Source organism: Channa argus, chromosome 6, assembly GCF_033026475.1.
Source record: "Channa argus isolate prfri chromosome 6, Channa argus male v1.0, whole genome shotgun sequence".
In the NCBI taxonomy this organism is placed as follows: domain Eukaryota; kingdom Metazoa; phylum Chordata; class Actinopteri; order Anabantiformes; family Channidae; genus Channa; species Channa argus.
In genome coordinates, this window is record NC_090202.1 from 2,924,654 (window position 1) to 3,184,202 (window position 259,549).

The 259,549-nt window shown below is 39.6% G+C and overlaps 3 protein-coding genes across 4 annotated transcripts; all 3 read right to left on the reverse strand.

Moving 5' to 3' along the window:
• Positions 1-1,600: 1,600 nt before the first annotated feature.
• On the reverse strand, positions 1,601-17,418 carry LOC137129199 (dehydrogenase/reductase SDR family member 13-like). 2 transcript variants are annotated; one of them, XM_067508133.1, is made up of 7 exons: positions 17,233-17,373; positions 14,942-15,024; positions 11,418-11,536; positions 9,449-9,690; positions 9,133-9,256; positions 8,684-9,010; positions 1,601-2,887 (listed from the first exon to the last, which is right to left on the reverse strand). In XM_067508133.1, the coding sequence occupies exons 4-7, from the start codon at positions 9,614-9,616 to the stop codon at positions 2,613-2,615; spliced, it is 894 nt and encodes a 297-aa protein (XP_067364234.1). In that variant the 5' UTR covers positions 9,617-9,690; positions 11,418-11,536; positions 14,942-15,024; positions 17,233-17,373; the 3' UTR covers positions 1,601-2,612. The 2 variants fall into 2 exon arrangements, with proteins under 2 accessions (XP_067364234.1, XP_067364233.1); XM_067508132.1 differs by lacking the exons at positions 9,449-9,690; positions 14,942-15,024 and having other exon boundaries at positions 17,233-17,418.
• Positions 17,419-18,582: 1,164 nt separating this feature from the next.
• phf12b (PHD finger protein 12b) lies at positions 18,583-31,925 on the reverse strand. The gene is made up of 15 exons (XM_067507164.1): positions 31,279-31,925; positions 30,782-30,963; positions 28,622-28,694; positions 28,022-28,478; positions 27,651-27,771; positions 27,425-27,557; positions 27,145-27,309; positions 26,915-27,058; positions 24,922-25,645; positions 23,961-24,065; positions 23,726-23,872; positions 23,498-23,593; positions 20,433-20,515; positions 20,184-20,322; positions 18,583-19,535 (listed from the first exon to the last, which is right to left on the reverse strand). Exons 1-15 carry the CDS (start codon positions 31,342-31,344, stop codon positions 19,084-19,086), a joined length of 3,087 nt encoding a protein of 1,028 aa, XP_067363265.1. The 5' UTR covers positions 31,345-31,925; the 3' UTR covers positions 18,583-19,083.
• Positions 31,926-40,842: 8,917 nt separating this feature from the next.
• Positions 40,843-234,406, reverse strand: LOC137128714 (seizure protein 6-like). Its single transcript, XM_067507165.1, has 17 exons — positions 234,055-234,406; positions 161,431-162,003; positions 154,255-154,388; positions 114,699-114,888; positions 92,840-93,025; positions 90,597-90,765; positions 86,594-86,760; positions 84,103-84,297; positions 82,330-82,468; positions 60,242-60,438; positions 58,217-58,411; positions 55,072-55,263; positions 52,701-52,892; positions 47,051-47,086; positions 46,747-46,843; positions 46,165-46,261; positions 40,843-43,215 (listed from the first exon to the last, which is right to left on the reverse strand). Exons 1-17 carry the CDS (start codon positions 234,125-234,127, stop codon positions 43,186-43,188), a joined length of 2,862 nt encoding a protein of 953 aa, XP_067363266.1. The 5' UTR covers positions 234,128-234,406; the 3' UTR covers positions 40,843-43,185.
• Positions 234,407-259,549: the final 25,143 nt, after the last annotated feature.

Genomic DNA, 259,549 nt, shown 5'->3' on the forward strand with positions numbered 1-259,549 from the left:
TGAATATCATATTATATTTTATGATCGATTTATGCAGAAATTCAGAAAGGTGCACCGTCCTATTTTTTTGTGATTGTACACACCCACACACTTCAACCCATCATTACTTCCTTAAGACTTTTTTTCCTTGAGATGCCGTTTTTATACCCAGTTATTATATTTTGACCTGTTGACAATTCATTTTATATTTTTGAGATGCTCCACCAGTACTGTTTTTTTTACCCTTGTCCAAGTTTTTTTAAGCATGTGGCTGGCATCAAATTCAAAATGAGCAAATGTTTTAAAAAATATATATAATTTCAACATTTGATATGACGTATTTGTGCTCCTTGCATATATAAAACCTGAGCATAGGTTTTAAAAGATATAAAATATTAAAAAAAATATAAAAGATCTGAGCATAATGAACATGATGAATGCAGTGTCATTTATGGCTCTGGCTTTACCGATCTAAACTGAATGGGGAAATGATGTCCTTAACCACAATGAACTTACACTGGGGGGAGGCTCAGTAGCTTGCCAAAGATGGAGAACAATGGATGGAGCTCATTGTGGTTGTATGTCCCAGAGGGGACAATGATTATGTGCAGACAAGAAGCCATGGATCGTACAACCAACACTATGCAGAATGTGATGGATGACTCGCTTTACCAGCTGAGCTACAACTACCATTCTATACTGCCATGAAAAGTTCAAATATCTTCTAGCATAACAAGACAAAAGCAGATTACTCACAGAACAAAAACATTTACCAGTTTGAGGAGGTCTGCTTTGAATCATTAAATACTTCAGGAAAGGGTTGATCCATGAAAAAAAAAATTGTATTAGTGGCATCTATTTATACAGAAAGTTAACTTGCTGAGATGTGAGATTGATGAAAGCAGCAATGTTACATATCCTATGTCTAAAAAGGGCTTTAGAGATTTCTGTTTTAATCCCAGTGTAGTACATTAATTTGAATTCTGCTTATTGGGCTAAAAGCATTGAAAAAGGGCAATAATAATGCGATGGCTATTTCCAGAAACAACATATCGGCTACTCCGTTTCCACAAATCTTGATGTTAAACTGTCAAACTATGTGTTACAAAACGTTTTTGTCTTGTTTGGGTTAATATTGAATTTCTTGCTGGAACAGGCGAAGCAAAGTGCTGAACTTGGAAAAGATTGTCAGTAAAGCTGCAACTCAAGGAGTATTCAAGTTTACCACAGGTCCTTTCAGCAACCAGCACAGAGAGGGAGCAGTTAGGGAGGGGACAGAAGGATAGTTGAAGGCAGGAGGAGATAGGAATCGATTGAGCGAGTGTGTTCCTCCCCACCCACACTGAGGTTAAAGGAGAGGCCTGTGCTGAAGAATGTCCTACTGAGTAATTACAAGAGCACTTCTCTTAACACACAACTGACACAACTTTCATGCCTAACCATGTTAATAATCCGTGCTCATAATGAACAGAATCCATAGGTCTGCTGGGTTAAAGTCCTCAACAACCTTGCTCCAAGCAGCAACCATCCAGGAACAGCATAAATAGATGTTGTGGGTTCTGTGGGACAGTTGTGCTACGCTACTGCCCCCCTGTGGACAAATTACACAGTTACTCAAATGGATTTTGTAATGTACATGAACTTTAGTGCCTGCTGAAGCAGAAGCAACAATGGGTTTGCAATGCCACACAGCAAGCCGTGCTTTGCCAATAAATACATAAAATAAATGAAATAAATAGTGCAAAACAAGCATTCAAACACTTTACTCTCATTGAACAATTACAAAAAAGCTATCCCTAAATCGCATTCTGTCTGGTTAGACCCTAATGGTTGTGAATTGGTTGCTGCCCTGCAACAGGTCACAGCCCATGGTGTAACACAGTGAGGCAGAGCACCTGTCTTTCTTCAGTTAACACAACTTACTTTAATATGTTGACACTAGAGGAAGATTTGAACATTGAAGCTCATTAAACCTGTGTTACACTTGTTTATGTGTGACCATGGATATGGTATCACAGAGCTAAAGAGGGTTAAATGAAACCCATAAATGAAAAATGTAAATATGGGATTCTTCAGCTACAGAACTTAATAAACCCCAAGTATTTTACAAACTTGCTTCTTCTCAACACAACCCTTTTTAAGATTTTATTTTGAATTCCAAATGTATTTTTATTATTATTACAAATTATATACACATATACATTGTATACATATATTTTAGAGAATTGAAACATTATTGCATATTGTTTAGTTTTAATCAAACCAATGCAACAAAAATCAAAAAAGATCTGAAGTGACATATTGTACTATTGGAAATGCAATTGTATTATGATTAAATCAATTAATAAACCTTATATTATCAAATCAAGGTAAAAATAACCATTATGCTATTATTAGCATTGTAGACATGATAACCCAGTGTCTACACAGAAGTCATAACGTTAGCACATTTCAATCATAAAAAATGGTCTAGATGTGGCACAAGCCTGTGTAAAGAATAAAATGTATTACACTGCTTTCTGTATTGCATTTTTTTAAGCCCCTCAACAGCAAACAGGAATACCAACAGTAACCGGATGCTTATTGAGGTCTGTAAGGCACAGTTTATGTTTAAAGTCTTTGGAGGTTCTGGATTAGGAGTCAGTCTGTGATGATAAGCCCGTTAACCTTTCACTCAGTTCCCAAAGCTTCTTTGCCAGGCCATCATCTCGTGCGTTGGCCCCCACTTCTTGAAGTGAACAGTTAGAGAAGTAACGTCCGCTGAGAGGCTTAATGCCCTCCTGCAGGGTGCAATATAGGGTGGTCTGGGACCCCCACTCAGGGTCCATGAAAAAGAGCTTGCCAAAGGGCATCATAATGAGTTTCTGCCACAGGCTCATACTGCGACCCAGCTCCGTGGATATGACTCCTAGAAGAAAAGAAATCGTCAAAGCATGTGTCAAAGACTAAAGACAGCAAGTTACCTGTTGTGCACTGAGATACTGAATTTGCAGTGAAACCATCAGAAAATAACATTTATAACTGCTTTTAACTTTATTCGCTATAACATAATTAAACTAGCCAATTTTATAGACAGCAACAGAGGAATGCAGGAACCAAAGGTAATGTTTTAGTCTCTGTCTCTGTTGAACAGGATTTTCAAGCGCTATGATTGTCCTGTGCTTAAAGTTGAACACTCACACTTCAGGAGATCAGTAGTTTAAACCTACCTGGACTTCTCTCTTAATATAACATACTTTATTCTATTCTTATTTTACATTCTTTAACAGCTGAAGTAAAAGATTAATTGGTGAGAAATCCCACATTAGTTAAAATACTATTCTGAGTCAAAAGTGAGGTTGACTGTTGCCTTGGGGTTGGTCCAAAACAATTTAATTCTGTGGTCAGTTTATCTCTAAACAGAACTAAAAAGTTCTTACCTGGTTGAGCTGGGGGAAGTTATGTGACACCCAGGCACTAATGTCTAAAATACATTTTAAAAGAACATCAATAGTGTAGACCTAGTGTCATCAGACACTGCCACAAAAAGTGTGGCTCCTGATGGCACCACCTATAGGTGACACCCCCTATAACATGGTTTATAATGAATTATCAAGTAGTGGACTTAAAATTGATCCCTGGAGATCAATACTTTCAGAGGTTTTAGATATGTTTTTACCATTTTCAAAAGAGAACTGTGTACCAGAAAGATACGTTAAAAACAATTCCTTTTTAAAATTGATGTTCACCGACTAACAACTTGATGTCAGCTGGCTGAGAACAGCAATTCTGAACTGCTGCATCTGTATGTAAAAATAATACTATGTAGACTAAAATCACTTTAGTTGTCGATATATGGTTGTAAGATATGCACAATGCAAAACGCAATGAAAAACACAGACTGTAGTTAGGTGTAGTCAGTGTAAACACAACCTCTCCATACATCTATGGATGAGCTGTTCTTATGCAAGCAAACCATTGAAATTGGGGCGATGATAAAAAGAAATAGACATATATAAAGTGTTGCCTGATGCTACACATTCTTTGTCACCGACAGCAGTGATGACATTTATCACAGAAAAGCTACTAACAATGTGTGTGGACACAGGGCTATTTTTCTGTGTGTTCAGAATTCAGAAAATAAAGCAATGTCTCATTTTAAATTAGTTTACCCACAATACATTCTCTACCATTAGACTAATGTTAAGAATAACACACAGGCTTATTTATTAAATATAAATATATTATTATATTTAGATTATTTTTGTAATTTTACATTCACCTGTTCTCAGGATCTTGTCACACTTTCTGCTTTTTAAGTCACTCTTGAAATGTGCTCCCCCTGTCTCTTCCTCTCACTCACCCACTTTTTTTTCTCTCTTTCTCTATTTTTGTATGTTTTTTATCATTAGCCGTAGCCACTAGGAAGCCTGCTGATCATGGTTCCTAATGTCATATATTAGGTCCAGGAGAAACTGTGACCGACTAAGTCATAACGTTGATCACTCAGCTTTAGTATTTATTATTATTTATATTTTCAATTTATTATTATCATCCCGAGAGCCTTACTCTTCTCCTACTCCTTTCACACCTAATCTGGAAACTCAAAAACCATTATTATTTGTTATTCTATACCGTCCTCGAGTCCCTCATTTAGAGTTTTTGACTGAATTTTCAGATTTTCTTTCCAATTTAGTGCTTAGTACAGATAAAGTCATAATATGGGCGATTTATACAGCATTAATACGGCATTGAAACCTAAAAAAAAAATCTAACAATATTTTCTCAGAATTCTCCATCTTCCACCATTTTGTAATAACATTTGAAGTTACAATAACGAACTCTACATCAGTTAGGATTAAGGAAATTTAAAGAAATTCTTCTTCTTCTTTACCTCACCATGTTTCAATGCAATGGAGAGTAGCCACCTTAACCTTATTCCTGTTCAACTTGATTATCTTGTTGATAATTCTGCAGCCTCACTATGTACTAATACTACTAATACTAATACTAATACAATTGATACTGTTGCCCCTCTGAAAAAGGTAATCAGAGAGGCGATCGGCATGATATACTTTACAAACTTGCATCCTAATTCAGGCAACACGAAAGTTAGAAAGGAAGTGTTGTTATACTAATTTAGAATATTCATGCTTGGCCTGGAAAAACAGTTGAATAACATAGAAATCCCTCCGTAATACCACAACAACATATTATTCTTCATTAACTAAGGAAAACAAGAACAACCCCCTTTTCAGCACTGTAGCCAGGTTGACTTAGAGCCATAGCTCTGTTAAACCTAGTATTCACTTAACTCTTAGCAGCAACGATTGGATGACTTTCTTTACAAAAAATATAGCTATCAGGGAAAGAATTTACCAGGTCCTTCCCACAAATATTACAGATCGATCTTCATGTACGACAGTGCTAGAATCATCAATAAGGCCCCAATCCCTCTTAGACTGCTTTTTAACCATAGATCTCCCTGAATTAACTTCTTCACCTATTTTTAAAAACAGGCTATGTACCAAAGGCCTATAAGGTAGCTGTAATCAAATAATTACTTCAAAAAAATCTTGTCTTGATCCAGGTGTTTTATCCAATTACAATACAATATCAAACCTGCACTTTATCTCAAAAATCCTTGAAAAAGTAGTTGCAAAGCAATTATGTGACCACAGGACACAGTACAGGAATAATTAGTTTGAAGACTTTCAGTCAGTATTTAGAGTTCATCATAGTACAGGAGTGGTAAAAGTCACAAACGCTCTTCTCTTGGCTTCAGATAGTGGAGTAGTCTCTAGACTTGTTCTGTTAGATCGTAGTGCATTGGACCCCACTGATCATCTTCCATGCACACAATACAAAACAGCCTTCTTCCATCTATGGGACATTGCCAAATTAGGAAATGGTAAATGTTCTTCACTTATATAGCGCTTTTCTACCTATTGACACTCAAAGCGCTTTACACTGGTTCTCATTCTGCCATTTGCACTTTACCTTGATGCGCCACAGGAAGCATCCTGTCTCGAAAAACTAGTCCATGCATTTGTTACTTCTAGGTTGGACTACTATAATTCACTACCTTCAGGATGCCCCAGTAACTCCCTAAAGAGTCTGCAAATAATCCAAATTGCCGCAGCAAAAGATCTGACTAGACATCATATTTCACCTTCACTAGCTTCTCTCCAATGGCTTCCCATTAAATCTAGATTTGAATTTAAAAACCTTCTTCTTGCATCGAAGCTCTAAACGGTCAAGCTCCATCATATCTGAAAGGCCTCTTAGTACCATTTCATCCTAATAGAACAGTTCGATCTCAGAATGCAGGCCTACTTGTAGTTCCCAGAATTTCCAAAGATAGAATGACCCTATGGAACCAGCTCACAGTTCAGATTCTGGAAACAGACACCCTCTCTATTTTTAAGACTAGGCTTAAAACCTTCCTTAAAAGCTTAAAGTTCATTATAGTCATGCTGCTATAGGCTTAGACTGCTGGAGGACCCACCCCCCACATGTACTGAGCTCCTTTCTTCCTCTCTTCACTCTCTCCTCTCCTCTCACCCTGCATTTATATGCAACCACTGCATGACCTTAACTTTGTATCTTTCTCTCCCGTAGTTGTTATTCTCCCTCTGTGTCCCTTTCTGCAGGTATTCCCGGCTTTGGACCAGTTCGTTTCCAGTATTCAGCTACTGGACCTACTAACCTGACCAATGTTTTGTTGTTGCTTTTTGTTGCTCATTTCTTTTCTCTATCCACTTTCCACTCACCCCAACCAGTCAAGGCTGCCAAACCTGAGTCCGGTTCTGCTGGAGGTTTCTACCATTAAAGGGAGTTTTTCCTCTCCAATGTTGCCTATGGCTTGCTAGAGGGGGATTTGTTGGGTTTTCTCTACATATCTGTATAGTCCTGACTTTATTATTAAAGTGCGTTGAGATGTCTTTGTTATGAATTGGCACTATATAAATAAAGTTATATAATAAAGAGAGAACCCAACAATTCCCTCTGGAGCAAGACATAGGCAACAGTAGAGAGAAAAAAATTCCCTTTAACGGAAGAAACATCCAGCAGAACCAGGCTCAGGCCATCTGCCTTGACCGGTTGAGGTGAGTGGACAAAAAGCAACAACAAAACATCAGGCAGATTGGTAGGACCAGTAGCTGCACACTGGAAACACACAGCTTCAAAACCGAGTAACACCTGCAGAAAGGGACAGAGAGAGGGGGACAGAGAAGGACAAAGACAACTACGGAAGAAAACACACAAGAGTTAATGACATACAGTGGTGACTATTGTGGGGTGAGAGGAGAGGAGAGAGGGTCAAGAGGAGAGAAGGAGCTCAGTGCATCAGGGGGTGGGTCGCCCAGCAGTTTAAGCTTATAGCAGCATAACTAACTATAAGCTTTATTAAAGAGGAAGGTTTTAAGCCTAGACTTAAAAGTAGAGAGGTTGTCTGCTTCCTGAATCTGAACTGGAAGCTGGTTCCACAGGAACATAGACCTGCTATGTCAACTGCCTTCAGTCCTCTCAGTGTCCCACTTCTTCTTAGCTAACCTCTTTTTCTGTATACACTCCTGAACTTCCTCGTTCCACCACCAAGTCTCCTCGTCCACTTTCCTCTTTCCAGATGACACACCGAGTACCCTCCTACCTATCTCCCTAATCACATTAGCTGTAGTGGTCAAGTCATCTGGAAGCACCTCCTGACCACCTATAGCCTGTCTCAACTCCTCCACCACTTCGCCCTCTGCTCTGCCTGTAGTAGTCCACTTGAGTGCTTCTACTTCCACTCTTTTACATCACCCTATGTTCCTACCTCTTCAGGAAGAAAGTATTCACTACAGCCATTTCCATCCTTTTGCAAAGTCTACCGCCATCTTTCCTTCTGCGTTTCTGTCCTGAAGACCAAACCTGCCCATTACATTCTCATCACCTCTGTTCCCTTCATCAACATGTCAAAGTCTGCCTAAGTCTGACTAAAAGTGAAACTAATACCAAGTGGCCTATTACACAATAATATTTTTATGGTCTTTTAAAAATATTAAAATTCATACAGCACTATGAATGGACCTGCTACGTAAGCACCAGCTCAGTTCACTATATGTGTTAAATTGTTTTATTTATCATGTGTTAGGAAACTAACCTGAACAGGGACTCATTGTCCAGATGTGTCTTTCAAGTGGGATGGAAGTAAACAGAGATTTATGGACTTTAAAAATCATGGCCGGTCTTCTCAAGACATATTTAATAATAATTATAATTACAATAATCTTTTTTTTCGTTACTTTAGTTCAAGTAATTGGCCTCAGGTCATATCGGCCAGTGCCACCTGTAATCACATGCCATGCAGAGGCAAAAATGATAAGTAAAACTGGCCAACCGTTGTGGCTGAAGGTGACAATTTTCAATTCAACTTTATTTATATAGCGCCAATTCACAACAAAGTCATCTAAAGGCCCTTTACAGAATAAAGTCAAGGCTATAAAGATGTATAATCAGCCATAGGCAACAGTGGAGAGGAAAAAATTTTAATGCCTACATTTATACATTACCTGTTAAATTGCATTCTAACAGCAGATATAAGTGTAAAAAAAAAAAATTAATAATTAATTTGGGAAATTTTCATTTTGAAAAGAAATTTTGGTCTTGGAGTACAAAACATCTGCCAGAGAATATGTTACATCAGCAACATTTCTCACTAAAATGTAAAGTAAACACTGACCTGGGTGTAGGCTGTAGCAGGTGACACTGGTGCCATCCAGCCTGTTGGCTAGCTCCCTGGTGAAGAGTATGTTACAGAGCTTGCTGGTGCAGTAGGCCTGAAAGTTGTACCAGATAGACTGACCCGACACTAAATCTTTGTTGGAAGCCAGCAGATTGAAGTCGATGTTTCCAAAGCGATAGAGAAGTGAGGCAACGTTCACCACACGACTGGGACCGCTCTGCTGCATCCGCTCCAGGAGAAGGTTGGTGAGCAAGAAGGGGCCCAAGTGGTTCACCCCAAACACCATGCCGAAACCGTCCTCAGTGACACCTGGGCCCATCAAACCTGACGCACACAACATACACATTCTTATCAGTTCAGACAAGTACAGCATAAAAAAAAACAAAAAAAAAGAAAATCTGTACAAAGAAAAGGAAAAATGTGGGGTCACATTCCAAAATCCTCACCGGCATTGTTGATGAGGACATCTAGTCTAGGTTCAGTCTTCAAGAAGGTTTCGGCAAAATTGCGCACAGATTTAAGGCTGGCCAGATCCAAATGCATGAACACCACCTGACTGTTCCCACTCTCCTAAAAAACAGTGATGCTGCTGAGTAAGTGTGGCTGTAATACACATATCCAATAGAGTGCCAGGAGTCCTAAAACTCTGTTTGCATTTTTGAGTTTTTAACATAAGGTCACGAGATTTTCCTATATTCTTTGAGCTTTAATGTGTCTTTAAAAAAGTGGTTGCTAACAAGTGGCTAACAAGTGGTTTTCTACCTTATTGATATCCAATAAGGGTGACGGGCGCAGGAGGTAGAGCAGTTGTCCACCAATCCCCCAGTTGCTCGTTCGATCCCCAGCTCTTCCGGTAACACGTCGAAGTGTCCTTGAGCAAGACATTGAATCCCAACTTAGTTGCTTCTGGTGAGTGTTGGCCAGCTGCATAGCAGCTCCCCCATTGGTGTGGGATTGTGAGTGCAAATGGGTGAATGAGAAGCAGGCTATTGCGCTTTGAGTACCTATATACCACGTGCACAATTATTAGCCAATTTGTATTTTTGAGGATTAATTTTGTTATTGTACAAATACAGTGCTCTTGGTCAATCCAAAATGTTAACAAACCCTCCAACCTGAACATTTAAATAGTAAAAGTGAAGTTTTGGCGTTCTTAAGAGAATATCTACATGTACACCAACACAACTATTAGTGTGCAGAATTATTCTGCAACTAAATGAAAAACAAAGATTTCCCCATCTCACTTGTTTATTTTCACCTGTTAAAGTCAAAATAATAAACCAACTAAAATTTACAAATAATCATTTCTGAAATTTCAAAAAGAAAACCTCAGTGACCAATATAGCCACCCTTCTTTTCGATAACAGTCACAAGCCTTCCATTCACAGAGTCAGTCAGTTTCTTGATCTGGTCAGAATCAACTTTTTTGTGCAGCCGCAACCAAAGCCTCTTAGACACCTTTAAGAGAGGTGTACAGTTTACCTTCACTGTAAATTTCGTGCTTAAGAAGGGCCCAAAAGTTCTCAATAGGATTTAAGTCTGTTGAAGAAGGGGACCATGTCATTAGTTTTTCATCTTTAAGGCCTTTACTGGCCAGCCACGCAGTGGAGTACTTTGATGCATGTGATGGAGTGTTTTCTTGCATAAAAATCAGTCTTCTTGAAAGATGCAGACTTTTTCCTGTACCACTGCTTGAAGAAAGTGTCTTCTAAAAATTGGCATTAGGTCTGAGAGTGGATTTTGAGTCCATTTTCAACCCGAAAAGGTCCAACTAGCTCATCTTTAATAATACCTTCCCATACCAGTACCCCACCTCCACCTTGCTGGCGTCTGAGTCGAAGAGGAGCTCTGTGTCCGTTACTGATCCAACCCAGGTCCATCCATATGGTCCATCAAGAGTCACTCTCCTCTCATCAGTCCACAAAAAATCTGTTTTCAGATACTTCTCTCTTTTTTGGCCAATTTTGTCCTGAGGAGAAGAATCTGCCTAATAATGGTGTACATGTAGTTATTGTCTTAAGAATGACAAAACTTCACTTTTACTACTTAAATGTTCAGGTTTGAGGGTTTGTTAACATTTTTGACATTTTTGATTGACCCAGAGCACTGTAGTTTTACAATAACAAAATTAATCCTCAAAAATACAACCTGCTTAATAATGTGCACACGGTGTAGGTAGAAAAGTGCTATATAAGTGCAGACCATTTACCATTTACCAAAGTGCTTTACACTGCTTCTCACTCACAATCACACACACACTCTATGCAGATGGCAGCAATTATGTTAGGGTTCAGTGTCTTGCTCAAGGACACTTGTGACTGGAGGAGTCACGAAAACTGGTTTCTTGATGTCTCAAGAACGTTAGAATTAAAGCATACATTTAGCAAATGACCAAATTATCCTTTAAGAACGTTAAAATTAAACCATACATTTGTGGAGACCTGAAGATGACTGCTACCTGACACTTTCCATCTAAAGATGAATTAGCTTTAAAAAAAGGTTTTCAGTTTATCATCATGGATTACTAAGAGGAGGTTTGTGGGGGAAAATTGCAATTTAATCAATTATAAAAATTAACAAAAACACCCCTAAGTGTCAAAACATGAAGGGGGTAATAATATTTTCTGATGCTATTTTACTGTGAAATGTAGAGAGGTCTAATTGTATACAATGTTTATTATACTCCCGCAGCTACAACAAATTTAATTACTTTAATTTTGTTGTTACTTACTCTACGGATGTCAAAAGCAGCAGCCTCAGCCTTTTCCTTGTTGCGGCAGGCCAGGATTACCCTGGCTCCTCTTCTTGCCAGATCCAGAGCAGTGGCCTTGCCGATGCCAGTGTTGCTGCCTGTGCACAGAAACCATTAACATGCTTCAACACAAAAATTAAAAAGGCTCTGTGCTAAATTCACTGAGGGCTTTCATTCTAAACCGGTCATTTTATGAGCAGAAGCAAGTTAAATGTGTTTTTGACACCGTATAAGATAATAAAATAAATTAAAACATTATTTTATGTGTATTATAACCATTTTTATTTTCAGGGCCACATATACAAATCACAAACTAAATAATTTTTCACAAACTGTCTCAAAGCAAGTAACCAAGAGAAAACAACACAAATAAATGCCAACTACAATATTTATTTAGCTTGTTAATGTCACCTTCTTCTTTTCCTTTTGGCAGTTCTCTTTCAGGGGTTGCCAGAGTGAATCATGCAATGCAACACACTGTGATCTTCTCTGTACTTCTCCATCAGCCTCCTCAAAGCAAATACTGCATCTGTTGGACTCTTTCTAGGCATGAAACCATATTCCTGCTCACAAATGCTCACCTCTGCCCTTAGCCGAGCTTCCACTACTCTTTCCCACAACTTCATTGTTTGCCTCATCAGCTTTAGTCCTCTGTAGTTGCCACAGGTCTGCTCTTAAAAATATGCATCGGTACACTTTTTCTCCATTCCTCAGGCATCTGCTCACTCTCCAAGATCTTGTTGAACTTCTTTTCCTTTTTGGCTATGTATTTATCCAGACTTTTGTAGCTAAGAAGAAGTGGGAAACTGAGAGGACTGAAGAGAGTAGACAGGAGTACAGGGAGATACAGCGTAAGGTGAAGGTAGAGGTGGCAAAGGCCAAACAAAGAGCATATGAGGACTTGTATGCTAGGTTGGACACTAAAGAGGGAGAGGTGGATTTGTGCAGGTTGGTGAGACAAAGAGGTAGAGATGGGAAGGATGTGCACCAGGTTACGGTGATTAAAGATAAGTTTGGAAATGTATTGACAGGTGCCAGGAGTATGATGGGAAGATGGAAGGACAACTTTGAAGAGTTGATGAACGAGGAAAATGAAAGGGAACGAAGAGTAGAAGAGGTGACTGGTGTGGAGCAGGAAGTAGCAAAGATCAGTAAGAGTGAAGTGAGGAGGGTGTTGAAGAGGATGAAGAGCGGAAAGCCAGTTGGTCCTGATGACATACCTGTGGAGGTATGGAAGTGTCTAGGAGAGGTGGCAGTAAAGTTTCTGACTAGTTTGTTTAACAAGATCTTGGAGAGTGAGGGGGAGAAGTTTATTGCTGCCCATTTTTAAGAACAAGGGAGATGTGCAGAGCTGTGGCAACTACAGAGGAATAAAGCTGATGAGCCAAACAATGAAGTTGTGGGAAAGAGTAGTGGAAGCTCGGCTAAGAGCAGAGGTGAACATTTGTGAGCAGCAATATGGTTTCATGCCTAGAAAGAGTCCAACAGATGCAGTATTAGCTTTGAGGATGCTGATGGAGAAGTACAGAGAGTGCAGTGCTGCATTGTGTCTTCGTAGATTTAGAAAAAGCGTATGACAGGGTGCCGAGAGAGGAGCTGTGGTATTGTATGAGGACGTCTGGAGTGGCAGAGAAGTGTGTTAGAGTGGTGGAGGACATGAATGAGAGCTGTAAGACAGTGGTGAGGTGTGCTGTAGGTGAGACAGAGGAGTTCAAGGTGAACGTGGGTCTGCAACAAGGATCGGCTCCGAGCCCTTTCTTGTTTGCTCTGGTGATGGACAGACTGACAGATGAGGTTAGACAAGAATCTCCATGGACTATGATGTTTGCAGATGACATTGTGATTTGTAGTGAGAGCAGGGAGCAGGTGGAGGAAAATCTAGAGAGGTGGAGGTCTGCTCTGGAAAACAGAGGAATGAAGCTTAGCCGCAGCAAGACAGAATACATGTGTCAATGAGAGGGACCCAGGTGGAACAGTGAGGTTACAGGGAGCAGAGGTGAAGAAGGTGCAGGACTTTAAATACTTAGGGTTAAAGGTTTAGAGCAACGGTGAGTGTGAAAAAGAGGTGAAGAGGCGAGTGCAAGCAGGTTGGAACGGGTGGAGAAAAGTGTCAGGTGTGTTGTGTGATAAAAGAGTATCAGCGAGAATGAAAGGAAAGATGTTCAAGACGGTGGTGAGACCCGCGATGTTGTTCGCTTAGAGACAGTGGCACTAAAGAAAAGACAGGAGGCAGAGCTTGAGGTAGCAGAGCTTAAGACGCTGAGGTTCTCTTTGGGAGAGACTAGGATGGACAGGATCAGGAATGAGTACATCAGAGGGACAGCTCGTGTTAGATGTGTTGGAGATAAAGTCAGAGAGGCCAGACTGAGGTGGTTTGGACATGTTCAGAGAAGACATTGTGAATATATCGGTAGAAGGATGCTGAGGTTGGAGCTGCCAGGCAGGAGGTCTAGAGGAAGACCAAAGAGGAGATTTATGGATGTAGTGAGGGAGGACATGAAGTTAGTTGGTGTGAGTGAAGAGGATGCAGAGGACAGAGTTAGATGGAGGCACATGATTCGCTGTGGCGACTCCTGAAAGGGAACAGCCGAAAGGAAAAGAAGATTTATCCAGACTTTGGAATGGTACAAGAAGACCCTGCCGTGTGCCCCCCCTGAGCATTTCCAAGATTTTGCTAAATAAACTAGTCAAAAACTCTACCACAACCTCTGCTAGATAGTTCCCTACCTCCACAGGACCAACTGCCTTTCTACTCTTCATTCTCTTCAACACTCATCTCCCCTCATTCTTACTAATCTTTGCTACTTCCTACTCCTCACCAGTCACCTGGTGACCAGTCCTTCCATCTTCCAATCACAGTCCTGGCATGTGTATATACACTTCCATCCCAATCTTTAATCACCCTAACCTGCTGCACATCCTTCCTATCTCCATCTCTCTGCCTCCCCAACCTGTACAAATCTACCTCCCACTATCCAACCAGGCAAGTCCTCATTTGGTCTTTGTTTGGCCTTTGCCACCTCTATCTTCACCTTACGCTGTATCTCCCTGTACTCCTGTCTACTCTCTTAAGTCCTCTCAGTGTCCCACTTCTTCTTAGCTAACCTCTTTTTCTGTATACACTCCTGAACTTTCTCGTTCCACCTCCAAGTCTCCTCTTCCACTATCCTTCTTCCTGATAACCCTCCTACCCGTCTCCCTGATAACATTAGCTGTAGTGGTCCAGTCATCTGGAAGCACCTCCTGACTACCCAGAGCCTGTCTCAACTCCTGCCTGTAAACTACACAACATTCCACCACTTTGTCCTCTGCTCTGCCTTTTACTCTTTATCTTACTTACCACCAGAGACATTTTATACACCACCATCCTGTGTCATCTGGCTACACTCTCCCCTACCAATACTTTGGAGGCACTGATCTCTTTCGGATTACAATGTCAACAAAAGATGCAGTCCAACTGAGTGCTTCTACTTCTGCTCCTTTATGTCACTCTTTGTTCGTACCTTTTCTGGAAGAAAGTGTTCACTACAGCCATTTCCATCCTTTTTGCAAAGTCTACCACCATCTGTCCTTCTGCGTTCCTGTCCTGAAAACCAAACCGGCCCATTAAATTCTCATCATCTCTGTTCCCTTTATCAACAAGTCCATTGTAATCTGCACCAATCACATGAAAAATGGGTGGGTTCAAACAAAAGGTGCTATCTTCTAAGCTGTGTATCAAATCCAAATGGATATACCTGGAAATAAAAGCTGAAATGTAGATGTCTTGTCTCATATTCATCTTGATGTCAAACCAAATGTTTTCAGCAAATATAAAAGGCATTGGTCTCACTTTTCCAATACTTTTAGAGGGGATGCTCTTTTGCTCATGGACATGGAGGCACTACAAAAGTGCTGCAAATTGTTTCCTGAACCTTCAATTTAACCTATACATTTGCAAGTAATGAAACTGAACTTAAGTGTAGTTTACACACATAGTAAACATGAGTGGCGGATAGTTTGTTTACTTAATGAACAGAGCTTTTCTAACTTGTCCATGTGCAACACAACTTCAGCACCGCACATAAGCAGGTGAGGATTCTATGTCGTAATCTGTGAGCACGTAGCACCAAATGAAGCAGCATAGTCCAAGCCCACCAGTGAGTGGGCCTAAAAGAGGCTACTTTTTTGCTCTATAAGCTCAATTACATCTGCAGTCGTACTATAAAAGATTGGTGATCATTATAATTGATCGCCATTATCATTTTCTGTTCTTCCTTTAGCATACCTATACTACCAAAGGAGGATGAGCATCTACCGAGGCATTGGTCTCCACCTTTGCTGCCATCACCAATTTTAAGGACCTCACTGGTGACTGGTCCCTTTAATCCCCAATATGGAGCAGAGACTCGCCACCCTCTTCGGTGTCAAGTGCAACCTCAGAGCCGGCCAACGTGCCACCCCAACCACTCCAAACGACCCCTTAACGACACGTCTTGTCAACCATTTGCATCAGTGTGTGTTTCAGGTCTAACATTTGCTTCTGGCCAACGCTATCTCTGAGTTGACTATGCTGCCTGACGCTTTGCCTGCCAGGTATGCTGATGAATTCAGCAAGCTCTCGAGCTGGATCCTTGCTATGTGTGGCCTGATAGCAATTGCTTCAGCTTGCATTTCAGACCATGACTGCAAAGGAATATGTGGCATTATCTCGCCTTCATCCCTGAGGCTGTGAAGAAAGACATGCTGGAGGAGCCAATTAGTCCTAACAGTCTGTTTGGTCACCACTTTAAACACCTCAGAAGAGGTTAAGAAAAAAACAGCTTATTGCTTGTTCCTTCAGTGATCGCCACAGCAGAACAAGGTTTCCCTTGGTGGCTGGGTGGGGCAACACCTGTTGGGGACGAATTCAAACCTGTTGCCTTCTGCATAGTTGTTTCACATTTGACTAGTACTTACTAAGATGACAGTCTGTCTGAGTTGCTGAGATTACAGGTTTCCACTTCACCAAAAACAAAATAACGAATAGTAAATATTTGGATAACCTGCCCACATTTTAAAAATATAAATGGATAACCTGGAAAACTCAAAACCATTTAAGTTTTGTAACTTAAGTTTAAGTGACTTAATAGCAGTCCTAGAATGACTCAAAGGTTTTGGAAATTCAGGGTGAAGGATGTTTATTAATGTTTGCACTTTTACATTTGAGTGTTTTCTGGTTTGCATCATCTTTCCTCAATGTTTGCAGTTTTACTTGTGTGTGTGATTTGGCTCCAGAGACACCATAGTAACAGCATATAGATTAAATACGTCTTAGATAGAATCATGTTTTACCTAAAGTTCACATACAAAGAACAAAACATTTTTTAAATCATGAGTTATCCAAATATACTAAAGAAATGCATATGGAGTAAGACAGCTATCAAAAAAGACGTCTGTGTACATTTCGTTAAGTTATTGACAACTAAAGATTAGGCTTATGCTTATGCACGCACACACACGCGTCTTCTTAAATAGTCGTCTCACACAGCTCTCACGTGGCAAAAAGATGAGTAAAGACAGTACAAACCAGAGGATTGTGATGAGGGGACGAGTGACATCCCACACAAATGGCATCCCGTAACTTTTAAGACCAACCTGAAGCAAAGGTTGTTATTGTTGTTGTTTTTTCTTTGAAATACTGTATAACTTTATAAATATGACTCAGTGCTGCTCGGGCCAAACAATAAAGCAAGTGTTGTGGAAAACGAAGTGGCGAAGATTTGTTTACACGAGCAGCTGAAGCTACACGGTAACTGTAGATGCAGCCCATTACCTGTAACAATGGCCGTCTTCCCCTCCAGCTTCACTGAACTCGAGAATCGCGTTCCTCTGAACACAACATAGTACAGTATCACATAGGAGGAAACTAACGCTCCAGTAATAAGAAGCAATGCCGACATCGCCGCAGCAAACTGGCACTAGAAACAGCCTCGACAGTGTCACAAGTTAAACCACCCTGACTACGTTCAATACGCAAATCCGTAACGACTTTCAAAATAATAACAAAAAAATCGCCCGCGATCTAAGCACTTGTTTGTAATGAGGTAGTAATTTTGGTAGTAATGAGATAAATTTGGAAATACGTGCCAAAACACTGTGTCTGATATTATTTGAAGATAAAAATGTAATGTTACAAATATACAAAATTATTCTGAAGGGCAAACCAACTCCGACAGTTTCCGGTTGGCTTCCCTGTCTAACCGCTCTAAAAACAACAGCTGTCTCCAAATCCAGGAGTGAAACAAGCAGGTTTGGTTTCCATCAGACTGAAAGCAGCGTTTCACGATTTGTGGTAGTGAAGGTTTGAGTTTATGAGTTTGGTGAATGTCACTTTAAGTACTTTATAAACAAACTTTAGACATTTGGGAAAAGAAAATGCACTTTAGACTCAGTTTTTCACGAACTTCTTTTTATGTAAACGTTTTTTACTTACCTTGGGGGAAAAAAATCAACTTAAAATAAGCATACGTCCACCTTAAATCCCAATTTATGCGCGTTTCAGGCTTTTGTAATAGACCTGTGTTGATAGGCATACCGTTCTATGTTATGTACATTTTATTAGTAGCCGTTCTTTTTCTTTGACATCTGTCACTAGCAATACTTTAAATCAAAACCATGACAGAGCTCTTTAACTTTTGAATAGGATTTTCCGTTTGTGTCAGAAATTCCAACACAACAAACACTATAGTCAGCTTCTCAGTTAACATCTAGTTTAAAACATATTCAAGTCACAGTTAGTTGTAATCATGTTTAAATATATTTCTTAGCGTCCTGTAACTTCAAATGATTTCTTATTGTTCTCAGGAGACACTCAGGCACTTCGACATGATCAAATCTGACACCTTCTAAAAACCATTTTCATAGCCTTATTTTAACGCAATGTGAAAGCCCAAAAATAACAAGATACACATCCACTGAGTTTGTTCTTAGAAAATCTTTCTGTATTTACAGGTTTGAACAGACAAGCAGATACAGACAGAGAGCTTATATACAGAGCAGCACAAGATGTTAAAATGAGTGCTAAAACATGGTATTTACATGTGGACTACAGCGGAAAGTACAGACTAAGAACAAGTTTTATCACAAAACCTCTGGTACTCTACACAGTATCACAAATTCCATGAACTGTACAGTTAAAAACCAAAAAATGGTAAATCTACATGACATCCAATGTCTCTCCAATTGAGAATCACTGAATTATATATATTTACATTGTATATACATAATATAGTGTATAAGCATGTATGTTTTCATACATATATAGCTACCTGTGGTGCAAAAGCAGCAAAAGAACTTAAGAATATATGGAATCCAAAACTACAAAAGAAAAGGTTTGTGCTAAATGGGCTGACTGACAAAGTAATGGTACACCATACATAACTAATATACTGGCAAAACAAAAATCGAGCCTAGGTAAATAAGGTTGCTCAAACTCTGAAGTGAACAAAAGGTTACTGTCAGTCATTCAAAAACAAAGAGATTGTCAATAATACTTTAAGATCATGCAAAGGTTTAAACCATTCTAAATGAAACAAAAACTTTTCCCTGTTAACCAACCAGCTGTGTAGCTTTCCCTTCATCATGATGCGGAAGGTGCAAAACTAAAGGAGGGAGTCTGTGTGGGCTATGGAACAGAGTTGGAGTGCAGTACGGGCACTTCGTGGGGAAGGACAGTTTGAGTGTCAGCCTCATCCTGGCTGGAGGGGCTGTCCACTCTGGCAGTGTTGGGAGGTGGTGGGGGTGTGTAGGTGGGGGTGGTGCTGGCCAAACTGTTGCTGTTGGTAATGCAACTGGTCGCAGGAGCGGCAGTCTGCTCCTCTTTGGGCTGCTTAGTGGCAAACTCAGTGATGCTGAAGACAAACTGGAGGCAGCCCAGTTTAATATAGCTGCCGTGGTGAAGCAGCGCCGTGCCCTCCCAGCCTGCCCCACTGCCTCCGATCAGGCTTGAGCTGCTCGCTTTACAGCTGCAAGACAGCTCAGGGTTGCCCTGAGACTGGCTGCTCATCACTCCACCAGCTGGCAACAAACCCACTACAGAGCTTAGACCTTCATCCTCCTCATGCTTCTTACTGCGGCCTGCACCAAAAAAAAAAAAAACACGGGAGAAGTTAAGACATATGCATTCATGCAGGATGAAACCAGTTACTTTATTACCATTTATCACTAGTATTTAGAAAGGGAGAAAAGAACAATAGCAATAAAGGAAAACGCATGTAATTCCATTAAAGACAATGGCAGGAAGTAGCAGTATAGCTGCGATGCTAGGAATTCTTATTAAGATCACTGGATTCTATTAATTTGAATGCTTTGGTAAGCTTATGGCTGTCATGAATTTAACCAATTCCTTTGATAAAACAACATCATAGTTGACCTTTAAAGACCTCAATGTACATTTCAAAATAGAGAAAATATATTTTTGGCAGTTTGGCTTGGTATGTTTTGTTAGACTGAACTTAACAATGGAATGACATCCTTTGAAGACATGTTTGAATGGTACCAGGAGGTAAGGAAGGCGTTAGTTCCCTCCTTGCAACACCAGCATCACCCAGTCATCAGTGTCATGAGCCAGTCAGCAGAATTAGAAGACCAGGATACAGCTACACTCTAATCCCTGCCTAGCACAACTGTTCCACTTGTAATATTAGGTTGGATCTTTTGAGGTAAACCTTGACTTACTCATGACACATTTATACAACAGAATGTGTATGAATAAAATGTACTCACGAATGACGCCCTGGACTCTGGCCACCAGACCACTAGGTGGCAACGGCGACGCCTTCTCAGAGAAGTCGCACGAGTAAAGGACGTTGTCCACCGTAGTGCCATGTTCACTGTAGTTGAGCAGTTCATAATGCTTGGTATTCTAAAAGGACACACACCATTTACACCACATCCCTTTACAGCATCCTTTAATTTCAGATAACCGATGACAAGTAAAATAGCATACATGTCAACCCAACAAGAAGCTCATACCTCATCATAGAATATACAGGCATGTTTCCCAGATATGTAGTTGCAATGACCATAGTTTGAAAGGCACACATCCATGTCAGCACCTTTACAAAAACATCAGAAAGGTAGTCATCAATAATTGAATGGCAATGGTCATCTAAGACTTGATTGATACGATATCACTGTAGATATCTAATAAGTGCTATTTCCAGGCATTGGTCTCTTATTGCCAGTGGACAAAGTGTTTGAGACGCTAGGGTAATAACATTAACAAAGCTATCTGGAGTTAGAGTTAAATTGCTGGTAGTACAAGGTAGCGTTATGAGAACTGTGTATGACACTGGCGGCAGTTGTCTGCCAATTCCCCAGTTGCTGGCCACGTGTCAGTGTCCTTGAGCAAGACACTAAACCCCAACTTAGTTGCTCCCGGTGACTGTTGACCAGCTGCATAGCAGCTCCCCCATTGGTGTGTTTGATTGTGAGTGGACTTGGACAGAGCAGAGATTAAAGTGGTGGAAGTTGAAAAAGAAAGAATGTTGTGTGGTTTTCAGGTAGGAGTTGAGAAAGGCTCTGGTGGTCAGGAAGTGCTTCCAGATGACTGGACCACCAGAAGAAGTGGAGAGGACTGAAGAGAGTAGACAGGAGTACAGGGAGATGCAGTATAAGGTGAAGGTAGAGGTGGCAAAGGCCAAACAAAGAGCGTATGAGGACTTGTATGCTAGGTTGGACAGTGAGAGGTGGATTTGTACAGGTTGGGGAGGCAGAGAGATAGATATAGGAAGCAGGTTATAGTGATAAGATAAGGATGGAAATTTATTGACAGGTGCCAGGAGTGTGATGGGAAGATGGAAGGAGAACTTTGAAGAGCTGATGAATGAGGAAATGAAAGCAGGAAGTAGCATAGATTAGTAAGAGTGAAGTGAGAAGGACGTTGAAGAGGATGAAGAGTCAAAAGGCAGTTGGTCCTGATGACATACCTGTGGAGGTATGGAAGTGTCTAGGAGAGGTGGCAGTAGAGTTTCTGACTAGATTTTTTTAACAAGATCTTGGAGAGTGAGAGGATGCCCGAGAAATTAAGGAGAAGTGTACTGGTGCCAATTTTTAAGAACAAGGGAGATGTGCAGAGCTCTGGCAACTACAGAGGAATAAAGCTGATGAGCCAAACAATGAAGTTGTGGGAAAGGGTGGTGGAAGCTCAGCTAAGGGCAGAGGTGAACATTTGTGAGCAGCAATATGGTTTCATGCCTAGAAAGAGTCCAACAGATGCAGTATTTGCTTTCAGGATGCTGAGCTGTGGAGCTGTGGTATTGTATGAGGAAGTCAGGAATCTCCATGGACAATGATGTTTGCAGATGACATTGTGATTTGTAGTGAGAGCAGGGAGCATGTAAAAGAAAATCTAGAGGTGGGGGTCTGCTGCCAGTGAGCAATGAAGCTTAGCTGCAGTAAGACAGAATACATGTGTCTGAATGAGAGGGACCCAGGTGGAACGTGAGGTTATAAGGAGAAGAGGTAAAGAAGGTTCAGGGCTTTAAGTACTTGGTGTCAACAGTTCAGAGCAACAGAGAGTTTAGAAAAGAAGTAAAGAGGTGAGTGCAAGCAGGTTGGAACGGGCAGAGAAAAGTATCGTGCTGTGTGATAAAAAGAGTATCAGCGAGAATGAAAGGAAAGGTGTTCAAGACGGAGGTGAGACCAGCGATGATGTTCAGCTTAGAGACAGTGACCCTGAAGAAAAGACAGGAGGCAGAGCTGGAAGTAGCAGAGCTTAAGATACTGAGGTTCTCATTGGGAGTGACGAGGATGGACAAGATCAGGAATGAGGACATCAGAGGGACAGCTCATGTTAGATGTTTTGATAAGATAAAGTTAAAGAAACCAGATTGAGGTGGTTTGGGCATGTTCAGGAGAAATTGCAAATATATCAGTAAAATGATGCTGAGGTTGAAGCGTTTGGTCAAACTCACAATCCAGCCATAAAGTTCCCAATTTTAAGGGCTAGGCCATCTTTTATTTCCTACATTGTCAGATGGCACACAGGGCACTTGTCTGAGCATTTAGGCTCACAGACAAGTTGGCATGTTGTAGCATGTTGGCAATATATGTTGTTGTCTAGCCTATGAAAAGCGGAAATTATATCTAATTTCTTATACTAACACTTATTAACTAATAACAACAACAAATACAGACAATAAAAAGAAATAGTACAGTTCAATTAGAAATTGTAATAACAAAAAGCACATTCTTACAACGCTGCATGCAAAGGTTTTACAGTCTTTGAGTTTTCATATACCTAGCACATTGAACATTACATCGAACATACACACCATACTTCCCTGACATGTAATACTAGAGAAAGCTTTACAGACCGGACTTTTTCATGTGTAACACAGCTGTCTAAGCTAAAAACAGCACACAGATGAACAAAACCTAAGACAAACTTTTATCGACAGTTTGTAACATGTCAACATTTTTACAATGTTAAAAACTGAACGACAATGATTAATGATTTAATCATTTATTCTACAACGCATTTACTATTTTACTTTTGTCACAGTGGTTTTATGGTAAGTGAAAATTGTTGAGGAAATCCTGCTACGTCCACAGAAAATCCTCAATATGCGCACTGTTATGAGTATAATGTTGAATGAAACGCACACTTAAGTATTTACACTGACTGCAACTCTACAATGTTGTTGTAAATCTGACAGTTGTCCAAAGATCTGACTGAGTTCTATGAGCTCTGTGAGATGACAATCCTACAAAACCAGGGGCAACTGGAAAATGTATACCCTGCTCATAAGATGTCACTGGCTTTTTTGTACTTTGGAGTGGCAAATGGTACTAGCATACTTTGGTTTAAAAATGCATAGCTGGTATAGAAAATGCCAGGTTGGCAGCTATGCAAAATGTTAATTTAAAAAAATTGTCAAAAAAATATGTACAACAGAGATTAAAACTGAGAAAACATATCAAGGGGAGGATTTCAACATATGGCAGTGTATGTAACTGGTTCAACATCCCAGTTAGTAGTTAAAAACAGAGGATTAAAGCACACTACTACAATCAATGAAAGCAGCATGTCTTACCAGATCCTATGTACAATGTCCTGTAGCACATGCTGACAGCCCCCCCTTTTCCTGTCAAAGGGTAAAAGACAGCTCGGGCTTGCACCTTCTTCTGACCTGGAGGCAAGATGTCCACATTGGAGACATTTTAAGTACTTTCAGAAGATGTTGGATTGCTCAATGTTTCACAGTACAATTCTTAAAAAATGTAATAAATAAAAATAAATAGGATTTAAGCAAGTTTCTTACTGTTAAAGTCGGGTGATAGAGTTTTGGGGGCAGCACTGACAGCTGGGGGAGGCAGAGGGCTAGGTGTTTTGGGGGAGAAAAGCTGCTGGATCCTCTGCCAGGCCAGGAGCTTGATCATGTCTGCATCTAATTTGTCCAGCTCAATCCCTGCACACGCACAAAGAGATGGGACCGTTAGAAGAAAATTATATATTGTGTTTGCTTCAGTACATCTAACTAGAGTTAGCACACTTGCCTCCTTCATCATCCTTTCTATCTTTTACGCAGCTGGACAGGGAAGCAATGGAGGACAGAGTGCTGGGCAGCTGTGAGTCCATCAGTCCAGGTCCAGTCTTTATGTCTGAAAAAATAAAACTATTTATTTAAATCTATTTGAAATGTTTTATGAAAAACAAAACTTAGGTAATTGTTGGCAGTGGCCACAAGAGGGAGCCAATAGGCTATAATAAAGTGTAAAGTATAATTGAGTGTTGCCAATATCTCAGGGGAAATGGAGAATGTAGTGAATATGTGTGAGCACTGACATTTTGCACAAACTAACAACAGACTTGATTTAATCCTGCAATATATCAAGGCTCACAAAAGTAGAATTTGTTGCTATTCAGCTGTATTGCAGTATCAGACTGTACAGATTAGGCAGTGAATACATCCAACAGGTTTTATTTTAATAGCTCGTGTTTAAAATCATTAATGGCCAAAATATTTTTGCTAACTGAATTTACATCACACATATGTATGGCGAAACCTTACTGTGTGGTAAGACCACGACTTGTTGTTTAAAAAATTATTTCCAAGTGGTTAATAAGTTAACTGTTTTTGATGGTGGTCAATTTAGTAGAAGGTTACAATATATAAACTATCTTTAATGTTAGTTTTGCTGCTTGCTTTATATACATTCACTAGTCTTCATGTCGTAAATAGACAGCTAAAGCATGGCACTAGGCTATCTATTTCAGAGTTTTTGGTTCTGTGTTGCCAGACTAAGTATAATTTACATCTTCCAACTGTCACAAAGAAATAAGGTAGTTATTTAATACAGGAATACGGTGATATATTCTTATTCTTGAGTTTTTTTAGCATTAGGAAAAACACTGAACTATAATTATTTCTCTTGTTAATTTTTCTTCTAGACAAATTCAGAGTTATTTTTAATTAAATATCATTGCTAATAATCTTCAATTATTAGGAATATGTACCTTTTGTAGGTGAGGATGATCCCAGCTTGGCTGAGGTGTTCTCCTGGTTGTCTGTAGGTGGTGTGTCAGAGTGGGTATCGCTGGTGATAGAGTAGGAGGGTTTTTCATCACTGCTGATAGAGTCCTCTGGGAGCTTCATCTGGTCCTTGTGGTTCTGCTGGTTGCCATGGGGACATATTGTCAGGGCAGCAGGGCAGTTCTTCTGAGTGCAGGCCCCTGTAGTGCTTTCAGGCTCCTTTTTAACTGTATCTGCACCTATGTGGTTCATCAGGCCAAAGGTGGGAGCTGATTCAGGGGGTGTATTAGCGGGCCTCAGTCTGTGCTGCAGCTCAGCCTGCCCGCAGCAGTCTGAGACACAATTACACAGTACAGGTCCATTGGCTTTGGGAGGCTGACCCTCTTCTGCTAAAGCTTCACTGGATTTCCTACAGTTCAGACAGGGTGACATGCTGCAGTTATAAAAACCCAGCTCTGTAGGGGTGTCCTTAGAAAGAGAAAGCCCCTGGGGTTCATCAGGTTTAGAGCTAGGATCAGGTAAAGTTTTTCCTAAAGAGGCTGAGGCCTGATGATTTTTTACGTCCTCTGATGAACCACATGATTTATTACTGGCTTTCTGATTAGACTTCCACTCTGCTGACACGGTGGGTGCTGTGGATGGAGCTTTCTGCTTGATGGAAAGGTGCCTCATTATGCTACACTGGAGGGCGATGACATCCTGAAGCCACTGTGAACACATCACAACGATGTTTGGTTACAAAAGAAGCAGACATCAATCCTTTCTGGTTCTGTGTAACAATACACTTACAGAGTAAAACATTTCATAAGTATTCTTTTATTGCACCATTTTGAATCAACTTGAAACTACCGTGATTTACGTTGGAAAAATCATAAAACCCATCTAAAGTTGGTGTAATAAAACATGTATGCCTCTTTAGGCCCCAGGTTACTGCTGCAAGCCCCAATGTGATCTTAAAAAAATAAAAATAAAACACAATTAAAAATTTTCTTCAATCAACATACTGGTCAATGAGTATTTTTATTGGATTTCAAAAACAATGTAAATGCTAACTTTTTCCTGTATGGAGAGGAACTGCTCACTATAATTCCAGAACTCCATAATCAAGCCAAATATCGCACTTTTATAAATCTTTAAACATTGATTCATTTATTAAACACTGATTCATCTATGACAGCACCATCATTCCATCCAATGGCCAACATTTCAAATGTATTATGACTTTTGCCATCAAGGCAACGCAGGATGTATCAGTGATTGACAATACTTGTCAAATTATCTGTTTTTTTTATATGCACAGATCATACAAAACAGAAGTCATTGCTGCAGGTGACTTTTATAACTACCTCCTGCACCACAGTGCACCATCTGCTATGCTCCACCACACTTTTCAACAGCCCTTCAGGTAATGGTCTTTTTATCAATTTCAATAAGTAAGAAGCAAAACTTGCTAATCACGCAGAAATCACTATAATTCTGACTGTTGAGGATGAGTCTCGCTCAAAAACTAGAAGTATCAAAGCACCAATGCTGCCAGTGCCTGTTCTCTGACTTTACAGAAAGTGTTAACAGCTCCTGTACAATAAGATAATTTTTTACTATTCATTACCATTCACTGTCAATGAAAAACCAGATATGCCACCAAGTACAAACCGCTATGCACCTCAGATTCATCTGGAGTTCAGCTATGTTAAAGGAAAAGGTTAAGCTCAGCTTCATGCAAGTATGCTCTGATGCAGCTCAGCCAGTCAAGAAACAATCAGGAATATTTCCCAAGCTTACAGTGTGATCACACATACAGCTGCAAAAGCCCGAGCTAATGACAGCTGCCTCTTTATTGTCAATGAAAAGTCAGCTATGCTGCTGGGTATCACTTGCTGTCCAATGCAGATTCAACTGAAGCTCAGCTACATCCAAAGCTCACCTTCATGCAAGTGGAAACCAAAGTCATAAAAAAATATTTTTTATTCTGTATACCTCCTGCTGCTCGGTCTCTGTGGTGAGGTGCTTTGAGGGCTGATGGTCAGGAACACCGCTACAAACCAGCTCCAACTGGCGCAGTCCTGCAGGAAGCAGCATGGGGGGAGGATTCTGGTATTGGGACTTAATGGCATCTGGCACCTGAGTTCAAAAAAAATATTGTCACATTAACTTTAATGATTCTTTACTTTTCTAATGATGCGTTGTCAATGATTTAGCCAGTTTACCTTAATGGTCCTTCTGTTGTGCTGGTGGGTGTTGCGCCGATTAGGTGCGTTCTTACGATGGACTTTTCGCAGAAAGTCCAACTTGACTGCATGCTGCGACATCCTGTCCTGGAACTGGTCAAAAAGCTGACAATGGCTGGACAGGCTCAGGTTCTTCTGATTCAGCTGGACATCAGACAGACATTTGAAATGAAAAACAATTTATTCTGTTTGCTGTGCCAAACATTATTTTGCAAGATGAAAAAAAGTTTTAGCTCTTAGTCAAGACCATGCCTCTTACCACTAAGTGCTCAACGTGGTTTGGGCACATCCATTTGCCAGCAGGCAAAGCAGTGAGTGGAGGGTCCAGACAGTCCATGTGGAAAAGAAGGGGACAATAATCACACTGGATCAGTGGAGCCAACCTGCAACTCCTGTAAGAGGAAATACAGAGATCAGAACAATGTATGAAATGTTTCAGGTCTGTTTGTACATTTGTGTGTGTACTTTAGCCTGTCAAAACCAACCTGTTGCATGAAAAGCAAACTTTGACTGGTAGAGGGACAAGACCATTGGGATCCAGTTCATGCTGAGGTCTCCTGAATGGCTTCCCTAGCAGTTCCTCTTTTCTCCTCCGTTTACTGCTGCCTATATATCCAAACAAGATATGAACCTTTAAGAAAAACCCTACCTAGTTATCCTAATGCTGTAATGTACTGAAAATCAGAATTGTTTAAATATATTTTAGGACCCATTTTGGTTTCTTGAATTTTATTCTTTCCCAGGGAAAGGGGTTTGTAGTTTCTAAAAATTTGGCTTGAGGATCCAACAACAGTTCTCAAATTAGCACAGTCTTTATAAAGCCTATTTAAATAAAATATTCATAACCATGACTGACCTGGAAGTGCAGTTGTGCAAGTGAGCTCACTAGGCAGCTGAAACTGTGTGGGGTTTCTTTCCATAGCAGCCGCAATTAGCAGCTGAAATGGCCTCTTCAGGAGGCATGGTGTTGAAGTGGATAGTGCAGCACCCTCAAGCTCTGCCCCCTGATCTTCATCCTCAGGTTCTGCAGCCTCCTCCTCCCCATCATTCTGTTCCTCTGAGGGGGTTGGAGTGGAAGAAGTGTTGGAAGTGGGTGTCCCAGGCCGACTACTAGGCCTGCTGCTGGTCCTGCGGTCCAAGAGACGTACCTGGGCCACTCTTAGACCAGGTCCCGCTGCTCCAGCCCCTGGAGGAAGGCCATCAAGCCGAAGTGGGCCAGCATTGAGCTCCAGTTCAACTGCTGGGGATGCAGAGCGCTTAGATGAGGATCTCTCTGGTAGGCCATTTGTCTGTTCTGATTTCTGCTCTCGCTTCTGACCAGAGAAAACAAAGATGCATTCACTTGAATGACAAAAATACTTTTTTCTGCATTTCAATAGCTCAGGTGGAGGATTGAGTGTCTATTATTATTATTTACACAGGTTAGTCTCATTTTCAAGAGTGACCTGCTTCTCACCTTTTTCCGAACATTGCACCGATGACACATCCATTCTCCTGGTGGAAGCATTTCTTCACTTAGCGGTGGGTTGCTGTGGTAGAAAGATAATACCATATTTAGTGAGCAGGTTGATTGCAAGATAAAAGATAAAATCATTACTTAAATTAAAATTCACATTCACCATCTGCTTATGCTGTTATGATAGTTCTTTATGATTGTGTGGTTTACTTTTCAATAATTTAAAAAAAAATGTATATTTTCTTACAAAACTGATCTTGTAATTTGTTGTCTATGCAAAACATGGTTGAACTGGTTGTTCAACAATATGTTGTGCTTTTGACAACACTAAATAAATTACAACAGATTATGAAGTCCCTTAGGCCAGATTTAGTACTAAGTACTTTGATTAGACTATGCAGATACAATTTCAATTTGATTTGTTAAACAATAAACCAACAAAGACCATATAATAAAAACAACAATTTCTGCCTCCATCTAGTGGATTAACAATTGCATTACTCTAAACAGACCATATCCTAATAAATCATACATTTCAATGTCTTTGAAATTGTATTATAACTAAAGAGAACAGAAACCTTACAAAAAATAGAAAGCTTACATGAAATATTCACAAAAAAGGCCAGCAGATGAAAGTATATAGTTTGCAGTTTTTCTTCAATGTTAACTGTATTTGTTGAGGAAATAAATATTATACACAATAAAAGGATTTTAAATATTTGACATATTTTACATTATTTGATATTTTAATTCCAAGGTAAACACTAAAAAATTGTGATATTGTAAAAACCAAGAGGTAGAAGAAAAACAAGCAGGGCAAACCTAATTTATTACAATTGGCACAACATACCAGTCTACAGCAGGAAATGTCTCTTCCACAAGTAAACATTACAAGTTGCCTTGCTTTACAGTAGTTCAGCACTATACAAATTGTGTATGAACTTTCATTCCAATGTGCACTGATGTATAACTTTTTCTCAGGTCTGACAATATATGAACAAAAAGTGCCCGTTTGTGCGTTTCTGATTAACAGTAAACTCGACATTTACAAATGCAAAAGTTGCTAAAAGAGTTATACAAGCAGATCAGTTAAACGGATAACAATGCAAAGCGGCATTGGATAAATGCTGCTATTAGTGCATCCTCTGCACCGCGTCTGCAACTCTGTCACGCTGCAGCTCCATCACAGAAAACGACCAACATTTCATCTTTGTTAGCTATTTCTGAAGCCCTTGTTCATAAAGCTCCATTGGTTGGTAAGATGGCGGTGGAATAGAAAAAAAAAAAAGCACAGGGAGGTCGCCATATTGTAAACAGAGGCAGTCTGGACTCCATTTTTAGAAGCAGAGGCTCCATTGGCTGCAGCCGCAACAGGAGGGGAGGACCGACTGCAGGCTGCTGCTGGATTAACATGCCAGCGGGTCTTTTAGTCCGTGTATGACTAAAAATGAATTTTCAACGATGATACGAAATGAACATTTGCTATGTAACCTTTGCAATTATGCAATCACCGATAACTTAGACATCATATAACGTAAAGTGTGAAGTTCCCTTAAGAGTGATGAAACTTAACGGTTTGCTACATTAAGATCCTCGACAACGATACTTAAGAGTCCTTATGTTTGCTCACAAAACTAAATTCACTATAGTCTGTTGTTCCACTTATAGTAAAGACACGTTGGAAATACGATTTCAGATACGTTTTAATTTGTTATGTGTGCGGAGGGGTAGCTTCAATATACAATATGTGCTATACAAATAACTTCAAACTTCCAGAAGGCACAATATCGCCCTCCTCGGTTCCGCTGTGTGAGTTATTCAGCGAAACCGCTTTGAGTTACTACAATGTGGAACTAACAGGGAACCACCTACATAATGTCCGATTTATAATCCCCATCTTATATCGGGGACAAGAAAAAAAGTCAACCCTATCGTGAGCGGAATTCAATTCTCATACTTCCAGTGACATGAGAACAAAGTAATTTCCACTTTAGCGCAATCCTTACTGAGTTTATTATTACCGTTAAGCATCAAGTTGTATATGCAGCACACACAGACCAAATTGAAATCCGAGTTTTACACTAAGCATATATTTATCCTGTCACAACGTGTACCTGTGCGTTGTGCCTTTTTGCTCAAATAACTCGAATGTCAACTTACCAGCACTGGAGGTGGAAGGCTGCAGGACAGTGGTCGCAGCATAGGAGATCTCCCCCCTCTCGACAACTATCGCAGGTGTCATGGTTAGTGGCCCTGCCGCTCCTCCGGACGTCTCTCACTAACTTCCGACTCCTCTTCTCGACCTCCTCGGACTTGGGAGGCGCCAGCAGTGTTTGGATTTTCTGTAAAAGTTGTTCACTGTGAGATGACAGTTACCCCGACTTACTTGTGTAAACAGAAAACATACAGCGTTGTTCCTGCTAGGCACAACGCTATATATTTCCTGTTAGGCTCATGGGTAGCAGTAATGTTCATTTCATGGCCTCCGTTGTCATCCTAAACTACTGAGGTAGCTAAGTTAGACGCGAAATTTCTTGACAACACGCTATGGGCTCGGATTGATCATAATCCCAATTATTAAAGTTGCTAATACATTAAAGCACTAGCAAAACATGAATATTTCACGTAATCACGGCCTTCGAGTAGAGCAACCTCACCTCCATTAAACCCCCAGAGGTATCCAAATCGTACACAATCGTCGGGGTCTCCATTTTGTCCCACATTCATCCAGAAGCAGACGTTACAAAATGAATTTGCAATACAAATACCGGGCACGCAACAATGCGAGTAAATCCCGCAATAAATGTATGATTCCAAATATTGTGGAGCAGCGGCTGGTTAAGCGATGCTAGCTATCAATAGCGGGCTAAAGAAGCTAACTACGTCAACCAGTCAAGGTTGTGAAGCTAGCAGGCTTACTAGCTTGTGTTATTGGTCCAAAAAAATACAAAAACCAACGTCAATCGTGCAGTTATAACGCTGGCTTTTTTGTGTGTGTTCTAATGCCAAGCCGACAAAGTATTTTTATGAATAGACGGCTGCTGCTAACTCCAAAATCCATCTGCGGCCTAGCTTGCCAGCCATGATTCTTGTTTCTGCTCCTGCAAAAAGGAGCCCTGTAAATCTGCAAACCCCTCCGCTCCCATTGTTAACAGAAGCTGTAGCCCAAAAATACAAATGGGAATTCGGTGTGGCGCATTCCAATGTACAATTTCCGATAGCGTTAAAAAAGTAAAATCCTCAAATCGGATATATAGAAATGCGACTTTGGTTGATGTTATTGTTGTGAAAAGGCTGTACATCTACACTGGCTAGCAACATCCTCTACCAGTTGGCGCAACCGCGAACCGCCGGGCGCGCATGCGCTTTAGGGGGGTTATAGACTCCTGCTAGGAAACGTAAGCTACAATATAACCACACTCGAAGGACTAGCATAAGAAATGTGCACATGTTCCGACGTAGGGTACACTACACATTTACTTTGATATCACGATTTATCTTATACTACATCTGGTACTAGGTTTAACTGCGGCTATACATGGCTTCTACTGAGAATAATGTTTGAATAAGTCGGCTGTTAGACGTTCGTATTAAACAAGTAACATTAGTATCGCTTGCTTCTACTCAGTATGTATTAACAATGTCGTCTGCCGTTTATATTGTGTTATTGGTGCCAAAAATTTGCATTTTCAGCCACACGTTTGCAACTAACTGCTACTTCTGTAACAATAGGCCTATAAGGACCTTTTTTCTATTACTAGAACTGGAGTAAAATGGGAAGATGTTTACCCACAGGTTACTCCACCTGAGACCACCAAATATCAGGAAAGTCGGAGGTGGCAGAACTACACAAACAAAATACTTAAGTAAAAGTACATGCACTTGCCTAAAAAGTAGTACTGGATTAAAAAAGTAGCATACTCTTAAATTTCAAAATTGAACTCAAGTTGAAATGGAATACATTCTGTAAAATGTACCTGCTAAAGTAAAAGTACTGAAATTAATCAAATTAATCTGTAGTTACTGAAAAAAGTATTTGAATCACTAAATTGACCTTGGTTGATGGGTGCTAACAGAGGTAGAAGAAATATATATCTTTTGGTCCTGATCTATTCTATTACTTATGTCCAGTGTTGTCATACCATCGTTACAGAAGCACTGAGGCAGACCCCTAAAAACATACTACAGATGGTGGAAGGAGTCTCTGCTTTCTGCCACTGTGTAAGAATAACAGAGAGTATTAGTAAGCAGGTTAAAAGACAGATTACATGTGTGTGAATAAGAGGGGATGGAGAGGTTACAGGGAGCAGAGGTAAAGAAGGTGCAGGACTACAATGGAGAGTATGGAAAAGAGGTGAAGAGCCATGTGACGGTGTAAAGATGAGCGAGTCTACCTGCACAATTTCTAACTTCTTTTACTTCCTCAGTTTCTCTACTTTGCTAAACATTAACCCTTTATACTTCGGAAAACGTTTTTCTTTGTTATACCATGTGTTTTCAGCAGATCCCTATTCTCCTCCGCAGACGCAGGACATGGCGTACCACTAGAAGACGACATGTTTCTCACCTGTACACTCTCACCCAGACAACTTTGACACCAGCCTCTTTTTCCCTTGTCCTGTGGAACTGCCAGTCTTCAGTGAACAAGGCCGACTTCATTCCAGCCTTTGCTACAGAGTCAGCTGTTCACCTGCTTGCACTTACAGAAACCTGGATCATGCCACAGAACACGGCCACCCCAGCTACAATCTCCACCAATTTCTCCTTCTCTCACATTCCTCGCTCATCAGGTCAGGGGGGTGGGTCTGGACTTCTCATCAATGATACATTCAAGTTTTCCCCAATAGCTCCTTTCAACAATCTGTCATCTCTGGAATATCATGCCATTAGGATCACAGCAATGGACTCACAGAACCTGAGGTGTTGCTGTCCCACTTCCCTGAAGATGGCACTCCTCTCATCGTCATGGGAGAGCTGAACATCCACCTAGACAAACCACAGGCGGATGACGGGTTTGCTCTTTTAAACACGTTTGACCTGAGTCTGGCCTCCACTCCTCCGACCCACAAAGCTGGCAACAACCTCGACCTCATCCTCACCCGGAACTGCACCACAGTACAACTTCTTGGTCACTTCTCTGCATTTATCGGATCATTTCTTCATTTAACTCACAGTCTTCATACCTAGACCTTCGCATTCTCCCGCCACACTTGTAACATTCAATCGCAACCTCAGGTCTCTAAACCCGGATTGATTCTCCTCGCTGGTCTCCGCAACTCTGCCCCTAACACAGGACGTCTCCATCCTCGATGCAGATGCAGCCACGGACACCATCTGCAATACACTTTCATCGTGTCTGGATTGTCTCTGCCCCATGTCTTCAAGACCCGCACGTCATTCAGCTTCTAATCCGTGGCTCTCCAACTGGATCTGTGAACAACGCATCATACTCTGCCCATGCTGATCAGAATCAGTATCAGAATCCGCTTGGATCTTTTTCACACAGTTTCACCAGGGCAAAGATTGATTAGTAAAAGGAGAAGCTCAGCAACACCTCGGACACTAGAAAGCTGTTCTCCACTTTCAAATCACTCATCTACCCACCTTCACCTCCGCCATCTACCTCTCTCACTGCTGATGACTTTGCTGACTTCTTTACCAACAAGGTGGCAGCCATAAGCTAACAGTTCTTTCCTCCAGATGATCACATCCGTTAACTTCTTCCAACACTGCATCGCTCTCATCATTTTCAACTCTGACTGACCCTCCTCCTCGCTAACCATTTGACCTCCTGCTCATGTCTCACTCACTCTATCTTTTCCAACATCATTCAGGCCGGCCCGGATTACAGCACTGCTCAAAAAGCCTTCTCTTGATCCCTCTGTAGTGCAGAACTACCGACCTGTCTCCCTTCTTCCATTTTTGGCCAAGACAATGGAACGAGCAGTCTTCAATCAACTCTCAGACTTTCTTTCCAAAAACAACTTCCTCTATGTCAACCAGTCTGGCTTTAAGAAGGGTCACTCCACAGAAACAGCACTCCTGACTGTTGTGGAATATCTTCGAGCTGCAAAAGCCACAGGGCAGCCTTCTGTCCTAATTCTGCCTGACCTATCTTCAGCCTTTGACACTGTGAACCAACAGATCCTCTTGTCCACACTCTCTGACTTAAGCATCTCTGGATCAGCTCTAGACTGGCTTCGTTCTTACCTAACGGGACGAACCTTCAAGGTATCCTGGCGGGGGCATCTTTCTCACTCTCATAACCTCTCTACCAGTGTGCCTCAGGCCTCAGTTCTTGGTCCTCTTCTTTTTTCTGTCGAAGTCTTCATCTTCCCAGCCAGACCTTCGACGCAACACAACATCAGCATCAACACTGGATCTACAGTGATCTGTACCGGGGCGGTATCGGGGCGACTGTGGCGCAGGAAGGTAGAGCGGTTGTCCACCAATCTCACAGTTGTTGGTTCAATCCCCGGCTCCTCCGGTCACATGTCGAAGTGTCCTTGAGCAAGACACTGAACCCCAACTTAGTTGCTCCCGGTGGGTGTTGGCCAGCTGCATAGCAGCTCCCCCATCGGTGTATGAATGTGTGTGTGATTGTGAGTGTGAATGGGTGAATAAGAAGCAGTGTAAAGTGCTTTGAGTGCCAATAGGTAGAAAAGCGCTATATAAGTGCAGAGCATTTACCAAGTGCAGAGCATTTACCCACTAAGTCAGCCAAAAATCCGGGGGTCATCATCAACGACCAAATGAGCTTTAAGGACCACATCTCCTCAGTCTCTAGGGCATGCAGATATTTGCCCTCTACAGCATCTGCAAGATCAGACCCTACATCTCAGAATATACAACCCAATCATTGTACAGGCGCTGGTCATATCTCGTCTTGATTACTGCAACCCTTTGTTAACGGGGTTACCGGTATCCACAATCAAACTCTTGCAGATGATCCAAAACGCAGCAGCTTGCCTCATTTTTAATCAGCCAAAAAAGACCCATGTCACACCACTAGATCTCTACACTGGCTTCCTGTAGCTGCTCGCATCAGGTTCAAAGCTCTGGCTCTTGCTCACAAGGTGGTTAACTCAACAGCTCCCACTTACCTCAACTCACTCATTCAAGTCTACAATCCTTCCCATCCGCTGCGGTCTGCCAACTGACGACGTCTGGTGGTCCCAGCACCGCATAGAAGACACCAAGCAAAACGTTTTAGCGCAATGATCCCACAATGGTGGAACGGTCTACCAAACTCTACACACTCAGCAGACTCTCTCCCAATATTCACAAAACTACTGAAAACAGAACTCTTCCGCATCTTCCTATGCACTTAAATCTATAAAAAAAAAAAAACCTTCCTTTCTTCTCTTCCTCGCACTTGTCTGATAGGACTTTGCTTTGATGTTTTTCTCCTTGACTTAGATTTTTGCTTGCCTTGTACCTCACTTGTAAGTCGCTTTGGATAAAAGCGTCTGACAAATGTCTAAATGTAAATGGATAATGTAAATGTGTGCAGGCAAGTTGGAAAGTGTGGAGAAAAGTGCCAGGCTTGTTGTGTGATAAAAGAATATCAGCGAGAATGACAGGAAAGTTTTCAAGGTGGTGGTGAGACCAGCGATGGTAGCAGAACTTAAGATGTTGGGATTCTTTTGGGAGTGACAAGGATTGATAGGATCAGGAATGCGTACATCAGAGGGACAGGTCATGTTAGATGTTTTGGAAATAGAGAGACCAGATTGAGGTGGTTTGGACGTGTTCAGAGGAGAAACTGTAAATATATCAGAAGGATGCTGAGGCTGGAGCTGCCAGGCAGGAGTTCTAGAGGAAGACCAAAGGGGAGATTTTATGGATGTAGGACATACCATGACAACAGGACATGGAGTTAGTTGGGTTGAGAGAAGAGGATGCACAAGATAGGGTTAGATGGAAGCACGTGATTCGCTGTGGCGACCCATGAAAGGGAACAGCCGAAAGGAAAAAAGATTAAGATACAATTGAGCACAAAACTTTGCCTCCATTTATTAAATGGCAAAAGGAAAAAACAAACATGTTTTTCAATAATATAATGTGGACATTTTGCCAGTACTCTTTATCATCAGAAGCAAAAGGCCAAAAATAGCCAATGAGTATAAAAGGAAAGTTAAATAATAAAATGACATGAAAAGTTTGCATTCCCCTTTATTAAATTCTCTAATACACTGTATGTCTTCCCTTTACCTATATAACCTCCTCAAACCTATTTAGGTACTCCTCATGCAGAGTTTGTGTCCTTTCAGGTGTAATTTTAGCCCATTCTTCATGGCATTATTGTTCAAAGTCTACCAGATTATTTGGTTGTCTGCCTTGTACGACATTATTGAAATCTACAGGTTTTAAATAGGTTTGGAGACTGGGAAGACCATTGTAAAACATTGACCATATAATTTAAAACGATTACTGAGTTGACTTTGTGCCTTGGATCATTGTCTGGTTGAATGATCTATTGCCAATTCATTTTGAGATTTTTGACTGACAGTAGGAGGCTTTAAACCGTCTGATTTTATATCATAAATAAATCTTCCACTTTCACTAAATCTTTCACTTTATAAGCGCCAATGCCTGATGCAGCTAAACACCCCATATCATCAGCAAGCCTCCACCATGGTTGACTGTAAAATTATTTTTTTTCTTGCCACACATATCTGTGCAAATTACAACCTAATAATTTAGCTATAGTCTCATCAAAGCAATAATTCATGTTCTAAAAGTCAGTCCAGACTTGTGCAGACTAAACAGCAATGTGGAAATGGGGAAATTTTCCTGGGACTAGTTTCCTGGACTTTGTAACAAACAAGTTTTCTAACACATCTTTTTGAACTTTTTTTTAAAATTGTCTTGGTGTTTCTATATGTATGTTCACAGTTGTGTCCATAGAATCATGTAACAATGACTAAAATAATAAAATGAAGTTAATGGCTGATCTATGATTATTAATGTTGTTGATGTCATAGGGCACCAAATCAATGACTTGCTCCTATGTGCTCCACTAAAACACCTTCAGTTCTACCTCAGTTACAGCAGCAGTTAATTAAAAGTTAAAAGAAAATGTAAAATCTTGGCTCCTTCTGTCCAAATGTCAAAGTGTCCTTGGGCCAAGGACTTGAAGCCAAGACAAGGCAGATGATCTATAGTTCACATTTAGGAGCAATACGTCTGGATGCCATATAACATCAAAATTACAAATGAATAGTAACAGCAACATGGTGGCTCAGGAGGTAGAGCAATTTTCCACCACTGATGGGGTTTAGCAATTTGATTTTTCGCCCCTCCTGTCCATCTGTCACAGTGTCCTTGGTCCAAGATGCTGAACCCAAGACAAGGCAGCTCATCATCATTGGTGTGTATGTGTGTGTGTGGAAGCTTAACCAAACAGTGTTAAAATCATTCAGAGATTTATAGTCACCTCCAAAATGGCAAGGGGATTGTAAATAATTATATTATGATTCATATCATAGCCTGAATATGGTTAAAACAGAATTATACCAAACAGGTCCTACTGTGCACCGTAGAGTCTAATTTCAACACAGAACAGAAGTTAAAGTTTATTAAAACTGTCACAAAATTCTGTAATCCACAACTTAGATACCTCAGTTACCAGAGGACATCTGATCTACATACAACAGCCTGAATCTAAGCAAATTGAGGTAAGAGTCAAATTTTAATTCCAGGTTGTTTAAGATGATTATTGAGCAATGCTGTTCAGCAATGATGAGTAATATGTTGTGCTCACCAGCAGGTGGAGCCAGTGTTCTGCCACAGCATGTTCCTGTAGTTGATTACATGGATGAACAGCTTTAAATTTTATACTTTAATGAGATCTCAGAAAAGGTCAATGAGACAAATGGTAAATGGTCTGCACTTATATAGCACTTCTCTACCTATTGGCACTCAAAGCGCTTTACACTGTGCTTTACAAATTCACACTCACAATCACACATACACCGATGGGGGAGCTGCTATGCAGCTGACCAACACTCACTGGGAGCAACTAAGTTGGGGTTCAGTGTCTTGCTCAAGGACACTTCAACATGTGATCAGAAGAGCCAGGGATTGAACTAACAACTACAAGATTGGTGGACAACCTTCCTGCGCCACAGTTGCCAACAGATGTGTCCATAGTATCCTAACATTTGATACACGTTGTAATGATGGCCTGGGTCACAACTTAAAGTTGGAGTTTGTTGAGTTAAAAAGTGGGCCATTCATTGTTAATAAGTGTTAATAAATTCTTTGGCAATATGCACAAATGACTGTTTCTTAACATGCTTCTGCTAACATATCAGGTAAAACATGACTTAGTCTTTGGTTTTTGTGTGGAGCGCTTTGAGTACCGATAGGTAGAAAAGCGCTATATATGTGCAGACCATTTACCATTTATTAACAGATGATAAAACATGTTCTACCATTATCCCAAGCTCTTTCAGTAGCCTTCTTTTTATCATTTTCTGCTTACATGTGCTTTCTGCTTTGATAACAATGCCATGATAACAATGAATCAACCCTTTAAGCTAGACCCAGTTCAGGTCACAACACATAACACATTTTTTTCTTCTGGCAAATATACAGAACGCTATGAAACACTGCAAGCTGCTCATTGGTACAATTGGGTGCAAAATCTCACATCCCCTCACTGTGAAATGGCAAAAAGAGTAAAACAAAGAATTTCCTTCAAGTGTTGTATGTTTTTCATGGTTAGGCATTGTTGGGTTTGGGTTTAAGTTTTGGTTACAGTTAAGGAGAAAGGACACAACACCAGGATGGACTCTTCATAAAGTTCATAAACTGTCTGTACAGATATTTTTTGGTCTTAAGGAGTATCTGAAATAGTGTTTGAGTGTTAAGACCTCTCTATTTAAGAGACAGAAACAAGGCATATTTCCATGTATCATCTAGTCTAACTGAGAGATGGCTACTTAATATATTTCATAAAGCTATGTTGTTATTACTTTTTTCTTAAAAATCATCTTTGTGGCCAAAATGCTTACAGCCATCTCCATATAAAATACACATCAGCAGTGTGAAGGAATATTTTCCTGTTTATGGATGTGTATCTGCTTCTGGGCTGACTTACACCAACCTGCTGCAGTTGTGTTAATCTCATCCATACTTGTCACCTTTTTATGCTGCTGGCACTAGATGACGCCTCCATTAATAAACCCAGCTGAAAAGGTCAGATTGGCTGGGATGTTTTTCACACTGGGGAAAAATCCATCATAGCTATCCAGGAGAATTTATAATAGAAGGCCCCAGCAATAAGAAGACAGTGTGTGTGATCTGCAGCAGTTTTAGAAAGCCTGTTGTATGTCTTTGACCGTTATCAAAAATCCATTAAAGCCTGTTCAGAGACATACTGCTCTCTTGACAAACATAATACATCAGATTGAACAGCAGATGCATTGTCATGACTTCATTACACAGCTAATTATCACATTTAGAGTGACTAGTTTCCATTTCTTCATTACCACACACTGTTACTAATTTATTTTCTGGAAGTACTAATTGCAGTAGAAGACAAAGATACCTTCAAATTTCACTCTAGCAAAATGGATCAAGTGATAGTATGACTGCAATTATTGTAATGTTGTAGAAAAGTAAGAAAGGTACAAGTATAAATGATGGATTAATTAATGTCACAGGACATCAAGGTTTGAAATGTTTCACTACTCATCCAAGTAGCTTCTTCAGTCTAAGTGAGAGGGACAGAGAAAGCCAGCGTGGTTTTGTTTCTTACCTGATAAGATTGTTAGGTGGAAAACAGAAAGGCTGTGAGCAGGGTGAAGCTGTTTGGATGGATGAAAGCGTAGCATGGGAAATGGGAGACAGATTGTGTCAGAGAGCCCCAGCTTGCCTGAGTGAATGGTTTTCAATCTGAATATAAATGCTCCTCCAGTGTACAGACTCTTTGGCCTCTCAACATTCTTCACTGCACAGGACTACATACACTATATTACTGTTCTTGTGATTTGGTGCCCAGTCCAGGGTGGACAGGGCTCTGCCTTTGTCTATGTTAGGACAATCGCAATATTACCTTGGAATTTATCTTATCTGGAAATAGTAATAGAATGACTTAATTCTATTAAACTGATTGGGGTTTCTCTGCTGGTTTCTCTGGTGGTATATACAGTAAAGGCAGTAGTACAAGAAGCAATAGAGCATATTAAGTTTTGAAAGCACTGAATCAAGGGTGAACATAGTTCACTTTATTGCAGCATTTGACACAGTAAAACTTCATTGATAATGCATTAAGTCTGCATGTATATGAAATCTGATCACAATTAAAAACCTCTGTATGAGCATTAAGAGAGACGTATATTCCAAACTCTACTCGACAACTAGACCCTGACACCTGAGATGGAAGCTTTATTTGGAATGTTTATTATTTTTATTATTATTATTTCCCATTATTTTCTACTATTACAACAAATCAAATCTCTACAGTTTCACACATGTAAATTTAGGTCGTTCATCCTATTCTTTCTGACAGAAGCTTTCAAGGTCCATAAAATTGAATTGAAAGTGACTACTATCTGGCACCTGCAGGTCTCTCTGTAGATGTTCTCTGGGGTTTAAGACTAAACTTAAACTTAAAGACTGAACCAAGCATTGTCTTGGCTTTTTGCTTCAGCTCATTGTTGTTTTAAAAGACATATCCTCACCCCACTCTCAAAGGTTTATACTTTGTCAGTTTTATATTTTTTCAATTTTAAATAAAAATTTAAATATAATGAACAGTGCAAAAATTGAATGAGGTGTGAACATTTTCTGAAGCAGCTGTAAATAGGACTCCCTCCCGTTCCTAACTTACAAGGTGTGTAAACTAAAAACATTTGATAAATGGTTTGAGACAATAATCAGAATCAGCCAAAATAACACAGAAGTCCTGAGAGAGTTTGAACCTGGGCATCTATGTCCTGAAAACAGCAAAGTGAAATTGAAAGTACAGTTCAATGTTAAATTCAATCCTAGTCACATTTAGTGTCAGGCCATTCTCTCATTTGACTAACCCTTTTACAAATTTAAGTCAATAGTATAGAACAACAACTTGGAACTGCTGGAGTCTTTCACAGACACAAACTATTCACTCATCTACAGACAAACAGACATTGTTTACTAAAAAGACAAATTGTCATATAATCGCAAATTTTTCTGAACATTCCTTTGTTTATTGAAGGTGTTTGTGAAGTAGCTTAATCAGTCCTTTATGTACAATGAATCAAAATAGGTTAATTATCATTTTATCACACTAGATTTTATGGATACATATTATAGGAAAATCTACAGTATACTGTATGTTTGAGCGACAATAATGGTCTGGATTTTGATGCAATCTCCTAAAAGATGAAGGAGATATGAAGAACATTTTACCTGTGAGGAATGTAAAGGGTAAATAGTCTCCTTATATAGTGCTTTAATTCAAAGCACTTTACAATGTTGATTGACATTTCGTGTGCGCGCACACACACACTGATGACAGTGGCTGCCATGCAAGGTGCTCACCTGATCCACTTTGAGCAACTTGGGGTTCAGTGTCTTGTCCAAGGACACTTCAACATGCACACAACATAAAATATATGTGCATAATAAATCAGCATTCTCCTCTAAAAATGTATTAAAATTGAAACCCTAATGATCCCATGGAAAGTGAAAATATTTTATGGGGAAAATAACATAAATTTATACACTGATCAGCTACAATATTAACCCCACTTGGTGGTTTTAATGCTGGGGTGGACAGCAAGTCAGCATGGGAAATGTTTAATTCTGCCATAATCAAAAACTGTCAGAACACACTGTGCATCACAGCTTGCTGTGCAGCACAGATTGCTATATGTTTTAAAGAAATACTTCTACACTTAGGGATATATGCTTACTTATTTCGTCTCTGAGAGTTAGATGGAACATTGATACGATTTTAATACTTTTGTGTTAAGCACTGATCTGGCTCTAGGATGAGGTTGAAAACTTTGCAGCAAAGGAAACAACTATGGATAACTACATCCTGACTCCTGCTCTGTAATTAACATGAAGAGATATGTCTCTTCATCTAACATAAGCAAATGTTGATGTTTTTCTATCAGGTTTAATTGTGATGTCTTGCTTAATTCAAGCATAAATCCCTTTAATTAATGAGTATTGTTCTTTAAATGATGGCAGAAGATGTACACATAAAATCTAAATAACATTTGTGGTTATATAGCAATGGCTTTGCATTGATTCCTTATGCTTTTGGATATAACTTTGCACTGAAAGTCCTCAGAATGTGGGCGCAGGAATAAAAACTGTACATTTCTGCTGCTAGACAGTTAGTTAGAAAAATAATCCGGTGGTCCAGCCTTCCAGGGGTGAAGTGCTGTCTTCAGTTGGGTAAATAAAGGGAGGCTCATATTCAGTGTACAAACAACAGGGTGAAGGTGTTGAGGGAGTCACTGGCAGGCTTCTTATTTTTCCATACTGAAACACACACACACACACACACACATACATACACACACACACACACACACACGCATACACACACACTGGCGTTTTCAGATCGAAACTTCATATTCTCTTGATTCCTGTGAAGAAAATGAACACATCAGATCAAAGTAGCTGACTTTGTCACAGAACAACTACAAAATCCAAACAAAAAACCCAACGAGGACCTTTGCACACTATAATCACTCTCATTAATAGTCCTGTTAAAATGTATTGGAAGTTTTGTGTATGACAATTGGAAAGGGGGTGGCCTCCCAGCTCCTATACTCGATGACAATAAAATGGGACATGCATTAGTAGCACAGTGTATTACGTGCCAAGATCTCATGACAAAACATGTATGATCACAGTAATTTCACATTAAGAAGCAGAAGTTAGCAGAAGTTAAAAAAAATATTGTACCCCATTAATATGACAGATTAGGTAAACATAGCAACATGTTTTGTCTTTGTGTGCTGCACACTTAGTATTGTGATACTAAGTGGCATCACGGATGGTTATTTTCACAAGCAGTTGTCTACAGAATCATATTCACACATGCCAGCGGAAGCGTCAGCCCTTGTGTTCAGCCCGTCCTTGTGTGAAGACCGACGGTGTAAAGACAAGCGAGTCTACCTTCACGAATCCGGCGAGCGAAGACATTAAGTTTATTTCTAGCTTCTTTTACTTCCTCTGTTTCTCTACTTTGCTTCACATTAACCCCTTCTACTCCGAAAAGCCTTTTCTTTGTTTTACCATGTGTTTTCAGCAGATGCCTATTCTCCTCCGCAGACGCAGGACATGGCGTCCTACTAGGGGACGACATGCTTCTCACCTGCGCACTCTCACCCAGACAACTTTGACACCAGCCTCTTTTTCCCTTGTCCTTTGGAACTGCCAGTTTACAGTGAACAAGGCCGACTTCATTCCAGCCTTTGCTACAGAGTCAGCTGTTCACCTGCTTGCACTTACAGAAACCTGGATCATGCCACAGAACACGGCCACCCCAGCTACAATCTCCACCAATTTCTCCTTCTCTCACACTCCTCGCTCATCAGGTCGGGGGGGTTGGACAGGACGTCTCATCAATGATACATGGAAGTTTTCCCCAATAGCTCCTCTCAACAATCTGTCATCTCTGGAATATCATGCCATTAGGATCACAGCACCAGACTCACAGAACTGGAAGTGTTGCAGTCCCACTTCCCGGAAGATGGCACTCCTCTCATCGTCATGGGAGACCTGAACATCCACCTGGACAAACCACATGCGACAGATGTGTTTGCTCTTCTAAACACATTTGACCTGAGTCTGGTCTACACTCCTCCGACCCACAAAGCTGGGAACAACCTCATTCACTCACATGGTCTTTCCTATCACTGTTATGCTAATGACACACAGCTCTTCCTGTCCTTTCCACAAGACGACTCCACTGTCTCATCACGCATCTCTGCCTGTCTCTCAGACATCTCAGCCTGGATGAGTGAGAGACATCTTCAACTCAACCTCTCCAAGACCGAAGTCTTTGTCTTCCCAGCCAGACCTTCGACACAGCACAACATCAGCATCAACATTGGATCTACAGTGATTGTCCCCACTAAATCGGCCAAATATCTGGGGGTGGTCATCAGCCAAAAAAGACCCATGTCACACCACTCTTTAGATCTCTACACTGGCTTTCCGTAGCTGCTCGCATCAGGTTCAGAGCTCTGTCTCTTGCTCACAAGGTGGTTAACTCAACAGCTCCTGCTTACCTCAACTCACTCATTCAAGTCTACAATCCTTCCCGCCCGCTGCAGTCTGCCATCGAACGACGTCTGGTGGTCCCAGCACCGCACAGAAGACACCAAGCAAAACTTTTTAGCGCAATGATCCCACGATGGTGGAACGAGCTACCAACTCTGCACGCTCAGCAAACTCACTCCCAGTATTCAAAAAACTGCTGAAAACAGAACTCTGCATCTTCCTATGCACTTAAATGTCTTAGGAAAAAAAAAAAAAATCCTTTTCTACTCTTTCTCGCACTTGCATCTCGTAAACTGTGAACACTTTTCTGATAGGACTTTGCTTTGATGTTTTCTCTTTGACTTAGATTTTTGCTGCCTTGTACCTCACTTGTAAGTCGCTGTGGATATAAGCGTCTGCTAAATGACTAAATGTAAATGTAAATGTAAGACATAATCTGTACATCATGTACCATGGCAGCAGGATATTAAGGCTCAGCAATGTCTTAAAACATCTGCTACCTTAATATAGTTTAATTTTTGGCAGTTTTCCTTTAGTAACAGTAAGTTGTGGAGTTGCAGAGGGGAAACATGAAAGTAAAAAGGGGGAAACATGAGTAAAACATGAAACAAGGGTGCCTAGCCAGATGTGGCAGTTTTGTGGCACACAGCACGACCATTTGGATACCAGCACGATCTGTGCATTCAACGTTACAGCAATCATTACCTAAACTGGAGGAAATTGTACTTTTGTTGAGGACCATTTCTAGCAGCAGATCAGCGCAAAATCCCACATTCAGTGGCCAGTTCTGAGCTGCTATCAGCCCATCATTATGGTTCAATAGGCAACTTTTGACCTCTTACAAGGTTCAGTAGAGGTTCTTCTTATGCTCAAATCTTCCTTTTAGGAACTAAATTGATGCACAAAAGCATTAGGGACTGGTTTAGAATAGAAAATAAAACTGCTCTTTCTACCTTGAAAGTCCTCTGCTTTCACAACCACCCATCCATCCCAACCTACTTCCTATACAGACTTTTTATCTGTTGCTTTTTCACTTGATCAGCCATTAGCCATTGCGTCTCCATCACATGTCTGAAGGGTAAAAAGCTACTCGCTGAACCACAAGTATGGGTCTGTAAGTACTTGATAATCCCCGAATGAATAGCGTGATAACATTCACATTTGGTTTTGTGATTACATGTTCCTTATTTTTGCCTATTTTTCTGCCTCCTCAATATAGCAGCAGACAAAAAAAACCCAGAAGTAGTAAAAATTCCCATTCCATAAACTATAGCAGTTTTTTACTGTCTGACATGTTGGCTCACCGTCTCATAAACAGAGTTGTCAAGCATAGATTCTGCACTGATGTTTTCATATGGTAAGCTGGAGGATAGGGAGAGATGTAGTGGCTTCTTCTGAACCCTGAACACAAACAGAAAAAGAATGTTTTAATTCTACATAGGAAGGATTTCAGTCATAATGGCACATCATGAAACTGGCACTCTAATATCATTATCACATACAGTAAAAAACTGTTTTTGAGCTCTGAGACAGTATGGCTTGGTTGAGTCACATCTTAGCCTTTCAGACTTTCAGACACTTTGTTGTGTTTCTTACAAGAATCTAAAGACGCAATGAATGAGAAAAATAGGGGTTAAAATGTCTCTAAAACCTTTGGACCCTATACCCCATCATTTAGGCTTATACATTCATCACCTTATATGGTCCATCACTAAAACACAGAACCAGCTCTGCAACATAAGAATAGGATTCCCCTTGGGGCACACAAGTAAACAAGTTGTGGTGCAGTCATTTCATCTGTGTTATGTCCTCAACAATTCCTCTACTCACTTAAACTAGCCTTATATTAAACCGTCAGCAAATATCTCCATCTTCATAGAACCTACTTTGAGAAGTATAGGTAGATCCCAATGATGAAGATGAGGAGAAGGACGACAGGAATGAAAACAGCGAATGCTGCCTGGGCCACCTCCATTTTTGCCTCTGCAGTAGAAAATATTGGAAAGAGGGAAAGACAACATTTAAATATTTCAATTATTCCGTGATGGGTGCAATAATTAATTTTCTTCACAACAAACTCTTCTACTCTACTTGATTTTTGTATTTCTTCATGGTCAGTAGGATCTCAGTTCATTTTATGTGGAATTGTTTACGTGGACTCAAAGTAAACTTTACTTAAACAAAACTTACCACCTAACCTGTGCTCGTCATACCGTGCTGCATGGGCTGAAAGAAATAAAGCAGAGAGGACATGGGAACAAAAGAAAGTGAGAAAACCTTTCACAGTTCAGTTAAAGTATTTATCAGCTTTGTTTTAGTATTTTTAAATAATTCAATTATTTCATGCAGTCTGAAAAAAAGGAGCCAAACTGTTTGTAGTTTGTTCAGTTTAATTTACATACAGGTGTAACAATTTGCATCCCCTTAAAACAGATGAACTTATTTCATCTGTTTCATTAAATAAGTTCATATCAAACAAAGCTACAACAGGAAACTAAGCTTTACTCATTTAGCAAGATAATGTATGTACTCAGACTTACAGAGGTTTAATACAGAGAGGCATCAGAAACACACAAAGTAAAGTTCAGGTAACACATTCAAGTAGCCCACTGGTGTACTTTTTCAGGTACTCCAGTGCTATTACTTACATTTCTAGTAAGTACATACTCTAAAATGTATGTTTATTTCCAAGGTACCAGTACTGCATTAAGTACTGGGCATCAATCTGACTGAGTTACTGATAACAAAATATTTCAAACAGTTGATGCTATAAATGTACAGATGTAAGCATTCGAAATGTCACCTTCTGCTTTGACAATTAGCCTGCTTGCCATTTTTGCCACAGCATGGCGTGTGATTACAGTAAATGGTAAATGGTCTCCACTTATATAGTGCTTTTCTACCTATTGGTTCTCAAAGCGCCTTACACTGCTCCTCATTCACCCATTCACACTCACAATCACACACTTACTCACACACCAATGCGGGAGCTGCTATGCAACTTGCCTAAACTCACCGGGAGAAACTAAGTTGGGTTTCAGTTTTTTGCGCAAGGACACTTTGACATGTGAACGGAGAAGCCGGGGATCAAACCAACATGGTTTTATTTACAGCAATGTATTTTCTCCTCAGCCTCCCATCCTGGAGGATGCACTCTGAACAGGAGCCACTATAACAAATGTGAGGTGGGGACCGAGGTTTCTACTCTTGGCTGAATATTGGACATTAAAAAACATTAAAACACAGGCCGGTAGGTTACTAAACAGCTTCAGGTTATTTTCATGAATATATTAGTTTAGAATAAACCATATCTAAACACTGAACTATATGTTTGACACACAGTAGCTTATTAAAACCAGTGTGGAAATGGTAAAAAAAAATGAAAAAACAGCTGACAGACTGGAGGAAACAGAGATAGAGGCAGTGGGTACATTGTCAGCACAAACTGTGTGAATTTCTGAAAAACTGGGATGGAAAGAGCCTTTTTTAGACTATTACAGGCCACTTCATGATCAAAAGTTCTTAAGACATGAGCGGACTGATTTAAAAACAAGGAGGCATCACTTCATGGTGATTATGTCCCTTTCATCCTGCTACATTGCTGCTGTCTACAGCCTTTTGCACCTTGATGCTGATTCAACAATTCCACACATAGCTGCCCAGTTTCCATGATAAATAAAATCTAAGAGATAGAGGCTCGACCCAAAGGCTGAGGCTGGCAGAATACAGGTCAAGGAGATCACAGTCCTCTAGTCCCAGGTAAACAGGTGGGGAAGCAGGAAGGATAACAGGCAGGCAGATAAGGGTTTAACCAGCTTTATTAACTAATGCTGTGTTTGTGTGTGCGTGTGGGTGCGTGCGTGTGCGTTCGTGTGTGTATGAACTCAGCTGTTCATATAGACTCACACACACGCACTCACACGCACACACACAAACACAGCGTGTGGCTGACAGGTAGTGGAGACAAGAAAGAAAGAAAGAGAGAGAGAAGGCAGAAGAAGAGGTGGGACAGAGTGGGTTTGGCTGGACAATGAGTGTTTTTAAACAGATTGGGGGGCAAAGGAGCAAAATAAAAAGAGGTTGTACCGATACAGTTTTTCTTTACAAACTACAGAAATACAATCATCATAGGATCTGTAATTTAATAGCATAAATAATAACTATAATAATGATGATCTTACACAACAACATAGTGTAAATTGTGGTATAAGGTCTAGGCCTTGGTGATGGCGTTTCTCCACAGTGGTTTGGGCTGCTCTGATTCAAAGTCTCAATCTTACTTTTATTCCCAATCCAGCCCTGGTTATGAATAAACATTTCACATTAGACTATGATGTCAGTCTCCTGTGGGAAAGTCCTGGTTTTCTGACCCATCAATCCACCCCACCCTGCTGCCAGCATAGAGTTTCTGGTTCTTTAAATGCAGAATTATGGCTCATTGCAAAGCTTCCACTTGGCCAGTTGGCTCAGATGATTAGAGCGTGGTGCTAATAACTGGCCATTGGTAGGCAGGATGCAAGCCAATATATACTGGAGATCAGTAACCCTGACTAGACTGTTCATTTGGTCTGTAAACCTGCCCTTGTGAGTTCACAACCAGTGATGTTGCTCACTGAACTGTCTTGCATAATAAACCTTTACCTGCATGTACTTATTTTCTCTTCCACACCTTCCTATGCACTTAAGTCTATTTTTAAAAAACACGAAAAAGCAACGCTTTCTGACAGGACTCTCCTTGACTTGATTTTTGCTTGCCTGCCTTGTACCTCAATTGTGAGTCGCTTTAGATAAACGCGTCTGCTAAATAACTAAATGTAAATGTGATATGAGGCAAGGTGATGAGCTGCAGCAAACATAAGGGACAATGACAATGGCAAACTGTAAATACATTGTGAAAGGGGTCACTGTGTGCTTGTGTTTGCTCAAATATAAATTTCCCATGGGTAGTTGTTAACGGATCATTATATGTTTGCAAAAGAACATTTTCTGCACTCAAAATCATGTCCTTGTGCAGTCTTGAATACAGAAAAAATGTAATGCCTTCAGTTTGTTACTTTGGGAATGCACAGCAAGGAAGAGGATCATCAGAAAAAGCTCTGCTAAAATACATCTTCACTGGCACTCTGATGTATTTTCCCCACTCAGGCTCTTTGTCTCATGTCCTTACTGGACCCTGTCTTCCTTATTGTTAGTGCTTTAACTAGGGTGCAGACTAAAGGCCGCAATTTCATCCTCTAGCCTGGGACAGCCTACGTCAAAGTGTCAGCACAACAAAATCCACAGCCATTAAAAAACACTTTTGCTCTTCGTCCTTTCACTAGTGTGTTTTCCTGCTTTTGGAAGCCTGCTTACTTATCTTAATTGAGCTTGTATCTTGTTTTGTTCAATTGTCTTTCAAACTGTCATTCAAATCCATCAAAGTCTCTTAATTCCGGTCATTCTACTATGAAAGCCTGGTTGATTTTGAGTTTGCCACACTCTTGGGAAACACTCAAAGATTCTCACTCAAAAATAATTCCTTAACCTTTGCTTTGTAGAACTCTACACAGACTTCCTAGATAATTGTGGCTTGGTGTTTGTTGTGACATAAAGTGTAAATTGTACACAGATATTATACATTTCTGTTTTCTGGTGTCATCTTTGGTATAAACTGTGTCCAAGCGACCAACTGTCCAAGCATTTCAATTTGCTATGACTGGATTCCAGTTAAACTCTAGACACAAAATTAAAGCAAACACAACAAAGCTCAGATTTTTTATATATTTGAAAAAAAATCTTAAAATGTGTTTATTACAGGGCCACAGACAGACAACCATTCACATCTACGTACATTTTAGATTCACAAATGAACTTAATATGCATGTTGCATGAAACCCATGCAAGTACAGGGAGAACATGCGGCAGCGCTAACCACTCCACCACCGAGCTGCCCGCTGTGGGATACAGTGATTAGTTTATAGCACATTAAAGCCATGCATCAAAAAAGAAAGATGCTATGGCAGTTCGCTGATAAAAACATTGTCAACATGCCCATTCGCTCGCTTTAAATCCTCCCAATAGTTTGAGACCAAGCAGCATGCTTCACCCAGGGGCTCACACACATAATCCAGAGAAGATCAGGATTCCAGAGCATGTGTGAAAGAAGCTTTAGATTGGATGTGTATATTTTAATGTGTAGAAAGGTAAATTGCCTGTGCTACCAATTTTGGTGTTTTAACACTTTTAAAAATAACATGTTTATTTTGTACTTTTACCCTCATATCCTTTGAATAGTTGTTGTTCCAAAAGCCTGGTCTACACTCAACTGTTCAATCTGCTTTAAACTACAGTACTGTCAAGATTTTCAGCATCCACATGCCTAAACTTTAAAGAGGCCTCATTAGTAAAGATGTAAGAATCAAGTCATTTATAAAGCAGTAGCCTATAGCTAACACAGTAGGTTGAAAACTACGAAGGTCAAAAACAGCTGAAATACTGTTCAATTTTGTATAATTTCTTACTGTTTTTTCCTTAGTTGATAGAAATCATGAATATTTCATGTTCACTTTTTAGGCATTTAATTACAGGCTACATAACTGCACCTGCCTCAAACCAGCTGCACATGGCTAATTTACATTCAGACCAAATGACTCCCAATGCTACTTTAGTGACAATTGCATGTACATAATATTACTAATTATACAACTAAAATAACTGGCTATCTGAACACACTTGTTTCAACAAAGTTATGCTAATACAGTTAGTTGTAGCTAGTTGTCTCCTGTGGGGCTCCTGTGGTGCAGGAAGGTAAAGTGGTTGTCCACTAATCCCACAGTTGTTGGTTTGAACCCCGGCTCCTTCAGTCACATGTCAAACTGTCCTTAAGCAAGACTCCGAACCCCAACTTAGTTGCTCTCGGTGTGTGTTGGCCAGCTGCATAGCAGTTTCCCCATCAGTGTGTGATTGTGAGAGCAAATGGGTGAAGAAGAAGCAGAGTAAAGTGCTCTGAGTGCCAATAAATAGAGAAGCACTATATAAGTGCAGATCATTTACCAATCTCTGTTCTCCCTTTCTCAGACATTAAAGAGCTGTTTTAAAGTCAGTATTTTCTACAGCAGTTCTGTTTTTATACAGCAAAAACCAGAACTAGCCACACTAGCCCACCTGCCCCACAAACTCTACACGTTTTGTGTTGCTAACGCTACTTCCTGCCAGCATTATTTGCAGTTTGTTTGGTTAATTAATTTCATATTTCTGTTAGTTGAAATTAGAGTTTTGTGTTTTCAATACAGAGTGAACCATTACACTTCCAAGAAAACACTTGGAAATGCCTACATATTTTCTAGTATGTTTTGTTAATTTTATTGTTTTTTATTGTTATTTTTATTGTGTGTTTTATTGTTATTTAATGAAATGCTTGTAAAGATACAGAAAAGAGAAAAAAGGAAAATATTTAGTCAGAATAATAGTCTAACCTGATCAAGTTTGCATGTGAAACAAAGCCCCAAATGCACTGAGCCTTACTGCTCCTGATATGGCTACATCCTTGAATAAAACAAGAGAGGAACCAGTGTGCTGAGACACTGTGAGGAGGGGGCTCAGGTCAGCTGGCCTCATGGGCAGAGTTGCCAGGAAAATAAAATAAATTAATTAAATTAAATTAAATAAAAGAACTATCTTTATGCAAGTAAAGTGATCTAGTTGTTTAACGCAACTGTAATATTTAAGTTTATTGGTATTGCTTCATAGGTTGTTTGATTTTTCATGGTCTTATATAATGTATTTTTTAGAACATTGTCCTTGGACACTATATGCATATCTACAAGCTAACCATGTATTGTAGAAAAGACATCAGGCTTACCTTGGCAGACGGGTGGCAGCCCACTCCATTGGGATGGTTGTCCAGGGACACAGTGGAGAATAGGCTCACCCAGCAATTGGTGGCCAGCCAGGCAGGAGTAGTGCAAGGTCTCTCCTACCTGGAAATGAAGCTTGTTTGAACTGGGGATCCCATAGGTGGGTGTTCCGGGGTGACTACAGGGCTCAAAAGTCTCTGCAAGCGGTAGAGGGAGAAATTGTTAAGACTGTGTAAGAAATGTAAGCCCTTACAGATTATACTGATGTTTCAGAAAAAGATTCGGAAATATTCTGTATTTGTATGTCCAAAATGTTTTCTATCAATCTGGCCTGGCTGACGTGGATGATTGTCATTACATGTTCTGTGAGTATATATATAGTCTTCTGATAATGATCCTATCTTTGCAAAAAAAAACATTTTTGTCAAGTGTGACATAGTCATAAATCATATTTTGAGTCTGTGAATTGATTGAACATTTCCAAATACTATGGTTGTACATTACCCATTGCAAAAATGAGAAAAAACTCTAAGAAATTTTAATTTATGAAAGTGTGAACAAAAGAAAATGCATGAAAAGAAAAAGAACTGTATTGTACCGTATGCATACTTAAAGGTAACTATGGAGGACTGACTGCCAGAAAAAGAGGTCCAAAGAGGAGCCAAAGCAAGTAAGGTGAAGAGGAATTACAATAGAACTGAAAATATGTCTGGTGATCTCAGCAAACCCTCTGTCCTGAAGCTGAATAAAGTACAGTTTTTTCTTTTTTTGACATAATAATTGTCTTTCACTTGTGATGTTATATTTATGCATGAAAATGACCTGGCTTGTCTTCGCCAAAGTAATTTCCGTTGTCCAATTAAATTAATTATTAGTCAGTGCCTTTGTACAGTATGTCTCCACCTTGGAGGTAGGTGCGGCAAAGTGTAAGATGTTCATGCAAATGAGGTTAATGCTGTCAAGGATGTTGAAAGAGGAAATTATATTTTAATCAGACTGACACACTTTTAGCTTGGCAGCTTTGTCTGAAACAAAGGGGCCCAAGGCTGGCAAGCTGGTGTTGGTGATGATGAAGATTAACATCAACATCAAAAGACTTTTCCATTACAATTACTACAAAAATGAAATTTTGTAATCACAGATGCCTCGTATGACAAAGCCATGACGTTTACATAATTCTAAAATGAAGACTATTATATACACAGAGCATTTCTTTCTACATATGAACACACATGATTTGTGTGTTTTGGCATATATTTTGAGGTTTTCAAGTTAAAAACAAATTCTGTGTTCTTCTGTGCCAATATTCATTATTTTTAAAGTTGACAGTTGTTATAATAAAACAGGTTAATTCAGGTTAACATTGAAACCTCAAAACCCAATTAGTTACTTAACGGGGACAAATTGTGTGATATATTAATCCCTGAACCAGATTACAATGTTAAATAGAAACAGAAATGAAAGTGTGGTCAAACATACATACATAACATACATAACAGCTAAATTTATCAAAACAATCTTATTCAAGGAAATGTCATGGAGAATCCAAAGGTGAATGGGTTAATTTATAAGCTGAAACAAGGCTCAAAATTTAGAGTTTGTGAAATAATTTCCTAAGCATGTTGTGTAAGACCCTGTGTAATTATCTGAAAATAAATGTGCATGAGAAATTGTGCTCAAATTACATTAGCGGTGAGGTTACACACAGATGTGGAGAATTTCTCTTAAATATCTGAGACTGCTGACTCTTTAAAGAACACTGTACATGTTTGGGTGTGTGTGTGTATGTGTGTGTGAAATGGAGAAAGTCCAAGCTCTAAATTTCCAGAGTTTCTATCCCTCTGAAATAACACATGCACACATATTTAAGTTACAGGTTCTAGCCCTGTTTATTGGTACCAAAACAAGCAAACAGCTTTTAACTTTTAGTCTACAGAACCAAAAAAGACTTTTTCTTGTCTTGTTATCATTATCTTTTAGTAGTCAGCTGTACTTTTTTCAGTATTTATACATTTTGTCTTTTTACACCTAACTCGATAAATTATACACATAGATAATCTTGCACATGGTTCACTCTGTGAGACAGCTGCTCCAGCCGAAGCCTGTGCTGTATTTAACAAAATTATCTCCATCACATGACAAGTACCACAAGTACTTGTGTGAATAATCAAAATGGAGAGCTTATGAATTTCACACACTGCCCACTACTTTCACACCTCCTTGCACCTGTCCAGTCTTTGCATAAAGTGGTTGTGTTTATATGTTTTTCAGAAATTTGCAAAAATTGTCAAATATAAAGCAGCAAAACACTAATGATTTAAATCTATTCCTATACCATTCAATTAGATAGACCTTGTAAAACCCTTTCACACATACGCAGGCATCTAGGCAGCTTCTGATTCCACCTGGGACCAAAGGATCCTCGATTGAAGCAGGTGAGCAGGCTGTTTCCAGCCAGGTTGAAGCCCTTGTTGCAGATGTACTGGATGGTTGAACCTACGATGAAACGGGGGCCAGATAGCACTCGCCTGCTGTGTTCTACCTTTCCTGGATCAGGGCAAGACAGCACTGGATTGACATAGAAAGAAAGACGGTTTGTTACTGTCAGTATTTTTGTATTTCTGTATTTCCTTTATTGTCACCTACTGTAGGCAGAGAGAAGTTTCTTCAACTTGATATCACCAAACTATCCACATTCTCATGTTTATTGACCCTGCTGGTCTGTAATGTTAAGTGACATCAAATAGATTATACAGGCAAATATGTACCAGTGGACGTGTTGACCATGTAAACATCAAGTATAAGCCAATAAGTTAAGCTCTTCAAGACAAAACTGAGACAACACTGTACTTTACATACACAATAGTTGATAGGAAGCCTTCACAGTTGTGTTAGAGTGTACTGTAGCTATAGAAAGCCTTTAACTGCTCTCGTGGAGCCTCACAGTGCCTAGTAAACAAATATGTTTTGTTACTGCTTAGCTTGTTTTGAGTTCTCTATATTATAAAAATTAACTTTAAATGAACTGATTTTGTAGCCTGAACAATATCTGGGAATGAAAATGATCAATGATCAAACTCTTCCTCCTAGTACATAGCCCCACCACAACCAAGACAACTCTCAAAACTACACAGAGGACAGCATGTCTGCACAGAAAGCATAGCTTTTACAATTTGTCTTGCATCTTGAGTCTTGAGTCTTGAGTGAATAAAAAACTAAATAGCATTAGCATAATTGTGGTGTAGGGACCCTTAGCCAGTAAGGTGCCAATTTGCCTAGTTTTCCTCTGCCAGATAGTGAGCAAACTAGGTGCATGGAAGTCAGAGCTCTGGATCTCAGAGCTGTGGCTCTACATGGGGACTGAAAACTGATGCACATGCCAAAACCATGAAGAAATCTTCATGCCAGTCACCAGTTGTACACCTCTGGAGCTTGAGTCCCCAAACACTACTTTCTGGCTCAAAGCAAGACTTTAAGAGATATCTGCAGTGACTGACATGCAATAGTTGAATTTCAAGTCCCCTTGCGAACGACTGAACCTACAGCAGGGGCAGTGAACGGATCCCCAATCTACATCTTTCCACTCAGGTAATGACCCTCAGTTCAGTCAGTATCTATCCTCCAGCAATAGTGCTAATGAAACCAAGGACATATCTATGGGCAACTAGAATGCTGAGTGCTTAGCACAATCCCAGCTACTGAACCTATTTATTTACTAGGTGATTCCAAAGATTCCCATTGCAGTAGGAAGACAATGACATTGCCACAATCAAAATATGCATTATAAATACATTATTTCAATGTAAACCTATCAGTGTCTAACAATGGCACCAACCAGAACTAATCATCAAAGCAATGATTACTGCACATAAACTGTATATTTGCATTTACAATGTTGCTTCGCAAGGTGCTCACGTGACCCACTGGGAACAACTTGAGGTTCAGTGACTTGCACAATGACACTTTGATATGTAGCTGGGACCAGGGATCGAGCCACTGATCCTGTTGTCCTTGGAAAACTGCCTTACCAACTGAGCTACAGCCATCCCAGCTTATTTATATAAGACAGTGCTGACTGTGATACTAATCATTTCATGGTACCCAGCACATTCAGACTACAGCTGAGGACACTGCACTGTTCAATAATGACAGGTTTCCCATTTTCTCAAGGGACAGAGATTGTCTTGAAGGGACTCTTGATACAACTTTATCCATAGGGCAGCACACAGATAAGAGTAAGAATAATAATAATAAAAGGGTAAGAAGAAAAGTAAGAATCTTCCAATGTATACAGCAAACTGCAGACAGAGGCACTGGAAAAGCCAGAAGCATGTTTTGAGGCATCAAGCGAGTGACTGGTCCAGCAGCCAGGAGCACAGCTCCACTGATAATGAAAGATGATAAATCCATCACTGAATAAAACTGGCACATAGAAAGGTGGGTACAAATCTACCTGGAAGTGAAGTGACAAACCAGGGACTACAAAACATCTTGATAGTGACCTTAACGAGTGAAGCCCTTGCATTGCTTAAGTGTCTGCTGTAGAGATAGAGCCACATTGGAAGCTAAAATCAAGCCTGTATTAAAAAGGAGCGTTACCATGATGACAGCTGTTCATATACCGGTCTCCTGCATGCCACAAGTCGCCAGATCGTCTCAGTAACCTCCATGGTACTCGAGAACACTAGGCTTCTTAACAAAACCATTAGCAGAATTTGTTATTCGTTCATTGTGTCTTCTCACCTACAGAACCTCTGGCCGCCCTGCAGCGCCCTGTCATTCTCCTCAACTCCTCATGTCAGAGGCACCTAATTCCATTGCTACCACCCGTCCTCCTTCCACGACTCGCTGCCCCATCGCTCCCTCCTGCACTGGGTCTCCAAGCTCCTCAGACCGGATTCTCCCTCTTCGCACATTGTTTTCTGGCCGGCACTCCCCTTTTCCCCCCATTTCTACCTGTGCAGCATAACTTTCCCAATAAATCAGTCTAACCTTCCCAAAAACTCGGTTCCATCTCTCCTTCTGAGTCCACTTGTATTGACAAGACGTAGTAAGTGTGACAGTATAGTCACAGTCTAAACATGTTTTCAGGACATATTGCTTAATCAACAGTGCATCTGCTCACTATACTTTAAAACTAAAGTACAAATGTAACTGTAGTTTACAGATTTTATGTTGTGTTTTGCTACTCGGAAAGGGTGCAGGCTTGCAAACCCTGGACTCAATAAAGTTTGTTTGGTGCCAGGAAAATTGCAAAACCAGGAAAGGGTCCAACAAGTGGCAGGTTACCCAGGAACAATGCATAAAAAGTGCATTTGGTCTAACTCTGGCATTGTGGCTGTAGAATAATAGAGCCATTAGTCACCAACAAGTCCTTACTCAGGCCCTCAGTAATGGGATCCCAAGCAATACATGTTTGATCTGTATGTGTGAGGTGAGGTGGACATCTTTGTGACTAAGTTACTATCTTTCTCAGCTTGAGTGGATAGTGCAGTAGTGGTAGTAGTGTATTGGTACTCACCTCTCTCACATCTTGGTATATCACCACTCCAGGTCAGGTCCCATTGGCACATCACAAGTTCAGAACCCACCACTTGATAACCTGGGTAACACTGGTAGGTCACCACAGTACCCTGAACCAGCTCGGGGTGAGATGTACTCTTCCATCCATTAGAGATCTCTGGAAGCTCAGGACAGGTGTCATTACGAGGTACTTCTGCAGAAGTCATGAAGGTGGTGAGGATAGTGGAGGGGTCAAGCATGACATAAAACTAGTGTCAATGAGGGTCTCTTTCTGTCAAGCACTTTGACACAGAGAAACAAATCAGAACCACCTGAGAATAATGCCCTCCTAAAATTTGAGGTTCTGCCCTTTTTTCTGCTATTTTCTATATTCTGCTAATTCTGACTAAAAAAAATCTGACATTTTTTTTACTTTTTGTTATGGAGTGCGAAAAAAAGAAACAACATACATCTATCTCATACACTTGCCATGTAAATTTGTTCATTATTTCTTCTGGCATGAACCCTTATGATCTAATTTTTTCCAGTATCACTGATGGTCAAAAATGTTTTAGTTCAAACAAAACTTTTCTTCAGAGTCTTAGGGTTTTAAAAATTTGTCATTAAACTGAAACTGCTTAAAGCTGAATTAAATGACAGTGATGCCTGTTGCAGTTAATAAATGGGTGTTTTTGACTTAATTCAGACTTAATACATATTCAGTCAGCCCGTGTTTGGGTGTCTAAAAACATAACAAAAGGTGAGGAAGTGGTAAGGGTGGTGGGAGGCTTGCGTGGAAACAACAATACTTTTATACTATAATTCTACTTAGTATTTTAGTTTCTGTGTGGTTCTATTTTTCTAGCAATTCAGACGGGCTCTCTTTTAAGATAATTGTAATCTGCCAAGGCTGTAGACTTTGCTCTGCTCATTTCCCAGTTCACAGCAGCCGGGTAGGACTCTTTGCTAAGGAGCCTATCGTCAAGCAACACAGCTCAGTAACTGCATATGGGCACTAGACAAAAAAACTTTACCTGCCCAAATTACTGCCTTGTGTTTACATTCCCCCAATTTATGAAAAGAATGAAATACAAGCTATTTCTCACTTTGTTCTTATGTGGTGGTCATCTGTATTCTGTAGCCTTTCCTTCCTTTGGAATGCATTAGCTCTATCAGATATAATGCACTAGCTCTGGCTTAGTGCTGCAGTGATGGAAAGGGCCTGCCACCACCAGGGGCAGCCTCTTATTGCTTCCAATTTTAGATCCCATAGCAAAAATAAATTAGTCATTCACTTTCGTTCATATTTCTTACACTTACACTGCACACTGTTGTGCTAGTTAGTTTTTTCCATCAATCTATGTGTGTACTCCTGTGAAGGAAGGTACCAGTAGGCTTCCTTGGACTTTTATTAGGTCTTTATGGGTTTGCAAAAAAGTCAGATACATACATTACACTTATATATACAGCACATGTCAAAATATATTATACTATATATATATATATATATATATATATATATATATATATATATATATATATATATATATATATATATATATATATATATATATAGTATAATATAAGGACACTTTGTCACCCCTAGATAGATGTAGTGGTGAACATCAAGGTGATTTTAAAAGAATCTGGACTAATGAGGATTGTAGCAATACATATTTTTAAGGTATTTTCCTTCAGAATTTTCCTCTCCAGTTATTTTTAGTCTAACAGACTTCACTGGGAAATATACTTTCCCCAGTACATTTAACCGACAGCTTTAGTTACTGCAGAAGTATTGTAATTATATGCCCTACATTGGTTTAGTTTTGGCAAATAATACTATTGTTTGCAATTAAACTAATAATTAAGTAGATATTAATAAATAGTACTATATTTTTAATAAGCAAACATATTTGTAATTAGCTTAATGAACTAATCAATAGATGCAGCCCTATTATGAACTGTACAGTCCATACTGCTGTCACACTTTAAAAAGTATCCTAAGGTGTAAATCTCCATATGCTTGAGTTATCGCAGAGCTTACCAAAGAAGTGGAAAATGAAGCCATTGTCATAGCCATAGATGTTTGTGGAGGGGTCAGACTGGAATTGGATGGTGACGTCCGCAGTGGATGTGTAGAGCTTAAAGCGGGACTTTGAACCTCTGTACTGACCTAACATTTTGGCCGTAAGGTCATCTCCATCATAAAAGGTCAACATGTCATTTTTCCCTATGTTCAACCTGAAACAGAAGACACAGAAGAAAATCTACATTTACAGTTTTCCACCTCCAACAGCTTTTACACTTTAGGTGATAGCTGATATTTAGATTTTACCTTGGAGGTTTTACTGTGCATAAAATCATATCGATAAAAATGCAGGCCTCACCCTGCCTTCTCTGCTGTCACCATTCAGCTCTCTAGTAAACAACATGTCTAAATCCCCCTCTGTACACCATTTAACTCTGCCTATACATACATATTATCACCTTTTTTGTCAATGAAAGATATCAGACAAAATATGACATTATTTTTTCATGTCATATTTTGTGACTTGAATTTACGACTGCACACAGAGAATGTTAACAACTTGTTAAGCCAAGTCACTGTTTTACGGAAAGTGATTAATTTCATCATTTATTCATCTTTTCACTCCCTCTTTGAGGGAAACATTGTAATGATAAGCATATGACAAGGTATTTTGTTGTGGATCCCATATTCTCATATGCTGCATATTAAAGGGTCTGCACTTATATAACGCTACCTGTTGGTATTCAAAGTGCTTTAAACTGGTTCTCATTCACCCATTTACAATCACAATCACACACCAGGTGGCCAACATTCACCAGTAGCAACTAAATTGGGTTTCAGAGTCTTACTCCTCATACTGCAACGCTCTTTTAATGGGGTTACCAGTATGCACAATCAAAACCTTGCAGATGATCCAAAATGTGGCAGCACACCTAATTTTTAATCAGCCAGAAAGGACCTATGTCACACCACTTTTCAGATCTCTACACTTGCTGCCGCTGCTCGCTCCATGTTAGAAGCTTTGTCTCTTTCCTACAGGATGATCAACTCAACAGCTCCTGCTTACCTCACCTCCCTCATTCAGGTCTACAATCCCTCCCATCCACTGTGGTCTGCCAATGAATGACGTCTGGTGGTCCCAGCACCACACAGAAGACATCAAGCAAAACTCTTCAGCTCAATTATCCCACGATGCTGGAGTAAGTTACCAAACTCTGCGTGCTCAGCAAACTCACTACCAATATTCAAAACTGCTGAAACCATAGCTCATCCGCATCTTCCTATGCACTTAAATGCACTAAAAACACTTTTCTGATAGGACTTTGCTTTGACCTATTCTCCTTGACTTGCTTTGCTTGCCTTGTACCTCACTTTTATGTTGCTTTGGATAAAAGCGTCTGCTAAATTACTAAATGTACTGTAAATCTAATACTGTATATAAAAATGATAGGCCTGTATTATTTATTACTATTTTTGTCTGTTCTGACAAGTAATTATGGTCTGCATATTTTTCCTAAAATCTTCGGTTCAGCAGAGTTGAACATGAAGCAATTCTCTGGCCAAGACATTTGTGATAAATATGAATAAATTAAGGGTTCACAAAGCGTACCTTATTTCCTGCAATTCCATCCAACTGTAAAAAATACATATTGGAAATCCTGGCAGTATTTGCAGCAAACAGCACATCTAGTAAATACTGCACCCTTTTTTTTTCTTCTTTGTACTGTATAGTTACGTTCAATAAACACTGAAAAGTACATTTTTATTTTTTGTAATTCAAAACTTGTAAACCCAAACCATCTTCTCTCTTTTGCTACTACTTTTCTAGCAGGCACTAAAGGTAAATCAAAAGAACTGTATAAAGGTGCGGTCCATCAATTTACTGTGCTATTACACTTCCTTGAAGTTTGGAGAGGGATTTCAAAAATCTGAAGTCAAATTAATGTACCACAGACTAAGGCATCCTTTCCAAGCCATACTCAACGGTGTTAATACATTCCTCGAATACTGGAGTATTGAACTTTGGAGTCCTGTCTTCGAGACAATGTAGCTTGTTTTTTTCATTGTTCACACGTGTTTAATTAGCATGACTAAATGGATCAGATGCAGCATGAAGGCAACATTTGAGAAAGAGAGTATGGGAAAAAGAGAGTTACATAACCCCTTTCTGACATCCAATTCATTTCAATAATCTGATGAAGAATAGATGTTTCAGTTTCATGTCTGAATCACCAACTTAGTCACTTTTACTTAAAAGCTGTGACACATTTCTACTATGTTGGAACTAGTAATATTTAGTGATAAGTCTGAATGGCATGGTGTTACATTAACAAAAAAAAAATTAAACCTTTGACAAAACAAAGTGTAAAGGAAAAAGAAAATGTTGGTTGGACCACACAGTTTCTGTTACTGCAGTTTAACAGCATCTGTACAGTGGGAAACTCACATTGCAAATGGAAAATATTCAGAGAAAAAGGCAGTGAGAAAAACCTTTCCAGACGACCCTAATGCACTGAAAATAACAGAGGACTAGATGTCCAGATCCAATCAACTATCAGTGAAATATTGTAAAATAATAATATTAATATAATAATTAATTTTATTTATAAAGCACTTTACATTTGTCGACAAATCTCAAAGTGCAAGCAAGCTTGCACAAGCAGATTAAAAGCAAGAATAAAACATAAAAAACATGTAAAGCATACAAACGTATAAAACATAAAATAACATATAAAAAAGGTAATGATCACTTTAAAATGCTTTCCTGAACAGAAAAGTATTTTCTGTCCTTCTGACTGAGGAGAGTAATGGGGCAATGGAGAGATTTTTTATGTCAGCATTTAAATCAGAGAGATTCATGTTTCAAAATGATGTATATGAAGGGAAGTACATACAAAATACTTGGGTGGGCTGGTGTATGCAAAACACACTCATCACTTGTTTACGGTGATGCTTACAAAGCATGTAATGCAATCAATCTGCACACCTTAATCTATTTATTGCAGTGAAACTGCACCTCAGATCATCAAGCTTCAACCTTGTGAAAATAATATTTCATTCATGGCAGAAATTGCATGACTGTATGACAGAGAAGTGTTGCTTCAACAGATTGATGAAAGCAGCAATGTTAAGTATCCAATGTCTGAAAAGGGCAAAATAAACTAGACTGAAGTTGTAACAGTGTTACATGCACAAAAGGCAAGGAAATTTAACTCAAGTCTGTATAAAATCAAAACAGTATTAGGAAATCAGATCAATGTTGGAACAATGTAAAATGAAAAAAGGAAAAAAAAGAGTGTGTCTGTGTAGGTGTATGCCCTCCTGCAGTCTAACACCATCTCCTTGGTGCTTGTAGATGCTGAGATGGAGGTTGTTGTCCTGCCTGGTTGTCTCGACTTCCTCTCTGTATGCCTCTGTAGGCCGAGTATATTTGGCCAGCTGTTATTTAATCTTTAATCTTATTTTTATCTCTCCACAGAAACTCAGAATATATACAAATCTGAATACCTTAACTAACCTTGTAATCAGTGGAAATATCTATTTATGAAAGGTTCTAATAAAATAAAAGGTTCTAGAAAATAATTCAATAATGACCAGAAAATATAAGAATCAGCTTAGATAACTGGTTTTAATAGGATTGTCTTTTCCAGTTGATTCAGACTAATGAGGAACAACAGAGTCATATTTTTAATAGCGATTATTATTGGCATTTCCTTCCATGAATGATGAATGAAAAAACATCATACTCAGCAACCACACTCACTGTCACAGTTTAACTAGTAGAGGGCAATGTATTGTACTGATCTGGCCATACCCTGTAGAGCTGGAACTTTTACAAAGCTCAGACCTGTTTAAAAATGTCACCTGGGGCTGAGCTTTTCCTTTGTAGAGAAGAGATGGATGGAAGAAATAGCTTTGCCAGTAAAGCAGTGACATGTTCTTTTCTAGTGTTAATTAATCACCCGCAGCTCCTGATAAAACTAATTAGTCTTGCTGTGATTGAGCTATTAATCACTATGGAAATACTGGAAAAATCAAAGGTATAAGAGGCATAGATTGAATTGACACATAGCCTCACAAAAAATTTAAAAATACATTTTTTAACTGAAAAACAGAATCACAGCAAGTCTGGGAACGGATAGGAACAGGAGCAAGGATTGTTTGTCTTTCCAAAGGCAGAACCATTTGTCTTTTGTCAGTTCTAGATGCACATTAACAACACACACACATGCACACACACATCTGATTTAAGTAGTCAGACAACACGCCTGTACCATTTTAGAAATTTTAGAAATAGTTCAATTGGACTAAAGAATGAATTGATTAGCTTGTTCTGCTGAAGGGTCATAGGTCAAAGTCAATGTGACCTTACATCTATCCCATCTGTCAGTACAATTCTTGTTAATTAAAATTAAACACCTCAGCCTTGAACATCTGACTCAAACTCCCCAGTGACAACTTGATGACAGTAACTCAGCATCAGGATTGGAATTATAGTATATTTATTTTTCTAAATATGGCCTACCCAACATACAAAAGATGTTTCAGAAGGTATTTACATAAAATTTGCAAAATACATGATCCACATTTGTTTGGATGAAGGTCTGCTATATTAACCAGGAAACACTGCAAAGACTTGAAGCATCCAGTCAGAAATTTGAAGCCTTACTGTTGGTCTGATAATACTTTATTTTCCTTATCCTTTTCATCAAACCAACATAAGAGCTTGTTACCACTTTCAATTGAAGCTAAATACAACAGGATACTATCCGTAACTGTCTCCTAACTATCTTTAATCTCATTGTTTTATTTTTGCGTTTGTTACCTTTACCGTCATTGTTTCATTTTATTATGTGTTTCCTGTCCTTTTAAAAAAAAACACTTCCGTCTTACAGGAAGTTATAAAAATAAAAGACACAAAACAAATTACCACGGGTTGAGCCAGGCACATTTGCAGGAGAAAAACAACATTCGAAAGACATTACACTCTCACCAAATCATAAGTGTCTGATTACAAGTGGACAAGCAACACGAATGATTGATGAGTAAAACAGACCTTTGTAATATAATAATAAAAATAATTAATTTTATTAATAAAGCACTTTATGTTTGTCGACAAATCTCAAAGTGCTACAAAGCATTAAAGCATATAGAACATAAAATAACATAAAAAGATGATTACTTTAAAATGCTTTCCTGAACAGAAAAGTCTTTAACTGTTTTTTAAAACTGTCCACAGTCTGTGGTGCCCTCGGGTTCTCAAGCAGAGCGTTCCAGAGCTGTGGAGCAGCTGTTGACAAAGCTCAATCCTCCATAGTGTGGAGTAAATTGGCGTATTGGTGGAACAAAGGTTTCTTGTATATTGGGATGTGAAGAGTTCTTTAAGATATTGTAGGGAATTTTCATTCAATTCAATTCAATTCAACTTTATTTATATAGCGCCAATTCACAACAAAGTCATCTCAGGGCACTTTACAGAATAAAGTCAAGATTATAAAGATATATAAAGAGAACCCAACAATTCCCCCTGGAGCAAGCCATAGGCAACAGTGGAGAGGAAAAACTCCCTTTAACGGAAGAAACCTCCAGCAGAACCAGGCTCAGGGTGGACGCCATCTGCCTCGACCGGTTGGGGTGAGTGGAAAGGGGAGAGAGAGAAGAACAGAGCAACAAAAGCAACAACAAAACATCTGGCAGATTGGTAGGATCAGTAGCTTCACGCTGGAAGACACACAGCTTCAAAGCCGGGGGACACCTGCAGAAAGGGACAGAGAGAGGGGGACAGAGGAGGACAAAGACAACTACGGGAGAGAACACACAGAGTTAATGACATACAGTGGTGACAATTGCTGGATGAGAGGAGAGGAGAGATGGTCAAGAGGAGGAAAGGAGCTCAGTGCATTGGGGGGTGGGTCCCCCAGCAGTCTAAGCCTATGGCAGCATAACTATAACTAACTATATGCTTTATTAAAAAGGAAGGTTTTAAGCCTAGACTTAAAAGTAGAGAGGGTGTCTGCTTCCCGAATCTGAACTGGGAGCTGGTTCCACAGGAGAGGAGCTTGATAGCTAAAGGCTCTACCTCCCATTCTACTTTTGGAAATTCTGGGAACCACAAGTAGGCCTGCATTCTGAGAGCGAAGTGGTCTACTGGGATGATATGGTGCTATGAGGTCTTCTAAATATGATGGAGCCTGACCATTCAGAGCTTTATATGTAAGAAGCAGGGATGTATTGGTGGGTAAGTAGCCAGAGTTTGTATCCTATGCGAAGGTGGATGGGGAGCCAGTGAAGTCTCCGGAGGATATTTCCGCACCCTCATAAGGATTCTGGCAGCACTGTTTTGAATGTATTGTAGCTTTTGAAGGCTCCTGCCAGAGATTCCAGTGAGGAGTGCATTGCAGAACTCCAGCCTGGAGAAGATAAAGGCGTGGACGAACCTTTCAGCCTCACAAAGGGAGAGGGAAGGGTCGAGTTTGGCTATGTCTCTGAGATGCAAAAACTCAATTTTACAGGGATGTTGAACATTTCTTTTGAATGACAGGTAAGGGTTAAGCATAACCCCCAGGTTGTTAACGGGGTAGGAGACAGTAATGGTGTGGCCTGAAAATGAAATACAGTTAATGGGGAGGCATCAAGCTGGTGAAGGGTATCATTCTACGCTTTGGTTTTGGTGCTGTTCAGCCGATGTAAGTCTCAAGGTCCTCGGGCAGCAGGTGAGAGTTGATGGAAGTTTTGGGGAGGTCGGGTTCAACTTGACATAGAGCTGAGTATCATCAACATAGCAGTTGAAGGACAGTCCATGCTTTCCAATGATGTGGAACTGACCCCTGTGGCCCCAACAGAGGACTGAATGTGGCCAAGATTTGGCATCCTCCAGGGCCACAAACTCAGCTCTATTTGTGAGATAGGACCTGAAGCATCCCAGAGCAGTGCCAGAAAATCCAGCGATATGCTGTAGACGGTGAAGGAGAATTTTGTGGTCAACTGTATCAAATACGGCTGTAAGATCCAGAAGGATGAGAAGTGATGGGAAGCCCTGTCTCTGTGCTGTGGGAGGGCTAGAAACCAGATTGAAAATGTTCAAATAGATTGTACCTTTTCAGGTGATCCTGAAGCTGGGCTGGGACAGCTTTTCTAGGACCTTTGACAGGAATTGAAGGTTGGAGATTAGACGATAGTTTGCCATAACTTCAGGATCCAGGAACCTTTTTTTTTAGATGTGGTGTAATTTTTGCAGTTTTCAATGATGTTGGGACTTGGCCAATCTGGAGAGAGTAATTAATGATGCGGGTGATGAGGGGGCTTATGTCTGAGACATTAGCTTTTAGCAGGGAAGTGGGGAGGGGGTCCAAGGGGTACGTTGTCTCATTCCTTGTATGATACTCTCAACTTCTTTCACTGTGGTGACCGAAAACTGTGATAGACAGCCTTCTGGCTTGTGGGCTAGATAGAGACCGTGACGAGCAGATGGTGTCTACCTTAGTGGTGAAATGTGGAATAAAACTATTGCACTGCTTCTCTATGTGATTGCTGCAAGTGTGGATTTGAGGTTTGAGTAGATCATTTATTATGGAAAAATGTTTTTTTGAGTTGACTGTTATTATATTTGATGATATTTTATTAATATTGTTATCTAGCAGTGGCAAGTGCTCTGGAGTAGTCCTTTTGATGTTCCCGGTAGGCTATTTTGTGAACAGTTAAGTTATTTGAAACAAAGCGCCGCTCGGGGGCCCGCCCAGCTGTTTTCATCTGTCAGCGCTGATTTTGAGAAACTGACCATTCGTGATCTAACAGGAGTGTTGGCCTCAAGGATATTCTAGAGGCCATTGTTGAAGTAGTCCACTAATTCACTGACTGAGGAGAGTTGTGGGGCAATGGGAAGATTTTTGATGTCAGAATTTAAATCAGAGAGATCTACAGTATGTTTCTCAGATTCCTGAAACGGATACAGCGTTGTGGGTTCAAAAATTATGTGTATAAAGGGAAGTCCATTGAGATTAATTTTAAGGTCAAAAACAGCCAGGTCGTCTACTTGGAGATTAGAGTTGGGTATAGAGTCGGGAATGACTAAGTCGAGGATGTTGCCCTTACTATGAGTGGGGACCTCAACTTTCTGCTTTGGGTTTAAGCAGTTCAGCAGTTCTAAGAACTCAGCAGCAAATTGATTAGAGGGTGTGTCCACATGGATGTTCAGGTCTCTGAGTATCAACACGCTGGGTGATGATGTGCAGAAAGTTAAAAGAAGTTCATACAATTCTGCAATAAAAGCCGGGTGTTGCTTTGGTGGCCTGTATATAAGAAGTACTGTTATAGAGAGTGGATGTTTACATTTAATTGCCAGACATTCAAAGGGAGACAATTTAGGAAGAGGAAGGGGTGAAAGTTTAGAATCTTCACGGTGGATTATGACTAGACCCCCACCGCGACCAGTCTTCCAAGCTTTTTCAAGGCATGTATATCTAGTGGGGCAGGACTCATTCAAAACTGAGTAAGACTCAGGTTTATGCCAGATCTCAGTCAGACAGATGATATCAGTTCTGACCACAGTGATGGAATGGAGCTCCCAGTCCTGTAAACAAACCCCCTCTATTGACTTAGCAGGGTCGACGGAGGAGTCCCAGTTTTTCAATGACTCCGATGTCCGATGGGAGGCCGTGGTTGTTTAGCTCCAGCAGCTGTGATGGTGAATACTGGAGCATGGCACCAGGTGGATTTGATGTGGTCACCGTGTAAAGAGGTAAATGTAGTCCATGTGCAGATGGTTGAGCAGCCGCAGTGCACGCCGAGGGAGACCGCAGCAGCAAGTCTACCACCAACACCTCTAGAGCAGAGCCGACACCAAAAAACCACAGCAGAGCATTCGGACAGTGTCAATGGAGGCAGATTTTAGCCTTCATCTTTGTCTATTACTATATGACCTATTTGAATGTTTTTCTTAATGTAGGTGTGTGCTATTGCTGTCTGAGAATAATGCTGTGGAGGTACTCCTTCATCCAGCGACTCCAAAACTGCTCTGTCAGCTATTGCACTTATCGCCATTTTTTATGTCCATACAGATTCTATTTAACAAAGTTGCCTGGAGGAGGTAGTGCTGGTGTGGATTTCATAGTAATGAGGTGATTAGGAGTGAGCGGTTCCAGGCAGTTTAAATCATTCAGATTGTCTACAGTCAGTGGGCGGCTGTTGACTATTACCATTGCTTTATTCAGTAAGGTCCGTAGGGAAGCATCGTTGAGTCTACCAAAGGAGAGTGAGAGAGTAAAGCTGAAGACATTTTTTACAGTTTAATCTGTCGCTCCCAAACTCCACCAGTGTGACTTGCATGGGATGCATTTATTGTCAGTCTCTTTGCATCCACTTCCTGCAGGTCTGTGCTGAGTTCATTCCTGGCACCAACAAAATTAGTCCCTTGGTCAGACTTAATTTGTGTCACTAAGCCTCTCAATGCAATAAAGCATCGCAGACCATTGATGAATGCATAAGTTGACAGATCCTCCAGCATCTCTATGTGGATGGCCCTTGAGTAAAAACAAGTAAAGAGCATGCCATATCTTTTATGATCTTTTCTACCACCTTTGGTCAAAAAAGGTACAAAACAGCCCATACAACAGAATCTGAAAGGCGGCGATGGATTCATTTATTCTGTAGGTAGATCACACACTCTTTGTCCTTCCACAGGTCTACTTAATCTCCAGCAAATCACACACTGGTGAATGTAGGATGTGACAACTCTACTCATACCTTGGATCCAATAGCTGTTAGATCTTATTACACTGAAGGTGAAGCCCTTTCCTTGATGTCCAATCCTTATCAGATTTGTAATGTGACGTTCTCTGGGAATGACTGTTGGGTGCTTGAGAGAAATTGGAAGTGTTGAGAATCTAATCTTCCTCCCACCTTAATAACACCATCTTTGTCAAGAGAGACATCAAGCTGACGCACCCTATTGTTGCTTGGCAGCTGATTTCCCTTACTTTCAAGATTGCACGCCTGTGCAATAGCACTGATAGCCTTCGGCCAGGATGAGAACTTTAACAGGTGGTCTGCAAGAATGGTTCAGTGATTTTAGTTTGTAGTGTCTGTACCTTTCTTACTTCTCCTTACTTGGAGGCTGAATTTCCTTTTCCCACAGGAATTTAGTGCTATGACATATTCTTCGCACTCTCTTTGCGATGAATGTGTGGAAGCATCTTGCTTCATTATTTATGTAGCCTAAGATGACTTAGGCTAAGACAACTTATGTAGCCTAAGATGAGTCCGTCCAAAACTATTCTTCCACATCGGTGTAACTGAGACCACTGCAGCTGTCAGCTCTAACCATAGAATAGTGGTCACCTTTGTGGGAGAAACAAGTGATTTCCCCTTGATGAGAACAAAGTGAACATCTCCGGCTTCATTCTCCAATCTCAGGTAAGAACATTGTCCATATCCAGCTGTGCTATCATCAGAGAAATGATGCAATTCCTGCTTCACAACCTTTCTTAAGTCAGTAGGAACATAACAGCAAGCACCCTTTATTTTTCCAAGACTGACAAGATCATTTTTCCAATCCTTCCACCGTGGTCTAAGGTGTTCTAGTAGTGAGTCTTCCCATCCAGTACCTTTTTCCCCACATAGCACATAGGGGGCAACAAATTCAAGGGGATTGTATGTGGATAGAAGAGTCGACAATATAACCCCACGTACTTTGCAGAACAGCACTGTTGTTTGAAACAAACTTGCATAGACATAGACCTACCTTTGCACATATTTCACGTGCCTCTTGTGCCAGTTCTATGGCCTTGTCAACACTCACATCCACATAACACATCTCTGCCAATGAACTTGTCTCCTGATGGACATAAGAGACTATTTTCTTTGGCTGTCCCATCAGTTACTCATCACCTAATAAACTATTGTTTTCTTTCCAATTCTTTCATGCTCTGCTCTTTTCTGGGTCCAACAAAATGTATTTTTTCCCATCATGGTGTTCAGTTTTAATTAAACTGAACAAGCATCTGCTTTCAGATTACGGCTTACTTCTTAGTCAATGAAAACAGTGTTACTTTGACTGTCTAATTTTGCATACACCAGTTTTTCTTTATGGATCTGCAACAGCCACACTGGTACAATAATTGACGTACTGGCAGATGGTCCTTCTGGCAACATTCAGTGACACAGCGGCTGTTGTCTCAGATGTATCATTCGGTATGTATCATACATTTTCAGTGGTCAGCAGTTGCCCTCTCCTCACCGCATTGAAATAAATATGGTCGTGAAGATGTCTGGGGTGCTTTCTCATGCAGAAATCCCAGATGAGGCGGCATCCTTTACACCGTTACAGCCATAACACAATCTGTTGTCCTTAACATATTTCTTGCGGTCTCTCAGATCTCCTCACGAGTTTCAGGCACTTGTGTAGTTGGTGACTATCCTGGCACAACACAATGATATTATATTTGTATTGGTTGGTTGCTTGTCACAATCCACGGCTGATTGGATACTGAAAAAACAGCGAGCCAGCGAGCCTCAGATGAACGTAGAGCAAATTTGGAGGTGATCTCTGCTTCTGTTGACACAAATGCAGAAAATGCACTGGAACTGGGAAACTCATTGCCTTCCATTAGTCTCATTTAGTTTTAGTTTTCCATCTGTTACCTTTTACCATCTTCTACCTTTCTTAAGTTTCATATTATTATGTGTTGGCTGTCCTTTCCAAAAAAAAAAAAAAAAAACACTTCCACCTTACAGGAATTTATAAAAATAAAAGCCACAAAACAAATTACAAAGGTCTGAACTGGGCACATTTGCAGAAAAACAACATTCTAGGGACATTACAAGACTAATAGATGTTTCCTCATTAAACGTGTATGGCTCACCCCTCTGACTAATCAGAAGAAAGTAACAATTTCAATTAGTAAATTTTGTAACATTCTTATGTATTGTAATTTGATCAATAAAACTACCTGGGGTGTTCAAAGTGTAGAGGAGTGTATAGAATGCAACAAATCTGTGAATTGTTTGAGCACAGAGAAATAATTCCCAGTCTTTAGTGCCTCAGAAACACGCCACTGTGTCTGACTTTGTCAGGAAGCCTTCTCTACTTGCTATATTGTGTGTCATCTTTTTGTCATCTTTTTGTAGTAGTATCCAAATGTTGACTGTGTAACATAGCATGTACACTGCTCTCTGCAAACAATCCCACAATGCAATGCTCCATGTTTAAGGGAGATCGTTGCACGGCTGACACAGTTGTAATGACACAATAACAATGGTTAGTAAGTGTGCCAAATGCCAACTGACTGCTCACTATTGACCAAACTACCTATCGTACATTATATAGGGAGTATGGAATGAGTGAGTAGGGGGTGATTTTGGACACAGCCTCAGTGTTTGAATACACAGATATCAACTTCACCTGATGTAAAAAAACACTAAAAATGCCATCTGTGCATCAGAAGCTGAGTCAGATATCTAATTGACAGACTAGGTATTCAAATGCAAATATATAAAAATAGAGTGGCAGGGGAATGAACAGTTAATCGTGCTTGTCAATCTGCACACAAGGTAAAATAACAACCTTCATTTCTAGAAGCTTTAAAATCTTACTGCATTTAAAATGAGCACCTGTTCACTAGGGGGCTCAAATTGACTGATACTGTCTAATGTCTACTGGAAAATAACATTATTCTTTTAGTATTTCTGTAGAGGTTATTACACGATTTATGGAAAAAGCATCTAGCAGCACTAGAAAGGCACTTCTTGGTTTAAGCTACCAGCTCATATATTTATGGTAAGTCCCACAAGTAAAACATGTCACACTGGCCAGTATTTAACGTGGGATGCTTGACTGATAGTAACACATAAAAGCAGAGTAGGTGGAATAAGTCCTTGCAGTACAGCATATGAGTACAGTATTTTGTGGAGGTAGTTGTATGAAACTCAAAATAATACTAGAAAATATCCATCCAGTACTCCCCTAACCCGAATCTGACAGCTTCTTTTTCGCCTTTGGTGTTGTACATTTAAACAAAAAATTCCTCTTTTGGCAGTGGCATGGAGATTACAATGATTATAACTAAGTCAGGATGGGAATAGTTCTAGATGTATGCTACAGCCACCACCTAGCTAGCAATTATGTTTGCCACTACAATGTAGGATAGAAAAAAACAAACACAAATACATAATGTCTGGTAGAATGTGCTGACATTACTCTAATAGGGCGTAATGCTGCATTTTTGAGGACTAATTTTTGGTGTGGATTAATTCACATTTGGTCTCAAGTGACTATTTTAGTGAACTGGATGGTGTGTGGGTGTGTGACCGAAGAGTGTGTTCAAGTTAATGAAGATACATTTCATCCAGTACAACAGTGTGGGTCACTGATCTGATCCAAGTGATCTTTTTTCTAACAATTGAACACTCATTTTCCACTCTGAGACTAAACATATGTTCACCTCAGAATTTTAGATCAGTACTGACACGGTATCCAAGTTTATGAAACTGGCAGCACATTTGCTCAGCTTAAACTGAACCTTTACCTCAAATCGGACTCTTAAACTCGTCAAGAGGTTAGACCTTGGAAATTGGCCTCACTTTGACAAAGCTTTTGTTCTTCTGAGGGTTTAAAGATGGTCCTTTTAAAAACAGAAAACCAAGCATGTCCTCTTCTCGATTCATGGTGTTATGTTTATCTGATTGCTGATGGATAAAGCCTCTTACCTGCTCACAGACAGTGGCAGATTGAGATATACTGTTGGCTGGCATCAGATTTGTTGTGATTAAGTTAAACAAGGCTTTGTGCAGCGCTGTGGTACATCTGTAGAGAAGAAAATCAATCACACCCTCCATTCCCTGACACTAATTTGATTTAGTTCAATTTGAAAAAACATGGCTGAGCTTGGCCTGACTGTGGGACCAGCTGCCAACACATTTCATCCAAAGTATTAAATTTATGATGTGCTATTTCCATCTCTCCTCAAGTCTGTAGTACAAGAAGAACATTTTGCTAGTTTTGGCTGACTGTACACTGCTTATGGCTGTCTTAGTGGACATACATGTCAAATATACCCTTTTTCTTTTTCATATGAAATACTGACAATGTTACTTGCTCTGTAGGAATGAAATGTCTCAGAAAGTTGAATATTGTTACAGGTGGTGTCTCAGTCATAGTGATTATAATTGCCGTGTTTCCCATCCAGTCTAACTGGGAGTGTGCCTCACTCTCTTTTTCTCTTTCTCATTTTTCTGATAAAATTTGTACCACCAATTGTGCTTTTAATAACTAGGTCCTGGAATTGAGAAGAAATATTGTGGCACAAAAAAGATTTTGTGCCACAACATTTCTCCTCTGGTTCACATCTCCACCATCTTCTCCACAGAGATGTCTGGTTTACAGGGTTGTGTGTCGTTGGTAACTAACACAGAAGCACAAGGCAACAGGCTTCATAATGGACCAATGAGCAAACACAGTGTGCTCATGGGAGTTGTAGTGTAATTATTTCAAATGGCTTTTAAGATTACAATTAAAATTTATATATATAAAATTATTCTGCAAAAAGGGCAAACAAGAGTGACTGTTTTGCTCATCCATGCTGAAATTGGCCTGCATTATCAAACTCTGTTTATGCCCCTCACTATAAGAAAGCAAGATACAGTCCTAACAGTGTATGAAACTCCATCAACAATAATCACTAAGTACCACTGTCATGATCCAGACCTCAGTTCCACTTCCTGCCCTGGACTCTTATTTTTTAGCCCCTTTTATTTGCTTCCTGCCTCATGTTTTATTAATCATTCTGATTGTTTTCACCTGTTCCCTGTTTAATTTATACCCAAACTCTCCCCACAGTCCCCTGCCAGATCCTCTGTCTTACTCCCAGACAGTGCACCTTGCTCCCTGGTTTACCTGACATGCTACCTGTCTCGCTTTTTCATGTCCTCCTCTTAGGAGAAAACTTTAGTTGATTCCTGAGTTTTTTTCCCTAAATAAACCTACTTATCAGTTAACCCCCTCTCGCCGTCTCTTCACTTCGGTCTGTCCTTATACAAAACCTGACAACCACACAGTTTCTGTAAGCAGTGTTTTAGATATCCACCAAAAGCAGTAGTGAGCACTAGTTTCTATTTTGTGGGAGAGACTGTAATATTATTAATTTCACTTCCCTCCCTTTTTCCTATTTGCCCATTTTAATGCAATCCATAATAGTCATTTGATTCATCGTGGTGAAATGTCCCTCCTGCTACACAGATGGAGATACATAGTTATGTCTGTTTGGAAATTTGTCAGGGAACTTGTTAAAGCACTCATATCTCTATAGACTATCCTGGAATGCTCATGGAGAACAGCTGCTATTGATAAGCTTCACATAAATGCTCATACACCTGCCAGGCATAGGCTCAGACAGAGAGAATGCTTTGTGCTAGATTAGAAACTTCTCTCTATGGAAATTTTTGTTTTGGTCTATTCACATGCACACTCTCTGGGAAACTGGACCACAGCGTGCTGACACCTTAAGATTAGTTTGAGCTGAAAACTTTTCATAGCTTATACTTGTAAACACATAAACACACACGCAAACACACACATGCAAACAAATCCCCACTGTCAACCCCTATAGCCTGCTAAGTTTGTCATATGCCCCAGTACAGAAACGAGTATCAGTGCAGGGTAAAAATGTTTAGACCGTGTATCAGGCAACATTTCCAGATAAAGTGGGATATTGTGTGAAAATATAATTCAGCTTTATTGGGAAAATGTCCTAATCACCAAATTTATTTGATGCAAATTTAGTTTCATCGTTTTGATGTGTTGTCTTAATAGCTGTTATAATTAGGATTTAAATAGTTTGAAAATAATTATTTTCCTTTTATTCACATTTTACACAGTGATACATCTTTAATGGACATGGAGTTTAAAAAGGCAGGTATATTATATCAATAACAGTAACAACAACAACTGCATGTGACTTTTAAAGAATTATGTTCACCTTAACGTTAACCAACCCTGTATAAAAGCCTTGTGCTCATTACCAGAAAAAGTGGAGGCGGAACTCGTCCGGTAAGCGTATTGTGTCACTTCCTGTTTCTGCACAGTCTTGGGTTTCTATCGAAGGACTGTTTACTGATTAATTGCAGCTCTCATTTTACTTAAATAAGTGATTTGTTCACACAACAATTAATACTTGAGTCATGACATACGCTTGTATTACACAAGCACTTGCTCTTGTAAAACATAACTAGCTAACGTTTACCAATTCCACATTAGTTTACCTATTTTAGCTTCGCTAGCTTAACAGTTATCCGTTAGGAATGGCATCTCTGTCTCCCTCTGTCTTCACTTTTCTCACTTGCTCGGTGTGTCTCATGTTCAGTTTTTCCTGTGATAATTGTATATTTAAAAAGTGTAAGGTTTTTGCAGCTTTGGAGGCGAGGCTCACGGAAATGGAAGCGTGGCTCCGCACCATGGAAAATGATACAGCTAGTCAGGCCCCGATAGCTAGTGCAGGCCAACCTAGCGTAGCCCCTGTTAACTGTCATTCGGCAGTTCCCGAGCATCCGGGTGGATGACGGTTCGTAAGAGATCAAATGCTAAACAGACACCTGATGTTCACCACCAGTCGGTTCACGTTTCAAATCCAAACGATTTTGGGGAAAACCTAGGCTGATTAGGAGAGATGGCATCCATCCTACTTTAGATGGTGCAGCTGTCTTATCAAGAAATATGGCTGGTTTTATTAGACAATCAAACATGTGACAATGTATGATGCAGAGATCCAGTCCTACACGCCTCTCTGCAGTGTCCTTACAGCCATCACCTGCCCACAACTCCCACATACCTATAGAGATTGTGTCTGTTACCCAAAGAACTAAATTACATAAACCAAAAACGACCTTAAGAGGAGTTAATGATGATAACCTAATAAAAGTTAAGACTACTCCTCTTGCAGAATAAAACCCCAAAACTATTACATCTCTGTTTGTAAATGACTTCATAAGCGATGATCAATTCGATTTATTTTGTCTTACTGAAACCTGGTTGCAGCAGTAGGAATATGTAAGTCTAAATAAGTCAACCCCCCCCCAAGTCATATTAACTATCATGTTACTAGAAGGTCGAGGTGAAGGAGTTGCAGCAATCTTCCACTCAAACTTACAAATAAACCCTAGACCTAAACATAGTTATAACTCATTTGAGAGCCTTACTCTTAACCTTTAACACCCAAACTGAAAATTGTGAACTGTCCTCCAATCATTTATTCAGAGTTTTTGATTGAATTTTCGATTTTCTATCCGCTTTAGTGCTTAGTACAGATAAAGTCAGTATTTTTTTTACCAAAATGTGAATGAACCAACTCACTGTTTTAGTCACACCTTAAACCTTGTTCTTACGTATGGCATTGAAACAGATAATTTAACAATATTTCCTCACAACTCTCTTCTGTCTGACCATTTTCTAATAACATTTGAATTTACAATAACGGACTATACAGCAGTTAGGAAAAAATTCCACTACCGCAGATGCTTAAGTGAAAAATTGTAATCAAATTTGAAGAAACGATAGTTTCATTTGCTTCACCATATGTCAATACAATAGAAAGTAGCCACCTTAATGTTACTCCGGCACAAGTTGATTATCTTGTTGATAATTCTGCAGCCTCACTACGAAAAATACTTGATAGTGTTTCCCCTGTCTCTGAAAAAGAAGGCAGCAAAGGCGATCTTCATGGTATAGTTTGCAAACACACAACTTAAAACAAGCAACACGAAAGTTAGAAAGGAAGTGACGTTCCAGAAATTTCGAAGAATCTCATTTCGCCTGGAAAATTTAAAAATGTACAAAAAAGCTCTTCGTGATGCCTAACATATTATTCATCATCAATAGAAAAAAACCCAAAAACAACGGTTTCTGTTCAGCACTGTAGCCAGGCTGAGTAAGAGCCATAGTTCTGTTGAGTCTAGTATTAACTATTAGCAGCAATGACTTCATAACTTTCTTTATGAATAAAATTGTAGCGATTAGAGGAAGAATTCACCAGATCCTCCCCCCAAATATTACAGATAGATCTTCACATACAACATTGCTAAAATCATCAATAAGGCCCCTCTTATCCCTTCTTAATCCCTGTTAGACCATATATCTCACTGAGCTAACTTCAATTATTACCTCATCTAAACCAACAACTTGCTCAAGGAAGCTTTACCCTTAATAGATACGTTCGTATTAGATATCATCAATCTATCTTTAGAAACAAGCTATGTACCACAGGCCTATAAGGTAGCTTAAACTACTACTTAAAAAAACCCTGTCTTGACCCTGGTGTTTTAGCAAATTACAGACCAATATCTAATCGCCCCTTTTTTCTAAAATCCTTGAAAAAGTAGTTGCAAAACAATTATGTGACCACCTGTACAGGAATATTTTGAAGCATACATAATATGAAGACTTTCAGCCAGCATTTAGAGTTCAGTACAGAAACAGCAATGGTAAAAGTCACCAACGATTTTCTCTTGGCATCAGATAATGGGCTAGTCTCTATAGACTGGAACATGAAATTGGGATTAAAAGAAGTGCACTAGGTTGGTTTAAATTGTATCTACATGATAGACATTCTAATGTCTATCATGTATCCTCCATGGGCACAAAGGTTAGCTTTTGAGTTCCACAAGGCTCTGTGTTAGAACCAATACTTTTACTTTATATACAGTATGTCTCCTTTAGGCAACATTATTAGAGAACACTCGGTTTTATTAGATAACACTATGCTGATGATAGTTAATCAGTTAATATAGCTTCAAGCCTACAAGACACAAAGGCCTGCATGTCCCACAATTGTTTACTTCTAAACTCAGACAAACCTAAAGTCATGCTATTTGGGCTCAAAAATCTCAGAAATAACATGTCCAACCATATCGTTACTCTAAATGGCATAAGTCTGGCCTCCAGTACTACTGCAAGGAGTTATTTTTGACCAGGATTTGTCCTTTACCTCACATATAAAACAAATCTCTAGAACAGCCTTCTTTCACCTACGGAAAATTGCCAAAATTAGCAGCATCCTGTCTCAAAGTGATGCCGAAAAACTGGTCCATGCATTTGTTACCTCTAGGTTGGACTACTGTAATTCCCTACTTTCAGGATGCCCCAGTAACTCCCTAAAGAGCCTGCAATTAATCCAAAATGCTGCAGCAAGAGTGCTGACTGGAACTAGCAAGAGAGATCATATTTCACCTTCACTAGCTTCTCTTCATTGGCTTCCCATTAAATCTAGAATAGATTTTAAAACCCTGCTTCTTATATATAAAGCTCTAAATGTTCAGGCTCCATGATATATAGAAGAGCTCATAGCACCATGTCATCCCAGTAGACCACTTCGATCTCAGAATGCAGGCCTACTTCTGGTAGAGATAGTGTTCCCAGAATTTCCAAAGGTAGAATGGGAGGCAGAAACTTCAGCTATCAAGCCCCCTCTCCTCTGGAATCAGCTGCTAGTTCAGATTCGGGAAGCAGACACCCTCTATACTTTTAAGTCTAGGCTTAAAACCTTCCTCTTTAATAAAGCTTATAGTTATAGGTATAACCCTAACCGCTAGGGGACCACTCCACTCACTCCAACCGGCCAAGGCAGATGACTGCCCACCCTGAGCCTGGTTCTGCTGGAAGTTTCTTCCGTTAAAGTGAGATTTCCCTCTCCACTGTTGCCTAGGGCTTACTCAAGGGGGAATTGTTGGATTTTTTCTATCTTCATCTTTATAGTCTTGACTTTATTCTGTAAAGTCCCTTGAGATGACTTTGTTGTGAATTGGCGCTATATAAATGTATTTATTTTTGGGTCCTTTCAGTTTATCCCGTGAGTTCAGGGTCGCAACAGCGGATCATTGTCCGCATGTTGATTTGGCACAGTTTTTATGCCGGATGCCCTTCCTGACACAACCCTCCCCAATTTCTGCCGGGCTTGGACCGGCACTGCACAGCTGGGGATGGGAATGGGCTGTTAGGGGTTCAGTGTCCTGCCCAGAGACACTTCGACATATAGCCGGGACCGGGGATCGAACCAATGACCCTGTCCGTGGACGACTACCTTACCAAATGAGCTACAACTTCCCCACTGGCGCTATATAAATAAAGTTGAATTAAATTGTAGATTTAGCTATATCTAAAATATGCTTATATTTTTGTCTTTGCCCTTTTCTGTGGTGAATTCTTGAAAAAGATGTTGTATTTCAGTACAAAAACTTATAAAAGGCAAATGTGCTTTCCATTTGAATATGACTTGACATAAGCATAAACTTGAAAACATATGGTGCTCAGTTCGATTGTGAATTAAGCAGATAATGATAGTTTAGATAGGAATATGTATGCAATACTTGCCCTTTTATGTTATGTCCTCACTATTTCTATCCCATCCACAAGTTATTGCATTATCATCTTTAACAGCCTTCTATAAATACATTTAAAGCTGGTAATTATGTTAATTTGTTTTCTTATGCTGTTTACTATGTGTAGAATTTGTTACAGATGTATCAGTTACAGATGTATTTGGTTAGGAAGGAGAGAGGAAGGATAAGACAGGACAGGACAGGAAGGACAGTTGTTCCATTGAGTAGTAGAGGGTAACTGGTTAGTAGAAGAACCAGCCATATGTTTGCTATTTAACTAAAATGCAAGACAGCACCAAATAGACATCATAGGCATTTCATATGTGACATTACTAACTCACATCTTTAATATTATTACAATGACTTGGATAGATGGCTACAGTACTGCTTGTACTGGTAGAATTAGACCTGTACACATGAAAAATCCTATTTACTTTCTGGATTTGCACAAAACAATACTTCTAATGAAAAAATCCAAAAGGAAACAATGTGTTTAGCTTTGATGGCCAACTGTATTTATTCAAACCAGATGACACAGACAAGTAAAAAGTAAGTCAAATGAAAGAGAACGGGTGTAGAAATGAGGGCAGAGGCAACAACTCCTGGGAAGTTGGTTCCAGCAGCCACTGCTCTCTATGCTGACGAAAGAGTTAAGTGTAAAGTGGGACCTGACTTAGAAATTAAATATGTCCACTGATAAGAGCTGCTACTTCTACTCCTGTGCAACTACAAGAAATTAATTTGTTTTGATCATTTTATATAATAATTTTTAAATAAATCAACATAGTAAACCTATAGACCAGTTCTCCTCAAAATCAACTGCAAGAAACCATCACATGGTCAGCTTTCCTTATGGTCTACTGAAAATGATATAAAATGTCACCACTGGGTTCTGAAGTTTAAATAAATAAGGAAAAACATTTTCACACAAAGATACAGGTATCAGGATGACTGGCTCTTCAATGTTGGTTGTGTGCTAACACATTTTTATTAATATAGTATTTTCTAAATGTTTTTGTACCTTCACTCCAGAATTCACCTGCTGTGCTAAATGAACTGCAATAATTGCTATTGTTGACAGACTTCCTTAAAAAACCAGAGGAAGCCATTAATCAATGCTTGTCAAAGTACAACAAGCACACAGGTGGTGTTCAGAAAAAAAAGTCAGAGCTTCAGATGCAACTTATGCAAATGAGTCCCACTTAATTTGCTTCCAAATGGCAAATAATTTTTTACAGCTGACTGACTTATCAGCCTCTGTCACAGGCAGGGTGTGTTGTTCAGCCCCCCCCCCACCCCTTAGCACTGCAATCACAGGAAACACACACTCCAATGCTGTACATTTGTCTACTCCACACAGCAGCCATTACAGGAGGTGTTGGGGAGGGAAACTCCTGAACAAACCGTCCCTGATATAATTAGGTTTCTTCGCTACACCTAATTGACCTTTGTGTGGCACGCATCTCATTCACAAGCTCAGCACTCTTTCATTATCAGCACATTGTGTTCCTAATTGTTTTACCAGTCATGGTGAGGCAGCTCTTGTAATAGTTGCAAACTGCTTTTATGGCTCTGTTAGAAGTAGGAGAATTGTCTCGGTATCAGCATAAAGCATGGAGTTGGCTTTTGTTATGATTAGATTTACTGTAACACACCAAGGTTGTTGTACTGTGATTTCATGCATATCACAGTGCAAAGTGCTGATGAGGCATATCAAACTGAACATCTGAAAGAGGGATACATACACTTGAATGTCCAGCATGATCCTTTTATCTTCTTCCACGTGGATTCCCCAGATACAGTCCTGGCCTTTATCGTACGCTTCAGGCCAGTTGGGAGAGAGCACTACTCCAGCTGAATCTGTGATCTCCCCACTGCACACAGCTGGAAGACACACGCACACATACATGTATTGTCTTAATTGATTATCCAATCCTTAGGTTTCAGTGGCCAATAACCAAACAATACCTTTTATGAGACCTTGAATTGAAAACCATTTTATTAATTTTACGCTCTGTGTTTAAGTATTTTAAATTATATCAATATCAACTATATCATTTACATTTCTGAGTTGGTTTTATAAATTTCTATCTATAAGTATGTGGGATGGAAATACAGAATTAGAATGACCATTATTTGTAATTCCTTAAACTCTATACCTAATTTCCTAGTTAGTTTAAATGGTGATATATCAGCGCTTACAAGAAAACTTTGTCCTCCTCCTCACTACTACCCACCCCAAATAAAATTAGGTTTTTAAAGATAGATGCGCAGCTGCTACCTGTGTCCCCAATTGGGGTCAGTTTTAGAATGAAAGAGGCAGAGAGAAAATCCCTGAGCTCTTTCAAAGGAACCACATCTGGGTCAAAATAAACACAAAGAGTTGGAGCCTTTACCTTAACATCTACATCAAGTGATAGGATCTCCTGGATTGTGCAGAGCACATCAAAGAAGACAGACGCATCAACAAGGAAAACTGCTGTTATATATAGATAGTTAGATAAATTGCTTGCTCTGTGAAACTCAGAAGTATCTTGAACGATTGCAGTACATCCCTGTACATTTCAAGAGTAACAACATTCTGGACAGAGAAAACAGATGGTTGGAAAGAGGACTAAAGAAAAATGTCTCCATCAAACTGAAACAACTTGCACTTAATGACTCCACATGTATGCCACTCAGAATGTATTTCTGACATCAATTCTCAACAATCATTCACAGCTTGACAACCCAAATGGAAGGTAAACAACCTTCAAGTGATTAACGTATCAACTTCATACAGGTGAAGCCTGTTACCAATTAACAAAAACTAATTAAATTTGCTGGAAGTTTTGCAGGAAATCCTTCCCCTGTGTGATGTGTAATTACACAAACATGTAAAAGGTGGATTAATAGCTCTGTATTGTATACTTCACACACTAATATGTATACAATATGTTAGCGTGCCTTTTGAGTTCAATAGAGACAGGCTTCACTGAGTGAAATTCACATCTGCTTGCATCACATTAGCTTCCATCCTTCTACAGTCGGATGTTGTCAACAGTCACCCCACTGGAGTTAAGTGCACTGCAGACAGAAACCCTAAGTCAAGCACAACAGAATGCTGGACTTTGAACCATAGGTACCCAGACCATTCATGCCCCTCCCCAAAAATAAATATTTCTATAGAATTAAACTGCAAATGCAATTACTGTGTGTTTTTGTAAGAGAATACCTACAATTATCCATCCACTCATCTGCCAAAAGGAGCTACATAATTTGATCCTAACCTCTCAAGCATAGAAGGCTTGAACAGAAATAAAAAGTAGTTACATTTTTATTTTGTTTAAATATATTTCACTATCCAACATTCCATAGATTAAAAAGAATGGTATTTATTTAAATGATCTGATAAGTGACAAATCCTCTTTTAGAGATATGAATTACATTTTTCAGTCTTCAGTTGTCTTTTATTAACACGTTTTACAGACCCAGACAGCCCTTGAAAATGAAGCTGACTTATTCAGAAGCATTCAGACCTCGGCAAGCAGGTTCGGTCTCATTCCATTGGGGATTTTTGGGATCGATGCATTCAATGGTCACAGACCCCTGCTCAAGAGTATATCCAGGGTCGCAGGCAAACTCCACCACCGCTCCTACTGCCCAAGTGCTGTCACTGCTGGTCAGATTACCATACTTAACAAAGGGCTCATAGCAGTGACCTGCTGCAAAGGCTGTGAAGAGAAGATGCAAGTTATGGTACAAAGACATTTTTAGTAGTGGAACAGACTAAAGTTTTACTAAATAACAACTTGTTATTAAGAAGTAAAAGGCTACGCTGGCTGAATGAGTTAGAAACTTTATATATGTTAGATATATTGTATGGTCATTAATAACTGTTATATCATCAATTAATGATTCATGGCAATCCATCCATCCAAAGTGTCATTCTAAATATCATGGTTCCCATAGGTCTAGGCTGGTTCTTTGGCTATTAATGCTAAATAGCAAATGTTAACATGTGATGGTAACTGGTGGTACTATGGTTTACTGCATCAGCTTTTGAAGATGAGCATATGAGCAATGAACATATTAGCATGCTGATGTTAGCAGTTCACTGCTCCTGATACTGCATTAATAAACCAAATGATCTCTACACATTTACCTAACCTGCAGCAGGTGATACATTATGAAGGAAGCATAATTGCAAACAGATTGTTTATTTGCTATCTGAACTATCTGAATAAATTTGAATGTGTACTAATATAATATACTGTTCATTTAGGCACATTGTAAATATGTTGAAACATTACTGAATGTATCAGTAGTGTTAACAGACTGGTTTTTGCCAAAATTTGTAGTTTTGCAGTGTTCAGCCGGTGGTAGTGGTTCAAATATATATTAAAAAAACAAAAACATGTTATTAAAATTAAAAAAAATATTACACGAAAAATATGTTTGAAATTCTAAAAAATATATATCTGCAGTTTAAATTAATGTAACTAAGATAGTGTATATATTAGTACAGGGACATAATCCTTCATTGGATCCAAAGCATTTTACAAGTAAAACACAAAATGCATTTAATGTAACCTTAAAGAAGTAATTAAATCTATGTTTAAATTGTGAAACGAACATGTCTTAGGAAGATGCTGCAGAGATAACACACAGCACAGTTAGAAATACCTGAGTGCTTATGAATGATGTTATCTGTTCATCAGGGTGGAAATAGTTTAATCAGATCTGTTAGGGACAAGCTGAACAGCGTTACATCCTTTTAATGGCCATAATGAGGTCCATTGAAAATATGCATGGTTGCACCCTCTGGACTTAATCCCATCTGTGGCAAGGAAGGATAAGCCTAAATAGATTAAACTGATTGTATTTCCAGTCGCGCCTCACCAACCCAAGGTGATAGTGGGTGCTGAGAAAAATGTGAGTATAAAGAATAAAAGAAGCTTAGAAATATCACATCCCATCCATTAGATGGATCCATTGTAATGTTCCTTTGCTTGAACCACCCTGTAAAATACATAATAGAAATTCTAATGTTTAAGATGCATTAAGAAATATTGAAAGTTCATATTGTGAATTTGACAGATTAAATTATTTGGTTCCCAAAGTATGAAGTAGTGTCAGTATGTTTAAGGGAATGTACCAAAAGCCTTTATAATATGGCCACGAAAGCATCTGCTCTGAAAAAAGAGAGAGAGGTACTTTTTTATGGATAAAGAAGTATTTAACAGCCAGAGATTATTTTAGAAGTGGGGCTTTTGATTTGATAAATTGTGTTTGTCCTCTCCTGTATCAAATTCAGCTGTTTCGAATGTTACCAGCCCATGAAGTGATCATGATCCCTTTATAAGGTCCAAATTATTGTTTTGTAAGAATAAAAACTTATGGGGAAAAGCAGTATTTGTAACACAATGATCTAAGCCTAAATGTCCACTTAGTATCTTTCTTTCTATAGCTTTCAACTGCATCTCAACCTCATTACCCACTTCACTTCATGAAATTTGACTTTAAAATCCTGTCAAAACTGTCAAAAATGAGAATTTCAATGTCATGTCAGACTGATGGTTTTCCACGTTAAATATTTCTATGCTTTCAAGCCGCCAGCATTCCTTTCAACATTAATGATTATTTTCCAATTAGATTAACAGGTAACATAAAACAATTATTTATGAGAACACATTCAGCAACCAGTTACATACCCGAATAAAGCCTCTCTTCCAACAGTAGCAGTCAGCCTGCCATTTACAAACGTTTCCTCTATTCATCCTCTATTTTAACCATGTATCCTGCTGAGGTTCACAGGAGACTAAATCCAAATGCCTGCCTGATGTTAAGCTGTATAGCTTTTTATGTGAAGTCCAGTGTGTATTTTTAGAATAAATACTTTCTGGTGGCATTTACTTCAGTATTTTCACAATTTGTAACTTTAAGTATGCGTCCACATAACATAGTCTAACCACAATGCCTAACAAACAAGTTGCCTTGTCATGCACTTAGCCACAGCCATAAACTTACCTTGGTATCTGATAGCAATTCCAGTGGATGTGCCTGTAGCATCTGTAGTCAGCTCAATGAAAAGATGCCTGGATGAGCTGAGTAAACCTTCATTAGGTAAATACTCCACCTCATATGAATCATACAGGGCAGGAACATCTATGTTGTTACCGTTCTTGATGAGCAGCCTAGAAATAAGAATGAGGCCTGAGGCAATGAGGCTTTAGGAGTGTTTCTTTTGGTTGTGACAAAACTATTTAAAAACTTGTTCTGTTGGTCATATGAGTGTTAATTCTCCAGATAGCCCAGTAAGCAGTACATTGCAACAAATTTAAAATCTTTTGAATTAGTTGACAACACTCAACTGAAGGTATTTCTCAAACCTTCATAGATTATTCTTAGATTTGATATGCTGCTTCTTAGGATAAATGGAGAGTTACTACTGTAAGTTGAACGTACATAGTACATGAGAGGCACAAGCAGGGGGTAGAGTAAACCATCCTAAAATACTGTGTGAAAACTCCTAAGCAGGGTCACACACACCAATGGATCACTGGAGATTTTGTCGTGATTTTGAGCCAATTTTAATTTTGAAATCCCTGTATTAATTCACATGGTTTTGCAGACATTTGCTGCTCCCAGTCAAAAGCTAACCAGCTTGTGACCCAGTCCCATTCAAGTTCCCAGCTGAACCGTATTTAGTGGAATGGGGAGAAAATATTGGCAAGCCTCATTAATCTAACATCGTACAGTTAACTTTTATTGTCTCTGTAATCAGATATATGTGTGGAATTATTAAACAGACACTTATGTTCAGTATTTAGGTTAGCTGCTGTGAGCCAACATGAGCGCATCCCACAGTTATGGTTGCTTGTGTTCCCTTGTTTTGTGAACAAGGGAAGCTGGGGGTTAAAACTTCAACCCTCTGATTTGTGGATATCCCACTCATCCTCCTGAGACACAGCTTTACAGTTTGATCAAGTGAACCTGAACTATAGCAAATGGAAATACTAAAAACTCCCACCCTGGTCCAGACCTTGTGAATGACCAAAAACTAAACTAAGATGTAATTAGATGCATACAGTGAGTGTCAGTGTTAAGTCATATGGATAGTTATCTAGCCTATAACTAGCAGTCATTGATGAGGGTGGCCAGTGATTCATTAAAGAGCTTTACTTGATCCTGCTTGAAACTTGATTGGTAAAACTGATTATTTAGGTCATTTTAATGTAAGTAGTATGTAGACAGCAGATGGCCTTTAAGAAATCCTTGTCTTTGAGAAGCCAGCAGACCAGTATCACACCAGAACACATTCGCTGTCCTTTCAGTTTCATAATGTGTTAATGTGAGATGTGTCAATGTGTCTTCATCTCTGTGAGGTCTTTATTTGTAACAGGGGCATAAAAGTAGCCTGGAATAGCTATGATCTAGTATACAAAATGGATTATTCAGCTGTTTTACCCCCTGTGACTCTTTCATTCAGTCCCTCATAATGAGAGCCCCATGCTGCTAAAATACCACTGTCAGGTAAACTGTGGAAGCCTCAGAAATGAACTGACTGGGACAAACCAGAGTATGAAGCAAAACTAAACATAAGTGAAGGACAATAGTTACAATTACTACTTGAGCTCATACGTTCAATTAATTTGGACAATTTGATTCTTTCCTCTGAAAGAGCATGTGAATTTACTTCTGTTATAACTTTTGGTTACTTGCGGGCAACTGAAACAAGCTGAAGACAGCACTGATAACCTTTAGGTTGAAATGGTGAACCTGTTGCCTGATGGTGTTAATGGAAATATCCAACAGTATTGGAGCAACATTACCCTTATTAAAGTTCTGTTTCTGGGCCTGTGGAAAACTGAGTTTGCTGTAATATTCTGCCTCTAATCTACCATTTGGTGCTCAACAGTTGGTGTACAGAAGTGAGTGCAAACCAAACAGAAACATGGGATAGACACGAAAAAAAGCTGCAATAATGACGGCATTTACATGGACTTCAGTTACCTGGTTACATTCCACTTTCTCAGGAAGCTGTTCTCTTATGTGTCATGTAAACTTGAAAGTTGGTTTCCAAAATCCGAGTGACGGATTAGGGAAACCTGGTTTCCCCATGTAAATTTATTTTGGAGAACACAGATTTCTTTGCCATGTACACTCAAAGCAATGAAATCTTATCTTTACTCAATTTAGTTATGTGAACCAGTCTCACAAAATCTGGTTGAATAAATAGTAAAAATAATGAATTAAATGTAACAACATGTTATTAAGTTGTAACTCCACATGGTTAATTCAATGTGACATCATGAAGTAATGGTCAATTAACTTGGCGCTGATGTTTTATTAACCTGACACATTTATGTTCAATTTGATGAACACCAGCTAGCTGTATTAATGATATTGAAGTTTGTTAATAGTATGCAAGTTATGCTTGCTGGTTTAGGCTAGTGGGTTAAATAAATACAACTCAAGTCCATTTACCTGACATTTAATAGAGTTTCATTTAGAACCAGAAAGTAATTTGGCACACATTACATTTTTGCCATATTCCAGCTATCAAGTTACCAGGAAGGTAAACATAAATCCAAACCAAGAAAAAAAATTTAACTAAACTAAATTAGGTAAAATGTATACAGAAAAATTACAAACTTAAAGCGCTAAACAATTTACCAATAATTGCTTTTTAACATTGCTGTTGTCCTGATCAATAAGTGGATGGCATGGATTTGATGTTGCAAAGCGCACATGGCACAGCTTTTGAAAATGGTGCCCTATACAATGCACTGGTAAGACCAAAAATGTGTGTTGGACACTCTTTACTTGGTCCAAGGCCTTCAGTGCATTTTAAATGAGTGAGTTATGTTGGTTTAAGTTAGCTTTATTTTGTAACTTTGAAATCACAATATATAATATTCATCTTATTGAACAGTCTTATTTTTGTCACTAAAATTTAAGTTATTTTATAGTTTCACCACAAAACCACAACGTAAAGCAAACAACATCCATAGTTAATTTTTTTGAATGTATAGATGTAACCAGGTTTCTAAATGGTTTTCTCCAACAAAGAATGTATGTAACAAATATCTGCCAACAGGAACATGCAGCTGAGTGAAAGAATGAATTAAAGTAGAGATCATTTGTCTGAGTACCCCGGTTACTTAATTGGTGTCAATGTTGTGAAAAGCCAAGAGAGCAGATGATTGAGGTTGATTAAGTTGCACGTTCATCACCAGCAACTACTTTCACATCATCATTTAATACAATGCTGTTGTAAAATACTTTCTATAGCTGCTTTGAAGAAACTCACTGGTAAATAAAATGACATAAAATAGTTTGAGATAGAGTAAATGTACAAATAGTGGTGATAGAAAATCTTGTAAAGTCCAGGCCCCTTCTTAATTAGCGCCACTGGTGGTTCTTAGTTATGCATCTAAACCTCAGCTGCTCCAGTGGCTGACAGGTTGGTCTGTGGCGGCACTGGTTAGCTTCCAGGTGTAAAAGTGTATATCCAACAAGAACAAAATTGCAGTAACTTCCTATGAATGAATCTGGAGTTTTGTGTGATACATAAATTGATTTCATCAAAAAACCCAGCACTGTATACAGAGCAAATTTTATGCTAAATTAACGTTCTTTTCACTTGTATCATCATCAAGGCTTGTCAGTTTGGACTATAGAGAGATAATTTAGGTATAATTGACTTCTACATTTCTGTAGTTTTGATTCTCTCCCTCTTCTTTTTACTGACTGCAGTCTCTCACTGCTTCTGGGATTTGTCCATTGTAACAGTGTAGTGTAATGTCACCTACTGTAGCTAGTATATTTTTTTAATATCTCAATTTTGTGAATCTGCTATGTAAATCTCGTATGATCAAAGAGAGCTTCAGATATTAATAAATCTACAATATACAGGTTTTGGATGTCATGTATAGAGCTAGCTTGAGACTAAAAACAGATGTGCTCCTCCCGCTGCTCATTTCTCCCTGTTTTGGTACACTCCAACCATGCTGGATGTCCTGCTTACCGATCATCATCCTCGGCCAGTGCCACTTTCTCAAAGTGAATGTGAAGTCTGTGGCCCTCAGGAGCCTCCAGCAGCCAATGGCAGGTCAGGTTGTTGCTGTAGTTGCGCGGAAAACCCGGGGAGACGATCCGACCAACTGTTATGTTCCTGATCAAACCTCCACAGGCAGCTGAGAGAACAGAAGTAGAAGGACAGAAGGTAGAAAATGAAAAACTACACTGTTTTCCATATATAGTACACTGAATATCAGCTAAATAAACGAATAGGTGCTGAGACCATCTTATCCCCCTGTACTTTCTGGTCACTAATTGACACAACACAACCTGGTGGTTTTAATATAAAATTATTATGTTATTCATAAACATATTGTGAACTAATAAATGTTGATGTACTTGTCAGCACATAACATGGGTAAAATCAGTTCCACCTTTACCAACAGTGACTTTTGATCATTTGTTTCATTATTACTGTAATTTTATTTATTATGTGTTGCCATAATTACTATAATCAGCAGTGTTATAGTACAATGTTTTCTAAGTGTAGTGTGAAGCAGATATAAGGGAATCAGAGACTGTGGCCGTGGTTTTCTGTTAGAAAACAGTTAGTGTCTTTCTTAAGGTTGGAAGTGCCACAAACAAAATGTTCAGTATGTTGGGTTCTTGTTGATAAATTGGAATTTAAGATTGAACTGAGCTACAGGGCAAAGCTCTCAATTTATCAGTCAGTCTATGTTCCAACCTATACATATGGCCACGAGTTCTGGAAATTGAATTAAATATAAAATGAGAGTACAAACAGCCAGAATGATTTCGCTTCGTTGGGTGGCTGGGCTTAGCCTTAGAAATAGAATGGAGTGGATTATGGAGTTCAAACATCTGGAGCGTGGAGTACAGTGGAGACCTCATAAATTTCATTTGACCTGGGGACACCTTAGGATCCCCTTCCCAGAACTGTAAAACATTCTGATGTATGTACAGGCAATTTGTCTCTGTTCAAAAATAACATTTTCAACAAAACAACTGGCTAGTAAAGAAATATTCTTGGCCAGTAAATGTCATGAGCTACCTTGGCCAGTGGGTCAAAAGGATCATTTAAGATCCTGTCTATTACAACTTCTTATTACATTGATAATGAATGATAATAATTATTCAGGTGTTTGTGCAGGCTGGGGCTGCTCAGTATTTCTTAGAGGCAGGTGGGGGGTGGGTTCAGGGGAAAAAAGGCTGGGGAACCACTGGTCTAGAAGGTCAAACAGAAAATGTTAAGACAAATCATCTGTCATCTTTCTCTTCATGCAGGGGACCAAGAAATGACGTGAGAAGGAAAACATCACAGGAGATTAATCTATAGGAATGTACTGTGTTTGAGTGTGTGTGTGAGTGTGTGTGTTGTTTCACTGATGATTAAGTCAAGGTTACTCATGCAGACAAAGCTTAATTAAAACAGAGCAGGAGAAGAGTAAACCCAGTGGCATCCTGCCCAGCCTTCAGTAATCACACCTCAATACACCTGCTTTATGCACTGGCACACACACACACACACACACACACAACTAAGATACAGATGTACACCCACAGCATCACAAAATCCCTCTTTGAATTTTCTTTCAGGACACATTCCCTGTGCTGTCAATCAGTCAGTCCAAGTGGTCTCTTATTATTCATCTGCCAGAGTCCGGGTCTCTCTGTCTCTATGGTTTTTGTGCAAACATGACCAGAAGGTCTGACAGATAAGTCTTGACTGTACATCCTCTTGTAAATAAAGAAAATATGTTACTGTTGTTTAAATAATTTGAAAAGCTTGCAGCATGGAAAACATCCATATTCCAAAATACAGTAAACACCGTGGGCTAAGACACCAAATAATGCTAACAATAGCGAAGAATAAGTTTTTTATTATTAAGATGTAATTAATTATGCCGATCGTGTCTATGTTGATTAGCATTTACTTGTGATATCTGTATTTCTAGATTTAATACACTGTATTGTAAATAGTATTACAATACATCTAACAATTCTGAATTAAGTAACAGATTAAATAATATGTTGTATTTGCTGCTTTTGTAAATGATTTGATATTTATAAGTATAACATTCATATGTGCTATGTAGATTATAGAACAAATACATCAAATGGAGTCAGATGACCTTTTTTGGTCAATTCATTATCTATTATTTCGCTGTCTTCAATAATAACTATAACTGAGCTTTATGATTGACTACTCAAGCTTGTGATGATCTTTACCTAGGCAGTGCGGTTCCTTGCCACTCCAGTAGGGGGTGCTAGCATTGTGGCAGGTCAGCACATTAGGGCCTTGTAGCTGGTAGCCAGTGAGACAGGAGAAGAAAGCTTCCCCTCCAGCGTGGAGACTGCTGACTGATACATCACCATAAAGCGGCGGCTGAGGAAAGACACAGCTCAACATAAAAGCTGCAGAGACACAGATAGAAAAAGAAACAGAAATTTCAAAGAGAGGTAAAAGGAGACATATAGACAAAACCTGAAAGGCAGGGAGAGGCAAAGAAAAAGAAATTTGTCTGAAAAGCAAAATTACAGCCACAGGTGAGCCATGTTTTAAGAATTTGAAAGGATTCCGTAAAGTCCGTTAACTAGTGGCTGATTGTCTCAGAGCCTTCCTGCAAAATTCAATTTAGCCCACAATAAGCTTGTTTAGGCTATAGTGCAATTAGTTCTCTAGGGTTTAACTGGGATCTTTGTTTAGAATCTATAAGCCAAGGCAGGACATAGAAATCTTCAAAAGCCAGTTTATAATAACGTTTAAAATTTGTTGTATGAGCATACAAAACTGTATTCTGATTAACTATAACAGTCATTCCTCCACTGTTTGGTGTGGTAGAGAAAAGGTATTTTGAAAAACTGAGCCACTGGCATCACTGTTATGCTCTTCTATACAAAAGCTAAACCAGAGAGATTGACATAATCATTAATATATGGCAAAGTCTCTAAACATCCAAAGAGGCAAATCTGGTAACACGTGTTAAAAACCTTTGTGAGCCGTGCATTAGAACTTGTGTGGATATCTGATCACACTTTAGCTTACATTAATGCAGATCTGTCATGTCATGATCCACAGGCATGTCTCTAATGACATAGAACATATCTGAGGCTTTTCAACAGTCCCATTCAACCGACCCTTTGTGTTAAAAAAAATTCCCCACAAGCCACAGTATGAATTCTCAGACAGTATTCATGAGAGATTATGGTAAATGTGACAGAAACCCCACAGACCCTGACATTCCAGACTGTCACTGCCAAATGTATTTTTAATTAAGGTGTCTGCTTAAACAAAGGTAAATAAAACAAAAAATGTACAGTGACATTTAGCCCACAACAGTCCCTGTGGTTACCACCTGCTGAACACACACACAACATACACACACTTTTACAAAAAGGCCTGTCATGTCACTGGGAATCTGCGGAGAACATCCAGACTGGCTTTCTCCTGACCAGTTAACTAACTGGATTTTTATTGCAACTGAATCGTCTTCCTTTAGCTTCCTGGCACAGGGTGAAACATATTAATAATATGTTTCTGCTAAAGACTCTGATCCATCTCACTGTAATTGTCCTAGTTTTATTGGTAGCCCTCAAATGGCTTGGCAGTACTGCTGCTATTGATTCTGTCTGCTGGGGACAGCGTTGTGGCTCAGGCGAGGAAATATGTAGGGAGATTAAACAGGCCAGTAAATGCCAACCTCTGACCCCCACCACTTCCAACACCCTGTTAGTGCTGAATGATGTTCACCAGGTCTATAGTGTCTGAAAGAAACACAGATGACAAAAGCAGTGCTGGTTTTTATAGTATTTCTCATTAGTGCAACATCCCACACTATTGCTGGCTAAGCAACAGCTGCAGGAGCTGTGTCCTATCACTCCCTGAGCTAGTCATTACCAGCTGTATCTCTTAATATCCAGGACAACCAAAAAAACTACGAAACTCACAGGCTCGCTGGAGACTAGAAAAGAGATAAAAGAGCCATCATGGTAGCACTGTGGCATTATAACACTAGTGCTAAGAGGGTGCTTTCACAGAGACAAATGGCCTTGGAGCAGTTGAAAGCCTGCTATATGCTTCATCACTTGGTCTTGTCTACTTACTGCTTTTGGCCATTTATCATGTTCTGGTTTTAATAAAAGATCATTGATAAACACAGTTTTCCATTTTTCCCTCTTTGATACTACTAGGCACTTTAATATGGTGTTAAGCTTAGTCCTGGATTTGACAGATTTTTTGTTTTCAGCAGCAGAACATAAAAACTAAAAAATAACAGAATATTGTTGAAATGTAGTAATATCTATAAAATTATTGGTATAAATTGAGCTTAAGCTTTCAACAGGGAATAACCATAAAGACCCCGAGCCTAGAGCACATACAACTGTGAAAGCACAAACTTCTTAATCCAGAAATCCAACAAAAAACTAAACCACAAATATAAAAGTGAACAGGAGAATCAGTCTGTAAAAGCTCCTGCAGGGGGACTAGTGGGTGGTGAAGGGTTTTAAACACTTAAAATTCAGTTAAAAACTGAAAAAGCTATACATGTAATATTGGACTGAAAATATGTAATGACTTACGTACAAGAGACAGCTTTAAAAATGATAAAGGCCAAAATTACCTGGCCTGTTCTGAAATACAAATGTCCAGCATGTTCCACTTTTCATTCTTAATAGCGGTACTGTAGTTGTGCATAGATGCACTACTCTCCAACCTCCATCCCCCAAAATGTTTTAATGTCATGCAGTACAGAACAAACTAAGAGCTTGCATTAATTCTTAATAGAGGACTGCTAAGTAAACAGTTCAACGTCAACTGAATTAGCATCTTAACCTAACTTGAATGGCCAAGAAATGTGGGTTACATCAGATGATGTTAGAGCCTGGTAAGATCAGGCTGTCATAAAAACATGGTACCTCAGGTGTGTTGAAGCATTTTCCTCCAAAAAGCTGTTCCAAAGAGCTCAGAAATTTAAAACCAAGAAATTAAATTTATAAATATCAAACCACTCATTAATATCCTCAATAAATTCAGGTCTGGCTGTGGAGGAGAGAGAACACAGTGAGAAACATGTGAATAGTGTCCACTCTATTGACTGTTATAGTCATTTACAACAAAACTTATTTTCTGTGAGTGTGTTGTTCGCTTAGCTTTGGATAGGTGAAGGATCTAGTTACTACTACATGTGATGTTACTAAACTTACCATGGCAATGAACAGCAAGAGAATTTTCAGTTATACTGTATAGTAAAATTATCAAAGGGGATGCCCATGCATTTCTTTTAAGGGGATGATGTCATATCATTTCAGCATTATCATAATGATGTGTGCATGAGCAATAATCACCTAGCAGAATGTGTTAAGAGGTTCAAATTTAGAAATATGACTAATGCAATAACTTTTTAACTCATGTAAGACATGGTATGAGTTAACTCAGTTACCAAAGTGGGTTCTAAAAGCACGGTGCGATTGGTTGGGAAACAGTTTGTAAGACAATGACATAGCTAGGTTTTACCAAGTTGCCATCACAGAGCTGCACAAGAAATGCAAGGCAAGTTAAAACACAGCTGTCACACATTATGCAGCCACCATGGACTTGTATTCCATTCACACAACACAACCCTGACCATCCACCTTTTTATGAGAACTTCTAACTGAAAAGTCATTATTTACAAATGTCAATTTCTTACAGAGGAACATCCAAGTGTGACAGACATGAAAAAAGTGTTGGCTGTTTTTGGCCTAGATGAGACGTCAAGTCTGTATGACAACAGACAACGCAGCAATCCCAGTGAAGGCTGCTGCCTCAAACAAGTGGGCACACTTGTGTGCGTTGGCCACAGCCTCCATCTAGCAGTTGTTACTGAAAGTTATGCCAACTGGCATATTAACCTGTTTTACTTGTTGTGACATTTTGTAAAGTAATTATTTTTATATAAGCTAGTTTTACAAGGAAGTAACACAAGGTAGCACACTGTGTAAAACTATAACACAGAAGTTATATTTTTTTAGAGTAGATGTGTTTTCATTGATCTTTAGAACATGGGATGCATGCAGAAACTTTAAAGTTCATGTTTAAATAATTTATACATGAATCAATTACTAAGACACAGTTTTATGAGCACTTATTCAAATTTAAAAGTGTATGATATTTTGATGTTTGTTTTTTCTTTAAAAACTGCAGTGAAGATCTTGGTCACCTAAGAGAGAAAGCACATACAAATATAAAGTGCAAACAAAAAGGAAATGCACAACAACACAGAGATGCATCAAATGGAAATACAAAGATCCTGCAAATACTATTTCTTAAACCGGAAGGGCAAAGCCAGGCTCTAATCTGCCATAAATGTCATCGTAGACAACTTTATATAGTTTTGATGTTTTTTCAGATGAGAAAATAACCATTTAGATTTAGAAAATGTAACAAGCTTATGCTTATTTTGCCGAATTGGAACTTTGTTACAATGTTTTTGATAACATGGGAACCAGCTGCAGCTTGCAGCCTGAGACCTGGATGACCCGGTTAGTGTCCCATCATCTTTTGTAATTAACTGCTGGCTTCGTTGTAGGATGAACTTTGATAAATGTTATTTCGTGAGATGAAATCTAGTGTCATGAAAGATAAATAGTCCTGACGAGCAAATACCACCCAGACAGAGCTAAGCTCTCCTTCATCATAGGTCTGGCACTTCGGTTTTGAATTCCTTAGACTTTGTCTTTGTTTGTTTCTGGATCTTGGTAAATCGATCTTGCAAGAGAGATATATTATATTTTGCCTTCACTAGCTCCTCTTCATATGCTTCCCATAAAATCTAGTTTAGAATTTAATACCCTGCTTCTTACATAAAAAGCTCTAAACAGTCAAGCTCCATCATATCTAAAAGACCTCATAGTGCCATATCATCCCAATAGACCACTTAATCTCAGAATGGAGGCCTACATGTGGTTTCGGTGTATAGCCCTATAGCACTTGTGATGTATAGTCTTAGACTGCTGGGGGACCCACCCCACATTTATACATCACCCCTGTATGACATTAACTTTGTGATTCTTTCTTTTTTTAGGAGCATCCTGTCTCAAAGTTATGCCGAAAAACTGGTCCATGCATTTGTTACTTCTAGGTTGGACTACTGTAATTCCCTACTTTCAGGATACCCCAGTAACTCCCTAAAGAGCCTGCAATTAATCCAAAATGCTGCAGCAAGAGTGCTGACTGGAACTAGCAAGAGAGATCATATTTCACCTTCACTAGCTTCTCTCCATTGGCTTCCCATTAAATCTAGAATAGAATTTAAAACGCTGCTTCTTACATGTAAAGCTCTGAATGTTCAGGCTCCATCCGATGCACTGAGCTCCTTTCCTCCTCTTGACCCTCTCTCCTCTCCTCTCACCTCGCAATTGTCACCACTGTATGTCATTAACTCTTGTGTGTTTTCTTCCGTAGTTGTCTTTGTCCTTCTCTGTCCCCCTCTCTCTCCCTTTCTGCAGGTGTCCCCGGCTTTGAAGCTGTGTTTCTTCCAGTGTGCAGCTACTGGTCCTATCAACCTGCCCCATGTTTTTTTGTTGCTTTTTGTTGCTTTTTTCTTTTCTCTCTTCAAGGCACTGTTTCACCCATTAAAGGGATTTTTTTCCTCTCCACTTTTGCCTAGGTCTTGCTCAAGGGGGATTTGTTGGGTTTTCTCTATATATCTTTATTGTCTTGACTTTATTATGTAAAGTGCTGTGAGATGACTTTGTTATGAATTGGCGCTATATAAATAAAGTTAATTTGAACTGAATTGAAATCTAGCCATCAAATTAACAGAACGAAGATGTGCACATTTTTATGCAGGTCATAAAGAAGCAGTCACTTGTTTCAACCTGTGACATTTTGATCTTACTGTTTAGCTTTAAGAATCTTATGAGGAATGTGCCGCACACAGACTCTGCGCTGAAACAAGCAAATAAGATCAAGCTGTCGCTATATTTTTTATTATCAGACAGTGTTGTGTGGTAATGTTGATGATCAGCAGTGTATAAGAGTGGATGAAGTCTTTAACTCACTTCACAGATGCAGACTATAGTAGTGTCTCCTATGTAAAGCCAGAGGGAGGACTGGTGACCTAAGGATTTTGGTCACCTAAAATATCATTTAATTCAATTCAATTCAACTTTATTTATATAGCGCCAATTCCCAACAAAGTCATCTCAGGGCACTTTACAGAATAAAGTCAAGATTATAAAGATATATAAAGAGAACCCAACAATTCCCCCTGGAGCAAGCCATAGGCAACAGTGGAGAGGAAAAACTCCCTTTAACGGAAGAAGCCTCCAGCAGAACCAGGCTCAGGGTGGACGGCCATCTGCCTCGACCGGTTGGGGTGAGCGGAAAGGGGAGAGAGAAAAGAACAGAGCAACAAAAACAGTCACCACTGTAAGTTAATGGCAATTATCTCTGTGTGTTCTCTCCCGTAGTTGTCTTTGTCCTTCTCTGTCTCCCTCTCTCTGTCCCTTTCTGCAGGTGTCCCCCGGCTTTGAAGCTGTGTGTCTTCCAGTGTGCAGCTACTGGTCCTACCAATCTGCCCGATGTTTTGTTGTTGCTTTTTGTTGCTCTGTTCTCTGTACCTGGGTGTGATTGCTGTGTTTCAATTGCACAAATAACACAATTAACAAATCGTTCAAATAAAGTAGGTTACAAAATGCCCTAAATTTACGTTCTTATCCACAGTAGGTAAGCATTAGGTGCAGTCCATTTGGCTGTGCCAAATGCTTGCTGCAACACATTTTTGTGATGTGTCTGCACAGCAAGGGTAGTAAAGCCTCATAAATGGAGAGTAGGAAGCTCAAGAGAGGTCTTCTATGATTTTGATTTCCATCAGCTGAGAAACAACTAAGAAAAACCTCAGAAAAGTGGTGGTAGCATCTTGCTTAGCAAAGCATGCTTGACAATGATTAAGCATGCTAATGCTAAGCAAATACACACAAATTAAGTATTACTTTTTTTAAAAATAGTCTCAAAGAGCATGAAACCACTACCAGGGCTTGACATGAACTTTTTTGCGTGTGTAGAAGACTAAATTAATATTTAAACTAAAAAAAAATTGCAATATTTATTATAAACTGCAATAAATATTGTATTACTGTAGGCAAAATGCTCTGCACCACGAAGGAAGGCATTATTTCTTGAATTTAAATTAATTACATTTCCTCGCAGCTTTCATCAACAGAATCTTTCATGGGCCATGTAAACTGGCCTTCAAGACCCCTTCTTCTACAATCGGTGCAGTAGTTTAAATGATTTTTTATTAGCTAGATTAAACTGATCATGTGCAATTTAATGCAATCCAATACAGTGGCTCTGGCATGAGTTCTACCCGTCCATTACATGCTAGGCTGAATGTAGTTCTGTAAATTTCTAAGGTTGTTTTCAAAACTGTAGTTAGTTTGCTAATTTAAATCCGTGAACTAGTTTGTTAAACTCTGTCCTTTTCTGAATTTACTTTTGATTTCTATGTTTATTCTGTGTTTAGGTTGAAACTTTGAATGAGGTGGCCACCTCTCCTTATGATGCACTCCAGTATGACCCCACTACCCACTTTGACTTTAATAATAAACACATAGTAGAATTATCCACCTAAAAACTAAGACATTATAACTTTGCAAAAGAAGAATTCAAGGCGGAGTGCTGTATTTGATTGTATTAGATTGCATTGAATTGCACATGTGGTCATAATGTTATGCCTGATCAGTGTATGCATGTAGCCTATCCCAGCTGTCATGGGGCAGGAGGCAGGGTCCATCCTGGACAGGTATCCAGTCTATAGCAGAGCCAGGAATAGAAGAAGATGATAACCCAGTAATATGGACAGTAGAAATTAGTACATTTTAGTGGGAGGTGCAAAAAAGATGTAAATATAGTCCCAGATTTTAGTTGAAATCTGTGGAGCTGAGATGGTACAATGATGCTACAGTTTTGTACATATTCAATATTTAGTGTCTAGATAATTATTAGGGTGCATACATTTGTTTGTAGGTAGATGTGTTGCTTTGTATAACTTGTATTCCCTTCAAACATAGTTAAAAAACAATCCAGCAAACTTGTTAGCCAGAATAAACTTATTTTTCCTCCAGCTATACTCAACCCACAAAAATGTCACTTTTACTGACTGTAAAAGGGTCTATCGACACGAAGAACAATTCCACGCCTTTAGAAATAGTAAATTAGTAATGATAAGGGAGGAAAATATAAAAGTTCTTAATCAGGTCTGTATCCAATATCATCTCGGTTCTAACAGATGACAGTGAAACATCAGCTACTGTAGATGGAATAATATCTACTTTGATGTCTCATTTCTATTCAACCCCGAGTCATACAGCTCTTCGCTTTAGAAATGTTTCAGCAAGTCCTCAAACCTAATCCCCCATTGTAAGTCTTTGTCCCCACCGTATCATAAGACCCTCAGAACCTTTTGTTGAGATCCCCTGTAAGGGAGTAGGCACCCTTTTAGTGGTAGGCACCAAACTGGCAGATGCCTGCTTTTACATTATGTTAGTTTATGTAACTTTCCATCCTAAGGAGTCATTAACACGGGATTAAAACGGTGCAAATGCAGAGGTTTGGTTGGGTTTAAGCACAAAGAGATCATTGTTGGGTTTAGGCACTCAATAAAGACTGTTATGTGTACATTTACATTTAGTCATGTACTAGACCCTTTTATCAAAACTGTACTTACATGTGAGGTACAAGGCAAGCAAAAATGTAGTGATTGATTTACGGTATACCACATCCTGGTATATTTGGACTGGTTACAAAAGCCATAACAATAGAACCTAGGACTCAAAATCTGGTCTCCTGAGGGACAGTCATGTGCTCTGTTGAGCATCCATAAACCCCATCCTCCTTACAAATATTGGTGTGCCTAAATAAGAGGTGTGTTATGTTTGTTACAATCGCTAATATGTTTCTGTTGTTTGGTTAACCCAGCGTATATAAAAAATCCTATTTTATAGGACAGTCTCTGTAGTTTCTAACATCTAATTGCTTGCAAACTGAACTATAACCTTTATTTCTGTCACATTGTAGTTGGTCTGATCCAATCTCACTGTTAATATTGCTGTAGCTCAGTTGGTGAGGCAGTCGTCTGCTGACCACAGAGCCAGCAGTTTGATCCCCAGTCCCAGGTACAAGTCGAAGTAATGAAACCCAAGTTACTCCCGGTGGGTCAGTTGAGCATCTTGCATGGCAGCCACCACCATCGCTGTCTGTTTGTGTAAATGGGTGAATGACAAGCAACATTGTAAAGTTCTATATAAGTGGCCATTTACCAATATTTTATCAATTTTTGCTTGTCTAATACAAATTGATTTGCTGATTGGTTTGCTGATTTCTGATATCAGATGTGGAGCTCTATCACATTCTTCTTTTTACATTTGTTTGACACTTTTGTGAATGAAACTGTCAACTGAAGCAGAGAAGACAGTCTGAAAAAAGTAAGTTTGTGCAGTTCTGAGAAAAGGAGAATCAGAACGTCAGGACAGAAGTTTTAGCATGTCCATTGTTTCTAACATGTTGCTGTGGAATGATTGCAAAGATTGAAAACAACTATCAACCATAAAACTCCAAAAAAAAACATATTTGGAATGAGACTAAACAAAGATCCTACTGCAAAAAACACTAATGATCATTTTACATGACATGTCTGACGATGGAGTTGTTTAATGGAGCCCTATAGTTAGTAAATTGAATTTCTTTTTTTGGCAGTGGCATTGTAGTACAGCTCTGATATGGTGTGGCTCTACTCAGATAAAACTTCATCTCCAATCACATTTGCTTTCTCAGAGAATTTATTTCTGCTGACCATTGGCCTCACATTATTTTAAAGAGCTGACGAAGTCCATGTTGCATCCCTTTAAATCAGCTGGGATTTCAGCCACTGAATTTGTGGGCAAAAGACCCCAGGTTTAAATTAATCCAGCTGTGCTCAAGAAGCACGAGGAAAACTGGATTAATTAAACAAGAGAGTGCGCTTGTACCATGAGACATGTGTAAAAAATATGAACCATGGCTGAAACTCCTGCCCAAGATGCAACCTCTCTTTTTTTAGTAATCTTTAGTAGGAAAGCAATAAATATTGAATAAATAGTTAACCCCTGTGGATTTTATTTACCTCCCATTAATATACTATAAAATAAAGCTAAATGTTTGTTTGACCCAATTTTACTCTATTTTTAGAGAAATACAGTAAATTATCATTGAAACCTAACCCTACAGATTTTTAACATAGCACCCAAAACATTAATGCTCAATGAAAACAATGAAATATTCCATAAAGTGAAGCTCTTAATAAAAAGTTCTTTACTTTGTTGTTCATGTTGTTCTATTGAATTCCTTTTTTTTTTACTGTTGCTACAACTGATTCTCTGCTGACACCTGAATGCAAAACAACCAAATTAATTCTTATAACCAGGTGTACTGAAGGAGATGGCAAAGAACACCACTCTTTATACTGTTTTCCAGCATTGTCCTAATTTTACTGAGATCCACTGGGAAAGACAGTCTGTCTTTACAGAGTGAACCTGAAAAACAATGAGAAAGACGAAAAAAACCTGCAGTCACTGCTCTGAGGAGGATCCAGTGCATCTGCACCCCTCTTCTCTATACCCTCAAGAGGATATCAACTATGATAAATAGCCAGCCGAAAAGAGGGGATGAAGGCACAGAATAACCCACACAGAGATGATACATTAGGCAGAGTACTACTGATGATGCAGGATGAGCCAAACAGAAGAGAATAAGGGAAGAAACAAATTGCTGTGGTAGACTTTTTGTTGCAGAGAACATACTGTAACTCTCTTGTTTTTCCCTCAGCTCAACAAGAGTCAATGAGCCAATGAGGGACACACGGTAAACACCCTGCCACCCACCCTCAGTTCCTGCAATCCATTTTATTTATGCATTATTGCAGCAGCCTCTCAATTCAGCAGGGGGTTAGGGCTATGGTTATGGGACATCAACATATTGCAGCAAGATCACCCCGCTGTTTCTCTTTTAAATAGCCTAGCATGTCATGGAGCACTGGACCTCTGACCCTGAGGTAAACAGCAGCTAGAGCCTCCTCTGATGGCCAACTATTCTACAGGCCAATGAAATTAAATACAGGGTTTGAAATGACAGGAACCATGCAGAAACTCGTGAGGTGAATCAATAGGATCTAATGCTCATGTCTAAGCTCCTCTCCACTATTGTAGATTCTGTGATTATGAAGTCCAGTCTATATCAACATTTAATATTTCATAGTGTTGAGCTTGACAACATGATGTAAGTTAATAATTCCATAACTTAAACCTGCAAATGTTTCAACAACCCATGACATTTCCATTGAATTTCATATACCATGCATGTGCATGCGCATACCATACATCCAACAGTGAAACCGCGTGTTTCACAACAACAGTGTTCACTAAAATGAACATTTTTGCAGTAGTTCAGGTTGTATTTTAGCCATAGGTTGTGATGATTTTGTAACTGAGAGCAAATCTGTGAAACCTCTTGATACTGTTTTCTTTTTACAATTTATTTTTATTGTATCCATTTTACATTGCATTTATTAGTTGTTTATGTATGTTTATTAACTTCACCACTACTGGCACTTTATCAGCTTTTGACCAAAATATCTGGATCATGAAATAACAAAATACTGAAGTATCAACCTCTACTGTCAGTTCAAAGGAAGCAATCCTTAGGATTGTATTGGTATATCTCTGGTCAGTATTATTTAAAAGATATATTTTATAATTTAGTCTGAAAGAATTTTATTAATATCTTAAATTCATCAATGAATGGTGTGTATGTGTGTGTAGTTTGTTTTTTAAAGCTTTTCAGCATGGAAACAGATGAACTCAGGTTGCCGACAAATTGACTACTGAAGATGGACAATTGAAAACTAAGGTTTATAATACATGAACTGCTGGAATGTGTATGTTGTTACATTATAAACAAGTTAGAAAAACATATCTGGAAAGATTATTTGAAGTATCTCATTGAGATCACCACAGAGTCTGTCAATTTAAGTAGAACTCATTTGCTTTTTGTTCTGCCTATGTATGCTAATGTATGTCCATCTCTACCCAGAATGCATTGTGCCACGATGTTGTTGCCTGCTCTACATAGTGACAGTATTAAGAAATTGATAATGTGTACTCTACTAATGATGTGTTAAATTCATGGCATTTTTTAACCAATAGGTAACCGCTTATATTGCTTAAGGCCATCCTGCTCTTTGTCTGTCTCTCTTGTCTTCTGAATTCAACTTCATTCTTCAAATGGTATTTCAGCTTTTTAACATCCTGATTTTTCAAAATGCAAAACATGTTCCAAACGCATTAAAAAAAACTTCCTAACACTCCATCATAGTTAACCCTAAACAAAACCTTACCAAATTCAAACATTTACCCTAACGCCAAGTCCCTGAATAGTGCTTTAAAGGTGTCTAAAATAGTACGGAGGATGCAAAATGTCCTCAATTTTTCAAAATGTCCTCGAGCTCCATTTAGTCCACCAGCCCCAAGAAAATATCAAACATATCACAGATTACATTTAAGCAGCAGGAAATGCTACTTGGTAAATGGTAAATGGACACTTATATAGCACTTTTATCCAAAGCACTTTACAATGTTGATTCCCATTTACACACACACACAGACACACACACCGATGGCAATGGTCGCCATGCAAGGTGCTCACCTGACCCACCAGGAGCAACTTAGGAACTTGGGGTACAGTGTCTTGCTAAAGGACACTTCGACACGTAGGAGGAACTGGTCATCAAACCACTGACCCTGTGTTGGGTAGACAACTGCTCTGACAGCTGAGTTACAGTCGCCCCTTATGCTACTATTTAGCTAGGGACACGTTTGCAAACGTCATCTGCACTATGGATAGCAATCAATAGAAACATGAATAAATGAAAACTTATTTCAGAGAGAGTGTCTACGTAGTTTTCATTAATTAAATGTTTTAGAGCAGAGCTGACATCCCCTCCTGGGGTTTTTTAAAAACACCATAACAGTCAGCTGTAGAAAATGATTTATTTAATGATTTATTTTCCTCCTGCTACTTTATCGCTCTTGTGGTGCGCACAATTATGTCCGCAATCGCACCGTAATAGAGCGGCAACTCTAGCACTTCTTCCCTCTTTTTCCTTTAGCCTTGAGCCGACTAAGATTCCTTATCTAGAGAGCAAATATGTCCTTTTGACGCAGCAGCAAGAACAGCAGCAACAGCACTTCAGGCGGCGGTGGTACCAAAGATAAGGAAGGTGACGTCAGGATCTGTGGCTCCTGTCTCGTCGGCTACATCGAACCGAATGACCTTCACCCTCACTGCCACACACGTGGGCCTCGCTCTTACTGAGGGGGCTTCCTTCATGTTGGATGCAGTTCCCCAGTTTATTTATACCCAGCTTTCCCCACTGCTCACGGCCAGATCGTCTCCCCTGCTTCCCTAGAGAACATACCTTGTGAATTACCTCTTTGGGCTTTGCTCCCCAGAGAATATACCTGTTGATTACCTCTTGGACTTTGCCCTCTCCTGCTTCCCCTGTACACCTGTGAATTACCCCTATGGACTTTGCCCTCTTGTGCCCACCTGTTCCTTGACTTTTGGTCTGAGGTTTGGTTTTCATTTTATTTCAGTGTTTTGTGTTGTTCCTAGTTCTCCCCGCGTGTTTGACCCTTGTTAAATGTTTGAGTTTTTGTCTGTCCCTTTAGTCTGGCAGTACCTTATGTTTAGTTCGTCCTTGTTTGCCGTCCCTTAGTTACTGAGTTTATTCCCTGCACCTTTATTAAGCTTATCATACCCCTCCAGAGTGTTTAAGTTGATGTTCTGTTTACTTTACTTTAGTTCTTTACTGCGTGTGATTTTCTGTTGTTGTCTTTTGTTTAAATAAACTTTAATTTACTATCACCCCTTCCCTTGCCGTCTCCTCCTTTTCGGGTCCTTCCAAAATTAAAACAACACACAATAGAAAGACTAGGACCCAGAGACGTGCAAGTGGTTTTTGGAGTCTTTTTGCTCCTTCTTGGGGTACAGACCCCAGGCTCATAACTGGGCCAGAGGCTTAACCGGTTATGAGGGGACCCGCTTAGCCTTTTGTCCTCCGGGTGTGGGACCCCACCGCAAGGAAAAGCCCAAGCCTCAGAGCAAACCTCAGCCCCCTCCCTTTAATAGTTTTGAGGGCACATGCTTAACTATTTGTCCTCCGGGAGTGGGGCCCCGGCGCAAAAGAAACCCCAAGCCACAGCCAAATACTCAGCCCCCTCTTTTGAATTGTTTTGAGGACACCTACTTAGCCTTTTTCCTCCGGCAGTGGGACCCCGCCGTAAAAAAAATCCAAGCCTCAGACCAAACCTCAGCCCTTCTCCCCCTGTAGTGGCGAATCCCCAGTCCATGTTTCCCTGCAAGTCCAGCCAGCCGCTGCCTCCGAGCAGGTCGACGCCGTCCTTCTTGTCTCTGGGTGGGTCGACGCTGCCACTTCAGCTGCTGGCCCAAGGACTGGTCGACGCAGCCACCTCAGCTCCTGTTCCGTTGCGGGTCGATGTCGCCCTTCTCCAGATCCACACTGGCACCTCGGTCCAACTTTCTGGGAGAATGGACGCAGCCTCTGGCGATCCTGCTCCAGCTCACCTGGCTCCTGTTCCCGTCCCGTCGCCGAAGTTGGCGACCGCTCGCCCGGTTCCACTTCCTGTTCCTATAACTGCGCCAAGGCCAGCAGCTGCTGGTCCGGTTCCACTTCATCTTCTGAGGCAGAAGACGGCAGCCGCTCGTCCGGTTCCACTTCTTGTTACGAGGCAGAGGACGGCAGCCGCTTGTCCGGTTCCTGTAGCGACGCCAAGGTCGGCAACTGCTGGTCCACTTCCTGTTCCTGTCGCGGCTCCGAGGTCGGCAACTGCTTGTTCCTGTTGCAGTCTCCGAGGGGGTAGACGCCGGTTCTGGTCCTGTCTCTGTTTGTCCTGTCTCTGTTTGTCCTGTCACTGTTTTTCCTGTTCCTGATTGCCCTGGTCCCGCCGAGGTCGGTGACCGCTCGTCCAGCTCTAGTTCCTGTCGCGGTACCGAAGTTGGTGACCTCTGGTCCAGCTCTAGTTCCTGTAGCAGTACCGAAGTCGGTGACCTCTGGTCCAGCTCCTTTTCCGGTGCAGACGACGATGGCGGCTCACCAGGTTCAACTTCCGGAGCCTCCCTTGAAACAGAGGAAATTCTGACAGGTTGGGGGGCGACATATGTGAATTAACTGTCCTTTGTTCTAAATGTGGTTGTTCTGTTTGTTATTGCAATAAAACCAAACATCTCATAAAGATCTGGGGAGGATAACCAGGAGAGTGGCTGTCCTTGGTGGACATAAAGGACACCTATTTTAACTGCCTACTGTTCAGCCATTCTCTCTCCCCGCAGACCTTCTCCAAATGTCTGGAGACAGCACTGGCTCAACTGCACGCTGCCGGCATGGGAGTGCAGTTCTACTCGGCCGCCCCTCATCACATGTTTCGCTGTTCACAGGCGCTTCGCTGATGGAATGGGGTAGGACATGCCTCTCTCAGGCAGTGGGGGCTCCCTGGCTGGAGGGGATGTCTCTCCACATAAATGCACTGGAAATGCATTTTTCCCGCCCCAGGGAATGGGTGCTGCACACAGAGCTGGTCCAAGAGGTTTGGATCAGGTTTGGCAGAGCCAAGTTGGACTTTTTTGCAGCCAGAGGCAATGCACAGTTCTCCCTTTGCCTATTCCTCTGATTCCCCAGTTGCTGGACCGTTTGAGAGAAGTATGTATCACTATCTTCCTTGTGGCCCCAAGGCTAGTGGGGGCACTGTGGTTTCTGGCACTCTGTCAGATGCTTGCAGGCCTGCCCTCAGAGCTGGCATGAAGTCTGGATGCACTGTCTCAGGACAACAGGATGATCCGCAGCTCCCCAGTTCTGCTCCATTGCCAGTGGGACTGCCTAGCCAACCAGGGGTTCTCACCCGCGTGGTGGCCAAATGGTCATCTTTTCAATGCTGGTGTTTTGAGAGTGGCGTGTTTGCCACTTCATGCCCTCTTCCTCATATTCTGTCTTTTCTTCAGATCCTTGTGGACTGGGGGCTTATTCCTCAGCACTGTGAAGACATAGCCCGCCGTGATGTCCTTATGCCACGAGGAATTCACAAACAGGTCTGTTTTCATTCATTCCCTGCTGAAACATTTCTTAAGGGGTGTGAGGTGGCAGTGGCCTCTTTCGCACCCCCTGGCCCCTATTTGGGATCTTTCTCTACAGCTACTGGACCAGGTCCCCCTCAGGCTCCTGTCATGAAAGACAGGGCTTGTTAGTGACCTCTCTCCCCTTTCAGTTTTACCGGAGTCTCTCATTTTGTGGAGATCTCATTCTGGCTGTTCTCCAACCTAATCCTGCCTTCATGCCCAAGTGCATTACCAGTTCTTTTAGGTCAAGAATCATAACCTTGGAAGGTTTCTGCACACCTCCTCACATTTGTGAGGAGCATGCCTCCTCTCATCTACTGTGCCTCATTTACGGTGTGTGCTTTGTCCTGCTATGTGGATCGCACGTCTGCTATACGGCGTTTCAAGCGCCTTTTTGTGCACTACAGGAAAGGGTGTGCAGGGCTTCCTCTTTTCGCTCAGCACCTGTCCCACTGACTGTGTGAAGCCATTTTTCAAGCATACCAATCCTCTGGGGCCCAGCCACCAGAGGGCATCCATGCACACTCAACAAGACAAATAGCTTCCTCTGTGGCATTCCTCACAGGGGTGAACACATCTGCCTGGCGGCTCATGGTAGTCAACCTGCTCTTTCATTCAGTTTTATCTTCGAGACGTTTCATGCCCCTCACTCTCCAGTTCAGTGCTTTCCGCCCCCCCTGATTGCACACTCTGGTGGCAGTTAGTTTGTCTTTTCTATCACGATCCCTAGGCCCCCTATGGACTCATCGAGTGCGAGGCACCCCCCCTATTTTCTTCTGCTCTCCCACTGCCTGCCGGTGAATTCCCAGCTATGAACCTAATCTTGAGCCAGGTGATTTAGCCAACTATAGACCGATATACAATCTCTCGTTTATTTCTAAAATCCTTGAAAAAGTAGTTGCATCTTAGTGGACCTTAGTGCTGCATTTAACACCATTGAACAGAACATTTTATTACAAAAAGACTGGAACATGAATTTGGGATTAAAGCAACCGCACTGCATTGGTTTAAATCTTATCTGTTAAATCGATTCCAATTTTTTTGTTAATGATGAATCTTTTGTATGCACAAACGTTAGTTATGGAAGTTATGGAGTTCCACAAGGCTCTGTGTTAGGACAAATACTTTTCACTCTGTATATGTCATCTCTAGACAACATTATTAAGAAACATTCCATAAGCTTCCACTGCTATGCAGATGATACTCAGCTCCCCCATCGGTGTATGAGTGTGTGTGTGTGATTGTGATTGTGAATGGGTAAATAAGAAGCAGTGTAAAGCACTTTGAGTGCCAATAGGTAGAGCGCTATATAAGTGCAGACCATTTGGTAGGACACAAAATTAATAGCATACAATGGTGACAAATAAACATATAGAGAAAAAGAGGAGGGGAGCTCATCGTACTTGCGGGAGTCCTCCAACAATCCAAACCTATGGCATCAGGTTGACTGAGCAATTCTAACTATAAGATACCAACTAATTAGTCAAACTTCAAGCATGCCTAAAAGACATAAAAGCATGGATGTCCTATAATTTCCTACTTCTAAATTCAGACAAAACTGAAATTATTCTATTTGGGCCTAAAAATATGAGAAATATGCTGTCTAACAATATAACTCTTTAGATGCCATAACTTTGGCGGCCAGTACTGCTTGAACCTTGAAGTTATCTTTGACCAGGATTTGCACATACAACAAATCTCTAGAATAGCCTTTTTCCACTTAAGGAACATTGCCCAGATTAGGACCATCCTGACTCAATGTGATCATGAAAAACTAGTCAATGCATTTGTTACTTCTAGGTTGAACTACTGTAATTCCCTACTTTTTGGGTGTCCTAATAACTCTCTAAAAAGCCTTCAATTAATCCAAAATGCTTCACTAAGAGTCCTAACTGGAATTAGAAAGAGACATCATATTTCTCCTTTATCAGCGTCTCCCCATTGGCTTCCCATAAAATCTAGAATAGAACTTACATAGCTCTTAATCATCAAGTTCCATCATACTTAAAATACCTCATAGTATGTCATAGTATCGTCCGATTAGAAGACTTCGATCCCAGAATGCAAACCTACTTGTGGTTCCCAGAGTTTACAAAAGTAGAATTGGAGGCAGAGCCTCTAGCTATCAAGCTCCTCTCCTGTGGAAAAGGCTCCCAATCCAGATTTGGGGGGCAGACACCCTCTATACCTTTAAGACTAGGCTTAAAACCTTCCTTTTTGATAAAGCTTATAGTTAAAGGTGCTCAATCAACCTGAAATACCTTCTAGTTAAGATACTTTAGGTGAGCACCTCACCTCTCTTTTCTCTACATACATTTATTTGTCACCACTGCATGCTTTTAACTTTGTGTCTTCTCTTTCATATAGTTATGCTTCTCCCCCTCTGTCTCCCTCACTGTAACGTTCTGCAGGTGTCCCCGGGTTTCGAGCTGTGTGTTTTTCCATTGGGCATCTACTCATCCTACCAAACCTGCCTAAATGTTTTGTTGTTCTTTTCTTTTCTCTCTCTCTCCACTTTCCCCTCATCCCATGGGGTCAAGGCAAATGGCTGCCCACCCTGAGACTGGTTCTGCTGGAGGTTTCTTTCGTTAAAGGGAGTTTTTCCTAGGGCTTGCTCAAGGGGGATTTGTTGGGTTGCCTCTACATACTTGTATAATCTGGACTTTATGTAAAGTGCTTTGAGATGACTTTGTTGTGAATTGGCGCTATATAGATAAAGTTGAATTGAATTGAATTGTTACTGCACATAACCAGATTGCTTATCCAGGAGAGTACTCACTCTGACACAGGATTACTGTAGTCAACTGTGTCTCTGGTTGTGGTGTTGTTTTCCCTTAACTACCTTTATTTGGACCACTGGAACAAACCTTAGATCTGACTGAAGATTGCTCGTTCAAGGTTCTTGTCCAGAAAATAGACTGGTCTGTAATTTTCCACAAGAGAGGGGTCCAGAATAAATTTCATAAGCAATGGGCTAACTCGAGCCTGTTTAAGTGTAGCGAGGAAGGTGCCTTTTGTGATAGCTGTAGTAAATATTTGCATAATAGCTTGGATTGGTGTGGTTGCAGTTGTTTGTAGTAGAGTGGAGGGGGCTGGGATCCAGAGGACAGGTTGTGGAATGGGTTAAAAGGTGTGGTCAATGTGGATCTATCTTTATTGATGAGAATGTAGTATAATATATTACAGTGTAATATTTTCACACAATCGAGCAAAAATACGAATCAAACAAAAAGCCAGAGAAGAAACAGGAAAATTATTCACTCAACAGCTTTTAGTGTTTACTCAGCTCAAAATAGTTCAGTTTGATACATTAATGCCAATCTTGCAACTCACTTTAATACAGTTCTGATTTTCCCCATCATACTCACAAAGGAAACCAAGACAAGTTCATACAAGTTGTAATTCTTAATTTGTATTTAGTCACAACCAGCTGTTCTGCTCGGTCTTGCCATTCAGCCACAATGTGTCTCATTCAGTGCACAATGGCTCCCATGCGCTATTGGCATCGGTTTTACACACCATATTCTACATCACTAGCTCCTAGCGTGTGATTAGCCCTCATTAGATAATACAAAGTTGTGAGAGATTAACAAAAGAATCTCTGTTGGAATATTCATACCCTATCTCAGTTTCCATGTTGTCCATCAAGAAGTCTAGCACCTCAGTCTTCAGTCATCAACAGGAGATGCCAACAAAAGATGCAAGGGAAATAAACGCCACTTTTTTAACTATCACCCCACTGATCACGTTGCTTCCTTTGCATCTTTACACTTCTCCATGCACCAATAAACACAAATTCGACACAGGACTATTAGAATCTTAAAGGGGAGGTACGAGTCCGTAGTAGCATGACACAGGAGCCATTAAAAACTGATTATGTACCTGGGGATGCATTTAACAAACCTCAGAGAGGAAGCTAGCTTGTCACACTCTCTCCCTGTGAGAAGCCTGAACCCGGAGAAGGCATGATTGCAGCATTATTTTTCAGTTCTGAACATAGCTCCCCATCAAAGGAAACTCAATGGTCTGTTGATGCTGGTTGCTTGTTGTGACTCTGGTTGCTCATTTCAAAGCAAAACAGAATTCACATGTTTGTCTCAGTTTTTGTTTATTTTTTCCACATATTTTTCCACATAAACTCTGTGAGTTTGTTTGTCAATGATATAAATAAGTTTTTTTTCTTATGTACAGCTTTTTATTCTGTACAAAATCCCAGCGCCGACAATTTTCTTCAAAGCTAAATATAAAAAATTTAAATATCTGGTCGGCAACAATATGTTTGGGAACTCCTGAGCAACTCAAAATTTGTGAAGTTGTGCCTTTCCACACAGAAAAAAGCTTGACCCATCTTAACTAGTAATCTACAAAGATGATGAGAAATATACATCTCCATTGGAGGAAATTCTTGCAGCCTTTCCCATGGATTTTGGATAAAAAATGCCTACCTTACCTAAAAGCAAGTTTCCAACATACTACATACTGTATGTTCACCCATGTGTCCCATAACTGTGGTGGTCACTTTTTAGATTAATTGTTTGTTTTGGTCCTTTAGAATGGCTGCCATTTAATTTCGTTTTATATTTAATTTGTCCTGAGGACATTACATTTATTTATCTTCTCCTCAGTCTTGACAGTGAAAACAGATGTTGAACTCTTATTAACAGTGCTGCTGCGTGCTGAATGGACAATATTAGATTTAACTTTGTCAGTTAATACATATGTTGTACAGAGGTCCATATCCAACAGCGACTGTCTCATCTGTGCATTTCAGAATGCATAGATGGATTAGGAGAGGGTACTTCCACGTCCAGCAACACTTCTGCATTTGTAGAGGCTGTCAGTGACTGTGCCTGTGTCAAGAGTGGGAAGAACATGGTGGTAGGGCTTCAGAGACCATGGAAGAAAACTGCTCTGGATTGAGAGACCTGAGGTTGTAGCAGAAAGTGACAAGGGGGGTGGAAGTATGGGTATTGGAGAAAGACAGTGAGCTGAAAAAAGAAGTGATCTGATGAGGTTAAGAGTGTTCTTAACATTGTGGGTTGGAAAAATAGGGACGAGAGTTGGGGCCAATTTCAGATCAAATGTGGTCCACAACCAGCTTTAATTTGCATTTTTTAATTTTTATCTATAAGTAATTTACATTGCCAGCAACCAGTTGGCAAGTCTGTTTCATGATGGTTTATGGATTGTTCCTGACCATCCAGCTGGTTTGAGTCTTCTTCCAGACTTTGGAAAGTGGCTATACCTCCTTATGGCTTCTCTTTATGTAAAAGTGTTTTATTTAATGATGTTGGAATTTGTTTAGAAATGGCTCTGAGGAAATTTTCCTACATGTGTAAATCTATCATTCTCTTTCTCAGATTTGCACGGAGCTCATTGTTTTTCCCACGGTACCATATGTTGGTTAGATCAATATGCACTCACAAATAAACCCTCTTTATGTTGGCACAGAGAAGTCACAGTCTGCATTCAATCATGACCAAAAACAGGAACCTAATAGGCCTTGGACTTCAACATGAAATAATAACGTGTGTGAATGTATGTTGCGTTTTGAACCAGTATGTGTAGTTCTGAACCTGTGTTTATATCAGTCAAACAAAATAACTAAATTAATGGAGTTTATATAGAGTTCATCTATATTTCAATTTCTCTACATTCAGTATGATGATATTTGAAGCGAAAAAGATTTTCCATGTTTATCCAAATCTTTACTTTCCAACTGAGATACATACAGCATATCAATATGAGTTAATACACTTTGCTTTTTGAAACTCACAAAAATCTTAACGCAACACACTTATCATAAATAGTTTAAATTTCATGTTTATCCTCGTACCTGAACGTCACGTAGATAGAATTTGCTCTATAATTCAGACTTACCTTGGTACCTGAGCATGACTGATCCAGTCTGAGACCTTGGGCTGTGGAAGCGGATGGAGATCTGATTACTGTGGCTTCGTACTACCAACCCCCTTATCAGAATGGACTCGTTGGCCAGCATGTTGTTCTCCTCGTGTCCCAAATCTTCAAAAACCACCTTGTCATCCTCAAAAAGATCCACATTCATCACCTGACAAAAAAAACATTTAACTGTCTTATCAGCATAAAGACAAAAAAATAGAGAATTATCTAAAGTGCCTCTTAGGACCTAAAACCAACAAAGACCTGATTGTAAACCAGCTGACAATTCAATTCAATTCAACTTTATTTAAATAGTGCCAATTCACAACACAGCCAAGTTTGGGTTCTAACTCATTACTGTAATAATTTTAATTTTTTCCAGTAACAAGTTGTGTGAAAAGTTACAAATTAATATTATTATTACTACTATTATTGTTATTGCACATGTCAGTATTGCTTTAAGCTTTTGTAGAAGATGGAAGTGCCTAAATGGTAAATGGTCTTTACTTATAGAGCACTTTAAACTGCTTTACACTGACACTCACACACCGATGGGGGGGGGGGGGGGGGGGCTGCTATGCAGCTTGCCAACACTCACCGGGAGTAAGTTGAGGTTCAGTGTCTTGCTCAAGGACATGTGACCAGAGGAGCTGGGAATCGAACCAGCAACTGGTGGGGATTGGTGTACGACACTACCTACTGCGCCACAGTCAACTACATTAAGTGGCTGGAATTATTCCCATTACTTTAACACACTGTAACACGTATAGGTGCCAATTCAAGGAAATGGTGAGCACCGACAGAGGTAAGTACGATGTTTCCACCACTCAGTTCCTTGAATAAAGACTTTGTTTGTTGGGATATGTGCTTACAACAATCAGCACTACTTTTCCTTACCTTACAATTTCATTTGCCTGGCTGTGTATTTTTGCACATGGTGCATAGAAGGAGTGACAAACATGATTAATCAACTAAGTTTCTTCAGATAAAGGAGTGTCAAGTGAGTTCTTGGTGACTCCATGATGATGATCATCTGTTTCTAAAGTAATGTTACTCTGTTGTTACTTCATGATTTTATAAAAAAACAAACAAAAAAAACCCAGAAACAACTAAAAAAAAATTATCATGTGCCTAACACCGCTGACAGTAATGTAAAACATGCGATTGGGGAAATTTTACATTTAATAAAACCTTTAATTTAATTACACATTTTTGTATTCAGTAGATTTTTAACTAAGCAATGACAAAGACAAAGCTTTGTTTAGTTTCATTCAACAGAAATTTATTTTGAAATAATTTCCACTTGTACCTGAGCTATTTTAGAAAAATCTCCGGCTTAGCTAAAATCCATGTGATGTGAATCAGGTAGAGGTTTATGTGATCCTGAAACATTTAGGAGTGGTCTGTGCCAGGCTTACCACAGTGATGTGGGAGAGAGACCAGAGGAGTCACATCACTGTGGAGCTGAAAGAGTGACAGGTGGGTGACTGTGGCTCAGGAGGCAACGCAATCCTACACCAATCACAGGGTTGTTAGTTCCAGTTAAGATTCCCATGTCAAAGAGACCTAGGACAGCTCCTGTGTCCTTCTGTCAGAGACTGTGTAGTTGTGCCAGATATGACCATTTGTGTGCAGCTTAATTCCAGTCTCTCATTTATCAGCAGCCCCAGAACCTTTTTATACATACTAATAAATGATTTTAAAAAGTTTTTGTCATATTACTGGCATCTAAAACAATAGTGTCCACACAATCATGTGAAAAATCAAATATTTACTGTTGAACATAAGCAAAATGACACCTCATTGATTTTAAATAGGGCAGACAAAACATTAGAACCACCACTTCTTATAATGTAATCTACTAAGACTCTGCCCACTATGACCTCAATAATATTCAGAGAGTAGAATTATCACATTTCTGACAGTTTCAACCTAAAAACTGATAAATAACATTTAAAAGTAGAATTCATAGCAGAACTGCTGTATTGGATTGTATTCGATTGTACAGGTGTACCTTATAAAGAGGCCAGTGAGTGCATACAGTCCCTCAACAGTAACTTCATCACCTTCTTCACAGCAGATTAGCACACATTTTTATATCCTCTGTCAGGAGGATAAGACAGTTAACACACATTTCATTCAATAATCCAAAACTTTATCGGATCAACTGTGTCAAACAAAAAGAAAACATTCAGCGTGATGTTGTTGAGAAACTGTGGCATAATGGACAGGAGCAAATTGACTAAATGTAAAATATAGTATTTCAAATAATCCATTATCTCTAACTGCTTATCCTCTGCAGGGTCATGGGGGGGTTGGAGCCTATCCCAGCTGTCATAGGGAAAGAGGCAGGGTACACCCTGGACAAGTCGCAAGACTATCTCAGTGCCAACACAGAGAGACATACACAGACAGACAACCATTGACACTCGTAGGCACTTTTTTGAGTCACCAGTAAAACTAACATGCAAGTCTTTGGACTGTGGGGGGAAACCCAAGGATAGCACAAGGAGAACATGCAAACTCTACACAGAAAGGCCACAGTTAGCTAACCAATCCACCACCATGCTGCCCATTCTATTCGTATTTTGGTGGATGGACGTCAAAGCCAAGGAAGAGGTGAGTTAATTGAATTAACGCTGGTGAAATTAACTTTTATCTCCATATCCGTCAGTAGTGTTTCATTTGTTTAACTATTTAACGCTAAAAGCTTTTGAGCTAACATAAACAAAGTTATCGTTTGTAGGATAACGCCATACTGAAAGGTGTAAGAAGCAGTGAAAATATTAGAAAACAACTTGGTAACTTTATCATGGTAATGGACGGTGATGTTATCAACATGAACTAACCGAAATCTTGCGGAAAATGATAACTTTATTTCAAAGTGGCGCAGTGATGAATCATTAGCTGCAATGTAAAGTTACTGTATTTGTTCTTATTCCTTTAACATTAATCTTAACCTCTAACGATAACATACTGATATTTTTTGGTGAAACGAATTGACAGACAAGCCTGGATTACGGTGTTCACCAAAATTTTGAAAAAAATTTAAATTTACATTAAAAATTATTCTTTGAAACATTTGTATGACCACGTATGTCTACTTACATTTATATAGTCACTGGCTTCTCTCCATTGGCTTCCCATTAAATTTAGAACATAATTTAAAACCCTGCTTCTCACATATAAAGCTCTGATTGGTCAGGCTCCATCATATATAGAAGACCATATCATCCAAGTAGACCACTCAGAATGCAGGCCTACTTGTAGTTCCCAGAATTTTTAGTGGTAGAATGGGAGGCAGAGCCTTTAGCTGTCAAGCTCCTTCAGAGAGTTTCTGGTTCAGATTTGGTGTGCAGCTGGTGTGCATACTATATGAGCAAAAAACGAATTGTTTGTCTCTTGGAATGAGTTCGCAAACAATAGCTGTTTGCTTTGGAATCAGCAGTGGGACACTGTACAGGCACAGACAGCAACTTGAAAATGGATCACTGACCTAAACTGGTATGTCTGATACAAACTTGACAAACATTAGTGAAAACCTTCAAACAAGGCAAAACCATTATCAAACCATTATCACTTCAAATGCAGGTGAAAGGTATGTGTTAGGAGGCCTTAGATCACACAACAATGCTGCCGTGTGAGACAATGCCTACAACAGCCTGACCTAGTTGAACAATGCCATACAGAATTAATACCATTTCTCACTGTTTTGGACTGGAGGTGGATTCCGCAGATGTTTAACTTACAAGTTCAAAATTTCTTTAATTGACCCCTTTAACTTAAAATACCTTCAAAAACCAAAACACATTCTTGTTCATTTATCCTTGTTGCAAATGTGTGGGTATTATTGATGTATTTCTCCCCCCAGGCATATAGATGGGAACCATAAACTCTTGATTTGGAAGATGGTCATGGATGTGTTGATGGCTTTAGTCGGACTATCATATATTTGCAGGGCCTCAATAATAACAGGGCATCAAGTGTATTGGAACTGTTTTGCACTGGTGTAGAAAGCTTTGGACTTCCCTTAAGAATACGCTGTGACTATGGCATTGAAAATACAAGGGTTGCTCGCTACATTCTGGAGGATTAAATTTATTATATACTTTATAAGAATGTAGGCCTGACAGTATGGACTTTGAATGTTGGGACTATTACAGGGAAGGCTAGAGAGTTTGTTGACATGATGCAGAGAAGGAAAGTGGATATACTGTGTGTCGAGGAGACCAGGTGGAAAGGTAGCAAAGCTAGAAGCTTAGGAGCAGGGTTCAAGTTGTTTTACCATGGGTCAGATAGGAAAAGGAGAGTAGTAGTAGGAGAGAGAAAAGGAGTAGGAGTTATGCTGATAGAGGAATTTGTGAGGAATGTTCTAGAGATGAAAAGAATACCAGACAGGTTGAGAAGTCTGGGGCTGGAAATTGAAGGCGTGATGTTCAATGTTGTTAGTGGATATGCCCCACAGGTAGGATGTTAGTTAGATAGAAGGAGAAATTCTGGAGTGAGTTAGATTAAGTGATTCAGAGCATCCACAGAGGTGAGAGAGTGGTGATTGGTGCAGATTTCAATGGACATGTAAATGGACAAGGTGAAAGGAAGAGAGGTGATGAGAATATGATGGGCAGGTTTTGTCTTCAGGACAGGAACGCAGAAGGACAGATGGTGGTAGACTTTGCAAAAAGGATGGAAATGACTGTAGTCAACACTTTGAAGAATTGATGAATGAGGAAAATGAAAGGAACAAAGAGTAGAAGAGGTTACTGGAGCAGGTGTGGAGAAGGACGTAGCAAAGATTAGTAAGAGTGAAGTGAGGAGGAAGTTTAAGAGGATGAAGAGTGGAAAGGCATTTGGTCCTGATGGACGTATGGAGGTATGGAAGTGTCTAGGAGAGGTAGCAGTAGAGTTCTTGACCACTTTGTTAAAAAAGATCTTGGAGAGTGAGAGGATGCCTGAGAAATGAAGAAGAAGTGTACTGGTGCCCATTTTTAAGAACAAGAGAGATGTGCAGAGCTGTGGTGATTACAGGGGAATAAAGCTGATGAGCCAAACAAAGAAGTTGTGGGAAAGAGTAGTGGAAGCTCTGCTAAGGGCAGAGGTGAACATTTGTGAGCAGCAATATGGTTTCATGCTGAAAGAGTACAGCAGATGCAGTATTTGCTTTAAGAATGCTGATGGAGAAGTACAGAGAAGGTCAGAGGGAGTTGCATTGTGTCTTCATAGATTTAGAAAAAGCGTATGACAGGGTGCCGAGAGAGGAGCTGTGGTATTGTATGAGGACGTCTGGAGTGGCAGAGAAGTATGTTAGAGTGGTGCAGGACATGTATGAGAGCTGTAAGACAGTGGTGAGGTGCTGTAGGTGAGACAGAGGAGTTCAAGGTGGAGGTGGGTCTGCATCAAGGATCAGCTCTGAGCCCCTTCTTGTTTGCTCTGGTAATGGACAGGCTGACATATTAGGTTAGACAGGAATCTCTGTGGACTATGATGTTTGCAGATGACATTGTGATTTGTAGTGAAAGCAGGGAGCAGGTGGGGGAAAATCTAAAGAGGTGGAGGTCTGCTCTGGAAAACAGAGCGATGAAGCTTAGCCGCAGTAAGACAGAATACATTTGTGTCAATGAGAGGGACCCAGGTGGAACGGTGAGGTTTACAGGGAGCAGAGGTGAAGAAGGTCCAGGACTTTAAGTACTTAACGGTTCAGAGCAACGGAGAGTGTGGAAAAGAGGTGAAGAGGCGAGTGCAAGCAGGTTGGTGGAGAAAAGTGTCAGGCGTGTTGTGTGATAAAAGAGTATCAGCGAAGATGAAAGGAAAGGTGTTCAAGACGGTGGTGAAAGTGGCGATGTTATTCGCGACAGTGGCACTGAAGAAAAGACAGGAGGCAGAGCTGGAGGTAGCAGAGCTAGATATTGAGGTTCTCTTTAGGATTGACGAGGAAGAACAAGATCAGGAATTAATTCTTCAGAGGGACAGCTCATGTTTGATGTTTTGGAGATAAAGTCAGATGAGGTGAGATGAGGAAGATGCTGAGGTTGGAGCTGCCAGGCAGGAGGTGTAGAGGAAGACCAAAGAGGAGATTTATGGATGAAGTGAGGGAGGATATGAAGTTAGATGAAGGGACACAATTTGCTGTGGCGACCCATGAAAGGGAACAGCCGAAAGAAAAAGATGTAAATAAGAATGGTGAATGAAAATCTGATCAAAAACTGAGAGTCTCTGTCTCAGCAACAGATGTGTAAATTATATGTAAATTTCACTATTTACATAATATGTATTTGCAGTTATGGCCATTCACATCACAATTGCACCAGACTAGCTAACACTCTGCAACAACAGCGATGCCTCACATTATTTTGGATAATTTTAAAAAGTGGTATAAAGGTTATTCACTGAGAGTGGCAGCCATTATTGTTATCCTCCGGTTACATGATGAAATGTCCTTGAGCAAGAGAGTTAAGAGAACCCCAACTTAGTTGCACCTGGTGAGTGTTGGCCAGCTGCATAGCAGCTCCCCCATCAGTGTGAGATTGTGAGTGTGAATGGGTGAATGAGAAGCAGTGTAAAGTGCTTTGAGTGCCGATACGTAGAAAAACGCTATACATAACATTTACCATTTACCATATCAGCCATTGAGACAGCAAAGAGAGTTTTCATGGATTAATTTTAAATCTGAAGCTGTTTCCAATTACCAATTGTGATGAATTGGGATACTACTTACAAGGTTAAAGGGCTTGTTTGCACTTAAACTTGGACATGAAAAACACTTTGGCTAACATATAACATCAGCATGTGCAGTAATATCAGACCCAGCTTTGATGTTTGTGTTGCATCACACTCTTACACAGATGTAAAGAAATATGTGAAAAGCCAAAGAACAATGTCGAGTGATTACACAACAGACAGGCCTGATAACTGTCAGCTTGTCTCTTTTGCTGACAACATTTCTGGTGAAAAATGTTGCTTTTATCACAGCAGGTCGACTGAGTCTTTATTCAAGCATTTTAAAAGGGAGCTGTTTAGTCTACACGTGCCCCTCCACAGATCAAATCAGCTATGTCCTGTCTCATCAAACTGGCATTTTAACATGGAGCTCTCTGGAGAAAAGTTGCTGAGAGAGTCTGTAGTAGTGTACAGTCACTGTCATGACACAAATGTCATATTTTGTGTGTTGACATTATGCAAATATGCAAAGCAGACTTCAGACTACTCTCCGGGGAGGACCAACACTGTGATTGCACATAACGGCCACATACAGGCTGAAAGCTCACTTTCCAAAATGGAAAATGCTTTAACACCTTTAGAACATTACAACAAAGATGCAACTTTAAAATTTAACACAAAATTTAAACATTGTGTTCTTTTCACAATGCAAACGTATTTTCAAACTTATTATTAAACTCAGGAAAGCTGCCTCTTGTAGTACTGTACAATTACAGACAAAAAACAACAACAAAAGAACACTAGACCTACGCAAATCCATAGTTTGATCCCCGGTCCTCCGGTCACATGTCAAAGTGTCCGTGAGCAAGACACTGAACTCCAACTTGGTTGCTCCTGGTGAGTGTTGGCCAGCTGCATAGCAGCTCCCCCATCGGTGTTAAAGTGTGTGTGATTGTGAATGTGAATGGGTGAAAAAGAAGCAGCGTAAAGCGATTTGAGTGTCAATAGGACATGCAACCAGCATACGTTGGCTCCAGGAAAAATCATCTGGCTAGTGATCAGACATATAACATCGCCATGTTGAAAAGAATCCTCTATGGTACAATTTGTAAATGGTCAGCACATAAACAGAGCTTTTTTACCTCACCAGACAAAGTGCTTTACAATGTTGCTTCTCATTTAACACACTCACACACTGATGATTGCAGAAACTCACAACTTTTTTGAATTTTAGAAATATGTTCAAATAAGCATAACAGTAAAATTGTTTTGGATTAAAAGCATAAACAATGTAATTTGTAGAAATTGCTTTGTAGAATGCTTTGTCAAACTATATTGTTATATTTTCTTTTCATTTAGTTTTTAAAGGTATGAAGGTGGAAACTGTGACTATTACCACTTAAACTCACTTAATAGTGTTTATAATATCCGATCTGTCTGTACAGGCCATTACTTAATTATAGTGCACTTGTTTGAACTTTGCAGCCCATTTGCAGTTGTCAAATTGAACGCAATATCAGTGACTTATACTATACAAGCTCAGCAGCATCTGCAGTGTGTTTGTGTATAACAAGTCATAATGTCCCATTAATGGGCTTATGGACAGTGCATCAGGATAATAGTGCACTGAACAAAGAGCATTAACAAATAATCAGAATAATCCTTCAGTTCAGAGAGGGAACTTTGGGAGATGTTATCTATTTTGCCCTGGCATCGGTTCTGTAACTGTACCTCACAAGCATTATAATGAAGGGTGATTACATGTGTGGAAAAATACGTATGAATCACATACATTTGCAATTCTGAATACTGTATGTGAGGAAACTGTCAACTAGGCATCAAATCATCTAAAAGCTACATGCACTGCTTGTGGATGCCCAGTTATGTTGTACTGCTATCTACATGTAGCTGAAATCAGAGCATGACTGACATGCCTGCCTATTTCACACAGTTTCTCACTTCACTGTCAATTCCACTTTCTTCACTTTATTAGCTTATGCCCTTATAAAAGCAGTGGCAAATCGGACAATGGCATATTAAAGGTATGTTTTAAAATGCTGAAACATTTGATTGAAGTAACCTGTCAGTATATAGTGAATAGGCCAAGCACCTTAAATAGGACTGGAGATACACTGAACAAGAGTGCTCTTTGAAATGTCTGTTTGTCAGAGATTTTCTGTCATTTCTATTGAGTGCGGATTTAGTCTGTTTTATAGTTTTAAGGATCTAGAACCTGGAAGGTTTTGCTCTACTGGTGAAGTAGTAATATTTGGTCTGTTGTTTTTAGTTTTAGTATCACCAAGCAAATGCTTGTGTCACACACACATTAGTTTGGCTTTGACAAGGGGGCGCGTTCGGCTGCAGCCAGTTAACAACATATTTTAAGCATTTGTTGTGCTGGACTGTCAGGCCTTGTATTACCTATTTGGGTAAAGACCTGTGAAACTACCTGCACAATTTACTGAGATTTTCAAAAAACCCAGTGCAATCACACTGTTTTCAGGAGATCCCCGTTGTCCTCCGGAAATTCAGGACATGTTGCTCTCACAGAGGACGATGCCTTCCCCACCTAACCCAGACCACTTCCACCCCTACCTCTTATTCTCATGCTCTATGGAACTGTCAATTTTGCATTCCATAAAGGCTGACTTCATTTCAGCTTTTGCTCCAGAGTCGGGCTGTTTAGGGATAACCCCACAGAACACAGCCACCTAAAATTCAATCTCCTCCAACTTAGAGGTGGGGCCAGACTTTTCATTGCTGACACCTGGAAGTTTCCCCCTACAACCCCTGAACTGTCTAACATGGTTGAATATCATGCCACCAGGGTTACTGCACTGGTTAAAGGATAAGGGCATGATTGTGATCTATCACCCAAGGTATCTGTGTAACGTCTGTGATGAGTTTCATATGCTGCTGTCTCACTTTTCTGAAGATGATACTCATTATCCTGGGAGAGATAGATAGATACTTCATTAATCCCCAAAGGGGGAGTAGCTCTTACACATATAGTAATAATACAGTACATATATATATATATATATATATATATATATATATATATATATATATATATATATATATATATATATATATAATAACATTATGCAGAGAGGATATAAGCTCTTCTCCATGATGTTTACCAGTTTGTGCAGCATCCTTCTCTCCACTACCAACTCCAGAGGTCCCCAGTACAGAGCCAACTTTCCTAGTTTCAATATACTGAATCAGTTTATTCAGTTTATTAGTGTCACTAGAGTCTGCTCTGACCCTTTCTTTAGACAACCACTGTGTTGCATGTCCAGTCTAGTCTGTTGTTGAGGGGAACTCTAAGATATTTGTACCCCTCCACCACCTCCACCTCTTCACACAGAATGGATATGATGTTGTCTCTGCTCCATGTCTTCCTGAAGTCCACAACAATCTTGGTTTTAGCCACGTTCAAGATGAGGGGATTGTTTCCACACCAGTCCACAAAGCATTCCACTAAGGCTCTGTACTCTGCCTCCTTGCCAGCACTGATACCCCACCACTGCCTGATTCTGAGTCATCAGAGGTGATGGAGAAGCTTCTCTCTCAGCATGACAGGCTGGATTAATCCTCACACAAGAATCAAAAGCATGATCCTCACAATGCTGCCTACTTTATCCAGGTGAGAGAGAGCCCACTGCAGCAGTTACATGATGGCATAATCCACTCCAACCTGGGTTTATAAGCAAACTGCAGCTGATCCAAAGAGTTTCTCACCTGAATCCTCCAATGTGACAGTACCAGTCTCTCCAGAACTTTCATGATGCGTGATGTAAGAGTTTCTGGTCCCTGAGGGCAGATGGAGAGGATTAATTTACCAGTGAAATCAGGCAAGATGTCTTCCACAGCACCGGCACGTTCTCGTGACTCAGGCTCATGGTTGTGCTGTAATATCTCCACTATCACCTCCCTTGGAAATGGAGGGAGGTGATGGTGGAGTACTATTGTTATCTCAGGTGTTTGCCTGTAGTGAGAGAAGCTTTAGAGAATGTAGGGGGAGGGGTTGTATGTCTGGAGGCAAGGGGGGAGATGCCAGCCAGGTTTCCTGTACAGAATCTGTTGAATCATTGATCAAGCTCATTGGCTCTATCAAGGCTTCCCTCAGCTTGATTTTCCTTCTCCTTATATACTGCAATTATATTTTTCATTCTTGATCACACATCCTTCATGCTGTTTTGTTAGAGCTGGTTCTCCAGTTATCTTCCCCTTCCCCCTCAGTCTCACTTTTATCTTCAGCAGGTCTCTGTCCCCGTCCCTAAAGGGGCTCTTCTTCCTGTTGAGCAGCTCCTTTGGGTTACTGGTGATCCAGGGTTTTATGTTGGGGAAGCTCCTCACTATTCTGGTTGGGATAGTGTTTTCCACACAGTAATTGTACTCTGACACAGTCTGTCATGGAGTCAGTGTTATCTCTATAGGGCTCACAGAGTACATCCCAGTCTATGGCTTCAAAGCACCCCTGCAGAGTCTCAGTAGCCTCCTAAGACCAACTCCTGATAGTTCTCATGGTCACAGTTGTGATCTGATCTACCAAGGGGAGGGGGCAGTAGAGTTGTATGCATCTTTCACACTTGCATACATTAAATCCAAGGTTTTATCTTGTCTGGTGGGGTATGTGTAGAGGAAAATTATATGTGGTTAAAATCCCCTGTGATGATGAAAGCATTTGGATGTTGATTATGTAGCTTAGTGGTGATGGTGTTGATGTCCTCACACGTTATGTTGGGAGACGGTTGGATGTAAATGGCAATAACAATGGCACATGAAAATTCCCTGGCAGATAATATGATCACATGCTCACAGCTAGCAGTTCAATGTCAGGGCTGCAGAGACGCTCTTTCAGAGTAAAATGTCTGGGAATACACCATTTGTTGTTTGCAAGCACCGCAACCCCCTCTCCTTTCTTCTTACCACTCAATTTCCACTGTCTTATAGCCTTTACAGCGGTACCTGGGAACGGTGAAGTGAGAGCCTGGAATATGCTCCTGCAACCAAGTCTCAGTATAGCATATAAGGCTGCACTCCGGATATTCCTGCTGGGTCATAGTAAGCACACAAAGCCCATACATTATTTGCCAGGGACCTCACATTTCCCATAACAACAGCAGGAAGAAAGGGCTTAATCTTCCTCTTTTTACCCTTCCGTGTGAGTCTTGGTCTGGGCCCTCACTCCCATCGTTGTAGGTCGGGAGAGCGGTAAACATGTGCTAGAAAACTTCAGCTGTGGGCAACAGTGTTTGTTTACAGTATATTGGAGCCGTGCACCTTATAAAAAAAGTTCTATCACTAGACTAAAACCGCAGCCCACTCACTCACTTTTAATCCTCTTGACGATTCGGGAAAGAGCAGAGTAGTACACGCACAAGCTTACATACATATTACAGACATTGCAATAGGGGGCTCGAAGGATAAAGTCTGGATATTGTCTGCAGCATCTCAGTCATTTGCTGTCACACATATACCCCCTCATGACAAAGTCAGGATAATGTCAGAATCCCAGTGCATGTCTGAAAAGGGGTTATAACACATTGTGTCTTTATTGTTGACTATGAAACTGACACACTATCTCATAGAGGGTGTGCCTGAGACACCGTAACTATTTAGCTGTAAGAGCAGTGTTTTTTGAATATGCCAAATAGTTGATTTAGGGCTGTCAATCAATAAAAAAATTCTAATTACAAATTTTCTAACTGCTCTGAAATAAAGATGCATTGTTTAAGTTTTTTTACTCCTTGGTGCATGTATGGTGCTGATAGTAAATGGTAAATGTTCTTCACTTATATAGCGCTTTTCTACCTATTGGCACTCAGAGCGCTTTACACTGCTTCTTATTCACCCATTCACACTCACAATCACACACACACTCATACACCGATGGGGGAGCTGCTATGCAGCTGGCCAACACTCACCGGGAGCAACTAAGTTGCAATTAAGTAGTACTGACTTGGTGAAGCAAAGGAAGTGACACGAGTAAAGATTTACTACGACAAAAGCCAATGTTGTCACATAATATGTTCCTTATCCTATAATCTACATAATAGTAATCAATGGGGCAAAATAATTGTAGAATTCAGTGACCATCAGTCACTGACACGTTTTTGATCATCTGATGTGGCTTTATAATGCAAAATGCCAAATCATCACCTCTACTTGTAGTGTACTTTGGCGTTTAAACGTTGTTCTCCTTAAATAGTAAATTTTTTTAACTCAGTCACCTATTGAACACTGTTTAATAATAACTGAGGAGCGCTCTTTGGATTTTGCAAAACATTTCTGGGATTGTCAAAATTAAATTGCAGGGCAGGTAAAAACTACAAAAATAGATTTGTGTTGTTGTTGTTGAATATTTCCATACAAATCATAGGCAACTTGTTCCAGCTTGTTCCAAGTAACACCACATAGCATTAGCAAGTTCTCATAAACAGCTCTGGTGAACTGTAATCATGAGGAATTCAGGCACATACAGAATAAGCCCAAATTTATGGAAGGTTTCAGTGATTGGACATAGTTGCAAGGTCGCACCGAATTTACAGGGTTTGGCTGAATTACATTATTGCAATCAAAACATCACAAATGCTTGGAAGGACTATGAAATATAATTCTCCTTTATTCCTTTATATTACTTAATTTTATACAGATAAAAAAAAAAACTTATGTAACCTAAAGCAACACGGCACTATGAGAGAAACATATCTTTAACATCAATTTACGTTATAAAAGCAACAAATCATAGCTGAATAGTTCAACTGACACCCCCTCATTAAATATAAGCCAACAACTTCGGGGACAGCATGAAGGATAAAAGCAGAGATGGAACCCTGTGATAAAGTGTGTTTGTGTGTTTTAGAGACAGATGAATGAAAATAGAGGCATCAACACAAATAGATCCATTGTAAAGCAAAATCATGTCGTATGTTGTATGCTTATTCTATATTAAATTTTTCCCCTTCTCCATTGAGAAACTTTACTGATCATGTTTTTTATCACAGAGAGAGAAAGTCAGATGCAGCAGAGAACCCACCTCTTAATAGCACCAAGCTCTGGTTTATATTTTCAAGTACTATCACATTCACATCTTCGTATAAGATGGAAATATAGTTTGGTCCCTGCGCATCTTTAAAAGGAGCTGAGGGTGACTGAGTGTGTGTGTCTGCTAATTAACGACAGTAATTAAGTGGGAGGTGAGTACATGATGGATTTGAGGGAACATCTGTTCCAACAAGTGAAGCGGGTGACATGGAGAGAGAACACAGAGAGACTCAGGCTTCCCAGAGCCCGTCAGTAAAGACCACAAAGGAGGACTGCTGTTTTTTTATTCTCATTCACAGTCTAGAATTTTGCACCACATATAAAAAAGTTAAAGTTTCCCTTTGCAGGAAAATTACATTCAGACTACCTTCTAATTATCCCACTAAATTCATAAAGTTGACCCTGAGACATACTGGAGAAAAGTCCAGGTTATACCTCACCTCAACAGTTACAGGTGGGATAAGGTCCAGCCCCACACGACCAGGTACAGGAAACGGTAACTATAGTGGATGAGTGGATCATATTCATAAAAGCTTTTTATTGTCTCTCTATTGGGTTGGAGAAAGAACCTGCTGAGATATTGAAAGAAAGGCCCAGAGTCAGCAGTTTTATCATTTTCCTATTATGTTTTCAATATGTCTTTCTAAATTTGACAAATCTGCCAATGTAGACTTAAGAATGAAGTGATTAGATTTTGGTGGCAAGAAGTTAAAGGTTGGATGACCTCATGCCTGTCCCATTCCAACAAATATACTTGAACTCAAATATACTTGGACTGATTAGAACTGAGTCTGGAGGACATGCATGTCAAGGCAGTGATTGTATTTTTTCTAAAACTAGTGAACACACATCAATGAGCCACTATTGCACTGGATGCAGTTTTTTTTGTCTGACATACACCATCGAAGTTTAGAGTTTGTTTCTTGTTCCACCAGACTTACCTGCCTTCTGCAGACCTTCATACCATTCACCACCTGTTTTCATCAGATCCAGCGTACCATACATACTTCACTGTGCTTACTCTTGTTTCATCCACATCTTTAGCTTACAACTACTCACGAGCTTCACTGGTGCCTGGCCTCCTTTAGGAGATGTTCCTATACAACTCCTAGCTTCTCCTCACAAAAATGTTGATGTCACAATGGGGTCGAATCACCAAAGACTTCTCTCACATTTCTTCGGTGCACTAAATTCATTAACTTCTCTTTCAAGTTTGTCTCTTCTAATTATACTGTTATAGGCCGACAGATAAACTGTTTAGGTTAAGTCTAATGAGGTAATGAGTCGTGAATAATTTTTAATGAATCAGTGCATATGAAAGTCGATAATCTTAAAAATCATAAGTTCATACATTGGTTTATGTGTTTTCTTGAGCAATGCACTGGTGGTGCCCTGCAATTGCATGAATGTGACTTAAATGTCCCATTTTATGATCTAAATCAATAGTAAACCTAATATTTCTGTCTCTCTGGTAACACAACATGATCTACCACTTGCCAAACCATTATGGAAAAGCTTAATACCTATGCTATGAATAAATAGATGTGTTGATTTTGCACAAACTTTGAGATTTTTTTGTAATTTGACAGTACATAGAAAACTCTGAAGTTAGGGAACATGAGAGGAGGTTTTCAGATTATTTACATTACAGTAGTTCGTGTTGTTTAAAACAGACAAAAAAAAAAAGGTCATTAAAAAATGGAGCACAGCATTTATAGTCTATTCTAATTTCTAACAATTACCAGTGAAAGTTATATTTTTTCTATATTGTGTGTAACTGCAAATACATATGGATATTTCAAAGACATTTATCTAATTATACATATAAAAGGTAATAGTAACTTGCCTTGGTTTTGTAGTACTAGTCATAGTCCTTTCCTAGTTCCCCAGAGTTCTTACTTTCGCGCCACACACACACACACAAACACGTAGTGTGCACAGTGTGCTGCCGACAACTACCCAAAAAGAGTCAAAAGTACAGTACGGTATGTGCAGTTTATTTACTTAATTCTACAAATGCATTCAGATATTTACCGTTTTCCCATTCTCCTCAGTGTTGGGAGGTCAGCAGAGCTGTCATATTAGGATGATGTTAACACAAGACCAGATCTAATTGATTGAACAACTCAGAGCAAGAACTCCTGACTTCTGGAAGGTACAATTTTTGTAACCATCCTTCAAACGCTTTCTTTTTTCCTCATGGCATAGCCTGAAAAAAGTCTGTTAATTTATATGTAAAAACGACACTCACCCTCTGTCCTAAAGCAAGTGTGTGTAAAAGTTTATAAGCATGTGTGTATGAGTAAGCGTGAGTGAGTGTCTTTGAGTGGTGAATCAAAGGCCCTATGTGCAGGGCTGCACAGAGCTGATAGCTGCATGGACCACCTAAAGCAGAATATATTAAAAAAAATCAAATAAAAAAAAACACACCCACATCAGAAGAAGCCCCAGTGGAGAGAATTTTTAAAGTGCAGTGCTGCACTGTGCACATCTAAAAGGCCTACCTACAAACACACACCTCAAATCTTCTGCCAATACTGGGCACTTACAAAAGGCAAAGCTGAGGGCAAAAAGACCGGGGAGAATGAGTCAAGTGGAACAGGCTGGTGTCCTTCATTCCTCACTTTGCAGCCTCTCATGCTTGAGCCATATGCTTTGTGTCAGGAACACACTCATACTCTATGTTGTTTGAAGTAAAGGCCAATGTCCCCACTTCTCTATCTGTGAAGATCAGATGGACAGAGCACAGTCCAGTGTACGCAGGTTTAGTCCTACAAGAGCTGTACAGCTGGACTGCTATGAGAACTGACTCCCTAAAAAAAAAAGACTTACCTTGGGATACAAGAGTAAAACATTTCAGTGTAGAGATTTTAAGGGTGGAGATCCCTGCACACGTATCCACATTTATATTGTTGACAAATTACAAATTTCCGATTCTTTTGACACTTTTAGACTGATTCACAGCTAACAATCAAGGACAAAGAAAACAATGTATCCTGAAAAGGCAAGCAAAAAAATTTACAACATGCAGACATGAAAGCATTTTAAAACAATACCTCTTCAAAAGTTTTACAGTGAAGGGAATGTATGCAGCATGATTCAATTTTCTGAATCCTATAATTATTATTTTAGGTCAAACCCCCCCAAAAAATGAAAGAAGAAAAACAAAATTATCATTCAAACTATGAAGTCTGAAAGTAGTCAGACAGTACTAACTTTTAACCTGTGAAACCATTTATGACACATAGTTATGTCATAATGTAATGATTTTATTTGTCATTAAAATTACTTCACTTAAAAATTCAGTTCATACATTGGTTTATGTGTTTTCTTGAGCAATGCACGTCCTACTGGTGGTGCCCTGCAATTGCATGAATGAGAACAAAATTTTTATAGTTATTGTGGAATATCGACACCACCTAGCAGGTAACAGGAGTAGGGGAACTGGCTGGAAATCAACCACAGCAACAAAGGTTTACTTGCTGGCTAATATTTTTCATCCATTTCTAGGTGCCACTGTAACAATATAATCAATGTTATTTACTTCACCTGTCGTATTGTTATGGCTTATAAACATACATCACCGACTGACGTATTACATAAACTCAGTCCCTTCAGCACAGAGCTGATCTAGAAACAACAGCCTTCTGCACACATCCACTTCTTGCCCCAATTGCTTTTTATGGAGTGTAACAAATTCAGAGCCAAGAACCACGAATCAGTGTTGCTGCATGTTTTTCACGCCATTGCCCAGGCAGACAGAGGTAGGAACAATCACAGGCAAAAGATCTAGTCACAGCTCCCCTGTTGCCAAATTAAGTGCAACTTCGTGTCTCTCTGCTCCCCAGAGTGATGTTACGTCATGCTCCACATGGAAATCCTATAATTGAACCTTTGTCAGTTCTTTGCTGTTTTTTCTGAGAACTACATTATAGCCAAACAATAAAGAAAAACATTGTCGGGGAGCACTTGTCCCTGATCTTTCTTCTCTCCTCACATGTTGAGAATTGAATGCTTTTGCAATTTCTGAGTCACACGAGGAAAAATAGCGCTAGAGAGCGGGCAACAAGAGAAACAGAACTGGGTACTAAGAGAAAAAAAAAGTGTATCATATTACAACAACAGAGTGGACAGCAACAAACGAACATCTCTGGTCCAAATAACATATTTGATGAGAGGAATTTAAGATTCGTAGGAAATAGAAGACATTCCAGTTGGTCAGATCAATTGAGAGGGAAATTTCATTATTATAGATGAAATAATGACATTTATCCATTATTTTAATAGAAACACCATCTGATGTGGGACTCTAAACCTGCTTTAGAAATGATGATTATTAGTAATGTTCAAATAATTCTGATAGCATAAGGTTTGCACAAATGTTCTCTGTTCTAGGAGTAGAGCATGATACCACTACATTTCTATTAAAAAAATTTCTAAAACAAAGAACAGTAGTTCTTCAGACACATTGAACATTGAACACATTGAACTTGCTATCCTTTAAATACTATTCTTGTTTTCTAGTTGCTGGTTTGATTCTAAAAATGAAATTGACAAAGGTCCTTTCCTGCCCTTATTTGCTTTGTCGGTATTGAACTGATGAAAAGAAAAGACAAAAAAAAAAAATTAAATAAGCTCTGTATTGTGTATTAGGGACAAAAGGAGGGATGAATCTCTAAAAAAAAAAAAAATTCCAGGGCAAAGGCAGAGCAGTGCAGAGGTTGTTTTTTGAATGCTGCTGTCTATAGAGCTGTTTGACTGCTGTTCATTGAGATGCTCACTGAGTGTTAACACTGGAGTCATAAGGGAGAAAGCAGCTTTTCTACAGATGAAAGGGAGATTGGCCTGGTTTAGAGCAGGCTATGCATCAGGGGAGTTTGAACAGATACAGTATTCTGCTGCTGTGCCTTTCAAACCAGGCGCTAGGAAACCTCCAATGGTCTCTGTAGCAACTGCTAATGTATTAAATTCATAATAATACAGTGCAGTTGTTAATCAAAAGATTAGAGTAGGTGGTGTTTAGAGGCATATTTGTTTCATAAATTTTGATGGCTCTCTTTAGGAGATGTTTCAAAAATCCATGATTTATTTTCTTGAGTGTATGCCTCACTCCATTCTCTGCCAATTCCACTGATGTATCCTATGAGAGTTCAGACTACATCTGCTCCAGCGCTGAGGGCTGTTGCAATAGAAGCTTTCAGCCTGCTACAGCTACAGTTTGACCAGCAGTCTCCACCACTACACCAGCTGGAGCTTCACATTGGACTCTTGCAGCATCAAGTCCATTACAGCTTCCCCCCTCTATTTCTCCACTGTTCTCTCTCCGTGCCACACCTTATACGGTGGTGAGTACAAACTCACATTGCAGGTATGTGTTAATTTGGTATCTTTCAGCAGATGATGCAGCAATTAGCTCCCAGGTTATGACTCAGATCGGTACACTAAAAGTTGAGTTAAAGTTGTTTTTTTTTGTTTTTTTTGGTGCAATAAATAGAATGTGGTAAGCTAGTAAAAGTCAAAGTGAATTTACGGAGACATTCTGAGACTGAACAGTGAGAATTTGGGAGAAGGATGAGAGTTTTAGAAAAACGCAATATAAATGGAACTAAAAGATAAATGCACACAGCAGGACCTTGTGTCATTAGGGTCATGAGATCTCTCAGTCTAGAAGAGATCTCTCAGTCTAGAAGAGTCATTTCTTATAAATGATCATAATGTAGTAGTGAGTCCTAACTAAAGTAATTTTACATTGTGTTGGTTTAACTGTTCAGTGTATTGAATGTTTTGACCGTACACTGAAGACATTTGGCTTTAAGGTCAAAAGACTGATATAAGAAGAAAGATCAGAATTATATTTAGTTACATTTACACCTGTTTTGTTAAATATGATAGTAGATAGTAATTTTTTACGAGACCAGAGATATTTTATCTCTCTAAAATATAAGCATATGACTGACCACTGTTTATCCTGTAAGACTGATTTTCAAACAGTAAGAATTTGAAATCAACTTCTCTTGGATTTAGACTTTACAGTTTTTACCTGTGAGGACCGCATTTGTTGTTAAAAAGCATAAATCCTCAAAAAAGGCCATATTAGTAATTTGAATGTAAGAAATTAGGGTTAACAACTAAACAGAATTGCACATTAGGCATAACCAATTCAGCAATCTGGAAAAGAAGAAAGAAACCACTGACACACTGAGCAACATCCACAGAAGGTTTGTTGCAATTTTGAAAAGAGGCCGACCCAAATGAAGACAATGTGAGAGGGAGTAAACTAAACCAGTTTAATGTAAAAAATAAAAAACAAAAAACAAAAAACACTCAAAAATTAACAGATATCGCTCCTAAAGAGGAAGATTTAAAAGGCATATGCTGAACAAAAATGCTAAACACAAACTATCAACCCGACTGAACAAAGGAAAATAAAGAAAACAAGACACAAAAACAGAGCAAACATCGACAACAGAAGCTGTAGAGGTGGTCTTACTCGAATCTGACGGTCCAGCAAATACTTCACTCCGGAGACCGTTGTATGATATTGAACATTTATTGTACTTGCTTCTCAACTTAGCCGATGACGGGTCAATTGTACATAAAGTATTGTATGTAAGTACAGTGATCTCACTAGCACAAACAGCTTGTTTGAAGAACTGTGCCTCTACAGCTACACACTGAACCATTTTCTTCTACCTTGTTGCGTCCACACCACCTAGTACTCAGTTCCTTTGCTCCTGATACCGTGTCACATTTGCACCCTTCAGTAGCTGAGCAGAACTGCACTGTCTTGTAACAAAAAAAATGCTATTCTTTGTTTCCTTGACAACTGGACAACAAACTTAAAGGGTAAACTACAAAGGCAAACATCAACGCTATATGATGTCTAATGACATCATCAGTACAAAGAAACATAACACGACACAAATACAGTACAGTTCACAATACACAATACATAGTGCATAAAACTGAAACTAAAACTGAGGAAACCCTTCGTTGGCTCATACAGACGCGATACACCGTAACCTTAAATTAACACTAGGGGAACAACTAACAAATAAAATAAGACGGGGCAAAACTTGCCTACAAACAGAGAAACCAAATTAACACTCGGGAAAAGACTAAGGACACAAAGGGACATGAGTTCGATGTGTTGGCAGGTAGTGAGATGAAGATCTGGCAGGGAATTGTGTGGAAAGCTGGACCTAATAGTAAGGGGAACAGTTGCAAACAATAATGAGGTAAAGCTAGAGGAAAGGACTAGGAACAGGAAGCGGGGAAAAGGGGCAACAAAATAAGCGTTCCCGGGCAGGAATTAGAACTGAAGGCCAGATCATGACAATGTTGGCCACGGGAAATAGCAACAGCTGAAGATAAAGGCCATCTGAAATCTTCCAAAGTGTGGAAGAAGAAAGGATGTGTTTATAGTCCAAACTATACAGACTCCTATGTGAAACACAGTGGAGGTATTGGCATTACTTCTAGTGTCATGGTTTGGACTGCATGACTGCTTCTGGAACGGGCTCACAAATCTTTTTTCATGATATAACATCATGGTATAGCAGCAGAATAAATTCAGAGGTGCACATAAACATTTTGTCTGCAAATTCAATGAGAAATGCATCAAAACTGACAGGGAAGGGGTTATTCAGCAAGAAGATCCAAAACACACTAGGGCTGAATGATTAATAATTTTGATATTGATATCGCAATTTAACTGAATGCAAATGTTTTTGTTTAATGCTAGTACAAAAACATTTTCATTCGTTTTTAAGAGCGTGGAGATCATTCAGCATTCAGGCTTTAAATGCAGAGACACAACCAAGTTTGATGACAAACTTGTCACATTGTTCCTTAAAATATACTTTAGTTTTAAATGAGAGGATGTGGGGCAGGTCAAGTGGTAAAACTACAAATGTCCTCTAGCATTTAAAAAAGCTCCACCAAGCTGTGTTTGATCAGTCAACAAAATATGTTAACCTCCAAATGCTACCTGTATCATTTGAACTAGATATCACCATAAAAAAGCATCAAAGGAAGATGCTTAGTGATGTCAGTGATTTGCATGCTTGATGCAGCTGTTGCAAATAAGGGTTTTTGAACCCTATCATATCAGTGGATGAATGGCAATGCTCCGTCGTACCTTAAGGAGCTTATCAATCAGCGAACTTCATCCCGCAATCTCTGTTGCACAAGCGCCCACCTCCTACACTCCCCGGAGCTAATTTACGTACTATGGGAGATCTAGCTTTCTGCTTAGCTGCCCTTCTGCCTATGAAACTCCCTTCCTGAACATTTGAAGGCCCAACAGATTGTAGCTCCTTTTGAAAAGGACTTGAAGATTTACCTCTTTAAGAAAGCTTTTAAAGAACTGCTCCTTTGTTGTTTAGTATTAACGTTTATATGGTTTATGCTCTTTTTTCTTGTAGCACTTTGTAGATTTGTTTTTAAATGAAAATTGCATTATAAATTAAATGTATTATTATTAATTAATTAAATATTGAATGTGTTTATTTTTATTCACATTAAAACTATTTGTTCCAATAGTTTTGGACTTCAGAGTGATTTAATAACAAAGATGCTTTTTTTATAGTCCTAAGAAAAAGTAATGCAACTGTTTGCAATTTCCAGGTTTGGTTATGAAATGTAATCTGATTTTAACCAAATTCTTTACCAAATATCAACAACCAAAATATTTGTAAACTGATAAAATACAATCAGTCATTATGTTCCATGTTTTATTGAATACACTCAAACATCGGAAATGGTTATTGAAAAAGTAATAGCAAGCTTCCTCTGGGCTTCAGCTTGCAAAAAATTGGAAGGGAAATTACTTTCCCTTCCAATCCCGGTCCAGGTCCAAAGGCAGCAAAGCAACAAAAACATCTGTGGGGATCATGTTTTTACGTTGGTACATGGAAAGCTCATGACTGTTTGTGTTTTATCAGCTTAGAAATATTGTGTTAACAATTTTCCATCCATCCATTATCTGCCTCTGCATCTCCTGTTTAGAGTCCCGGGGGCACTAAAGCCTATTCCAGCCATAATAGTGTGAGAGGCAGGGTCCACCGTAGACTGGACAGTATATCTCAGGGCCATACACAGACAGACAACCATTCACACTCACATTTACACCTATGGGCAATTTAGAGTCACCAATTGACTTAACATGCATGTCTTTGGACTTTGGGAGGAAACAAACATACCTGGAGGAAACCCACGGTTGTCCGAGGATGCAAACCCACTGGCTGTGAGGTGGTAGCACTAACCACTCCAGCACTGTGCTGCCCATTTTGTTGTTATTGTATGTCATTTTGTTTCTTGTAAAGCAGAAGGTAAATGAAACATAAATGAAGAAAAAAGGACAAAACCTGGATTAGTAGACATTCATACAGCAGGGCTGTGTGTGGCCTATGTGGCTGCTGCCTACCATGCATCCTTCGCTTTGGTCAATCAGATCTTGACACGCTGCTGCTATTTAATCAACCTCTCCACTACTTTAATCCTCCAGACCAATTTATTGTGTTCTTCAATTTCCTTCTCTCTGAAAGGCAATCACAGAGCATAGGGCATTTAAAAGAGCTATTTGGCAGAATGCATTTGAAGAGGCCATGAGCTCAGTACAAGGATATTTCATTAGATTGTCATCTTTGAATGATGTGAAGCATTCTTGATTGTACAAGCAGATTGGCAAGGGAGATGCAGCGGAGTGGAGGGTAGAGCTGCTTCTATCTCTGCAAATTCATAAAGGTGACTTCTGCTCAACCCAACTCACACTCAAATGTGACAGATTTTCTAATGAATGCCCTTCATGATTAGTTCTGACTGTTGGCCTAATGAATTCATTTAGGATTAGTAATCAGCATTTCTGACAAGTTCAGTTTCTGTAACAGATGTATGTTCAAAGATGTTTATATGGACTGTGTAAATCACAGTAGCTTTAATGTTTGTTTTGTGTCAGATGACAGGTACTGCTTGTCTGCATGAGGTTGTAAAAGGCTGGGTAGCAGGGGTACTGGAACTGACGAAAAAAAGAATTTACTGACAAGCCACAAATAGCTTTCAATGACTTAACAGCTTTCCTTTTCACAACTGGACACCCTGCTGTACACATACTGTACAATGATCAGGAAATAAAGTGGCCTCTACAGTACTACATACAAAGTTTAGCCAGTGGCAACAGTATGTGCTGTACAACTTTTTTCAAAGTTTAAACAATACAGGTAACTCATGGAGGGAAACCAAAGTTGGCGTGTCCTTCCCTGACAGTGTACAAAGGAATGTACAGGCCAAAGAGTAAATATACATGTATTATGGTAATAAAGCGTATGCATAATGTAGTGTTGTTGTGCAGCTTAGAGTAAATGATGTATCCTTTCCTACAGGTATCCTTCCTAAATGTGCAATTACTTGCCTTTTATCTCAGCTATTTTGTAATTTAGCATGCATGGGATTATCAGTCTATGTGACACCACCACATTATACCTACACCCCTCACCATACCAACAACACTCACCATGCAAACATGATTCAGTGATGTTACAGAAACCACACGCAAATTCAACTACTCATAATACAATTGTGAAGGGTTATTATAACAAGCTAACAACTAAGCTGAAAAACATAACCTTTAGCAAACCTACACACAATGAGCAGGAAAATACTTAGGTAATGGGGCAGCTGTTCCCACAAGAGGTGAATTTTACCTACTACTCCTGGAAACCGTCTCAGCATTGAATAATACTTCCTAATCAATCTCTGCCATCAGTCCAGACAGGGACTGAAGATAGAACTCTGCTTTATTGAACTGAGGTGGAGTCTGGCTCAGCTAAAGCAGTTGAGATATTGATCCATTAGTCGATACACTGCACTATCAGTGGCCAAACCTTTGCTGACTGTTGTTTGTATCTGTTTCAAGCTGTCTTCAGGGAGATTGGTATTTGGCCTTGGCTCTCATCTTTATATGGTCAACTGGGATATGTGATTGGGCTGCACAAACCAGGAATATGCTCATTAAAACACTAGACTGTCAGAGTAATCACAACACATAACATAAAAAGATGCTACACACAGGCAGATGATCAGATTGCATCGCCATTTTGTTTAATTTAATTTACTCAACTAACCTGGCTCTCTCAAAACAGAACAGTAGCAATCTACCAAAAGCTTTAACGCCCAATTTAGGAACACATTATGTCATTTCTTTAATTTGTGCAAAAATCTAAAAGTAAAAATGGCTGGGGGGTATGGACTTTGTTGCTCCCGGTAAGCATTGGCCAGCTACATAGCAGCTCACCCATCGGTGTGTGGTGTGTGAGTGTGAATGGGTGAATGAGAAGTAGTGTAAAGCTCTTTGAGTACCAATAGATAGAAAAGAGCTATATAAGTGCAGACAATTTACCATCTACGTCTTCAGTATCACGCTAAATAGTGACAGCTGTCAGTCCAGTAGCCCAAATCAAAATGAAACTGGTAGTAGCTAGTGCAGTGTAGCCAAAATCTAAACACATATTGCTATAAAGCAAGGCTCAATTGGCAGCCTACAGAATGCCTATGGCAACATGATGCTTCTGAATTCTTGTATAAATTGTTGTGTTCACATAAGACAGTCTCCAACCACTAGAAAACAGAAAATCATCTTTTACAATGAGAGCTTGTACAGCATCTTTATACTGTATGTTGAGAGGTTATTGTTATCTATGGGAAAACACATCTGAAAGTGTCCCATTAGCAGCACATCAAACATCCTAGCACATCAGGTGTCCCACCTGCTCTAAGGTTCTTATTATGTCCCAAGATGTGAATTGTTACCCTAGAGCTTCTTTGCATTATCTTAGTGGCCAGTTGAGAGAGAGGAGATTTAACAAAGCTCACCCAAGGGCTGCTGCACAGGGGGTGACGAGCACATTTTTCTCCTTGCCAACAGCCCTTTTACTTTTCTGTGAAGCCCCAACCTAGATTCATAATCTAAGAGTTCAACACACCAGACCCTCAGGACCTGCACAAGGACAAACTCTTAAGATAAAGCCTATGCAATGGAATAAGAAATATCTTCTTACTGACAAATGAATGTGACAGTCTAACCAGCAGTGTGCTTTCTCACAGGGGTGACACAGACTAAGACATTCATTTCTTTGTCTAGTCAGGAAGCAGATCTCTTATAGAACAAAGAAAACACCAACAATTTCCAGACCACTGGAGCACCAGTTTCCTTTTCTTTTTCTTTAATTTGGTACCTTTTGTTATATATAGTTTTCACATAATGTTGTACCTTTATGGGAACACCAATCTGGAGGGCAAAGGAAGGCTGGTCATTTGCCTACTTATTAAATTTCCCATCATTGCATGCAGTTCCAAACAGCTTCCAGTGAAGCCTATGTATTGGACTTGGATGTGAATTCACTTGTTCAAACCCTGACATTTGAGTGCATTCAATTATCCCAGTCCCTCCTTTCCACAATATACCAGGCAAGGGTGTAAATTACAGTGCACCCAGAAAGTATTCCCAGTGCTTTTTCCACATTATGTTACAGCCTTATTCCAAATTGGAATACATTTATTATTTTACTATACACCGTAACGACAACATGAAAGAAGTGTTTAAAATCTTTGCAAATTTGATAAAAATAAAACTAAATAAATAAATAAATCACATGTACATAAGTATTCACAGCCTTTGCTTAGTACTTTTTTGAAGCATCAATTACAGCCTTTAGTCTTTGAGTATAATGCTAAAAGCTTGGAACACTTATTTTTGGGCAGTTTTTTCGTAAGCGGTTAAGCTCCATCAAATTAGATGGGGAGCATTTGTGCAAAGCCCTTTTCAGATGTCTCCTGAGATGATCAATTGGGTTCTAGTCTGGGCTACTCATAGACATACACAAAGTTGTCCCATAGCCACTCTTTGTTATTTTGGTTGTGTGCTTAGGGTCATTGTCCTGTTGAAAGATGAACCATTGCCACACTCTGAGGTCCAGAACGCTCTGGAATAGGTTTTCATCGAGGATATCTCTGTACATTGCTGCATTCCTCGTTCCTCACTAGTCTTCCAGTTCCTGACGCTAAAACATACCCACAGCATGATGCTGCCACCACAATGCTTTACTGTAAAGATGGTATTGGCTAGGTGGTGAGCAGTGCCTGGTTTCTACCAGACATCACGCCTGGCATTAGAGCCAAAGAGTTCAATCTTTGTTTTATCCGACTAAAGATTTCTTATGTTTCTCATGGTCGGAAAGTCCTTCAGTTGGGCTGTCATGTGCCTTTTACTGAGGAGTGGTTTCCATCTGGCCTCTGTACCATACAGGCCTGATTGGTGGAGTGCTGCAGAGGTCGTTGTCCTACTGGAAGGTTCTCATCTCTGCACAGAGAAATGCTGGAGCTCTTTTAGAGTGACTCTCAGTTTCTTTGTCACCTTCCTGCCTAAGGCCCTTCTCTCTCTCAATTGCTCAGTTTGGCTGGCAGGCCCACTCTAGAAAGAGACCTGTGGTTCCAAACTTCTTCCATTTACGGATGAGGGTGTTACACTACCTGAGTGCCTTTAATTTTATAATTAGGACCCAAAAGAGGACACGCTGAGGGGGAGGTTTTATGGTAAATGAGGGTTCTTTATTAACAAAAAGTCAAACAACTGAAAATCACTCCATGAGGAGGGCAGGAAAAACACACGTAGTAATAACAAAACATAGTACTTAGAGTACATAGTACATAGAGTGGGTTGAACTTAAACACACTCGGAAAGGAAGATTAAATAAATTATAAATGTGCTAGGAAAGCAAGGGAACTAAATAAGTAACTGACTGAAATCAAACAGGGAAAACAAATGAACAAACTAAGCAAAAAATGCAGACTGACAAAAATAAATACCCAAATACAAAACCAGGACCAAACAAGCAGGGTTAACAAAAGACTAAAATGACTGAAACAAAATGAAACAAACAGGAAACCAAACCTAAGACCAAATCGTAAGGGGAGATAGTCCAAACATGGGGATCCGGTGAGTACTGAGAGAGAACAATGTCCAAAAGCATTGACTGTCCATAGAAATGTTCACGGTTCAGGAAGGAAGGGAGGGGAGACAATCTGGCAGGGAACAGTGGGGAGAGCTGTGTATAAATACAGAGGGGCACAGGGGAAAACAATTTAGGATTAACAAGGAGACAGAAGCTAAAGAAACCAAGCAGGGGTGTTGAATAACTACAAAATAAAAGCTAAGAGCAGGAATTAAAACTAAAGAAAACCGTCCAGGAACAATGAATGTGACAGATGGAAGCCATTGTGCTCTTTAGGAACTTCAATGCTGCAGGAAGTTGTCTGTGCCCTTCTAAAGATATAATTCTGTATGGGAGGTCCATGGAATTCATGGACTTCATGGCCTTGTTTGTGCTCTGTCATGCATTGTTAGCTGTTGGACCTTATATGGACAGGTGTATGCCTTTCCAAATCATGTGCAATCAAATGAATTTCCCACAGAATGACAGAATTTCCCACTGAATGTTCCACTCTAATCAAGCTGTAGAAACATCTCAAGGATGATCAGTGGAAACCGGATGCACCAGAGGTCAATTCTGAGTGTCATGGCAAAGACTATCAATATTTACTGTATGTACATGTGATTTATAATAAATTCTTTCTAAAAAATAAAAGTCTGTAACATAAAAAAATGTGGAAAGATGTAAGCACTGGGAATACTTTCTGGATGCACTGTAAGCTATAGGCATGGTTTAATTTACATCGTAAGATGTGATAACCACTAGTACTGTCATGTGACTACTAGCTTAAAATGCGAACTAGTGTCCCTGAAACATTAGGTACCTTGTAGCCCTACTCAGGAATGTGTACTGTAAAAACACAGTGGTAAATGACAAAACCAACTGTGGGTTAACATTGTAGTAAATTGCCACATTTGCAATTGCTATACTAACTTTATGTCAGTAATAAAATTAGCTTTATTTTGCTTATATAGTTGGTGTATACTTGGTAAATGTTCTGTTTTATTTTCAGATGTGTTTTCCCATAGATAACAATAACCTCTCAACATACAGTATAAAGATGCTGTACAAGCTCTCATTGTAGAAAATATTTTTTACTGTTTAATTCCCTTGTTCAGAGTTTTTGATTGAATTTTCTGATTTTCTATCTGATTTACTGCTTAGTACAGATAAAGTCATTATAGTGGGTGACTTTAACATTCATGTAGATGCTGACAGTAACTGCCTCAGCACTGCATTTAATTCATTATTAGATTCAACTGGTCTTTCCCAAAATGTTATTAAACCCACTCACTGTTTTAGTCACACCTTAGTCCTTATCCTTACATATGGAATTGAAGAGGATAATTTAACAATATTTCCTCAAAACTCTCTTTTGTCTGACCATTTTCTAATAACATTTGAATTTACAATAACGGATTATACAGCAGTTAGTGAAAAATTCCACTATAGCAGGCGTTTAAGTGAAAAAGTAAACAAATTTAAAGAAATTATTCTTTCATCATTTGCTTCACCATATGTCAATACAAACAGAGAGTAGCCACCTTAATTTTACTTGTGCACAAGTTGATTATCTTATTGACAGTTCTGCAGCCTCACTACGTGCAATACTTGATAGTGTTGCCCCTCTGAAAAAGAAGGTAGTAAACCAGAAGAGGTGATCTCCATGGTATAGTTCACAAACACACAACTTAAAACAGGCAACATGAAAGTTAGAAAGGAAGTGGCGTTGTAGGAATTTAGAAGAATCTCATTTAGCCTGGAAAAACAGTTTAAAATTTACAAAAAATGTTTAAAAGCTCTCTGTGATCCAAGAAGATCATAATATTCATGATTAATAAAAGAAAACAAGAAAAGAAACCTGGTTTCTGTTCAGCACTGTAGCCAGGCTGGCTAAGAGCCATAGTTCTGTTGAGCCTAGTTTTCCCTTAACTCTGAGCAGCAATGACTTTATGACTTTCTTTATGAATAAATTGTAGCTATTAGAGAAAGAATTCATCAGATCCTCCCAACAAATATTACAGATAGATCTTCACGTACAACATTGCTAGAATCATCAATAAGGGCCCAATCTCTGCTTTTTACCCATAGATCTCGCTGAGATAACTTCAGTTATTATCTCATCTACTCCAACAACCTGTCAGCCAGACCTTATGCCAACTAAACTGCTCAAGGAAGCTTTACTCTTAATAGATACGTTCGTAATAGATATCATCAATCTATCTTTAGAAACAGGCTATGTACCACACGCCTATAAGGTAGCTGTAATGGGCTAATCTCTATACTTGTTCTTTTAGATCTAAGTGCTGCATTCGATAGCATCGATTACAACATTTAATTACAGAGACTGGAACATGAAATTGGGATTAAAGGAACTGCACTAGGTTGGTTTAAATCTTATCTATCTTATAGACTTCAATTTGTTCATGTTAATGATGAAACACAAAGGTTAGCTATGGAGTTTCACAAGGCACTGTGTAAGGACCAATACTTTTTACTTTATATATGTCTCCTTTAGGCAACATTATTAGAAAATTCCCACTGCTATGCTGATGATACCTAGCTATATCTATCTATGGAAAGAGATGAAAAATATCAGTTTATCAAGCTTCAACCATGCCTACAAGACATAAAGGCCTGGATGTCCCACAATTTTTTACTTCTAAACTCAAACAAAACTGAAGTCATAGTTTTTGGGCCCAAAAATCTCAGAAATATGATATCCAACCATATTGTTACTCTAGATGGCATAAGTCTGGCCTCCAGTACTACTGCAAGGAACCTTGGACTTATTTTTGAACAGGATTTGTCCTTTACCTCACATACAACTCTGGCGTGGGAAGGTAGAGCGGTTGTCCACCAATCTCGCAGTTGTTGGTTTAAAAATGTCCTTGAGCAAGGCAATGAACCCCAATTTAGTTGCTCTCTGTGAGTGTTGGCCAGCTGCTATGCAGCACTCACAACACTTGTGAGTGCGAATGGGTGAATAATAAGCAGTGTAAAGTGCCAATAGGTAGAAAAGTGCTATAGAATAAGTGCTGAGCATTTAGCATATAAAACAAATCTCTAGAACAGCCTTCTTCTACCTACGGAACATCTCTGTCTCCCTCTCTCTGTCCGTTTTTGCAGGTGTCCCTGGGCTTTGAAGCCGTGAGTTTTCCAGTGTGCAGCTACTGGTCCTACCAACCTGCCCAGTGTTTTGTTGTTGATTTTGTTAATCTTTTTTTTTTGTCTCTCTTCACTTTCCATTCACCCCAAGCAGTCAAGGCAGATGGCTGCCCATCCTGGGCCTGGTTCTGCTGGAGGTTTCTTTGGTTAAAGGGAGTTTTTCCTCTCCACTGTTGCCTAGGGGCTTGCTCAAGGGGAAATTGTTGTGTTCTCTCTATACATCTTTATAGTCTTGACTTTATTCTGTAAAGTGCCTTGAGATGACTTTGTTCTGAATTGGCACTTTATAGATAAAGTTTAATTAAATTGAAATGACATAAGCCAGCCTGAACTTAAAACCTGTCTCTCTCATTTGACTCCTATCTAAACCAAATTCCACTTTTTAGGAACAAGTGGTATCTTTAAAAACAATCGAAGCTCATCAGCAGTAAAACAGTAAAATGAAAAATAGAGAAAAAAAAGGGTTGTCATGATGAAAAATAATAAAATGGAAAGTAACAATTTTGAGATAAAAGGTCAAAATTAGGTCATAAAATGTTTGACTTTAAGATATAAAGTAAAACAAAAAATACTTTTGGCATCTGATGTGTATTTAATCATGTGCCACCCTATTCACAATTTTCTGCAGGCACCCTGTTCTCCAGAGAGTTAAAGAGTTTTTAAAAAAGCAGCTTGAAACTTTATGACTAAGGATGATACAGTTGTTAATTTACAATTTACAAGTCATATTGTGATGCATATTTTAATGTACAATTATTGGAAAAGGTGCCGAAGATGGAAAGAGGTCATATTTGACATTTTTTAAAAGTGTTTTGACTTTGGAGAGTTCCTTGTGTGCATGCATGCACCTCTGCCAAGTAAAGCAATGAATTTTGTCCCTGTATGTACATTAAAGACAGCTTCTAGGTAGATTTTCACATAAACAAAATTACAATTAAAAATGAGCTCTGCACTGTATCACCTAATCAGTATAAACAGGCCAAGCCACTCATTCTCCTCCACACTGGCTCAAACAAATCAATTTAGTTCCAGGAAAATTGCCAGAAAGGTGGAGACTGTATGGTGCAGTATGACTGCAGTTTGGTTGAACACTGGCATTGTACCTGCAGGGAAACAGATTTGGACATGTTGGTGATGCTAACGCCATCATACAACAGCCATTTAAACAAACTCAATTAGCTGCATTTTATGAATTTATTGCAGTCCATTAAGAAGTTAAGCCAAATACTAATAGTTCTTTTTAATTAGCCAAAGCTCTAAAGATACACTGTATAAAACTTAAAGTAGTGTATTACCAAAAATTTAATATACTGTAGTCTATCTTTTCATTAGTTCAGCTAAAAATACAAACTGTTGCATGTTGCATGAACGTTTTATATCTACATTAGTATGGGTCCCTCTTTGAGGGAGACAGCCATGTTACAATGCCATGTTTATCTTAATATATCTTATAATATATAAGAATATACAGAATAAATACCGTTTCTAGAGGGAATTTTGAGGTGTCACTAATGTTACTGTAACCTGCAAACACCATTACTTTTACACCCAGAACACCACCCATTACACCCAGAAGCACAGACACAAGGGGAAGGTTTAAGAAACTTTCTTGATAATAATAATGGAAATAGATGATTGGTGATCCGAAGGCTGGGGAGTCTGATTACAGGATGCAGTTTACTGAGCGATAGAGGAGGGTAGACTGAGCATTGTAGCCGGAGGCAACAGGGGATTGAGCATACGCTGCAGTTGGAGAAACAGGTGAGTAGGGAGTGCAGAAACAAGCAGAGCAGAACTGGGCAAATTCCAGATCAGAGGTCCTCAGGCAGTGTCCAGACAGGGAGTTTGAGATCCACAGAGCAGATTGGGTCAGGTCCAAAGGAGTACTGCAGGAAACAGGAGCTGGACAGAAAACACCGGGGAGACAGGAGACAGGCTGGGGCAGATCACAACAGGGTTAGAAGAGTGACAAGGTCCAGGTCTAAGAATCCAGTATCCAGATGACAGAGCACAGGGTCAGGTTCAGAAAATTCACGTTCAGATCCAGTTCAGACACAGAGCAGTTAAACAAAGCAGAGTCCAGAATCTAGGAAACAGAATATCAATTATGAAATCCGAGATGTGAGCCAGTCCAGAGAGAAATAAAATGCAGAATCCAGGTCAGTCAAGCAGAGTCCAGATAATCAGAAAGACTTATGAAGCCATGGGGTCAGGTAAATCAGGTTCAGGGACAGATTCGAGTCGTACCTGGTAAGCAGGTGAGTTGAGCACAGGTAGCTGGAGAGTTGCTTCACAGAGGAGTTCGGCAGGCAAACTGATCAGACAGGGAGCAGGCTGGTTAGCCACCTGGCAGGTAGGCAGACAGGTTAACAGGTTAACAGGTTAGGAGAAGATCCAAACGATACGTCAAGAATGGCTAGAAGGCTCACTGAAGTTATGCAGAGAGACAATCTGGCAGGGAACTGAGGCAAGAGCTGGGTTTAAATAGCCAGGGGAACAGTTGAAAACAATTAGGAGTGGTGATTAGTCTAAAGTAGCAACAGACAAGGCAGGACGTGGAAAAGGACGTGGAAACAGGGAGACAGGAAGTGAAACCAAAGGGCCGGATCATTACAAATATGTTGTAAATGGCGAATTGCAAATACGTTGATACTAAACATGTTGATAAAATGTTACCAGACAACATATTTTTGTCCACCATATTTTTGATCTTACATCAAAATATCCGATTTCTTTTTCTGCCATAATATGCAATCGTGCAGTACTATGTCTCAGTACAATGTCTGAGTACAGCGATATTAAAGTATTGTATATTTGTTGTTTTTGTAGATTAGGTATTTGGAGCAGCTGGTAAGCCGGCAGGTGGGTCACAGGAAGATCGAGGGCTGGTGTAATACAAGAAACTCTAATAGTCATTTAATTAAAAAATGTGTTTTATCGCATGTAATACATCCTCAACCTTTCTCTAACCCTAACCTCAGTGGATTTCTTGACTTAACCTATTCAGACACAAGACTCAGGAACCGTACTCAGGTCTTTGGCTTGACAGTCATATATTATAGCTCCTTTCCCTTAATAAAAGTACACTTTCAGTCATTTAAAAAAGTTGTTACGTTCACTGCTAAAATATAATTGTGTTTGTAGTTTAGTTGTACAGGAATGTAATTCCACTTTGTGTAACTTGCTTGGAGCTAATGGGGTTAACTCGAATTCTTCTGCAGTTTAACAACCCATGAATTTGATTTGCCACAGAACTGAAACTGTAACTTTAAAAACTTGGCTCCTGAAAAGTCTGAGACATTTGATACTTAGAAAATATAGACGCACTGAAAAGCTTGTAGGCTGAAAAAAAAAAAAACACTTCTTTTTTTATGTATGCGGTCACCTTTTAGTAGAAATGTTGGAGGGTAACCTTGTTTCTTATTATTGTTCCTTCAAATTAAAAGCATTTCACTTTCAAAGCACCATGTTGCTCCTATTCTAAAGCTATGAGAAATACAATCTCTTCTCAATGGCAGTTTGCTAGATGCTGCATTAATGATTTAGTCATAAAGAGGTGGCAGATCAATCATATTTCAAACGATCTCAAGGGTCTTTCTCAACAGAATTGACATACGAACGACACATATATATGGGATCTGCAACTTTCCCTATCTCAGCTTGTGTAATAGTAGCTGTTTGCTAGTCCATCTTTAGCATATTTCTCATCTAACAAATTTAGACTCTCGTGTTTCCTGTATGTGCCAACTATGATAACAAACAGTAAACCTAAGCTGCAGCTTTCTGCAATTGTAAAGGCAGAATATTGGTGCCCCAGAGCTAATCCTAGAGCAATCACTACACAATGAAAAAAATGAAAGAAAATCAACTAAGCCCGAAAGATGTCCCATGCAATTTCAGAATGTTTTATTTATGTAATAGCAAAAGAAATAGAAAAATAACAGAAGGGAGTTGCCTTCATACATGGATTGTTATTTCTACTGTCTCTAATTCAAATGAGTGAGGGATATCAGGGTTTTATTGTAATGCTCCTCTACAGATTTTGGAGATCTATATCATGCATCAGAGTAAAATCCAGCTTATCTTGTACAAACCGACAACCAAATTAGGTAGCTGTGATTTACTGGGGCTAATGAAGGCCTCCGAAGTAGATTAATAAGATTAAGTTCTTGATAAGACAATTCGAAAACTATTCTTAGTGCATATAAAGCTCAGATTAACCTCCCGGGGATACAAGACATCTTTAAGGCATGTCCAACATTATTTGAATTGCACATTTGTTTAAGACTGTCTATCCAAGGAGGAAACCCAATGCAACCGCAAGGGGACTCAAGCAAGTGTTTTCTTGTGCCAGTCCCAGGTCTGGATAAATGCAGAGGGATGTGTTAGGAAGGGCATCCGACTTAAAACACATGCCAAATTAATAATGAGAATCATGACTTTCACATCGAAAAAGAGTGCTGTTGACCTACAGGGTACCGGTGGAAACTGAGCTACTGTTAGTCACAGAAGGAGAGGAGAAGGGCGTGTTCCTAGGCAGAGAGAGAAGAGAAAAGCTAAGAATGTAAAACTGACAGTAGGCACTTTGAATGTTGGGACTATTACAGGGAAGGCTAGAGAGTTTGTTGACATGATGCAGAAAAGGAAGGTGGACATACTGTGTGTCCAGGAGACCAGGTGGAAAGGTAGCAAGCTAGAAGCTTACGAGCAGGGTTCAAGTTGTTCCACCATGGGTCAGTTAGGAAGAGAAATGGAGTAGGAGTTATCCTGAAAGAGGAGTTTGTGAGGAATGTTCTAGAGGTGAAAAGAATAGCAGATAGGTTGATGAGTCTGAGGCTGGAAATTCGAGGTGTGATGTTAAATGTTGTTAGTGGTTATGCCCCACAGGTAGGATTTGAGTTAGAAGAGAAGGAGAAATTCTGGAGTGAGTTAGATGAAGTGATTCAGAGCATCCCCAGAGGTGAGAGAGTAGTAATTGGTGCAGATTTCAATGGATATGTCGGTGAAGGGAACAGAGGGGATGAGAATGTGATGAGCAGATTTGGTCTTTGGGACAGGAAAGCAGAAGTACAGATGGTGGTAGACTTTGCAAAGAGGATGGAAATGGCTGTAGTGAACACTTTCACTACAAGAGACAGGAACATAGAGTGACATATAAGAGCGGAGGTAGAAGCATTCAGGTGGACGACATCATTACGTTGTAATCTGAAAGAGATCAGTGACAGTATTGGTAGGGGAGAGTGTAGCCAGACAACACAGGATAGTGGTGTGTAAAATGACTCTGCTTGTGAGGAAGATGAAGAGGACAAAGGCAGAGAAGAAGATGAAGTGGTGGAAGTTGAAAAAGGAAGAATGTAGTGTAGTTTTCAGGGAGGAACTGAGACAGACTCTGGGTGGTTTGAAGGTGCTTCCAAATAACTTGACCACTACAGCTAATGTGATCAGGGAGACAGGTAGGAGGGTACTCGGTGTATCATTAGGAAGTGGCAAGGACAAAGAGACTTGGTGGTGGAACGAGAAAGTTCAGGAGTGCATATAGACAAAGAGGTTAGCTAAGAAGAAGTGGGACACTGAGAGGGCTGAAGAGAGTAGACAGGAGAACAAGGAGATGCAGCATAAGGTGAAGGTAGAGGTGGCCAAGGCCAAACAAAGAACATATGAGGACTTGTATGTTAGGTTGGACACTAAAGAGGGAGATTGGATTTGTGCAGGTTGGTGAGATAAAGAAGTAGAGATGGGAAGGATGTGCAGCAGGTTAGAGTGATTAAAGATAATGTATTGACAGGTGCCAGTAGTGTGATGGGAAGATGGAAGGAGAACTTTGAAGAGTTGATGAATGAGGAAATTGAAAGGAAACGAAGAGTAGAAGAGGTGACTGGTGTGGAGCAGGAAGTAGCAAAGATTAGTAAGAGTGAAGTGAGGAGGAGGTTGAAGAGGATGAAGAGCGGAAAGCCAGTTGGTCCTGATGACATACCTGCGGAGGTATGGAAGTGTCTAAGAGAAGTGGCAGTAGAGTTTCTGACCAGTTTGTTTAACAAGATCTTGGAGAGTGAGAGGATGCTGAGGACTGGAGGAGAAGTGTACTGGTACCAATTTTTAAGAACAAGGGAGATGTGCAGAGCTGTGGCAACTACAGAGGAATAAAGCTGATGAGCCAAACAATGAAGTTGTGGGAAAGAGGTGAGCATTGTGATTTGTAGTAAATGGTCTGCACTTATATATCGCTTTTCTACCTATTGGCACTCAAAGCACTTTACACTGCTTCTTATTCACCCATTCACACTCACAATAACACACACATTCATACACTGACGGGGGAGCTGCTATGCAGCTGGCCAACACTCACCGGGAGCAACTAAGTTGGGGTTCAGTGTCTTGCTCAAGGACACCTCGACGTGTGACCGGAGGAGCCGGGGATTGAACCAACAACTTTGAGATTGGTGGACAACCGCTCTACCTTCCTCCACCACAGTGAGAGCAGGGAGCCTCAGCAAGACAGAATACATGGGTGTAAATGAGAGGGACCCAGGTGGAACGGTGAGGTTACAGGGAGCAGAGGTGAAGAAGGTGCAGGACTTTAAGTACTTAGGGTCAACGGTTCAGAGCAATGGAGAGTGTGGAAAAGAGGTAAAGAGGCGAGTGCAGGCAGGTTGGAACGGGTGGAGAAAAGTGTCAGGTGTGTTGTGTGATAAAAGAGTATCAGGAAAGGTGTTCAAGACGGTGTTGAGACCAGCGATGTTGTTCGACTTAGAGACAGTGGCACTGAAGAAAAGACAGGAGTTAGAGATGGAGGTAGCAGAGCTTAAGATGTGGAGGTTTTCTTTGGGAGTAACGAGGATGGACGATCAGGAACGAGTACATCAGAGGGACAGCTCATGTGTTGGAGATAAAGTCAGGGAGGTCAGATTGAGAGACTGTGAATATATCAGTAGAAGGATGCTGAGGTTGGAGCTGCCAGGCAGGAGGTCTAGAGGAAGACCAAAGAGGAGATTTATGGATGTAGTGAGAGAGGACATGAAATTAGTTGGTGTGAGAGAAGAGGATGCAGAGGACAGGGTTAGATGGAGGCACATGATTCGCTATGGCAGCGAAAGGAAAATAATCATCCAAGGAGGAAGCCCATTAAATGTATTTAAGAGAAGCTGATAAGACATCTTAGCCCATGAACATTTTAAGAGGTCTGTAAACAAACAACAGGAGAGGATAGATAATCCATGAGCAATTAATTAACTGCTGCAGCTCAGCCACATCCGGACACTTTTAATGATGAGAGTGAATTGAAGACCAGAGAGAACTGCATTCATTTGATCATGTGTTATTGTGATTATTACCTCCTCACCTCTCCTCGGTGTTTCCCTTTTCTTTTTGTCTCATTTCTCTTCTCATCTTCTTCACCATTTCTTATGTTTTACCTTTTTTAGTTGCCAGCCTCCCATTTGCCTTCTGTCTTACCTTGCATTCCTCTCCTTTTAGGCCTTACCATTCATTTTATGTTATCTGTGGGCTCATCTCAGCTGTGGAATGAGGGGGCTGCATTGGTTGTTCCACTACACTTATTCAGGCTGGCACTGCTAATATACCCTTATCGTTTTCCTCCTATATCAATCTTTAGTGAGGAATAGCACAATTCTGATTCATTTAGTTGACAATACTGCTATAAATCCACAGGTCACATTTGTACTTTGTATTGATTCCAGAGTGTGAAGTGAATTGTCTGCTAAATCTAAGCTGTATTGTATTTCTTTTAAGTTATCATTGTTTTCCTTAATTTATTTATTGTTGACTTTGTTATACAGTGTTGCAGTAATAAAATGTCAAGATTAAATCAGCAACTGTTTCCCGTTAATAACAGTACATTCATCCATCCATCTGTAACCCCTATTCTGTTTGGGGTTGCAGGACAACTCTACACCGATACTAAATATTCTTCCGTGTTTCTCTGAAACAAACAAACAAATAAATAAAACTAACTAACAAACAACATGAACAAAATTATGTGCCAATGAAACCAGGCTACTATCAAATACAAAATGATCTATTAGCAGCTGTTTGTCTTGTCTCTGTTTTTTACATTTTACCTAAACTAGTGACTGGAACAGATTTTATGTGTGAGGCCAAGTGTGAGGCTTTATAATCCAGCCACCTCGCTCTTCTTCTTTCTCTGTCATGTACATGTATACTAAAATACTAATAAGGAGCCCAGCTACTTATACTGTATATATTTGCTTTCAGCGGGTATACCAATTCCTTCACATTTTGCAAATGTCCCTGTCAGAATTAGACTAATTAGAATCTAAAGCAAGCCCAGGTTACCAAACACAACCCATATTTTTATCAGACAAAAATAATTCCCTAACAGTGTTCATTGATAAGGAGAAACATCACAATGTTCTTCCCTGAAATTAGATTGCATGATTGCTACCGGCTTTTCATACCCATCTTCTTCAACTTTAACCAGAACTGTTTCAAACAACCTATGTCACCTGCACAATGTAAAAAAGTTTAAGCCTGTTTTGTTTTTTTGTTTGTTTTTTGCAAAGTTACACACAGAAGTTTCTATTCTTATATTAATGAACAGGTGTAGGTGTCTACAGTATACAATTTCCTTTGATATTAGGCTCACTGTGGGATGTCAGAAGTACAACAAACTGTATGAATAGGTATCTTACCTGGACCTCTACTCCATAGCCCATATAGACAGTAATGATGTAGCTGCAGTCCTTAGTAGAGTGAAAGCCTGAGCAGGACTGTGAAGGAGCTTCTATGTAACCTTCTGGCTCAGTCAGATTCAGCTGGCAGGAAACTACAAGGACAGACACAGCAGTATCGAAATTATTTTGAGAGAACCAATTACACACAAACACACACACATACAAACACACTCATACCATCCACTAAGAAAACATCACCCTGATAGTTATTCTACCCCACCCACTCATTTTAAAACGGACAATTTCAGACTGCTATGCTGTGATCCCAGTTTGAACCTCTTGATGGAGGGTTAGTGATGGAGTGATACTATTGTCATTTATTTCAGCCCCATGGCTGCGTGATCGTGAGTAATGCAAATAGAGAAGATATTAGTTGAGGGGGTGAGTTGGGTTCATTCAAAAGAAAAACCATCTCTTCTAGTCTTCTAAGAGATAGGACTGCTGTGTGTGGTTTAATTAATTAAAAAAAAACAAATATTAGGATCCTAGTTTTACTAATTATAGGTAATAGATAAAATTTCCATCCAACAGACAAAATACAAAACTGTTGTGTGTATAGCAATTATCTTTATTACTCTTATTTGCTAGCACCAACCAACGTGGTGGTGGAGTGGTTAGCATTTGATGCAAATTGGGTTTACACTGTTTTGTTCTGTGCTGCCTTAAAGAAATGTATTTAATTTCAAAGCTGGACCTTACAACAGTGTCTTGTGAAGTCAAGTTTTTTTGTCACCTACCTACAAAGACAATAATGTTTGTGATGAAGTGATTTTGTGATTTCACATATGTTTTGAATAAATAAAGCACTTTATTTGTTAATGAAAAAAAAAGACTTTGCTTGGTATGAAATCTAGGGGTACCAAGCCTACTTTGTCTCGTTAAACAAAACTGGTGAACATCAAATGTAACTCACTCTGCTTCTATAAATTAATGGGAAAACATCTCATTTGTGCTAAAGCAAGGCATGGGTTACAGATCAGTGTGTGAAAAAATTCCTCCTGTATCCACATCACACTTGTGTGACCTTGACACTTGTCATGATGCTGACCTGTAATGGTGCTCTCCAGCATCGTAACTCTCAGATGAGCTAGTGTATGATTAGCTAGTGTATGCTAGTTGATGATTCCTTGCCATTGTAGTACCTCCAGTTAGAGTAATGTAAGACATTATGTTCCTTTGGCAGAGGAGGAAGGTTCAGTTCCACTGGAACTGTTTAGTTAGGTAGATGGTGTTTTGGTTTACTATAGGGAGCCACTCCTTCCTCAACCCACTGTGAAGAGGGAAAATCAACTGATAAATGGGCAATGTGAATATTCACCACTCACTGCATCCTCATCATCTCCCATGTCCTCCACATGCGGTTTACCTGTAGATGGTTGAAAGGGTGGGACAGTGACCAGCAGAGAGATCATAATCTTCCAAGTGTGTGGGGAGGGATACATGCCTCCTGACTCGCACAATGTGCTGTTATTCAGGTAGAATGGACATCCTTAGGTCGCTGGTTCGACTTTGGCTCGAAGGACCATGAAAAAAGGACTATGACTATGGCTCCTCTGCCATAGATAAGAGCGTCAACCTCAAGGAATTTCTCTATAATCATTATATGAATAGAAGATTATAACGGCGAGCATACTAATTCGGTATTACACTTACTGGTAAATGGACGCACACTAATTGAAACAATGGAGCAACACTCCTTATAACTGAATTGAGAAGAACAGCAAAAACTCCCCAAACTGAACTACTCCTCATACAATTGGATCATACCATTGAGGTAGGGGGGTGGAATAGTCAAAGTGGCAGGGGCACAGAAGAACCCGCAGTTCTTCTGAAGGAAAAGAAACAAAGACAACAATGTCCAAATTCTGAATAATACAGATGATTTGAAGAAGATTAACTATGCCCCTCTTCTTCACTCCTAAGGGGGAGTCACACCTTGATATGCGAATACTGGTAGAAACAATAACCAATAGGTAACCATCTGTCATAAATCCCGCTCTGGATTCAGTTGTTGTCTGGAAACCCTCGCCTTCCGCATCAATTCCCATACCTGCACTTACCCTTCCTGTCTCTCCCAGCCCTGCTTTCTCATTCTTCCTCTCCAGCTCTACTTCAAGTTGCTGGCCTTTATTATGGTAGTCCCTACGTCTAATTTCCTGCTCTCATAGTTCTTTTTGGCTACTTCACTTATCATCGTAACCCCAGATAACCAAAACTGAGAATTTGGACATTGTTGGCTTCACTGTCCCTTGTACTTCAGAAGATCTGCTCAGTCTTATGTGGAGGAGCTGGTTCTTCTGTGTCGTAGTAGGTTGTTTTATTTTTCCAGTGGAAAACCATGTATTCGTTACTGCCTTGAACTGCAGATACTACAACACTCTGGGTGTTATGTCCTTCGGGTTGACAAGCTTCTTCCTCTGTCTCTTGCTTAGTTTGAAATGTAGAGAGATGCTGCATTTGTTGAAGATCCTCCTGAGCTTTTTGAGTTCACCAGCATCTTCTGGTACGACAATGTTCGGTTTATTGTTCTAGCCAAAGCCTAGCACCACTGACCCATTAGAATAACAATGCAATGTATTATTAAAACTTGCAGCCCAATCTGAGAAAAGTACATCTACTCTACAACTACAATTATTGTAATTTTATTTTACAATTAAACATGACAAAGGAAGACACAGTTCACTCTATGAAAAGGAGCCTTAGGCGTTCAGAAGCCAGTGTCTTCCATCAGTAAATATAAAGTTTGTGAGCCGTCCTTCCAAAGCCAGTCCAGGTTTAGAGGTGAAATTTCTTTACTGTCTTTTAAATTAGATACACCTGCCCATTGTTTTCACTGTATAATACATGTAAGTGACTTCCTAATGTATTTTGAAGGTAGGTGCAGTAGGCATAATATATAGGTTTTTAGTTGGACCCAGAGGCAGGGGGCAATAAGTTTACACAGTTAATAAACTGTTAGGATGTTGTTAGTTGTAGCATTCATTGGCTACAACTTGAAGTCCCAAGGTACACTTAACCAAAACACCACCTTCATAAGCAAATTCATCTCACTCAAATTGTGTCTGTAGAGGCGATCTTACTCGAATCTGATGGTCCAACAAGTACTTCACTCCGGAGATTGTTGTATGACGAACATTGAACATTTAATGTATTTGCTTCTCAACTTAGCCGATGACGGACCAATTTTACATTCGAGTTTAACAACAGTAATCTCACAAACATGTTCACAAGCACTTTCATCAAAAAAGCCTCTCAAAGTGTGGCTAAACTCACAGGACTCGTTATGCACTGAAACTTTCACTTCTATCTTGTTTGGTCCCCACTACTTTGTAGTCAGTCCCTTTGCTCCAGTTACCATGTCACGTCTGCTCCCTTCAGTAGCTGAGCTGAACTGGCCCTCTTGTAACACAACCTTTACTAGGTATTGTTCCATTGACCCTGGACAATAAACCTAAAAGGTAAACTACAAAGGCAACTAATAAAGGCAACCATCAAAGCCATTGATGTCACTAATGACATCATCAGTCCCCCTAAACATAACACAATACACAATACAGCACAACAGAGGAAACCCTGGTTGGCTCATGAAGTGTCTTTTAACTGTTCTAGTCTACAAAAGAATGCATGATAAGAAAGACGCAGAGACTCAACAAGGGATCAGAAACCATGGTTTTGGGGTTTTTGAGTGGTGTGTTGGTAGTTTGATCCTCAGCTTCTCCTATTCACATCTGAGTGTCTCATCACATTACAATGAACCCCAAGTTGCCCCCAGCACCGGAACAAATGGCACCTAAACCATCATTGATTTGACATGAACCATGAAGATCAGCAAATACCTCAAAATGTCACGGTCTTCTGTTCCATTTCCTGCCTCCCTGACTTTTATTTTGTAATCCCCTGTTTCCACATCCTGGCTTGTCTGTTTTGCTACTGTACGCTAATCACAACTCCTCCATTGTTTTCACCTGTTCCCCTGGCTATTTAAACCTGGATCTTGCCTCAGTTCCCTGCCAGATATTCTCTCTGCATAACTGCCATTGAAACACCATTCTTGATGTGTCATTTGGATCGTCTCCTAACCTGTCTGCCTATTGCCCACCTGCTAAGTGGCTAACCAGCCTGGTGCCTGTCTGATCAGTTTGCCTGCCGAACTCCTCTGTCCCTGAACCTGATTACCTGTCTGACCCCCTGGCTTTCTGATTATCTGGACTCTGCTTGACTGAACTGGATTGTGCATTGTGTTTCTCTCTGGCCTGACTCAGAACTCTAATTTCATTATTGACTGACTCTGTTTCTTGGATTGTGGACTTTGTTTAACTGCTCTGTGTCCGCTTACTGGATCTGAACCTAAGTTTGCTCAACCCGAGCCTGTGCTCTGTCATCTGGATACTGGATTCCTAAACCTGGACCTTGTCACTGCTCTCACCCTGTTGTGCTCTGCCGCAGCCGGTCTCCTGTCTCCCGGGTGTTTTCTGTCTCGTTCCTGTTTCCTGCAGTACTCCTTCGGACCTGACCCAATCTGCTCTGTGGACCTCAAAGTCCCTGTCTAGACATTGTCTGAGGACCTCTGATCTGGAATTTTCCCAGCTCTGTTCTGCTTGTTTCTGCTCTCCCTACTCACTCACCTTTTCCTCCAACTGCACCGTATGTACAATCTCCTGCTGCCTCCAGCTACAAGTAAGGCCCTTTTTGATTATCTGCATTTTGCACCCCGATCGCTCAGTAAATTGAATCCTGTAATCAGACTCCCCAGCCTTCAGATCACCAAGTATCTATTTCCATTATTATTATCAATAAACTTTCTGAAACCTTCAGCCTGTGTCTGTGCTTCTGGGTCCAATTACCTAAACCCATTAAACAAAAATCCTTAATTATTAATTTTTATTAAATAAAGCATGATTTTGTTTATTACTTGGGTACAATGGGTCACAAAAAATTTGAGAACATGGTACAGCAAAACACATTACTTAGAAGAATTTTACCAAAAAGCAAAAAATAATGTAATAACAATCACAAAATATTATAACAAGCTGCCCCCCTGCTTTTCCTGGGTGGCACTTTTCTGAAATTTCTAAGTTACAGATAAGCCAGTGAGCACGTGAAGCTGGGAAAGATAGAAAAGTAAAACAAGGATGGTTATTTAGACCATCAAGCCACAATTTAGCTTTCCTGGCTCCACGTTTGGTATTAATGCATTACACTGTTGAAACAGTTTCTTGTTGTAGTGTTCTCTTCTTTACACGATCAATTTTTTCATTCCATAGCAAATGTTTTACTAGATTATTTGTCATTATGTGAAAAACAGTGGGGGAGTGGATGACATGAGAGAGGTTGAGAAACTGAATGCTAATGAGGTGTGCTACAGCTATTTATTTGCTGATCTCACACTAAATCTACACACCATAATTATGCATAATTATACATAGATGCACTATGGCAACAACAAAAAATAGATTTAACATGATGTACCAAATAATTTTTTTGTCTGGGTCTAGACAGAGGTCTTAGTATGAATTGTGGAAAAGCTTGGAGAAAGGTAGAAAGAAGAGATTTTATTTATTGGTTCCATTGTCTCTAATATTAAGCCTCAAGCTATATAAAAAAAGCAAATTACACTGCAAAATGTGATACAATGTCACATGTAGCTTAAATGCATCTATTGGCCCTTATCTTATTTGTAGCATAGTGTTTGCTAGTTTACTTGTTTAACTGACCTTTGACTGAGTATGTGACACCCTTTGAAACATTTTTGACTTGCACAGTCCCTGCATAATATATATGGTCAGATAATTCACTAGCTAGACGACATAGTGCAAGCTGTTTCCCATCTGTGCCTGGAATGCTGCAATCCTTTGGAGATTTTTATGCATCTTACAGTTCCTCCAGTATAACAGGAGTTTAGTTTCTACCATGGACAATGTGGAAAAGTTCAGTGTATTACATTTGTTTATCAACCTCAGATAGATCAGATTCACTTGAACATCTATTGCAACAGCAAGGCTATATGACTTGTTTCTGATTTAAACCTATATGAACACTTTTCCAACATTAGTCAAATTCAACACTTAATGAATCACGAGTCTAACTAGTCTGTCTGTCACTTTTTCACCACAAACACTTTTGTTATTTGTGCTGGTTTATATTTGCCAAGCATATCTGTATTCTGTTGTGCTTTTGTGTGCCAAGGCTTTCAGTATTTCCCTGGATTTTATCTATTTGCAGCATTTTTCTTATAAATATTGTGTTATCAGATTGGTGAAGTTATTTTTTTATTTTGCTTGTGTTTTGTCTGTTTGCATGCACTTTATTACGTTGCAGTAGGTTGAGTCCTCAGGTTTACCATACAATTGGCTGCTAAATTTGCATCTCTTTTATTATGAAATGAAAAAAAAAATCAATTACAGGGCAACTGTGGCGTAGGAGGTAGAGCAGTTGTCCAAAAATCCTGCAGTTATTGGTTTAATCCGCAGCTCCTCCAGTGACATGTCGAAGTGTCCTTGAATGAACCCCAACTTAGTTGCTCCGTGTGAATGTTGGCCAGCTGCATAACAGGTCCCCCATCAATGTGTGTGTGATTGTGAGTGTGAATGGGTGAATGAGAACCAGTGTAAAGCACTTTGAGTACCAATGGGTAAAAAATTGCAGACCATTTACCATTTTAAATGAATAAAACAGAATTTTTTTCCATCAACATATTTAATGGATATTCAGCTAGTGCAAATGTTCCTTCATCAGAAAATAAGATACATTTAATTAATTTATCAAGGGGAGTGCAAACCTTTGCACTAATATAATTTTTTAAAAATATTTTTTCTATAACTTTCTTTGTATGCAGTCCTTGACTATTTTTGTTACTTCTGATTAAAAAGGAACATTTGTAATTGTTAAATGTGCAAAAAATATGGTGTTTAGGACAATATGTGAGTGAAGAATATTTAATATTATAATGAACCACTTTTCATGTTTCATACAGGATTGACTAGGTACTGATCTACACACAGTTGTACAAACACAAACTCACACAAACTCACATATACATGCATCACTTACACATTAATTATTTTGACATAATAAAAATAATATAGTTTTTGTGCTATGTGACATTTTTTAAAGGGCTAAGGACTGTATTCTTACCTGGACTCTGCATGGTGGTGACGATTGTTGTCATAGTGGTGTTTGTCTTCTCTTCATCACTGCTTGGCCCCATGTTCTGCATGAGTTTGGGCTCACCTGTCCTTACTAAATCTTTCACTCCTGTAGAAATAACAGATGGGATAACAGCAGAGTGTTCTGGATCCTTTGCTCTGGTGGCTGAAACAGAGGTGTGGGAGTAAGAAGTGGCTGTTAAGGTGTGTAATGCAATGGTTGTTTGCATTATGGAGCTTTCAGCACTCTCATCTGAAGCCCTTTTAATGTCATTATCCAGTTTAGTCCAGGGTGGTGGGTTAGAGGAGGTGGGCTGAATGGTTGGATGCGAGTTGGATACTCCACTGTCTTTAAAGTAGTTTGGTTTACTATGAGGGCTGAGCAGGGCCTGGTGCTGGGGGGCATATCTGTAGAGAGGGTGGTGGTGTAGGACATTGAGAGGGGGGGCAGTAGTGACCATTGGAAGTCTCTTTCCTTTGTCCTGTGTGGTGGGGAACAAGCTGGCCATACTCTCTGGAGGGCTCCCCAGGGCGATAGATAGACCATCCTCAGAGGCAGAAGCTGTGGAGAATAATAGATTTGGTTAGGATTAGGGTGCTGATTTATTCAATGAGAATAGAACTAGACTGAGAGACCATTTAAAGGCCTTTGCAGGTGTTTTAAGTTAATAAGCTGGTTAGAGTGTGGAAAAATCCTTTCTTTGTAATTTAAGTAATATTCTAATTTTCTGAGATACTGAATTTGGGTTTTTTTTATTAGTTGTCAGTTAAAATCATCAAATTAAAAGAAATAAACACTTGAAATATATCACTCTGTGTGGAATGAATATATACATTATATAAGTTTCACTCCTTGAATGGAATTAGTGAAATAAATCAACTTTGTGAAGATATTCTAATTATATGACGAGCATCTGTATGTGCATGGTCAAGGGTGTGTTTAGTTTAAGAAATAAGGGGACAGAACAAAATCCAGCATTCATCAACTAGCCAAAAACTTTGAATGCTAATTTGCACACTTATTGCAATCTAATACAAATCATAGCATGTCTACCTGACTGCTGGCTTCTGAAAGCACAGTAGGTAACTTTGCTCTAGATACTGTACAACACATGATTTCCACACACTTTTCATTGTGCAGTCAGCGCCTAAAGAATGATTAACCCTTGAAATTGCATGTAGGAGGATGTAAACTTTATTCTAAACCAAACATAATATTAACGCACAATCAGCTTTAGAAGGATTGAAAATGGTCAAGAAAATGATTTTTAAAACACTAACTTTTGCACCTTTGGCAGTATATAAGACAAATTGTATTGGAATCTATCAAAGTTACTGCATTTTAAAGAAACAATTTACTCCTATTGTTAGTAGGCACATGAATACACTACATGAATACAAAGTTGTGGCTCGGGTTACTGTTCCAGTGACAGTCGTCCCTCACAATATGTTAATGCAGTTAACAAGTGTTAACAAGCATATATCAACTTGGCATTTTCAGCAGCTTGAATATTTTTACAGTTTTAAGTTTTGGGAAACAAATCATTTGATTAAACAATGTGGATTTTTTCCTGCAAACATATATTGTGTTTGATTTTATTGTTTTGATTTAAAATTAATAAGTGAGGTGTGAAAGTATTCAAAAGATTGCTTTTAAAAATCATGAAAGGAAATGTCTATAAAATATCTAAATATTTGTCAGGATGCATATTATGGTAACCAAGACAGATTGGGATGGTAGTTATGGATTTGTGTTTTAATGAATTGTCCCTATTCTACCTTTTCTACATTTGTGGGGGTTATCACAGATTTAATTAAAACATATTCACATTGCTACATTATTTCAGGACTTAAATGATTTCTAGTATTATTTCCTTTTGCACAGTGACATTTGCTTCACATCCTGAATTCCCTAAATCTGTCTCCTATTTACCCTAGGATTGTAAAATGGATTTCTGACATTTTTGTCTCATTCATACATTATCTTCATTATAAATTAATTAAAATGAACATGCATTGTGCTTGTTTTTTAAAGGACAACATCAAATATTTAAACGAAAGCCCTTTACAGCGTTAGTATAATGAGGAGCTGTGGAGTGCTATCAATATTATGAATGACCTTAACATAGAACATTAATTTTTCTCTGTTCTTTTGTGTGTTTGGGTTCATCACCATTAATATGCACAATAATGTATCAAGTCGTTTCTACAATTCCATTTCCCAAAATCTTGAAGATGTGAAAACCTAAGTAAAAACAAAATGCAAATTGTCAAATATTATCAACCCGTATTTTATTCACAAAAGTGTTGAAACTGAGACATTTTACCATTTCATATAAAAAAATTAGCTCATTTTGAATTTGATGGCAGCAACACATCTGAAAGAAATTGTAACAGGGGCAACAAAAGCCTGGAAAAATAATTGCCAAAAATCAAAAGGAAATTGGCAACCAGTCAGTAACATGACTGGTTGCCAGAGCCTTTTCTGTGGTCATTTGAATCAGAATTTTAAATTGTTTTTGGAATCCATGGATGTCGTGTCTTGTGGACTAAATAGGAGAGAGAGCATCCAGGTTGTTAGCAGCGTACAATTCAAAAGCCTGCATCAGAGTATGGAGGCCTATGGCACGGGCAGCTTACACATCTGGAAAGGTACAGTACATCAATGCTAAACAGTAATTAGTGGATTTAGAGCAACATACATTCCTATCAAGACAATGTCTCTTTCGGGGGAAGGCTTTGCATATTTCAGAAAGACAATGCTAAACCATATACTGCATCCATCACAACAGCATGGCTTCACAGGAGAATAGTCTGGGTGCTGGACTGGCCTGCCTGCATTCTAGATCTTTCACCATTATAAAACATTTGGTACAAGATAAAACAAAAAATCCAGCAAAAAACTGTTGAGCAGCTAGAATCCTGCAGTGGAAGTGGGACAACATTCCTCAACTAAAACTCTAGCAACTGGTCTCCTAACTCCCCAAATGTTTAAAGACTGTTGTTAAAAGAAGAGGGGATGCTAGATGTAAACATCAACCTCTTCCAACTTTTCTGAGATGTGTTGCTGCCATCAATTTCAAAATGAGCTAATATTTTCCATGAAATTATACAATTTCTCAGTTTCAAGATCTGATATGTTGTTTATGTTCTGTTGGTAATAAAATATGGGTTGATCAGATTTGCAAATCATTGCATTCTGGTTTTATTTATTTTAACACATCTTTAACACTTTTTTGGAATTGGAGATCTATATGTCATTGGACCGTCTTGTATGTGTAATGTGCAACAATTGTTCTTTTTAGTTAATGCTGATAAGGATGTGGCTGCAAACACACATGTTAAGTGACATAACAGTCAGTGAAAAGACATGGGGAAAAATATTTAAAAGATGTCTTTGTAATGCAACATCAAAGAGTCTGATGCTTGTATTTCATCCTTATTTCAGAATCTGTTTTATCAGCCAAGTACATAAGTATATGAAAAAAAAATTTGGGTTTGTTAGCTTCCTATGGAACATGGATGAATAAGAACAAAAAGACAACAAAAAGCAGAATAATAAGTGGAATGAGGTGCAGTGTGGGGTTTGGTTCAATTCAGTTCAGAATAAAATTGATTCTGCAGTGGAGCTGTTAGTCTGCTGGGGGAGGTCTTTATTGATCTCAGTTTTTGTCCTGAGGGGAGTGATCAGGGTGGGATGCAGCCAATGATCTTTTTGGCTGAGTGAATGATGCACTGCAGCCTCTGATTGTCCAGTTTGCTGGTTGCACTGTAACAGATAGATGATGTGAAGACTGTGGCAGGTTAATTTTCTTCAGCGGCCTCAGGCAGAACTTCCTCTTTTCAGTGTTCTTTGTTATGGTGCATTTGTAAATGACCTATTTAAGATCCTTGATGGTCTGAATTAAGCCATTCTACTGCACATGCTCAAGATCTCTGAGTGGAATTATGGTCTGTGCCCAAAATTACTCCCTGCACACTATAAAGTGTTCACCATTTTGAATGTCTGAATGCAGAGTGTGTAAATCTGTTCAATAGCTAGTGAACTTAAAGAACAATTTACAAGGCATAAACAAGGCATGTTTCTAATAACAATCCTACAATGCAATGCTCCCCATTTTAGAGATGAAAACATTACCACTGCACAGCTCAAATAGCTATACTATGATTATGGTAAGTGTCCAACATCTTAATTTACTGCTCACTGGTTATCATATTTAAACATATTCACATAGACACATTAGGTCAGGACTTAAACTATTTCTAGTATTATTTCCTTTTACACAGTGATCTCTGCTTGACTTCCTGAGTCCTCTGAATCTGTCTCCCATTTATGCTAGGATGCAGTGTAAGGCATTTTAAGACTAAAACATGAGCAACTGATTAAAGTTCAAGGTTTAAAAACAGGACAGGATTACTATTACTATTATGGAAATCCAATCTATCCCATAACAGGACAAAAAAATATTTCTACATGTCTGATATAGACCTGTAGTTAATTGTAGCACCTAATTTAATAAAGGTAAAACACTTGATGGTCATGTGAAATAACTACACTTTGGCCCTGCTACCTTTAGAAACTTCTTAAATAGTATGTGGATACATTTATTTGTTTAGAGCAGGGAATGTTCATTAAAGCTTTTAAAATGTAAGGTATTTTTCAGCTATTTCTTTGCAATTGCTACGGAACTGTCTCAAAACAGAAACAACACGGGTTCACCTTCAATAATGTATATATAATATATGTATATGAAATCCTATTAAATGCCACAATCATTGATGTGACAACATACCGAGAGAAACTATGGGCAACGGTGGCTCAGAAGGTATATGCATTTATTCAATGTTGTCGGTTCATTCCTGACTCCTCCTATGTAAAGGTGTCCTTGAGCAAGGCTAATCCCCAATTTAGCATAGCACCTCCCCCATCAGTGTATGAGTGTGTGTGCCTTATTGTGAATGTGAATGGGTAAATGAGAAGCAGTATAAAGCACTTTGGGTACCTGTATTGTAGCTAAAAAATTGAAGACTATTTACCTTACTATTTACCATTCAATGCTAAGAAGAAGAATTCTGAGTTATTCCTCCTTTTTCAATATTCCATCCACAGATCAGAAACTGTGCACAAGTTTCAACCATCTAGCTGATGATGTTAAGGTTATGCTAAACCATTCTGAGCTAATCCCATCTATCCATCCATTATTTGTAAGCACTTATCCTGTAGTGTTGTGGTTAGTTATTCCATCCACACTGTGAGATGCATCAGGTCCACTGGCAGCAAAACAACCTCAGACCATGATGCTACAACTACTGTGCCTAAAGTTACAGCTTGTAACTTAAGCTAGTACTAATTTCAGACTTTGAATCAGTTCTCTTTGTGCCTTTTCTTTCCCTACCCTTAATAAAAGTAGATTTTTTTCTTTGACACTTCCACTTAAAAGCTTCTCAAAATGCTATACACCAGTAGCAATGCCCACCAAAACATTAGAACTTATAATAAAAACAATAACAACAAGAAAAAAACTGTAAAAACAAACAAGTATATACAACAATAAAGTAAACGTGACAAAAGCAATAAATCACATATACAGTAATTTGATAACAAGAGTGTTAGTTTAGTTTTAAAAGACCCCCGGGTGTTTGACTTTCTAACAGTAGCAGGAAGATAATTTGAAAGTATAGGAGATTGATGTGAAAAAGACCTTCCAGCAGCTAAGCTTTGACAACTAAGAACTGACAACTGAGCGTAGACAGATCTATATTAAAAAGGGATTTAACCACTCTGATACGCCATGTCATTTAAAATCTTGTAGCACTTAAATTCAGATATAACATGTATAGGAAGTCAATAACAAACAAATGAACGGATTGGTGCAGTTTAATTAATCCTATTTCTGCTAAGAATCGGGGTGAGTTGGTAAGGCAGTCGACCATGGGCCACAGGGTCAGTGGTTCGATCCCCGCTTCCGGCTACATGTCAAAGTGTCCTTTGGCAAGACACTTAACCCCAATTTGCTCCTGGCAGCCTCCACCATCGGTGAGTGAGTGAGTGAGTGAGTGAGTGAGTGTGTGTGTGTGTATGTGTGTGTGTGTGTGAATGGGTGAATGGGAATCAACACTGTAAAATGCTTTGGATAAAAGCGCTATATAAGTGACTGTTTACCATATTTACCATTTAAGAATCCTAGCTGCAGTGTTCTGGACGTTTCTAATGCTTAAATACCCTGACAAACCTGACAGCACTACATTCAATTTATTCAGCCTGAATGAAACAAATGCTTGAATTAATGTTTCACCATCAGGGAAGAGAAAGATCCAATGTCCAGATTTTTACTGTACACAAGTTACAAGGAGGCTGACTGGTGTAAAAGAGCAGAACTGTTTAGACTCCACAGTAGTTTAGTTTTAGTGGTGTTTAGGAAGGAAAAGCTCATAGTTTAAGGTTACAGAAAGGCTGTTGTTTAGTTTAATAGCAAATAAATATGTTGTGTAAATTGTGACTGTTAGATTTTTCTATATTGACACAAACCACATAATGTTTTATTGCATGATCAGATATTTTGACAGATAACACAGCATTGTCGGGGAAACATTATAAATATGGTCAGTATTATTTCAGATCTGCCACTTACATTAAATGTCAACATATTCTTGTTATGTCAACAGAAAATGAGGTTTTGGTATTGTTTGAATTTCATCAATTCTTATTCAGATTCATAATCTGCTTTTCTATTTATTCTGGTTCTTGTTAATTGTAATTTCAGCCATGCATGCTAAGTTTTATCTAAACAAGTGAAAATGCCATTTTATTGATACACGATTGTAGACAGGTCCTTCTGGCCTACAGCTACAAACGTCCTTGTACTCATGTAGCCTTTGCACTCCATCTATGTGCAGCGAGTGAGATGTTCAGGGAAAATTAAAAGTACAGGTTATCTGTTTTCTGAAGCAATCAGAGGCCAATACCACACAAATTAAGGATAGTGTTTGTGTGGCTTTGCTGGATAAAACTGGGTCTACACTCATTCAGGTGAAACATACAGTATGTTAAATACCTTTCTGATTTCATGTACATTTGTATTTAGTGTAAATTAAGGTATTTTGTGCTTTGACGACAAAAACAGTCTAGTTGTCCTATTTACATACACATAAATATTTTAGCAAACAGCATTAGTGGACTGGGGAAACCTTTGAAACATTAACTTTTATTTGTCTCCAAAATTAACAAAAGTAATGCACTCATTTAAAGTGTCTGTATATCAAGGAGACTCTGGATCAAGCGGCTGTCTTACTGAGGCTGAGCTAAAAACAGACATGAAAGGCACAAAGAAGCAAACTCCTCCTGTGCTTTTTAATAGCGATTATTTGATTTTAGCATTTCCAGCTAGATTGGCGGAGCATTTAATGTGTGTGTACCACAAAAGAAGCCATGGAAGCACAGAAAGGAGACCAGCAGGCAATGGATGTGTGTTCCTGACATAATGTTACTATAGTGAAAGGCTGACAGAGGTGTGTATGTGTTGCAACAATATACCAATACAAGACTTCCTACTGTCTACTGACCATCTAACTTTTTCTGAATACCAACCACACTCCAAATCCCATGTTGCCTCCAGCAAGATGTTATCCACTTTAAAATTTCCCTCATCATATTGATCCTGCAGCAGGGGAGATAAATTCATATATCCAAACACAAACTGCTTAGCCCTTCCATGTCTTAAAATCTAAACATCAGAAACATGTGTCAAAACCAACAGTGAGAAACTTTAGTTTAGTACAAACTGCTAAATCTTTTTTATCCAGCTGAACATAAGTAATGTAAGTGAATTTAATTTAAAGCATTGTGCAGTTTGTATTTTGTGATTACTTTTTTTTAAAACTGGAGATGCAGTGTATTATGTAATGTATTTTCTACATGAGGTAAAAATGCTTTTTTTTTGCACTTTGTAGGCGAAGGTAGCTACTGATGGAGTACTCAATTTTATTCATTATTATATAAAAATTTTGTCCATAAGAGATTTTCAATAAGGATAATCCGACAAAATTCATTTTGTGAGTAGTATTGGGGGCATTTTCCCTTTATTAGAAAGGTGCAAATTAAGACAGCAAACTTGTTCGGGGGCTATAACATGCAGCAAAGGTCACCAGCTCAACTTAAACCTTAGACCCTGTGGACTTGAGAACTTAACTCAACAAATTACGTTACAGTACCTTCCTTGTCCACAAGCTGCAGCATGTTCATAGTCTCAGCTTACTTTTGCATTCTAATTTTGATTGTTTTAGTTCCTAACATAAGCTGACAGACACAGAGAGCTATTGTAAGAGGGTTATTATTAAAGTATACCAGCTGTTGGTGTAACTCTAAACCACACAAAACATTTGGTGCATTATGAAGTAAAAAAGAAGGAGCATATGAACAACTTTTGGAAAAATGATTGTGCCTTCGCACTAACCCAGTTGGTCTCTTCAGTTCCCAAAGAATTATACTGTGATGCAACAAAGTGGTAAACATGTCATGTCCCAACTTTTTTGAGATATGCTAGCATAAAATTCACAATGAGCAAATATTTCAACATTTAATATGTTGTCTTTATCTTTTTACAATCAAAAATATGGTTCACATGATATCACTACGCTCCCACATAGTCATACCTTTATAGGATTTTTGTTGCACATACTATGCTTTTTTGTGTTGCTTGTGTTGTCCAGTAAAGCCCAAAAACATGCTGAGTGTGTTGGTATAATATGGCCAGCCAAAACTATGACAGTAATTCCCAAATTCAATTAAAAACCTTTTAAGAGCTGAAGTCTGCAGACCAACGCAAACACACTCCTCACTGACAATCCAAATGAAACTTGCAGATTCATGTCACGATTATATCTGTCAGCAGATAATTTAAACTGTCAACAACGCCATTGAAATCCTCCTTCCTGAAATGCTTTTCTTTCCCTTCCACCACCCCTTAAATCTTCTCATGTTGCATCACAAACATTCACCCTTGAGCTACAGATTAGCAATGCCGACGCTTTGTGAAGCTGTACAAAGCCTAAGCAATTAAAAGCTCTTCTCTTGCTTAACAAGCTCTAATCCAGACATGGTTTTATTGCATTTAAATTTACTTGCTGCTTCTGCCAAAACCTGAAAGACAGGGACCCTGGTCTTGCTCTAAGTGTAGCAATTATCAGAGAGGATTCCGACTCAGCTCATGTTCTGGCAGCTGTCACTTTCCCAGCCACGGATTAAACAAATGAATGAAAAAAAAAAAAAACACCCTAGAGAGAGCCTAGATCCACCTATCAAACAAAAGCAAATGGAAATTGTTTGGCAAACTTACACCTCATCAGTGCCAGGAATTGTGATGTGGAGGGAAACTACTTGCTGAGACACCACAAAGCAGTGTTCTCTTTGTTAGATTTGCCTCACATAGCAGAAATTCATTCAGAACTGTGGAAATGATTGAAAGCCAACTGGGAACAGATTGATACCTGGACACACAGATGAATGCTATTAATAGAGAAGTTAAAATAGAAGTGGCCATTGCTACTGTATGTCTATAGACAAAGATACGGTTCAGTGAAAAAGCTTCCCCTTACCTAGAAACAGCAAAAAATGTTTATCCCACAATATAATATTTAAGGTACATTCAGGTAGTACCAGAGCTGGGTTCCCCTATAGGCAAGGACAGCAAAATGTGTGTCCAACTATTCAAAACTTATATGAATTTCTAAAGAATGAGTTGAGAGCCTGCACCTACAGTTGTCTACCTCCCGAGTTTTTCCCACATATTTATATATTTGGGTTGGCCTGCAACAACATCATCAGTGACCATGTATTGATTTTTTTTATTTTACGATTTCAACATTTATTTTACATACATTTACTTACATTTTTTTTCCTTTCGGCTTATCCCGTGATTTAGGATCGCCACAGCAGATTATTGTCAGCATGTTGATTTGGTACAGTTTTACGCTGGATGCTCTTCCTGACGCAACCCACTGCATAACTTGGGGATGGGAAGGGGCTGTTGGGGGTTCAGTTGTGGACGACTACCTTACCAACTGAGCTGCGACTGCCCCCACAGCTTTTTAATAAAATAACATCGTAAAATCGTAAAATAAAAAAATCAATACATGGTCACTGATAACTCTTGCTGAGATCAATAAAAACAATAGAATCACATCTTTTTAAAAACTAAATAAAATTGATACATTTTCTCTGAATTGGATGGAATATAAAAATATTTCAAAGACAGTACCATCTGTGAAGATAGGTGGACATACTTTTCCAAGAAGTGGAAGGCCAAGAAAAATTACTGAAACAGGTGCTAGGAAACTGTCTCAAGAGATGCGTATAACAGCCCAAAGCAAAAGGCAAGAGACTTCACAAAGTACTTAGAGGCAACTGGTTTAAAAATCCACATCTTCACAGTCACTGCAGGATAGCCTGCACATAGTTGAAAAATCTGCCTCTGAGGAGAGGAAAACCATTTTATTTTACTACAAATTTCTTTTTATACTTGACCATTCTGATTGCTTCTAAAGATGAAGGAAGGAATTTGTATTAGCTTCATTCAATATTATATTCATGAAAAATATATATGTTATTATTTTTGTCATTCCAAAGTCAGCCAATGGAAATGCACTGAAGCGTAACAAGTAGTGAGGAATTTTGTTCCTATCAGCAAACCCATAGCCACCATACCGCACATCTGCAAAGTCACTTGTTTAGGCTATAGACAACATACCTAGTCTCATATTTACATGCAGAAAGCTCTTGCATTCAGAAAATCTCAGAAAAATATTGGTTTTCCAACCAATAGATTTTCTCATCCCTGATGGCGTGGGTGTAAATCAAAATGTCAAGACAGGATTAATCAGGCTCAAATTGTAAAAGAGTAATTCAGGAGGCATGCAAAACAAATTTCCACATCTAAACTGGCTAGTTTATTAAGATTCCCATTGGGGTTAAGGTGGCTACCTTAACCCCAATGGGCAGCATTTTGGATTAATTCCAGGCTTTTTAGGGAGTAACTGGGGCATCATGAAAGTAGGGAAAAAGTAGTCTAACCTAGAAGTAACAAATGCAAGCACTGCACAACTGGGGATGGGAATGGGCTGTTGAGGGTTCAGTGTCTTGCCCAGAGACACTTCAAAATATAGCCGGGACCGGGGACTGAACCACTGACCCTGCGGCTGTAGTGAACACTTTCTTCCAGAAAAGGCTGGAACATAGGGTGACATATAAGAGCGGAGAAGCACTCGGGTGGATTTGTGTTGACATAATCTGTAAGAGATCAGTGACTGCAAAATATTGGTAGGGGAGAGTGTAGCCAGATGTAATTGTCAGGGAGGAGCTGAGACTGGCTCTGGGTGGTCAGGAGGTGTTTCCAGATGACTGGACCTCTACAGCTAATGTGATCAGGGAGACAGTACTTGGTGTCTCATCGGGAAAGAGGAAAGTGAACAAGGAGACTTGGTGGTGGAAGGAGTGTATACAGAGAAAGAGGTTAGCTAAGAAGAAGTGGGACACTGAGAGGACTGAAGAGAGTAAACAGGAGTACAGGGACATACAGCGTAAGGTGAAGGTAGAGGTGACAAATGCCAAGTACTGTCTCCCTGATCACATTAGCTGTAGAGGTCCAGTCATCTGGAAACACCTCCTGACCACCCAGAGCCAGTCTCAGCTCCTCCCTGACAACTACATCTGGCTACACTCTCCCCTACCAATATTTTGCAGTCACTGATCTCTTTCAGATTATGTCAACACAAATCCACCCGAGTGCTTCTCCGCTCTTATATGCCATCTCTCTCTCTCTCTCTCTCTCTCTCTCTCTCTCTCTCTCTCTATATATATATATATATATATATATATATATATATATATATATATATATATATATATATATATATAAACAAAGAGATATGAGATATGAGATATGTATGCTAGGTTGGACACTAAAGAGTGAGAGGTGGATTTGTACACGTTGGCCAGACAAAGAGCGAGAGATGGGAAGGATGTGCAGAAGGTTAGAATGATTTAAGATAAGGCTGGAAATGTATTGACAGGTGCCAGGAGTGTGATGGGAAGATGGAAGGAGAACTTTGAATAGTTGATGATTGAGGAAAATGAAAGGGAACGAAGTAGAAGAGATGACTGGTGTGGACAAGGAAGTAGCAAAGATTAGTAAGAGTGAAGTGAGGAGGATGTTGAAGAGGATGAAGAGTGGAAAGGCAGTTGGTCCTGATGACATACCTGTGGAGATGTCTAGGAGAGGTGACAGTAGAGTTTCTGACTAGTTTGTTTAACAAGATCTTGGAGAGTGAGAGGATGCTGAGGACTGGAAGAGAAGTGTACTGGTCCAAATTTTTTAAGAACAAGGGAGATGTGCAAAGCTGTGGCGACTACGGAGGAATAAAGCTGATGAGCCACACAATGAAGTTGTGGGAAAGAGTGGTAGAATCTAATCTAAGGGTGGAGGTGAGCATTTGTGAGCAGCAAAATGGTTTAATGCCTAGAAAGAGTACAACAGATGCAGTATTTGCTTTGAGGAAGCTGATGGAGAAGTACAGAGAAGGTCTTAGAGAAACCGTATGACAGGGTGCCGAGAGAGGATCTGTGGTATTGTATGAGGAAGTCTGGAGTGACTGAGAAGTATGTTAGAGTGGTGCAGGACATGTATGAGAGCTGTAAGACAGTGCTGAGGTGAGCTGTAGGTGAGACAGAGGAGTTCAAGGTGGAGGTGAGTCTACATCAAGGATCGGCTCTAAACCCCTTCTTGTTTGCTCTGGTGATAGACAGGTGGACGGATGAGGTTAGACAGGAATCTCTGTGGACTATGATGTTTGCAGATGACATTGTGATCTGTAGCGAAAGCAGGTAGAAGGTGGAGGAAAATCTAGAGAGGTGGAGGTCTGCTCCACCTCATTCATTTCATTTTAATATCCCAATTCTTTAATATTGTCCCACTACTTAGGTCTACCTATTACCCTTCAAAGTTTACGGTTTCAGCCTTGCCTTTGCAAACTCATGCACATATTGCTTTAGAGATAGGTGGAAATGTCAACCCATAAGATCAGATTTGAACTACACAAAACAATTCCAACTAATGCTGCACAAACTAGTTTTTTCCAGAGATGATGGTTTTCATTATCAGACATGGCAACAAAATTGTTACTGGAGTCTTGAAGTTTGGTTGCATTCTCTGCAAGCAAAAAAGGGATTTGCAAAGAAAATTCAACGTCACTCTCTTTCATTGCTTTTTAAAAAAAATGTATTGAGGACATCCTGAACCATAAGCTGGTAATAATTAAATGGAGATTATAGGTTTAATAGCCAAAAAACTTAATGAGGTCAGGTCTACCTGGCTACGAGTGTGGAGGTTGAATAAGGACGGGGGATAGTTTATATTGTTGAGGTGGGTGGCATCTGCAAACACTGTCAGCTCCACAACAGAACACTGCCAATGTCCAGCAGCTTCAGCCCATCTGTCACCTTGGATCTCTCCTGCTACTGTCATTATCAATCCTGAGATCCAGGAGCATAAGTGAACAAGATGTTGTCTGCTGACAGTTTAATACAATAGGTGTGCAGTCTCACTGAAGGACCGACACACAGTTTGACATGAAGAAAAGAGCAGCGAAAATAACCAATTGTTAAAGCCAGAAAAGAGAGCTATAGACAAAGAGTGAGATGAATGATAACGCAAAGAGGTGACAAGTAAGAATGGAAAGGAAAAAGTCATTGCTTGGGCTGTGTCAGGATGCTGGGAGAAAAGCAATCAGCAGCAGAGTGTCATAGATGTGTAGGAGGTGGTGGGTGTATATAAATAAGATGCTGACAAGCAATTCACCACCTTGGCTGCTTACTACCTATTAATGAAGAAAAGAGACTAGGCAGAAAGGCATTGATAGATGTACATGTATGAAAGGAGGAGGGTTAAGTTGCGGTCTTGCCCTGAATTTTGGATAATGACAATAACTAAATCTCGATTTATGCCTTTTTATTGAGCTTTGTGAAAACTCTTTTTTTAGTTTGCATTAATTTGATTCTTTAGTTTATTGAGCAAATTGATGAGACTTAAGATATGTATGTCAGCTTTAGTTGAATGTTCTATTGTGTAAACATCAGTCAGGTTTGATTTATTTTTCTTTTTATGAACATCCTGGTCGATTCTGTAAACATAACACCCATTAAAATGTTTCAGTGAAGAGTTAACTCTGCCAGTTGAGAACAAAAAAGCCATAGATTTGCTGACTTTTACCAACATGATGAGTTCGAGCAACAATATACTACACTCAGAACTGAACCATCATGTGTTAGCTGCTTCCATCTACTAAAGGTGTTTGGGGGGACTAAACCCAACTATACTTTTACATTTTTTATTCTATTGTTAACTAATTTCACATCAGACAGATCATGTTTCCACAATGAAAATTTTCATTAAATTGCAAAAAAGACCAATTTTTGGAGAGTTATCTTTCAAACATTGCATGCTGGGAATTCTACAGTTCTACTTGTTTTGTTTTCCATTCATCCAATGCATTATCTCAGAGCCAACACAGAGAGAAATGCACAGACAAACAAGCATTCACAGTCACATTCACACCTACGGGCAACTTAGAGTCACCAGTTAACCTAATATTTATGTGTTTGGACTGTGGGAGGAAATATCCATGCTTATTTAATCTATTTCAGATTTTATTTCAGCACTTCAACAATCCATCTTAATGCAACAGACTCTGTCACAGCTGTTTGTTTTGTCTGTTGTTGCCACGTTTCAGCCATTTTCCTTTGCCAGTGTTTGTCAATTGATGACTTTGGCTCGTGTTCCAACAAAACATTGCATATAGTGAAAAGCACTTTATCCCAACTGTTGTGCAGAATATCAGTGAGATTCCTTACATGTTTTTTTAGAAGTTGCTGCATCTTATATTAATATCCTGAAATCAGATTGTAAGCAAAACAATTAGATTTCACTTCATTTAATTTTAAACACAAGCAGACATCAACAGAACACAGTGCAAAGCAATACAAAGCAGCAATTACACAACTCAGAAAAATGGGAATTTCTGAACCTAAAAAAAGGTCTACAGCCTTCAGCTTGTCCCTTCAGGGGCTGTCACAGTGGAACATGTTCTGCACAAAGATTTGGCACGAGCTTTTATGCCGGATGCCCTTCCTGCCACACCTGTTGGGGTGGGATTCAAGACTGCGGCCTTCTGCATCCTAACCCAATCCTCTACGACTGAGTCACAGGCCCAGCATCTGGTGTAGAAACTCTAATCAAGTCAAACACATCCATTCTGAATTTTTATTTTTATAGCCTTTGGCATGTGCAAAACATACTATTTACAACTTCTAATCCTGTCTGAATCTGGACACATGTCATAACATTGTCTTCTTGTCTTTCCGATTACTTTCCAGTGGCCATTTTAAATTCAAAAATGCAAAGCAGAAGAAAATCTTCTAATTAAAAATCAAAGAACATTTGATAGTAGAACTACGCACAGAAAGGGAAGCACTGCCACCATATTCTAAAGTGAAAGAAGAGTATTCTCTTTGTGAATTAAATACAATAATTCAATACCCCTTCCTTCATCCACCCCCTGTCTCTCCAACCTCCAGTCCATGGCCTGATGGAGCTGCTGTCATAATTCTGTAGAATGGGGTGAAGACGAAAGACAGCGAGTCACAATCTTCACAGCCTTATAAAGAGAGCCTGTTCTATCTGCTTTGCCTGCACCCATTTCTGTTTACTATTACCAGCTGAAAAGGGGTCCTTCACAGGGCCTGGGATCAAAGCCTATGCATATGTTAATGATTGAGTGACCTGCACAACTGTTTATTTCTCACAATCAGTGTGAAAATCAATGGAAACAGTTTATTCGCCATTAAATTGAAAATATACGCTTACTGACCAGTGGTTTTTTCTACTTCAGCAACTAAAGTTTTTGAACCCATAATGCGGTGCATTATCCAACAGTTTTGCTTCCACAGCTGGGAAAGTCTGTACACTTGGCTCTCACAAGGCTTGAGCAAAACTATCATATTAACACACATATGGAGCAACAAAAAAAAAGTGCAAATGAAAATTAAATCTTCATTGTAGGACGTTTTTCAGTTTTTACTTTTTTTACTCTACTTGGAAATGCTCTGGGGTGGAAATGACAAATTACATTCACTCTTTTTACTGTAAAAGAAAATACATTTTTTGATTAGCTTTACTTCTTGGAGTTTTTTTTTTTTTTTTTTTGTCCTTTCAGCTTATCCCGTGAGTTCAAGGTCGCCACAGTGGATCATTGTCCGCATGTTGATTTGGCACAGTTTTTACGACGGATGCCCTTCCTGACACAACCCTCCCCAATTTCTACCGGGCTTGGACAGCTGGGGAGGGGAATGGGCTGTTATTATTTCTAAATTATAATTTTACTTGAGCATATTTATTTCCAAGAATTTTGCTTTACTTGTCATAGACCTGACCCTGGACTCTGTCCACAGTCTCTTGTTGGCCCTTGCTCCAGTCTACCCACTCACACCTAGACCTGCACTTCCCTCTCTGCCTCTCTTCTTCTGTCTCTCTTTCTCTTCCCATCAATCTCTGCCCTTCATTCTCCCTCACTGTCGTTTCCTCTTTCACCCTATCTTCCCCAGCCTGCTTGTCAATTCCCGGCTTTTATTTTTTATTCCCTCTTTAGTCACTTTACTCATCTCATTAGTCATGATTGTTTGCACCAGTGCCCCTGTTTACTTTAACCCCTCTGCTAGTGTCATTCCCTGACAGATACTTGCCATATTTCCCTGAGACAACACACAGCCTTCTTCTTTGACCTAACTCTCATCCTTTGGACACCGTTGCCAGTTTGTCTTTGGTCTGAGGTTTTGTTTCCCCTGGTTACCATTTATCCTAGTGTCTGTTCAGACTTGCATGTATGCAGCTCTGATTTATTATTTACTTCCCGCTTCCACTTGTACCCCGTTAGTGCCACTCTTGACTTTTTGAGTTGGTTACTTTTTCTGTATGCACACATTATTATCCTGTGTATATTGCTTTCAAGCGTGACTGTGCGCACCCTTTACTCTTTGTCAATCCCTAGTCTTTTTCTGTATGTGTGCATTCTTGATTTATGCCCATTCCTGGTTACATCCTTGTATTAATTTTCTGTTACTGTGGGGGTCGAGTCAAGCTTGTCTAGTTTTCTTTAGCATGTTTCCTCTAGTTGTCATAGTTTATTGTTTCATTAGTCCTGTAAATGTTTACATTTACAGGATTTACATTTATGTTAGCAATAAATATGGGCAAGTTTAACAGAACTAAGAGTAGTTCTGTTAAACTTGCCCATATTGCTCCCGGTTCAGTTTTCCTTGGTTTACTGCTTTGTTTGTGTTCTGCCCGGTTCTTGTTTAGACTGTTTTATTATTCAATTCAGTTCATCTGCGTTTTAGTTATTGTTAAAATAGCTACTGAATTCCCACTGTTTCTGTTTTGACTTTTTTTGTTTTAATTTCATGTGGATTTTGTCCTCTCTTCCATAAAGTTAGTTCAGTTTCTGTTGACTGTCTTAATAAATTATGTCTACACTCCTCCTTTTGTCTTTGCTAATATTGGAACACACACAGAGAGACACAAGCTCTCTGAAACAAGCACTCTACAGGTCTAACATATGTATGAACTTGTTTTTTTAAAAACAAAAGGACACCTATGAATTACATATTCTTATAATCTGAAGCTGCATTTAAAGACACAGAACTGCATTTATCTCATTTGACCTATTAGAAAATGTTCAGTTGTGTTGAAGCATAAATTAAGCATTGGTTTTCAACAACACAATCTGTCCTGTTATAACATCATCTCTTTTGATTTATAGTGGTTAAGTTAAAAGAAAAGAATGTTTTCTTTAAGTTGGCAATATAATCATTTAAAAACCATGCTTATATGTGTGATCTAAAATTAAACATTCCTTTACTACCTGCACTTTCTACAAGTCCCACAGGAAAAACTATACTGTGGTATTGTTTACTGATTTTATTTTTTTTTAAAGTAACTAACTTTTAACTTTTACTTGGGTAAATTTTCAAATAAGCAGTGTTACTTGTACTTGAGTACTGTAACAGAACTTCTACTTGACTAAAACACAAAAAGTTAAAATAATCTTTGCCCAAGTTTTTTTCCAGAGTTCTCAACACGGTCGCATGTCGAAGTGTCCTTGAGCAAGAGACTGAACCCCAACACTGTAGCTTCTATGGTTAATTGTACCATTAACCATAGAAGCTACATTGTAAAGACTGTTTCTCTACATTACCACAACATATGCAGATGTGTACTCAAAAAGGAAAGTGAAATATACTGGTACATAAAGGAGAGAGATAGCAAACTGCAAAAAGCATAACCTCTAAATAAATGTGTGTCAGGTTTAGGAGCAGTGACATTGTTCCTTGGAAGATGAGAAAGAAATGGCTTTTGCCACCTTAAAGCCAGCTCTATTTCCACTGCTGGGAATGTTGCTGTTGCTGTGCTGTGTTCCACATGGCTGCCGACATTCACCAACCTGACAGCCACAAAAATGAGTGTTTACTGCTCTCCGGCGGAGCAAGATAAGCCCACAGATGGGCTTCTCCACTCCAACAGGTCGAGACAAGAGCCATCTCCAAGTGGCAGAGGGCTGCATGAAGGAGATGTGGGTAGCTGCAATGATAGAGAAAGGGGAGGGTGGAGTCTCATCAATTGGGAGATTTAGAAAGCAATTTGGAAAACCTGAACCAGTTCAAGATAGCGCAATTGATTCTGACTGTTGTTAAAGAGCAAGTAAGCTCAGTATTATCTCTTTAAGTTTTTACAATATACCACTGTTATGCACTATGCTTGTAACACACAATGAACATCATTACATTATCAATAAATTTTAGGAAGCAAACAATTTAAATCATCATTTAAATCATTTGGTGCATTTATGTACGTGGACTTAAGTAAACACATTACAGTTAGCTTTCCTAGGAAATTTCCTAGGATTCCTTAACCTTCAGGGAAATAGGAAATCTGATTTCCGACATTGGGGTATGGGATTTGGGAATACGATTTTCCTGGGTAGATTTTACTGCTGAGTCCGGATTTATCTGTCATGTATATGCTTAATCAGGTTCCAAATCTGCTTTCTTCATCAGAGCCTGTCCATGACAAAAGGCTGCAGACAGAAACCCACAGCTAAATGAGACTCATTAACATTAACATTAACAGCTTGATCCTACTTTTCTTTAAAGCAATCAGAGTATTCAAAGAAGTCTAAATAAATTGCTTTCACCACAGATATTTTGTTTTCAGAAAAATGATTGCTGTGCTGTGTTTCTCTCCCCTCTCTTTTCCACTCTCTCCCCCTGCTCTGTCACTTTGCAGCAGCATGTACCCCCACCCCCCAAAAAAACCAAAAGAAAGCTCTGGAAGCAGCATTTTCTGTTCGAGTCGGACGGGAAATCAGATTATTCTTCTGCTGCATGCAGGTTTCATTAGTGCATGTAAACTCTGTTCCCCAGTTATCTGAGAAAGTTGAATTAAAGCAAAACGCGTCTAGATTCGAACCCTGGTCTCCCGTCTCCTGTGTCTTGTTGTACCATCAAACACTTTCATTCAGACTTTTTCCTCTTCTTCTATTACGTCATCGGTTTAGCGTCAGATATCGAAGCGGTGGGGTTTCTAATTATTGCAAACAGGTACCTTCATCATTAGCATGTAATGCAGAAGGTCTTCACAACGTGGCGCTTTGTAACATCTCAGGAATGAGAATGGGCTTGAGTTCAGTAAAGACAGGAATGATTACGGCAGTTTTTTGTGGGCCTGTAAGTTATCAGTTTAGAAACATTGATGATATTTATAACTTGAAAACTTGGTGAAAAACAGGTCACCATTCTTGACCAATTTATGCAAAAAAACAAGAAATTGCAAACAGTGCCCTGATTTTAACTGTATATGAATTTAAAATGTGGAAAGGAGATGAGAGGCAGGTCAGCTTTAACATTTAAGCCATTAAAAGAAAGAAGGGATGGCTGGGGGTTATACTCAGATGTGCTTGTAGCTGTTTGTGGAATCAGGCCTGACAAGTGTGAAATTTGAGTGAAGCTAGTGGAGTGGAACAGAAAGCACTGTCAACATTCAGAGACTCAGGGAGCTGAGGGAGCCTAGATGGAATACTGGCACTGTAAAGACCTTTGAACTTACGATAAAAAAAAGGAATGTTTGCAACACAGGCACTCAGTGGAACAAATCTGACAGTCTTAAAAGGTTCCACTCCCATTTCACTAGCCAGAATAGAGGTGATCCTTGATTTCCCAAGTGCTATTTTTAATGTGTGTAAGAGGGAGACAGCAAAAGAAATATTAAGCTGAGTTTGGAGGGAATTTAACTAATTTCATCTCTAAAATTTAAATAATTTAAAGGAGTCTTGTTAGAAGTGAAATGAAAATCAATGTAGTGACCAGAATAATTCTGATATTTGATATAGGTGCAAAGAGTTGGCAGCAAGTGGAAATTGCTTTTGAATGATCAGTAACAGAAAAGGAAAAGAAAGGATGGTTCATTTGGCTACTGTTTAACAGGAAGATATCAGTGACCACCTGTCTTAACAGGGTGTCAGACAAAACTCAAACAGCACTATCTCACTATTTCACCAAGACATGGGAGATAACTGACAGTAAAACAAAAAACATTGATTCATTCTGAGATAGGAATCCAATCTTGCCCTCTTGGGTCCCCCATCTTGCTGTGACAAGCAATCATACCAGTTGGACATAACAAGATGGAAAGCAGGGGTTGGAAACCCTGCTGTGGTTTGTATGGATACATTTCTCTCAACAGTCATGTACTGGATAAACAGACAGTAAAGAAGCTAAGTAAAACAAAAAAGTTATAAAAGGAAAGGGAGAGGAGATGTCAGTGTGACAGCTGCACCAGCATTGACAGCACTGTCAAAATGATAGCTGAACATATTTCTGGTCTTAACAATTGTATTAATGTTCTTTACTGTGTTTCCTTGCTCTAAAATGTCTATGCAGACTTTAAGAGATGTTGAAAACATTTATTAACAGATGTTTTACTTTGATTTTAATGTATTTATTTGAGTTTATTTGGATATTTGACTTAATATGATCTAAATGAAATGCTGTCAAATTATGAATATGAATTTTACATGCTGTAAGAAGGGTTTGAAGATTGAATTGAATTTGATCCAAGTAAAGTGTAAAAATGACTTAAGGGATGCAGTCAAAATTATTCCATATTTGACTGACAAAAACTGAATAAAATCACAAAAAATAATGAATTATGATTTAAAATGATGCATCTTATTAATGTGAAAGTGTTTATTCACAACCCCTTCACCACTTTACTAATTTTTATGCAATTGTGTGACAAACAATTATTTTAATTCAGTGTGAAACATCTTTAGTAAAAATTGTTTAAAATAGGTTTCCCATAGTGTGTTGTCACGTCCAAACTGAGAGGGAAACTGAGCCTGCTGTGTTAGTGTGCTGACTGTCCCAAAAAGCAAGCAAACTATGTGATCTGGATATGATCTAGTCAATAACCACAGGAGTGTGCACAGGAGGGCATAACCTTATCCAGCATTACTGATAAATAATTAAACCCTGATAAATAATTACTATATATGAGCATGAGTAGATGTTTTTTTTATAGAAGTAATTCTGATTTTAGTTAACTGTCTTGTCATTTAATACCCTTTGTTGTTGCAGTATAACTGGTAATCCACTTAGCTGCACACATTTTACATCCACAAAACATAATACTGCAGTGCTTCAACTGCGTTGGCAACATCCTTAATTCATGCCAACATAGTTTGGGATTTTGCTTAAGAAAGCAAACACAATTACCAAATCAATTATGTTCTGCTGATTAGTCTTCGTTTATAATTTCCAAGCTTCAAGGCCTGCTCAGCTTTTTAACATTAATTCAATAAGCTTGTTTGTGCACAGTGCTATCTTGCTGTGGCTGATTGGTGGTTGGAAAGCTCAGCAGGTGCAGGTCGTCAGACTCTGTTTCCTGCCTTACTGACAACAAGGCCCATTAACCAAACTCAAGTGGACAGATGGACATTCTGTGGTACCAGAATTTCCCTACAGGGACATGAACCTGGTGGCCAGCATTGAAATGAGGATGTACATGACAAGACTTTGGAGACAAAAGTAGGTCCTGCTGTTTCTTACCATTTTAGAATGTAATAGGAAGGTGGAGGGAAATCAGTACAAGATTTTATTTAACATGTTTATATATATACTGAAATGTCAATGTATCAGGCCTATTGTAATACCCAAAGATGTGACATCTTTTAAATATATAATCATCTTAGACAGAACAATATAGAGCAATGCAATGAAGGAAATTGATTCAAGCCTCTTAGATTAAGAGCAATTTTAAGAATCCCGTAATGTTAGTACATTACTACACAAGTATGCTTTCAGGTTTAATTCCAAGTCATACAATAGTAAAGAAGAAGCTGCAATGTAATATATAAAATATAAAATCATTGTTCTTCCAATCCTTAGTTTTCCTCAGTACAGAAATGCTGTGGCTGCTCCTGTGAGTTTACCTGTGAGTAGTGTGAGTTTACAGTCACTGGTCACTTTATTGCGTACTTCTGTTCAACTCCTTATTTACACAAATATCTAAACAGCAAATCACATGGCAGCAACTCATTCAAGACTATATGCTGAAGTTCAAACAGATCATATACAGGTAAAAAAAATGCAATTTAAGTGACTTCATATGTGGCATGGTTGTGTTGCCAGACAGCTTGGTCTGACTGGTATTACAGAAACTACTGATCTCCTGTTATTCTCATGCACAATGATCTCGGATGGTCTGAAAAAGTGACAATATCCAGTGAGTATATGAATGTAATTTTTAGAAAACAGGGTTGGCTGGTTTGAGCTGATAGAAAGGAAACAGTAACTGAAAAAAAACAACAACCACAGATACGGTATGCAGAAGAGTATCTTTGAACACACAACACGTCAAACTTTGAAGCAGATGGGTTAAAGCTGCAGAAGAACACACCACTCCTCCTGTCAGCTAAGAATAGTAAACTGAGGCTACATTTTTCAAGGGTTCACCCAATTTGGACAATAGAAAATGTTGCCTGCTGTTGAAAGGATGGAAACATGATTATGCTTTTGTTGTATGAACAATGATTGAAACATTGCATGCACTCAAGTTGACCTGATCTAATGTGAACCGAAATAAACCAGCTAAAAAAATCACACTTGATGTTCATACCTCGCTCAAGTAAACATTGAAGACCGCAATGGTAAGCGGAAGATACACTTTAGTAAACAAAGCATCTGCAGAAGGGGCAGAAAAGCATTAGCGACTGCCTGTGGACAGGTGCAAGGTGAGAGACAGAAAACCTAAACCTAAATGCACATATGTAAAAGCATATCAATGACACATTAACTGTACAAAAAACACATGAGTGGGTGAAAGATTAGAAAAACAGGGTGGACAGTACAGTATAACTGTAAACTGTATAAAAAGTGAAGAGAATTTGCCAGTGAGTGGCAATGGAAGTGAAGAGAACCCAGTAGAAGAGAGTAGAGTTTGGAGGAGTAGGGAGTTAGAGGTTATTTTGCTTTCTTAGTTTTTTGTTCAGGACTGAAAATTAGAGAACAACCCTTCTGAAGACGGCACTGTTGACTGTAACTGCTGAGATGTTTTTAGATTTTTTATTTTTTTATTTGATTGCTGATATTCTTCTATAAACTTTTAAAACACTCCACTGCCTTAGGCTCATCTCTTCTCAGGTAAGAACCTTTGAAAATGTACAACCTCAGATAGAAGAAGAAGTCAAGATTATAAACCCCAAGAGAGGGCAGAAAGGGTAGGGATGTCGAGAACCCAAGACTGAATAAGTGTTTCTTCCCTCTATTCACTGGTTGGTAGACAACACAACAGAATTTTAGAAGTGAAGGCAAACTACCAGATGGAATAGTGCTTAAATGCTTTCCTGAGTGATATTAACCAGAGGTGAAATTGAAGAGTCTAAAAGTGTTTACGCATTTGATATATAACAGAGAGGTATTCTCCAATAAAAGACACACAAAGGGATGAAAGTCATAACCGGTCAATTCTTATCCGAGAAGCACTTGAGTTAAGGAGACTCAAGCCAAGTTGACCTTGGAAATTGCAGGTGCTTCCACACTGCTTTGATGAGTCCCAATTTCTGCTGCAATATCTGTATGGCAGGGTCAGAATTTCGCTCAAACAACATGAAAGCATAGATCTCTCCTGCCTTTTATGAATGGTTCTGTGATAGGGTGGGGGATATATTCTTGGTACATTTAAGGCCCCTTTGTACCAATTGAGCATTAAATATGACAAATGCCGATCATTGGTCAGGATCAGAGAAGTGCAAATTGATATGGTAACTAAGTGCAAAACTTTTGAGTTTGAAAGGAGACATTTCTATGATGCAGTTTCTATAGAACCTTATGTCCCTCACTTTGGTCTGATTAAGTAGCTATATGGTCTTATGGAAAAAATGAAGCACTTGGCCTAATATTTAATGCTAGTTTTTGTATGTATAGAATCAAAACCTAGTTATATGCCAAATAAATGACTGGAGATTTCCACCTTGCATTGAAACATAAATAAAAATGTGTTCAAATTAAAAAAATGATCAACAGCAGAAACAATCAAAAAATTAAAAGCTCATCTTGGCAAGTAAGAATCAATTCAGAGAACTATCCAGAAGTGGTTTGTCAAGTTTCAAACTGGTTATTATACCAAAGACGATCAGAGAGAGCAATGCCACATTAAATGGTAAATGGTCTGCACTTACATGTATATAGCACTTTTCTACTTATAGGTATTCAGAGCTTTACACTGCTTCTCATTCACTCAATCGCACTCACAATCACATAAACTCAGACACCAATGGTGTCACTCTTGATTGTTTTCACCTGTTCCTCTGCCTGCTTGTACCCAGCTCTCCCCACAGTTCCTTGTCAGATCCATGTCTTCTGTTCCCTACGGAACATCCTGCCTTCTGTTTTGCCTGTTTCATGTTATTTGGACTCTATGGCCTGTGTATTTTTGGTGTGAGGTTTGGTAGTCGTGTTCTGTATGTTACTCTGTTGTGTGCTGTGTTTAGTGTGTCTTAGTTAGCTGTTTCTCTGTTTGTCCTGGATGTTCATACACGTCGTCTGGTTTGTATTTCTGTAATCCCCTTTAGAAATTCTAGTCCCACCTTTTGTTAAGTTCCCCTTTATTTTTGTTATATTTTTTATTCTTTTCTTAAAGCCAACTCCTCTCAGGAGTGAATTTTAGTTAGATCTTGTGTTCAATTCCATACTAGCCCTTTTTTGGTATTTTATTTAGTTCCCTGTTTGTCTGTTGCTACACCTGTTTCATAGCTCCTTCTGTAGTCAGTTTTTGTCAATTGTGTTTTTGAATATTAATATAAAGATTTATTTTCTCACATTCCCTCTTACTGTCATATCTGTTCCCTTACCAAAATTCTGACAATAAGATCTGACCAAAAATTGGACCCTGTGGCACATGGGAGGCAGTAATTATGAAGCCATCTGAAGTAGTTGAGTTGGGCTTTTAGTATAGGCCCCATACAGTGTTCTTTTTTGTTTGTTTGTTTGTTTGTTTTTCTGAGGATACTGATCACTCTGTTGTATATGAAATTAAGCAACAAGTGGACCCTTAGTTTTACGTCGGAGGCCCTTAAATAATAAGTCCACGTTTAGAGTGCCAAACCTCAGACCAAATCACAGACCCTTGGTGTACATGAAAGTACTGGCAACACTTTTCCTGTCTCTAAGTTAGGCGAGACTCCAGTTGTTTCTGCTCTTGAGACTACCAACCACGTGTCAGATTTGGTCCCTGTATCAGCCAACCTTCAGTCTGCTCCTGCACCCGTTCCAGTCGCCGCTTCGGCTCCTACTATACAAAGCTAAGTCTCCCACACAACAGCCTGCCACGACACTCCACTGATGTGGCTTGAGACCCCTCCTCCCGGCTTCACGTTCAATCCACTCCTGAAGTGTCAGCTCCTGTTCCTGAGCTACCTCCTTTGCTGGTAAACATTCCACCCGGCCCTGTCCTGAAATCAACCGACCAGTCAACCCCTGAGCCACAGCTAACTGATACCACCAGACCTCCCAGCCAGGAACCTCTTTCCAATATCACACCACAAACTGACTTACCAGTTAAACCTGGGCCAAACAACAACATCCATCACAAAAATTTTGATGTGGCATTAGATAACTTGCTTGGGACACCAAATAATCATCCACGTGCATCCACATTTTTGACCAACAGGTGCTTTTCAGGTAAGGGAAAACAAAAGGTTTATTATGAAAAAATAGAGGATATGCTGTCAAATTTCTCTTTAACCCTTTAACACATGCAATAAGTTTAATCTGCTGGCATCACAGTGAGCAGAAGGACCAGAATAACTTAAGCTTTTCCACAGCTTACACAAGTTTGACTGAAACACGCGTCTCTGTGCTAAAATGTTAGTGAAAATAATATAGCTTTTAACTTTTGAATCTACCAGTCAGTGCAAAGAACAAGCCTGTCTCCTACAAAATGTTTATATTTAATTAATCCAGAACAGTGAAATAGTTTGGATTTTATTTTGGATTTGAATTTAGTTCAACTTTATTTATACAGCGCCAATTCACAATAAAGTCATCTCAAGTCACTTTACAGAATAAAGTCAAGACTATAAAGATGTATAGAGAGAACCCAACAATTCCCCCTGGAGCAAGCCATAGGCAACAGGAGAGAGGAAAAACACGCTTTAACGGAAGAAACCTCCAGCAGAACCAGGCTCAGGGTGGGCGGCCATCTGCTTTGACCGGTTGGGGTGAGTGGAAAGTGAAGAGATAAAAAGAAAAGAGCAGCAAAAAGCAACAACAAAACATCGGCAGGTTGGTAGAACCAGTAGCTGCACACTGGAAAACACACAAAGCCGGGGACACCTGCAGAAAGGGACCGAGAAGGCGAAAGAGACAACTAGGGGAGAAAACAAACAGTTAATGTCATACAGTGGTAATAATTGTGGGGTGAGAGGAGAGGAGAGAGGGTCACGAGGAGGAAAGGAGCTCAGTGGGGTGGGTCCCCCAGCAGTCTAAGCCTATAGCAGCATAACTATAACTAACTATAACTATCATTGAGGAAGGTTTTAAGCCTAGACTTAAAAGTAGAGAGGGTGTCTGCTTCCCAAATCTGAACTGGGAGCTGTTTTCACAGGAGAGGAGCTTGATAGCTAAAGGCTCTTTTCTACCTATTGGCACTCAAAGCGCTTTACACTGCTTCTTATTCACCCATTCACACTCACAATCACACACACTCATAAACCGGTGTGGGAGCTTCTATGCAGCTGGACAACACTCACTGGGAGCAACTAAGTTGGGGTTCAGTGTCTTGCTCAATGACACTTCAAAATGTGACCAGAGGAGCTGGGGATGAACCAACAACTGTGAGATAGGTGGACAACCGCTCTACCTTCTTGTGCCACAGTCACCCCGCCAGTGTAACGATACGGTTGGACATCATATTTCTGAGATTTTTGTCTGAGTTAGAAGTAAAACATTGTGGGAGATCCAGGCCTTTATGTCTTGTAGGCATGCTTGAAGCTTGATTAACTGATTTTTTTTCATCTGGTTCCATAGATATAGCTGGGTGTCATCAGCATAGCAGTGGAAATTTATGGAGTATTTTCTAATAATGTTGCCTACATACATTTTAAATATGTGTAATATCCAAAATCACAAAAAATGTAAAGTTACATAATGCCATGTCTGTGTTTCTGTGCCTGCTATAAGTTGCATGCAAGGTTTTTAAATCCTTTTAATTTGTAGAAAAGAACTCTACCCGGAAAAATAATTCGCATCAAACACAAAACAACGTTCATATGTTTTAAATGAAACCAAAATTTCTCTTACTTTAACAAGTGTTGTAGCGTAAACCTTAACCATTAAATCTAACCAGTAACTCTAATTCTACCATTAAGCCTAATTTAACCATTAAATCTACAAACTAATGAATCATGTCTATCCTGTTTCATTTAGTTACTCAATGAGAATGTGAAATGAAAACTCTCACAGCAGACTTCCTCTTCAATGTCAAGAGAAGGAGAAGGACAGGGGTACATCACAGAAGGAGAAGAACGATAGATTAGTTACAGGCTGTATAAATAATTCAGACTGCAGCATCAGCAAAGCAGATTTTTATGAAGCCTCAGAAGACAAGGTCACACCTGTGAGGAAAAACAGCTCTGAATCCTTCCTTTATGGAAACAAGTTCAAGCAGCAGAATATTTTATTTTTTACTCTACATGCCTTTGTCAAAAATACAAAATGCTACAGGAAGAAAGGAAATATTAACACACAAAGTCAAGATGAGGTCACAGAAGCACCAAAACCTCTGCAAACTTCTTACCAAACTATTTTCTTACAACTGATCTCAGACAAAACATTTTGTCTTTAAAGAAATGGTAAGACAATCAATCTTAGTGCTGTGTGATCTAGATCAAACTGTTGTAGAGTGGAGAACTCTTCTGATTAGAGAGAGGGAAAAAAAGAGTAGATGAGGTGATTGAGTTGGAGAGATAACTTGTCTGAGAGATGACGTACAGTGAGACTTGTCAAGAAAAGACAGTTTGATCAACAACATAATGATTAAACTCTAGAGGAAGTCTATAATTTAGAAATTCAGCTATATTTGAGTTTAACATGACCTGGTTAATGTAAGGAGAATAAAAAAATAAGGCAAAAAGATCCAGCAGGGAGAACAAAAGACAAGGTCAGTCTGGCAGGAGTAGACAAAAAGTAAAATGCAGGAAAACGGGTAAGGTCCACAACAGGGAAGCAATCCGAAAAAGAAAAAGACATCGAACATCTGTTGGCTAGACAGGGAAAGGACTTGTGAAAATGCTCATGAAACATCATGGAACTAAGGAAAAGCTCAGGGGAAAAGGACAGAAATGAGCACAAAGAGCTAAGACACCTAATACTAAATAAAAGAAGCTCTACCTATACTGGCATCAGTCCCATAAGTCTAAAAGTAAACTCTAATGTTGCTAAGTAAATGTTACCAAACCCTTAGGAAACAGCATATGAAAAGTTCTTCTTCTTCTACAGTAGAAAGAATTAATATTTAATTTATGAAGATCAGTTCCTAATGCAGTATTTGTAATGCAATGGAAGTCAGCATACACACAGAAAAAAAAAAACACCCTCCATAAAACCTTATGGAGGTCTTTTGTTTCATATACTATTGTATCTTTTTATATATTATTATCACCACTGTATATTATTATTACTAATATAATTTATTAAATGTAGTTTTAAGAGTTTTAAAACACCATGGAATGGAATATAATCAAATGTCACAGAATAAATTCATTTGACAAAATACAATTTCTACAATGATATTAAGAAGAAATCAAAGAGTTTTGTGCTGGGAGGGCCAATCATGTTATGGAGAGCCAACACTCTGCAGAGGTTTGGGAAGTCTGTAATGTTCTCTGTGGGCACATTATAATCATCTTTGTGTTTGGTTGGCTAGATTGGGCTGGTGATCACGGTGCTATACAGCAAAGGTCATAAATTTAATTACGACTTATCTTTCACTATGAGTATTCATAATATCATGTCTACTAGGCATATACAGCAATTACTGAGATACAGTTTTCATTTCTTTTTCCCTCTGTTAGTTTCTAAAATATATTTGTGCCAGCCAGTTTCTATTTACTCTTAACCTTTTAATGGTGACTGATTTAATTAATTTTAATCGTACTTGTAACACAGGTCTAAGTTTATGTTAACAACAGAACATGATTATGTTGTTTATCCAAGATTTTTTGTGTTGGATGGTCTGTTGGGGGTTCTTTAAAATTGGATTGCAAGGAGATCATTTTTGGGGGGTTAGGCCGCTGTATACATTTGGGAAAGATCAGGGTTGGTTTTCAGTAATAAGAAAAGCACTCACAAAACATGTGCTTGGATAATTTTAGAATTGACCCATAACCCAATGGAGCTGAAAATAAGTGCATCTGCCCTTCCCCAGCCTCCATATCCTCAGTCATGTTCAGTGTTGTGGTGTCACTATTCATTATATAATTGAGCCACTCGGGTGTGAGGATGGAGAGGGCAGAAAGATTTTTTTTAAAAAGCATCAAAAAACAGACAAAGGGAACAGGTAACATGAAATGTAAATAGATACACTGCAATTTGCCTTCCCAAGCTACAAGCTATTACTTTTTTTTGTAAATAAAGGACAACTGGCTTCATATTAAATTCTTTAATTTTAAGCTTTCAACAAGATTTATACTTAAAAATCTACCGCAGGTAGGTTACTTTTACAGACCTCTAACTACGGGAAATCCTAATCTAACACTTTTTGGGAACACACAGTTTGCTGGTCTTATTTGTCGTCATTAGCGCCTTAGATATCGGCCAGTAGATAAATGCTTCACATGCAGTCATAGTAGGTCATCACCATGCAAAATGCGTGCTGCATTGTCATTTTGTTTGGGCACAAAAAAATACTTATGAACGCGTTAAGGCACAAAAACAAAACAAGTAAGATTACCAATGCTTATGTATATAGCAACATTGACTAAGGAGCTGATGGCATTTACATTTATTTTTGACATCCTACCAATCTGCCCGATGTTTTGTTGTTGCTTTTTGTTGCTCTGTTCTTTTCTCTCTCCCCTTTCCACTCACCCCAACCGGTCGAGGCAGATGGCCGTCCACCCTGAGCCTGGTTCTGCTGGAGGTTTCTTCCGTTAAAGGGAGTTTTTCCTCTCTACTGTTGCCTATGGCTTGCTCCAGGGGGAATTGTTGGGTTCTCTTTATATATCTTTATAATCTTGACTTTATTCTGTAAAGTGCCCTGAGATGACTTTGTTGTGAATTGGCGCTATATAAATAAAGTTGAATTGAAAAGTTGAATTGAATTTAGTGTCTCTCATTTCAAGTCTTTTGTTTAGTCTCTGTGTTGTCACCCTCAACCATGATCAACATTTTGTTGACTTTAAAATATGTCTCAAAATGCCACCCTTGTCCTTACTATTGCCTTTAGATTTTTCCCAATCTTTCATATTAACTATACACACCATGAATCACACCCTATTTTAGGTAGTGATACACAGTAGAAATGGGTTGCTACCACAAAATTTAGAAATTCAAATGTTCTTTCTATAAGTGGTGGGGTCAAATACTCAATACCGTATTGCGCTGCCACAATTGGTTAATGTTGTAATTACCTTTTACTAATAATATTACTAATTAGTAATATTACTAATTTCCTGCTCTCACCTTTCCTGCAGCATTTTAAGACATAACTTCATTCATAGATAACAAGCTTTGTAAACAGCTTTCTTTATATAGCAACATTAAAAGGCCAGTCACCATGCCCAATGGTCAGGCTTAAAAATGTGTTAATATATCAAAGCATAATGAAGGCAACATACTTTGACCATATATAAGTAATTTCTTATTAATGCCTTTAGGATGCAATACATATGATGGAAAAATATTTCTAAAAAGTATATTTTTTTTACTTTTCGTGTGTGAGAATGAGAGGAATTGGATTTGATTTTGTATCTTTACGGAGCTATAAAAGAAACACAGGGGCCCAAACAGAAGAGGCATTAAGTAAGGCTGATGTTTTGTCTCAGTAAACACAAGACGCTTAATGGGATTTCACGATTATCCTCCAAGGCTAGATACAGCAAATCTCCCACACATCCCTGTCTACAGGTGGAGAATATTAATGAAAACTAGGTAGACTGAAACTGTTCACTGCAAAAGAAAAAAAATCTCACTGTAGTCCATCCTGAAGAGTCTAATTCTGTTTGCCCAATAAAACCGTAAATAGAAGTGTTTAGTCAGGCTGAGACTGATGATTAGAGAATTCTTGAACATAGTTATACATATAGTAATGCAACCACAATGGGAAACAAGCCTGTGTCTTCTTGAGCCAGTCCCAAGTCTGGATAAATGCAGACGGTTGTGTCAGGAAGGGCATCCGATGTAAAACACATGCCAAATAAAAAATGTGAATCATGACTTTCACACCAAAAATGACCCCCATATCGGATCAATTGGGGCCCGGCTTCGGTGCTGTTGACCTGAAGGGTACCCGTGGAAATTGGACTACTGTTGGTCGAACAAGGAGAGGAGGAAAGTGTGTTCGTAGGCAGAGAGAGAAGAGAAAAGCTAAGAATGTAGGACTGAAAGTAGAGACTTTCAATGTTGGGACCATGACAGGGAAGGCTAGAGAGTGTATTGACATGATGCAGAGAAGGAAGGTGCACATACTGTGTGTCCAGGAGACCAGGTGGAAAGGTAGCAAGGCTAAAAGCTCAGGAGCAGGGTTCAAGTTGTTCTACCATGGGTCAGATAGGAAGAGAAATGGAGTAGGAGTTATCCTGAAAGAGCAGTTTGTGAGGAACGTTCTAGAGGTGAAAAGAGTATCAGACAGGTGGATGAGTCTGAAGCTGGAAATTGAAGTCGTGATGTTCAATGTTGTTAGTGGTTATGCCCCACAGGTAGGATGTTAGTTAGAAGAGAAGAAGAAATTCTGGAGTGAGTTAGATGAAGTAATTCAGAGCATCCCCACAGGTGAGAAAGTGGCAATTGGTGCAGATTTCAGTGGACATGAAGATGACATGATCTTGATGACATGAAGACATCGTCTTCACGACAGCTGGTGGTAGACTTTGCAAAGAGGATGGAAATGTTCGTAGTGAACACTTTCTTCCAAAAGGGGCAGGAACATAGGGTGACATATAAGAGCGGCGGTAGAAGCACTCAGGCTGACTTGTGTAGACATTGTAATCTGAAAGTGATCAGTAACTGTAAAGTATTGGTAGGGGAGAGTGTAGCCAGACAACACAGGATGGTGGTGTGTAAAATGACTCTGGTGGTGATAAGATGAAGAGGGCAAAGGCAGAGCAGAGGACGAAGTGGGGGAGGTTGAAAGGGGAAGAATGTAGAATAACCAGCTAAAGTTTACAAATTCCACATTTCACTTATATTAGCTTCGCTAGCTTAGCAGTTAAACATTAGCAATGGCTTCTCTGTCTCCCTCTGTCTCTCCTTCTCTCACTTGCTCGGTGTGTCTCATGTTCAGTTTTTCCTCTGCCTCCTTTAGTGATAATGGTATATGTAACAAGTGTAAGGTTTTTGCAGCTTTGGAGGCGAGGCTCACGGAATTGGAAGCACGGCTCCGCACCATGGAAAACAACTCCGCTAGTCAGGCCCCGGTAGCTGGTGCGGGCCGACCTAGCGTAGCCCCTGCTAGCTGTCCCCCGGCAGTTCCCGAGCAGCCGGGAAGCCAGTCCGGCTGGGTGACGGTTCGTAAGAGATCTAATGCTAAACAGACGCCCGAGGTTCACCACCAGTCGGTTCATGTTTCTAATCGATTTTCCCCACTCAGCGACACACCCGCTGAGAAACCAACTCTGGTAATTGGCAGCTCCATAGTCAGAAACGTGAAGTTAGAGACTCCAGCGGCCGTAGTCAAATGTCTTCCTGGGGCCAGAGCGGGCGACGTTGAATCATATTTGAAACTCCTGGCTAAGGATAAACGTAAATACAGTAATATTATTATTCACGTGGGAGTTAATGACGCCCGATTACGTAAATCGGAGGTCACTAAAATGAATGTTGAATCGGTGTGTAACTTTGCAAAAACAATGTCGGACTCCGTAATTTTCTCTGGTCCCCTGCCAAATCTGACCAGTGACGACATGTACACCCGCATGTCGTCATTCAACCGCTGGCTGTCTAGGTGGTGTCCAGCAAACGATGTGGGCTACATAGACAATTGGAAACGTTTTTGGGGAAAACCTAGGCTGATTAGGAGAGATGGCATCCATCCTACTTTAGATGGTGCAGCTTTCTTATCCAGAAATATGGCTGGTTTTATTAGACAACCAAAAGTATGACAATCCAGAGTTGAGCCTGGGATGCAGAGATCCTGTCCTACACGCCTCTCTGCAGTGTCCTTACAACCGTCACCCCCCCACAACTCCCACATACCTATAGAGACTGTGTCTGTTCCCCGACCTAAATTACATAAAGTAAATATGACAACAAGAGGAGTTAATCATAATAACCTAATAAAAGTTAAGACTACTCCTCTTACAGAACAAAACCCCAAAACTATTAAATGTGGATTATTAAATATCAGATCTCTCTCTTCTAAATCTCTGTTAGTAAATGACTTAATAAGTGATCATCAATTCGATTTATTCTGTCTGACTGAAACTTGGTTGCAGCAGGAAGAATATGTCAGTTTAAATGAATCAACCCCCCCAAGTCATATCAATTATCATGTTCCTAGAAGCACAGGCCGAGGTGGAGGAGTTGCAGCAATCTTCCATTGTAGCTTATCAATAAACCCTAGACCTAAACAGAGTTATAACTCATTTGAGAGCCTTACTCTTAGCCTTTCACACCCAAACTGGAAAACTCAAAAACCACTATTATTTGTTATCGTGTACCGTCCTCCAGTCCCTTATTCAGAGTTTTTGATTGAATTTTCTGATTTTCTAGCTGATTTAGTGCTTAGTACAGATAAAGTCATTATAGTGGGTGACTTTAACATTCATGTAGATGCTGACAGTAACTGCCTGAGCACTGCGTTTAATTCATTATTAGATTCAATTGGTTTTTCCCAAAATGTAAACAAACCCACTCACTGTTTTAGTCACACGTTAGACCTTGTCCTTACGTATGGAATTGAAACGGATAATTTAACAATATTTCCTCACAACTCTCTTCTGTCTGACCATTTTTTAATAACATTTGAATTTACAATAACGGACTATATAGCAGTTAGGGAAAAATTCCACTATAACAGATGCTTAAGTGAAAAAGCTGTCAACAAATTTAAAGAAATTATTTCTTCATCATTTGCTTCACCATATGTTAATACAATGGGAAGTAGTCTCCTTAATGTTACTCCTGCACAAGTAGATTATCTTGTTGACAATTCTGCAGCCTCACTACGTACAATACTCGATAGTGTTGCCCCTCTAAAAAAGAAGGCAGTAAATCAGCAGAGGCGATCTCCATGGTATAGTTCACAAACACGCAACTTAAAACAGGAAACACGAAAGTTAGAAAGGAAGTGGCGTTCCAGAAAGTTAGAAGAATCTCATTTAGCCTGGAAAAATAGTTTAAAAACGTACAAAAAAGCTCTCAGTGATGCCAGAACAGCATATTATTCATCATTAATAGAAGAAAACAAGAACAACCCCCGGTTTCTGTTCAGCACTGTAGCCAGGCTGACTAAGAGCCATAGTTCTGTTGAGCCTACTATTCCCTTAACTTTGAGCAGCAATGACTTCATGACCTTCTTTATGAATAAAATTGTAGCTATTAGAGAAAGTATTCACCAGATCCTCCCCCCAAAAATTACAGATAGATCTTCATGTACAGCAGTGCTAGAATCATGGATAAGGCCCCACTCCCTGTTAGACTGCTTTTTACCCATAGATCTCTCTGAGCTAACTTCAATTATTACCTCATCTAAACCAACAACCTGTCTGCTAGACCCTATTCCAACTAAGCTGCTCAAGGAAGCTTTACCCTTAATAGATACGTTCATATTAGATATCATCAATCTATCTTTAGAAACAGGCTATGTACCACAGGCCTATAAGGTAGCTGTAATTAAACCATTACTTAAAAAACCCTGTCTTGACCCAGGTGTTTTAGCCAATTACAGACCAATATCTAATCTCCCCTTTATTTCTAAAATAATTGAAAAAGTAGTCGCAAAACAATTATGTGATCACCTTCATAGGAATAATTTGTATGAAGAGTTTCAGTCAGGATTTAGAGTTCATCATAGTACAGAAACAGCACTGGTAAAAGTCACCAACGATCTTCTCATGGCCTCAGATAATGGACTCATCTCTATACTTGTTCTGTTAGATCTTAGTGCCGCATTTGATACCATTGATCATAACATTTTATTACAGAGACTGGAACATGAAATTGGAATTACAGGAACTGCACTAGGTTGGTTTAAATCCTATCTGTCTGATAGATTTCAATTTGTTCATGTTAATGATGAATCCTCCATGCACACAAAGGTTAGCTATGGAGTTCCACAAGGCTCTGTGTTAGGACCAATACTTTTTACTTTATATATGTCTCCTTTAGGCAACATTATTAGAAAACACTCCATAAATTTCCACTGTTATGCTGATGATACCCAGCTATATTTATCTATGGAACCAGATGAAAATAATCAGTTAATAAAGCTTCAAGCATGCCTACAAGACATAAAGGCCTGGATGTCCCACAATTTTTTACTTTTAAACTCAGACAAAACTGAAGTCATAGTATTTGGGCCCAAAAATATCAGAGATATATTCATCAGTCCAACCATATTGTTACCCTAGATGGCATAAGTCTGGCCTCCAGTACTACTGCAAGGAACCTTGGAGTTATTTTTGATCAGGATCTGTCCTTTAAGTCACATATAAAACAAATCTCTAGAACAGCCTTCTTCCACCTACGGAACATTGCCAAAATTAGGAGCATACTGTCTCAAAGTGATGCCGAAAAACTGGTCCATGCATTTGTTACTTCTAGGTTGGACTACTGTAATTCCCTACTTTCAGGATGCCCCAGTAACTCCCTAAAGAGCCTGCAATTAATCCAAAATGCTGCAGCAAGAGTGCTGACTGGAACTAGCAAGAGAGATCATATTTCACCTTCACTAGCTTCTCTCCATTGGCTTCCCATTAAATTTAGAATAGAATTTAAAACCCTGCTTCTTACATATAAAGCTCTGAATGGTCAGGCTCCATCATATATAGAAGACCTCATATCACCATATCATCCCAGTAGACCACTTCGCTCTCAGAATGCAGGCCTACTTGTGGTTCCCAGAATTTCCAAAAGTAGAATGGGAGGTAGAGCCTTTAGCTATCAAGCTCCTCTCTTGTGGAACCAGCTCCCAGTTCAGATTCGGGAAGCAGACACCCTCTCTACTTTTAAGTCTAAGCTTAAAACCTTCCTCTTTAATAAAGCATATAGTTAGTTATAGTTATGCTGCCATAGGCTTAGACTGCTGGGGGACCCACCCCCCAATGCACTGAGCTCCTTTCCTCCTCTTGACCATCTCTCCTCTCCTCTCACCCCGCAATTCTCACCACTGTATGTCATTAACTCTGTGTGTTCTCTCCCGTAGTTGTCTTTGTCCTCCTCTGTCCCCCTCTCTCTGTCCCTTTCTGCAGGTGTCCCCCGGCTTTGAAGCTGTGTGTCTTCCAGCATGCAGCTACTGGTCCTACCAATCTGCCCGATGTTTTGTTGTTGCTTTTTGTTGCTCTGTTCTTTTCTCTCTCCCCTTTCCACTCACCCCAACCGGTCGAGGCAGATGGCCTTCCACCCTGAGCCTGGTTCTGCTGGAGGTTTCTTCCGTTAAAGGGAGTTTTTCCTCTCCACTGTTGCCTATGGCTTGCTCCAGGGGGAATTGTTGGGTTCTCTTTATATATCTTTATAATCTTGACTTTATTCTGTAAAGTGCCCTGAGATGACTTTGTTGTGAATTGGCGCTATATAAATAAAGTTGAATTGAAAAGTTGAATTGAATGTTGTGTAATTTTCAGGGAGGAGCTGAGACAGACTCTGGGTGGTCAGGAGGAGCTTCCAGATGACTGGACCACTACAGCTTATGTGATCAGGGAGACAGGTAGGAGGGTACTCGGTGTGTCATCTGGAAAGAAGAAAGTAGACAAGGAGACTTGGTGGTGGAACGAGGAAGTTCAGGAGTGTATACAGAGAAAGAGGTTAGCTAAGAAGAAGTGGGACACTTGGAGGACTGAAGAGAGTAGACAGGAGTACAGGGAGATACAGTGTAAGGTGAAGGTAGAGGTGGCAAAGGCAAAACAAAGAGCATAGGAGGACTTGTATGTTAGGTTGGACACTAAAGAGGGAGAGGTGGATTTGTACAGGTTGGCCAGACAAAGAGATAGAGATGAGAGATTGACAGGTGCCAGGATAGTGATTGGAGTTGATGAACGAGGAAAATGAAAGGGAACGAAGAGTAGAAGAGATGACTGGTGTGGAGCAGGAAGTAGCAGAGTGAACAGTGAAGTGAGGAGGACCTTCAAGAGGATGAAGAGTGGAAAGACAGTTAGTCCAGATGACATACCTGTGGAAGTATGGAAGTGTCTAGGAGAGGTAGCAGTAGAGTTTCTGACTAGTTGGTTTAAGATCTTGGAGAGTGAGAGGATGCCCGAATGAATGGAGGAGAAGTGTCCTGGTGCCCATTTTTAAGAATGAGAGATGTGCAGAGCTGTGGCAACTACAGAGGAATAAACCTGATGAGCCACACAATGAAGTTGTGGGAAAGAGTAGTGAAAGCTCGGCTAAGGGCAGAGGTGAACATTTGTGAGCAGCAGTATGCCTTTCATGCCTAGAAAGAGTAAAACAGATGCAGTATTTGCTTTGAGGACCTGATAAGTACCAAGAAGGTCATAGGGAGTTGCATTGTGTCTTCGTAGATTTAGAAAAAGCGTATGACAGGGTGCCGAGAGAGGAGCTGTGGTATTGTATGAGGAAGTCTGGAGCGGCAGAGAAGTATGTTAGAGTGGTGCAGGACATGTATGAGAGCTGTAAGACAGTGCTGAGGTGCTGTAGGTGTGACAGAGGAGTTCAAGGTGGAGGTGGGTCTGCATCAAGGATCAGCTCTAAGCCCCTTCTTGTTTGTTCTGGTGATGGACAGGCTGAGGTTAGACAGGAATCTCCATGGATTATGATGTTTGCAGATGACACTGTGATTTGTAGTGAGAGCAGAGAGCAGGTGGAGGAAAATCTAGAGAGATGGAGGTTTGCTCTGGAAATCAGAGAAATGAAGCTTAGCTGCAGTAAGACAGAATACATGTGTGTCAATGAGAATGAGAATGAGAAAGGAAAGGTGTTCAAGACAGTGTTGAGACCAGTGATGTTGTTCGGCTTAGAGACAGTGGCACTGAAGAAAAGACAGGAGGCAGAGCTGAAGGTAGCAGAGCTTAAGATGTTGAAGTTCTCTTTGTGAGTGATGAGAATGGACAGGATCAGGAATGAATACATCAGAGGGACAGCTCATGTTAGATGTTTTGGAGATAAAGTCAGAGAAGCCAGATTGAGGTGGTTTGGACTTGTTCAGAGGAGAAACATTGAATATATCGGTAGAAGGATGCTGAGGTTGGAGCTGCCAGGCAGGAGGTCTAGAGGAAGACCAAAGAGAAGATTTATGGATGTAGTTGCAACTGTGGCGCAGGAAGGTAGAGCGGTTGTCCACCAATCTCACAATTGTTGGTTCAATCCCCGGCTCCTCCGGTCACATGTCGAAGTGTCCTTGAGCAAGGTACTGAACCCCAACTTAGTTGCTCCCGGTGAGTATTGGCCAGCTGCATAGCAGCTCCCCCATCGGTGTATGAGTGTGTGTGTGAGTGTGAGTGTGAATGGGTAAATAAGAAGCAGTGTAAAGCGCTTTCAGTGCCAATAGGTAGAAAAGCGCCATATAAGTGCAGACCATTTACCATTTACCATTTAGTTAGAGAGGACATGAAGTTAGAAGTGAGAGAAGAGGATGCAGAGGATTGGGTTAGACAAGGCACATGAATCGCTTTGGCTACCCTTGAAATCAATCAGCCAAAAGGAAAAGAAGAAGAAGTTAAACATATAGTGTACAGTTAAAATGTTATTGCTTATCTCACTTTAAGCATCTTTTGCAGGACTCACAGACAGCTATTAGGGACTTTATAATTTTTTAAAACATTGTTGTTGTTTTTTTAAAGAAAAAAACACAAATATCTGCGAACAGGATGACTTAACTGGGGCTTCTGATAATCAGTTTAATTAATTTGAATTGGGCTGCTCTCATTTGTCAAAACTATAGTTTATTTTGTGAAGGGATTACAATAAAAAATAATCTGTGAGCAGCTCATGTTTAGCATGAAGAAGCCTTGTAGGGAAATTTGGGAAACGCCCGCCACCTACAGGGTAAGTACAGTAAACTTACTGTGTACTTAAATGTATTAGTAACACTGGTTAACCTCTACAGTGAGTATGGATACATATTTGTTGGTACTACCAATTTGATAACAATTTGGGGAATAGCAGTTTAACAAGATGACAATAACAAAAAAGTATTTTGTAGTAAAGTTGTATTAAATAATTACATGACAGTTGTGATTATGTTTGGTGTAACTACTGTGTATCTACAGATAAGAAGATGGTAAGTGGCTTTAAATTACAGCCCTCATTTTTTTCCACTCACTGTATCACAACAGGTAGCAAAGGGGCTTAAATACATTAATTTTTGAGAAAAGAGGTGGCAGAGTTAACCCACACCCATAATGTTAAATGCCAATCATGCTTTTATTTTTATTGCCTCAAAGAACAGAAAACCAATTTAAACTTTATTATTCTAAAAAACTTATTGATAATTAATTCTCACAAGATGGGTGTTAGTCTGTAGTTACACTGTAGGTATTCACACCTATCATGTAATTATTTAATAGGTAGCCCTTAACAACAAAATAATTACACTGTAGGTATTTTTCTTATTCTCATCTTGGTACCCTGTTTTTCCCCAAAATGTGGTTATTGTAACAAGTAACAACAAATATGTTTCCATAGGTACTGTGAAGGTACACCGCTGTTACTAATAAGTACACAGTACAGTAACTAAGCAGTGCATTATGTACTGTAAGTACTTATTGGACATATACAAAGGTTAAAATAACATTGGCCAACATTTAGAGAAGACAGAATTTCGATCTCCACAAATTTATGTTATTGATTTAAGAACAAAGACATGTATTTTTGACCCCTTTTATGATGGTAGGATGTTCCTGTACAGATTCAGTATCTAGTCTAAAATTTTGGAGGTCAGTAGCACAGGCATCCTTTTACATATGGGCAGTAGGGAAATGTCCCTACAAATATTTTTACCATTTCATGGAGGCCAGAAATAACCTTACCAATTTTTGAGCAAAGTCACTTGCATAATATTTACTGTAAAGTGGTCTGGATCTATGTAAATGATGTTTCAGGCCATCAGGAAATTATGCTGACGATGGGTAGTAAACAGTAACAACCCTCATATGATTGTTCTAAAGTATTCTGGTTGGCTGTTCTGATTGGATATCAGGAGGTTAGCAGCTGCACTTCATTAGTGTTACTTCCAGCCACAGTCATGGTGTCTGTTTCTGCAAACTACAATCTGTTTATGCTGAGTACAAAATATATTATATATAATAACAGTAACAGAACTGGGGACTACAACCCCGATTCCAAAAAAGTTGGGACAATGTGTAAAAAGTAAGTAAAAACAGAATGCAATGATTTGCAAATCTCATCAATCTATGTTTTATTGACAATAGAACAAAAACATCATATCAGATCTTGAAACTGAGACATTTTACTATTTCATAAAAAATATTAGCTTATTTTGAGCACATCTTAAAAGAGTTGGAACAGGGCAATGTTTACCATTGTGTAACATCTCCCCGTCTTTTAACAACTGTGTGTAAACATCTGGATAGTGAAGAGACCAGTTGCTAGAGTTTTACGTTAGGAATGTTATCTCTTTCTTGTCTGATGCAAGATTGTAGCTGCTCAACAGTCCTGGGCCTTTTTCTTTTTTCAGTCCAGATTTTGTTTTATGATGCATCAAATGTCTTTTATTGGTGAAAGGTCTGGACTGCAGGCAGGCCAGTTCAGCACCGGGAATCTTCTCCTTCAAAGCCATGCTGTTGTGATGGATGCAGTATGTGGTTTAGCATTGTTTTGCAAAAATATGTAAGCCTTCCCTACAAACCATTTATATTTACCAATTATCCTAACACGCATGTCTTTAGATTGTGGGAGGAAACCAGAGGAACTGGAAAGATCTCACGCAAGGACAGGGAGAACATGCAAACTCCACACAGGAAAGCCTCGGTTGGTTGGGTTGGAAACCCAAAACCTTCAACCTTCTGTGAGGCAGCAGCTAACCACTCCACCACCTTGCTGCACAAAGTTTTCTCATAGGGTATTTTGGAACTGTCACATCCATCTTTGTAGGACTGACTGAAATGTTTCTACTGGATACCTACCCAAACTCCACACACATGAAGTAATCTAAAGACACCTTTGCACTATAAGCACCAGAAGAAACCCAAAGACAATTAGACAATTGAGCAACATAAATGTATTACTGTAAGGGGGACATCCCACAACTGGGACAAAACCCAGAGTTCACCTAACCATGTTAGATGTTAGGTACTTATTTAGTAATTAACCCTAACCTAACCCTGATTCTTTGTGCGTACCATAACCGGAATGTCTGCAGTTTTAATCCAGTGTTTTTAAGTGTGTAGTTAAAAATAGAGTAATAAGTGTAAGTGTAAAATCTAAACCAACAACCTGTCTGCTAGACCCTATTCCAACTAGTCTGTTCAAGGAAGCTTTACCCTTAATAGATATGTTCGTATTAGATTTCATCAATCTATCTTTAAAAACAGACTATGTACCACAGGCCTATAAGGTAGCTGTAATTAAACCGCTACTTAAAAAACCTCGTATTGACCCAGGTGTCTTAGCCAATTACAGACCAATATCTAATCTCCCCGTTATTTCTAAAATCCTTGAAAAAGTAGTAGCAAAACAATTATGCGACCACCTGTACAGGAAACTTTTGTATGAAGACTTTCAGTCAGGATTTAGAATTCATCATAGTACAGAACCAACACTGGTAAAAGTCACCAACGATCTTCTCTTGGCATCAGGAAATTAGCTAGTCTCTATACTCGTTCTGTTATATTTTAGCGCCGCATTTGATACCATCGATCACAACATTTTATTACAGAGACTGGAACATGAAATTGGGATTAAAGGAACTGCACTAGTTTGGTTTAAATTTAATCTATCTGACTTCAATTCATGTAAATGATGAATCCTCCATGTACACAGAGGTTAGCTATGAGTAGCACAAGGCTCTGTGCTAGTACCAATACTTTTTACTTTATATATGTCTCCTTTAGGCAACTTTATTAGAAAACACTCCATAAATTTCCACTGCTATGCTGATGATACCCAGCTATATCTGTCTATGGAAAGAGATGAAAAAAATCAGTTGATCAAGCTTCCAGAATGCCTACAAGACATAAAGGCTTGGGTGTCCCACAATTTATTACTTCTAAACCCAGACAAAACTCAAGTCATAGTATTTGGGCCAAAAAATCTTAGAAATATGATGTCCAACCATATTGTTTCTCTAGACATACTCTGGCATAAGTCTGGCCTCCAGTACTACTGCAAGGAACCTTGGAGTTATTTTTGAAAAGGATTTGTCCTTTACCTCACATATAAAACAAATCTCTAGAACAGCCTTCTTCCACCTACGGAACATTGCCAAAATTAGGAGCATCCTGTCTCAAAGTGATGCCGAAAAACTGGTCCATGCATTTGCTACCTCTAGGTTGGACTACTGTAATTCCCTACTTTCAGGATGCCCCAGTAACTCCCTAAAGAGCCTGCAATTAATCCAAAATGCTGCAGCAAGAGTGCGGACTGAAACTAGAAAGATAGATCATATTTCACCTTCACTAGCTTCTCTCCATTGGCTTCCCATTAAATTTAGAATAGAATTTAAAACCCTGCTTCTTACATATAAATCTCTAAACATTCAAGCTCCATCATATATAGAAGACCTCATAGCACCATATCATCCCAATAGACCACTTCGATTTCAGAATGCAGGTGTACTTGGGGTTCCCAGAATTTCCAAAGTAGAATGGTCTAATAGCTATCAAGTTCCTCTTGTGTGGAACGTGCTCCCAGTTCTGATTCGGGAAGCAGACACCCTCTCTACCTTTAAGTATAAGCTTAAAACCTTCCTCTTTGATGAAACTTATACTTAGTTATAGTTATGCTGCTATAGGCCTAGAATGCTGAAGGACCCACCCCCGATACACTGAGCTCCTTTCCTCCTCTTGACCCTCTCTCCTCTCCTCTCACCCCACAATTGTTACCATTGTATGACATTAACTCTGTGTTTTCTCCCGTAGTTTTCTCCTTCTCTGTCCACATCTCTCTGTCTCTTTCTGCAGGTGTCCTCGGCTTTGAAGCTGTGTGTTTTCTAGTGTGCAGCTACTGGTCCTACCAACCAGCCCGATGTTTTGTTGTTGCTTTTGTTGCTCTTTTTTTTTTTTCTCTCCACTTTCCACTCACCCCAACCGGTCGAGGCAGATGGTCGTCCACCCTGAGCCTGGTTCTGCTGGAGTTTTCTTCCATTAAAGGAAGTTTTTCCTCTCCACTGTTGCCTAGGGCTTGCTCTGGGAGGAATTGTTGGGTTCTCTCTATACATCTTTATAGTCTTGACTTTATTCTGTAAAGTGCCTTGAGATGACTTTGTTGTGAATTGGCGCTATATAAATAAAGTTGAGTTGAATTAAATTGAATCCTAATTGTTTCATTTAGCCTGAACAGCTTCTATTACTAGCACTGGTTGCCATCATTTCTCTTGTCCAGATATTCTAACCTCAGTTCTGTAACTTTCTACAGCTAGTTACACAAAATTTCCAGCTACTTGCTAAATTTTTCTCATCCTAGTTCTGTAACTTCATAATATCACATATTTCTGTTTTCTACTTTATTTATACAGGTTTGCCAGTTAACATCTTTAGCCTATACATTTCAGTTCAGAAATCCCAGAAGCCCTTTCAGTTATTGGATATAATAGTTGGCAGTTTCTCATTCACTATTTTCACTTCATCTAATAGACCCACTTCAGCTTTTTCATGGCAATTCATTTAAATTTTCTGTCTGTTTAATACTTATTCTGCTATTCTTACTTTTTCTCATATTATAGCCCTTTTAATATCTTTATATATCTTTAATATCTTTAAATTTTTATATCTTTATATCTTTTATATCTCCTAAATGCTTGTTTTAATTTTTCAGCTGAAATTGAATTTCTGTAGCTGTAGGTGTGAATTCCCCATCAGATTGAAATGAATGCAGCTTCTCAGGAGCAGAGTATCATAAAGCTGAAGCTTATGTTCTATAATTATCTGAACATTTATTGGTATAATGTTTTCCGATGAAGTTTGGAGTGTTATGACCTGAATAAAAATATAAAATCACATATTGTGGAAATGTGGTGGGTAAAAAAAACAGCCATTGCAACCCACATGTTGCACCTTGTATGGTGGACCCTTTTTTTATCATTCTTTGTTGCCTTCCTGCTGCTTTGTTTTTCTCCTAAATTCTTCTCTTTATCATAGCCCCTGGGGTCTGCTGAACACAGAAGCCATGATAGAGCAAACCCAAAGTCTTCCTTACACCAAAGCAATCTTGCTTTATCATCCCATTTGTCATTACCTTTCACCAAACCCATATTTGTCTGCATCTCATTTGATGTTGAGGTTTTTATTAAATTTAGCAGCTTAAACAAATGACCATGGCTATCTATGTTTTGATGAAAACTCAGTATAAAAAAGTAATTACTGTGAAGCAATGAGTACCATTATTGTGGGAGACTGTGGCACAGGAAGGTAGAGCGGTTGTCCACCAATCTCACAGTTGTTGGTTCAATCCCCGGCTCCTCCGGTCACATGTCGAAGTGTCCTTGAGCAAGACACTGAACCCCAACTTAATTGCTCCCGGTGAGTGTGGGCAAGCTGCATAACAGCTCCCCCATCGGTGTATGAATGTGTGTGTGATTGTGAGTGTGAATGGGTGAATAAGAAGCAGTGTAAAGTGCTTTGAGTGCCAATAGGTAGAAAAGCGCTATATAAGTGCAGACCATTTACCATTATTACTAAAACTGAGACAAACATATATGGCTGGGGTGTCTGTATTTTCTTCAAAGTCTATATAGAGCTGCAGAATCTATAGAGCTGTAGAAGGAGCTTTGTTTGAAATCCAATAGTTATTGAGCTATGTTTAAAGTTTTAAGTAAAACTCTCTGAATTTGTCCACTGTGCAACAATTCCCTTTAATTAAAGATTGCACTGAGCTGACCGAAGGTCTCAGGAGAGAGTATGTTGTAACACTGTGCCCAGAAAGTCGAATAGAGCCACAAGTAGAAGATCAGCTTTAAAGCTCATTAATCTAACCCTACTTATTCGATAGGAGTTTCCCGAGGGACCTCCAGAAATTTGGGCTGACCAAAATTCCCTTAGGCAACACTGAAATTGAAGTAATCAGGGACAGGTAGAACACCGCTTCATTCCAGTTTTCACTCCACATTCGAGGTTTACTAGACTTGGTGCACTAGTTATGAAGACTTAATATGAGCACTGAGCAATTTGAGGAATGATTCGCTGAGATGAATCTAAAACTAGTTATTGGATTTTTCTTTTCTCCACGGTGAAGAAGATAATGAAGATTCCTACCACAAAAGATTAATATAGTCTAAACTGGGACCACCTTGGTTAGGTCCACATTAATTATAAAACTGAGGATATTGTCCCCCTCTCCCCTGTCCCCTGGTGCCCTGGGCATCAAACTAGTCCACTGAACCACATCAAATAAGCTTGGGCTTTTTGCTGTCAATCATGTAATGATGTGAAACGTCTACACATGCAGTAATGTACTGTTGAAAATTACATACAGTATAGCATACAGAAAATGCTATTTTTATTATTCTGTTGACAACATGACTCAGCATTTTGACAATCTTTTTAATCTTTGTGACACAAGGATTTTTCCTTCTGAAAATAGCCTAATGGCAGTTACACACTAACTGCGCAGATGCACAAAACTGGATTATAAATGGGATTTGGTTTCTGACGACTGGTTGGACCTAGTTGGTCATGGTCAGTGCCAGTCCAGCTCAGTCGGTGCTGACAATAAGCAGAGAAAACTGATAAGTGCCACTATGTCCAACCAGTCATCACAACAAAATCACATTTATAATCTTCCATTGTTTATATTTACTATTTTTTTCATCTTTAGTTCTTTAACCCACAAATTGTTGAGTTAAAAAGTCGGTTAGTTTAATCAGTTCCTTGTTCCCACCATATATATTTTGACACTAACATGCCAAAATGTTCTGTTATCATGGGATTTGGTGTGTATGTCTATCTCCGACACGTTCTGTCCTTCCCAACCAGCTTGTTTTCCCCAGTTTAGTCAGTCATCAAATGTTTGCCACTTTGCCAAATGTCTTTGCCAGTCTTCAGGGGTGTTCCCAGCTAAAAGCTGTAGTTACTGTAGGTGTTTACTGAAATAAATATTTACTTTTGAGAGATAAATAAAGAATTTCAGGAAGTCACAGACCATACAGGTAAACATTACAGTTTGTATGAAAATACTGAGGAGGATTTGTGAAATGTACCAAGGCAACTGAGAATAAACTGTAATGTCACCTTTGATTAGAGCCCTGATTAGACAAGACTGGCCAAAATAACAAAATTCTATGTAATTTTGTCTGTCACACACACACACACACACACACACACACACACACACACACACACACACACACACACACACTGGCCACCAATCAAAGCAACAAGGTAGTAAATGAACCTCTACAGATGATTGGCTACATGTCTTGAACTATTTACGGTCTCCTATGTGTACAGATCTGCTGTGTTGTCAGTGCTGTAACAAACTGCCTGCTTTTAAAGTCGAAGGTTAACTTTATGTCACACCAGGAGGTACAACTAGATCAGTCCTAATCTAGGAGGCTTACTTTAAAATGTCAAGTAAATCTGCCATGGTATAAAATATTTGTGACACCCTGGTGCCCGGATAATGTAATGAGTCATTCAATGTAAAAATGTACAGCACAGCACGCTGAACAAAAGATACAAATACATTTTGAGACAAATGTAATTGTTAGATGGATTTTGTTCAGTGGGAGTGTATAATAAGGTTTCAGACAACAAAACCAATTTTTTATGATCAGGTACAGATTATGGTTTTAAATTTAGTTCCTAATAAGATACTGTACATAATATATATTAAATTTTTTATTTTTTAGAAATTCATTTTTTGTATAGTTCAGCCCATAAGTCCCCTCCTTTGGCACAATGACACTAAGAAAATGTGTGAAAATTTGTTTATCAGAAATACTTTATTATTAATCCCAGAGGGGGTAAGTTTTATTAGTATATATATAGACAGGTTAGAGCTCAATAAGTGACTGTCATCCAGCAGTCAGAAACATCTGTCATATTATCTTAATTGGTGCTGTGGCCTTGTTATCGCCACTTGTTAAGGCCACACAGAAAGGCATAGACAAAGATGTATTCAGCACACAATTCTTGCTGATATTGCTGTCCCCTTCAACCCAGCCTGACTATCACTCACTTAAACTGTGTGGCCTCCAGAGAAACTGCAGCTGTCAAACTCAAGGGGGCGAATTGACCAATTGAATTGTGTAACCTTGAGAGAGATTAAACTAATGTCAGCCAAGCATTTTTACTTTCCTAATAGAAAGCTTCCAGAGTGCTGAGTGATAGCGAGCTGTAAGGTGCCTCCTATTTGGGGCAACTGTGGCGCAGGAAGGTAAAGAGGTCATCCATCCCACAGTTGTTGGTTTGATCCCTGTCTCCTCAGGTCACATGTCGAGGTGTCCTTGAGCAAGACACTGAACCCCAACTTAGTTGCTCCCGGTGAGCTGTTTGCCACAGCTGCATAGCAGTGATTGTGTGTTTGAGTGTGTGTGACTGTGGGTGCGAGTGGGTGAATGAGAAGCAGTGTAAAACACTTTGAGTGCCAATTGGTAGAAAAGCACTATATAAAGGCAGACCATTTAACATTTATTTGGTCTTATGAAACACTGAGACATCAGGGATTGGCCTGTTGCCCTCATTTAATGTGGTAATGTGTTATGCAATGACCGCACAAATAATGCATTCTCCAGACATTTGTTACCATTGTCACTTCATCATATTACATCAGTATAAGCAAAGCACAGTGTATGTAAGCACTGTCTGCAGCCTCTCAAGAGGACTCCTCTGTCAGCATACACGATTTTGATAAGTAAGTGACTCGAAACATTAGCACGTGTGTTGATAACATCGTACCAACCATACGAGTCAGGACGTTACCTAACCAGAAGCCCTGGATAAACAGTCCGGTACGCCACATGCTGCATGTTTGATCTCTTGCATTCAGATCAAACAATGAACAAAGTACAAAGCTGCAAAGTACAGACTGAGAAGAGCCATTACAGCGGCCAAAAGACAAAACAGAGAGAAGCTGAACAGTTTCTACTCTACTGCTGATGCAGAGTGGATGTGGCAAGGCCTGCACTACATCACAGACTACAGGACCACCACAAGCACCACTAACAGCTCTTCAGACAGCCTGCCAGATGTCCTCAACATGTTTTACACCAGCTTCAAGACCTACAGCATCAATACAGAAAGGAGACACACACGCACACAGACCATGCTACATCAGGATGCAATGCATTCAACACAATCATTCCACATAAACTCACCCACAAACTGCTTATACTTGGGCTACATCCCACAGTTTGTGACAGGCTTCTAGACGTCTAGACTGTGGCCTGCCAGTCAGGACTTCCTGACTGGCAGGCCACAGTCTGTCAGGATTGACACACTGTCCTTGACACACTGTTCACACATGACTGTGTCACCTCCCATAAGGACAATATCATATAATATCAAGGAAAAGTTTGCCATTGACATTATAGTGATAGTACAGATAACGGGCGGGGATGAAGCAGCCTACAGGAGGGAGGTGGCCAGTCTGATGACATGGTGTGGGGAGAACAACCTTACCCTCAACACAGAAAAGGCGAGGGAGATGATAGTGAACTTGTGGAAGGAGGGGGGAACTCATCAGCCACTGTTTATCTAGGAGCTTGAAATGGAGGAGGTGAGCAGCTCCAAATACCTGAAGATCCACATTAGTGAAAACATCGACCCTCAACACCACAAAGCTGATTAAGAAAGCACAACGGCAGCTGTATTCCTGAGAAGAATGAGGAAGTTTGGCATGTCACAAGATTGTCAGAAACAAGATCCTCAGAAACTTCTATAGCTGTACTGTGGAGAGCATCTTCACCAGCTGCATCACCATCTGGTATGGCTGTACTACTGTGATAAAAGACATATAAGATAAGTTAAGACTACTGATTTCCCACAGTGGGGAAATTCCAGTGTTCCAGCAGGAAAAACATCTGATATTGCACCACATTAAAAATCTCTCATTATAAAGAATATTGCACAAGAGCACAACAGTTACATAACAGACACAAACGTTTCTTCCATAATAACCATACACATAGCAAACACAAAAAAGGTACTCCCATTTGCATCTCACTGTATTGATGTGTTGTATAGTCTTTTAGCTGGGGAGAGGAACAACCTGCTATAGTGCTCCGTTTACACAGAGAGTGTAAACAGTGTTTGGTGCTGAAGGAGTTGCTCAGAGCCTCCACTGTGTGGTGCAGGGGATGAGAGCTTTTATCTATAATGGATGTTTGTTTGGCCAACATCCTTCTGTCTACCACCTCCTCGATGGAATTGATTGGGCAGCCCAGGACAGAGTCGGGTGGAGACGACTCTGGGCTTTCATGTACAGGGCTTCAGTGTTGTTGGACCAGTTCAGATTAGTGTTGCAATACATGTTGCACACCCATGTATTGCAAAGTGTCCACACACTTAATGTATGAGCCCTGGATGCTCACCAGTGGGACTAGTGGTGGTTTCCGCCAGAAGTCAATCACCAACTCCTTTGTCTTACTGTCGTTCAGGAGCATTGTTTTTCACACCAGTCAACAAAGTCAGTTGTGACTCCCTTGTATTCCTGATCTTTCCCCTCAGACACACAGCCAACAATGGCAGTGTCATCTGAGAACTTCTGCAGGTGGACAATGGTGGGAGTTGTGCTTGAAGTCTGATGTGTAGAGGGTGAACAGAAAAGGGGAAAGCACCATTTCCAGGGGCCCCCATGCTACAGACCACCAGATCTGACACTCAGTCTTGTAGTATCACTGTCAATAAAGTAATTGATGGTCCATGAAGCCAGATGATGGTCCAGATGGTGGGCTGCCACCTCCACCTTCCCCTGCAGGTTTGACGGTTGGATGTTGTTGAAAGCACTAAAGAAGCCAAATATGATTCTCACAGTACTCCCGAGAGACTTCAGGTGAGATGCCAGTTCAAAAAGCAAACTGCAGTGGGTCCAGCGCTAAGCTTACCCCGGATGATAAGTGGCCAATGTTGGAGTTTGTTATATTCTATATTATATTCTTTGTGTTGTTATCATTATGTGAAGAGTGGTAAGTCACAGGACTCACATGGTCAACTTGGTGTGATGTATGTATTCTACGCTACATTCTTTCTTAATTTAGTTTACCCTTGGGACAGAGCAGGAGGTGCATCCTGTTCTGTAAATCTTCTAGTTTAGGACCTGTAGAGCAGGACATACATCATGTGTCCACATTCCTTCTTGGGTGAGAATATCTGGTTGTTCAGTAACCAGATGGTTTGACTTAAAAGAAAAGTAATGTATGCATGAAATGTCCAATCATGTAAAGGCATACCCTTCTCTGTTCTGTCCTGTTTACAATAAAAAGAGCTTGCAAGGGGATACTCTTTGGAGTGGCTGTGTTCGGGTGAGTGCAACTGTCACTGAGACCCGCCGGCTCCCCTTGCAGCAAGTAAAAGACAAAGTCGACTTCTGTGTTTATTTCACTGTTGTAGAACTGTACTTTCTGGTGTAATCAGCGCTGTTGTGGTTATTAGAACCCAACAGCCAAGGACGATCCTCTTCATGGCCTTCACGGGGCGGGAGGTTAAGGCAAGAAGTCTGTAGTGATTCAGCTCCGTAGTGTTTGCTGTTTCAGAAACAGGAACCACAGAGGAGTTCTTCCACAGGATGGGGTCCCTCTCCAGGCTTAGATTAAATATGTACCGGACCACCTCACTAAGCTGGTCTGCACATTCGCTGAGGAGCCTGGTGCTATTATGGTCTTGGCCTGTGGCCTTCCTAGCATTGGTCTTTCTTAACTGTCTTCTCACCTGGTCTACAGTGAGGCAGAGGGGGGTGGGTTGTTGTTGTCTGAAACTATGGCCTGTCGGGAGCCCTCATTAAAAACAGGTGGAGGGGCAGAATGGACCACGTGAAGCTGAGGTCTAAATGGCTGTAGTTTAAAGGAGACAAAAGGGCAGAATCAAATCTAGACCACAGAGTCCGGTGTGTCCTGGTTCAGCCACGACTCAGGTAGACACGGGCTGCTCTCCTTATACTCCCACTGCATGCTCATAAGCACAATTAGTTTGTCCATCTTGTTGGTGAGAGAGCGGACATTTCCCATGATAACAGTTGGTAAACAGGGTTTGTATCTTCGTCTCCTCTCCTCTCCGCTTGATCCCAGCTCTGCATCCCCCGTATTGCTACAGGAAGCTCTGGCTTCCCAACAAAGAGAAGTCCGGTATGGCTAAGAGCTAACAGTTGATCCCGAGTGTAAAGAATGAGCCACAGATAAAGGGATCTCCCAAAGTGGACTCAAAACACGAAAAAGAACAGAGAAAATGGCAGAGCTGCTGGAACTCACTGCAACTCACATGCTGGTCTGCAAACTTCTGCAAACTTCTGGTGAAGCCTGCTGAAAAGCCTCCTTTCAGGTTATCTACCATCACAGATTCCACAGGAGAGCTGCCTCCATACTCAAGGACTTCGCCCACGCCCAACATGCACTGTTCACAATTGTATCCGCAGGCGGAAGGTAAAGGAGTGTGAAATGAAGGACCTCCAGCCTAGGGAACTCCTTCTTCCCCTCAGCTATTAGACTTTTGAAGAGAATCAGTCACCCCTACCACTTCACAAAACCAAGGAATAGGGTCATGAAGGAGGTTTAGGATGGGCCTTTGTAGGGAGTAAGTCTTTGTGGAAGGGTTAAAAACAGATAAGAGACACCAGTTTGTATCCAGTTCAATATTGAGTGTCACACTTACCCAGTGTCACCCTAACCAAAATTTCTTATATTTGTTTATAAATATAACCATAAGTAAAAATGAATGGGTGACTGTGGCGCAGGAAGGTTGTCCACCAATCTCGCAGTCGTTGGTTCAATCCCTAGCTCCTCCGGAGCAAGACACTGAAACCCCAACTTAGTTGCTCCTGGTAAGTGAGTGTGTGTGTGATTGTGAGTGCGAATGGGTGAATAAGAAGCAGTGTAAAGCACTTGGAGCACTTACATGCGTGGAGCAAACTCCAAACTTGAAGGTTTCACAAGGCTCTGTGTTAGGACCAATACTTTTTACCATATATGTCTCCTTTGGGCAACATACTTAGAAAACACTCCATAAATTTCCACTGCAATGCTGATGATACCCAGTTATATTTATCTATGGAACCAGATGAAAATAATCCGTTAATAAAGCTTCAAACGTGCCTACAAGACATAAAGGCCTGGATGTCCCACAATTATTTACTTTTAAACTCAGACAAAACTGAAGTCATAGTATTTGGGCCCAAAAATCTCAGAGATATGATGTCCAACCATATTTTTACTCTAGATGGCATAAGTCTGGCCTCCAGTACTACTGCAAGGAACCTTGGAGTTATTTTTGATCAGGATTTGTCCTTTAACTCACATATAAAACAAATCTCTAGAACAGCCTTCTTCCACCTACAGAACATTGCCAAAATCCTGTCTCAAAGTGATACCGAAAAACTGGTCCATGCATTTGTTACCTCTAGGTTGGACTACTGTAATTCCCTACTTTCAGGATGCCCCAGTAACTCCCTAAAGAGCCTGCAATTAATCCAAAATGCTGCAGCAAGAGTGCGGACTGAAACTAGAAAGATAGATCATATTTCACCTTCACTAGCTTCTCTCCATTGGCTTCCCATTAAATCTAAAATAGAATTTAAAACCCTGCTTCTTACATATAAAGCTCTGAATGGTCCGGCTCCATCATATATAAAAGATCTCATAGCACCCTATCATCCCAGTAGACCACTTCGCTCAAAACTAGAATGGGAGGTAGAGCCTTTAGCTATCAAGCTCCTCTCCTGTGGAACCAGCTCCCAGTTCAGATTTGGGAAGCAGACACCCTCTCTACTTTTAAGTCTAGGCTTAAAACCTTCCTCTTTAATAAAGCATATAGTTAGTTATAGTTATGCTGCCATAGGCTTAGACTGCTGGGGGACCCACCCCCCGATGCACTGAGCTCCTTTCCTCTTCTTGACCCTCTCTCCTCTCCTCTCACTCCGCAATTGTCACCACTGTATGTCATTAACTCTGTGTGTTCTCTCCCGTAGTTGTCTTTGTCCTTCTCTGTCCCCCTCTCTCTGTCCCTTACTGCAGGTGTCCCTGGCTTTGAAGCTGTGTGTCTTCCAGCGTGTAGCTACTGGGCCTACCAACCTGCCCGATTTAGCTTTTTGTTGCTCTGTTCTTTTCTCTCTCCTCTTTCCACTCACCCCAACTGGTCAAGGCAGATGGCCGTCCACCCTGAGCCTGGTTCTGCTGGATGTTTCTTCCGTTAAAGGGTGTTTTTCCTCACCACTGATGCCTATGGCTTGCTCCAGGGGGAATTGTTGTGTTCTCTTTATACATCTTTATAATCTTGATTTTATTATGTAAAGTGCCCTGAGATGACTTTGTTGTGAATTGGTGCTATATAAATAAAGTTGAATTGAATTGAATTGAATTGAATCACTGCTATTAATGTGAGCAAAGCAGACATCTCCAGGAAGTTTGTTTAATTTCTATCTTCTGCTTTTATTAAATAATCTCCAATGGTAAAGCTCTTTAAGCCTCCTTATAATGATAAAGCAAATGACTAATGGTGACTGTAGCAACCCCACAAATCATAATCAAGACAGTGCTGATTAACATGCTGCAATTGTGCATAAACAAACCCTGCTGTTGGCTAAAGACAGAAAGCACTTTGCATTAAATAATAATTATGCTCACAAGGATGATTCAGTTGCCATGACATTTTCAGTATAACAAATTGTCTGATCTTTTATTTTCCACAATGAAGCCAGACAGTTTGATTTGTTTAGTTTTTTTGTTGTTGTTATTGTTTGTTTGTTTGGGTTTTTTGGGGGGGGGAGTTGCCCCCTTTGGTTCTTACATCTGACATTACTTTCTTCTTGTTTATAATTGGATAAAAACAAAAAAGATCTAAAATCTGTTAGAAAAATACAGGTGTTTCAGAAGTGAAGTCAGCTCAGTCTGTGTGCACTGTTTCTCTGCTGCAGTGACTTTAAGTCAAAGATCATTTTTCATTAGCTACACTTGGCCTAGATGAGACAGCTGGCGTTACTTTTGTGAAGACTAATGCAAAAGAAATTAAAACCCTGTTCTAGAACATTTGGATGTGTGAATGTTAAATAGAAGATTTTCTCAGTGTGGAACATTTCGAATAGTGAATGGTGAAAGCTGTGGGCTCCATTCTATTTTACTCTGTTCCAACAGCAGCCCTATAAGTGATTGCTGAAACACAGTATATGCAGCCGTCACACATTGTCAACCCTGGTATCACAGTCATAGCTCAGCATGTCAGTTTGAGAGATATTGTTCAAACACACTGAGAATCCCATGTGAGAATGATCTGTGTTTAAAGCACCACTACTTTTTGTTGTTGCTGCTTCTTGACAGAGTGCTGCTGAGAGATCAGCATATTAAGGCTGAACACAGTTTTAATACATATTTAAATGCATTACCCAATCATAAATACAAATTAAACTATAGCATTTATAAAGAAGATGCATAAGTTTGGGGAAAGGTATATGAAGAAGCTAAAGCTGTATCAAACAGTTGACACTCTCTTAAATGTTTCACAGCCACTTTCTACAGAAAATAAAAGTTATGCTTTTCTGTGTTTGTTTTTGTTTTTATTTATTACTTTTATTTAAATAAGTGATGCTCTCTTTGACATTTTATAGTGAAGTAAAATGCACTTACATCTGCCCTGTATTTCCTTTATAAACTGGACATGAGTTGGAACAGGTTGTGTGAGACTCTTGACAACTCTTATTTTCTTTAAATAACTGCTACAGAAATGTATTATGTAAATAAACAATGACAATTTAAATTACATTTCAACACTGGTTTCACACTTTTCTCTTGCTCTCCGTCGTAGTTGCGGGATTTTTAAAAATTCTGTTGCTAAAATCCAAAAGTTCTCTTCAAATACAGTACAGTCATTTTCTAACACTTGAATAAAAAGAGCTCTATAATTGTCTGTAGACAGACCTTAATGGGTTCACTGTGAGGTCAGGGAGGCATGGGAAACAGGCTAATTGCTGCTTCATGAAGGCTGTGTATAAAAGTTATTATTGTTTGGTTTGACCATCACTGGGAGGCATTTTGCTCCCTGTTGAGATTTAATCCTCATTTTATGTCAGGCTGTGCTCACTGATGGTAAATGGTCTGCACTTATATAGCGCTTTTCTACCTATTGGCACTCAAAGCGCTTTACACTGCTTCTTATTTACCCATTCACACTCACAATCACACACACACTCATACACCGATGGGGGAGCTGCTATGCAGCTGGCCAACACTCACCGGGAGCAACTAAGTTGGGGTTCAGTGTCTTGCTCAAGGACACTTCAACATGTGACCAGAGGAGCCGGGGATTGAACCAACAACTGTGAGATTGGTGGACAACCGCTCTACCTTCCTGCGCCACAGTCGCCCGTCTGATGCAGAGATTACAGTTTTATACAGTAAACGATAAAAAGATCATTTTCAATGGTAGTGGATGTCATGGCAGTTCTGAAACCTCTGTCATCCCTAGATTATTGTTTACCAAATTTTGCAAAGCATTTTATAGAAATTATGGAGTGGTACCGTAAGTGGTTTTATACATTTTGCCAAGCTGTAAAGTGAGACATTGGGGGTTGTTTGAATGATGCCCTTAAAAAAGTTTTTAAATCCTGTCAGATGACTTTCCATTAGGGAATCACTCTCTTCACAGCACATTGTGCTGGGCCTGAGTGCCTTTTTGGGAGCCTACACACAGTGACAAGTGCAGCTCAGTGACTCTCTCAGGCCGTCCAGAATGAGAATTCACCTTGAACCAGACATCATTCGCTTTTGTTAGCACTTCTGTTTCACAGAACACACACTGTAGGCTCTAATTAGATTTTCCATATTCAACATGAAAAATTGAAATTTAAAACAGATCTAGAATATTAGAAATTCTATTTGATATTTGACTGTTTGAGAAGGCAGGAGAAAGCATGCAGCTAAGCATCTAATTGGTCAGCAGTTCAAACTGTTTCAAATTGTCCATTGTTTAATTTGCCACTGTCCCCATTCTGGACAATATGCTTCCTCTGTACAGGATTCCCAGGAAGCAACAAATAGGATGGACACTGTCATAGCATCTGACACACACTATAAAATGTTGTAGTATTTAAGTGATGTTCTAAGCTCAGATGCACCAGGCAAGCCGAGCACACCAAGATGTCTCCATATTTTACATTTCTATTCAAATAAAATGCACTTAAAATGTTCAAATTGGATTATAATGGGAACCACATTAATTTTTCTATTATGTTTTATATTTATTTACCTAAAGCAAAGGTTTTCTTGCCGAAACTTAACATAAAAAAAAAGGATTCTGGAGTCAAACTCTAGTAAGTGGTGTATTCCTGTGCATTGCACACACTCCACCACACAATCTAGCTACAGCCCATCGTTTTTTTACAAAAATGTAATTATATTCAAAGTTTAGTTGCAACGGAACATAATCTTTAAAAGACAGGGCTGAGCCACAAACTTTTCAAACGTGCAGAACCAGTGACTTTAACTCTCTTGTCCAGAATACTGAATTGCTCTTCTTTGCATTACATTGTAATGTATGTTTAAGATATTAAATGGTAAATGGTCTGCACTTATATAGCGCTTTTCTACATATTGGCACCCAAAGCGCTATATAAGTGCAGACCATTTACCATTTAAATAAATAAAACCAAAAATAGAATTTACGCATACATTGTTCCTGTTTGAAGGAACAATGTAAAAGTCTCTTCACTACTGCTTTATACAAATTGCAATATTATAATTATTGAAATGTTTAAATTAACAATAATTGGTTAGATTACAGCATTATCTGGTTTGAAGATCTAATCTTATGTTAATGTTCATAATGCCCAGATCGATTATGGCACACTTTGTGCCATAATCGATCTGGGTTTGTGCTAAGATCTACCTGCTTTAGAACGTATCAAGCCAATCAAATGCAATTTTTTAAACTCGTATTAGCACTATAAATATAAACCCATAGGTACCTGCTACAAATGCTAGTTGGCTCAGTAGATCATTATCATGCCAGAATATATTCTGATGAATTTTTGTTTTTTGCACAAAAAGTCACTAGTCCTAAAGTCTAATGTTTTGCTACCCATGCATCCACCCTAATATCTTCCCTAAAAAAAACTGATAGACCAAAATTACATTAGCATACTGTATTAAATTCAATTCAGTTTAATTCAACTTTATTTATATAACACCAATTCACAATAAAAGTCATCTCAGGGCACTTTACAGAATAAAGTAAAGTTGGTCGTATTCATTATGACGTCTAATTTTCACCAATTTTTCACCACCAGTCTCTCCCTTAGTAAATCAGACAGTAGGTAGTAGGTGACGTATGAAAATATTTCTTGGCTGATGAAGACTCAAAACTTACAATGTAAAGGCCTAATTAAGATTTAAGTGGCAACCAGATTTGCAAAATCATAAGTATCTATTTGCATATTTTGAATGTGAATATCATTCTCGTTTATGTATTAAACACTATATGCTGAAAGAGATCATATATTTAATGACTATGTACAGACAATTACTGTGTTGTATTTTAAACAGCTGTATCAACTGTATGTTGCAGGTCACCCTATAAACCCTATACAATGTTTTGAGTGTGTTGCCTCTGTGTACTGTCTTAAATGCTTTCTATATTCACTTTGAAACTAACAAAATCAGGTCCACAGTGTTAAATATTTCATCATAACTTTCAATGTGTGTTTTCCTGCTACAGCAGAAAAAACAATAGAAGGAGACACCTGCCTGACATGCATTTAAATCTGGTAAAGCCTGTGGCAATGTGTTTACCTTTCTGCCTGTACAACATGGAGAAATAGGAAATATGTCACAAAATGCTAAATGGGATTTATATCACTCATTTCAAGTGACTTGTATTCTATCTAATTTTTAGTAGTGAAGTGGTGATTGGCCTTGTACTCCATTGCAGGTTCAAGATTGTGTTGACCTTGTAGATGTGCAAATAAATAGCAGAAAGCAGCACTGATCTTTAGTATAATTTGTAGGGGGCTACAAATGTGAGAAATGAAAAAAATTACACTGAGAGCAGCTTCTGTATGTAGTATGGAGCAGAAGTCATTACTAGCTATAGTATTGTCAGCTGTTCAGCATCAGTTCCTTTGGGAATGAGGCTTTCAATCAATGTATGAAAAGCCAGTATCTTAGTGAAAAGAATGAGACAGAATAACTCATGATGAGGGGTGGTGGTGGGGGGGGTAGTCGATGACAGTCAAGTGAGTAGGTGTTCAAAAGCAATGCAACTGTCTCAAAGGAAATGTCTGGTTTCTATCCATGCTGCATTGTTTGTGCTAATGATGGGGTTCATGGCTGCTGCCATGTACAACATTACTGGACTGTAGGGATGGGTTTGGTTAATGTCAAGTGTAATTTTTTTATAAAGATTAGTCATTTTTAACTACTAACATCAAAACCCCAAGCAAATAATTCTGTACATTTTCACATGTGTTCTATAGAACTTTAACATTATTGCTAGCAATCCACTCTCAGGATTTTTTATTATGTATTTCCAGGCTGCACATAAAATCCATGTAAACCTAAAGATAAAGCAACTAGATGTTGTGATGGATTGGGCAAGTCATACTTTCCAAATGAAATTTTTATAAAAAAAATTTGTAATGAAATCTGCAGCTGAGCGTTCTGAAAACTGACTAATTGGTAAAAATATTTTTTGGTGATTTTCCAATCAACTGTCACAGTAGTTATTTGATTTATAGTTTTGCTACACAGTTTACCTTATATTTTGTATATATTTTCTGTCTTTAATTTTTCAATGGATGACATTTGTGTAACTAGATATAGCTTAGCCTGTAAAGGGGGTCAGTTATTTCCTGATCATAATAATAATACTAACCAAAAAAAGTGTACTTGTATTTGATGCCTCATAATGTACACATCACAGGATTCTTTTTCCATGACACACATTTTAAAAGGTTTTTCTAGAATAATTTTGTGTTTCCATGTTGTGTCTTTCTTCCTTCTGCATTAAAGTTTCTAATTCACTGCAGTCACATGGAGGAATGTGACAGCTATTGGGAGTGGGAGTTTAAATAGTGGCTTTTATGGAAACAGGTGCCAGTTACTGTAGAGCAATCTAACTCAGTCTTCATCACTTCCTCCAGCCATTCAGAGCACACATTACCTCTGCAACCAGCAGCATTTCCTTGGTATGTAATTAAGTCTTTCACTACACAGAAGGTGGGGCATGAGCAGTACGTCAGCAGCAGCTCCGCTGCTCTTTGTTTTTCTACACCCAGTGCTTAACACATTTAGACAGAGCTTAACACATTCAATACATTCACTGTGGTTACATGCACGAGAAGCAGGAAATCAGACTTAGACAAAAGTATGTTTCAGATTGAGGCAAATGTGAGCAGTTACCTGAGCAGTGTAGACATCTGGATTAAATAAAACAGAATCATACCCAAGTCTAAGCAAAAGTCAGGCATTTGTCTTACTTTTGCAGATTTGTTAATGCAAACCTTTGGCAGATATTTGTTTAGCTGTATGTGCTGCTCTGCAGCTCATCTGACATCTCTAAAGGTAAATAATGATGCAGCTGATTTCTTCTGACAGGATTCTGTTTCTGCTCTGCATTTGCATGTTTCATGTTTATTACTGAGAGGATGAGTGCTGGGGGCGTACTGTTAGTGCCATTTTACTTGGTCAGTTCATTACATGCTCAGAGCTCACCCTGATCATTACACATTTCTTCCTGAAATTATTATAACTATTTTCTGTACAATATTTTATTACATTTATGAAGAGTTGTATTTTTAAATAAACACCCCACCACCACTCCCATTGTAAAAGCATCTAATATTTCAGTGTCCCTAAAGCTCTGAATTAATGTTCAAAATATATTATATCCTATCTGTCTGATAGATTTCAATTTGTTCATGTTAATGATGAATCCTCCATGCACACAAAGGTTAGCTATGGAGTTCCACAAGGCTCTGTGTTAGGACCAATACTTTTTACTTTATATATGTCTCCTTTAGGCAACATTATTAGAAAACACTCCATAAATTTCCACTGTTATGCTGATGATACCCAGCTATATTTATCTATGGAACCAGATGAAAATAATAGTTAATAAAGCTTCAAGCCTACAAGACATAAAGGCCTGGATGTCCCACAATTTTTTACTTTTAAACTCAGACAAAACTGAAGTCATAGTATTTGGGCCCAAAAATATCAGAGATATGATGTCCAACCATATTGTTACCCTAGATGGCATAAGTCTGGCCTCCAGTACTACTGCAAGGAACCTTGGAGTTATTTTTGATCAGGATCTGTCCTTTAAGTCACATATAAAACAAATCTCTCAAACAGCCTTCTTCCACCTACGGAACATTGCCAAAATTAGGAGCATACTGTCTCAAAGTGATGCCGAAAAACTGGTCCATGCATTTGTTACTTCTAGGTTGGACTACTGTAATTCCCTACTTTCAGGATGCCCCAGTAACTCCCTAAAGAGCCTGCAATTAATCCAAAATGCTGCAGCAAGAGTGCTGACTGGAACTAGCAAGAGAGATCATATTTCACCTTCACTAGCTTCTCTCCATTGGCTTCCCATTAAATTTAGAATAGAATTTAAAACCCTGCTTCTTACATATAAAGCTCTGAATGGTCAGGCTCCATCATATATAGAAGACCTCATAGCACCATATCATCCCAGTAGACCACTTCGCTCTCAGAATGCAGGCCTACTTGTGGTTCCCAGAATTTCCAAAAGTAGAATGGGAGGTAGAGCCTTTAGCTATCAAGCTCCTCTCTTGTGCAACCAGCTCCCAGTTCAGATTCGGGAAGCAGACACCCTCTCTACTTTTAAGTCTAAGCTTAAAACCTTCCTCTTTAATAAAGCATATAGTTAGTTATAGTTATGCTGCCATAGGCTTAGACTGCTGGGGGACCCACCCCCCAATGCACTGAGCTCCTTTCCTCCTCTTGACCATCTCTCCTCTCCTCTCACCCCGCAATTCTCACCACTGTATGTCATTAACTCTGTGTGTTCTCTCCCGTAGTTGTCTTTGTCCTCCTCTGTCCCCCTCTCTCTGTCCCTTTCTGCAGGTGTCCCCCGGCTTTGAAGCTGTGTGTCTTCCAGCGTGCAGCTACTGGTCCTTCCAATCTGCCCGATGTTTTGTTGTTGCTTTTTGTTGCTCTGTTCTTTTCTCTCTCCCCTTTCCACTCACCCCAACCGGTCGAGGCAGATGGCCGTCCACCCTGAGCCTGGTTCTGCTGGAGGTTTCTTCCGTTAAAGGGAGTTTTTCCTCTCCACTGTTGCCTATGGCTTGCTCCAGGGGGAATTGTTGGGTTCTCTTTATATATCTTTATAATCTTGACTTTATTCTGTAAAGTGCCCTGAGATGACTTTGTTGTGAATTGGCGCTATATAAATAAAGTTGAATTGAATTGAATTGAATTGAATTGAATTATATAAACTCTCCATTGACAGAATAAACAAACACACCCAGCTCTTCCCTCTACATGAATAATTATTCTAATATCTGTAAAGAGAAAACAAAATACCTGAAGAGGCAAAATGAGACCATGAAAGCATGTTGCACATCAGAGCTGATTCTGCTTGTTTCCCTTTTTCTTCCATTCATATGGCATTGTTTTGCAACAGCAGCTTGTGGGAGTCTCAGCTTTTATATCTCCCTCAGTTGAAAGCAAATGGGTTGGCTTAGTGTTCACAAGCAAGAGTGTGGCTGGGATCATCTGCTTTGCAAACTGTACCAAAGAGGGCATTAAAGGGAAGAAGTTAGCTCTAGGGCCTCACAGAAGTCACCATCACATGTACTGTACAGTACAACTCAGCCACTTTATAGCTTTATACATCAGTCTTTATTGTTGTTTAACTACAGTGGGTTTAACACAGCATGGTGCTAAGTGTGATCTGAATCAAGAGATTCCATTGTGTAGTGTATAATTGGCATGAGAATTATCGTGTCTTGTATGATTGTTAAGTTAATCATATTGTGTTTAATTATATGAAATAAATATATGCTAGACGTGTTAAAGAGCTGGACAATTTAAATATCCAGCAGAGGCAACATTCATTTAAAATAGTGTTTGTTATATCCAATGAATTGCTAGCTAGTCTGTAACATTTCAAGTCCACCCCCCCATCCCCAACCCCCCTATAATCAATGTTCCTTGACACAGAAGAAAATTAGGCTCTTAGGCAGTTAAACAATATAACATGAGGCTATTATTTTAAAATATTTTTGAGAAATCTTGTTTTTATGTGACCTTAGTCAGCAGCGAGTGTTCCTCTGTATAGAAACAAGGCAAATCAGACCTGTAGCACATGATTACTGAATTCATCTAAAACTGAGCCAGGAGCCAAAGGGAACAGGTTTTCCATCAAAATCAGAGTTATAAACATTTAATCCTGCTGTTAGCAAAGCATGAATAGAATTCAAAGATTTAGTTTATTTGTAACGATGAGCCTTGGATGTATTCAGTCAGTTCCCTGCAACTACTTGTGCAAAAAAGGAACCCTGGAAACTAAACTAGCCTATAACTGTACTGGAAATTCTTCTTCACAATTAAGACTGCATTTCCCATAAATCCCAATACTTTTTTTAACAGTTCCTGTCCCTGTCCTGAGCATCACTTTGTATTTTTAAAGGTTGGATTCAATAAAGACATGCAAGACCATTACTGTTTGTGTTTTATAAGCTCTGGAATATTGTATTTGACTTTGGTGAAACACAGATCACATTTTATGACCAGTTTATGCAGGAAACCAGGATAAGGACACCAGGACACACACAAAATGAGTTTGCTCCTTTGTTACTGGTGCAAAGCATCAAAGAATAGCCCTTCTCTCATCCCTCACCCCAAACACCTCTGCTTATGTGAAGTGGCAGACTAAAAGAGAGCCAAGCCTGTCAGAGTCCTAATTGTTGTGGAGAGGCCCTTGGCTCAGTATGTGCAGCAGATGCCAGCCCCAATTAGACAGGTGTATACAGTCTGCTAGTGCATGAGAGGAGAGCGGACAGGCCCTATTCTCTGCACAAACACCAGTTCTGCACCACTGCTGCTGGATCAATGCGGCTCGGGGACTTAGAGAGCAGGAAACTTGGAGCCTGTGCAGCAAAGAGCAGCAGTGGCTGAAAATAAATATGAGAAGGACAGATGAGACTTTGACAGAACAGGAAATTAAAAATCGGTAAGGAAATGGGGAGAGGTTGATGTAGATTTAAAATGCAGCATGTTATAGCCTGCGTAAGCAGTTGTTTCTCAATATCATAGTGGCATTGTGACATGACAGTGAATAGTCCATAAGATGACTGCTCGGTTGCTTAAAGTGTGTAAATATGTATATTTATACTGTAGTATAGCCACACAAAGAGGTGACACAGCTTCTGGAGCACTTTAAGTATTGTTCAGTATGAAAATTTTAAAATCAGCATATTATATGTTTATATTTCTAAGAGGTATAATGGTTATAAAGTATTATTTAAATAATAATAACAATAATAATAATATTTATAAAGAATTAATCCTTGGACAGGAGTGACCAGGAAAGTCCCCGACTTCATATTCCATTGCAAAAAGCCAATCATGCTTTGTATAACAAGCTAATATTTGATGCAAAGTTGATTCAGCAAAACACATCTGATCTAATGCACAGCAATACAAGCCTCAGCAAACTATAGCATCAGGTTAGTTAAACAAAATCTCTAAAGGAATGCTATAGTGTAAGTAAAAAATATTGTAAGCTTCATGAAATATTACTGTACAACCTGCTTTATACAGTTGTTGATATTCATTTATACTACATACTTATCATCACACACTCTGTACTGACACTAGTTTATGTTGTGGGCGATTTGTAGTTTAAAATGTCTTTCTGCTCTTTTAGTGACAGCAGCAGGTCAAAGTTCTCAATTTTCTACTTACTGTGCATTTAAGCCAATAATTGGAACAAAATTTGCAACATTTGTAAGCCAAAAGAGAAACACTACTAACTCTGCTTACTACTACACTACTAACCCCCTTTCTACATTTGTCAGTACAGGTTCAAAACACTCATCTAGATAGAGCCAACTGTAGCCATGTTGGTGCCCTAGGAGAGATTATGGTTTGGCGCCCCTCACACCTCACCCCTCCGAGAGCACACACCATCCCACACATTAATTATACCGTAAACAAACATACCAACAAACAAACAAACACACACTAAAATAACATAAATAACAACAAAAAAATTAAATGAGTGCTAAATTCAAACAACACAAAACAGTGCAGTATGCAGTACAAAGATAAAGTGCAGTTTTAAAGCAGATGTTTGTTTGTCATGTCCGGCTGACCACTGGTCCTTAATCAGATACAGGCCATGTGTTGCATGGTTAACTGAAATAATACTAAAGCAAGCAAAGAAAGAACTAGCTTTTTAAGCCCATGTTTAGCCCAGGATAACTCAGTTGGCCACCGATTTGCAAGAAGCATCCCTATTTTCCCCGTCATGATGCTGACTGACAGCTGCAACATGACAGCGTTAAATTAGACCACACTAAGTATCAGTATTGCAGCTGGGAACCCTTCACAAAGTTAACATCAAATTATGTATATCTGTAAGCAGAACTGGATTCAGTGAATGTTTTATTGTCAGATTTAGAACTAAATAAGAGACATTCAGCTCATTTTGCAACTATTTGTGTCATTGCACGTTAATCAAAGACAAATACACCAGACAGCTAGAGCAATGCACAGAGATGAGAGGATGTGGGACATGATGGTGACACTTAAATCAGGTGGAGTTCAAACCACATTAAATCCCATTTGCGTCCTATCTAATTTAACTCAGAGAAGCTGTGTCATGGGAAATCTCAAACAGGGAGAATGAGAGATATTGTAAAGCAGATGAACACAGCCTTCAGGAATCCGGCTTGACTGACAGAAACGGGTGTAAACACTTCACAAGAGAGCTGCTTGCTTCAGAGTCACAGTTATGCAAACAGGGGAAATAGATGGAAAAAAGGCAAAATGAGGGTGCTCCACCTCACCACCCCCTCAGCTTCTCTCAGGAGGTGATGGGAGCTGTCAGTAAAAAACCCACCTCTCCAATTTCCTCTGAGAGGGAGCAGCGTCGAATTTTGATAATGCCTATTTCCAATTGAGAGCTTCAACGGTTTGAAGACAATTACAATAAGAGTGCAGCTTCAGCAATGTGAATAGCCCTTAATGAGAGCAATGGGTGGGTTTGGATAGGTCATAATCGTAACGCAGGTGTTGAACACACAGCCTCACAATCCTCCACCCCAAATTACATGATTGTCACGTCTTTTATCACGATTCATGATTGTCACGTCTTTTATTTAAACACAGTGTCCTTTCTCGATCTCATTGCTTTATTCAGAAGCATGAAGCAGTGCTGATTGCATCAGATCAGTGACACCAAGAACAAATTGCTTTTCCACCATGGCAAATATGATGAAGGGGGAGGCAGTGGAGTGACAGAGAGAGAGTGTTGCTTGTGACAGGAAGGGCACAATGGTGCCATTAATAAAAATATAATGCTAAACTTACTGTGCAATAATCATCTTTTAAATCTTAAGTTTTTATCAGAATAGTCAATCTTTCACATGGCTACAGTGGGAGTCCATTTCTGGCCCCCAGGGTACAATCTACACCAATGTACCCTCTAGGGCTAATTATTGAACCTCAAGGTAACTGTGTAACTTTTGGGGGTCAAAAAGTTACGTAAATGTTCCCAAGCAGTATATATGTACTATTTTTAACCTAACATACAATTTCAGGAGAGTCTAATTATTAACTATATTTGTGGATAATGATCAAATTAATAATGCAATTATCAATGACTTAATGAAAAGAAATACTCAAATGGCAATGTACTGAATATTGAGCACAGATATTACCACAAAAGGACTCAGTATGAAGGATACATATTTGGCCTTCTAGAGTGTACATCCCCATTGACAAGCCAATTTACCCAACGATACAAACTATAATATCATTTGTTTTGTGTTTAAACAGACTTACAGGCTAACAATTCATCTAGCTATTGTCTTTAAATTGCAAGTTCTTATTAGCCTTTACTGAACTCACTTATTTGTTGGAGATTTCAACAATGTCATTAATCCCTAAACTGATCACTCAAACCCATTCTGTACCTCAAGAAGTTAGCACTTTAAAAAAAAATCATTTAAACAATATAGGAAACAATATGGATTTAGTGATAGCTGGAGAATAAACAACTCCTAGTTGAGCCTAGGAGCCAACCCTCCCATTTTATACAGGTTTAGGACCAGCACCATGTGGCCCTTGATCGCTGGGTTTGGTGGTATTCGAAATCCTGGCCTTCTGCATCCCAACCCAATGCGTTACCACTAAGCCACCAGTTTCGATACTGTTGCCCCTCTGAAGAAGAATACATCAAACCAAAAGAGCCGATCTCAATGCTATAGTTCACAAACTCGTAACTTAAAGCAGTCAACACAGAAGTTAGAAAGGAAGTGACGTTGAACTAGTTTAGAAGAATCTCTTAGCCTGAAAAAACAGCCCTGAACTAAATTGACAGGAGCCTCAAATCAACATTTGCATTTTTACAGTGCATTTTAGAAAGGTAATTAGAAAGGTAATTGTGCTAAGTGAAGTTGCAAAATAAATTACTAAATAAACCTGCAACTTTAAAGTAAAACTGAAGGCTGACATGGTGGCAATTGTAAATGAAGAAACGGTGTTTTCCACACAGGCAAATGACAAGCAAATTAGTGTTTAGGTTGTTTACAATTGCATTCCTACCGTTACCTTAGCACAGTCACTGCTGTATGTGAGTGTGGGTGTGCGTGTGTGTGTGTACTTGGTGCAATGATTTGTTGCTGTTTTAGGTCTCAAATAAAGCCCTTTTAGCCCAGTCAGCCTTGCAGCAGCCATTAGTTTCAGGAAGCTCTCCCAGCAGAGTGCTGACAATGATGACAGGCAATGGCAATGCAACCAGGCCCTGGGTTAAGACTCCAGAGCCTTCACTTGCTCTAGGTCATTTAGGTTCAACATATTTATCTGGGCAGTAATATGAAGGAAATTTCTGACTCCAAAACCTGAGTGACATCATTGTAACAGCTCCTATTTCATCCCACCATAACGCCCTTTGTCCAGATGTACTTCTGCCTTGAGACACCTCTTCACTCTAAAAGCATATTAAATATGCATAACATATGGTCAATGCTTACAAGCGCTAAATTACAATTATGATCAGACATTATTAAGTGCTAACGCATAAACATAAATATATATAACCACAAATAAACAAATCTCATTTGCAGAAAAGTTTGGACTATGAAAATAAAATAAGTGACTGCCATGATTTTCAAATGAAAAAAGTTTATATTCTATTTCAAATAGTACAAACATAACATATTACATTTTGAAACTAAGAAATGTACTGTTTTCTGAAAACTATTTTGAATTTGATACCAGCAAAATGTTTTTAAGAAGGTAAGCACGTAATGTTTTATAACTGTGTTGTGAAACTGAGGACAATAATTGATTTCATTTTAAAGCTAAATATTCTCTTATATTTAACTTGACATAGGATTTCAGTTGCACAGAAGTTCATAACCTTGCTTGTCATATTTTGTACTTCATAATGTGCCAGATGTTTTCGTTGGGTTAGCACCTGCATCTTTTCCTACTGAGCCATGCTGGTAGAAAACATGCAGAATGTGGCTTAGTGCCTAAAAAAGACCTTGGGGCCTGTTTTTCGATTATCTGAATTTGTTCAAACTCTGTGAACAAATTTGGAACTGCCTCTGATCATGCAAACGCACATCATAATGAACTTCAACAACATGAACATGAACAATCACAGCATGATGAACCTCACCTGTAGACTTGCTAACAATTAAAACATTGACATTGACATATCAAAGGATTTGCAAATCACTGCATTCTCTTTTTACATATATTTTACACAATGTTCCAATTTTTCTGAATGTGGGGTTTGTACTGCATTATAAGTATAAGTACTTCATTTAAATTACCTACTACTTTAAAATTACTAAAGAATATATGAGGAAAATGTGCTTATAGTATTAACAGTAATTACTCAAACTCGTCACTTTTGCCCGACTCCAGGAGTCTTTGTTTGCTCATTGCCTGTTTCTGCCCAAAACCCTGTTTTGAGTTTTGCCTGATTCTGCATCATTCATCTATTCCTGTCTTCATCATACTTGTTCATACCTTAGCTTGCTTTTAGCTGGCTCATAGCAAGATTTTCAACTGTGTGGTGGTCTGCGCATGGGCCCTGATTCATTTTCAAATTCTGAAAGGTCCTACTGTGCAGTACCTGCAAGCTAACAGGCCCCTGGTAGAGGACCCAAGCTTGAAGGAAAGAATAAGACCACTCCAAAAGGTAGAGGCGAGAGGGGAATTCTATTTCTTCTTTTAATATAGTGAGTCATTTTGGAATCACTATGTCCTGTCCCAATTAAGAGCAAGATAAGGTATAAAGACCACAGAGATGAACAATTCTAGTGTCTACAGACAGCATCAACACTATGTCAAAGGCTACTGGGGAAAGTATAATGAGAATGACAAAATCCGGGTAAATTGACTTTGTTGTTCATTCACAATCAACAATGTTCACACAATATCCACAAGTTCATATGTAACTGTAGCTTAGATCGTTATATTTCAGGGTGTATTTCAGTGTGTGTATTTTAGACATGAGTTGATTATGGTCCACATCAGCTGCAGACCATCACCCCGACCCAACACCAATCTGAAAAAGAACACTTTCTCTCTGTCATTCTGCTACACTTAAAGACACTTTTTATGCTAGGTTTACTTTATGCAAGCAATGCTCTCAAACTACAACCTTTTTCTGTGCATCAGTGACAGTGAGGAGCTTTGAACCAGTGCCACAGCAAGAAGTGGCAGCCGAACAATGTGGCTGCAGGGTATTGGCACTGCTGATTACAGGCTAATCAGGGGACAGGGTGAAGAATGGTTGTTGTTATTGTGAAGTTTCCTTAGGTGATACTTGTCTATCAAAGCTTGAATATTGTCTGATAAAGCAGATTATTCTTACAAGTGCTGATAATAGAGGAGCAATAAACAGTGAAAAGACTATGTACATGCTTAACAGGTACATAAATAGGTGATATTTTAGTTTATAAATAGTGGAGATTTATCCAAAAAAAAGGGTGGATGTATTGACTATTGAATATTTAGATTGAACACTAAAATCAGATTGTGAGTGTAATGTTTTTGAACAATAGCAGAGTGATACCTATATTGTTGAGATGTACAGCATCAGAGTTTAAAAATAATTCACTCAATACATGGGACATGTCCTTGGTAAGGAATCCGAGTAATATGAAGCCATACAGCGTGCATAACGATGGTATTTGACTTTGAGCTATTGTAAGACTGACACTTGAAATACCCTGCACTCTCACAGAGTTACTGGATAAGAAATGTAAAATTTTGTATTATCAAGCAAAATGTTGAAAGCAGGGTTTTCAGGTTTGTGTGTTTATTCTCCATACTATGACTTGCTTTGTGTTTTGGTTTCTCAGCCCATCAGGAAGATCTGTCCAGCTAACAGTTTAACCTTAGACTTTCTGAAAAAGGGCTGCAGAACATCTTGACCAAAAAAATGTATTATTTATCACAGCAGGATAGATTGTTGTAACATAATGTAATGATTTTTGCTGTTGGATTAATACTATTAATGACTAACCATGTATGCCATTTTAGAAACTGCCAATGTAAAGCTGCTTGTATTAATAATAACTTATTATTAACTTGTTAACTTATAATTATTCTATAAAGCATTAATAATTCCAGCTTACACATTTTTTAAAAGTTGCCACAGGACAAAGTTGCCCAGACTCATTTTCCTCACATGATGTGTATGTTTTTGTTACAAATTGGAGCCTGGGTTTTGTGTGAAACTTCATGTTGGATATGCTGCACAGTGATATGAAGGGTGAAATAATCAAATGACATGAATCTAAATGTAGATGAACAAAAGCTGTAAAATTTATGTTTCTCTCTACCAGCCAGAAAGTACCAGTAAAAATCCTGGAACTGGATTAAAGAATGGAGTGCTCCCTTTCTTTGTTTAGTCATCCTGCTTATAAATCTGATCTCCTGCATCTCAGTCCTTATGCTTCCAGTTTCCATATACAGAAGCTATTTACAGTACTCTATACAGCATTAATATGGATTCTGTTTTGCAGTTGGTATGCAAAAAAATCTACATTTTTATGTTGCTATTTTTAACTTGTTTTTGAGTTCATTCTGGAGCTGTCTACTGTCTTCAGCAATGTTTTTTTTTAATCTTTTCCCAGCTGTGAGTAAGTTGTCTAGTTCTTTTTTGTATTAACTTTTTTCAGATCAATGTGCATTCTTACTTTCTTAATATAAATATTTTTCTTAAAAAAACATTAAAGAATCAGTTGTAAAGAAACAATAAGCTCTACAATGTCACTTTTAAACTGTCTGATTCTATGTATGAATCTCACCTCTGGACTTCCAAAAGAAGAAAAAGACATCAAAATGTTTTTGGTCTAACTACAGTAAGTAGTGTAAACCATCTTTGTCACTGTTATTATCACCTGCTTAATAAATCCCTGGGTGTTTATTTAACATGGTTTGAAGAACAAAATATTGACTGACTGTTCAGATTGTCGCAAATACGCAGGTAGACACCTCTCCAGTCGTCTTTGTTGTGTCGGGGGTTATGAATGATGCAGGGGGACTGCAAAAACACTATCAGCCATTCCACTATTGTGACTAGAGAATCAAGAGATAGGCCACATCATTTAGAGCAGTTTTTCTATTTCTTTTCATTTCTAAAATGACATTTTATCAGCCTTTAGACAACTATAACCTATTTGAGTTTTTACTTTGTCTTTTTGAAAAATTTAAACTTGACAGATGTAAAATTAAACTATAGAGAAGTCATATAATAATAAGTTTAAACGTTTAACTGTGCTTTTTATAAAATGCTTTTGACAAATATCTTTAACACGGTTTAAGGCCATGGGTGTACTGTATGTTCACTTTACATTTCAGACTGAAATGTGAAGAAAATCATCCAAAAATGCAGCAAAGCACCTGAACTCATGTCAAAATCAGCAAGCCATAAAAGCACTTGAAGATAATGACAAAAGAAAACGGTGAAAACTGAACGCTTCACCGGGAAAATTTAGGCGCAATATGGAGGTGTAGGGCTAAAAAGCTCGTTTGGACACAGTGACACTATGAAGACCAGGCAGACTAAACAAAAATACTGAGACAGTTCTTACCTTTAACGCCCATGTCCGTTACCACCGCAACCAGAAGCAGCAGAAGAGGAAAATTTTCTCCGATCGCCTTCATCCCGTTTTGCTTTGGTAGCTTGTACTGGTGAGAATCAACACTTTCCTCAGGCGAGCTGAAACACACAGTGACCAGCGACTACCCAGCCAAACGCTCCCCTCTGTGACTTCAGCCCCTGTTGGCTGTCAAAACTGGCTAAAAGAGGAGGGGCTTTTAGTTTCTCTTTTCTGCCACAGAAGCTACTGACTATACTGACCCTACTGATTAGAGACTGGAGCTACGGAGCTGCTGCTACTGCCGCTGCCCCGCTCTGTGCGCTGTGCTGGGAGCCTCCTCTTCAGGGCAGCGAACATTCAGCACCACGGACAGCTCCTAGCGTCGGCCAGGGGAACACAGGGCACGCAAAGAAAGCTTTAGAGTAAGTTGACGACACTAAAATATATAAATAAATACTAGTAACAATCAATAACATGAATATTATAACATCGTATTAATTTACATGACAAAAATGTAATGAAATCGTTTCTTGTCTTTTGTGTCCTTTGCCTCTGTATTCCCTTCCCTTCAATGATTGAGATTAAGATTCAAAACTTTATTGTCATTTATATCAACGAGTTTTCGATGCATTTGCTTGCGAGGTAACGACAAAGGACATGGATTAAAAATAAGATAAGATAAAATAAAGTAAACAGTGTACATGTGCTGTAAATAGCTTTGCATAAATGTGCCAAATTAATACTGTACATATGCTGCAATTAATCAAGATAAAAATAAACATAAGCATTTACAAATATATATAAGATGAATGAAGAGAAAAAAAACAACACCATAAAATTATAACACTATGCAAGATGTGTAGTAGTGACCACTGTATTCAATAAGAAGGAGATGAGCCCCAATATTGCACTTTCAATATTGTATTGCACAGAGACTACAACAAGAAACTCATGATTGAGATTCTTGTTGAATTATCTATACTGAATTCAGAATTCTGATGGCTTGTGAAATTAAACTGTTGCAGATCCTGGCTGTTCTGCTCTTCAGACTGCAGTAACTCCTGCAAGAGGCCAACAGAGAGAACAAAAATGACACAGAGAGAACACAGTCCTTGCTTGGAGTGAGAGTCATCGCTGATGATACTAAGGGCATGAGACAAGGAGCATTTGTGTCCTATCTCCTGGATTGAAGAAAGAGAAGTCCCAATGATCTTCTTACCACTCCCTAGTGAAACTTCCAGTCTGCAGCTGCACTTTACAGAGATGCAGTTTGTCAAAGTGCTCTCTATGGTGCTTCTGTAGAAAGTGGTAAGGATGGGAGAGTGGAGCAGAGGTGGGCTCTTCTCACACTGCGGAGGATGTGCAACCACTGCTATGGTTGTTTCACCAAAGATGCAGTGTTCTCTGTCCAGGTGCTCCCCACCACCTCCACTGCTGTGTTGTCAATTAGCAGTGGCGAGTGGACGGGTACACAAGTACACAATGATTTCTTTTGTTTTGTGAACATATAGTAAGAAGTGGTTTCTCCCACACCAGTCCCCCAGCTGCTCCACCTCCTGTCTGTAGGCCCTGTCGTCATTGTTGTGAATGAGGCCGCCTACTGAAGTGTCAGGAGCGCATTTAATGATATGGTTATTGGTGGGTCTGGTGATGCAGTCGTGCAAAGGAGGTGCAGGACTTTAGGTACTTAGGGTCAACAGTTCAGAGTGTGGAAAAGACGTGAAGGGGCGTGTGCAAGCAGGTAGGAACAGGTGAAGAAAAGTGTCAGGCCTGTTGTGTGATAAAAGAGTATCAGCAAGAATGAAAGGAAAGGTGTTCAAGATGGCGGTGAGACCAGTTATGTTGTACGGCTTAGAGCCAGTGGCACTGAAGAAGGACAGAGCTTAACATGTTGAGGTTTTCTTTGGGAGTGACGAGAATGGACAGGATCAGAAATGAGTAAATCAGAGGGACAGCTGTGGTATATAGGTAGAAGCATGCTAAGGTTGGAGCTGCCAGGCAGGAGGGGATTTATGGAGGTAGTGAGAGAAGACATGAAGTTAGTTGGTGCAAGAGAAGAGGATGCAGAGGATAGGGTTAGGTGGAGGCAGATGATTTGCTGTGGTGACATCTGAAAGGTAACAGCCAGAAAATAAAAAAGAATTGTTAGCCAAATTGCAACTGTTATCGTACCTGCTGTTTATTGTTTACTTGTACATACAGCAGATGACAACACCATCTGTAATGATCTGAATAGTAATGTGAAATGGATGAAAACGCATGAATTTCATTGAAACGCAATGAAAACATTTAAATATTTACTGTATGTTAGCAAATTAACACCAACAGTAAACAAATTAGCTGTTTCACTTGAATATTGTTTTCCTAACTGCAAAGAAGGCAGTGAGACTGAATTGATATGAAGATGTAAAACGTTTTTACTAATAAACTCTCAGCTAATTTGGACATGACAAATTGTGGATAAAAGAGTTGTGAACAAAACCTTATGGGTTTTTAGAAACCCAGAGTCTGTTGCATAATTATCTCTTTTATCTATCTTCTAAAGGTCTTCACAGGTTCCTATTTTCAACTTAAAATCGAAACACTTATGAGAATATGAGTAGAGTAGTATTTACTAAGTATTTACTAATTTAAGTCATTTGGATAAAAGAGTTTTTACAGAATTCACAAAATTAATTAAAGACCTCTGCTATGATGCTATGATATTGAGTAAATTTTCCAGGTTAACTACCCTTTTAAACAGTGGAACTTATTTGATTAATTTTTGTCTATGATTCAGATTTTCCAATCTATCAATGATTATGATCCAATAGTCCTTTGACCATGTTAAGAATTTTTTTTCAGGTTACCTTAATAAGACAGCTATCATTCAAAATTTCTAACAGGATAACTTCTGTATCATATCCTTTTATCATAGTGCAAGCTATTTGATAAAGCATTTGATAAAGGGGGAAAATATACTTTATTAATAGTTTTAATTTTGAACTACAAATCTTCACTTGCAGGCAAACAGATACAATGAGGTAATTTAGAAAAATATATCACATCACAGGGGGGTCTATAATTGCCCAGTATTAATACCATAAGAATTTATTAAATGCTTTAACCTACAGATGACCAAGCAGGACTGTAGAATGATAATAGACCTGCTTGTTTTTCAGGCATCTAGAGGTGTGCAGGACAGCAATTAGCTTTAGATTTAGATAAATAGTGTACTCATCAAAGCCTGTTTTTTTTCCTTCTTTGAAAAAAAAAATCCTAGCAATTGCTGCTGCTTCTGCTATTTTTATCTCCTTTTGGATGTTTTCTTACATGCTGACATTCGGATCTGCCGGTATGCCTCAGAGATCTGTCTACCACTGAACCTATTTTGAATGGAGTGTTGCGCTCTGCAAAAAAAGGGACGCGCCGAGAAGCGTAAAGCGCCTGAGGAGTTAAAGCTAGAACTGCAAGGAGTGCATGGGTATGTCTATATTATTAAATACAATGCAGGGGCTGCTAAGCTAAATGTAGGAAGCTGTTTTGATGGAGATGGTTGTTCATCATGCGTTTACTGGTAAAAATTGGAGACTTTTCCATACATCGGCTTGTACCAACTTGAATCAACCTGGCTTCCCGTAGTCGATATATGCGGCACAATGGATCAGTGCGGATGGGGTACTGGCTGCCAGAGAATGGCAGCAACTCCCTACAGCATCACATTGGAGGAATCTGACGTGTTTTAAAACTATGTTTTTTATTGGATTGCCTTCCCTCCAGTGTTTGTCTCTGCCACGAATCATCAGACATATTGACTACTTAAAATTACATGGTAATTATATGAGGGTTTACTAGAAAGTATGCAGTGTGTGTGTTTATTTAACAAAATGATCTGTTCTTTGTTCTTTTTATCTGTCACATATTTATCTTCAGCTTTTGCTGAAGATGAAGAATCCTCCTGTGCCTCCGCCATTGTATAATTTAACTGTTGACCAGCAGCAGGATGATCAACAGGAGGCCTCTTCAGAGTACAGATTTCACATTTATGCTAATCTACTCACTCCAACACCCCCGTCAGCCCTGGGTATTCAAACATACTTTTATTAGACACAATGAATACTATAGATCTGTCGAGTATTATTAAAAGGATAACCAACAAAGACAATGATTTCTTGGGTGTCTTTCCATGCAACCACTTGAGCAACCACTTCATAAATAGCAGGCTACCTGCCATGTTGGTTGGTAACACTCAAACCTCTGATATGCCCAGAGAACACTGGCTAGGAGTTTATTTTACTAAAAAAGGACACAGTTATTTTTTAAATAGCTTTGGCAATTGCTCTACACACATGTTCAATTCCCACCTGTTATTAACCAATTTCCTGAACCGAATTGTACAGTGCGTATTGTATACGTGTTCTATTCTACAAACCAGGTTCAGGATAATAATTCCACTGCGTGCGGTCAACACACCATGTTTTCTTCTGTGAGGGCTTTATAGTAGTGTATAGTAGCTTTATAGTAGTATGGATGTGTTCAATGTGCAAAATCACACGTGAATGATTGTTGCAACAGGTGACAACAGCATATGAATGTCATAATAACACAAGTGTTTATTATGTATATTCAATCTTGTTACTGCTGAATTAGTTTTATGTAAACTGTAAAAAAAAACTTGAAGTGTAAATAAAGACTCTTCATTCAAACATTACATAATTATACAAAATTCTATAACACAATAGTTACAGGTCGAAAATCAGAGGACAAAATGCTTATATATTTTATATATTATTATTATTATATATATATTATATCATATAATAGGAAATATCAAAATCTGTGTACAAACACTATTAGATGAGAAATAACAAAATAAAATACTTGTATATTAAGAATAAGTCACAATAAACAAATAACAGCACATTGAAAGTGTCGTGGCAAAAACTGTAAGGCAAGTTAGGAGGCAAAAGGCAACTCACAAGTGAATGATAATGGTGAATTTAATCAGCAAAATGGAGAAACATGCAGAGCAGAACAGAACTACACTCTAGAGTGGGCCAAATCAGATTTGACCCAGATGTGTTGGTTGTTCAGACTTTTATACATTTAATCAACAGCTGTGTTTACACAATCTTTGTGTAAAAGGAATGACTAAATGCAAATCAACCTTCATACAATGTGGCCAGGAGTCTAATTAGCAAGTTCTTGTCACTTTGTCCCCACTGGCCCCACAAAGAAGTGTGTTAGCTAGATATCAATCCATAAAACTTCCTACATCCGAACATTTACTTCCTAGAAGGGAATCCACAGGAACCAGCACAAATGATCAGTCTCAAGGTCTTCCATGTCTTTTAAGTCCTTGAGACTGATCATTTGTGCTGGTTCCTGTGGGTTCCCTTCTAGGAAGTAAATGTTCGGATGTAGGAAGTTTTATGGATTGATATCTAGCTAACACACTTCTTTGTGGGGCCAAAGACAGGATGTCCTGCTGGTGAGCAAAAGGTGAGGAAGCACTGTTGTAAGCAAGCAAGAAGTGTGAAACAGTGAAACAGTGTTACCTAGATTTAGAAATTTCCCTCACACATCCCCCCTTTTATCATTTCATGATAATTACATGATCAGGATTCATTAAGGCTGAGCAACAGTAGGGACAGTTCATCCGAAATGTTAATTCACAAATATTTTCAAAACATTCCATCAGTATGTTCCCAGATTATGCCCAAATCAATTCAACTCAATAGTATCAATTTCATTATATGGAGGTTCCCAGTTGGGGAGCTGAAAGGACTCAGGGGAAGCACTGTCTCTAAGTAAAGGCATACTTTGAATAGTCATTTGGTGTGAGATGGAATGGTCAATTGCACACATTATTAGTCCACGTGCACACGGAATAAGGCAACACCCACACAGGGTTAGTGCAGTAATGCCTATAATAACACCTGTGAAAAGGTACAGGATGAAGGCCTTCCATTTTCAAACACAATGCCAAACCAGCCCCAGGGGCTGGTGTCATCAGAGCCAGAATGTGTTTTTAGTTCTTCTCGCAGTGACCTCAGCCCTTTAGTGCCTTTGTTACAGATCCATCTGGGGCTGTGTTGTTTGGGATGAAGGTGCAACACGAGTCTCCAAACATGGTGCAGACCCCTCCTTTGTCTGTTCTCCCATGACATCTGCGATGTCGCTGCCAACTGCTCAGCTATACCTCCAACGGCATCATGTGTTTGATTGTTGAATCTCTGTTGGTTGTAGTACAGGTAGTTGATCCAATCAACATTCTTGTTGGTTGTGCACCACCAGCAAAGGGAGGACTCAAATCCTGCTGCAATCTGGTTGCGAGCCTTGTATTCATTTGGGATTACCCGTGGTACTCTGATGTCATCAATAAATACTTCGGTGTCGAATGAGCCTAGAGGTTTCTGGAGTGCTTGTCTCATGCGATAGTGTGGTGTAGCAGATCAGTGTGCAATGTCCGAGGCCCCTGCTGGGAGTATGTGTATTTCTTGGGCCAGCATGAAAAGGGCACACACTCCTGTCCAGTTAGCTGGGAGAGATCTAGTTGGCTTGTCACACATCCAGTACTCATCCGGCATAGGATTGATTCCTGCATCAAAATCATCTCTTTTGCAGCACCTGCCATAAACTCTTCAACAGTTTCCTTGGCGACTTCAGACTGTCCAGGGTGGGTAGAGAGTATGTGTTTTTCTGCAGTTCAGTGGTGTGATGCCTACTGACACGTTTCCATAGGTCCGATTGAAACAGACAAACTTAGCTTGCAGTGCAGGCTTGATGTGGTTTAGTGTGGAGAGAAGGGGAGGAATGGATATTGCACAGCGATGTGGTGGGCATTTTTAAGAATAAAATTCCGTTCGTGTCCCAGGTCGTCTGTCTGGAGGCTTGAGTGATGATGCAATCAATCAGACAAACTTTACTAATATAGTCCGTTGTACAATCTGGACCCTCAGGAAGTCCCACCAATGATAATTTGGTCTCGTATCCATGGCAGGTTTTACATCATCCATGACGGAGACCGTGTGGAAGAATATGGGTCAAGTAAACGTGCAGTCTCTGCCACACTTCTTGTCATCCTGGAATTTTTAGTGAGCTGCTGGGTGATCAGTTCATTGTGCAAACATTTATGGATAATCCACCGGATTATGGTGAAGAGGAGTAAAATGCAGGACCTGATCTTCCACTCTTTTGGTTCTGAGTGGGTACAGCTATGTAGGATTTTCCATCATGGGGCACCAGATGTCGCCTTTTGTCACCTTCCTGTATTCACCCTTGTTGATGTTTGTTGGACCTTGAAGTGCAGGCGTGTGGCGTGGACCCACATGGCACGTCCCTCCACCTTCACTGCTCTACTGGAAGTCAGCAGTACTTGATATGCACCTGTGAAACGTCTCTGCCTCCAGTGTTTCCTCCGGTGGTATTTGATCAGCACCCAGTCACCTGGTTTGAGATTGTGCAGGCTGGTGTCTGCAGGGGTAGACAGGGCTGCTTTCACCTGGGGACGAAGGGCTGAGAGAGATTCAGAAAGTTTTGCACAATAATCCAGCATCATATCTTCATGATGCCCAGTCATCAGACTTTGTTTGATAGGATTAAGCCCTATACTAGGAGGTTTTCCAAATATAATCTCAAATGGACTTAACCCATGTGTTGTTCTTACTCTTGTACGCATATAGAACAACACCAATGGAAATGCTTCAATCCATGTCAAACATGTTTCTTCACAGCATTTTGTTAGTTTTGCCTTGAGGAATCCATTTTGTTGCTCTATTGCACCTGCACTCCCAGGGTGATAAGAGCAATGAAATTGGAATTCAAATCCAAAATAATTTGACAAATCTTTCAACACTTTGTTGGCAAACCCAGGACCATTGTCACTACTGATCTTTTTTGGAATACCCCAGGGAACAATGATGTCTTTTGTTAGGGATTTTATCACTGTGGATGCATCCTGTTTGGAAGAAAGGGAAACCTCTACCCACTTGCTAAACATGCAAACCATGGTGAAGCAATATCTTTTGTTTTGGTATGGTGACAATTCAATAAGGTCAATCATCCAATCTTCAAAAGGCCCATCAGGTGGGGGGTGACCTTGCAATGGCATTTTAATTGCACCAGAGGCATTGTTTGCGGCACAGATTATACATTTTCTGCAGTATTGAGCAGCATATGTTGAAAACCCCAGGTGTACCAGTGATATGCACACATGGATGCAGGCGTGATCTTTACCATGAGTTAATTTTGCATACAAATGGAAATAAGCCTTAGGTAAGCAAGGTTTATCATTTGGGCCAAGCCATACCCCATTTTGTAGTGTTGCACCTGATTTTCCCCATAGAGTTTTTTTCAGATACGCTTGCCAATGATTGCATGGTTGACAGGTCTGCCTGTGGATTGAGCTCTTGTGGGAGAGAAAACTGAGTTAGGTGAAACATTTGTCCCGTCCTGGCTGCTGCTTTTGCTGCGGCATCTGCTGCTGAATTTCCTGTAGAAATGGGATCTGTTTTGTTAGTGTGAGCATCACATTTTATTACTGATATTTGTTTAGGCAACAGGATTGCAATTAAGAGTGATGCAACCAGAGTATGGTGTGCAATGGGTGTTCCAGCTGATGTCATAAAACCCCTTTGTCTCCAGAGACAACCATAGTCATGAATGACACCAAATGGATAACGTGAGTCAGTGTAAATACTGACAGTTTTTTCTTCAGCCAATTTACAGGCTTCCATAAGGGCTATCATCTCAGCTGCCTGAGCAGACAGGTGAGAGGGTAATGTACTACTGGAAATGACACTATGTTTAGTGACAACAGAACATCCAACTAGATTTTGACATCTCGGGAAGCAGACCCATCAACAAATAGCTCTAAGTCAGCATTCAAGATTGGTGTGTCTGTGAGATCTGCACCTTTGTGCAGTTATGAGGATCTCAATCCTCCAATGTAGGTAGATGAGTAGCAGGATTCCACACATTACATCTTTTCACAGCAGTGTTAGACATTTCCAGCAATACAGTGTGGTATCTCAACCGACGCTGAGTTGACAGATGTGCAGTTTTCTTTGTGTGTAATCTGTGTGTAACAGCGTGCGGAACCATAAGAATTAAATCAGAATAGCCAACCAAATCACGTGATGCTAAAACAGCTTTTTCTGCTGCAGCAACAGCTCTCAGACAGAGGGGAAGACCTGCTGCTACTGGATCCAGCTTTGATGAAAAATAAGCAACAGGCCACAATTTACCCTCGTGTGGTTGGCATAATACAGAGGTCATGTAACTATCTTTTTGATCAACAAACTGAGTAAAAGGCATGTTAGGATTAGGCAGACCCAGAGTGGGAGCTACAGTAAGTGCTACCTTAAGATCACTAAATGCTTTTTCTTCTTCAATAGTCCACTTAATTTTATCACGTGCTGAAAGTTGTTTACTATGCACCATAGCAGACAGGGAAGCTTCACGCAAAGAGTAATTTGGGATCCACTGTCTGTAGAATGATGTCATGCCAAGGAAACTCATCATCTGTTTTGTTGTAACAGGCTTAGGAATATTTTGAATTGCAAGAATTCATTTTGGAGACAGTGTTTTGCCCTCTGGGGTGATCACATGGCCCAGATATGTAGCCTTATGCTGTACAAATTGCATTTTTGTAAGACTTATTTTATGGCCATTATCTGCAAGATGTTTTAACAGGCTCACCGTATCAATTTTGCATGCGTCTTCCGTTTGACTACAGATCAGCAGATCATCTACGTACTGTAAGAGCGCTGAGCCGCCCGGCAAATCAAGATCTTGGAGGTTTCTGTTGAGAGCTTGATGAAAGCAACCTGGACTCTCAGAATGTCCTTGTGTACAGGGACAGAGAAGAAGGCATTGGCCAAATCTATTACTGAAAAATAAGTTGAATTTGGTGGTACCAGAGACAAAATGGTTTGTGGGTTACTCACTTCTGGCACCCGGGGGTGAACAGCTGCGTTCACTGCCTGCAAATCTTGCATAAAGCACTACTCAGTTGGTTGACCTTGGTCTCTTATTTTTTTGACAGCGAATATGGGAGTGCGCACTGGGGAATTGTTACATGGAATTATTACACCTGCTTTTAACAGAGAATTGAACACAGGCCTTATGCCATCGATGGCTTCCTGCTTTAAAGGATATTGTTTCTGACATGGCCTGTACTCTGGATGTACTATCAGAGGTTTTGCATCTCTCATGAAACCTACATCATATTTATGGGCTGCCCAGAGAGATTTTGGAATTTGATCGAGCTCTGGTGGTAAACTAGTTTCTGTGATGGTAAAGGCTGCAGCCTGTGCGGTGTCATGGCCATCAATGAGCTCAACTCTTCTATAAGCTTGTACAACTGACGTAAATTGTGTATGATGTACATCACCCTTCCTGCTGTATTCTGTCCTAGGATCTGATGAGGTTGGTTGGGCCCAGTCCTTGCCAACTCCAGTCAGAAGTTTTAGCCAATGGGACATGTGGAGTATCTCCCTTGAATACTGTAGTACTTCCTGTTTAGAGGAGAGTGAGACAGAGGCAACCGCAGCATAACTTGTCCAATACACATTTGTTAAGCATATCACTTCCGATTCCCCATTTTCAACATACCACTGACTTTCATATTCACCTTCTGGTCCTACATTTATGTGTGCTGTGCAGTGTAGTGACTTATGATGGTGGAATGTTTCTGCTTGTGTGCTGTGTGTGCGTGGAAAATCTGCAAGCTGCTGTGCTACAGGCATGTTATCAACAAGTTTCCATTTATATGCATATTGTGAATGGATGTTAATCATCTGATTGAGCTGTGATGGATATTCTTCATCTACCTGTTTTAAGACTTTAATTCCATCAAGTGTTGAACGTAGCACTATTCCAAATTGAAACATCTATTCTCTCCCTAACAGATTAACTGGACAGTTTTGTGACATTATGAATGAGTGTTTGGGGGTCTGTTTCCGCAAACTGCATTTGAGAGGAACAGAGCAATTTTTTAAAACAGGTTTTCCACTAGCACCTAATGTAAGACATGATCTACCACTCAGTTTGGGAGGACTTGGTAATGAGCCAGTCTTTAGAACAGAGCTTGTAGCTCCTGAATTAACTAAGAAGGTCACTTCATGATTTTGAACAAAAAGGCAAATCTCTGGGAATATCTTGTACTTATCAGAATGTCTATACATTGTAAAATTATGCAGATCATATCTGGGTTTTGTTTTCGTGTGTGTAAATGTGGGGGTGCGGGTCACCTGATCTGATTTCTGCATCTGCTCCCCCTGCTCTCCCACTCAGTCAGCCTGTTGCTTATTCACAGAGCAGTCCCTTGCCCAGTGGCCCTTCTCACCTCACCGGTAAGAAGCTTCTGGGTCATGGTGGTGTCGTCTTCTTCCCTGGCCACGTCCGCTTCTTTGTCCTTGGTCATGAGCTGTCATGTTGGCCATGGCATTGAACATGGTGTATTGTGCAGAATCAAGCTTATGTTGGCGCCTCTGTTTCTTTTGTTCTTCATTTGGCCTCTGTGTCTCTTCTGCGTGTTCTGCATGTTGCAGAATGTCTCTAAGTGGACAGATTTTCCAAGTCAAACAACTCTGTTTCACTGCCTCTGCAATTTCTGGTTTCGTCCTGTTTAGAAACGCATCCTTAAGATGGGCCTCATAGGCACTCATGGGGTTCCTTCCCAGTCCAACTTCTGGTGGAACATGACCTCTGCGTATGTCATATGCCTCAGTTAACCATGCGAGAAATGCTCCCACAGATTCATTTGGCTCTTGCTGTATGGCACTGATCACACTCATGTCTTGTTAAGTGGAAACTTTGCTTGCACACCCTGCACCAGTAGTGTCATAGCGTTTCTGTATAAAGCTTTGTCCTCATGTTCCCAGTCTTGCTGCTTCAGACGAAGGTAAACAAGTGTCTGACCTTGTAAAGATCACATCGCAGCGGTCATTTCAACAGGCGCTCCAGTTCCTGAAAGGTTGGTTTGTAGTCCTGCACCATGTTCTGGAAGTCCTCTCCCCACTTGTTAGCATTTCTTTTTGGGTGAGTGAATTTCTCCATTGCTTCTTTAATGTCCAATTCTTTCCAGGGTCAGAAAACAAGTTGGGGGCCATGAACTCCTCCTACCTCAATCATAGGGAAAGTTAAGACATGCATACCATCTCTTTTCTGTTCTTCTAGATTGAGGGGAAAGTTCTGTCCTTTTGATCTGGTGTGCATGGAGTGTCCTTTTGCACTTCCAGGGCTGGGCTCCAGGAGTGATGTCTCAGAAGCATTGCCCCTTTGTGCTCTTTGTGTAGCTGATGGGGGAGGGCTGGCTTGGCTCTGGTATGGTGGGGGAGGCAGTGGAGGAGCAGAGTCCAGATCTGGATCCACCTTGTGAAACTTAGACAATACAAGATTTAGAGGTTCAGTGTCAGAACAATCTTTTGGTCTATATACTATATGTTCTGTTTGGGCCTTTAATGTTCATTTGTATTCTTTCTTCTAAACATTCTACTCTCCCTCACGTGACATTCATCCTTCCACATGCTAAATGCCTACCAGTCAGGTTGGAACACCTTGTGCTTTCTTTTACTTCGTTTGGACAAGGGCTTGTGATGCTCTGCACTCTCCCTTTCTTTCTTTTCCAGTTTATCTTTTAACTGGGCTAACTGTCTGCTACTCAGACTACCCTCTTTAGGAAACCCCAATTCCCAGCAGTCCATTGGTTACAACTACCCTCATACTTTTTTGACATTTCTTTACATAATGGTGACAAATCAGTTGGTAGACTGTGCTTTATTCATCTTGAGCACATGGTACTGTTTGTCTGTCAGCAGTATGTTCCCTCATAACACATTCACAGCAATTTTACATAGCATTTATTAATTTATTTAATTTATTAAGTTAGGACCGGCATTGTTCATAATGGCTAATCTGACCCTTGGAGGTGCTTTATATAAAGCCTCCAAAAGAATCAGATTTCAATGCACGCGCACTGACTTTATCAGGTTCTTTGGTTTTTAGGCACATAAACTACTTGATGGTCGGATAGTAAGTCTATTCTGAGACGCAGATGATCAAGTGTCTTAGCTTTAAAGTCTATGAACAGATACCCGTAGGCAGGGCTTGTAGCATGATTAAAAAGCATCCAGGAAAAATGTGCTATTACTGGGGAACTTCTGTCTAGCAAATAATGTGATACGGTATTTGTCACACAGATTTTCAAAGAATACTAGGTAGTTTGTGTTTAAACTGATTGTCCTGCTTGATTCAGCCTGAATAAATAAATTCTGAACTAGGTACAAACAGCTAAGATTTCTATGATGAACATATTTTGTCAAAACATTTTGTACTCTACATTGTTGCTGGCATCGTTTATCAAGTCAGCTATAATTAGTAATTTTTTTTTCTGGTGTGTGGAGCATCACTGTAGCACATCACAAAGAGTCTGGCAGTCTGTTACAAAATTTATTTCTCTTATTCTTAACAATTTGTCATAAAGAGGCTGCCAAAATGAATATTACAATACAATATTATCCATATCCTCTGAAATGATGCGTGAAGCAGTTTCAATAATACTCTTGACAAAGAAAGTCATTCCACAGTTTGAATAGCCGCTCAAAACCAAACTAAAGGGATGTTGCAACCTGGAGTCAAATGTTTCTCTCTGATCAGTAGCCATAAAGAAGGGTTGAATAGTCAGGCAGCAGTCTTCGCTTAGAGTAAACAACCTGCAAGTACAACGGGCAAGTGTAGAATTTTTAAGGCAAATGCCTTTTTATTGGGAACAATTGTTTCAGATTCAGTGTTCAGGTGATCATCAGAAACCTGATTGGCCACAAATTAGTTAACAAGGCTCTGTAGCGACTGGACGTCAATGTTTTTTGGCATTTAGAGTTACTCCTTTGCATTTCACCTGCGTCTTTCCACATATGGTGACATATGCGTAACACCCCCCGAAACAAACCCTGTGATAGTCTTCGTCAGGCAGTCCACACATCACCATCATTAATTTCACTCCTATCAAGACATTGACATCATTAGTTGATGTCAATGTCAACATTAGTTGTGTTATTCGGGAGGGGTCAGATAATAATTCACAACTGGCCACATCACTTCTCAATTTTAATTCAACTTTATTTATATAGTGCTGATTCACAACAAAGTCATCTCAAGGCACTTTACATAATAAAGTCAAGACTATAAAGATGTATACAGAAAACCGCAAAATTCCCCCTTGAGCAAGCCCTTGGCAACAATGGAGAGGAAAAACTCCCTTTAACGAAAGAAACCTCCAGCAGAACCAGGCTCAGGGTGGGCAGCAATCAGCTTTGACTGGTTGGGGTGAGTGGAAAAGAGCAACAACAAAACATCGGACACCTCCAGAAAGGGACATAGAGAGGGAGAAAGAGAAGGACAAAGACAACTACTGGAGAAAGAACACAAAGTTATTATCATACAGTGTTGAAAAATGAAGAGACAGTGAGAGGGAGTCAACTAATAAACAAGTTTATCATAAAGAAAAATGCAAGGATCAACCAAAAATCACTCCTAAGAGAAGGAAGAAATGTGGATTTAATAATCCATATTTAATATGGGTTTGTACTGTAAGACTTAACTTTTATTAAGTTATCATAATTGACGTTCTTGGTTTATGTAATATAGTTGGTCGGAGAATATACATAGTCTGTAGATATTTGGGATTTGTTGGGGAGTGACAGTTGTAAGGATATTGGAGACAGGCAAGTAGGGCTGAATGCTAATAGTACAGTAGCATCTGCATTCTGGGCTCAACTCTGAATTGTCATAATTTTGGTTGTCTAATAAAACCAGCCATAATATTATTTCTGGATAAGACAGCTGCACCATCTAATGTAGGATGGATACCATCTCTCCTAATCAGCTTAGGTTTTCCCCCAAAACGTTTCTAATTATCTATGTAACCTACATTGTTTGCTTGACACCACCTAGACAGACAGCGGTTGAAAGATGACATCTGGCTGTAGATATCATCAGATTTGGCAGGGGTCCACAGAAACCTATAGAGTCCGACATTGTTTTGGCTAAATTACACACCGATTCAGCATTCATTTTAGTGACCTTCAAGTTGTGAATAACAGTCTTACTGTATTTACGTTTATCTTTAACCAGAAGTTTCAAATCTGATTCCTCGTTCCCTGGTCTGGCCCCAGGAAGGCATTTGACTATAGCCGCTGGAGTCTCTAACTTCACGTTTCTGACTATAGAGCTGCCAATTACCGGAGTTAGTTTCTCAGCGGGTGTTGATGAACCTGGCATCTGTTTAACATTATGTTAAACCATTAGCACTCATGCTAAACCATCCCCAGAATGAGTTAAGGACCAGTTTATTGCAGCTTCGAACAGCTTTGTTCACTTTGATTAATCTTTGGATCTAGCCTTATGCCCTGGTTTTCAAATTAGACATCAATATATTTTTGCCAGGGCAAAAAAACATGCCCCAGGTAGCCTGAGGCCTTCTTGTTTGCACTTTAGAAACCCTGTCAGGGTGTCAAACCTTATCAATCTATATTACCCTGTAGCCTTTTCCCAACAGCCTTTTGAAGCTCAAAATACACCTAAAAGCTGTCTATCACTGTCTCCGTGACAAGACCTGCAAGTCTGATTCAGGTGATTCTGATGTTGTGGCTCTGTAAGGGAGGACAGGATGGTACAAGCCACCTGGTTGGAGAACAGGGCATTTCACAAATCCAAAAACATTTATCAATGAAATCGAAATTTCAGTCCAGTCAGGTATAGACTTGTAAAGTCATAATACCTGATTTTCTCACCCTCTGCGGCTTTGTGATAAAGCTTCATGGCATACTGCCAAACAATGCTTGTCATGGGCCAGGATTATGTATCCTGCCATGAAGTCTTGGACTCTGATGTCTGTTTTTTTAAGCCACTCCATTCACATTCCCAAATGACAACAACACGCACCTTGTACCATCTCCTCAAGGCCAAACGTTTTTCATTAAAATGGTGGTAGAGAATGCTATTGGGGATCTATTGAGGAGAGTGTTCAACTCTGCATGGTTCATACAGCTTATGCATCTGTGGAATATGCATCCAGCAAACTCATAACATGTGTGGCATCATAGCCATCCATGAAGTGCTGGCCGAACTGCTGCACTCCATTGTTTACAGCATGCCTGAGTTATTTTTTCCCACATGTGCCTCATACTTTAGCCACTGTGTGGAGACACTCTGATCTACTTTGTGCTGATCTGTGTAGGCAGCCTAATATGTGTTGTGAACACTGCCATGCAGCTGGATGCGAGTGTGGTGAAGCTAAAGGGGTCCAGTTCTGTACACTTGATAAAAGTGTCACGATAAATCAGACATTCCTGACGCAACACTTGAACCGTACTGTGATGGCCTAAGCCAGATCTGGTTCTGTCTTTCTCCATGTGTGTGTGGATGAATTTTTCCTTGTTTTCCAGGAAGCCAGTGGGTGGAGCTGAGGTTTAGGCATACACCTGTGTCAATTGGATTGAGGTTCCTATAAAGGAGGCCTTAAAGATCGGCCCAGCCCTCTCTTCATCTGGGCCCTTCTCTTTTGTTTTGTCTACATGTCTTTTACACTTTCCTTTAACATTGCATAAAGCACTGATTTGCTCACAAATATATTCAATGGGTGAATGGGAATCAACATTGTAAAGCACTTTGGATAAAAGCGCTATATAAGCGACTATTTACCATTTACCATTTACATAACTCAAATTTTTATATACTGAATTAAAATATGTTGAGTTACTTGTGTGGCCTCCCTTCTTTGTCACATACTGTTGAGCCCGGTTGTGACAGTAAACTCTCTTAGCTCTTTTTGAAAGTCTAAAATCTCATGACTGACAGACCCGTACCATTCCATGAAGCTTTTCTTTTCACTCTCATTCATCTCATCATAGCCATAAAAACTAACATCTAGGTATGACCCCACAGTGTTCATTTTCCCTAGTGTTAAATCTTGAAACTCTCGATACAGCGCTGTTTGGATGCCCTGTTATACATCATTATTACCCTGCTCTCTCACACGGTCAGAGCTGGTGTGAAACGCTCTTTGACCAGTTGCTCCACAACAGTGTAAGAATCAAATGATGCGGCATTATAATAAAAGTGTGTCCTTTGTATTTAGGATGTATTTCGCAACTTTAGAAGAGCAACATCGCTGCTTTTATTGTGGGCCGCTGTAACAACGAATTCAAACTCATCGTCAGTTAGTGTAGTGTCATTACTTTGCATCACCTGGACTATATGTTCCAGAAACGTGTCTGCATTGTATTGATCGTATTATAACCAATGCATCCAGGGGTCTCTCACCCTCAAACTTTGAAGCATCTGGCTGTTTGACATGCCCCTGCTACTACCCATGGGATTAGCATTCAACATGTTGTCCAGCAAATCTTGAAAAACCCTGCTCTGATTGAACAGCCTCTCCGTCAGCATAGCAATTTCAGAGTCATTGCCTGGTTGCCTAGTAGGCACGTTTAATTCAGTCTCTCTGTGCCACTGTGCTATGGTAGCAGGCGTTTTATCATCATTATTATCAGCGCTGATGGTGTGGACAGGTGCTATGGCCCCTTCCGGTAATTTAAACATTTTTCTCTGTGGTGCCATGGCTTTGTCTGGTGATAAGTCCAGGGAAAGCCAGGGATCTCACTAGCGTGAAAACTGTTTTAAGTACGGTATGGATGTCAGCGTTTAGGTTTTTAATGAGATTATCCCCATTTATTGAATCCTCAGTGCCTCTATGATTTTCATCACAAACATCACAGCCAACTATATCAACAGTTTGAAAAGCCACCTCCGGTTTACACAGAGTCCCTACACACACGTTTCCCTTACAGACCCCCCGCAGCACTATCAGCAGGATTATGCACATCAGTTGTCAATATATTGCCAATCTCTTCCTGAAAGAGTCTGGAGTCGGGTTCTCGAGATCGATGTGGCCGAAGAGATCCGTTCCTGACCACTGTGTCGACGTGTAGATCGTTGAAGTTTATTGTTGGAAATTCATCTTTCTGTAGGATTCCAGGGGAAAACGACATCACATTATCTGCTAGAGTTACCTGAACATGCAAGTCTAAAAGATGCGAGATAATGTACATTTATAAATAGCCTGGACTGAAAATGTACATACAGGCGCCGTGTCTACTCCGTTTAGGCCTGCTGATGGCTTACTGTCAAATCTGTTTAAAAAAAGACAATCAGACTACTAGGTATCTATTTCATCACACATGCTTAGTCAACACTGCATTAACGCCGTCAGGCAAGAAGGTGTCTGCGACACTCAGAGCGGCCTGTCTGTCTTTAACTTCTTCAGCTAGATGCAGAAAACAAGAACAGTATGAGAATAAGCATCCATGCTCTAAATGAGTTTAGAGTGACAGAAGACCAGTTCGTATACACCTGAATTTATCTCGCATGCCAGAGTTGAGTCATCCATACACATCCATAGTGACCTGTTAAAGAAGGCCTTAAGCAAAATACAAATAACACATTTACTTTCTTAATAGTTTTAAATCTATAGATGTTTAAATGTATGTTTCAGTTCAAAGGGTAATTGGAGACTAAAAACATTCATCTGCAATAAATGCCATTTTCCAAAGGTTTTCACAGAAAAAAAACAGGCTATTTTGACCAGTAAGTTTAAGATGATTATATACCTTAAGAAAAGAGTCATAAAACTTATCAGAGGTATGACATGAAGTGACAGGGAGACAGGGATTCCCAAATGGCTGGAGCGAGAGAGGGATGTTTCCCCCCACACTGATTTGAATATTAGAACCAAAGGGGCATGTGGAAATACACAAACACCACGTGCACGCGCACATGCATGCGCAAAGCAACCATTTATATACTACTGGTGTTTTGGCTTTAAGGTACTAGTTTTAGGGTTGCACCCAATAAGGCACTTGACACAGCTACTCAGTTTAAATAAGGTTGATTATAAAATATAATAGTTGGAAAAACAGGATGGAGATGTAGTAAGTCCTCCGACTTGCTAGACGGTGCTGAACTCCAGTCTATAGGAGAGGACACAAAGATGAGTATCCTGAAAGTGACTTGTGGGATATGGTGGTGAACATGAAAACAAAACTTAATAGAGTCAGTGGGAAGATGAGTGAGGAGATGAGCATGGTCCTTATGGGGAGGAGTGTAGTATGTTCCTTATAGTGTAGATAAATCTTGAGATGCGGCGAGATTGAGTAACTTGAAGATAGGGTAGGGAAATGGTGGGAGGAGGGACCACTGGGGAAGATGTAGTGGCCTGGATCAGTAACACAGAGGCAGACCTGGTAGTGAGCGTGTGGAACGTAGACGTGGTGAATCTCCAACCCTGATAGTGAAGAGAACTCCAAAATCCCATTATTCATATAATATGCAAACTCCAAAATCCCTTTAGTGACTCTGTGCCCAGTGCAATAGTCTCATAGCTCTGGATTCCATAATTCCCCTACGTGACACAAACATGGTTCTTAACAATGGTATGAGAATTCTTACAGTGGCTATTTATTGGGTGAAGTGCTTGATACTTGATAATGTCTTGGTCAAGAATGGTACACATAAAAAACTTTACAGTGGATATGCACTTGAAGTCCTTGATAAAGGTAACTTGAACACATGATGGATACTCGTCTGAGTTCCACATTAGAGTAGTAGTAGATAATCACATAGCTTGGTAAAAACGTAACATGACATGATCAAAACGTAGAAATAACATGGTAAATCTTCTCCTTATAATCACGTGGTTACAAGGGCTTGCGAAAAACTTCCCTCATAGGCAGATAACAGTACTTTTATTTCTAGGCAGTCATTCACAGGGAGTCAATAGGGAGTGGTTACTCATATAACCAAAGTAGCAGGCAGAGTCGGGTTGAAAAAATGTAGCGTGGTCCGAACCGTAGTTAGCAAAGATGGTGCCAATGGTGCTTGTGAAATGCAGGCCTTGTGCTCCTACTACCAAGTACCTAAAAAAAGTAAGGCAAGTCCTGAGAAGTCAACTGAATGCCCCACATTGTTCTTGGGATCGCTCCTGCTTACCGTGAGCGTATTGTCTCATTGCCTGTTTCTGCACACTCCTGGGTCTCTGCCGAGGGACTGTTCACTGATTAGTTGTAGCTCTTATTTTACTTAAATAAGTGACATACGCTTGTAGTACACAAGCACCCGCTTCTCTACAACATAACTAGCTAACGTTAATTATTTCCACATTTTACCTCTCTTAGCTCTGCTAGCTTAGCACTTATCCGTTAAATGGTCTGCACTTATATAGCGCTTTTCTACCTATTGGCACTCAAAGCGCTTTACACTGCTTCTTATTCACCCATTCGCACTCACAATCACACACACTCATACAATGGTGTGGCAGCTGTTATGCAGCTGGCCAACACTCACTGGGACCAAGTTGGGGTCGACATGTGACCGGAGAAGCCAGGGCTTGAACCAACAACTGTGAGATTGGTGGACAATCGCATTACGCCCCATTAGCAATGGCTTCTCTATCTCCCTTTGTCTCTGCTTCTCTCACTTGCTCATTGTGTCTGTGTCTGTATGTTCAGTTTTATCTCTACCCCCATAGCAATATTAGTATCTGTAATAAGTTTAAGTTTTTTGCAGCTTTGGAGGCGAGGCTTATGGAAATGGAAGCATGGCTCCACACCATGGAAGCTAATCCAGCTAGTCAGGCCTCGGTAGCTGGTGCAGGCAGACCTAGCATAGCCCCTGTTAGCTTTCCCAACCAACTCTGGTAATTGGCAGCTCTATAGTCAGAAATGTGTTAAAAACCCCAGTGGCCATAGCCAAATGTATTCCTGGGGGCAGAACGGGCGACGTTGAATCATATTTGAAATTTATTAAGTAAGATTATTATTCACACAGTAGTTAATGACGCCTGAATATGCCAATCAGAAGTCACTAAAATGAATGTTGAATCGGTGTGTAACATTGCCAAAACAATGTCGGACTCCATCTGACCAGTGACGACGTGTAGAGCCACATGTCGTCATTTAAACCACTGGCTGTCTAGGTGGTTTCCAGCAAATTATGTAGGCTACATAGATAATTGGAAACATTTTTGAGAAAACCTAGGCTGATTAGGAGACTGCATCCATCCTACTTTAGATGGTGCAGCTGTCCTATCCAGAAATATGGCTGGTTGTATTAGACAACCAAGAGAATGACAATCCAGAGTTGAGCCTAGGATGCTGAGATCCAGTCCTACACATCTCTCTGCAGTGTGCTTATAGCCATCACTCCCCCACAATTCCCACATACCTATAGAGACTGTGTCTGTTCCCCGACCAACTAAATTACATAACTAAAAACAACCCCAAAAGGAAATAATCATGATAACCTGATAAAAGTTAATACTTCTCCTCTTACAGAACAAAACCCCAAAACAATTAAATGGGATTATGAAATATCAGATCTCTCTCTTCTAAATCTCTGTTAGTAAATGACTTGATAAGCGATCATCAATTCGATTTATTCTGTCTCACTGAAACTTGGTTGTAGCAGGTAGAATATGTCAGTTTAAGTCAACACCCCAAGTCACATTTTTGGAAGCACAGGTCGAGGTAGAGCAGTAGCTGGAATCTTTCACTCTAAATTGCCAATAAACCTTTGTCCTAAACATAGTTATAACTCATTTAAGAGCCTTACTCTTAGCCTTTCACACTCAAAATGGAAAACTCAAAAACCACTTCTATTTGTTATTGTGTACCATCCTCCAGTCCCTTATTCAAAGTTTTTGATAGAATTTTCAGATTTTCTATCTGGTTTAATGCTTAATAAATATAAAGTCATTGTAGTGGGTGACTTTAACATTCACGTAGATGCTGACAGTAACAGCCTTAACACTGCGTTTAATTCATTATTAGATTAAATAGTTTTTTTCCTAAAATTTTAATTATATAGCTCTGTTGAGCCTAGTATTCCCTTAACTCTTTGTACCCATAGATCTCACTGAGCTTACTTCAACTATTGCCTTATGTAAACTAACAACCTGTCTGCTAGACCCTATTCCAACTAGACTGCTCAAGGAAGCTTTACCCTTAATAGACATGTTTGTATTAGACATCATCAATCTATCTTTAGAATCAGGCTATGTACCACAGCCCTTTTAGCAGCAATAAAACCTACACTTAAAAAAAGGAACAGGAATAATTTTTTTAAAGGCTTTCAGCCAGCAGTTTATCATAGTACAGAAACAGAACTGGTAAAAGTCATCAAAGATCTTCTACTGGCCTCAGATAATGGGCTGTTCTATACTTGTTCTGTTAGATCTTAGTGCTGCATTCAATAGCACTGGTGACAACATTTTATTACAGAGACTGGAATTTGAAATTGGCATTAAAGGAACTGGACTAGGTTGGTTTTAATCTTAGATTCCAATAGAATAGATTCCAATTTGTTCATGTTAATGATAAGGATCAGCAAGAGTGCTGACTGGAATTAGCAAGAGCGCAAGACAGGACCCTCAAGCTCCCAGACCCCTGTTAGAGGACCCAAATTTGAAGGAAGAAATAAGACCCCCCAAATGAAAGATCCCCTAAATGAAAAGCCGAGTGGGGAATTTTTTATATATAACACAAGACGTGTGCATTTATAGAGATAATTATTCTTCAAATCAGCCACCATCAATGTTAGCCTGTTGTTGTGCAGTTAGCCTAAACTCCTAGCCTAATATAACAGTTTATAAAAGCTAGCTAAGCAAGGATCTAATTATTGTGTACTGCAGGGAATATCAAGCAAACTGGAGATAGGATGTTTGAGCAAGCAAAACAACACAAAAAACAGGCAATATTCAATTCAATTCAACTTTATCCATATAGCACCAATTCACAACAAATCTTATCTCAAGGCACTTTACATAATAAAGTCAAGACTATAAGATTTATAGAAAACCCAGCAAAACCAGACAACACTCACAATCACACACACACCGATGGAGGAGTTGCTATGCAGCTCACCGGGAGCAACTAATTTAGGTCAGTGTCTTGCTCAAGGACATGGATGTTGATGTGGAGGAGCCGGGGATTGAACCAACAACTGTGAGATTGGTGGACAACAACTCTACTTTCCTGCGCCACAGTTGCAAGGGTCAAAGAGGTTAAACCCAAAGATTGAGTTAAGAAGATGGGCAGAGTGTTGGTCTTACATCTTGATAGGCAGTTTTAACAGGTAGGCAAACACACAAGCAGACAGGTGGGAATTATATAAGATTTATTAATTAAAATTTAAAGCTCCATCAATCATGGAGTTTTTGCTTCAATCCCCGCCTCCTCTGGTCTCATTAAGGGTGGGGGGAGCGATGGGGCCATTGAGTAGCCAGGTCCTAACAGCTAGGGTCCAGGTCAGGTTAGCTGAGGCGTGGGGGAAGAGAACTGTAGAAATGAGGTGTAGCAGAGCAGCTGGAGATTCTGCAATGGGAGATAAACTGTGAGGAAGGCGTACAGGAGACCAGTATATGAACCAGTATAAGGACATACTCTCACTAGGTACAGTTGCTTTGTAATTTGCCACAGCAGACCTGTTTAGATGGAGCTAAACATAGAACCTCACCTGCATGTGCCTGTCAGACTGAAATTGGACCTGTGTGCACACATGCTCTGAGCTGCATGCAGCTGAGTAAAGGAGTCACAGGGCTGATATCACTAATCTTCATCCCTCTAAACCAGTGTTTAAATGGGGCAGATGCACACCAGTATGCAGATTTCTCTTTGAGTACCAGGAGTTTTTTTTTTGCATACAGGCACTTCTCACAGGCTGAATTGTCTGCACTTATATAGTTCAGACTATTCACCTTGCAAAGCTTAAAGAAAAACACCCAGACCAGTGATGGCTTTTCAACATAAAGCCTTCTGGGCTTATAGTAAAATGCAGGTTTTATTGTGGATCAAGATACGTGGATGTGTCATTAGGTTACCTGACTGATTTACTAACCCTAAAATAAAGAAGGGAAACCTCTTTAAAGAAATGGCAGCTCCAACACTATTTATAGCTACTATTAAAAAGATAGTCTTCTTCTTTACCTTTCGGCTGCTCCCTTTCAGGGGTCGCCACAGCGAATCATGTGCCTCCATCTAACTCTATCCTCTGCATCCTCTTCACTCACACCAACTAACTTCATATCCTCCCTCACTACATCCATAAATCTCCTCTTTGTTCTTCCTCTAGACCTCCTGCCTGGCAGCTCCAACCTCAGCATCCTTCTACCGATATATTCACAGTTTCTCCTCTGAACATGTCCAAACCACCTCAATCTGGCCTCTCTGACTTTATCTCCAAAACATCTAACATGAGCTGTCCCTCTGATGTACTCATTCCTGATCCTGTCCATCCTCGTCACTCCCAAAGAGAACCTCAACATCTTAAGCTCTGCTACCTCCAGCTCTGCCTCCTGTCTTTTCTTCAGTGCCACTGTCTCTAAGCCGAACAACATTGCTGGTCTCACCACCGTCTTGAACACCTTTCCTTTCATTCTCGCTGATACTCTTTTATCACACAACACACCTGACACTTTTCTCCACCCGTTCCAACCTGCCTGCACTCGCCTCTTCACCTCTTTTCCACACTCACCGTTGCTCTGAACCGTTGACCCTAAGTACTTAAAGTCACCTCTGCTCCCTGTAACCTCACCATTCCACCTGGGTCCCTCTCATTGACACACATGTATTCTGTCTTGCTGCGGCTAAGCTTCATTCCTCTGTTTTCCAGAGCAGACCTCCACCTCTCTAGATTTTCCTCCACCTGCTCCCTGCTCTCACTACAAATAACAATGTCATCTGCAAACATCATAGTCCAGGGAGATTCTTGTCTAACCTCATCTGTCAGTCTGTCCATCACCAGAGCAAACAAGAAGGGGCTCAAAGCCGATCCTTGATGCAGACCCACCTCCACCTTGAACTCCTCTGTCACACCTACAGCACCTCACCATGGTCTTACAGCTCTCATACATGTCCTGCACCACTCTAACATACTTCTCTGCCACTCCAGACGTCCTCATACAATACCACAGCTCCTCTCTCGGCACCCTGTCATACGCTTTTTCTAAATCTACGAAGACACAATGCAACTCCCTATGACCCTCTCTGTACTTCTCCATCAGCGTCCTCAAAGCAAATACTGCATCTGTTGTACTCTTTCTAGGCATGAAACCATATTGCTGCTCACAAATGTTCACCTCTGCCCTTAGCCGAGCTTCCACTACTCTTTCCCACAACTTCATTGTGTCGCTCATCAGCTTTATTCCTCTGTAGTTGCCACAGCACTGCACATCTCCCTTGTTCTTAAAAATTGGTACCAGTACACTTCTCCTCCAGTCCTCTGGCATCCTCTCACTCTCCAAGATCTTGTTAAACAAACTAGTCAGAAACTCTACTGCCACCTCTCCTAGATACTTCCATACCTCCACAGGTATGTCATCAGGACCAACTGCCTTTCCACTCTTCATCCTCTTCAACATCTTCCTCACTTCACTCTTACTAATCTTTGC

Excerpts from the sequence above, each read along its gene's own strand:
- LOC137128714 (XM_067507165.1), bottom strand. The coding sequence starts at position 234,127 with ATGAAGGCGATCGGAGAAAATTTTCCTCTTCTGCTGCTTCTGGTTGCG. Across the intron at positions 86,761-90,596 it reads CTGGCCGAGGATGATGATCG|GCTGCTCATCAAGAACGGTA; the intron begins GTAAGCAGGACA and ends TCTTATTTCTAG. Across the intron at positions 46,844-47,050 it reads TGACGAGCACAGGTTAGGTG|AGGCAAAAATGGAGGTGGCC; the intron begins GTAAGTTTTGTT and ends TTTCTACTGCAG.
- phf12b (XM_067507164.1), bottom strand. The coding sequence starts at position 31,344 with ATGTGGGACAAAATGGAGACCCCGACGATTGTGTACGATTTGGATACC. Across the intron at positions 27,059-27,144 it reads ACAACAGAAGGACCATTAAG|GTGCCAGATGCCATTAAGTC; the intron begins GTAAACTGGCTA and ends TTTTGAACTCAG. Across the intron at positions 23,594-23,725 it reads TCTATCACCCGACTTTAACA|GTCAGAAGAAGGTGCAAGCC; the intron begins GTAAGAAACTTG and ends TCTTGCCTCCAG.
- LOC137129199 (XM_067508132.1), bottom strand. The coding sequence starts at position 17,359 with ATGTCGGCATTGCTTCTTATTACTGGAGCGTTAGTTTCCTCCTATGTG. Across the intron at positions 11,537-17,232 it reads GAAGACGGCCATTGTTACAG|GCAGCAACACTGGCATCGGC; the intron begins GTAATGGGCTGC and ends TTCTGTGCACAG. Across the intron at positions 2,888-8,683 it reads CTGCTACAGCCTACACCCAG|GAGTCATATCCACGGAGCTG; the intron begins GTCAGTGTTTAC and ends CTTTTCTTCTAG.